Source organism: Pelodiscus sinensis, chromosome 8, assembly GCF_049634645.1.
Source record: "Pelodiscus sinensis isolate JC-2024 chromosome 8, ASM4963464v1, whole genome shotgun sequence".
Lineage (NCBI taxonomy): Eukaryota > Metazoa > Chordata > Testudines > Trionychidae > Pelodiscus > Pelodiscus sinensis.
The window spans coordinates 47131427-47399818 of NC_134718.1; the positions used below are offsets into that span (position 1 = coordinate 47131427).

Below are 268392 nucleotides of genomic sequence, written 5' to 3' on the forward strand. Positions count from 1 at the left end.
GGAAGCTCTCCTGCAGCCCCCCAATTGCTCCTTCTCCTCAGATGGCAGCCTGCGGCAAGTGCAGCTGGTCTGACGGCCGAGTGCTGTGATGTGCCCAGTGTGGGTACTCCGGGCAATCCAAGCCAGGACTGCTTTGCAAGCGGGGCACCCCTGAGAACTGTCTGTCCGGGGTGGGGGTCGGGTCCCTTTAAGCACAGCCCTCGGCTAGCCTGAGACAGCAGCTCCACGCTCTAAGTCCTCATCTGATGCCCTGCCGGCACTGCTTCCGGCCATCCTTAACCCCGGTTCAGGGTCCACTCTGTGTGGACATGCTAGTTCGAATTAGCAAAATGCTAATTCGCACTAGTTTTTTAGTCTGGATGCGTTAGTTCGAATTAGCTTAGTTCGAATTAGCGCTGTAGTGTAGACATACCCTCAGAGTACTCTCAACAATTATTCCAAACTCTGAATGCATTGAAAGTAACTCACAGTGTCATGAGCAGTGTATCTATCTTAGCATTTTATACTGTAATCCATCACAATGATATCTGAGCTTAAGAAGGGTAAAACAGTCTATAACCAATAAGTACTAGCCTCAATCATTCCCAAAACCAAAATCTATTGGGAAGTCCTACCAAAGCTAAGAATTACTAGCAATTAAATGGATCATACTTTTTGAGATTTGCTTATTGTGAATTATTGGAGTATGAGTACATGGTAGAGAAAACTCACAGAGAAACGAAAAAGGTATGATTGCAGCAACTTTTTATAGCATCAGGACTTTTATGTGAGCAGGTTGAGGTTTCTAAGCTCTGAGTTTTTTCAGACTGTAATGAAGTTTGGCATTCTAGTAAATATTCACTAGAAGTCTGTGAGCTCATGTACACCCCTGGAAAAGATCATCTGGTGTTTTCAAGTATTTGGTGTGTATGACTTCTGAATAATGAAACTCATTTTTCTTGGGTGAAAAAAACCCCCTAGGTCTTTATTATTGCCCTACTTCACCCCTGAAGCTCTGAAGTTCAAGGCAATTTTTACATTTATGACACATTTTTTCACTCCTAAAATATTTCACTTTCCCAAAATGCATCAGCTAGGGAGGATAGACTGTCCCTCAACCATACAACACTAAAAAATATACAAGTTCATGGTTTTCTTTCATCTGAACACGTGCAATAACGATAGGGCCACAAACTGAAGAACTAATTCCAAACAATTAAACACTCCAATCAAAGACTATAATTTTGATACATCCAGATAAAATTTGTATTGAAACACTAATCTAAACTGGAAGTTTGGGAAGTTTTCATACATCTTTGCCATGGCAGCAAATGCTGAACTGTTGTCTTTCCTTCCTAATTTCAGATGAGGCAAAAAATGGAAACATGGAGTAGGCTAAGAAAATTAATTCTCAAGACTTTCACTAGTCTAGGGGGAAACCAGGAAGTCTAGTTATAGGGCTCATTGTAAATCTTGGTATTTGGAATCTGATCCAGTTTCTCTGAAGTCAATAGGCTTGATAAAGGTAGTCAAATCAAATTCAAAGCGTGTGAGTTTTATGATTCGTTATGGATAAGAGCCCATAGTAGGAGAAAGTAGACAACGACTAATCAAATGGCCTTATAATTTTGGTGATTTCCAACAAACTTTATTGAAAGCAATGAGCAATAAACAAAATCATAAGTGATTTTGTTGCAATTACATGCATAGTTTTATGGAATGATACTGCATATAGGATCACCTTTACTGTACATAGTGTTAAATATAATAAACCTGTTGTATTAAGCTTTATAAAAAGAGTTCATCAGCTGCAACTGGCTTTCAAATATGCCTCTGCTTAGTACTTGGAAAATTTTATAAATAATCTTTAAAAAACAAGTCTAACAAAAAGACTAAAACACATTGGAACTTCCACTGTCATCTCTGAGTTCCAGAAATACGACTATTAAAAAAAAATCAAATGCATTAGTATGCCTATATTGACACTATTACAACTAACTCCATGAACATTCAGACGACACGTTGATTTCTTATACTCATGCTGTCACATTGGTACAGAGTGACAATGATTCTCAAGGCATGTTCAAGGCCTGTGCAATGAGATAGTATAAATATATGATTATTGATCGTTTCAACCACAGGATATATAACTGACTGTATTAAAAACATACAGACTTGATACTGTTTATCAGTTAAAATTCCTTAGAGTAAAAAGGGCAGTTGCTGTTATTGGAACGGAAACAAAGAGCCTATTAAACACAAAATATGTCTTCAGCCTTGTCCTGATTACAAGACAGCTAGCAGCACCACTGAACACATTTTAATGACCTTCTAATTGTTTACATGCATGTGTTAAAGATCGGTTGAATATATCTATTTGAGAGATAAATATATTTAAAATACCTGATGAGAGTTCTATTTCCTGGGGTATTTTTTAGCCTATTTTCCAACCAGAGAAGAATGGGGAGTAGGTGGGTAAAACTGACACAAGGTTAATTTCATCCTGAGCTTGATGGCAGATCAATATTTTATTTCCAAGGTATCCACTCAACCCAAGCTGCTTGCCCTGGCAGTGTGTATTATGCCCAGATAATTTCTTATTAAGATTGCTACTTAAGAGCTGTACTTCTGTTGCTTACAGCTCATAAAGCAAGGTGTTCTGGGTGAGTATAAACAAGGCAGAGTCTTTTTAAGATACATTTTCTGTAAATGCAAAAATGTTGTTGAAAAATGCAGTTCCCTATACCACCTGCCCCAGTGGAAACCAAGATTGATTTTCAAGGAATACAATACATTACATTTGGAATCCTTATGACAAAGATGTAATATTGGAACGTCCACCAGGGGGTGCAATAATTTTTTGAGCAGTGCGTCTTGCAATATGGTCATCCGCTTGAGATCCTAGAAGAGAAGACATAAAAACTGAAGGACTGAAAACAAAGTGCTGACTCCACTGATTTACATAAAGGTAATTATTAAATGAAATGTTTTTGTTCCTAATGCTATATATGTATCTATACACATGGGTAAATAATAGCAATTTATTTGTCCGTAATGTATATTGATTTGGAAACTGAATAGTAAAATTCAAACACAAATAACAACCTACATTTTTTACACTTTGGCACTTTATAAATAAGGTAGCAGCTGTAACATGACCAATGAACTGTATGATCTGTAGATTTTTGTAATTTTTAGTTAAAATGCTTTTGAACCCTCCTAGTCAGCAAAGAAGGTGCAATCTATAGTGATAATTTGAAGATTAAATAATCTTATTATATTTTCATGTTCAGACTCAGTTTTCACAAAATGTATTTCAAGCTTAGTAGTGGGGAAACTAAACATGCATAATGAGAATAATATAAAAAGTTAATTATAGGAAATGCTGTCAAATGCAAAGAAAAACTACATTCTGATTGGAAAGAACTGGAAAATTCTAACTGGGTTCCTGGAAATATCTTTTATTTACATGCTGATTCTAAGAATTTTTTGTAATGATTTGTTTCTCCATGAATAAATAGCTTCCAGATAATAACATTCTGAAACTCCAGTTCATGTGTTGCTCTCAAGGACCTATGGGGTCTTAGCCCTTTAAGAGTAGAATGTTAGCAACTACAGTATAATGTGGCATTTACCTTAAAAATTCTTTTTTGCCATGGCACACAGGTTTATGCACTAAGCATAGTGTGACACTAAGCTGAGCAGTATCACATGCATGATGTTCATATGTGACAAATAACTCAAGAAAATGCATGTGGTACTCCCATGATTCAAATAAAACTCAAAATTGTATCATTGTGGCTAAAATAGCAGTGATATGTGTATGGAAATTACCTTTCGTAGTATGATTTTTTTATGAATAAGTCAAAAAATTTCAACTTTATTTACACCAGGTTTATACCAAAATTAACACAAAATAAGTTTAAACCTATGATAGTAAAACTAGCTATGTAGTACTCTTCCCTTTCCTTATGAAAGGGAAAAAAGGGATGGCTGTCATAACAACTCGTTTGCATCTTCAGTTCAGGAAACATAGCTCACAAGCAGTACATCTGTGATGCAAGTGTTTTATACCTTTACAGAGATGTGACAGTCTCCAAGCCACTGGCTGAAGCATTGCTGCTCAGAGCATTCATCAAAAGATCTGGGTGATCATTCTCCTCATTTCTGCTTCCCTCATTAGCTACTAGTTTAGCTGTGATTCTCCTTTTTCAAAATGAAATCTCAAGAGACTGTCTTTTTCATCTACCTAGTGACCTCTCCTAGAACAAGCTAGTATACACAAGCATTTGTCACCTCACCTCCACTCTAGCCACAGTATACTGAATTTGCCTATTGCAGTACATGTGCTTATTAATTTTCTCTTCTTCCCCCGCTCCCTCTAACTGCCTGGACCTTTGTACTTTAACCATATAATACTAACCAATGCCTTTTCTTAGTTTGTATCCCAGGCATCTTCCTCTCATAGGTTTCCTATGTATCCAACCACTTCTATTCTGGAGTTGGTAAAGGATACAATTCAGAGTGAATTCCTGGATCCAATCAAGTCAATAGGAATTTTGCCATCAATTTCAAGGGGGCCAAGATTTCAACCTCTGTTGTCAGATCTTATTATTCTGATTACTGTCCTTGGCTTCTTTGTCTTCTCTCCTTCATCCGCATTGGCCACCTCATTTTTTAATTCAAACTTGACATTCATCCTCTCTGGTAGCTTGTGACCTACATTCTTTAATGTATTTGCAACGACAGGTTTCAACCATCTGGAATAATTTTGTGTTGCTTTTGTATGTAAGATACTATAGTTCTGCAAATTGTACAATAATGGGAACAGTGATTTCTCAAGAGCAGCAAGGCAATCATCACATAAACTTAGTAGTTAATTCAATTTGTCTTTTGCATTAGCAGACATTACTAATGCAATTCCGTCCCTCCATCTTTTCCTCCTCCTTGAGTAATATACCATAAGCTCTGCTCCTGCCACTGATCTCAGTGTGAATGGTTCCCTGCATTGGTTTGAAGCTGTGTTAACTTCAGCAGGGCTCCTCATTGTTGTGTAGGTATGTGTGCATGAAGCTCACTGCAAGACTGGGGTCTGGTTTGTAAACAGTATTTGCACTTCTCAGTTAGTCTAAGCCACCCATGTTTACCTCTACCTGCAAATGCTACTGTGCCCACTGAGTGAACTTACCAGACAAGCTGAATCCTGACTGATGCAGATTACGGACAGGGAGAGTTGGTATTTTGCCTGAACAGGGAGCTATCCTTGAAGTAGGAGTGGGGGCTACAGCTTTCGCAGAAACAATGACATCATGTACAGGCCCATCATAAAGCCCCCTGGGAACACCATGAATTTCCGCAAGCTGTAGTGAGATAGATGACAAACATGTGAGGTGATTCTGAATGAAATGATAAGAAGGTTGAATGTGAAATCTGTTCCCTTACTGATTTTTCTTCTCTCCATCATACATATCCTGATTTATTAAGGAAGAGTTGTACATAAGTTCAGGTTATTTGTTTGAGAAGTAACAACACTAAACATTTGCTCTGGGAAATTATTTTACAAGGAGTTATGTAGCTTTAGGCAGGCATAAAAAAAAAGAAAATGGCAGGTCAGTTTTGGGCTCTATCAAATTTGTCAGTCTCCCACACAAGTTAAATTGGCCACTTAGCGATGATGGTGTATCCTGGCTGCTCCAAAATATAACAGAGAGATGAAATAGGAAGTGTTTGCTGTCTCTGTGACTTGGATACAGTGAACATGGTTCTCATTTTATACTAAGGCCCCTTTACACTGTTCTCACTTTAAATTACAATTATACCCAGTTTGGAATTGTGTAAATGGGCCTTTGGGGAAATCAGAATCAAGCCCAGTGTCTTCAGTGATCTATTATTAATTTTAGAATTATTAATACTGTTAACATCTTTATTTTATAGTGCCTCAGTGCATTTGTGAGCTCTGTACACTACCACAAAGATATTGGCCCTTCCCTGAACAGCTGATTCTTCAAACCAGTATTCTTCACTTTCTAACATTGAGATCAATAATTGCACTTCCAGGTGCTAGCTCGGCACCTTGCAATGGTTAATGAGAAAGGGGTGGTGCATAATTTTGCCTTATTTGCAAAAGACTCACTGTATTTTTATTTTTTTGTTACACAGAACACACACAAAAGGAATTTTTTTCCAACTCATATTCCATCCTGGTTTTCCTTTGGTATGTTGTGAGTTCTGATGTGACACAACAGAACTTGACATAGCATGATTATAATGTCCTATTGCATAAAGTCTTTAAACTATCCATCTTCCTGACTGATAAAAAGATCTAAAGGTGATGTGGAGAAGTACTCTATTCACATTATTATCTGTGGATAGCCATTTCTCATCCAAGTCATACAATATACCAGTCATTTTATAATAAAAAACTAGAACAGAGCACTTAAAAACAGAAAAAGGTTTGGATTTGAGCATAATGAAGTCAGGACAGATACAAATTGTAAAGAATAACTATTCTGAATTTTAAAACAGCATTTCAGTTTCATTGCTAACCTCTGATGCCATTTGGTCTTCAATCTCTGTAATACTGAAAACTGAGTAAAGTTGATATGCACTGCAATATTTTCCATTGTGAACCCCTTTCTGCCTCCAAAGAGCCACTGCTAGACAAGGGACCAAGAAATGTAGTGTAGACAACCAGAATAAATGCCCACAGTATCAAATGCGGCTGCCAAAATGAATTAATTTCACAAGCAATCAGCAACCACATGATCTGATGCCAAATTATTATTTAAGTCGGAGTCTAGGAACCTCCAGCTCCATGTAAGCAAAAGTTTATATTTCGCAAAGTGCCCTCTTTGGATGATGAAAAATGACACAATGTTTTTACTTTCAAACATAACAGAAATGGAGTTTGATTGGTAACAGCCTGAAGGCCTTTTGTCAAATCAAATGCGATCAACCAGACTTAGTAATGGCTTATCTGCAAGCTAAGAAGGGTGCAAGATGTGAGGGGAAAAAACAGGTAAAAAATCATACAGGAGCAATTCTTATTTTACAGGGTAAGTGTCAGTTTCTTGGCTATACCAAAAAGTTAGGAAGGAGTGGAAGTGGGTGAGAGGGCAGGTAATACGGTCACTGCACTGATCATTGCTTTCATTCCAGTTTTAAATTAACAGAAATGGCAGCTTTAAAAGCTGAGGCTAGTTGCCATTAACAGGATTTAGAGGGTTTTTTTTAAAGGTTCTGTCAGTTTCTCTTACTTGGTTGACCTTCCATGGTTGGACCTCTATTACAGCAATGAATTCACAAACTGGAAATCACATCATGTGATTATTGCTGTACTTGTCAATGTGACTTGGTGTGTTCGGGAGAAATGAAGTGGTGACTGATATTTGCCTTCCATACATCAAATAATGAAAACATCCACAAACCACATGGAAAAAATGGAGCATTGATGATGTAAAGAGCCACCAACGAAAGCTAGGGTAGAATAAATCTCATTGGTCCTATAAAAAAGGAACTACTGTAAATATTTCTGAGCTCCTTGTATTAGTACCTTATCTATTAATTGTTTGCATACATGCAGAAATAGATCATTCCTGTGACAGAATTGCAATACCAATCCTTCCCCAGTCTCCAGCACAGGGGATATGACTAGCAGGAAGGGAGCATCTGTGCATACCAGCAATCCAGGGCAAAATGAGCAACCTAAAGAATAAGTTCAATCCTGAAAAGTACAGTACTGGGAATCCCAATGACTTTGACATTTTTAAGGATTTACTCCAGTCTAAAAATTCTTATAATCAAATGTGTAAACAGATTTAAAGTGTATGTTCAGAATATACTAATGATCAATTTGCACAACTGGCAAATTCTTATTGGCTCCGAAAATTCTTAAAAGAACTTTATTAATTTCATTATGGTATATATCATCAGGTGTGGTTGCCTACATGTCTGCTTGAAATGTAGACCTACTAAGGCCAGGAGATCTCTAATGAGAAATATCTACAACTAAATTGTACATCTCATTCAAATTCAATACATTGTTTCATTATTATATATAATCTTTTATCTTTCAAATGTAATTCAGAAGGACCATGTAATGAGATACATAATGGATTTTACATCTTTCTATGTTTCCTGTCTACTCTCCTGTAATTAGTAGGACACTAGTTTACCCACAAATCTCTTTGAAGACATTCCATTTGTCTAAGGAGACACACATACCTTATCAGCCAATATTAAATATTTGATGGATCTGTATGTAAAATCCAAAACAATGTTCTTTTAAGATTAATGTAAATTAAGAGGTGGCATTAGGTGAATGAGTTGTCATATAAGCCAAGCAATGCACAATAGCAGTTGATAGTTTAACACCTTTTCAAGGCCTAAAAGCAGATAACATTAATATTTTTGTTCCTGTAAAGGGCCCCCTTTCCCTTCTTAGTCCTACCTGGATGTTCTGGGATGCTGTAACACAACACTAATAGCAATCTGAGAATAGATATAAATTAGTAGAGGGATGGTTTTCTTGAAAATAAAAGTTCTCCTTACCCTGTTTCTTGCCTTTATTCTTTTGTAAACAAAATCAGGGAATGTCTTTCTAGGAACAAAGCGACCAGATCCTTGGGTGACAAAGAGGTTTCCATCTTCCATCACAACTTTTCCTTGACTTATAACCACAGTAGGGGCACCACGGCACTCTAGTCCTTCAAATATATTATACTCCACATTCTAACAAATCCAAACCAGGATATTCAGTGTTAGGTTAGGGTTAAAAACAAAAAAGCCCACAAACTACCCAATAATATACACACATGTATGTAATACTTTCTTCATGCATAATTACTCATTCCTTAAATAATCCTTTACGTAAGATTTGAAACAATATGAACCTCTATTAATTTGGTGAGCTAAAACAAACTGGAATAAACAGACAAAACTGATGAACATTTAGCAATGACCTAACCCCACACAGTCTGCTACTTGGGAAGCAAACCAGAGCCCAGTTTTAAGTATGGATTGCTTAACCTCCATCTCCAGCAGGCTTATGATGAAACTCACCTTGGACTGAGAATCTTTTGCTATGTTTGTTCGGCAACTGCTATAACAGAACTGGTTGAAAAATACCAGTTATATTTTATGGGAAATTTGAAAACATTTCATTTTTCAAAACTTCCCATAGAGTATTTTTTTCTTATTTTTAATAGGCTCCCACCTTCAAATGATTTTTTTCAGCTCTCAAAAACAATGCTTATTAAAAGGTAATAATTTTAGGTTTCTGAAGAGCAAAAGTAATTTTTCTGTATTGCATATCAAACTGAAACACACGCTTTAACTGAAAAAAGTCAGTTTCCTGTTCAAAGAAGAAACAGAAAACTTCATTTTCCTCAAAATAATTCATTTTGGTCAAGAACGCGTTGTGTTAAAATGTTTCAACAAAATAATGTAAATCAGTTCTATCCTTTACATTTAACTAACATTACCTGTTGGTTTACTGCTAACACTTCAAATGTTACTCAAGTTCTAGATGAACTGTCAAACCCTAGGAAAGGTAGAGCTTGAACAGACAATTCCCCAATGGTATATTCCCAAAGATAAAGTGACAAGCCTATCTGGGACCAGGGAAGCAAAGCTGAGGTCTGGATCTCCAATAAGACTCGTGTTGATTAAAGATTCCCTTTGGCAAAAGGTTTTGAGAGTGGAGGTATTTCTCAGCTAATTAATCATTTTCACAGATAAGAATGAGGAGGCATTCCTTAGCAGCTGGCATTCATGAAGTTCCAAATCGTTGAAATGGGAATTTACCTGAGAAAGACTGAGTAAATAGGAACCCAGGATTAGTTCCAGTATGAATGGCCCCTACCCAACAGTTCTAATTGGATCTTGCCTCCTCTTTGTAGTTTTATATTTGAAAAGAGCATATGCCTTGAACTTATCCAATCCTCATTGAATATATCAACAATCCCAGTAATTTACTATCTAATACAAACTTTTAGCTCTATAGGTCTGTTAAATCTTAGGGTATGTCTAGGCTACAAGGCTCCATAGATGAACTTACTAGACATAGGGAAATGAAGCGGCGATTTAAATAATCGCTGCTTCATTTACATCAAAATGGCCGCTGTGCTGTGCCGATCAGCTGTTTGGCAGCACAGCGTGGTAGACTGTATGCACCACGGTCAACAAGGGAAGACTTTGTCGACCACCCTGGTAAACCTGATTTCACGAGGCATACTGGGGCGGTCAACAAAGGCTTCCCTTGTTGACCGCAGCGCGTCCAGACTACCGCGCTGCGCCGCCAAACAGCTGATTGGCACAGTGCAGCAGCCATTTTTATGTAAATGAAGCAGTGATTATTTAAATCACTGCTTCATTTCCCTACGTCTAGTAAACTCATCTACATGGCTCCGTCGATGAAGCCATGTAGTCTAGACATACCCTTAATTACAATTGTATCCCTTTAGAATGCCACGTGTTCTGCAAAAAGGGAAGGTTTTGTTTTGTTTTTCCTTTACTGCATTTCAAAGTTATTCAACAGAATTCAGGAGAAGTGCTTGGGCAGGAAGATGTTGCGGGTAGGACTGTACCTACTCTTTTTCCATGCCTATACAGTACAAACTAATAGCACCACATTTATAGTAAAAGAATGGTGTTCATGTATTGTTTTCCTACTTCATATTCTATAGCATTACTCCACATGATTTTGTGCCATTGCAGTCAATGCCAAGAACAAAAGGGATTGATTTTCCTCTTTCTCCTTCTGAGATTTAATAAATAATAATACCAATATTTTACTCAAATTCATCTTCTTCTGGGTAAATATTCCAATTTCTCATTGATTTAAGGGAATACAATATTTCACTGATACACCCTGGTTGCAAAACCCTATAATATTAAAATTAATTAAATCTCAAAAATGATTTTACCAGATTGTGGGTTTTTGCTGAGACAATTTTTGTAGTCTTGGGATTCCATATAACTAGGTCAGCATCAGAACCTACAGCAATTCGCCCCTTCCTGGGATAAAAATTAAAGATTTTGGCTGCATTTGTGCTGGTCACTGCTACAAAATCATTCTCATCCATCTTCCCTGATGCCTGGAAATCAGAAAGAAAAGAGATTGGGAAAAGAAAGCTATTACCAAAAAAGGAGATCTTATCAGAAATTATTTTACAATTTTATTTCGACTTAATTATACTTTGCCCCTTTTTATACATGGAAGATCACATAATCTTGGACCCAACATTTAATAATGGCTATCCTGTAAAAATGTAATAAGAAAAACCAAAAAGGAGTTTGAAGAACAGCTAGCCAAAAACTCAAAAGGTAATAAAAACATGTTTTTTAAGTACATCAGAAGCAGGAAGCCTGCTAAAGAACCAGTGGGGCCCTTGGACAATCGAGATACAGAAGGAGCACTTAAAGACGATAAAGTCATTGCGGAGAAACTAAATGAATTCTTTGCTTCAGTCTTCACGGCTGAGGATGTTAGGGAAATTCCCAAACCTGACATCCTTTGTAGGTGACAAATCTGAGGACTTGTCACAGATTGAAGTGTCATTGGAGGAGGTTTTGGAATTGATTGATAAACTTACTAGTAACAAGTCACTGGGACCAGATGGCATTCACCCAAGAGTTCTAAAATAACTCAAATGTGAAATTGCGGAACTATTAACTATGGTTTGTAACCTACCCTTTAAATCAGCTTCTGTACCCACTGACTGGAAGATAGCTAATGTAACGTCAATATTTAAAAAGGGCTCTAAAGGCAATCCAGGCAATTACAGACCGGTAAGTCTAACGTCAGTCTAACAGCAAATTAGTTGAAACAATAGTAAAGAATAAAATTGTCAGACACATAGAAGAACATAATTTGTTGGGCAAAAGTCAACATGGTTTCTGTAAAGGGAAATCATGTCTTACTAATCTATCAGGGTATGTCTACACTAGCCCCCTAATTCGAACAAGGAGGGTAATGTAGGCATACCGCACTTGCAAATGAAGCCCGGGATTTGAATTTCCCAGGCTTTATTTGCATGAAGCCGGCCGGCGCCATTTTTAAATGCCGGCAGCTCGAACCCCATGCTGTGCGGCTACAAGCAGCACGGAGTAGCTAGTTCGGATTAGGCTTCCTAATCCAAACTAGCTGTACTCCTCGTAGAATGAGGAGTACAGCTAGTTCGGATTAGGAAGCCTAATCCGAACTAGCTACTCCGTGCCGCGTGTAGCTGCGCGGCACGGGGTTCGAACTGCCAGCATTTAAAAATGGCGCTGGCCGACTTCATGCAAATGAAGCCCGGGAAATTCAAATCCCGGGCTTCATTTGCAAGTGCGGTATGCCTACATTACCCTCCTAGTTCGAATTAGGAGGGTAGTGTAGACATACCCTTAGAGTTCTTTGAAAGGGTCAAGAAACATGTGGACAAATGGGATCCAGTAGATATAGTGTACTTAGCTTTCCAGAAAGCCTTTGACAAGGTCCCTCACCAAAGGATCTTATGTATATTAAGTTGTCATGGGATAAGAGGGAAGATCCTTTCATGGACTGAGAACTGGTTAAAAGACAGGAAACAAAGGGTGGGAATAAATGGTAAATTTTCAGAATGGAGAGGGGTAATTAGTGGTGTTCCCCAAGGGTCAGTCCTAGGACCAATCCTATTCAACTTATTCATAAATGATCTGGAGAAAGATGTAAACAGTGGGGTGGCAAAGTTTGCAGATGATACTAAACTGCTCAAGGTAGTTAAGACCAAAGCAGACTGTGAAGAACTTAAAAAAGACTCAAAACTAGGTGACTGGGCAACAAAATGGCAAATGAAATGTAATGTGGATAAATGTAAAGTAATGCACATTGGAAAAAATAACCCCAACTATACAGATTATATGATGGGGGCTAATTTAGCTACAACTAATCAGGAAAGAGATCTTGGAGTCGTTGTGGATAGTTCTCTGAAGACGTCCATGCAGTGTGCAGCGGCAGTCAAAAAAGCAAACAGGATGTTAGAAATCATTAAAAAAGGAATAGAGAATAAGGTGGAGAATATCTTATTGTCCTTATATAAATCCATGGTACGCCCACATCTTGAATATTGTGTACAGATGTGGTCTCCATCTCAAAAACGATATACTAGCATTAGAAAAGGTTCAGAGACGGGCAACTAAAATGATTGGGGGTTTGGAACGGGTCCCATATGAGGAGAGATTAAAGAGACTAGGACTTTTCAGCTTGGAAAAGAGGACACTAGGGGTGTGTCTAGACTACATGGCTCTGTCGATGGAGCCATGTAGATGAGTTTACTAGACACAGCAAAATAAAGCGGCAATTTAAATAATCGCCGCTTCATTTACATCAAAATGACCGCCGTGCTGTGCCGACGATCAGCTGATCCAGCACAGTGGGCAGTCCAGACGCTCCACAATCAACAAGGGAAGCCTTTGTCAACCGCTCTGGTAAACCTTGTTTCACATCCTCATCCTTCTTGTCTCTCTACTAACAAACTACACTCAAGATTCATTGTGGACCTAATCCAAAGTCAACACAGAGACTCGAAATTTATTTAGAGGGTACTATCATGTTTCAGAAATTACAAATGAACAAATTTGATATAGCTCGTCCAGTCCTACTGGAAGAATACAAATGGAAACTCCATTTTTTTGCCTTGAGAAAAATGTTCTGGTTAGACTTTTAGTTCTGCTCACAGCTCAGACTGGGGTAGAATAGTCTATGAAAGAGCCCTTTCAAGATATTTACATTCAAATGTTACATTTTCTCTCATTAGCAAAGTAGATAGATAATGTCACCCAAGTAGGCATTTAGCAATGTCAGGTGATAATGTACCACTTTCCATTCCATTAAAGAAAATCTTGCTATTACCTAAATCCTCATATTTAACAAAAATGCCACTTGCATGTACTTGTATTGATAATCCAGCAAACATTCACACTTATTTAGTTACTTACCACACACTTCTCCCAAATTATAGACATTCTTTCTTCAATGCCATTTGTTCCCTCTGGAATAAGGGTAAAGTTATCCTTTCCTACTGCCTTCTGGGCAGTGGTAAATGTGCAGTGGGCACTGCCTGCAACCTGAAGATCCCCACTGAGTTAAAACAAACCAAAAAAATGCAGTTATTGGACAAAAATGCCTAAATTGTAATGTTCAGTGTGATAATTCAGGGTGCGTCTAACACAGCAGGGCTTAACTTGAAATAAGCTATGCAAATTGAGCTATTTTGAGTTTTGGTGTTGTTTACACAGCACTTATTTCCAAATAGAGCACTCTTCCTCTGACTTCCCTTACTCCTCATAAAATGAGGGTTACAGGAATCAGAGTAAGAAGTCCTCTAGCTTGACAGTATTTCAACATTATGTCTAAATAACTGCTGGCCATGTAGACACAGACTACATTATTTTGAAACAACGCTAGTTATTTCACCATAATGTTGTTGTGCAGACAGAGCCTCAGGGGCCTTTTCTATGCAACTATCTACTCTTTAAGAGTGAAATTCTCTCCCATGTAGTGGATTAAGTGTGACATAATGGCCTCCATGCAGCAGTGAATTTCATCCTTAGGGTAAAATTTTCGGAAGTGCCTAGAGGATTTCAGCTCTTAAATCCCACAGGATTTAAAGGCCTAGATGCTTTTGAAAATGTTACCTTAAAAGCCTTGCACAGATAGGATGTCACTGGTCTGGCACCCTCGGGATCTGAGCAGTCCTGGATGAGGGAATTTGCTTCACCAGGGAAAGTCTCCTGCCACCAGTCCCTTCAGTCTGCCGCCCTTCTCCGCCACTGGCTTCTTCAGGCCCACTACCAGCCGGGTGACACAGCTACCTCAGCCCTACTGACATAACTGCTGCTCTAGCCGTAGCCCTGCTGCCGACTGGTATGCAGCCCTGATTGTGCTGCCAAACTGTCACAGTCCCAGCTGGATTGCCATGGCCCCAGCTCTGCAGCTGTAACCACAGACGGTCTCTTACCCTGCTGGACTGCCATAGCCCAGCCTTGCTGCCAGCTGCTGCAGCTCTCTCCCCAATGCCAGGCTGGCACGTAGCCCATCTTGGGCTACCATGGCACAACCCTGCTCCCGGGTTGACTTACATGGGGTGCCTTGGCCCCAACTGAGTTGCTGGGCTGCCTCTGCCCCATTACCGAGCTACTGAGGCCCTCTTCCTGCTACCACCAACCTCACTGTGTCCAGCTGGCCCTCCTGCCCAATGAGAGTCCTGATTTAGAGAGGTGCAACCTGTATTTACACTCCTTAAATCATCATCCCAGCCATGAATTTTATTCTATTCTTTTGGCCCGGACAGCCTTGTAAGAAATGATTCTAAAGGACCTTTTACATATATTCCTGGTGATGGAATATATATAAAAGGACAAAATCAGTTTCTATAGATCAGAATCTATTATAACTCAACGAATCTGAAGGAGGCTAATAGGAATGAGAGAAGGAAAGGAAGGAGCCGAGATGGTTCTCTGGAACAAGGCTCTCTAGAGACATCTGTTCATGAAGCCCTGAAACACCCTTTCTGATTTATGTCCAGGCTGTATTTAGACTGAATTATATGCATATTTTATTATGAGTTTGTGGACATAGTTCTACAGGACAAAGATTAATCAAACCAAATCTGTTTGCTTTCCTACAGTCCAGTGTCACCACTAGAGAGAAGAATTTTCTGAAATCTCAGAGAATGCAAAATAATTCTCATTAAGAGACCCATTAGGGCAGAATATTTACTTCTAAATTGACCCTTCTACAGGTTAATAGTCTCACACTACACAGTCTTCATGTGTTCTTTGGGGCCTGATTTTTCCATCCCTACTCAGACTGAATAGTACTATACTTCACAAGGAGTCCTATTGAATGGCTCTATTCAATGAGGTCTTTAGTGATGACCAAAGACCCTAAGCCAAACCCCCAAATCCAGCCAGAGTAAAACTGTACAGATTGGCTCACAACTCCACTCTGTTCTTTGGGCCCATCTCTGTGGGTGAATATTAATAGCCCCAGGGACTCAGTTTTGTTCCCCACGCCACTGTCATTTACTGTCCTTGCCAACTCACCATGATAACAGTGAAGTGAGATAATCAGATGTAGTAGGGTCAGGGCTAATTGGAGGAGATGTAACAAAGGCTGCAGCTTTAGCCCAATTCTTACTCCAGTAGTGTGATCCATCAGTGCCAAGGCTCGCTGTAATTGGCTCTCCATACACAACTGTGCCTAAAGAATAATAATGCTAATACATAATTTGAAAATATGTAGTATGCCCCCCATGGTGAACTCTCTTTTCCCACAGAGTAGACAAATGGTTAGATTAGCAATAAAAATGGTTTCAGCCAGTTTCTCTCTGTTTCAGTTTCCTGAATTACTGTCAACCAATTGGATTGCTTCAATCGGATTGTAAAAGTACATCAGAAAACAACCCACATCAAACCCTCAAGTACTATTCAGTACTATTTTTTTCTGAGAAAGACCAAAATAAACACTTCAGGGCATGGCTCCACATCTGTAACAGGGCAAGGAGATATACCTATCTCAGGGTATGTCTACACTACCCCGCTAGTTCGAACTAGCGGGGTAATGTATGCATACCGCACTTGCTAATGAAGCCCGGGATTTGAATTTCCCGGGCTTCATTAGCATAAGCGGGGAGCCGCCATTTTTAAATCCCCGCTGCTTCGAACCCCGTGTAGCGCGGCTACACGGGGCTCGAACTAGGTAGTTCGGACTAGGGTGCCTATTCCGAACTACCGGTACTCCTCGTTTCACGAGGAGTACCGGTAGTTCGGAATAGGACCCTAGTCCGAACTACCTAGTTCGAGCCCCGTGTAGCCGCGCTACACGGGGTTCGAAGCAGCGGGGATTTAAAAATGGCGGCTCCCCGCTTATGCTAATGAAGCCCGGGAAATTCAAATCCCGGGCTTCATTAGCAAGTGCGGTATGCATACATTACCCCGCTAGTTCGAACTAGCGGGGTAGTGTAGACATACCCTCATAGAACTGGAAGGGACCTTGAGAGGTCATTGAGTCCAGGCCCCTGCACTCACAGCAGGACCAAGTACCTTCCCTGACAAATTTACCCCAGATATCTAAATGACCCCCTCAAAGATTGAGCTCACAACCCTGGGTTTAGTAGGCCAATGCGCAAATCACCAAGCTATCCCTCCCTTCCAGGTAAAGTGTCTAAAAACCCCTCTCAAAGGGATACCAAAAATTACACTAAAACTATGGGCACAATTTACCCTCCTGATTTAACTCAATTTAAATCTGTTGATTAGCACCTTGGATAGATTCAGTCTTCTATGTTTATGACTGGATATTTCTGTGTGTCACTCTATCACCCTGCATTGTGGGCCAGATTCCCTATTGATGTAAATCAACACAACTCCATTGGCTTCAATGAAGCTACACCAGATGAGGGATCTGTTCTTATCACTACATTCTAGGTATTGTGTTACCTTGTTTCCCTGAAGGAATATTTCTATTACTTTCCAGTGTGTCAGCACTTTGAATTCTTAGTCATTCTCAGGGATATTTTTCCCATTCAAAGCATGACAAAAGGTTGGAAATGAATTATTGACATTTTTTTTCCAACTCTACCTAATGAGGCATGTTTAGCAAAGTCTTCAGCCAATCTGTTCGATTCTGCTGAGTTCACTTCAGTGCAATTAAACGCCAGTATATTTTGAAAACTGAAGCTGACATTAAGTTTTGTGCTTTTCAGATGTACCAAAAATTGGCTAACGATGGGCCCTTAACTCCCTTTTATTGCAGTGATACTCATGGAGACAAGTAAATAGTTTTAATTAGGGTGTAAACATGAAGTGATGTTTTTACCTTTTCGCTTTGCTTGTGCTATCACATCTGCAGCACCTTTGCTCATTACTTTTGTGACATACAATGGGCAGTTGGCTTGTTTTGCTATTGTAATTGCCCGGTACACTGCCTCTGATTCAACCTTGGGAAACAAGAACACAATCAGGCAATGTCTTACATCATCTCTTTTAGTTGCATGGGCATGAATGGAGACTTCTCTAATGCTCTAAACACACCCATTTTAAGAACTTAAGATATTACCTCCTCTGGATGGCTAAGAACATGCCCTTCTGGCCCAGTAATTCCAAGTTCCAACAGTCTCTTTTGCTCCTAATTAAAGGTAGAAAAATGAGAGAAACTGTAAATTATGGGAACAATCTAAAACAACTTGGAATTGGAACATCATGTCTAGAAGTAATTGAGGGTTATGGAAATTCCTAAATAATATCCTGGATTACCATTTATATCCATGACAATTAAAGTATCTTACCAGAGACTAGAGTATCTTCCTATGACAATAATAAACAAGACATTCTACTGGGATTGGTCTTACTACTCAGCATACTACACTCGAGTGATTTGACAACATATTGGTGGTGTTCACTTGATCAGAAACAATTAAGCAATAAGTAATAACTATGCGCTTTTCCTGGACTATTCATTCAAGCACTTCAAGCTCACTGTGAAAGAAGAGGCTGAAGGCCGGGTAGTTCCATCACTTAAGGCATTGCTATCCTTTTAGAAGTGCAGTCATTTGGAAGAGCTTGAGACGTCCCACACATATTCCTTGTGGCAATGATTTATGCAGGTCATCCCAAATGAGCATCAAAAAAGACTTTATACCAAACTGCACTGTTCAACCTTCTGTGTATCCCTGCCTATGCACACTTACAGGGGAATGTTATCATCTTTATTAGTACTATTTGTCATAGTCATCAATCTAGTTTTCACTGTGTCCTGATCCAGTGCATAATTTCTAATGAAAGAAGTGCTGGGATTTAAGCATTTTTTTTACTTTGATAACTGATGCAGCAAGCCCAAAGGTGCCGGAGCTAGGAACTGCCAAGCCTAGTGCACAGCAAACATGGCACTGGAAAGCCTTGGCACAAATTAAACACTAGCCTGATCCCAGGAAGCACTGAGCACATCCACAGCCACCATCAACTACTATTGAAGAGGTACAGGAAGGTCAGATCCTTGCTCTTAGCATTAGGCCAAAGCATGAGCCTCAGAGAGCGAGAGGAAAATATAATTAACTTTGCAGAAACATCTCTAGGGCTAGGAACAAATGCTGTGTTTTCTGTCAGTAAGCCAGGAATCTTGCCATCCACCAATGATCTACCACTCCCTTTGCCAGCTCTGCAGAGGTCACTAAAGATAATTTGCCACATTAGAAAAAACTTCAGTGTTCTTCTCACTTCTTTATAAGCTTAGGGTGGAAGATCTGGCCCGGCCACCTTTGCCATGATGGAGGCAGCCAGGCTGAATCTACTGCCATAAGCCGCTGCCCAGAAATCTACCATCCTAGGCAGCTGCCTAGGTTACTTCTTGGTAGAGCAGCCCCTGCAGCTCTGAAAGAGGGCAAGATATCAAGTCCTAAACCTGCCATTTTTGAAGGGCTATTGCCTGTCCTGACCCTCAGGCTGGTGTCACATTTGTGAAGAAAAAGCCCATGTTAGGAATAGTACAGAGAGGGGAAGGAGGATAATGGAAATGGTTTTTTAGCAGACTATTCAGGGGCAGACAGGAATGTGGCTGTTGGAAGTTGAGATCAGCATGGAAGCATACCCACAAAGATGGACTAATAGGCAAAGTGCCATCTTCAATGCCATTTCTCTACAAGGAATCATATAGATACAACCATGTATATTTTAGGCCTCCTTATGCCATCTTGGTCTTCTGAATCATATAAGAAGCCACCCAGGAGTATTTCAGCTGGCTTCCCTCTCTCAGGCTTTTTGCAATTGTTGCTAATTATTCCCATCAGCAAAAGCTGTTCATGGGATATGCTGAATCAGCACATTCCTTGACTATCCTGGCCACAGCCCTTCCAAGCGAGTATTGCCCACATTTTGTGCAGTGTTGGCTCCTAACCACTATGGCTGTGTCCAGACTCAGGGGTTTTTTCGGAAAAAGTAGCCTTTTTCCGAAAAAACTTCACCTGCGTCTAGACTGCAGCCGCGTTCTTTCAAAATTAAATCAAAAGAACGCGGCTTTTCTTTCGACGGCGGTAAACCTCATTTCACGAGGTAGAACGCCTTCTTTCGAAAGTGCTCTTTCGAAAGAAGGCGTTCTTGAATGTAAATAGGGCTTCTTCGAAAGAGAGCATCCAGACTCACTGGGTGCTTTCTTTCAAAAAAGCGGCTTGCTTTTTCGAAAGTTCCGCGTGCAGTCTAGACACTCTCTTTCCAAAGAGGCTCTTTCGAAAGTATCTTTCAAAAGAGCCTCTTTCGAAAGAGGCTTGCAGTCTAGACATAGCCTATCAGTGGAAGGGTGGTACTGTAATTTTCTGCTGCCCTCTGTGAACACACTCTGCCACCAAATTTACGGAATTTTTATTTCTGTACCATCCATGTTCCTTTTGCAGAAATCCTGGAAGTTTACTGCCAGGGCTCTAATGATATCATGCCAGCGGCTTAAATAAATACTCTGAAGATATTGAACTGCTTAGAATCATATTATATTTCACAGCCACCTAGGGGGAATGAAAAATCCTACTGGGGAAAACTGGTTTTAAGTTCAGGTTTGTTTGGTATAAAAAAGCCACTTGAAATGTTGGGAAATGGCATTTAATTATAAAGTTCTCTCTTATATAATACTGCCTATTCAATTACCCGATTCATTTTCAGAATGAATGACAAGTTTACTTCTGTTCTCATTGTACATTCCCGATATTTATTTCACATTTTCCTATGCTAAACTAGAGATAGAACAAAAATCAATCAAATTTTGCATGCAGAATACTCTCTTGTTGATATTTGCCCCCACATTTGGGGCTGTGGATCTAGTTGAAATGTACACTACTGTGAAAGTCTAAAATCTTTTGAATGCTCAGAGCTAGAGCCTCAGACTCTTAAACAACATGGGAATAAAACTTCTCCAAGTCAAGCATATCTTAGAGAAGCAAAAAATTCTAAAATGTGCCAATAGCTGTTATAAATGAACCTGTGATAATAACCCACTAGATGCAAACAGTCAGGATGATGCCTCTGCTTTTAATAAGGATATCCTTCCAAGCTCTTCTGCTAATATATGATGTCACAACAGATTTTGCTGCTAGTCCACTCCCTCCAAAGCTCAGGTAATCAGATTAGCTTAAAGGTCAAATCCTGCTTAGTTGTTTGTGGGCAGAAAAAGCAGGGAAGAAGAGGAGAACATCCATCCTCTACTCCCCACATGCTGTAACAAGGCAGAATATGAAACGAACACCGCAGGGAACATTGAAATGAGAGACCAGATTCTGCATTGGCTACCACACTCCAGATCCAAGAAGATTTACTCTGCCGGCAAATTTATGGAATATTTCTTTCTGTACCATCTATATTCTCTTTTGCAGATACCTGGAAGTTCATCTCCAGGGCTCTTGTGTTTCCTTAACTCGGCCACTGACGTGTCTGAAAGTTTTCTCAATAATTTTACTAGCAATATGATCTGGGTGATAGTGTGGCTGGCAGCATGCACCAGTGGAACATATGCTGATCGTTTTCACAGAAATAGCCAGGAGCCCCCGCAGCATATACTTTGTACCACCAGCTCCTGAGCTGGCAAATGCTCAAATGCTGGAAGTATGTCTGGCACTGCTCTGCCCTCTACTGCCCAGTGTGCAGCCAAATTTCAGGGAGGCATTTTGGCCTAAATTAATATTGTGGCTAGTTTTTTATTTAAATGAATAGGTTTAGTATACCTCATCAATGATGTCTCCATTTTCAGCATGCACTTGAGCAATAGCACCCAGGTCACGAATAATGCTGAATATTTCATACATCTGTCAGGAAGGAAGGAAAGAATTTCCTAATGTCAGATAGGTCACGCTTTACAAAAGGTGCCATTTTATTTTTTCTTTTATTATGTTTCAGTTATTCTTTGTTACCTGGGTATCGGTGCACTGAAGTTTGTCTTTATAAGCCATGAAAACTAGAAAGGAGTTCACACCTTTGAAAAAATAAATGACATGTGCATTTATTCTTATAGCTGAAAACAAATCACTCTTGTCTACTAGAAATGGATGGAAAAGGCAGTGTTCAGATCTGGGTGAGGTTTTCAGGCTACTATTGAGGACTGAGATTGAATCAGGGCTAGGGATCACACATGGATTAATGAGCATAAAAACTTGTCCCTGTTCTTATGAGATTTGTTCCCCAAATGTTGTAGTTCATGAAAGATGTTGTATGTAGTCTTACTGGGTTTTGGGTGCATTTAAACCAGAACCAATAAACAACCCATTTCTAATTTTTGATCCAACTTGGAACCAAAACCACATCAGTGAGTTCAGATTCATAGATCTGAACCGTAACCCTTTCTACAAACAGGTTGAAATCCAAACCCTAATGCTGGCTCATTTTGAAATGCTATATTTGAATCATTTTATTAAGGCAAAATCTAGAAATATAAAGCCAAAAGCACTCCATTCAAAACACCTTTAGTGATATACCTACATACACAACATCTATGTATCCTGCATTGCACAAAATTCATAACTCTCTAAGGGTATGTCTACACTAGCCCCCTAGTTTGAACTAGGGAGGCTAATGTAGGCATTCAAACTTGCAAATGAAGTCCGGGATTTAAATACCCCGGGCTTTATTTGCATGTTACAATCCGGTCACCATTTTCAAATGCCACTAGTCTGGACTAACTGCCTGCGACTACACGCGGCAGTTAAACGGTAATTCGAACTAAGTCCTTAGTTCGAATTACCTGTTATACCTCATTCCAGGAGGCAACCTCCCACGGAGACAGCAGTGCAGGGGGGCAACCAGCTCCCCCAGAGAAGCGGCTCCCGTGGATCCACTTGCCCCTCATCATGCTGCTGCCTCTAATAGAGAGGGGGGCAAGCGGGAGGTAAATGTGAGAAGCAGCTTTCAAGCTGGCTCCCCACACGTTTTGGCTCCCGTAGAGCTGCCTGACCCTCGTACTGATGCCTCTTTATCAGAAAGCTAGCTCCTCATGAGCACCAGCTCCCTCCTATCCCCCATGTGTAAATATGCAACCACGAAAAATTCCAGCAGTTACATATTTACAGAAATACATAATAGATAACATCCCTCATTTTTATGTAGCCAAGAACCACAATAATTTTCAAGTTATAGTCATATTACAAAATCCTCTCCCTTTTATTACTATTTGTGAGTAACTAAGAAAAATGTCGGGTTTCAGCTTTCAACAGCTATTTTCTTAACTAACACTGAGAATTTTAATGGAAGATACATTAACAATGTCTGTGTTAACTGACAAATTCTGTCTCTGAATACATGGCTGCATTTGCCATTGAAGCCACTTAGATTTGTACCTGCGTATCTCAGTGCAAAACAGTTCCTAATATGCGACTCATGTAACAAATTAGTGAAAGGCACTAATCCTGTGGTGGATGAGTTCTTCAGTAGACGATGTCCACCAGGTTGGTATCCATGGGTTCTTATATACAGGAACTACAGGTACAAATGTTTGTAAAGGGACCTTCAGTGCACATGAAACACTCTACTTTCAAGTACTGCAGGCTGGGGTTGCACTGCTTTATTCCACTCCATTGCAGAGTGCCTGGGAATAGGGATGCACCCACTAACTAAACAAGAGGGCTACGTCTAGACTGGCATGATTTTCTGCAAATGCTTTTAACGGAAAAGTTTTCCGTTAAAAGCATTTTTGGAACAGAGCGTCTAGATTGGCATGGACGCTTTTCCGCAAATCGGGGCTTTTTTGCGGAAAACAAATCTGAGCTGTCTACACTGGCCCTTTTGCACAAAAGTTTTGCGCAAAAGGACTTTTGTCCGAACGGGAGCAGCATAATATTTCTGCAAGAACATTGACAATCTTACATGAGATCGTCAGTGCTTTTGCAGAAATTCAAGTGGCCAGTGTAGACAGCTGGCAAGTTTTTCCGGAAAAGTGGCTGATTTTCCGGAAAAACTGGCCAGTCTAGACACAGCCTATGTGAAGCAGGTATGGTGCATGGCTCCAACCCATAATACTCCGAGTAACCCAGTTAGCCTCTTGTTGTCCACTTTATTACACAATTGGGCCCCGTGGGTATGATTCTGAAATTCCTTAAACAGATAAATTTCCAGTGTAATCATGGGAGTCTTAACTGTGTAAGTACTTCAGAACAGGACCCAGTCGTTTTGTTCTGAGCTACCAAAGGTGGTTTCTTGATGTCAGAGGAATGCATAGTGTCTTAAAAAGTAGCTTATCTTTTTTCTTGTTAGCTTTCACAATTGATGGTAACTAGGTTAGTAGAGCACTTGTCTTTTTGTCCTTACCTTTGTCTTTCACTAGAGCTTCCAGTTCCTCTTTTATGCTCTCATGCCAGCGTGTGATGTCAATATGTAGTGAATAATCACAACAGGCTTTGCTATCAGCACACTCTCTCCATTGGTCATATGCAGCAAGCAGATTCATTCCAGAGTCAGGGAACACATGGTCAACTGAAGAAATATTGCAGTGTGTCAGCAGCCTTTATATTATGGGGTAACAGTGGGACATTATTATAATGTCGATAAAATATGTGTTTATCTAACAGTTTTCTATTGTAGGAAGGAGACATTTTAATGCAAATTAGAAAACATCCAAGCTTAATTACCATTAAGACTGAGTCAGAAATCATCAAACAAGTCAATTCTAAATTGTGGATTATCGTACAACCTTAATTCATCCCTTTGTGTCTAGATAATATGGTAAACTGAGACTGGTGTGTGCTATCATATACATGCAATGGGTCAAATTTTGCCCTTAGATATTTGTGCACAGCTTCCTTCGACATTAGCAACAATGGCATTCATTGATAGGTTCTGTATTTCCCATTACACCTGTCTACACCCTCAGCAGATTCTTCATAGTTCAGTTTAGTGATGTAAAAAGTTGTTTAAAAATGTAACCGTGTAATTTCTAAAAATTCTAGTGGTTACATGCACTGCGGACTCTGCAGTCTAAAGCTAATATATAAACAGCACACAGTGAAGTTGAATCCCTGGGAGTGGGGCTGCTGGCCTCCATGTAACTGTAACGGAAATGGATAGACTGATGCTTATCAGTTAACCATTTAAACGGAAACACTTTTATGTCCCTAGTTCAGTTCTGTGCCTCCTCTGCGTAAACTGGACTGAACTGTGTGGTGCTTTTATAAAGCCTTCTTTGGCTCGGATTGAGTAACTCAAAATCATTTTTACTTTGAACTTCAACAGTATTTGCTCTCAGAATCCCAGAGCTGGAAATTAGTGCAAAATTTGATTTTACAACCAAGTCACTTTTATTCTTCTACCCACAAAAAGCAAAGTATATAAACAGAAATGTCTTCTGAACACCTATTTTAAAAGGTAAAAAGGGGCCTTCTATTGCTTATCGTGATAAAGATGTAATGGCCTCATTAAAAGTAGACTCTTTACATTTTAAAAGGGAACATATAACAAAAGTAGAATTTATTGACGAGAACTTACTTAATACACGATACAACTGTAATTAACTTTTCACTGGTGGCACACCTACTTTGCATTTTGAAAGATGTACTTCCTAGAGGCATTGCAATGATGCCACTTACGTATCATGGTTGTTCCTCCTGCTAGGGCTGCTTTTGTGCCTTGATAGAAGTCATCAGAGGAGGTCATTCCCATCACAGGCATTTGCAGTCTAGTGTGGACATCTATGCCTCCTGGCATAACTAACTGGCCATAGGCATCTACAGTTTTGACACCACCAGGAACTATCAGGTTTTCTCCAATTTGCCTAAAAACAGTATTAAAGACGTTCTACTAGTTGCAAATAACATTTTAAAAAAATACATTAACCTCCCATTGTTTAAAGTGAGCATGTGGGGGTGCTCATGTCCATTTCTGTAAGTTTACCCACAGCGCTGTCACTGCATATTGGTTATGCTCTCCTTTGGGAAATGGGGAGGTATTTGGGGTCCTCAGATGGTGAGCTCTGAGTTTCTCCCGTTTTTTCTTGATTTAGAGGCCTGTTGTCTTATGAGACCTCATGTCACAGTCACCATCCTTCTGGCAAAGGAAGATTGGATGAAACTTCTTTCAGACTCATAATTGCTGCTCTTGAAACTCGCTCATCTCCACTGGCAAAGCACTGCCTCCAAAACTTTCTCAACTTTAGGATAGGATTGATCAGATCTGTGTCTCCTAGGTGACCATGCAAAGCACCAATATCAGCCTGTTTGAGGGCGTCAAATGTAACCCAAAGCTCTCTTCATTCATGTAATGCTGAACCACTCCCTAACTGGTTCTGACAGTTATTGCATATCACTATCAGACAGTAACAACTAAGGAACTGAGGGTACGTCTACACTACAGCGCTAGTTCGAACTAAGCTAATTCGAACTAACGCGTCTAGAACTAAAAACTAGTTCGAATTAGCGTTTTGCTAATTCGAACTAGCAAGTCCACATTGAGTGGACCCTGAACAGGGCTTAAGGATGGCCGGAAGCAGTGCCGGCAGGGCATCAGAGGAGGACTTAGAGCGTGGACATGCTGTCTCACGCTAGCCGAGGGCTGCGCTTAAAGGGTCCCGACCCCCACCCCGGACAGACAGTTCTAAGGGGTGCCCCACTTGCAAAGCAGTCCTGGCTTGGATTGCCCGGAGTACCCACACTGGGCACATCACACCACTCGGCAATCAGCCCGGCTGCAGTTGCCGCAGGCTGCCATCTGGGGAGAGGGGGCAATCGGGGGGCTGCAGGAGAGCTTCCACCCCCAGAAGCCCGCAGAGCCAGCCCAGTCCTCCCCATCGGGGGCTCGTACCCCATTCCTCCCTCACCTCCTTCCACTTACCCTTCCCTAGCCCCCCTTCTTATTGATGTACAAAATAAAGATAACATTTCTTCCAACATTGACTCTGTCTTTATTGAACAAAACTGGGGGAGACTGGGAAAAGGAGGTGGGAGAGGGGAAGAGAAAGGCTGGGAGAGGGAAGGGCAACTAACATGATCAGGGGTTGGGAACAGGTCCCAGATGAAGAGAGGCTACAGAGACTGGGACTGCTCAGCTTAGAAAAGAGGAGATGGAGCGGGGACAGGATAGAGGTCTCTAAAAGCAGGAGTTGGGTGGAGAGGGTGCACTCATAAAAGTTCTTCATGAGTTCACATAAAGAAGGACTAGAGGACACCAAAGGAAAGGAATGGGTAGCAGGCTTGAAACTAGTAAGAGAAAGTTGTTGTTCTTGACAAAGCAAAGAGTTAACCTGTGGAACTCCTTGCTGCAGGAGGCTGTGAAGGCTGGAACTAGAACAGAGTTGAAAGGGAAGTGAGATCAAGTCATGGAGGTTGGGTCCAGGGAGTAGTCTAAGCCAGGGGGTAGGAGTGGTGTCCCTGCCCAAAGTTTGTGGAAGGCTGGAGAGGGATGGCACGAGACAAATGGCTTGGTCACTGTCTTCGGTCCATCCCCTCCAGGGTCCTTAGGGTTGGCCGCTGTCGGCAGACAGGCTACTGGGCTAGATGGACCTTTGGTCTGACCCAGGACGGCCATTGTAAGCTCAGGGCTCAGGGTCGGGGGTCTCAGTGGACTCCCTTGATTTTCATGCACACCTGCTCCTGGGTGGCCAGGCTGGCAGCTCTCCTGCCCTAGACGGCCACTTTCCTGTGCCTAGTGCGGAGATCATGGACGAGGTCCACGATGTCCGCACTAGCCCAGGAAGGTGCCCGCCTCTTGCGGTCCAGGGCAAGCTCCCGGGAGCCGCCAGCCTGGTCCCGGGAAGAGGGGGTGGGCTGGGGGACATCGGGTGGGTGGCTCTGTGCCGTGCCAGGTGCAGGGTCTGCTGGCTGGGTGCTGGCAGGCTTGCACCTGGCACGGGCACCGTAGCCAGCCCGTGCCCCTTTAAGGGATCCGGGGCCGGGAGGGGGGGCATAGAGTTTCCCTGGTGTTGGCCAGAGTGGCCACCAGGGAAACCTGGGGAGGGCTAGCCTCCCACTAGTTCGAATTAAGGGGCTACACACCCCTTAATTCGAACTAGCTAGTTCGAACTAGGCTTAATCCTCGTAAAATGAGGTTTTCCTAGTTCGAACTAAGCGCTCCGCTAGTTTGATTCAAATTCGAACTAGCGGAGCACTTGTGTAGCGGCTATGAATGTTAGTTCGAACTAACGTCCGTTAGTTCGAACTAACATTGTAGTGTAGACATACCCTAAGATCATTAGGGACTAAGATAATTTTGCTTGTTACCTTAAAGAGCACAAGTAGATCTTGAGAGAGAAAAATTCCTTTTTACTTTTTCTTCCAATGCCCTATGAACTATTGCTTTTTTTGTACAAAAGAATATTTTGCACGTGTTTCTAAGAAAATTAAAAAGGTCTCTGGAAATTATTATTCTTATTAAATTACACCAAAAAAGTTAAGTATTGAAATTGGAATACCAAAGATTTCTTATGGAACTTACTTTATCAAACTGTCCTCCACATAGATATCAGCATAAAATGATTGATCATCATTGACAATCTTTCCTCCTTTGATTAGAAGCCGATCACTCTAATGGAAAAAATGTGATTTACAAGATTATTTTATTTAGAAGTTGCTTTACTCAGTACAGGTCTTCATGCATAATAATTCTCTATAATTGTTTGCTGCAGTTACAGTCTGAGAAAAAATACAGATACTTCCAATATAGTTTATGAATACATTCAAATTATTTCATACCAAACTATTCCACATAAAAAGTATTTAAAATGAAAACACTGTTTTCCTACACATGGCAACTGGCCAAAGGTTTTCCCAGAAATTGAGGAATCTATTGGCACGAGTGTCACAAATCTGAAATGCCAGCTTCAGGACACAGGGGAACTAATGGAATGGCTGTGATTTTTTGGGATATCAATGAGAAATTTTCCACTCTAGGAACTGATTTGTATATGTTTATATTTTCCGGGTTCTCTTTGCAAGGAAAAGGGCTAGGAACTCATTGTTACAAAAAGAAAGTGGAGATTAACTATAACATTTCCAGGTTCTGAAAATCAGATCTTCCTGCAGCCACAAGTTTCACAGTCCTAAAGGGTTCTGACACTAGTCAAAGGATTCTTCATTAGTCTCTGTCATTTTCCCCACTGAGTATTTTAGATGCATAAGAAAATGTAGGATCAAGCTCATATTTTTTTTAAATGTGAAAGTGCAGCATAGTTGATTACAATTATGTCTCCAACTGTGCCCTCTACAGTGACTCTAGAGAATTTACTCCCAGGGCAACAATGGCCACTGCTAAGGATTCTGATGCACATGTCAACATAATTGCTGGATGTAACAACTTGTGACAATACAGTTTGGGAAGGTGAGTTACAAGACCAGAGAAATGCTCAATTATAAAACATTTACAGAACAACACTTCTGAGCTTTGATTTTTTAAATCTGAGTCTAAGGGGTCTGAATAGAACTATTAAATAATTTTACTGTGTTTATGAAAACTCCCACACATTTCATTTGTATTCCATGGTCCTCAGTCTGTTTTTCAACAATATTTCTTGCTTCCCCGCCAAAAAGAGACACCACATTCACTGACTCATGGGAGGTCAGTCGGCCTCCTACACCAGGCAAATAAACAGACTGCTTTCTGGTCTGAAAGTGCACCCACTCTGTAAAAACCACAACATGCCAGATGTTCTTAATGGGCTTTTTCTGAACTCAGTGAGTCCCTTTACAGCCTGTCACTGATTCAGGCTGATTCTCTCTGGCTTACCTAATATCAGCTAGCCAATGAACACTACTAAAGGGAATTCAGTGCTCTCTCCCCTCACGTGGCTCCACGTTAAAGCCCACCAGCCAAATAAGGAAAAATGCTACCCATAGGTGCTTCCTCACCACCACAAAAATCCTGGCAATCAGGGTGAGGTGATTCCTATTATTACAGTGATAGGGATCTGCAGGATGGGTGGCACATTCCTCCAAAATACAGTGGAGATAAGAGATAGTGGATGGAGTGAGGCCTACTGCAGTGAGTGAGCACAAGATCCCATAGCTACAGTATTCTTGCATTTTTTTTAGTATTGGGGGTTTATAGCCTGTGCCCTTAGGGTGTGGGTTTATGTATCAGGAGTAAGAAGGCCAGGGGGATCATGGTTGATGGGGGAAAAAAGGTAGGAAACATTAAATGCCATTAAATATAGTAAAACATAATGTTTGTATTTGTTAATTTCCAAATATAATGTGGCAGTCCTTCCGAGTGGATCCTTCAGACTCAAAGATACATGTGTTTGGCTTTCTTTTAAAAGGAGTATTTGTATACTCTTGGGTAAACTGGCTGGCCTGGTGTACACAAGCTCTAAAAAGCAGGTGCCCATTGTTGTACAAGGGCCTCTTCCTGAGATATAATGCTACATAAACCCTGTCTGAGTTGAAGCTAGGTTATGCTCAACAAAGGACGATGCTAATTCTCCAAAGGGCCTCTATAGGAAGCTCGTAGTAACAAAGGCTAAGGACAGACCCCCAAGAACACTCTTTCATCCTCCTCCTGTTTCGCTCTCAGGGTTTGATTTCATTTCAGAACTAAAATCCACTTCCCCTCTTGCTGAAGGAATAGTGTATCTAAAAATGGTGCTTTAGAATTATATTTTAAAAATACTGATCATTATGAATAATCATTCTTTTCCCAAGTACCCTAAAATTATGTAAGGACCATGTAAAAAGATGGCGCTATAATCTAAACTGAGAAAAAATATGAGACATTCAAATGAACACTTAATTTTAGGCACATAAACAAGCTAAAAGTTATCATAGCCCATGCTGAGCCAGTCCTGTTATTTTGTATTTTCTGAATGCAATACAGAAAAGATATTGGGAGAAAAGATGTTGCCGTCTAAGGAGAGGTAAATACAAACCCATTTAAACTGCTGTGTCCTTTGGGCCCTTCAACCCTTTAAGAGAAATTAGGGCCTGAAAAGGAATGAGCTGGGAAACAAGGCAGCACCAGCTTCTCAGCAGAAATAAACCAGATGTAATGGCCTGGCTGATTTGCCAAGTTGCTGATGAACACACAGTCTCCTCTTCCTCCCGGAGCCGGGAAAGGCCGCTGCCTTCAGTCTCCTCTGGGACTCGGTAGATGTCTGCCACCTCCCCATGGGCCATGCTCCCCTGGGTGTTTGCTGACTGTCCGATGGCTTTGCCGCTGCCCGGGACCTTTTGGGCTGAGGTCTGGGGTACGCAGGGAAATATCTGGGAAGGCCAGGGACCCCCTCCCCAACTGGTTTACAGGGGCCATACACAATCATGGCAGAGACGCGCTCCCCACCTCGCTGCCCCGCTCGCCTCTCCTCCCAGCCACCCCAAGCTTACCAGGGACTAAAATCCCCCCAGACCCGAAGACGCGTCTCCTTCTCCCAGCTGCCGGCAGCCGCGCGTTTGCCCCTTAGCCGCTACCAGGGCGCCCGGCGCTGGGGAGGTTCATGGCTCCATCGCCACCCTGCCATGGCAAAGCTAGCAGGGCCCGGGCCATGGCTGCCCGCCGCGGAGAAAAGGCCGAGCGGCCCAGAGACGCGCGTCCCAAAGGAAAGGGGAGCAGCCCCAGCCGCCACCCCGCCAGGCCCTGGCTGCCTCGGCCTCCCTCTCACCGTGAGCCGGGGGATGTTCTTCTTGCCCTGGTACGACATCTTCCCGCCGCGGCCTCTCCCTCCGAGCGGGCGCCCGCGGCTGGAATTCGCCCGCGGCAGGTGCGCTGCGGGGCCGGGCGTCCCTCCTGGGTCTCGGCTCGGCGGAGCGGCCGGAGCGGGCGGCTTTTTGTGGCGCCTCTGCGCGTGTTTGTGCCTGTTGTTCTTGGCTAGCTCGGTGGCTCCCCCTGCGCCGGCCGCCCCGCAGCCTCGCTGAGCAGCTGCCTGATTAGCATTCCGGGCTCATGCTCCCCCGCCAGCGAGGCAGCCGCGCAGACAGCCCGCCGGGGCCTCTCCCCAGCCAGCAGCCACTTCCCTGCTCTCCTGGCACCAGCGAACAAAAGCCGCTTCCCCCACCCCGCCACCAGCCTGCCTGCCAGAAAGCGCGCCAGCCTGGGCCAGGCCAGCAATGGCTGGGATCTTTGGGCAGGGCCCCATAGACCAGCGAGGGTGGATGTCAGACAGAGCCTTGCCAATGGCTCATTGTTTCCAGCCTGAAACGCTCCCCCCCCCCCCCCACATATTTCTGTGAGTCCTTAAGTTCTGGAGATTTATGCGCTGCAGATTTCCATGTATTCCCCTCACATGTACCTAGGATTGTACGCAGGGCAGTGGGGTCACCCGGGAAGCCCAGTGCAAGCTTCACAGTTATGTACTACACATCAGCACAAAATAGGCCTCTCTTTCCGCTGCGACCCTGCAGCCCAACAGCCCCCATGGGAGTCTTGGCTTGTCCACATCGGCACCAGGAACTTCTACCCGATTAGTGGCCTCATCAAGGGCTCCATCCTGCAGCCATGAAGCACTCACGCCTTTCCAGTGGCTCCCATTGACTTAAGTTGGAGTTGGGTTGGTCTGCGATACAGCAAAGATGTGAAGCAGAACCTGGTGTCCCGGGCTTGGAAAAGCTCCTGTCTTTGGGCCCGCAGGAGCTGGGACACTCTATAAATTGTCCCTGTTCTGTTTACTCCCTTTGAAGCATCAGGCACGGCCCCTCTTAGAAGACAGAATCCTGGGCTAGATGGGCCATGGGTCTGCCCCACTGATGTCTGTGTGGCTGGTAGCAGGCAAATGGCTGTTAGGCGGCTCCCTCTCTACAAAGCTTGCTCCGTATCCCGCGTACCTCACTGGTGGCAGTTCCAGCTCTGGGCTGGTTTCTGCCCTATGGCCGGGAATACATGTGGGCTGCACTTAAAAGGCAAAGGCAAAATGGTCGCCTGACAAACTCAAACCTCCTTCTGAAATGAAGACACCCGCTCCCCCTCCCCCCAAGAAACTGTCTGAGACCCTCTGCTGAGGCTGATCGGGATTCAAGGACAGGGAATAGAGTAGCTCCGCACACCGGGAAAAAGGCAGCAGCCTTTGCCCACCTCCCCATTTGCTGTCCGCTGGGCAGCGGCTCACAGCTGGGCCCTCCCATCCTGCCGCTCCCATTGACTTTGGGGCCCCTGTTGTGCCCCCCCCCCAACACTCCCTCCTGTGGCTGAGTTGCGGGCGCCGCGGGGTAAAGCTGACAGCACCGAAGTTTTGCAAACTAAAGGGCTGGTTCCCAGTGCTGTGCGCGCTGCGCTGGCCGCTTCCCCAGTTACCTGTGCGCAGCCAGCGGGCGCGTCTCCTGCAGCCCCGGCGGCGGGCGAGGACGGCTCGGTAGAGGCAGGGGTGAGGGCAGGGGCGCTGCAGCTCCCAGGTGCCTCGCCGCTTTCGCTGCCGGCCTCACTCTGTCCATCGGAGTCGCTGGAGAGTTGGTGGCGCGCCCCTCGCCCGGGCGTCGGGGCGCCTCGTCTGCTGCTGCCGCTCAGCGCCTCCAAGTCCAGCGTTTTGTTCTCAAAGGCTCCTTCCACGCTGCAGAACATGCCCCCGAATTTCTGCCGCGGCTTGGGGCTGCCCGAGCCCAGGGCCGCGAAGTACCCGGGCAGTTCGGGCTCCCTCTGCTCCAGCTGCGGCTGCCGCTCGGCCATGGCTGCGAGGCGGGGGAGCGGGGCCCGCCGGAGGGCTGCACACGCAGCGCTGGGGGAGAACTGGCAGAGAGACTCCTGTCGCGTGGGATTCGTTAGCCAGGTATCGCCGTTGGGCTCGCCTGAGAGCCCGGCTGACAAGGAGCTGTCCAAGGTGGCTGTGCTGAAAGCTTCCACGCCACTGGGGTTCATGAGGAGGCCATCCCAGGGAGAGCCCACATAGGACTTCGAGCTGCTAAGGAAAGAGTCGCTGCAAAGCACCTTTGTGGCGGAGTGGCTTTACTAAAAGCTGAATCTTTCGATAGTCACCTCCCCTTTCCATAACTGTGCTCACAGTGTCACCGCTTCCCTTAGCCTCTGCCTGTCTGTTTCAGCCAATTAAACCTACCTTTCCTGTCACCTTTTCCCCTCTGGAACCAACTGACCTTTGGCAAATGCATGCAGGGCTTTCGGTGTTACCCCAGTCCACACCACTGTGCAGGAAATGTGTCTTTGGGCTGCACTGTAAGTGAAGCCATATATATGCTCCTTTAAGTAATAATAAGGAGGGTGCCTGCAGTTTTCCAACACTGAGAGTCAATAGCTGAAAGGCCTTTCCCCTACAAACTGATCTTCAGCTTATTTTTTGGTCCTTTAAATTTGTAAACAGCAGTGCAATAGTGAATCTATCACGTCTGTTAAACATTCAACACCATTCTTTTAGAGTGATTAAACAGCGAATGCCTCTTCTGAAACATAGCATTTCCTGATGTAAACTATCAGCTATGTCAAAGCCACCCACTTTTAACGGAATTAAATTTGCAGGCTTCTCTGGGTACTGACCTTCAAAGTTTCAGTCTCTTTATTTCTTCCCAGTGAATAGTTCTGGTTTTCCTCAGTAAAAAACTAATTTCTTGCATTATTATCCTGCCAAAAGAATAATATTTATGCATGTCTGAATAGAATTTACAATGGTAATTTATATCAACCTTCTTTGCTAACTGGAATAATATTTTAATTTGGGGAAACATATGGATAACTTTAGAGACACACACTAAATTATCTCTAGACATCGTCTGATCTCAGTCCTGTCAATGGGTCACATTTTGTAAAACTTTATCTAGCTTGAATGAGCTGAGGTAGGATTATAGTTTCTGAAAGGAGTTGCTCCTTACAATGTTGAACAGAGTTAGGCCATCAAACATAGGACCTGATATAATACTCGTTGAATTCAGTGGAAAGGCTTTTAGGGGCCAATTCTGCAAACTCATAAGCATGTGTTTAACTTTTACTCATGCAAGGAGCCTTATGAAAGGCAATGGGAGTAAGGTTATTCACATGCATATGTATTTTTAGAATAGTTCTTCATTTATGATGTCACCATGGAAGAGATTAAGGTGATAATTTCATAATATTGCAGTAGAGTAAGTAAAATATTACAGATTCAAAGTCTTCCTTGTTCTTACCACAAAAATAATAAAACACATTTTCTATGTTGGTTTAAAACAGACTTTTTTTATTAAAAGTTTACAATCATTTATGTATTTTACAAATGAATAGAAAGTCTCTTGATCTATATCATATGAATCACAATACAAAAATATGTGTAAAATTTTGTAATTGATCAACATACAGCCATGTTTTAGGCTTGTCAATTACCATTTCAGCACTGAATCAACCATTATATATTTAGGATATGGTTATTAAGAGATTACATTGGAGAACACAAATAACTCATGGCACAGTTGCCATAGGAGAAAACATTTTAAATAATTTATATTTTGCATAAATTTACAATATACCTTTCTATAAAATGTACAATAAATAAATACATGGTTTAATACACATATTCACAATATGATTTCCTGAGTCTAAACTAAATCCATTACTGTGCTAAAACACACTACCTATTATAAGTTTTAATGGTAGCATTATAGATGAAAAGCAATTTGGCATCAATCCACCAAGAATGACTTTCAGGTACGATGTTTTTCTTAACTACTAGTGTTTATGTTAACAAGCTGTGTAAGGCACTCAAGGATATACTGAAGGCTACAGAAATTACTAGAGTTGAACACTTTAAATAAAAGCCACAGTCCTTCAACAGCTTGAACAATAGGTATAGGCCTGAAATACGCAAAATGCAGCTGTCAACAAATTAAGCTACAATTCAAATGGATTTTAGTTTAGACATAATCAAAAACATTTGTGTTGCAATGCACATGCTGTCTAATCAATCAATATAATTAGTGTTATCTAGACAGTGAACATTTAAGACTACTTCAGTGTCTCTTCAGAATTTTTGTTATTATGAATCAATACATTTACACTTAATTTTCAAATTCTCATAGGCAAAACTTACCCATAATAATATATCAATAACCAACTTAATGTTATAATTTTTATCCAGGCCTCAGTCTTATAATAATTTGAAAGTAACATACAAGATTTGGGGTAGGTTAAAAAAAACACAGAACAATTATGATTTAGGTAGTCCAAACCTTAACAACATTGGTGCAAACTTATTCACTGGCTATAGCCCAAGGAGACTTACTTTTGTGAGTAATAAGTGCTCTCCAGTTTAAATCACGTTTATTCAAACAAACTTTATATTTTAATTTCCACATTTCATTTTTATATTAAAACACTTCATTATGAAAACCTAGATTTAGGCTAATGCACCAGCCTGTAATCCTATATTTTTAGGATCAAATTTTTTAAAAGGTGCACAAGACCATAAAAGAAAAAGATAGCAACAATCATATGATCTGATACTGCTATCCTTACATAATAGCATCAATGACACTGTCATTGGCATAAAACATTATTCAATATAAATTAGGGTGGTAGAATCAGGCACAAAATGATTTAAAGGTGACAGTAAAATAAAATCTGCGCTTAAAATATGTAGCACATATATGTGAACATGAGATGTGTGTAAAGGAAATATTTTTAAAACATTAATTGAGCCACTTTTTTCTTTTCTATGTACATTACTTTTTTTACATATAAACATTAACATCTTCATAAATATCATCACTTATTTACATACTTTTTTGTCCTGTGCATTTAGCTTTTTTAAAAGTGAAATTTAAGAATATTTTATTTGGGGAGGAGGAGATGAGGAACTGAATTCTAGACATATCTACAACATGCAAAACCTTGGCTCAAGTAAACAAAAGTTAAATGTATTCTAACTAGTTTCAAATATAGTTGCCTTTGTATTCTAAACTCCTAACCATGGCATCAAATATTAACATGCATATCCACACCAGTAGCAGCATTTGAATTCCTAAGCTCACTGGGAACATTAGGTCTTTTTGTCAGGCATTTAACTTAAGGCATTTTTATAGATGCCTGCATAGTACATTCCATCAAACATTAATCCATCTATTTCTTAGTCAGAGTTCAGTAAATTCTCAGCTAGAAAGTGGTTATATTGTTTGTCATTGTTCCAAATAAATATTTTAAGACAACATAATTAAACCGTACATTTAGCATTAAACATTGTAAGCATGAAATGCAAAAGTAAAACAATTCAACCAGCTATATAAATGCTAGAATTGGCATCTGTATCTTATCCAACTGTAATTAGTCGAATTACTTCTATAGTACAGTCAGATTTTCATATGAAAACTCACATTTCTTGATTTAGAAGGTTGTGACATGCTAATACATTACAAATAGAATAATTTGATAAAAAAACACATTTCCTCTTCTGTCTTTGTCATTTCCATTCCTTTTTGTATGGTTGCTCACAGGACATGTACCCAGTTCCATTTGAAACATATACACTGGATGTGCCAGCTTCTGAAGGACTTTCTAGAATTTAAATTCTAAAATATGTTCTTCTTAGCTTCATTTATAAAATAAATGTTTGGAAGCAGTGCAGAATTAAAAAAAACACAAGAATTTACTACAGAAGAGATGGTCTCATCAGCATGTTATGTGAGTCCAAATTGTTTGGGTGTTTCTACTTCATGAAGTTTTGTTGGTGGCATTAGATAGATATCAATTAAAACCACAGTTAGAAATGGCTGTATCCACTTGCTGCTTTCTTGCTGGAAGAAAATTGAAAGATAATGTAAAATTTTGAAGCTATATGATGGACTTCATGCAGAATACAATTCATATTTTTTATCCATAATGCATAAAGAACTAAAGCAAAAGGAAATTATTAAAGTGACTGTAAAAATGGCACACTTCACTTGGCAGTTCTAGAACCTATGTTTATGCAAAGACTTATAAACATTTCATAACAACAAAAAGAAGTTTTTACTACTTTAAGTTTGTCAGCACTGCAGAACCAGTAAATTATGGAAGAATTAACTAAATTCTTCTCCACTGTGTGTTTCATCAAAGGAAAGGTCAACTAAAATCCAATTAGCAGCCCAAATTGCACCTTTAAATTAAATCTGTGAAGTCCCAATTAAAACAATGTAAAGATGTAATTAAAAGTCAATCGGATTGCACAGGTATAATCTAGGGCAGATTTGCAACAGTGGAATATTTATTACCAGAGATGATATACAAGCCAGAAAGAACATAACTCGGCTACCTGGTTGAGTCTGATGGTCTGGCATCAGGAAAAAAGTCTTCTATACTAAGCAAATTTTGTGGTGATCACTGTTTGATTCTGCAAACACTTATGCACATACTTAAGTCTACACACCATAATACCATTAAATTAAATGGGATTACTCACAATGTATAAAATTAAACATGTGCATAAGTGTTTGCAGGACCAGAGCTTAAGACACTATATTCATGAAACTCACAATGTCACACCTTCCATACTTCGATGCAAAGATCTTGATTATTAGATAACACCATTGTGGAAGCAGAAATACAAATTTATATCACATCAAAAATATATTGCCTTTTTTAAGTTTAAAAACTTTTCTGGAATCTTCTGATCAAAGTAAATGGGTGGAATAGCAACAGAGCATGAATGCATGAAATCCAAATATTTTCCCCACAGAAATTTTAGACAAAAATGAAAAATGTTTTTCTTTTTCATTGTCCTTTTCTATGGAAATTTTTGAGATTTCAGCAAAAACTCAAAAGCAAAAGATTTTATCCGAAAGACAAAGTTTTTTTTTCCAGAAGTGAGAGTTGTCATATCTCATGGAAATTGTTCACTTCTGATGTATCCATCTTTCTGTATGGACCATGATACCTAACAGAACTATATCTTCCATCATGTCTTACAGCTTCCCATTTTGGTGGGAAGAAGCAATACAACATAGCATCCTTAGTAATGCACAGTGACCCTAAATTGCTAAAGGCCATGTCTGTGCTAGACGTTTTTGGCTAAAATTATCCATCATTTCAAACTCTGGTCCAGTTTAGCAGTCATCTTCATGAACACTGTATCCTGTAAACCTGTTCTGAAAAGGGTAAGCTGGTACAATGGTAAAAATTCTACTGGCTACCCAAAGTCCTGTCTGTACTAACATTGTCACTGGTAGCAACAATGGACAACCGTGGACAAAAAAGGCCAGTGTAGACCACCAATACTTGAGATCTTTCCTCCAAGAACATGAATAGTGCAGCATAATGGTTCTAAATTTTCCATGCCATATTGGAATTTTTCCAGGATCTTGCTGGGAAGCCCCTCCATTGTATTATGGTTTGCTTTAGCCAAGGCAAATAGATATATGTGGTTAAGTTCAGCAGTGCTCCAGAGAAAAAGAGGAATCCCATATCCTACCTCCTCCACAAATTTTCCATTCTTCCTTGTAAAGATCCTTTCTACAGGACTCTCACTGGCAGGCTAAATCCCAGCTCCCCACAGGTGCCCTAGATCTGCTGTTGGCAACTTTCTCTCTTTAATAGAAGGAAAGAATAACCCCTTCCCAGTAGGGATGTTAAGTAATGATTAAGTAGCTAAATAAGTAGTGGATGGAATTTCCACCCACTACTCAATTAGCTGGTAAGAGGGAGGGCACTTGTTACCACTGTTATGGCTCTACAGTTTAAATGCAGTAGGAGATGGGTGTGCAGGCAGCCCAGCTCCTACTACATTGAAACTGAAGAGCTGCAGCAGGGATAACTTCCAGGAGTGCTACAAGCTGGGACTGAGCAGTCCCAACTCATGCTGGCTCAGAGACTGCTGTGCCTCTGTCTTTCAAATGTAGTAAAAGACACCTGGGGGATCCAGCACCAGGTGGCTCTTACCACAATTAAAAAGCAGAGGCGCAGTGATCAGGGACCTGGCAAGAGCCGGGATTGAAGCACTCCCGGCTTGCGCTGGGTCGCCTGTTGTACCTCTGCCTACTTCACTTTCCCATCTCCTCGCAGAGATGGTGCTGGAGAGAACTGGCTTTTAAGCCGGTTCTCCCCCTGCACTGGCTCCCTGCTCCTCTCCCCTTGCTGCCTCTGATACAGAGGCAGCAAGGGTAGGGAGAAGTAAGTAGTCTAGTAGTGACTCAATAAACCTAGGCTTATTGGGTAATTGACTACTCGACTAGTCGCTTACATCCCTACTTCCTACCCAGTTTCTGGACTGGATTTATATAGCATATGAATGGTAAAAACAAACAAACAAAAATAAAGATACAGAACTCAGAAATACAAAACAAATAAAAGGTGGGTATTCAACATCAAGATAACTGAAGTAATTCTACTTAAAGGCAAATGGGTGTATTTAAGTGTGTTCATTGAGGACCATGTCCATACCAAGGAAGTGCCATCCTTTATTATCTGTTTTGCTTTAACTTTTCTATGGAAGTAGCAAGATGATTTTTTGTTATTGATTTTAAATGTAACTGTTTTCATCCATGTTCAATTCAAAACACAGCTGAAGGGGGTTTTGCAAAAATTTTACACATAAAAATCATCTTCCAAGTATGGAAAAATTCATCTGAGAAGGTGATTTTCTCAGGTTATAAACATGTGGAAATAGAATTTATCCTTGAAATTTTTATAGAAGTTAGGATAATAGCAAAACAGTGATAACTCTGTAAACGAGCTCTTGGTATTGATGACACATTATGGTATCATTTAAAAATCAACCTTAAATTGGGAGTGATCAAAGAATATGGATAACAATTCCCACTGAAAATGAACTGTTGACTTAAATTGCTTAGTTATCATGTTACTGTACATCCCACTACCAATACTGTAATTCAAGGGCATATATACTATAGCTAAAGGGATTTACTAGCAGTTTGCTTAAACACATCACCCTGAGCTGAAAATCACATTTCACATGATCTTGCCTTTGGTATTCTTCTAGTAGGAGGGCAGGAGGATAATGGATAAGACCATTCCCAATTGACACTCAGCAGATGGTCCATCTGTCCTTACAGGCAACATTGCACCAGGCATTAGTAGCATAAGCCACCATATGGCTAAGAGAAACAGACACTGTTAGCATTACAAGTGGGCTATTTTACTATTCTTTGGGAAAAAATAGGATGTTTATCTTGAATAATGTAAAGTCATTCCAACTTATACTGAGCAGCCGACTCAATACTTTATTTGCTTCTTTAGATTAAGTTTAAAATATATATTTTTCATTTGCATAGTTATTCAAAGGAAGAAATGATTTGCACCAGCTCATTTGTGTGATGCTGTTATCCTAGGCTAAAAATGTTAAGGAAAAGTAGAAACAAGTAATAGGAATGCTGAATGAACAAAGTGTTGGAAATAGTAGAAATAAGCAATCACAGGAAAGTTTATTGATCAGAATTACAACTGCAAAATAATGTCTTATTTTCTCTGATCTAAGTGGAAAGTATGAGACAGCTGCCAGAAACAGACATACTTTTCTCAAGGGAGAACCCCCCCAAAAAACTACAGAATGAAGTCAGGATGATGTCCCAACAGATTGTCATCAGCTGACTCAAAGACAAAAACAAATCCCCTGAGTAGCTAGGATCTATGTTTGAAATAAGAATGATGTGTGCAAAGGCATAAGATAAACTCTTTCAGCTATACTGAAAACCTCACTGGAGACAGAGAAGGCAGGAGGGGCTTACTGGATTAGTCAGACATTCACCTGAAGACAGGTTCTAGAGGACTATGAAGCTGGTGTGAAAATACAAACATTTTGTCAGGGAGAGACTAAACGTACATCTAGAAAATGTTGATTTTATTATAGTTAGTATGGATCCACGTTAAGGAGCCACAAAGTAAGAAAAATATTTTGAAGAAATAACTAAGAGATATACTGAAAATGTAGGGACTTACTTTAGCTGGATAGCTGGATAACATCTGTTATACTGTCATACCAAATATCACTCAATCTGGTGTGTTAGTGAGGGAGTGAACTACTTAAAAGGCTAGACACCCCAAAACAAATCCAGTATCATAATTGGCCTTAACTGGCAATCTTGACATCAATCTCAGCAAAGAAATCAAGAATGGAATAAGCACAGGACTAAACAACCTATCTGGAGATAGTCCATCCAGAACTACGCCAAGGCATATTTTTAGACAATGAGCATAAATAAGTGATTTCTGTCTCCAGAACTTGGCAGTCTAATACTTTTCATGAACTAAATTCACATAAATACTGTTTGAAATGCAATACCACATAAAATAACAGTTATTGTGTAGGACTGGAAGAGCCTACACAGAATTCATGGCCTCCTTTATCATGAATATGTGTTCCTATGTCTACCACTTAGCCACACATTTGGTATCCCCAGGGTAGCTTTCCTCAGGTTCACTCTTAAAATGTCTTTGAAATAAAAATGATAATACTGAAAGTGGGAGTAATAATGACCCTCAGCTGTGTAGCAACTACTGATCAATTTCATTGTTAAAATATTCATCCCAACGTTTGCTGTGGATTAAGTAATTCTAACAATGAGACATTTAACCCAAGCAGGGTTCATTCTTCCGGAGAGAAAGGCAGCACAGTATGAAAATTATAAGTATGAAAGATAAAAAGAGGTGGACCCCATAGCCACCTTATCACTAGGTGCAGAAGAGGCAATCAGTCAGTGAAAGGGGGTTATTTATTGTATGCAATTGGAAACTATGGCTGCAGAAAAATATTATAGAAACAATACGGACACCATGGTTTCAAGTCTACTCCCTTTGCAGTAAATAGAACTTTTGCTGTAGACCTTGAATGGAAAGAATCTCAGGCCCTATCTACCCAATCATCAATCCTGGTAAAAATGAAAACACTGAATTCCTTTAAAAAGAAAAAAAACTATACAAGACTGTCTATTATTATCCTCATAGTTTCCCTATCACTAGCAACTTATTCAGTGTCGTTGAGAACTGAAAAGTGAAAGGAGCCAATTTATATCATGTAAATATCATATTATCACATGAAGATAAACTGGTGCTCATTTTACATAGGAGAGGAGTTGTCAACTAAATGAAAAGATGAGGAATTATAAGTGTTAAATTTATGACAATGGAGATGGCAGGCCCAAATCTTGGCTAGTGTAAATTGGCAATACTCCATTTGCTTAAACAGAGCTATTTAAGTCCATTTACACCATCTGAAAATCTGGCCATATAATTATGTGTACTTTATAGCTTGCAGAACCTATGACTGCAGCTCATCCCTAGGAGGAATTTGCCTTATCCTCTTTTTGAGGCTTTGTTATTACTAGTATCTGTTTGAGCCTTCTGAATGCTAGAAGAGTATTCACATGCTTAAAGTTAAGCTCATAATTAAATGTCTTGCTGGACTGGTGCCCAATTAAACAGAACAAAGCTTTAGAACATTAAGAAACTGCCATGGGGCAGCATCATGTTCAAGGCTTAAGTACCCAGCTGATTACTAAAGACAATTTTTTTAAAGAATTCTGAGTCACATTCAGCCCATTGATGTTTATGTGTGACCTCCTGAAATTAGTGCCCGTACCTTCTCAAGAGCAGAATTTGGTTCACTTTTTGGTTTTGATTAAAAATTTTACTTTGAACATGGCTTATTTTTAATGGTGGAATAAGAGACTAGACAAGGTGGTGTAAATGGCCATAGCTACTGAGGATTTGGTCTAAGATTTTTCTAGAGAAAATAAAGCTTTCACACCCTTGTACATAGTAATGGGTAGAACACTTTTTGCATTGCAGGCATGCTAGTCAGGCCGCAGAAAATCTAGGGAGAGGAACTAAGTGTATGTCTACACTAGCCCCCTAGTTTGAACTAGGGAGGCTAATGTAGGCATTCAAAATTGCAAATCAAGCCCGGGATTTAAATATCCTGTGCTTGATTTGCATGTTCCCGGACAGTCGGTCACCATTTTTGAAATTTACAAGCCCAGACTAACTGCCCATGTCTACATGCGGCAGGGAACCGGGTATTCGAAATAAAGCCCTAAATTGAACTACCTGTTATTCCTCCTTCAAGGAGGGTTAGGGCTTTATTTCAAATGCCTGGTTCCCTGCCGTGTGTAGACATGGCAGTTAGTCCGGGCTTATAAATTTCAAAAATGGAGACCGGCTGGGAACATGCAAATCAAGCGCAGGATATTTAAATCCCGGCCTTGCTATGCAACTTCGAATGCCTACATTATCCTCCCTAGTTCAAACTACGGGGCTAGTGTAGACACACCCTAAGAGACTGTGCCATACTATAATACAGATAGTCTTCAGAAGGCATCTATATTCAGGGAAAAAATATTCCTTGGATAGTTACATAAAGTGATATACTGTAAAGGTCTGATGACAGAGATATTTAATTGTATTCCAAGTTTGAAATATAGCTAATGGCACCATAGAAAAAATATAGAGGTAATTGGGACTAGAACTTCTCCCAGATAAGAGAGGTTGGCTAGCACACAATCTTGTTCTAAATATTACACATTTAAATTAACAGAAGTATATGCTTGTAGGAGCCTGGGTCAGGTGTGATATGCTTGCAAAGTGACTAATATATTTTGAACTATGTTGCACTAAAGTAAATAAATGCATAATGAGGCCAGAGTTGTGTACCTTCTAAACATGATTTTAATATTTATTTTCATAAATAAGGTTTTTAGGATGAAGTTTTCAAAAGCACCATCCATTAGCCTAACTGCTCTTGTTCAATACAATGAGGAATCTCCATTAACTTCACAAAATTAGACCAATGATGGACACTTTTGAATGTATTTATTTTATAGAAAAATCAATAATGATCCTGTAGATTATATAATGGCAACATTTTCATTGTCTTCAGTAGAAGTTTTGTCTGGTCTAAATTAGGGTAGTCGGAGGGTGAGAGTTTGCATATCGACAGCAGAATTTGGTCCTATGGAAGGAACAAACCAAAGATTATGGATAGATCAAAATATATCACATCAAATTAAACCAACTCTGCAGGTACTGAAAATGATTTTGTCATGAAAATTTCTGCAATTCAGATCTTGCAGACTGACACATGTGGAGACTGAACTTCTCTGATAATTCTCAAAACAAAAATAGTTTAAAAATCAGTTAATGATGCTATGTGATAAGAAAAATCATTTATAAAATCCAAACACCTAAGAAGGAGGCAATCAGTAATTCAGGATAGACTAGATCTTATGTTGCCCACAAAATGAACTAACATTGTGCTTCTCAAATATAAGGATATTTAAGAGCAGGCTAGACAGACATCTATCAGGGATGATATAGATGGTGCTTGGTCCTGGCATAAGGGCAGGAGACTGAACTTGATGATCTCTCAAGGTCCCTTCCAGTTCGAATATTCTATGATTCTGTGAAATGTATGATCACAACACAACTATTTTAGTTCTCCATTGACTTGGTATTTGTAATGTAGTTTAAGAGACTTGACTTTGGTATTTAAATATTTTCTTTTAAGAGATACTGTTACATGAAAAATATCAGCGAATATGTTTATTGACTTATGGTATTTTGGTAAATTATTTATAATTGTTGTGTCTTGAAAATATTTTTATATTTATTTCAATAGGAAAATACTATTACATTATCAATTAATCTTCTGAATATTTTCATGACTAACCACACGGAAGTCAATGAGACTACTCATAGGCATAATATAATTCACATGCATAAGTACCTATAGGACAAGAGTTTAAATATTAAATCCAACCTCCCAAGCCCTTTGAAGAAAATCTGTACTTCTCATATAGAGCTGGCATATTAGTTTTTAAGGAGTTTAAACATTTATGTAGAGCCCTGTTGAATTTGATGGCACTCCATTGAGACAAGATTCTACCACTCACATTAAATTGTAGAATCGGAGCTATGAAGTTTTATAACGAACACTGCTTGCCTCTCTCTAATCCAGAGATGAGATACTGACCTAGATGAGAGGGCAGTTCTGTCTCTGTGTTCAATCACTGTACACTTCATTTAAATTACTAACAAGGGTGATGATGAAGCTATCTGCTTTTTTACTATTGTCATTGAGTCATCCTTAAGGCTTTATGCTACAAATGGACCCTTATAAAAATAAAGACAATAAATTTCAGCTCCTTTGGGTTTCTGAATTGAGCAACACCATCAGAAAAAGTGCAGCTGCAAAATGACATAGGACCTTGCAGCATTATTAAGCCTACCTTCCTCTTTTTAATAGTGTCCTGAGGAAATCTAATGCAGCCATGCTATAAAAATGCTTTTGGTAAAAGATGACATAATGTTGATTCATTAAGGCTCATCAGTAACATTTTAACAGCTGTTTTTGGTCAATTAATAGTGATTGAAAAAAAACATTAACATCTTTCAGTAATTTACACAGTCTAACATTATTTTTTTTAAAGGGAACATTTAACATTTTAGTTAAAATATGTAAATCAAAACTAGGGAGACCCAGGAGAAGGTGAGATTCTGAAGGGGAGCATGGGCTATAATTACATGGATAAAGAAGAGATGAGACAGAACTGGGAAGGATCAAATCAGTGTCTTAGATTAATTAGGGAATAAGCAGGAAGAATTCGAAATGCTAGTAAACAAACACATCTATGACATAGCTGACATCACAGAGACTTGGTGAGATATCATGAATGACTGGAATAGAAGGGTACAGCCTGGACAGGAAGGATAGGCAGGAAAAAATGTGTACACTTGGACTGAAGCTAAAATAGAAATTGGAAACAGACTTAGGTATGGCTAAAAGGGATACAAAACATGGATGATGTCATGGTAGGGGTATACTACAGACTACCAAATCAGGAAGAAGAGGTGGATGAGGCCTATTTTAAACAACTAAAACAATCATACAAAGCACAGGATTTGGTGATGTTGGGAGACTTCAACTACCTAGACATAGATTGGGAAAATAACACAGCAGGACACAGATTATCCAGCAGGTTCATGGAATGTATTGGAGACAGTTTTTAATTTCAGAAGATGGAGAAAGCTACTGGGGGGAAAAAGGGGGGAGTTTTGAGAGAGCAGGGGAGGCAGCAGCCATGTGCACTGGGACGTGGCTTGATTTTCTTCCCGTTCCCCTCATGATAAGAGCAAGGGGAAAGTACTTGGATTTCATGACTTACACCTCTGTCACCTCCCTTCACCAGCCAGGAGTGAGAGGCATGCATAGAATCCAAGTACTTTCCCCTTGCTCCCTGATTGTCAGGGGAATGGGAAGAAAAGTAAGCTGCATGCCAGTGTACACAACTGCTGGCTGCCCTGCTTTCTCGATACTCCGCCCAATAGGGAAAGCCCCTGGCAGGCCTGCAATAGTTTGTCTACTCTAAAATTCCACAGCCACAGAGCTACAGAGCCTCATCGCTTCCATTGGCTGCACTTTACTGTTTCCAGCCAAAGGGAGCTGCAGGAAGCAGTGTCTTGGTCCATGGGAGTGAAAAACAATAACTGAAAATGTGGAAATGGTAGAGATGCTTAATGATTTTGTTTCAGTTTTCACCAAGAAGTTTGGTGGTGATTGAACACCTATTATAGTGAATGCCAGTGACTATGGAGTATGTCCTGAAATTAAAATAGGAAAAGTACAAGTTAAAAATTACTTAGACAAGAAAGATGTCTTCAAGTGCTCAGGGGCCTAAAAAATATGCATTGTACACTACACAAGGAGCTGACTGAGGAGATAACTCAGTCATTAGTTATTATCTTTGAAAAGTGATTGAATATGTGAGAGATTCCAGAAGACTGGAAAAGATCAAATATTTTAAACTCCCTGGACATTTAGGGTACATCTAGACTGCTTTCCTCTTCTGAAAGAGGAAAAACAAATAAAGTGCAGATTAGCATATTTTTGTGCTTCATTTGCATATCCTCCTCCAATCCGTTTTGTTGAAGAGGTTATTTCACCAAAAAATGCAGTGTACACATGGCTTTTTCATAAAAAAGCCCCTTTTTCAAAAGAACCCGTATTCCTCAAAAAATTAGGTTTATAGGTTCTTTTGAAAAAGGGGTTTTTTTTTTTTTCAAAAAAGCCACATCAAGACTGTGTTTTTTGGTGAAAAAACTTCTTCCGCAAAAAGGGTCAGAAGATGATATGCAAATGAAGGGCAAGAATATGCTAATTAGTGTTTCATTTGCATTTCCTCTTTCAGAAGAGGAAAGCAGTCTAGATGTACCCTTAGTTATAGACTTGAAAGTTGCCATCCTCAAGCAAAGAACTTTAAAAAACAGGCTGCAATGTGAAATTGCTGAGCTGGAGTTACAGCCACTCCCCGAGTTATGAACTCAAAATGTTCGTAACTCGGATCTCATAGAGTTACATGGCGACCACGCTGTTCATAAGCATGGATCGTTGTTTGTAACTCGGATCCACATTTACGACCGTAAGTGTGGATGGTTGGAAGTGGAGGTGGTCGGAACTGGGAATGGCTCTCTCATTACAATACTTATTTTTCCACTTTAGATATTCTCACCATTTTATCCACATCTACCCTGGTTGAATTAGCTCTGATGTATCCTCACTATCTGATGTACTGAATTAGCTCCCATCTCTGTATCCCTGCTATCTGTTTCTTTTTCTGTCACTTCATGTATCTGATGAAGTTGCAACTCATGAAAGCTTATGACATAATAAAATTGTTAGTTTTAATGTGCCACTGAACTTGTTGTTTTTATAAAAATAGAAATAAGGACAAACCAGGGAATTATAGAACAGTCCATGTAACTTCTGTGCCAGAAAAGATAATGAATCAAATAATTATGAAATCTGTTTGTAAACATTTAGAAGATAATAAGGTGATAAGACATAGTCAGCATGGATTTGTCAAGAACAAATCATATCAAACAAACCTGACACCTTTCTTTGACAGGGTAACAAGTACTGTGGATAAGGGGGAAGTGGTAGATGTGTACTACCTAGACATTAAAAAGGCTTTTGATACAGTATTGCATAACCTTCTCATTAACAAACTAGGGAAATACAACCTAGATGGAGCTACTATAGGGTGGGTGAATAATTAGTTGGATAATTGTTCCCAGAGAGTAGTAACTAATGGTTCAACATCATGCTGGAAGGGCCTAATGAGTGGAGTTCTGCAGGGATCAGTACTGGGTCTCGTTCTGTTCAATATCTTAATCAATGATTTAGCTAATGACATACAAAATACAGGGCGGCCCATCCATATAGGTGAACTAGGCAGTCGCCTAGGGCACCAAGTTAAATGGGGTGCAATGGGGTACCAAATGGTGGTGCAATATCTTTGAAGGATTTGGAGGAGGGGGGCACCAATTGGATGGTTCGCCTAGGGTGCCAGTTGCTGGCAGCTAGTCTGGGGCTGCTCCTGAAATATATGTATAAAGTTTGTGGTTGATACTAAGCTGAGAGGTGTTGCCTTTACTTTGGAGGACAGGATTATAATTCAAAATGATCTGGACACAACTAGAGAAATGGCCTGACATAAATAGGATGACGTTCAATAAGGACAAATGCAAAGTACTCCACTTAGGAAGGAACAATCAATTGCACACAAAGTGGAAAATGACTGCCTAGGAGAGGGTACTGCACAAAGGGATCTGTCAGTCGTAGAGGACCACAAGCTATATGCGAGTCAACAGTGTAACACTGTTGAAAAAATGCAAACATCATTCTGGCATGTATTAGCAGTAGTATTGTAAGTACAAAATAAAAAATTAATTCTGATCTACTCTGCACTGATTAGGCCTCAACTAGAGTATTGTTTTCAGTTCTAGGCATCGCATTTCAGGAAAGATGTGGACAAATTGGAAAAAGTTCACAGAAGAGCAACAAAAATGATTAAAGGTCAAGAAAACATGACCATTGAGGGACAATTGAAAGACTTAGGCTTGTTTAGTCCAGAAAAAAGAAGATGGAGAGGGAAGATAACAGTTTTCAAGAACCTAAAAGGTTGTTTCAGAGAGGAGGGAGAAAAATTATTCTCTTTAACCTTTGATGATAGGACAATTAGCAATGGGCTTAAATTGCAGCAAAAGAGGTTCAGGTTGGATGTTAGGAAGAACTTCCTAACTGTCAGAGTAGGTGAGAACTGGAATAAATTGCCTACAGAAGTTGTAGAATCTTCATCACTGGAGATTTTAAAGAGCATGTTAGGGAAACACCTGTTTGGGATGATCTAGATGCTTAGTTCTGCCAAGAGTTCAGGGGACTGGACTTGAGGTCCTCTTGAGGTCCTTTCCAGTTCTATGATTCTATGGCTTTCTTTTAAATAATATTTTTAGAGTCATGCTAATAATAATCCTGTCATGCAGTGATGAAAGATGGAACAGAAAAAAGAATTGTTGCTAAAACTGACTGTGAATGCATGCGTCATCAAATAACAGCAATCTGACAATACGGTTTTGGTTTGTTATGCTTGTACCAGAGTATGATTCACTGGCTCTGTTCATCTTCAGCATGTTTCATTCCAAGAATAATGGATAATTCCATACCAAGACATAGCAATTTTGCAGCTTAGAAAACGTTGGCCCAAATTCATCCCTGCTGTAACTTCCTTGAAATTAGTAGTAGTATATCAGGAGTAACTCTGGATTACTGGGTATGCTTAATATGAATACATAGAGAGCTGATGTCAAATCACAGTCATAGTTAACAACCTTAAAGTAAGATCATGGTAGAAAAGTGGCCTCTCGTAGCTGGTGGCTATATTTGCATTCAAAGAAGGAGATGATGTAGTTGCAGGCAAACAGCTGATACTTAGCCAAATTGTGACTTACAGATGATATGAGGGTCCCATACAGACACAAACTGGTCAAGGAAAGGTAACAGTATTGTGTATAGCAAGCAATTTATAATGTTACTTTACTGTATATATCCAGTAATATGGGGAATACATTGTTAGTTTATTTCCTCAGAAAAGAAAAGTAGTTTAACTGTTTCTCTCCTATAATTATTGAGTTTGTAGGGCTTTCATGAGTCTCTAAAATCAGTTCTTAACTTCTGTACTCTACAGAAACATTCTTTTTTTAATGTGTGTGCAACATGTACATGGCTTGAACCCATTATGTAGCACAGATGGCTGTCCATTCTGCCCCAATCCATGAAGAACTTGAGTTTGACTATATAGAGTTTTGACAGCACAAAATGAATGTTACAATTTGACTTGCTGAAAATTCATGGGTTGGGAAACTACATTATGAAAATTTTGTGCAAACTGGATAGCTATAGAGCTGGGATCAATGCTTAAAGTGTGATTTATGGTATATTCACAAAGGGCCCAAGTTTTAAAATTATTTTTCTGAAGAGCACAATGAACACTCTAGTGGCAATGAGTAATTTCACATCTAAATATGCATTTTCATATGTCAATGAAGGCTCTGTATACATATTTTAGGCATCAACTTTTGAAAACTGAAACTGAATACATTCATTTCTCATTTTCTGGGCATTTTTGTTGTGGACATACACACTGACATTTCTAAACAGTGCAGCAGTTGTCACCACTTTCATTAAATTTTAATTGAAGTTGTGTGAATAAATCCCCTGCACTGCTTTGAAAAAAAGCATCTATAAAAATTATAGTAAGATTCTGGCTCACTGGTATAAAATACATTTGATTGTTGTGTATTGTGCTGACCCCAAACAAGATCTCAACAAAATACATAATTTAAACTGATATGCAAGTACAGTGGGGCATGAAACAATGGAAGCAGAACAATCTTTTTCAAGAACCTGGCTGCTGACATGCATTTCTTTTTATTACAGATCTCTAGGTCACTGATGCAGGAACTTGCTGTCTGAAAATATGGAATTTAAAGTGAGAATACTTACACTGTAAATCAGCAAAGAGCTTACTCAAACCAGAAATGTACAGTAAATGCAGAAAATCTAGGCTGACACTCTGCCCATAATTCATGTTTCTTTGGGGGAAAAATTGCCCTTATTCTTGCCATTTAACTAAGTGTCTCTCTCAATTTTCATTCATATCATGGAATTCCTTTCCTCCTCTAGACATGTGCTTAATCTTACTTATATATAGTTCTCTTTTCTAGCCAACCTTTTTACAGTAGTCTTTAGAATATATACTTAGAATTACTACACCTTTTAAATACTTTATTATAGAGTTACAGAATCTAGGACTGCATAAAGGTACTCTTGGTACAGACATCACATCCAATCAGAGACACAACAATTTTTAATAATTGAAATAAATTCTTGGAAAAATATTTATTGTGCCCTGAATCACTCCATCCAGTTTACAATGCTCCTAACTCAGTGACCATATTATTTTTTCTAGTACATACTAGTATTCTATGATTCATGTTTTCTATTCTAACTATCTTTTTATCCATTCTCTGTATCTCAACTATGTTTTCTTTCTTACAGAAGTTTAGGAGTAAAATTAACTATAGATTAAACTTTGGAAAAACCCATGAAGAGGCAAAATGTCTCCAAAATCTCTGTGTGGAGCTGCATGCTTCCTTCACAGATGAAAGATTTGGGGAAGGACTAGATGGCACAGGTTGAAAAACTGATCTCACTGAAGTCAATGACAAAACTCCCATTGATTTCAATGGGGCCAGCATTTCAGTTAGTCTGAAAACTGTATGATGACCAGGATTCTAGGAGGCAGTATTCTGCTTTCTTCCAAAGAATACTGGACCATTCTTGGAATGATATTTCCCTTCACAGTTAAAAGCCAGTGAGGAGATGTAAAACTGATTCTAGCAGAATTAATTGTTGCACAGATTTCCAATGAGAAAATTGCTGAGTCCAATTGAAGCGAGCCACAGAAAATAGATACTCAATGGAAATAGACTCTCCCATTTTATGTTAACTCGCAGAAATTTGCAGAGTCCTGACTGTGGTGCTCACATAGAGGGTCTTCTGCTGGCTTAGGGTGAGCTAGGTAAAGAGAACATGCTGTCTTCACCTTACACACATACTCTCTGGCCTTCTTAAATGCTAGTATGCTTCCCTCTGTTATATTTGCAATGGCCAATTTAAATGTTACACTGTATAGGCCTTTATTTATGGATTTTATAGTCATTGTAAGGTTAAAAGTTGTCCTAGAATTAAATTGTTTTAACAGTGCCTCTATAATAAAAAAGAGCCTTGTAGAATTTTAAAAATCTGATCACTTAAAATTGCAACAAATTCAGACAGAAGGTCAAATCCTGCTTACAATGTCATCATCAAAACAGGATTCAAACAAAGCTTAGCAGGATTTAAAATATGGAGAATTAACATTAACTTGGTATTTCTAAAAAGCCCCATTATGGATATATTCTACAAAGTATTATAAGCTCTTCAGTATGTTACAACTGGGATACAAGATGCTAAAATACAGCAAATTATTATCTTCCTATATTATTAAATATATCACATTGTTTCATGGATAGGATATGTTAAAAACAGTTGAATTCACAAAAAAAGATTTGAATAGAGCTATATGAACTATTCACTGCAAAATCCTGAATCAGGTGCTTCTGCTTGGCTTTGGATTTACATTCAAAATTCAAACCAGTAAGGTTTCATTCAAGGTTATTTTTAAGTCCTAATTCTTTCATCAAAATTGGAGGGAACATATTCTTTCTTTGGTGCGACAAGAATGTTTAGGTGAATTACATTGGTTTACTTCAGATTTCATCCAATTTCATGGCAACATATCATGTGGTAAGTCATGCTAGATTTTCTGAGTTTTTTACTGGGCCAGCCTATACACATGGGATTTAAAGGATTAGCTGTGGTGTCATTTGCACTCAGATGTTCATAAAGGGGGATTGTGAATAGCTGAGTTTTACTCTTCCAATTTCTAAAAGTAAATACATTTGGAATTAATGAGTTAAGCCAATATTTGGGAATTTGAGCTAAAATATAGTGTATTTTGAAATACCAGTGGAGAAAACACTAATTCCTGCATTAATTCACATATCCCTTCTTCTGTATGTAATTGCAGAGCTCCTTTCACAGACTCAGCATCTCTGAGGGCATGTCTACACTGCAGTATTATTGAGAAATAAATTATTTCAGAATAACTACTCCCAAAATAACTATTTTGAAATAGCACATCCACACTACAAATCCCAATCAAAATAGTGCAGAGCTATATCGAAACAGTGCATCTGCACTCATCAGGAGCCTGCATTGCATTTAAAGCCCCCTGGAAGCACTCTGGGCAGGTCATCAGGATAGTGGTCATTTCCTGTAGCTGCTGCCTGAGGCTAGCTGAGTCTCATGGTTAAAGGGCTCCTCTTTACAGTCATGTCTCACACTCCTCTTCTCCATTGTCTACCTCCTTAAGGGACAGCAAACTCACACTGTGTGCTCTGATTGCCCTTGTGGACACGACAGCACTCTCAACATGGAGCTGGAGCTGCTGCAAAGCAGTCACCAGCCCTTAGATCTCATGCTGCACTTCCTCATAAAGTTTATGCAGGCTGTCCTCATGCCATGGCTGGAAGACAATGACCAGCCTGGAATAGGGGACCCTCTCACTCTGGCCTAGGTGCTCCTCATCCACTATAGTCCTCTCCATCCTTCCCAGCACACCATGCACCACCATTTCTGGTGGGACTAGATCATCTTGTAGTGGTGGGACAACCAGCAGTGGTTCCAGAACTTCTGGAGCTCTGGAATGCCTCACCCCTTCCCTCCAATGACCCAATACCCATCATCCCCCTCCATAAGTGTGTCACCATCTCTCTTTGGAAGCTCACCACACCAGACACCTACCACTCCATTGGAAACTAGTTTGGTGTGGGGAGATCAACCATAGGGGCCATGTTCATGTAGGTTTGGCTCTCTTACTATTGTCCCAAGAGGGTGGTCAAGCAAGGGTTCCCGAGGGTGTGTGTGTGGAATCTCCCTCCCTGTAAGTTTTCCAGTTCCACCTTCATAAAGCCCTGCCAGGGATGGGGTAGTTGGGATTGCTTCTGCTGTGGGAAGGGGCTTGTGCTCAGGGAACTCCCAAGGGCTCTGGCAACCCTGTGATTCTGTGTTCCTATGCTTTTACAGGTGGCAAAGGCCATCAACGCCATGCTGCTGTGCAGGGTCATCACCCTGGGCCACATGGACCCCATCACTACCAGCTTTGCTGCCATGGGCTTCCCCAACTGCGAGGGCCATTGACAGCACCCACATCCCTATCTGGGTCCCCAACCACTGGGCCTCAGACTGTATTAATAGGAAGGGGTACTTTTCCATGATCCTGCAGGCCCTCGTGGACCACCAAGGCTGGTTCACCAACATTAACATTGGATGGTTGGGGAAGACACACAATACCCACATATTACCCAGCCTGTTTCCAGAAGATACACATAAGCACTTTTTTCCCTGACCGCACCATCAGGGTCAGGGACATGGACATGCCTATGTGCATCCTGGGCAATGCAGCCTATCCCTGGGCGATGCAGCCTACCCCTCTGCCTGATGAAGCTGTACGTGGGACACCTGGACCCCACCAAGGAATAGTTCAATGCCAAGCTCAGCAAGTGCAGCATCATTGTGGAAGGCGCCTTCGGCTGCCTCAAAGGAAGTCCCGGTGTCTTCTCACTCACCTGGACGTTGGCAACTAGAACATTCCCAAGATGGTGGCGGCCTGCTTTATCCAGCACAACATGTGTGAGAACAAGGGGGAGACATTCCTGTCAGGGTGGAGGCAGAGGCTGAACAGTTTTTGAGCAGCCTCGCACTGCTGTCTTCCAGCAAGCCCATCAGGGGCAATGCATATCCGGGAGTTGTTGAGGGAGAATTTCAGCCAAGGCTACCTGTGGTACTCTCCCTGGGGCCTCCCCACAAAGGACCTCTGGATTGCTGCATGTGCCTTTCCTCTCCTATCTCTCCCTTCCCCTGCCCTCTCTCCCTACCTTCTCCCCTCCCCTCCTGATAAAATAAACCAGACTTTTTTTTTGGAACAATAAACTGTGTGATATTTATTTGGGGACTATATAACTCAGGAGGGACTGGAGAAAGAACCTGGGAGAGGAGAGGAGGGGGAGGAGGGACTCAAGGATGGGGCTGAGACTGGTGCCTGCAGTCCCACTATCTTATATGTGGGGCTCTTGGCAGCCTTGGGGGAGGGGGAGCTAAGAGAAGCTAGAGGGGCAGGGACAGATTCTGGGGGTTTTTGGAGGGGAATGGGTGGGTGCTGAGGGACTTGGGTGGGTGCTGGGGCTGCTGGACCACTCAATAGTGGTGACCATGTGCTCGATGGTGTTGGTGTGTGCCACTCACATTGCCTCGTGCTGCCTGGACAGCTGTTTCCAGATGGTGCAGCACAGCTTCCAGTCAGCATGGCATTCCTGGAGGTCCTCCTCAAAGTTCCTCTTCATGGAACAGAGGCACATAAGGTTTTTCTTGCCAGGCTGTAATGGGGTTGCCTCCACTGGCGAGTCTTGCTGGGTCGGGAGGATGGCATGGGAGGTATTGCATGCACCCCACTCACAGCTGTGATGAAAAGTGACAAGAGAAGTCATCTCAGAAGACACTGTTCATGAAGCTTAGCCCTAATCTCTGAGCTGACACTGAAAGTTCTTAGTTCAGACAATGGCAATGTGCTTCGAGCAAGGCCATCTGTGACCTAAACAGTGGGCACTTCCCTGCAGGGGAACAGACGTCCCAGGGGAGCCTCATTATCCCCAGCCCTCAGGAACTAGCAGGCATGAGAAGGTGCTGGCTAGGCTAGGAGCTGGTGGTCAGATTGGGAGGGAACAGGCTGGCTTTGCTTTCCTCTGTGCCCCACACACGCTTGGTCTGGCAATGGTGGTGTCCCTCAGGGAAAGAATTGCTATCCCTGCCCACTGAAGGAGAGGAAGAGGAAAGTGTTGGGGGAGGTTTGTGAGTGGCAGATGCTGCTTGCTGGGGAGGGTGGTACTGGGGTCCACTCCACTTCCTCCCCCAGCAGGTTCCCCTGCAGGGGATCAGTGTCCTCTGCTTTATCGCACTTGACTAGGAGTAGATGCTGCCTGAGAGTATGGGCATAAGCCTGTGCCGTGTGTGGCACTACTGTGTATTTCCCTGACCCCAGCCTCCTTAGTGGTGGCTTGTGGTGGGAAAGTGTCCCACCATGGAATACGGAGTAAGGCTGGAACCGTGTGAGAAGCAACAGGTTCCTGTGTGACAGCTTCATAGGACTCAGTGCTCCGGACTGGGTTTCATAGAATCATAGGACTGGAAGGGACCTCAAGAGGTCATCGAGTCCAGCCCTCTGCCCTCAAGGCAGGACCAAGCTCCATCTACACCATCCCTGACATCTACACCATCCCTGACAGTTTCCATGTGCACAGGCTGATGTGCGATCCTTAGGCCAAGAAGGCCAAGTTAGGAGCATGCAGCCCCTTGCAGCCTGCCACCTCCCCCACCGTGTAGATAGGGAAAGTGATGGAACTCACCTAGTTGGCCTTCCCCAGTATTGTCCGAGGCTGGGAGACATCCTGGGAGAGGGTACCAGCTCAAGGGTGATGACCACCCTGGTTGGCGGGCATGGTGTCAGTGCTGGCCTCCTCCTTCTCTTCCTCGGCCTCTTTGTTGTCCTCTATAGCCCTGTCCTCTTGGAGGCTGACAACAGGCATATCCTGGCCAGAGTTGACCACGAGGATAGGGGAGATGACCTGACCCCTTCCCAGGATGGCATCCATCTTCTGGTAAAAGTGGCAGCTCTGGGATGCCACTCCACATTGGGAACTTTGTTCCCTGCCTTTAGTGTAGGCCTGGTGCAGTTCTTTAATTTTTATCCTAACATGGTCCAGAGTGTGGCTGTGCCCCCTCTGGACCAGGCTGGCAGCCATCCAGCTGTAGATATCCGGCATTGTGGTGTTTAGTGCAGAGATCCTAGAGGTTGGACTGATCCCCCCCCCCCCAGATCTCAATCAGATCTAGGATCTCTACATCAGTCCATGAGGGTGCCCTCCTCTCCTGACTCTGGCCAGAGGCTTCCGAGGTGGCTGCCGGCATGCTTGCAGCCTTGGGAGAGGGGTGGGGGGGGGGGGGCTGAGGGGAGCTCTGGCATGGCAGGAAAGAAGGCTGTGCAGGGTCCTGCTGTGTGACACGATGAGAGCAGGGCCTGCGTTGTGCCACATGCACTTTCCCTTCTGCCTGTACCTTTAAAGCTTGTGGGGGAATCACAGAGGGTACTCTAGATTACATGTCTCTGTCAACAGAGGCATGTAAAATAGGCTACCCGACATAGTCAATAAAGTGGGGCATAAGAGAGCGGTTGACAAAGGCTTCCCTTGTCGACCGATCTGTGTCTTGACTTCTGTACTGTGCCGACGATCAGCTGAGCTGATCACAGTGCGGCGGCCATTTTTATTGTAATGAAGCCGGGGATATTTAAATCCCCGCTTCATTGACTATGTCGGGTAGCCTATTTTACATGCATCTGTCGTCAGAGGCATGTAATCTAGAAGTACCCAGAGTGGCCACCAGGATAGCCGTGAAAAGCCCTGGAGGCCAATTATTTCAAAATATGCACAGCTGCACCATCCATACTCACCCTAGTTGAAAATAGCTATTTCAAAATAGGTATTATTCCTCATGAAATAAGGGTTTACTATTTTGGAATAAAAAGTCTGTTATTTCAAAATAATTTCAAAATTAAATTTTGAAAAAAACAGGCTTGCTGTGTGGATGCTCACCTTGTTATTTCAAAATCTCAGTTCTACTGGCATGAATCCAAAGAGATTAGCATGAGGTGTGTAATAAGATGAGGGTCTGAAACAAAAGCCAATGTAGCACAGGCCTGATTTGAGGCCTGGTTTGAGGCCCGAGGCCTAGCTAACAATGGACAAAACTTGGCTAATATAAAGCAAAGCTAAGTTCTGAGCAAGAGGCTGGCCCCTGCTCACAGAACTTGGCATAAACAGTGTTGAGAGTGCAAAACACTAACTGGTAATAGGCCCAGGTGTAGAACAGTTATTGGTACTGGTCATAAGTTGAAAGCATATTCCAAAAGAATGGCAACACTAGCTCTTTAAAAAAGACCTTGGTACCCACACTCCCCACAGATACAGACCCCGATTCAGAAACGGATCTAAAATGACAGCATGATGGATAGAGATGTTCTAATTGAACCACAAGAAGCAGAGTTATGGGTGGTATCTACGTAGCATCAGAGGGTGGCAACTCGACACCTCAGGAGTGATGTGTAACTTGTATATAAAGTGGTGTCTTGGAGGGACAGTATTTGTCCAGCCTAGAGGGCAGTGGGACCTCCCACTGACTGAGCTGAATCCATTATTATGAGTACATATGTGTAGTGGTTCAGTAGAGTCTACTGACAACTATTACTGCATTTCACTTAACAATAAGCCTGACTGGGCACCTTCGACCCTTATCTGATTTGTGGTCTTTGCAGGCTCTCTTGGGGTCTGCTGTGGTGACTAATTGTGCAAGTCAACACGGCATACATGACTGAGCACACACACATGCAGCCTTCTGGTTATTATCGTTGATGGAGCAGAAGACCTGTCAGGAAACCATGACAGTAAATCCTAACCTACTACTTTGGTGAACCTACTACAAGGTGTTCCCTTGAATTCCTCTCCCCCACATAATACCAACAATATTTTCGGCTTAGAACAAAGCCATATAAATATTTGTTTGAATCTGGCCTTTAGCAAATAGCAGGTAATAATATAAAATTAATAATACTTAGCAATAATTATTCTCAAAGTGATTTAAAAAATGAAGACAAATAGGCATTATTACTCCAATTTACATATGCAGAAAAAGAGATGAGAGCTAACCATGGACCACACTTTTTCCTTATTTATAGAGATGAATATTATTGTCAGGAACTAAATAAGAAGCCCTCAATAATCTATGCATGTTTTTAGTACATTGTTCCAACATGTCAGTGTAATAACTTTCTTTTGATTATTTCAAGTCTTGAAAAGAAATATGTTATTTAGTGAAAAGAATAAAAAATGGACTTAATGAGAAATAATAATATAACATTAGTGATTCACTTATGAAATACTTTAAAAACCGAATCATAGTACAATGTTAAACCCAACATTAATAACTAATTAAATCTTTAAATCAGGCTAATAATGAGTTTTTTGTGTTGTCTATTGCCTTCACCTATATAATGATAGCAGTTAAATCATAACATATGCTGGTTTTACTTATTATATCACTGCAAACTGCCAGTGTTAAGAAGCTTGAAATATTAAAGTGTGGTGGCACATTAGGTATTTTTGAAAATAATGATGTAAAAACCCTGTACTTATTCCAAAAATAACTTATTGAGCTAGATTAATGAGGAGCCAATACCAGTTCAGTAGTTAGCTAAGAATGAGTTTGGATTCTATTTATTAAATGATAATCCACTGATTTTAATCTGCAGAAAAGAAAGCTTTACACTCCTCCCTGTAAAATAACACTCCTATAAAGGAAAATTGTTTGAGACCGACATAGAGGCAAAACAGGAACAGACTCATACATGCAATTTATAGCAGGCCACAGATTTTATTAAACTTTAACACAGGGCTACTTGCTCATCATCCACACACTCCTACATTTAATTAGCATTACAGGTCACCTTACCATAATGCCAGGTAGGTGTTCTCCAGCCTACCCTTAAAGACACAGTCAGAATCCAAGCACCACTCTCCCCAACTGGGGGAGTGACAGTCAGAAGGGTAGGGACCTCAACCTGTGAGGGCCACAAAATCTGACCTCAGCATGAAAAGGCCCATCACCAAAATTCATGGTCTTTTATCTTGGAAACTGGAAACTGTTCATTTTATTCTCTTAATCATACTGGAAACTGGCCACAAGCTGTGAAAAATAAACAATTCAGCCAGTACCTCTGTTAGGTACTAAGCACATTCCTATTTAATCCACAGTGACTTGAAGGCAAAAAAGTTCCTGGACCTCTGCCAATTGGCCTGTGAGAGAAAAATTTCTTCCTGACCTACAAATAGGAAGCTGGCTAGACCAGCAGGAACTGTCAGTCTGGGTTCCCATTCCTAGGTTGGGTAGGAAAGAGGGGACCACTGGAATGGAGCCAACAGAGGATTTACCTGGCCACTATGCCAGGTTAAATCCTGGAAGCAAGAGAATACTGACCAATCAGCCCCTCCCCTGGCCTATGAGTGCTAGAGACTACAAGGAGGAGGTGCTATCTAGTATCCCTTAGTGCAGTGTTTCTCAAACTGTGCTCTGCGGAGTCCCAGGGCTCCGCAAGACATCTCCAGAGGCTCCACGAGGTTGACAAACTGGAAACATTGATAGGTACAACCAGAGCTCGACAAAGTGATGTTTCTACTCGCCCGTGGCGAGTAGATTTCAGCCAGTTGCTCCATGCGCCCCATTCACCTGTGCTGTGCGCATGCGCAGTGCCAGTCTGGCGCATGCGTGGTGTGGGGCTGGCGAGTAGCTCTCATCATGGTTTGTCAAGCCCTGGGTACAACACATACAATCAGTGGACCGCTGGGGCTCCACATACATTTTTACGCATGTAAAGGGCTCCAGAGCCCAAAAAGTTTGAGAACCGCTGCCTTAGTGAGTGTCTCCCATCACATTTGGCCCCATTAAGTTCCCTCCACTTGGTGAGACAGATGGGAGGCATAGCTTGTTATACCGTTGCTTTAAAAAAGCGAGTCACTGAAAACTGAGCCACTATGAGGATGATCAGAACACACTTTCCTCTTTCATTGTTCTCTGAGACAATTCTGGAGACATTCTCCTTAATTCTTCTATTGTTATCTGGAAACTTTCTTCCACGGCTGCATTTGTTTAAGCAACAAAGCATGTCAAGAATGTCATCTTAGGTAGAGGTTATCTAATCTGTTGCTATGGTAAAATGTTTCTACCAGCTAAGTTTTCTTTTTTCAAATGACAGTCTCTACCCTGAAGACACTGGAAACTTTCCGGTTTGTTTCCATATAAACACAAATGCAACTAAACAGAATAAAGCAAGTCTGTTGTGTACCTCCTACCAGGGACATCACAGTGTATCACTGGCAGATGGGACCAATCAATTCTTTACCAATAAAAATGGTAACTGCCTCAAATGCAACAGCTGTGAAGAAGCCAAACTAATGTAAGGACCCTTTTAAATGGTAATTGAAGTTTTAACCCTGTATTTTATAAAGGCCTGACATACCCGAAATTCAGAGCTCACTGTGCCATGACGGGGTAAATAGCACTGCAAAAAATCTGCACCATTAATATGCACAAAGTTTTACAGAACTTTAAGAATGGAAATAAGATTATATTGGTTAATGTAATGTCATCATAAGTGAAATGACATTAATCAATGGGACTTATAAAAGTAGTCATAGCAAGAAGTTAGAATGGATGTCTATGTGACTTCTGAGACATTTAAACAAATAAAACATTGTACCAGAGATTGGGTAGATAAAGAACTACTAGACAAAGTTCTGTATCAAGAAGAAATGTGCCTCACCTAAACATCATATGTGAGCATCATTGAACTTCAGGAGAGTCCAGGTCTGCATCTGAGCTTTGCAATTCTGGTCCATCTTTAAATTCTAGCCATACCTCCCCAAGGCTATGTCTAGACTGCAGGCTTTTTTCGAAAGAGGCTCTTTCGAAAGCATCTTTCGAAAGAGCCTCTTTCGAAAGATCGCGTCTAGACTGCAGGCGGATCTTTCGAAAGAGAAATCCGCTTTTTCGAAAGAGAGCACCCAGCGAGTCTGGATGCTCTCTTTCGAAGATGGCCTCTTTACATTGAAGAACGCCTTCCTTCGAAAGAGGAACTTTCGAAGGAAGGCGTTCTTCCTCGTGAAACGAGATTTACCGCCATCGAAAGAAAAGCCGCGTTCTTTCGAAATAATTTCGAAAGAACGCGGCTTGAGTCTGGACGCAGGGGAAGTTTTTTCGGGAAAAGGCTACTTTTCCCGAAAAAACCCCTGAGTCTGGACACGGCCCAATTGTGTACTTTTCCTGGATGGATCTCAAAGTGCTGTATCTCAGGTCAGATATAGTAACAGTAGTTTTTCAGATCTTTTATTTTAGTCTTGACAGCTTAGTTATCAAAGAGATGAGGCAAGAATGGTCTTGCCACAATCTCACTTTCACCCTCAAAAATTAGTAGAGGAGCTTCCCAGAATGTTGATGGCGTGATTGCAAACTGAAAAGCAATTTTGCCTTGTATCTAAGTTTTGTTACCAATTCAAAACTCAGTCTAAAATCATGAAAATGTTTGTGATTCTTTTTGGCTACGTCTAGACTGGCATGATTTTCCGGAAATGCTTTTAATGGAAAAGTTTTCCGTTAAAAGCATTTTCGGAAAAGCGCGTCTAGATTGGCAGGACGCTTTTCCACAAAAGCACTTTTTGTGGAAAAGCATCCGTGGCCAATCTAGATGCGCTTTTCTGCAAAAAAGCCCCGATTGCCATTTTCGCGATCGGGGCTTTTTTGCGGAAAACAAATCTCTGCTGTCTATACTGGCCCTTTTGTGCAAAAGTTTTTCGGAAAAGGACTTTTGCCCGAATGGGAGCAGCATAGTATTTCCGCAAAAGCACTGACAATCTTACATGAGATCATCAGTGCTTTTGCAGAAATTCAAGTGGCCAGTGTAGACATCTGGCAAGTTTTTCCGGAAAAGCGGTTGCTTTTCCGGAAAAAGTGGCCAGTCTAGACACAGCCTTTGAGTTTTGAATTGGCAACAAAACTTAGAAACCAGGCAAAATTTATTTTCAATTTCCAGTCACACCATGAACATTTTACAGTTTCCAATAGCTTCACTTAGTAATGTCTGCTGCAGAATGCACTAAGTATTGGAGACAGCACATTCTGAGCATAGAGGCAATTATGTACTGCCATTTCCCCTTTGCTTCTAATGTAATGAATGCTATTAGAACTCTCAAGGGTGTGCTTTCCAAGTAGGGTGCTGAGAAATACATACATGTGTTCTGTAATTTATTTGGATGTGCATGCTCATCTCCTCTGTACTGGTCTGAAACAAGCTCCCTTCCTGTGCCTCAGGTTTCTTTCACTTGATGACTTTGGTCTGGCTTCATTTAGCATTCTGTGTAGTTTGATTATTTTTTAATAATCAGTTGTAAATACAGGTTGAAACCCTCTTAACTGGGACTCTGTAGTCTGGCTGGACCACAGATGTTCCAGGAGCAGAGAGTCCTGGTGGACAGCTAAGAGTCTGGGAGCTCGGCAGGCTCTCAGGACAGGGGGAACCTGAGGCATGGCAGTGGAACTTCCCAGTAGGGAAGTGGGAGCCCTTGCATGATAGTGGGGCTGCCCAGTAGGGCCACGGAAGCCCGATGTGCAGAGGCAATGGGACTGCCCGGCACAGCAGCAGGAATAGGGGCACATAGGCAGCGAGGCCGCCTGGCAAGGCAGTGGGGGCCAGTGAGAGTGGGGAGCCAGCTGGGAAACCAGCAGTGGGGTCAGAACTAGATGGCGCTAGTGGCAGGGGTCCCAAAATGACCTCCCTTGGTCCAGCAAAACCTATCACCTGGATTGAGCAGTCCCAAGGGTGCCAGACGAGGAAGGTACAACCTGTTCAGCTTCAGCTAGTAGAAATAATATCCATTAGCACATAGTACACTACCTGATCACAACTTCCAAGTGGTAATTCACAGAGAGGAACATATAATCAGTGCAGGATACACTAATGATAAGGGAATATAGAATCCAACTATTCTAAAGGATAGCATAGGATGATATTGTTATTCAGCGAGAACCCCTCAATAAAATAGTTTTGGTCTTGGCTGCTTAACATTTTAAGTAATATAGTTCATAGTCAAATTATGAAAATGCCTATTTTTCAACTTTTGAGTCATGTAGTAGCCATTTAATTTTTCTGTTTTGTTTTTTACATCTGCCAAGTTCAATTTAACAAACTGTTTTTACTTGAGGGTCTGTTTGGTACTAAGACACCATTTTAAATGATGACAGTAATAAAGCAAATGCTTAAATTACAAGGAGAAAAACAGCAGGTTTTTTTGTTTTTTGTTTTTTTCAAATTGTCAGCCAGTAGGAATCACTAAAATAGGAAATAGCTGAAACCTCTACAGGACCAAATAGCTTCAATTCTACACTGTCAACAAGCAATAATGATGTCATTATTCTTGCCTCAGGACCTTTATCTAATCTCATCTCTGGATGTCATAAATTCAGATCGGCATTGTCATCTCAATGCATTTCCATTTGTTTAAAACCACTGAAACACTGAAGCAGAAGTATTGTGCAACCAGACATCCTATGCTCTTATACACATTGGCATTTTTTTATCTACAGGAAAATGCTTGCAGAGCAATATAATTCATATAGTTTGAAACAAATTCCATTCCGTATTGAGGTCAAAAAAGATACTCAAGATTCACACTAGTGCAAAGGAGAACAGGATTTGCCCCTGTAAAATAAGATAGTCGCCACTATTTTTAGAAACAAAATGAATGGAAATTTATATAAAGAGTACAACTGATCAGATATTAAAATAAAACTCAAGCACTTGAAGTTCAGAAACTCCCCCATGTATAGGTGTTGACTCTGTGGTGCTCAAGGTTTCACACACCCAGGCTGTGTCTAGACTGGCAAGTTTTTCCGCAAAATCAGGTGATTGTGTGGAAAAACTTGCCAGCTGTCTACACTGGCCGCTTGAATTTCCGCAAAAGCACTGACGATCTCATGTAAAATCGTCAGTGCTTTTCCGGAAATACTATGCTGCTCCCGTCTGGGCAAAGGTCTATTTCCGAAAGACTTTTGCGCAAAAGGGCCAGTGTAAACAGCACAGTAGTGTTTTCCGCAAAAAAGCCCCGATCGCGAAAATGGTGATCGGGGCTTTTTTGCAGAAAACCGTGTCTAGATTGCCCACAGACGCTTTTCCACAAAAAGTGAATTTGCGGAAAAGCATCCTGCCAATCTAGATGTGCTTTTCCAAAAATGCTTTTAATGGAAAAGTTTTCCGTTAAAAGAATTTTTGGAAAATCATGCCAGCGTAGACATAGCCCCACAGAAAAAATAGGGGATGATCAACTCCTGCAGGATTGGATTAATCTTCTGTGTTCCCACACCCCTCCTCTGCCAGTGTCCAGCTCTTAGGCTCCACTCCTATTTGGCCTCATTCCCTTCAGGTTCTGCCTGCTGCTCCGCCCAAGACTATGCCCTTGCTCAGCATCTTCCCCTGAGGCCCTGACCCCACTTGGCCTCTTTCCCTGCAAGGCTCCACCTGCCACTCACATGACGGTGGGAAGAGGTAGGCCTTCCCCCATGCACTTACTATGGAAAATTTTGCTGCCTGGCCTCCTAAAAACAACAACAAAACAATCACTTTTTGAAATTGAAGCACAACAATAAAAGGAGTAATCTGTTCATTTACTAGGCAAATCAATTCAAAGAAAACTAATTCTCTACAAAAAGAAATGGGATCATAAGGACAAATTGAGCCCCAGTGTAAATGGCCATGATTAGTGTTTGCTAGGGAGGAATGCAGTTCATTGGTTTTCAGTTCACATTCAGTGAAGCACACCTCATGTAATGATAGTGCACAATATACACTGGTCATAATTTAAATAGCAAAATATGTAATGCCCAAGATCCATTTAGAGACATTATATGAAATACATTCTTTTCAAATCCTTTCTTAAAGAGCTGTGAACATACCAACACGACTCAGAGAATTTAGACTGTCTAACAAATACAAGAACTAAAAGCTCCAAGAAACATGCAATGTACATGTAGGATCCTTGCCAATGACAGGACCCAGTTAGGGCCTCTACTGATTAAAATTATTTATTATTCCTCTTGGCAAACTCATCTAGCCACATTTCTGAAGCATGCAATAGTGCAATCATCTCTTACAAAACCAATAAGGAATGCCAGTGACCTTGAAAATTGTTGTGATGTCTTCAGCCTTCCATTTCTAGGCAAAAATAATTAAAAAAAATGTTAAGAGCCTTGCTCTAGCAGCAACTACCCCCCACCAATGTCAGGAAGCCGCCCTAATCAAAATTCAGACTGGGTCACACAGCACAGAAACAGCTCTAACACTGATGACACATATCCGTACAGCTATGGACTGGGACATATCTTTATGTCCTTACAACTTCTCCTGAGTCAATCTTTGACATAGGCTACCTCATTCCACGAGGTGTAACAGTTAACTCGAACTAAAGACTTAGTTGGAGTTAACGTTTGACTGCCATGTGTAGCCGCAGGCAGTTAGTTCAGACTAAGGGGATTTAAAAATGGCGCCCGGACGGGAAAATGCAAATAAAGCCCAGGATATTTTAATCCCGGGCTTCATTTGCAACTTCGAATGCCTACATTAGCTTCCCTAGTTCGAACTAGGGGGCTAGTGTAGACATACCCATGGAGATTTAGTTCTGAAAGTCTTATTTCATAAAGCATGTGTGTTTGTGTGTGGATAGGCGTCCATGTCTTTGTTTGCATTAGACATAACAGAGGGACAAGGCTGGTGAGGTAATACATTTTATCGGACCAACTTCTGTTAGTGAAAGAGACAAGCTTTCAAGCCGGGTTTTTGCGCAAGAAGCTTTTTGCGGAAGAGATCTTCCGCAAAAACTTCTTGCGCATAAGCATGTCCACACCTCAAAAGCGCATTGCAAAAGCGATGTGCTTTTGCGCAAGAGAGCGTCCACACTGCATGGACGCTCTTGTGTAAAGAAGTTCTGATTGCCATTAACAGAATAGCCATCAGAGCACCTGTGCTTTTTCTGATAGCCTCTTTTTGTGTAAGAAACCCCTGCGGAGCATCCACACATGCCCTTTTGCGCAAGAGCAGTAGCACAAAAAGGAGTTATTCCTCATTGGGAGAGGAATAATTCTATCGCCAAAAGCCCTCTGTCCTGTCGATTTACTGTTGTTGGGGGTTTTTTTTGCGCAAAAACGTGCTTGAGGTGTGGACACGCTGCTGGTTTGTGCGCAAAAAAGGCTGGTTTTGCGCAAAAATCTTGTAGTGTAGACATAGCCAGAGAGAGCTCTGTAAATAATACATAGATGCACTGAGCTGTGTGCATATGTGTACATACATTTTAAGGCCAAGTTTCCACTGAACTGTATTCTACCTTTGACTATGAACAAGAATGGAGCGTCCTGTAACTACCTGTATATCATCATGAGAAGGAATCCCTAAGTAATTCATTTTGTCAGCCTACTGGTACTTCAACAAATCCACTGTTTATAAGATTGAAATTTAGAAAAAAATGAATGATTGTTTATATATGGCTGAATGACAATGGCTAGATTTCTGAGTAGAATTACTTGAAGGTATTTATTTATTTTGACTTGTACAACTAATACCTATACTTACATATCTAAGATATCAAATATAATCTAAAATACATATAAAATAATTAAGATAACACAGTCATATTAAAACTCCAAACTGAATAACAAATCAAGCAACCTGCCAACACACAAAACCAAGTATTGTACTGCTTATTTATTTTTTGGTTACAACTCCCTCTTGTGGCTGACACTGAACAGTGCTATGTCTCAAAAACTATTCCGGAGGCATTATTTCCAGCTAACAAAACTCACTATTTGTTGAGAACTGGCTTCATTTCATTTCAATAACCAAAAGGGCTGTAGCTGAGCCTCACACTGATGAGTGGAAACAGGTTCATTTCAGCAATTCAGCTCATAAGAGGCCTCCTATTCACCATAGCACTCTACCAAAGTGAAAATGTGATAGCAAACACATAGTAGGAGGTCAAGTTAGATAACGGGGTTAAAGTGGCAGCATTTCAGCTGGCAATTTTTTTAGTTTTCAGCAGAAATCTGATTTTGGGGGAGAGTTAGAAAAAAAATTGAAAACAATTTTCCATGAAGAACACACAATAATTTGGAGGAGGGGAGAAATAATTGAAAGCCCAACTTTTTGTTGAAAAATAGTTTCAACCAAAAATTTCAAACATGTCCTTTTGAGGGCAAACATTATTTGCAACAGATGCAAATCAAATGAAATAACAAAATAGTATACATTTTATGACTAGAGATATATAATGTGTATTTATCAGCTTCCATAAGGATGTAAATGGGAATGAAAACAAATGTATACATGAGAAGATGTATGATATGAGAATAATTATACTGTTTGGTAGATTTTTGCTGAGCTTACTTTGGGGTATAAATGTTGTTACCCTTCAAATGTTATTAGCTTCAATTTTTCTCTACTATAATCTATGTCCCACGTTAGCAATATCTAGGAAGTATAACAGTGCCCAATCTCAGGGTGCATCTACACTGCACCTTTAGCTCAAAATAAGCCATGCAATTTGAGCTTTGCAAATTGTGTAGATTATTTTGAGTTAATTTTGAAATAGCTTATTTTGAAATTATTTCAAAATAGAGAGCTATTCTGAAACATCCCCTAATTCTTGTGCAGTGAAGTTTACAAAGATGTTGTAATAGTGCACCTGTTATTTTGAAAGCTATTTAACAAGCACACTGTCAAGACATGGAAAATGCTATTTCAGGATACTAGAAGTAGTGCTACTATGTGCTACTATGTAGAGGCACCGTCAGAGAAGTTTCAGGGATAAGGAAAGTTTTGTTTTTACTGGAACCAGTTTATCTTTGCTCTTTAGGAGTCTTTCTGGTTGTTGTTCTTTTTCATTGTCACATTTTACCTGATTATCTGAAATTCTAATCTGATTACAGCTGATCTGAATTTGTTTTCCCTATCTTACTTCATGGAGTTTCTTTTCATGTGCTGCCAAATATATAAATCAATTGTGGGTTGACGTTAATTTAGCAGTTGTACTCTTCCTGGGCATATCTACACTGGTAAGTTATTTCTAAATACCGGCCCTTATTCAAAATAACAAAGTGAGCGTCCACACTATCAAGCCTGTTATTTTGAGACTGGCCAATAACCCGTCATACAACGGGATTTTTCGGGTCTCTCCTCCATGTCTCTCTCTCTCTCTCTTTTTCTCTCTCACTCCTCCTCCTCCTCCTCCTGCCTCCCCCCTCTCTCCCTCAGCTCTCCTCCGCCTCCTGCCTCTCTCTCTGTCTCTCTTTCTCTTCTCCCACTCCTGCCTCTCACTCGGGAGACTGCGGAGCCCAAACGGCTGCTTGCTCCCCCGCGGCGGCCCGGCTGAGTGGTGCAGAAGTCAGCTGAGCACCACGGCGGGAGGCAACAGTGCCCCCCGGAGGCAAGACTGTAACGCATTACAGAGTCACAGACATTGGGCTACTATATATATGATAATGGGCTTGTTATTTGAAAATAATAACTTCCGCTTGGAAAGAGGAATGAGCGTATTTGAAATAGTTATTTTGGGAGTTATTATTTTGAAATAATTTATTTAAAAATAACCTGGTAGTGCAGTCTTAGCCACTGTTCTTAAGATGTTAGACCACTAGATTTGAGAAATACCAGCTACTGTAGGACAACTGGACTGGCTTAAGGGTTCAAAGAAAATGATACAAAGTAGGAATAAGAATGAACATGAAAGCAATTTATGCACCTGTAATTATATAAGAACAATATGCATTACTAAACCTGACATTACCAGTTCAGAATGATTGCCTATATATCCCATACATACTGTCCTTACATTCCCTTCTTTGTTTATTTTTTTAAAAAGTTAAATAAATGGAACAAAACAACACTCTGCCTACAAATACCTTTAAACTTTGGGGGAATTCAAATCAATATCTGATCTTTCTGCCTTCATTCCAACTCTTGTTAAAACAGTGCCAGGAAAAAATATTACAAGAGGAGGGAATTGATGGGGGAAAAGGAAAGAGACATTGTTTATGATTTTTAGTCCTCTTCTGCTAATGAGGATATGATGGATTGCACAGTGTGTTATAATCTATCAAGGTAATCTCATTGGAAACAATGCTAATTAGGTCATAATAGCTTATAATATTTCTGTATGGAACTTGATGGTGAATATTTTTCCATATTGCAACACTTTTTGAGATGATAAAAAAAATAGTGTCCCAAAGCTGGACAAAAAGTTAAAAATTTCAGTTTTGCAAATTGATAATCTTGAAAACATTTCTGGTTTAGGTTAATCAAAATATTTTGTTTCATAACTATGAAATATTTCATTCAGGTTTTGCCTTTTTTAAAAAAACAAAATAATTTTACAATAAAGTAACTAAATTTTTAAAACAAAAATGATACTTGAAAATGTCAAACATGATGTTTTTACAATTTCAAAACTTTCCTTTAGAAATGTTTTTAATTAAAAGAGTCACTGAAACTGATCCTTTCTCAATCAATTTTGGTTCAGTGAATCAGTACTTTTATTCCTAAATAAGTTTCATTAGAAAATTCTGGACCATTTGATAAGAGCTGTGCAAACTGACCATTTCAGTGCCAAATGGATTCACAAAGTTTTGTAGAAAACCTGGTTGGCACGGTTCACAGGATTCAAAGTTTGAAACAGATTGTGCAGGAATTAACACCACTTTCCCCATTATGAATCTGAAAGCAAAGTAGTGGTGTGGAATTGGCCATGCTTATCCTAATGCATAACTCTAATGCAAATGACTGAACTCTGAACTCGCAAAAACAAATTTCACCTTGCAGAACTGGAACATAATGATGTGAGTTGGATATAAAACAATAATGTTTCAATTACCATTGCTTACTACTACTTGATCACACCAATTAAATGTAGAGCTGGCCAAAACCAAATGATATTCTCTCAATCTGTGCTCTTGCACTTCATATAAATAATTAAATATCAATTTGGCCAGAGACACAAAGAAAAAGAGAGAGAGAGAGATAGTCCTAGAGTCCACTGGTTAGGGCACTCACCTGAGGCTATGTCTAGACTGAAAGTTTTTTTTTGGAAAAAGATTCACAAATTGCGCTTTGCTATTTGCATACATTTTTCTGATGTTTTTTTCGGAAGAGGTTTTTCCAAAATGTGGGCTGTCTACAACGGGCCAAATTTCAGAAAAGCCTCCTCTTTTGGAAGAGCCCTTCTTCCTCTTAAAATGAGGAAGACAGGGCTTCCAAAAGAGCATGTCTGCTCTTCTATAAAAAAAAAAGAGCATACACATTCCCTGGATGCGGTGGAGTTTTTCCGGGGTACCTCCAGTACCCAGAAAAACTCCATAGTCTAGACATAAACTCAGTGAGATGTGGGAGACCCCCTTTAAATCTCTCTAAATCATGCAGCACAGACTGGAACCAAAACCAATTTCAAATAATGTTGCAGCTGAATTTTAAAAAAGCAGGCACAGTTCTTTCCTTGATATGCATACAAATAATTAAGCACCAACATAAACTCCTCTTCTACAGAAAAGCTGTGTGAAAGAATTAAACAGATATGCATTATCTAACAAAGTTTGCAGTCTTTTATGTCCCAAAAGGAAACGGCTCTTCTCTTCTGTTACATGTATATGATCATCAGGGAGCTTGTACAAATGTGATAGTCTTTGATAATTTTACAGAAATTTTGATTAAGAAGAAACATTGATCTAAAGAATAAAATGATCAGTTGTTATTTATTATACTGAAATATAATACATGAGCCACTGCCTAACATGAATGGGGTACACAACTTTTATAAAAAAAATACTGATCAGGCCAGAATTTCTTCTACATTGTACTTAAAACAATGTTGGCCTGGGTGAGGACTGTGGGATCAAAACCTTATTCTTGTACTTACAAAAGTGTAAGCAAATCAATGGTCCACTAGACATTTCTTCTTACCTTTCAGTAACTTCTTTAAGTCATGCTTTCTCGGTTATAATTCCAAGAGAAGAGGTACAGTTTCTTCGTCATCTCTTTGATTTTTATTTTAGATACACAGCAGTTGTGGAAAAGGCCAGATGAGATTTTTTTTTTCTATATTCACTGGTAAATCCAGATTTTGGCACTTTGTTTCTGTTTTCTTGTTACTTTTTGGTGAAGTACATGTGTGTGCTTTCTCTCAGAGTCTTTTGTTAGTGTATCTTTCTACAGAAGACTTTTTCTTTCATTTTTCTGACATTTAAATCCAAGAGATACAATCTGGGATCCCCCACTTCCTTGCTTGTGCTTTCTTTTCTCAGATTAAACAAATATTCTTTTAATACACCTTCTGACCTTCCAGCTTTCTGGACATTCACTTCAGTAAAGACACACTTTCATTTCTATTCCCTTTACAGGTTGAAAGTTTCCATGGGACACTGCTGAATGTTTCATCTTCACTGAGAAACTTAAGTGCAGTATACATTATTGTGCCACTTTTCTCCTCGTGTTACAGAGCATGGTTTACTGAAACTTCAGAACAAAATGAAAACCTTCACATTCTGAAGGTTCAGAACTTTGCAGACACAGCTCCCCCCTATCATTAAGTGCTTGGGATATTCAACAGACCATTACACATACCCTGTGCTATGGAAAACAAATACATTCTTCTGAGATTATCAGGTGAATTAGTTCTATTTCCTACTGCAGGTAATGGAAAAACATCTTGGAACACAATGCTTCATTTCATTCACTTATATGTTTTCATCATAGACTAGTTTCGAACTCTTTTTAAAATCTTCCTTCAAGACATATATTTAAATAACTATGAGTAACACATATACATGAGTGATGTATAAAACAGGACATGATCACTTCTTTACAGAAGCAGTTTACTACCTGCTTAGCAGGGAACCAAAATATATTCATTTTATCTGAATTAGTATACTGCTTTTTATGTAAAGCTGAAAATTGTTTTGAGCAGCACAGATCGGGCTTCCTTTAGGGAAGCCTATAATTGTTAATTTAAAAAAATGTTTAAATTTTCTTTTTGGCTTTCTTATTAGATGGTTCTAATTCTAGATTGTAAAAATGTTCAGTCATAGACATCAGAAGAGCAGACTCCACTTTAAGAAATTCCCATAAATCCTAATTCACTGTCTAAAAGGGTCAAAAAGATTATATCTTCAGTCTTCAGTGACAAAATATAATATATATTTGGGTTTCTGGAAATTGCAATGTTTTCTTTTTTATTTCATCTTGGTGACCAATGCTGTCTTGCTCAGTATGAGTGTAAGCATTTTTAGCTTCCTCAATAATCTGAAACAAGAAAATTTGCAAAGACATAGGATCAAAGAAAAGTATAGTCAGTAAAAGAAATAACATGTCTAAAGTATCTATAGGGTTCACATTAACAATCTATAATAATTTAAATTAGATGGATAATAGAGGATTTGCATTATATTGTATTGACATGTTCTGTACAGTAAGAATTGTCTCACACAATGCCGTCAATTAGAATGATGATAGTACCAACAAAAATTTTCCATTATTTCCTTACAGACATGGTTACACTCACCAGAACTGAAAATTTATACTAAAAAAAATGTAAAGGCCCTGAGACATACTACTTTTAAAGGAAACAATTTCTGGCAGTTTGCTCTGAAAAAATGATAAGATTACAGAAGTGGCTCAGCTTAAACCCTGCATTAAGAAAGCCTAGCTGGATACTGAAAGTACATAATGGATTCATATTCAGTAAGATTATTGGATAATGGCTAGCTACAGTGAATTGTTCATACCAGAATGTAATCTTGTCATCAGGGGAAATACTGATAAAATGACATTATTTTTCAATTTTCTAGCAGCTTCCTGATGTAGCTTAGTAGTTAGTGCCCTTTCTGTCTTTCCCTTTGGATGAACAAATCTTAAAATAGAGTTTGTTCAGGTTAAATACAGAGACCATTTCAGGATGCCTTACTCTTTTCCATATGTTTCAAAGCTGTTAGCTATTTCCATTATCAAGTGACTCTCGGCTCACTTGAAGACACAGCAGATGGAGCCTACATAGTGACGGCCGAGCACAAGCTCTTGATAAGAATTGGAACAGAAACAGGAGATAATCAGTAAACAAAATACTTACCGTCAGTACGTGGGCTGATGAACTATGACCAAAGAATGAAAGCTAAAGAGAAAAATAAAAACAAAAATAAAAACTGAAAAAGAAATAGGGGAGGAAGGAGAAAAGGAAAGAAGAAAAGAAAGAGAAAGAGAATTTACAGTGTGTCTAGTGAGAAATAAGTCATGGTTACAGACAAGAGGAAGGCAAAACTGTCATTTGAAAGAAAGAGAAATAAGTAGTGATGGGTGAACTTCCAGAGGTTCAGAGTCTCTGACTGTTCAGCTGAACCTCTTGAATCTGCAAATCTGAGCAGACTCTCCTGTGATTTCCTGCACTTTTTCATCCTGGCCTGGCTGGAAGCAAGAAGGGCAGGAATAAATGGAGTGGTGGGGAGGTTTGATTAATTCCTTTGAACCTCCAAAATGGTTTTCTTTAAGTTAGGTTCTAGTTTTGGGTGGAAGTTCAGACAAATTGCTATTATACATGAACTTATTGGACTATTAGGAAAAAATGCTTTTAATGTGTTTTACTATATTTTTAGGGTAACATTTACCCATTGGTCCAGAACATGAGCAAGGCCTCCTATTTTATGATGTTCCCTTGTGTTGAGCTGAGTGAAAGTATGACAGGTGAAGTGATCAGGGGAGGGGCACTCTGAATCTCCTTTTTTGCTGGGAAATGAGCCTCATGCCAACTCCAAATGTGTCAGGACAAGGGAGTACTGATGGCAGGCTGAGGACAGTGTATTTGGAACCTGTACATAGGAAATATGAACAGCAAAACCACTGTTCCACCTAAAGGCTTGAGAAGTGGTTACAAAGGTGATGCTCTGCAGTCCCATGACCTGCTTCCAATTTAGAAAGTTTCCTTCCTCCTTAAAAATCTGCATGGTTCTCCACACAAAACCCATGTACTAGGCATCTGTGTAGGGTAAAGAAAGGAAAAATCAAAGGGCAACCTAAGAGCATTATTTCCCGGATGGATGCTCTAGTATTAGCTTATGCTGTTATACATAGAGTATTGAAGTGATGCATGTTAGATACCATGCTAATGCATCTCCTCATATATATTCTTGCTTTTTAAGCTCATCGGTTCATTTGAAATTATGATAATTTTTACAGTCTACTTGCTCTCTAGTAGCACTTAAAATGTGCATGTGACAGGTGATTCCCAAACACAGAGAAAGGCAGTGTCTTCCTCAAAGAGATTATGACCTAAAACCTGTCTTGTATTGGTACAAGTTACAATAAAATGACAACTGATTTAAAATTTTGCCCCAAACTCAAACCATCCAACCATCCATCTGAAAAGGTCCAGTAAACTTGGTTGTTTCTTTGCTCGTATGCCTCTATGTGCTTCCTGTTTTTAGCCAAGACTGGCAGCCTAAGTGTTGAAATAACTAGGGAAAGAGTTCTGTTGTTGTGCTTCCTATCCAAACAGAATGCAGAGAACTGGTGAGAATAGGCTTTCCAGACCAAATAGCCACGGCTAAGTTTGGATAAACTTCAGAAACGCATCACTATTTCAGATGCTTAACTGAACTGGACCTTAGTCTTAAGAGGTTTGTCCATCTCTTACACAAAATTTTGCAATGATACCATCTACACCAAAAGTGCAAGAGTGAATTGATATTAAAAGAACATTTATTTTCAACTTTACTTTCTTGATAAATTTATTTTCTTAAGATATATGCATATATTGCTATATATATGTATATCTTATCATTAATGTTTCGTTTCTATTACCATACCTTTTCTTCTAATTCTTTTATTTGTCTTTTTTGACCTTCAATTCTTTCTTCTAGTTCCTTAATTCTCTGTAAAATATAAACCATAAAATAATGTGTTAGTAACAAAGTTTTCTGAACTGGGAGAATGTCTTTTTAAAAAGGAGACTATAAATGATACATTATGGATTCAAACTGATTTGTGTTTTCATTTGTAGCTGTGTCCTGAGCCAATACATTGCCTGCATGAAAAGGACTTAAAAAAGCAAACACGGGGCTTATATAGGGCGAATAGGAATCTGGCTCAAAACCTGAAGGTTCTGAATGAGGTTTTCAAAACTTCCTAAATGATTAATTTTAACTTCAGCCAGACACACTGTCTTGATGGCAAAGGACAAGAACCAACAGAAACACTTGATTCACAATGCTGAAATATATACTGATGCTCATTCAGTATAATAAAATAATAATACGACTTACCACTTGTAAGATAAAAGAAGCAGCATAGTCAAGAAGAAAGAGGCAGTGCTCATGTGTTCATTATGCTTAAAAATGAAGGAGACAACCATCTTTGTAGCAGTGTGTACCTGCTGTGCATGTTGAATGAGCTCCATTCTTTCACGCAAAATCTGGGCATCTCTCTCTCGGAGTTCACTCGAAACTTGACGTTTCCATTGTTCTACAGCATTCTTCAACTTGCTTTTCTCCTCTTCTGAAAGAATTTCTGACATTTTGGCTCCAGCATCTTGCTGCAGGGCATCATACAGCATGGCTTCTAATTCCAGAATTTGCTAGACAAAACCAAAATAAGGGTATTTGTTTATCTTTTTCTCTTACAGGATGGTCGAGGATTTTGTCAACGCCATTGAGAATGATTTTTACTGTTTAACACAAGGTTATTTCCCAACCTTGTTTGTATTATTAACCACCTCTTAGAAACTTGAAACTGACATGGAAATTATATGGGTTTTTCATTTTCATTACATTACACTATATTGCTAATATAGTAATGAGGAGGCAGACTTTTGTTTGACAAAGTGTTGAAGCAATTATTTAATAATAAAATGTATCCAGGAAAAGAATTAGATGGATCTTATATGAAGGAAAGTCAAAGTTTGGGTCTGCCTATATGTCCTATAAAGGAAGATGTTACCAATGTTTATTAGAATTCTTCTCCAGTCCTGCAGATCTTAAACAGTTCCCGTTGACTTCAAACATCGTCTTGTACTGGACTGTAATCTTATGCCTTCCCTACTATATATTAGGGTTAAATTATCCCTTAACTTGGTACAGACAAACTGTCATTGACATCAGTAGGGCATCTATACATTAGAAGAGGCTGGAATATACTGATTTAATATCTGGACACCTTTAATATCTGGGTTGAGTAATTGAATGTAAACTCTTATTTCAGGAATGTGCTGCAGGGAGGATTGTGCCCAAGTCCTGGCTCATGTATACCATTCCAGCAGTGCACAAGGGACATAACGGAGACATAAGGGTCAGGGCAGTGCCTCTGGCTCAACAGTGCAAGGGGTCGCACATAGCTGTAGCGCTCAGGACTATCATGACGCTGGGCTGCACAAAGGCAGGTGTGTGGACTGCAGGTGAGAGTACTGTTGTAATTACACTGCCCTTTTTGTCTGTCACTGCAGTCCAGAGTCCAGGTAACAAGAAGGGGGCTTAAAGGAATCTTTGCTCCCTTCCTGATGGGCTATGCTGTTTGTGCTGTGCGTCTCAGGTGGCTCAGCACCAAGTCTGCCTGTATCGCTTCCCATTGTGTCACTGCTTGGAACAAGCCACGTTCTTCTACCCTGACAATGTGTTTTAAAATGCAATTTTTGTGTTCGCACACAGAATTTGGTTACAAACATCGTGAAGAAAATATTTCCTTCAGGGTTCTGGCAGGAAGTATTTCTCTTAAAGGAGCAATACATAAAAAGAGCAAGTGGTGTGACTTGTGTGATTAATAAACACGTGGGAAGGCATATTTGTTTTCACACACGGTTTACTTAGGTTTTATATTTCATTGAACTTGAAGACAGAAAATCGACTGTTCACTTTTTAATTATTTTTCTCTTCTCTATTTCTTGTCACTTGCATTTTCTCATGCTGGCACCATGTTTCGTTTGTAGGGAATTGTTTAAATCCCAGCAGAAAAACATGTTTATAGACATTTGGTGTGGACACAGAAATGAGACACAGACATTATAATATGATGAAACTCAGGTTACAACTTTATTCAACTTTATACAACCAGGGTAAGCACCTCAAACCATACAGCAAGGATGTTCCAGTGCAGTTCTCAACTGACACCAACTGTTTCGGTGGGCTATTAATCTCTGGGTGAGTGTGCAGGCCACACTCCCTTTATAAACTCAGGCCTGCCATTGGACCCTGCATGAAAAGCAGGGTTCTGACCTGCTCCCCTCCTCTAAACTAGAAGCAGGAAAACTAAGGGAGCCACCCAAAATATTGTGGTTTATCTTGTCACCTGCAATTCTATGCTCAGATTCATTGCCCAGACTGCTCACTGGGGTTATGGGACCTCATATTAAAATCATAGAATACTAGGGCTGGAAGAGACCTCAGGAGGTCATCAAGTCCAGCCCCTTCCCAAAGGAGGACCAATCCCAATTAAATCATCCCAGCCAGGGCTTTGTCAAGACAGGACTTAAAAACCGTTAGGGATGGAAATCCCACCACCTCTCTAGGTAACCCATTCCAGTGCTTCACCACCCTCCTAGTGAAATAGTTTTTCCTAATATCCAACCTAGACTTCCCGCACTGTAACTTGAGACCATTGCTCCTTGTTCTGCCATCTGTCACTACTGAGAACAGCCTCTCACTATCCTCTTTGGAACCTCCCTTCAGAAAGCCAAATTCTGCTATCAAATCCTCCCTCACTCTTCTCTTCTGCAGACTAAATAAGCCCAAATCCCTCAGCTTCTCCTTTTAGGTCATGTGCTCCAGCCCCTTAATCATTTTGGTTGTCCTCCACTGAACCCTCTCCAATGCAGCCACATCCTTTCTATAGTGGCAGGCCAGATTCCAAGTCCTTTTCTGCTGAACTGCTACTTAGCCAGTTGGTCCCCAGCTGTAACAGCTTGGGATACTTCTGTCCCAAGTGCAGGACTCTGCACTTGTCCTTGTTGAACCTCATCAGATTTCTTTTGGCCCAATCCTCTAATCCGTCTAGGTCACTCTGGACCCTATCTCTGCCCACATTGGACCCTTTCTAGCCTATCAACTAACAAATTTGAGACAATTGTAAGTTAAGTCCCCATACCAGACCTGCTGGATGCTGGGTAAAAGGATGAAACACAGTAGGTTGCCAATTGTGCCATATGGGAAAAATCTCTTCCAGACCACAAAACTGGTACTCAATCTTGACTCCAGCATCACCAGAGATCTCTCAGTTAGATTAAGACTGGGGAGCCCACAGTAGCTATTATGCCAAGGCAGAAAGCTATATTGACCCCTCTTGACCTCTACAGCCACTGTTCAGGAGCCACATCCCAAACTAAAAGACATATCTGGAAACCAATGATTTGTATGAGGTAGGTCCAAACATAGCCTCGCTAGTACTTACGTGGGGAATCTGCAAAGGCAAAAAGAAAGTTAGATGCTCAACTCCCATTGTTTTTCCCTGGGAGTTGGCCACCACATTCCAATTTGTCCCTTTGAAACTCTTCTATAACATGACTGTCACAGAAAAGATCTGGGAAGTGACCAAAAACACGAGGAGAAAAGTGTCTCATTTCTGAATTGTATTATAGACTCTCTCTAAAGATTCATCTTCTCAGCTCATCCTTTTCCCAAGTAGCTGGTATGAGATAAATTGTGTATCTTGAATTTAAGAATCAAGTTAAGAGTATAAGTGCTGGAACAGGGGTGTTGTTACATGCCCTGGCTTGGAGTAATTTCATCATATATAGGGCTTACAGTTTGGTTTAATACCTCTCTGCACCCCCACTGTATAAAATGTTACAGCATCTCTGGGTATGGGAAGATCTATTTGGTTATCTAGTCCATCTCTTTGGCAAAGCAAAATTATTCTCTACTGTACATTTACTCATGCTTAGTCCCACCTGCTTATTAATCTCCGGTATGTAGGGGGGTGTTCCACCACTTTGTTTGATAGACTATCATATAGTCCAATAGATCTCACTGTCAGGAAATTTTTTCCTGATGCACAGGCTATGTTCTTTCCTTTTCTCAGATTCATTTGATTGTTCCATATTATACTCCATTTTACTATTATAAATAATGCTTCTCTCTCCTTACTATATATACTCTCCAAATTCCAGTCGACCTATGTCCTCTTTCAATTATTGCTTAGCTTAGATAAATAAGTAGAGATAGATACATTTTATCTATCTATAAACATGCAAGCTCTCAGTATAAATCAATCTCTCCAGTCCACCAATTATTTTATTGCTTTTCTTTAAATTTGTTAATATTTCATGGGACATAAACTACTGAACAGACAGGAAGCTAGAAGTACTGAATAGCAATACAGCAGCCTGCCCACCAACTGTTGAGTTTTTGGTGGAATTATACACAGATAATGGAGGGGAATGGTGCATTCACCAGGAATAATATAATTCTGACACACCCTGGTAAAACTTCATTCTTTGTTAAGTAATGTGGATAAATATTTGATCTGGGAAGATTTCCATATTCAAATCAGTCCCTAAAGATAAAACTGGTGAAGAAACATTGCTCTGCCTATGATAATTCTGAACTGCATTCTCTGTACATTAGGCTCAGTCTGCAGGGCTTTTTTCATTTCATGCATCATTACATAATCCCAGATAAATAACATTCTGCATATGGCACAAGAGTGAGCAAACCTGACCAGCTGGATAGTGGACATCAGATAAATTAGTGGCTGAGCTACATTTAATTTCTCCAGAGATGATTAGTTATTTCTTAGGCTTGCAATGTTATAGTGCTTTCCATGACCTCTGTACACCTTCCATCTCTGAGATATTCCTTCCCTGATATTAAGACAGATTGCATTGGGAGGATGCAATAGCTGATTTACAATATGCGCAACTGCACTCAGAAATTGCTCCAATTTTTTTCCTCTTGCAGATGATGTTGGTGGCGATACTGCGATAGCACAACAACTTTATTTCTTTGGTTTGTTTTATGCTGTGAGAACTTTGAGGAATATGTGAGGGAAAGGATTTCCTCTGCAACAGAGAAAAGAATATGAGGTTGCAGATAATAGCCAGCGGAGTAGACTCACTTGTCTAAATTCATATGTGTGCATGTGTGTGTGTGTGTGGTGGAAGTTTCAGGAGGCCACCAGCATCTATGAAAGCCTGAAAGCCCATGGAAGCAAGCAGCTGTACTAGAGATCCACATCCTTACATGGGAATACTCTACAGTCTGTGTAGATGTCCCCTGAACAAAGTTTACACTAGGGACTGGGATTTGACCTTATTATATGTAGAAATACAGCCTCATTACAGTACTGGACATATGAATATGTAGTTCTAAAGAAGTATAAAAATAAACACATATTAATAGTGCAGTTCAGGTGCATTTTTCTGTTTATGCAGTTCTATTTTTCCTAGTATAACAGTAATTCTTTGTCATGGGATATGGAAGCAGAAGTCACGGCAGAGAGATGTGCCTGAATAATTACATCTGTTACTATTCACACATCTGTCTGAAGTAAAATGTTGCTAATTCCTCCGGAAAGCACAGCTCCTTATAACTAAATTGCTGAAGTTCTGCTGAGTGCTAAAATCACTCACTTTGAAAAACTGATCCTGGCAGAAATCCAGCACTCACAAAGACAATTTTTCTTCATTGAAAATAGTTTTTACATCTGAAAACTATCTTTTATTTTTGTACAGAAAACTGAAGAACAAGCAAAATATTTCAATTTTGCATTAACTTTGTACAGGTGGAACCTCTCTAGTCCAGCAAAGAGTGGAAAGCTATAGTGAACAAACTTACTAACTATCATTGGTAATCTCATAGTTTACAGCTGGCCTGTGTCTACACTGGGCCACTTATTCCGGAAAATCAGCCGCTTTTCCGGAATAAGCTGCAAGCTGTCTACACTGGCCCTTGAATTTCCGGAAAAGCAACGATGCTCTACTGTACAAAATCAGCTGCTATTCCGGAAAAACTATTCTGCTCCCGCTCGGGCATAAGTCCTTATTCCAGAACACTGTTCCGGAAAAGGGCCAGTATAGACAGCCCAGTAGTCTTTTCCGGAAAAAAGCCCCGATCGTGAAAATGGCGATCAGGACTCTTTTCCGGAAAAGCACGTCTACATTGGCCACAGACGCTTTTCCGGGAAAAGGGCTTTTCCGGAAAAGCAGCCTGCCAATGTAGACGCTCCTTTTCCAGAAAAACTGAAAACGGAATAGTATTCCATTTTAAGCATTTCCGGAAATTCATGCCAGTGTAGACACAGCCCTGGTGTCAGAAAAAGGACAGACTCTTCTTGTCCTGTAGAACACACTGGGTGATGATGGATGTAAAACTTCCAAAAGCAGATGAAACATTCTTTTGCCATTGGAATTGTTCTCATAATTTTTTCTCTACTTTTTTGTATATTCCTGGTGTGACGCCCACTGCTCCATGGTGTTCCCATTTATGAGAAAATGCAGGGGATCTTCAGCCAAGTACAAAGGTACTAACAAACAATCTTTCACTCTTTCATTTTCTCTGGACAGCAATACTGAAAGATGATTTGCTTTGAGATTCTTTAGTGAACATAGGATCCCAGAACTGATAATGCATGAAGTACTAAGTGAAAGAGTGATTGGCATAAAGCCATAGTAATGTCATGGAATTACATCTATAACAAATCAATATCCATTGATTGGTGCTGAGTGGGCTATTCTATAGATTCCATTACAAAATACAGATTTTTGGACAATGCCAATCATTCTTCCCCTCTTTACTAATATGCCCACTTTCAGAAAACTTCAGAAATAGTGAGCAGTTTTTGAACTGCTTATTATATGCAGTTCTTGACCAGGGATCATCTCCACATTGTTTGCGGATGTTAGTTCCAGGAAAAGCTGAGCACTTGAGAAGATCAAGTTCTTAAAAAAAAAACACCACACCCTAAAAAGCTCATTGAATAAAAGCTCCTGCAAATGTTTGCACACCATAGCACATATTAGACAGTCAAAAAGATTACTAAAATGCTCTTCTCATCCATTGGAAGACATAATCGTATCCAAGATACAAATAATTCCCAAAGCACAGGAAAAAGCTACAACTATGCAACATATTGGTATAAATATTCATAAGTATGATTAGATAGTTTTTTCCAGTAGTTAGAATCTGTTGGTATAGCTGTAAATGGAATCATAATTGTAGGAAACTGTTTACTGTGTAAGTAGAGAGGTCAAATTTATGTCAGGATTAGCAAATAGGTGCTAGGTAAATCAAACGTAAACTTTTTGTTTGTCCTAACATAGATGCAGAGAACACCTTTAACTTGATTTTAGCTATTTGATTTGTAGCCTAGGTTCCTGGGACAAACCCTGAGATAGAAGACTTATTTTTGGAGGGGAAAGAGAATACAAATGAATGATAAAAACAATACCCAAATACTTAAGGCCCTGATCTTGCAAAGAGCACCATACAACATCAAAAGCTTGTCCATGTGTAGTTCATTGTTGCATTAGATGCTTAATCAGTGTTTCTCAACCTTTTTGAATAAAGTACCTCTTTCTTAAAAAAAAAAAAGTACCCCCATTTCTAAAAAAATTATAAGTATCCCCAGTACCTACAGTTTTCAGATACATTTTTTTTCTACCATTGCAACACATTTGTTTAAACAACTTAATTTTAGCCCGGCGGGCGATGACATTTTTGATTGTAAAAAGTAGAAAAATAATAAAGTACTGTAAAACTTAAAACAAAAATTCATTTTTTTCCAAATTTCAGTTGTGTTGATGTACCCCACAGACTTCTCTCGAGTACTCCTAAGGGTCCTCGTACCACTGGTTGAGAAACACGGCTCTAAATAGTTTGCTTACAATTCAATTTCCCTAATCTTCCAGCCATTGCAACTCAACAGGAGTTCTACAGCCAAAGGACTGTAGAATTATACAATGCAATTTATTAAAAGTAGTATGAGTCTGCCAAGAATGACTTTTCTTACCTTGTGTGCTTGATCCAAAGACTGTTTCCTGTAGTCAAGTTCATCATCCAAATATCCCTTTTGTTTACTAAATAGCGCCTAAGGATATATAGATGACTTGGTTATCTCTGAATTACATTCAACAACTTGAATGACTATTTTTTTTAATTGGCAGAACACTCCTTCTAGTACCTTTTCATTCTCAAGATCTAGCATCTTTTGCTGCAGTGCAGATTCTGTCACTTCTATCTGCTGTAGCCACTGTATATAAAACATAACGAGAGGTTAAGTCATAAATCTTGATAGATCAGTTTCCAGAGTCAAAATGGCAGCATTCGGCTTCTGCCAAAGAGCTTTCTCTGCTATTCAACTTTTATTACAACTCTGTCATGCCAGATGAGATACATTTAATTTACAGCCACTAAGTAGAAGGGTGGGGGGAAATCAAGCGTATTAGATACAAATTGATGACTGGTAAAGGGACTTTTCCAGAACCTTCAATTTATCTTTTACAAGTCAAATGACATTCATATAAATGATGGTACAGTTTGAACATTATCTTTATATATTTTTCTCTCATAAATGACTAAGTTTTACAAAAGTATAATTGTGCTTAAAAATCCTATCATTTTGTGAAGAAACAATGATTTACATTCCCAATGTGCTCAAGTCAACTCATTCAGAGATGGGAAAACTTTGTATAACATGATTTCTCTTCTTAGGGATGTATAATTTTTACCTTTTCAGCCAGCGTCAGAACTGTCCTTGCTTGTATGACAACTACTTGCTCTTCGTTAGTCAGATTCTGCACCAAAAGGAGAGCATAATAAACCTCAATGACTTGGTATTATTTTGGGGACAGCGCTTGCATTAAATACATACATAGTTAATGACTCTCATGGAATATTACATAAAATAAACTTTCATATCTGAATATAGCATATGTTTGCATTTTTTAAAATTAATGCTCAGTTATTACAGTAAAAATATTTCCTAGACATTCTCATACACAATAATGTACCTGTAAGTACACCTAATTCTCCTTAAAAGCATGACACTTACCAACAAACTGTTGGCACATCAAAAACCAGCTGATTTTTATTAATGGCACTGTTTCCTTTCTTTTCCCAACACAGGATAACCGCACAATTACACAAGACAACACATAGTAAAGAAAAGAAAAGACACAAATGTGAAAGTCCCAGAAGCATTGGTTGCTGAAAATGTCCAATTAAAAACTTCATTTTATTTCACATTTTTATTACACATTGTCAATATGTGGATGTGTGTGTTTATTGTTGGCAATCTTTAAATTAATAAAACTACACTTATGAACTGTAATGAAATTAAAATATTAATGGATTTGAAATTACAGCCGCTCCCTGAGTTACAACCACCTCCACTTACGACTATCCGCACTTATGACCAAAGTGGTCGTAAATGCAGATCCGAGTTACGAACGGCGATCCGAGCTTACGAACAGCATGGTTGCCATGTAACTCAATGGGATCCGAATTACGAACACTTGGAGTTATGGACCAAGTGTTGGTCCGTAACTTGTTCTTAACTCGGGGAGCGGCTGTATCTGAATTTTGTATATTATTCAGCCAGGATGTTATTTTTATGCCTTTGATTCTGTTGTAAAAGTCTTAACAGACCTCATTCTTTGTCACTGATAGCCAGGTGGCATTATGGAGTTAGAATTATAGAGGCTACGGGGCATCCAGTGCTGAAAGCTGAATCTCAGTTTTTTACTAAGCATTCTGGTGGTTCACATTGATGTATTAAGCCACGCATTGCACAAGAATGACGTCCCCAATCTAATCTTGGGCCTTGGCTCATTTGCACATTGAATATCAACATGTTCATGATATAAATGAAATGTTTAGAGGAAAGAGAAAATAGGAAGGGCTCCAGTCCTGCAAACTCCAATGCACACAAGCAGTTCACTGAGTTAAATGGGACTGTTCACACATGTAAAATTACACACATTTGCAGGAACATGGCCAGAGGCAATAACCTGACATGGGCTGGGAAGGTTATGTAAGTATCAAGATCAATTAGGCGAGGTCACAGTATACAGATTTGAGGCTGAATTTAAGCCAGGGCTGAGGGATGCTGAAATGTCATGAAATTTCTGTCCTAAAGAACCCAAATGTTGCAATATTTGTAATCTCACAAATTTTCTACCAATTTGAATGGCTGAAGTCTCACAAGATTATCTTTTTTTTAATCATCTTTTGTGCCTCTGAAGTCAATCAAGGGAACAAACCTCTTCCAGATTGGGATGGATGTGCTTTGAAAGCCAGGCATTGGAGCCCCTCTGCAGGCTGGGTGGTTGGGGAGGATGGTTCAGATCAGGTCCATCTCTCCCCATCATGCTTTGCACGCATATTGCTGTGCTAGAAAAGCAATAATGCTTTAGAAAATGACATAGGCAGCTGGGTGGTGTGGATGGCCTGTAATATACAGGAGGTCACACTAGATGTTCTAGTGATCACTTTGGATTTGATACTAAATAAATTAACCAGGTAATTCCTGCACACAGCAATAAGACTGAAAAGATAGCGAAGGTCAGGAAGGGATTTGAGTCCAGAATGCATTAGGCAGCCTAAGGTAAATATAAATAATGATCTCCTATCTGAATACAATTATTTAAAATGTTTATTGACTGGTACTTGAAAATAAATAACATTATTTAAATAAAATAGTTAATTTTCTCAGCATATTGACAAGAACCTTGTTGGGGTTTTGCTGCTCTGAAAAGTATTTCCTCAGCTGGTTTCCTTTGACTGCGTGCACTGGAGAGGAGGGATTGTAATTTGTGAACATAATCCTTCTATGTTTATGTTTCTTTATAGGGGGCCAGAAGATTATATTTTATCAATTTATCCTCTGTGTCTACTTCACCTTCAATGATACACTTCCTATCCTTAAAGCGAACCTTGAACTTCTATAGGTTAACTGGGATCAGTTAAAGGCCTCAAGTCCTCAGGGAGTTTTTAGAGATGAAAGTAAAACTACAAAACAAAACAAAAAACCAACAACCATCCCATCCCCAAAACCCCCTTGGTGCCTACAGGATAATGCTTGGCTCATTGATCTAACTAAATAAGATGATGGTGACAGACAGATATGAATCAACGGAGACTTTATTTGGCAGAGAGACATCTATACATCATAGAATCATAAAAGTGAAGGGCTGGAAGGGACCTTGAGAACAGTCCAACTCCCTGTGCTGAGGCACAACAAAGTAAACCCAGCCGATTCCTGGTAAGTGTTTATCTGACCTGTTCTCTAAAACCTCCAGTGGGGGGGAATATACATTCGTCCTTGGAAACCTGTTCCAGAATTTAACTATCCTTCTAGTTAGAAAGTTTTTCCTAATGTCCAAAATAAGTCTCCCTTGCTGCAGATTGAGCCCATTACTTCTTGTCCTCCCTTCAGTGGAGAGAATTTGGAGAACAATTATCACAGTCTTCTTTAAAGCAGTCTTTGACATATGACAGATTGTTACTAGTCCCTGTTAGTATCAATTTCTTGAGATTAAACATGCCCCCATTTTTGAGCTTTCCTCACAGTTATTTTTTCAAAACCTTTGTCATTTTTGTTTCTGTCTTCAGGTTGCTCTCCAATTTGTCCACATCTTTCTAAAGCATGGCATCCAGAAATGGAAACAATACACCAGCAGAGGCTCACCAATGACAAATGGAGCAGGATGATTACCTCCTATGTCTTATATACAACACTAGTGTTAATACATCCCAAAATATTAGCATCATGTTGTTGGCACATGTTCAGTTTGTGATGCAATATAATCCCCAGATCCTTTTCAGCAATACTAGGACCTAGCTAGTTATTCCTCATTTTGTAGCTGCGCATTTGATTTTTTTCCTAAGTAAAGTATTTCTGACTTATTTCTATTGAATTTTATCTTATTGATTTCAGACCAATTCCCCAATTTGTCAAAGTCATTTTAAATTCTAATCCTCTTCTTCCAAATGCTTGCAACCCCTCCCCACTCAGTGTTATCTACAAATTGTATACAGGCAGTCCCCGGGTTACATGGATCCGACTTACATCGGATCCCTACTTACAAACGGGATGAGGCAACCCGCACTAGCTGCTTCCCCCCAGCAGACCAAGGAGACGCGAGGCTAGCGCCCCCCCACCCCCCCAGCAGACCAGGGAGACGCGGAGCGGCTTTTCTCAGCAGACACCTCAGCTTGAGAATAAAGGACTGAGGGAAGTGAGGTGTGGGAGAATAAAACTGAGCTCTGGAGAAATGTTTGGCTAGAGTTTCCCCTACAATATGTACCAGTTCCGACTTACATACAAATTCAACTTAAGAACAAACCTACAGTCCCTATCTTGTATGTAACCCGGGGACTTCCTGTACATATATACTTCACTTCATTATCCAAGACACTCATGAAAATATTGAATAATAATACCAGATCCAGGAATGACCCCTGCTGGATCTCATTCGATAAAATTGGTAGAAAAAAACTATGTAGATGGAAACCAACAGAATGTGGCAACCTTGCATGTGGGCAATGGTAAACAAAAGGTCTTGCGGCCCATATATAGAACCCCAATGTGCTACAGGTTGCCCACCACTGTTCCTGATGAATCCATGTTGGCTACTCTTTATAACCCTATTCTTTTTTAGGTGCTTAAACTGCTTGTTTAACAATTTATTATAGTGTTTTCTCAGGTATTAAAGTTAGAATGACTGATTTGTAATTCCCTAGATGCTCTTTATTCCCCTTCTGCAATGTCCTTCACCCATCCTCCATGAGTTCTTAAAGATAATTGCTAATAGTTTTGAGACTGCTTCAGCAAGTTTCTTAAGTAGCCTATGATGAATTTCAGCAGGTCCTGCAGACTTGAATATATCTAGCTTATATGAATATTCTTTAACCCATTCTTTCCCTGATTTGGCTTGTGTTCCTTCCCCCTTTTTGTTATTATTAATTGTGTTGAGTAACTGGTTGCCATTAATAGTAAAACATTCTTGTGTGTTGTATTTTCCCTTCTGTCTCCTCCCTATGTGTATCTACAGTGGAAACATTTATGTATGGGGGTAACTTTATAAGAGTAGTTCAACTGAAGACTTTTCATGTTAGTAAATTTACTCACATGCAAGATTGTAGGATCAGCATTTAGATTGTTAATTCAAACCTGTGTACAGCTATAAATCATTCTTGGCAACCCTATTAATATTCATATTGATGTTAATATGAATATTATTAATAATAGCAATATGCTCATATTCTTCTTCTGACTCATCTCAGCTGCCTGGTTCTGTAGTCCTGGATCTGGGCAACACAAACTAGGATGAACCTCATGAATATGTACTTAGGGTGGCTAGTTCATGTCACTGCTGTCCGAGATTAAGCTACTATTTTTAGCAGACTAGTTCAGGTATGAGTTAGTGCAAGTATGCATATGTGAACTGAGAATCACATCCATAGCTCACAGTGTATATGTAGCCCTAGAATGATCTAACAGCCTATGAAGAAATGATGACCCACATGGCCTCACTAGAATTTCACTGGAAAAGAGAGGCTATTTAATCTGCCTTCATATGTGCCTGACTGGAGCTTTGAGGCTGGCTAGCCACATTCAAGTCTCACTTTCTACTGCAAAAGCTAAGTAGAGGATTTTTTAACAGACCTATCCCAGCTTTAGCAAAAGAAAGCATTGCAATCCTGCTGGGTTTAAACACTGAAGATACATCTGCACTGCAAATATAGGTGTGATTTAACACAGGTAGTCATACACGTATTAATCCAGCTCACTTTAATCTCATTAGCATAGATAATAGTATCAGGGTAGATTTATCGGGGCATGGGCTTCCATTCATGAGGACAAATAAAAAAGCAAGCCCTCCAGGCACACTATGTATTCTGGTTGCTAACTTGTGCTGAAGCCTGTGCCACCACGTCTACACTGGCACTTTTACCTGTGCAAGCTAGTTTAGAACTAACATTGGTATGCCTACCCGCAGTGTAGGTAAGTGTCAAACTCATCCCTGGTGCAGAGGACCAGCACAAGACCCTCCACATCATTTAAACATCATATAGAGGCTGTACTAGATGTTGATCAGTTAAAAAACCCCTTTTGCACCATGGACCTAGACTCTGCCGGGCTATTGTGAAATGTTCCCAGAGGAGAGAACTGGGGGCTGGCCAGGTTAGAAACTGCATCTATGTTTATGTAGAGCTAATGACTCTTGTTTCCAGAACAACCATTCAGGGCTTGTCTTCATTACATGAAAGATTGCTACTGCTGTGATTGATCTTTCGGAATTTGATTTAGTGAGTCTAGTTAAGACTCGCTAAATCAAACTCAGAGGGCGCCCTCACCAGCCTCCAGTTCTCCTTTTCCACGGAGTAAGGGAAGCTGATGAAAGCATTTGCTCCTGTTGGCTGCCTGCTGGGGGAATACCGCCAAGCTCAGTTTAAGGTAAACCAACTCCAGCTACATATTGTATATAACTGGAATTGTGTACCTTAAGCCAAGCTTCCAGATCTTCTATAGCCTTGCTTCACAGATAGTGTGCCTGCTAATTCAGCCCCGGTAGAATAACAGGTGGAGAAATGGTGCAGGAAGACTGTGCAACAGCCCTGCAGCTTGGCTCTTGGATTAAGGGAGTGAATTTCATCTCCGCATTATCCTTACTCTGAACCCAAACAAAGATTGTACCTCAGGCTTTATGAAAAAATCCAAAAACATAAAAAAAAGAGTGTGAAAACAATTTAAAAAATAAATGCAAATTATTTTAAAGTGGTGGGAAAAGACCACAATTGTTAAATGCCACCTACTCTTTTCTTAGCACTATTTAAACTATTTCTATTTAATTCATATATGTATTTATTTATTTCAGTTTAAAAGTGCCTATATCTAAGGCTGAAGGTGCCTTACAAAGTTAAAATTCAGTTATTAAAATGCAAAACCAAATAAATACAAGTATCAGAGGGGTAGCCGTGTTAGTCTGAATCTGTAAAAGCGACGAGGAGTCCTGTGGCACCTTATAGACTAACTGAAGTGTAGGAGCATAAGCTTTTGTGGGCAAAGACCCACTTCGTCAGATGCATGTGACATGTGTTCAAAGTAGGAATAAGACCCTCCGGAAAAGGGCACTTTTTCCGGAGGATCGGGGCCAGTGTAGACGCTCTTTTCCGGCTTTTTTAAAAGCCGGAAAAAAGCGGCGGACATTTTTATTTAAATGCCGCGGGGGATATTTAAATCCCCCGCGGATTTCCCTACGACGACTGGTGAAATTTACATGCCCCTTCCGGAAAAGGGGCCAGTGTAGACGTAGCCATTATGTTAAGTTGAAGAGAGCATTCTGCTTGCAGCCCAGTGCCTCAGTTACAAGGCTAAAGAGGTATGTAATCACAAACCAAAAAAAGCTCTAGACTATCTTATTGCTACATTAATAACAGAACAAATAATTAACAGAAACATGCACAATTTATTAAAGGAACATACACTTACGGCGTTATCCCCTAAAATGTCCAACTTTTTCATTAGCTCCGCTACTAGTATATCCTAACAAGAGAAAAGTGTACAGAAAAAACAAGGAGTCAGAATAAAGCATCATCTGGTATTTAGAGGAAACAATCCTAAGAAATGGGTCTTGCTTACTGTTACACCTTCTGCTTCACAGTAAACTTGGAGAGGACTTTTTCCCTCAGTAAAAGGAATGTGATGAAAGTTGATAGCAGGTGATCTTCTTTCTCTCTCCTAAAATAAAAATAATTATAATTAAGGAGATTCAATTTTTAAGTGCCATATTTTACTATAAGTTTCAGCTTTATTAAGAATATGTTATAAATATGGGCATTCCAGAAAGATGTACTCTAAAAAATTAATACCTCAAAAATATGTAAATTACAGAGTAGCAGAGTAGATTCATAAGAATCTATATTTACTGTACAAAAAGATGGAAACATTTTTATAGCTATTTATTCTAAAATGCAAAGTAAAAAGTGCTATTCATTTGAGAAGATGTAATGACTGTGAAAGATTTTATTATATTGGCAGGCGGTGAAAATCTCTGTTTCTACACAGGGAGGATAAAGGAAGTTTATATTGTAGTAAGTGATTCCAGTTTCCAGCACAACCATTCACACTGCTTCATCAATTTTCACCAACCATGACTGTCTAGTTGTTATTTTGGTTATATATGTAGGCTACATTTGGGTAGCCTGGATGTGTTTTAAACCAAAGGCATGTGCGGATATGTCTAGACTGCAGGCTTCTTTCGGAAGAAGCTTTTTTTGGAAGAGATCTTCTGAAAAAACTTCTACCAAAAGTGTCCACAATGAAAAAGTGCATTGAAAAAGTGCTCTGCTTTTTCGAAGAAGAGTGTCAGGACTGAATGGACGCTCTCTCATATGTAAGGTGTGATTGCTATGGACGGAATGGCCACCAGGGCACCTGTGCTTATTCCTCTTTCCTCTTCTTCCGAAAGAACTCCCTCTTTCCCATCCACATGTCTTTTTGCGAAAGAGCTCTTTCACAAAAAGGCTTCTTCCTTGTAGAATGAGGATTACTGATGCTGGAAAACCCCCCTCTGTTCTTTCGATTTTCTTGAGGAAGAGAGCAATTGCAATGTGGACTTTCTTCAAGTTTTCTGACAAAACTCTGTAGTGTAGACATACCCTAAGTGACATTTGTTTTGGATATTACTGTCTGACAAAAGCTGCACACCAGTAGTGTTGATCAAGGATTGAAGGTTTAGGCTTTCTATAAATGCTATAAAAAGTCTATGTCATGCTAAAAAAAGCTCACCAAAATTAGTACAATGTGGCGGGCTATGCAATGTCCTTGATCTGCATGTGGAACAACAATATATTGCTGAATGATTTTTAGCAATCAGTTAAAAATTTCCATAATTATTGTTCTGTGTCTTACATTTTGATTTTGCTTCACTTGCTAAATTTTCAGACAGATGTAGGGGAAGAACAGCAGAGTAAAAAGATAATCTATGACATAAACTGGGCTCTAGTTAGAGCTCAAAGGGCTGGGTCTTTTAAAAGCGTATGCAGTAAGACAGACAGACACCAGTGTTAGTCAATTTTGATAAATTATTCTGTCTGTTTTTTTTAATCCTTTTTTAGTACCACTGTGTATCAGTCACTGATATCACTTTTAAGGAAGCACCCATAATCAATATAAAAGCAAAGGGGTTCCTCATGTATTGCTGCCTTAGAAACACATAATGCAGAAAGAGTGACAGTGGTTGTAAAGATAACTGTTGCTTACTTCAAGCTCTAAAATTCTGAACTCCAGGAGTTCATTTTGATCTTTAGCATCCTGGACATCATGTTTTAACCGAGCTTCTTCTGTTTCCAGTTGTTTTATCTGAAAAATAAAATATTTGAAAAAAATATTTCATGGTTCATTTCACTTTTGTATAAATCTGCTAAGAATTCAGTTTCTCTGAGCAATGCTCATGGTGTAAAAAGCAAATATTTTGAATTCATGATATTTCAAGATCACTGCAAATCTTCTGGGTCCAAGATGTGATTCTGTTCTTCGCATCTCTGATAGCATTCCACTTAGATCCTACACACAGTGGAACAAAATTGATTGGTCAAGCTTAATTCTCCAGCCCTCATACTATTTCTAATTAGAAGGTTTGCTGAGTAAAGTACTACTCAAAGGCCTGGTTTACACTACCATGGAAAGTTGACTTAAGATATGCAACTCCAGCTGCATTACTTAGGTAGCTGGAGTTGATGTATCTTAATTTGCATTTCTACACCGTCCACACAGTGGGAGGTTGACGGGAGCAAATGCTCCCATCGGCTTTTCTTACTCCTCGTGAGGAGCAGGAGTACTGGTGCTGACAGGTTGTCCTCTGAGTTCAATTTAGCAGGTCTATACTAGACCTGCTAAACTGAACCTCAAAAGATTGACCACAGCAGAGTCAATTGTTCATGTAGTGTAGCGATGGCCCAAGTGGGTAAAGATGCAGATTCAAAACCTATATTTGTATTATAAGTCCACAGTAAGAATAGTCTCTGCACAGCTGGATACACAGAATTAAATAAAGGGATTGCTGAGTAAATAGATCAGAGACGTGGAAATTCAGAAGCCACTCCCCAGAGTGACCTGGCCTTATGGCAAAGGGAGCAAGGTGACTGTCTTGGGCGTTGCGCCTTCAGGGACCTGACACCCGCCCACCTGGCCACTTGCTCGCTGCCCGGCTGGCCATGTGGCACAGCCAACTGTCTTGGGCCCTGCAAACTCATTGGCCAGGCCTGCTTACTTCCCATTATTAACGAGTTCTAAGGATGGTGAAGAGCTCCAAAAAGATCACCTTATCCATCCATTTGTACTATGGCATGATGAAGATATCATTACTATATGCAAATTTTTCCAATTAGAGCTGTGTGGACTTTTTAAATATTCTATACTGGTACTTAAGTAATACCAACAAACCACTTGTATTCCTTAAGCTTCTAAAAATATAGCACTAAAGGCCAGTACAAACCACTAGATCATCTGCTCTGATTTCCAGTATATCAGAGGCCACCAACTCCCACACACTAAATCCAACAACTGAAACGAGGCGATTACAACCCACAGGAAATTAGTTTATTATTTGTTACAGCAGAGATAATCCAGAAAATCCTGGCAACAACTCACACCCACATCCTGCAGAGGAAGGCAAATGATTTCCAAGGTCATTGCCAATCTTTAGCCAGTTCTTTTCATATTCTGGGATGGATATTATCTGTTCCCCTTGATCTGAGCACAGAAAACTCAAAAAAAAAATTCTTCCACCTCAGATGTGATTATTTTAATTACTGGATACTCATTTCCATCACCTGTACCTAATTGACATTTTTACTGAAAACAGATACAAAACATTCATTTAGGTGTCGGGACATATCTAGATTATCTTTAATCTCCTCCTCAGCAATACTACATAGCATCTCAATCCAGGGCTGGCCCAAGCCATTCGTGCACCCGGGGCCTCGGGAGCATGGCACCTCCCACCCCTGGGTGCCCAGCGCATGTGTGGCCCGCCCCCAGGCATGTGGCACCCCTGGGCTCCAGGCGCATGCATGGCGCTACCCTGGGCGCAGGGAGCATGTGCAGTGCCACCCCCACCCGGCCCAGCAGCCCCAAATGACACCCCCTACAATGGGGTACCCCGGGCAGTAGCCTGGTCAGCCCATAGCTTGGGCCGGCTATGGCCCAACCTCATCCATCCTTAGTCTCTTTTTATGAATATAAATAAAATACATTAAGAAGTAGAAAAACTAACAATAAATACCTTTTCTACGAGTTCTTGATTTCTTCTATATAATGCTTGCTTCTCCTCAATCCACTTCATGTCCTTAAAAGAGAAATAATTAATATTATAGAAGAAACTGACAGTGCTGCCATAGTACATGATTATGTAATTAAAGACTATGCCAAAATGTGTACACACAAGAAGCCAAATTAAAATTTAATGGGCAATCGTAATTTTGACATTTTCTTACTTTCCCCTCACTATGGTATTTCTTAAAATGTAATTGGAATATAAATACGCCAATTAAAAAAAAAAACACAAAAAAAATCCTGTCAGGCAATCTCACCTGAATGATGATTTTCAATGAAAGTGAGGCGGTATAACTTAATAAACAGATAATAGCAGTTATAATATTACGATTACTATGGTTCCCAAGATTCAGAAAGATACATCTCATTTTGAAGCAGGATGCAGGTAATCAAGTCGCTGAGACAACGTCCTTTCTGGTTGAAATGGCAAGAAAATGTTTTTTCTTTCAACCAGAAAGGACATTGTCTCAACAACTTGATTACCTGCATCTTGCTTCAAAGACCTTTTCAGACCACACTTGAAAGAGAATCCTCTGAACTGTCATTCATGCTTAAATTCGACACTTTAAGCCTAAGTTTGAACAAAGACTTTAATTATCTTACCCATTACAAAGATAGCTTCCCCAATTATCATTAATATCTAATATCTAATATCATTAGCTCACAGACATTTATCTCCCTCCCCATCCCCCTTCTGTTCTGAAATTTGATTTGTCCTTTTCATATGTGTTCATTTTTTGTAATTGTATCCTTTGGTATATATGGTTGTGCCAATTTTCTTCCACTATTTGATCTGAGGAAGTGGGTCTGGCCCACGAAAGCTCATCACCTAATAAACCATCTTGTTAGTCTTTAAAGTGCTACATAGTCCTGTTTTTCGTTATATCTATTTTAGGCACTTATATAGCCACCATTACTCTAGTACCTAAGCATCTCACTATCTTGAATATATTTATCCTCACACAACAGCTCTGAAGTGCCATTTTACTGATGGGGACCTGAAGAATGCAGGATGAGATTTTTAAAGACAGATAAAGACAGAGATAGATACCTCCTGGGATTTTCAAAGGCAGGTAGATACCACTAAATGCCTATTTGCATCTTTTGGTACGTAAATACCTAGCCCTAACCAAATTGCTCAAAAAAACATAAGAAGTCCATGGCAAAGTAAGAACTGAACTAGGTTTCTCTAGGATCTAGAGTAATGTCCTAAACATTGGACCATCTTTCCTCTTCTGACAGCTGAATGATGTATATTTCAGTGTGGTAGCATCTGTCTTATGTCTGAGGTTAAAATATTTTTAAAATTCTGAGCAAAGAAGCTGTTCTCCCATAAAAGAGATTTTTGACAGTAGTTAAAATGGGCAAATAATCCTTAAAATATAATTTTTTAATTAAATTTGCTTTTTCTCTTCATGAACTGTCCAGTAATAGGTAGCAATTTTCTCAAAATGTATTCATTATTCAATTAGTTGCCAAATACTCTTTGTGAAATATTCTTGTTCTATCCATGGACAGCTGATATCAAAATGCAAGCTCTGTAGTTTTGATTAGGTACTTATGGGCCCAATACTCATATAAGTAAGTAAATCTGCGTAGTTCCAGTTACTTTAATAGAGCTATGAAGATTTACACCAACTGAGAGTCTAGCTCGTGAGTAACATAGTATATTACATGCCCTGATGACCATAACTCTTTGATTCAGCAACGAGTCCTGTGGTATCTCATTGTTTTTGCAGATACCGACTAACACGATTACCCCTCCTAGTCTTTGATTTATTTAGTGTATAACAGTCACATTTACAAATGTAAAGTTCTCTTTAGGAAAATGAATGAATATTCACAAGTATTTTCTTTCAGTATTCATTCAGCCCTAGATAGCATGGATTTAATGTTCCATTCTAATGAATTATTCAACTCATTTGTTGAAAATGTGTTAATAATCTCTCCTAATCCAGTGATACACAGTTTGAAGGGCAAGAGAGTTAAATAGATTAAAAAATGTCAATAATGCTGCTTGATAGATTTATTTTGTAATTTATAAAGAGACAAATATTTTAGGAAGTATTATCAATGACTTATATATAATATATAATCTAAACAAATCATATTAGATACAAGACAGTAGTGTGGTCCAATTGAATGCTTTCTCTCTCTCTCTCTCTCCACACATACACTGTGATGGTCCCGCCCCCCCCCCCCCACCCTTGACCCACACTTTATGAAATTGACTTATGGACACAAATATGAAAAATTTGCAGATGCTTTGGACAAAATACCTCATGTAACCTATCAATCTTAATGTCATACTCCTCTGAATCAGTATATCTTATTTTGGTGGTATGTAAAGTTAGAAATATGGAGTATAGAGTGGTTAATGGTTTTAATTGTACAAATGAAAGCCATCAAGGGTGTTTCCCTCAATGTTTGGGTGATCACCTAAACATATTGGCTGTGTCTACACTGGGCCACTTATTCCGGAAAATCAGCCGCTATTCCGGAAAAACTATTCTGCTCCCGCTCGGGCATAAGTCCTTATTCCGGAACACTGTTGGCCGATCGGGGCTCTTTTCCGGAAAAGTGCGTCTACATTGGCCACAGACGCTTTTCCGGAAAAAGGGCTTTTCCGGAAAAGCAGCCTGCCAATGTAGACGCTCCTTTTCCGGAAAAACTGAAAACGGAATAGTGTTCCGTTTTAAGCAGTTCCGGAAATTCATGCCAGTGTAGACACAGCCAAGCAGTCTCTTTTGTCCTTTGAGCCTATGCAGTGGTTGGTTTTAGGAATACATATGACCAGGGCTCGCCGAACCGCGGCGAGCCCTGCTCGCCAGCCGTGCTGTCCGGCGATCTGCACATGCGCAGATCGTTCTGCGTATGTGCAGATCCCCCGAATCTGGCTCTTCCAGGTTAAAATCTACTCGCCACAGGTGAGTAGATTGTATTATTTGTCAAGCCCTGCATGTGACCATCTCCACTAGTCGGGTCTGACCAGGTAATTTTCCATAGAGAGTGGGGGAGAGAAATCCAAGTTCCCACCCAACATGGACTCTCTAAACCTGTGGTCTCCAACCTTTTTACACCTAAGATCACTTTTTAAATGACAGAACAAGCCAAGATCTACTGCCCCGCCTCTTCCTTGAAGCCCCACCATCTCTATTCTCCTCCTCTCCATCACTTGCTATCCCCAATCCTTATACTGCTGCTTTTTTTTCCCAATTCTTCTTTAGAAAGAAGCTTTTCCAACATTTGGCCTGTCTAGACTGGACCAAATGTCAGAAAAACTTCTTTTGGAAGCCCCCTTATTCCTCATGGAAAGAGGAATATAGGGGTGACTGAAAGAGCATGTTTGCTCTTCCACTATAAGAAGCGGAAGAACAAAAGCATCCCTGGATGCAGAAGAGTTTTTCTGGGATATCTCTGGAATCCTGAAAAACTCCTGCAGTCTAGCCATACCCTCGCTGGGTTGAGACAAGATGTGTAGGCTCTGGGGTGGGAATTGAGGGATTTTGGTTTGGAAAGGGGAGAGAAGTGCAAGCTCTGGGAGGAAATCTGGATGCAGAAGGAGGTGAATAAGGGGACGCTGGCTCGGGGAGGGGGCTCCAGGCCAGGCAGTGTTGGGATCAGATGTAGGGTCGGGGTACTAAGCAAGCCACAGACTTCTGGATGTGAGGGTTCAGGAATTTGGATTGGGGTATGTGAGGGGCTCAGTGCAGGGGGTTCCAGTGTATTATAGGCTCAGATGTAGGGTCTGGGGGAAAGGAGAGTGCAGGAGTGTTATGATGCTGTGGCCAGATGGGGGCTTGGCCCCAATTGGGGGTTTGTTGGCCAGGCTTCATTTTTAAACAAAATACTATTTCAAACACAAAAAGTTTCTGCATTGTCTTTCTGAGAAGGGTAGGGAACCTGTTTTGAGTCAGGAGTCACTGACCCACCGAAAAAAGTCAGTTGAAGCCACACAAGTGAGATGCAAAAAACCCTCCTCCAACCTCCCCCCCACCTCCAAGCTTCACTAATGTGGCCCCAACTGTGTTGGTGGGAGCAGGGGACATAGTACTGGGGAAGGGTGCTAGTGGGTGCTTCGGCAGGGGACAGTGCCAGTGGGGACAGAGTTCTGTGGTTGGGGGCAGGGGAGAGGGAACAGGGCAGAGGACAGGGCTGGGAGGGCAGAGGACAGGGTTCTGCAGCAGGGGACAGAGTGCCGGTGGGGACAGGTTTTTGCAGTTGGGGACAGGGTGCCGCTGGGGACAGAGTTCTGTGGCTGGGGAGTGAGAAGAGGGGGCAGGGAAGAGGGAACAGGAGGCAGGGAGGGAAGAGGAAACAAGGAACGGGGGCACAGGGAAGGCAGGGGGCAGGGAGGGCAGAGAACAGGGGGCAGAGGGCCAAGGGAACAGGGTGCCAGTGGGGGCAGGGAGTCTCCTGCACCCGCCTCCTTCCAGGATTCCCTCCCCACCCCCGCCAGAGGGAAGCCGGCACGTGCCTCCTCCGGGCCTGACTCCCCTCTCCCATGGTGTGGGGAAACCCCTGCGCGTGCCTCCCCCAGGGTCGACCCCCCACCCTGCGCGCAGGGAAAGCCCCGCACACACGCCTCCTCCGGGGCCAATGCCCCCGCACGCCACAGACTAGGTTAAATATTAATCTAGTAGACCAGATAGCTTAATTAGTACTCAGTTCACAAATGATCAGTAGCTAGGATATATTTCTGTGCACATTAAAAAAAGAATAGCTGCTGTAAGGGCAAAGAAAAGGGGAGCAGCCAGCACACTTCCGGAACCCCCGGAAGTGGCGTGAAGCTGCAGGACTTCTGTTCACCCTGCGGGAAGCCGGCACTACCTCCATTGTTGCTGGAGGTACGTAGTGGGGCTTATTGGGGGTGGAGGGAAAATTGGGGCGGGCCGAATGCCTCGCGATCAGCTGGTCGAGGCCTCACAATTGAGGAATTGATCAGGATCAACCAGTTGGTAACCATGTCTCTAAACAATGGAAAGCTAACTATCCCTCTGTCTTTGGCTGGCATGTCACTCCCAATGGAAAAAACCAGAGACCCTAGGGAGAAAAGATCTTCCCTGACTTAGAGATTTAGCTGAAATAAGAACAGTTTTAGGGTAAGTTTGTAATGAGCTTTCAGTGTTAGAACTAGCTATGTGTTTTCTGATATTTTAAATTTGTAATTCACTTTGCTCTGCCTGTTTTCACTTGCAACCACTTTAACCTTACTGCTTATACTTAATAAAATCACTTTTATATACTATCAAGCCCTGTGTAAATAATTGTTACCTGGGGGAGCAATCAGTGAGTACATCCTCCTTTCATTGTTATATGGGGCTCACCTGAATGATTTATCTGGGGTTGGGTTCCTGGAAGCTGGGCCTGAAACTACATTCTCCTCAGACCTGAAAAAATTCAGTGTCTCTATTGCTCTTACCGGTGGCAATAATCTCAGCTCTCTCCATGCCTTGGCTGGGGGAGACCAGGTGAGCTGGCCCACCAGGACAGGGTGGTGAGAAGCTCCACAAAGCAAGGAGAAGAGTGTCAGTAGCTCTGTTAGTACTCCAGGAAGCACCCCCAAAGGGTCTTCTGTGACTGCACCCCGTCACACATACGTCTATCTTTTCTCACATATTACAAACTTTATAATATATTTTTGACTGAAAATTTACAGAACAGATACTGTATATACTTGAGCATAAATCTATTTGTACATAAGACAACTTCCCTCAACTTACCCATGCGCTTCCCATAGCTTCCATAGGCTGGGAATGGTGAACAGCAGCCAATGGGAACTGAGGAAGCAGTGTGAGCCAAGGCATGTGAGAGTCACCACTTCCTGCTGCTCCTGTTGACCCAGGACAGTGCCTGGGAGCTGAGGGGCTCTGTGCCGGTAGACACTCCAGGTACATAAAATGTCCTGATGCGCCTGTATTTTGCCCTACTGAGCTGGGAATTGAAGTTTGCCGACCCCTCCCTCCAGTGGAAAAAAAATGTGAAGCACAATGACCCAATCATAAACTGACCCCCGCCCTTTACAGTGTGCTTTTTCACCAAGAAAATTTGGCTTATGATTGAGTATATAGGAATTATACTTAGAGTGTGCAATAATTAATATTTTTTTCTTGGAGTACATTACCTGTCCCTGCTCAGCAAGTGCCTTTTCTAGGTCCTCAATCTGAGCTTGTGATCTATGTATTTCTGCTTGGAGCTGCTCACGCGTCTGTAGGAAAAGAAAAGATACATCAAACTTTCTCTAAAAGCCAAAATGCTAATGTAGATATATCAAACACTTAAAATATATCAAATACTTATTTAAGACCTTTGGGGGAATTAATTTGCAGGGAAGTACTTATGACAATATCAACCATTAGAAATTTTAAAAGGAAAACTTGAATGATGGGATAAAATGTTTAAGATTTAATTTAAGATTAAAATGAATATTATCCAGGTAACTAGCCATTTAGACAGCAAAAGATCAATTGCTTCTTAATAAGAATATCTGTAACACTCTTTTTTGATAGATCAAAAGAGCTTTTGCCCTTACTCAGTTCTATCAAAACAGGATGTTTAAAAATGCAAATGTAGTAATGTAGAAATTTGTTTTCCCACAAGAATGTGAGGATAGATACGTTAATAGGCTGAAGGTCATGAGTGATTTCTCCCTTTATTTTTGCAGTTTCAAACTGATTTAAAAGAGACCAACAAATATGATGGCACAAATTGTCAAAAGCAGCCTCTACATTTAAGGCCATAATTATGAGTACATGAATATTTAACTCTGCTATATGTAGATTTCAAGAAGAAAAACTAATGAACAGCTAGTTCACAGTCTAACACATTTCTGTAAATGGGATGTATATATTTTATAGAGAATAAAGCTAATTCTTACTCTTATCTGTTGTTATACATAAAACATGGATAAATGGGTATGCTTCCTCAGTTAGGGCATGCCTACACTACCCCCCTAGTTCGAACTAGGGGGGTAATGTATGCATACCGAACTTGCTAATGAAGCCCGGGATTTGAATTTCCCGGGCTTCATTAGCATAAAGCCGGCACCGCCATTTTTAAAAGCCGGCTAGTGCGAACCCCGTGCCGCGCGGCTACACGCGGCACGGGGTTCGCACTAGCCGGCTTTTAAAAATGGCGGCGCCGGCTTTATGCTAATGAAGCCCAGGAAATTCAAATCCCGGGCTTCATTAGCAAGTTCGGTATGCATACATTACCCCCCTAGTTCGAACTAGGGGGGTAGTGTAGACATACCCTTTGGGAAAGTATGTAACCCACACACCTATATTACGTCTAGACTGCATTGCTTTTCTGGGACACCAAAGGTATCCCAGAAAAGCAATGTTGCATCCAAAGAACATGTCCGCTTTTCCAGAAATTTTTTTTTGAAAAAGCGGACGTGCTCTTTCGCCATCCCTGTAAACCTCATTCTATGAGGAATAAAGGATGTGTTGAAAGAGCACTTTTTTTCTGAAATTTGGAACCGTGTAGATGTGCCAAATTTCGGAAAGCCTCTTTCCAAAGTAAATTGAAAAAAGGTACGCAATTTGCGTACTGCAAGTTGTATTTCTTTTTTGATTGAACATTGCAGTGTAGACCTAGCCCTAGTGTGATTCAGTGTCCCATGTAATGGCACTTAGACCACTTACAGTGAGCAATAAGAATAAGAGAGCTCTATAGCCTAAGCTGGGAGCCAGCTGGCTTTATAGCTCAAGCTGTAGACTTGTAGAGGCTCCTTACACTAAGCTCTAGATGAACCCAGGTTCACATCTGCTAGCTGATGGTTACATTTGCATCTTCTACTATGACAGAGCAGGCTAGCCTTAAAGAAGATTAATTTCTAAAATTGTTTCATGGATCAAATAGAGTGAAACAATATCTCTCTGTTAGGCTGGCCAGCTTAGAGGCAAGGGATTAGTTTACTTCTGAGCATATTAAAGAAACCCAGAAGTGTATGCTGCTGTGGAGTTACTTACTCATTACTTTAACTTAGTGAAAATGAAGCATTAGCTAAATGTCCAGGTTAGGAAAGCCAAGGATTGATTCAATCTTAGAACTCGAGCAGAGGAACTTGGGGTTATCCATTTCATGTTTAATTTGACTCAAGGGATTGCCGATGGATTGGAAAAGCATCATAATACCCTAATGATGTAGGAAATATGGTTTTACCAGTATTTGAAACTTTTAATAATTTTAATAGAGTTCTTGCTAATTTGGCCATTTTACCCTAGCACTGTGTTGGTTTCTCCTGGAACAATGTGCTTATGAAAAGTGAAAATGACCAATCCATCACTTACATAAACAGATTTAGGATCAATTTAAGAGCTTGTAGGCACACTTCCATCAATGGAATTGCATAGAATGGAGGTCCCGGCAGAATTAATATGTACATATTTGGTTCTTTTTCCAAAGGAGATACATTCTAAACTTTTCACTCCATTTTCAAAAAGTAGAATTTCATTTGACTGTGCTTCCAGCACTTTATAATGTATTATTTATCCATATTGCAATACATATATTTATTTATAATGTAAATTAATGCAAGATAATTACATAGCTGCAATTGCCTTTCTGAGGGGACAACTGAGCAAGATAGGAAGGCACAATGGAATAATAAATTTTGCAATTTAATTAGGAAAATGAATCTCATATTGAACTATAAGCCTCTTTAAAATGTTATGCAGAATCATGTAATCTCAGTAAATCCAGGTTTGAATTTTAGACATTAACTATTTAAGGATACTGGTAATAGATTTTTACCGTCAGGGAGCTTAATTTTCCATAAAATATTCTGCTTGACAGACTCTTAAGCTGATCAGTGTTATGAAATATAATTGCATTAGCCATGGTTTCTCCAGCAACCAGCACTTCAGTATATAAGAGAGTGGAAATCTAACTGCTTTTAGATACCATAAATTACGACACTGCATTGAGACAGCAGTATAGATGCATTAGATATTCACTGGAGGAATATCAAACAGATTTTTTTTCTGACCACATTAAGAAGTGGTATGGAGGATTAAAGGAAAATCAGAAGGAAAAAAGAGAAACATCCTAAAAAATGTTGAAACCAAGCTTAACTCTTTTAAATTTACTGCTGACATACAGTTGGGTGCACAGTACACTCTGGTCAACTTCCAATCTGAGTAATTACTTTCATTCAATCCACAGTCCATCTGCAATTTTAATCTTCACTTACTGTCCCAGATTTCTGCATGCTGTTGCAGTGTTTTGGACCAGAAATAGTTGCATTTAAATGGTTCGTGGCTAAACTGTGGTCTTACTCTGTGTATCACTCTAGAACCTATAATCATGAAAGGTGCTTTATAAACCTATGATACATGCATATTAAACTACTACAGAAACAGATCCTCAGCTAGTGTAAACTGACATAGATTCTTGACTTTTGATGGAGCTATTCCAATTTACACCAGCTAAAGATTTGGCCTATTAGTTATGACAGCAAGCCGAATAAGCAAAATTAGAAACAATGTATATAATTGCAATCCTTTATTTTCATGTAATATAAGCCATTTAGACCTTAACTTCTCGTTCTGCATCCAATGTTCCTCCGACCTGTTCTTGCAACAGAGCATATGCTCGTTGCAAAGCCTGATATTCCATTGTCAACTGCCGAAATCTCAGTTCCGTTTCTTCTTTGGCCATGCCCTGAAATGAAAAAGAAATATATATATATATCATTTGATTCTTCCAAAACTGAAAGAAAAGAAAGACTAGCAGCAACTTATATGTTTTCTCTGAAGAAGGAAGCTGATGGCATTAGAACCAACTATTAATACTTTTAATAAACAAGTCTTCAAGTGTTGTTCATAAGGTCTTGTTTATGTGCTCTTTAGTTACTTTAGTCTTCCCAGTAAAATATCACTTAAACACACTGCGCTGAAATGCAACATCTTTCTTTCTTTCTTTCTTTCTTTCTTTCTTTCTTTCTTTCTTTCTTTCTTTCTTTCTTTCTTTCTTTCTTTCTTTCTTTCTTTCTTTCTTTCAGTTGACACTACTTGTCAGCGCTGTTGATCAAAACCACTAAGAAGAAAAGTTCCTCCTTTTTGTGGAAAGAGGCAGAGTATATAATCCACGAGGCACTGTGAACCAAACCTCAATCATGGCACCACACACAGTCACCACTAGTGATGCGTTAGTGGCATTTCTGTACATAAGACATTTGCATTGGGGGCTAAGTTCTTAAAATGAGACAAAAACCACAGAGTGAATGGATGACCCAATTTTCAGAGACTCCCCCTGAAGTCAGTGGATATGTCTACATTGCAATAAAATCCCCCAGGGCACGATGACTCAGAGCCTGGATCAACTGACTTTTTGCTCATGGGGGTCCAGCCTAAAAAAGTGCAGTACAGATGTTTGGACTTGGGTTGGAGCCCAGAAACTGGGTCCTATCCCCTTTGAGTTATAGAGCCCAGGTTCCAGCCTGAGTCCAAACACTGCACTGAAGTTATTAGCCGTGCAGTCTGAGCCCTGCAAGTCCAAGTCAGCTGATCCAGTGCAAATGTGGCTGTGCTGCTCGTCTTTTATTTCAGTGTAGGAATAAGAGATCCTCCGGAAAAGGGCTTTATTCCGGAGGATCGTGCCAGTCTAGACGCTCTTTTCCAACTTTTCCCCAAGCCGGAAAAAAAGCGGCGGCCATGTTTATTTAAATCCCGCGGGGGATATTTAAATCCCCCGCGGATTTCCCTATTCTGACTTGCCTGCTTTGCATGCCTCTTCCTGAGAAGGGGCCAGTCTAGACGTAACCCAGTAGTATATAGAACTTAGGCCAACTGTCTGCACATGAATGAATTTCATGCTATAGGAAGAAGAGAATCTGTTCAATGTCTGTATTAAAAATGAATCAACAGATTCATGTTTCTCTCTCACACACACTCACCCCCTTTTAAATCATGTAGCCCGCTAATAGATATGAATCATTACACTCCCTTCTTTAAAAATCCGTAACTGATCTGTAAACAGATGGTGAAGGGCTTGTTTAAATGATGCAGGCATTAGAGAATCAGATGTTGTAAAAATGTAGATCACTATCATGGGGCTTTTGTTTTGTATGGGAAGGCTTTTGCTGGAGCCTAGAGACAGGTAATAGCACATGAGTGGGGCTGACAGACTTGTGGGGCCTAAGCAAGGTAGGGGGATGGCTCCACACACTGGAATGGGTGAGGCATTGGATAGAAAGGGTGGGGCTGGGGCAGGGGCAGCCACCCCTCAGCATCACCTGGAGCATGCCATGCTGACAACCTCACCTAACCAGAATTGAAAGCTGCCCAGATTGCGCTGCACAGTGTTCTGGTGGTGATTTAAAGGGCCTGGAGCTCCGGCCGCTGCCGCTTCTTCCCTCTCCTTTTAAATCACCAGACTCCAGGGCAACTGTCACTCCCGCGCCTCTTTCCCCCTCCCCCTCGCCAGTCAGCAGGCCTGTGATAAACAGAACTGACATGAGATTTTGAAACATGCACTGACTTCTGGGAATCATCTTCAAAATACAAGTGTTATTTGGCCATCGGTGCCTGCCTGCAATATTTCTTAACAGCTACCTCTTCTTATTCTGACATCAAAGCAACACAATGGTTGACCTAATTATATTTCTCAAGCCTCTGAAACATTTGATACCCTATGCCAACACAATTAGGATGACCTAACCTGTGCTGGTATTTACAGCTAAGTGGATGAAAAATTCTTTAGTCAGTCTAACTACTGCCTCTTAGGGGTTGAATTTACTACAATGACAGAAAAAAAAACCCCTTTTGTCATTGCTGTGCACATTACAGTTGCAGTGTAGCTGCAAAGTTGCAGCTGTTCCACTGTTGTACTTGTAATGTAGACATACCCTTTTGTGGAGCCCAATTTATACGTGAAGCTAAATATGCATTCAATCCCAATATGAATCTTCCCAGCCAAAACACTTCAATAAAGTCCTTACAGCCTTTTCAGTATTCTGACCTCAAACAAATCTGCTAAATCCCACACTCCTAGGGTTGGAAATTATATAAAGTTTTAGGTTTTGCCAACTGTGGGGGTGATTAAGGACTTGCCTCAAAAAATATCAGCCTCCATGCATATGATTAAGCTCATGGTTATTTGACTATACCATAGTTTAGTTTTCTCACTAAAGGCCATATCAATGTGGAATTTTCCAAAAACAAGAGCAGGATAATTGGTTTTATACTATGATCAACAAGAATAAGAACACGCAGCATAAATTTAAGTGTCATCAAATAGTCTAGATTCATGGAAAAATACCTCTTCCAAATCATCATCTGGAGTGCAAGGCGTCTGATCTGTTCTGTCAGTTTGATACGAGATAGAAGAACCATCAGACTCCAGAGAAGCTTCTTCATCATAGCCAAAAAATGTCTCCACGACCGGCTTCTGACCAAATGACAATGTGTAAGTGCAATTGAACTATACAAATATAGCTTGCAATATGGCAGAGGCAGCTGGGCCTCTTGAAATGTTTGGAAAAAACCCTCTCATGGGTATCCCCAGTAATTCTAAAGCAGAGTTTGGCTTAAACAAGAAATTTGTATTCAAGACTTGGAACTCAGCATATAGAGAGGTGCTTTTCAAAGTGTGGTTTCCATCTATTTGCTTTAATGTACTCTCTTAGGTGAAAACATATTGTGAAAAATATCAGGAGGGTTTTTAATACATTAGTTATTTAAAAATACAGAAGCTGCTTCTTTATAAATTTGTGGTAAACTTTTTCATCCCATTCATAACGAAAATGAACAGTAAAATAGTAAACATAGTAAAATTGTATGTAGCTTTAATTCACTGGGTAGATTATTTTATTTGTTATTTGGAAGCATGGAATTCTTTTTTACAAGACCTTCGTCACATTTATTTTACTTAAACAGAAAACAGGATTATGTAGCACTTTAAAGACTAACAAGATGGTGTATTAGGTGATGAGCTTTCGTGGGTCAGACCCACTTCCTCAGATCAAATAGTGGAAGAAAATTGGCACAACCATATATACCAAAGGATACAATCAAAAAAATGAACACATGTGAAAAGGACAAATAAAATTTCAGAACAGAAGGGGGATGAGGGGAGGAGGTAAATGTCTTTGAGCTAATGATATTAGAGGTGGTAATTGGGGAGAGTATCTTTGTAATGGGTAAGATAATTAATGTCTTTGTTTAGACCGGGGCGTAAAGTGTCGAATTTAAGCATCGGAACTACACAAATAAATCAAGATTTAAATCTTTTTTTTTTTTTTTTACCTTAGGGAGCTTTGTCATTTTCTTCCTTTGTTTCCTGTACCTTAAAAGCTTGTCACGTTCCTAGAAAAATTAATTAGATACATGTGTTAACTAATGTCAGTGTTTTATCATTTAATTGTTTTGCATTAATGTTTGCATTATTTCTTAAACTTACAAGATTTTGGAGAGCAGTTAGCATTTGATTGATGGAAATTACTTTTTCTAATTTTTGCCAATTTGCAGTGTGAACATATCAGTTACTTGAGTATATAGAGGAAAGTCCTGAAAACTAAGGAAAACTGAATACTACATACTGCACATTGACATCCTGGGCCTGATTTTACAGAAGCTTTGAAATTTTGTGTTATAGTGCTCTTCTGAGCAGTACTGAGATGTAAGGTAAATGCTGCCTGTGGATAGGTTTGTAGCTTCTATTATTTTCAAATGAAACCACAGGCACTTGTCATCTGCTCCTAATTGTAGAAAACTCCAGGCCTGATTTTGAAAAGCATTGAGCTCTCATAACTTCAGTTGTCCTTAACAAGAACTGTGGGTGTTCAGCACCTATGAAAATCAGCCTTCAGCTTCTGCTGTTACCCCGGAGTATTTTTATTCAGTACCTATTATCAAAGATCTAATACTAGTGGTATTGAATTTTAGCACACTATGAAAAACATTTTGTTCTGGGTGGTTAAGCCCCAATATTGATAAAAACAATACAGGTTAAAAGAAAAGACCAACCCCTATTTTCCTCTAGCTTAGTAATTTCTTCACACGATTCAAAACCTATTATGGGATAGATTGATAACATGTTCTTACTGCCTATGACAGAGATCGTTTAAACAGAAAACTAATGCTAATGGTTTTGTGAATGGCAGAATGGAATGTAAATAATTTTTCTTAGCTTCATTGGCAGCTATGAAAACAAACTTTTGCCAGTAAAAATTACAAGATGTAACTTGCATTCAATAAATGCCCATCTATAATAGCAAAAGTGATCCTTAGCTGATAGCAACAGATCCCCCTGCACAGGTTCCCAATAGCTAATATGGATAAGCCAAGACTATTTTCAGGCCCACTGTAGAAAGCATGACTGGCAGCTTGGTGGAAACTGTCCCTGTGGGTTTTAAGCTCACAAAGCAGTTCCATAGTTTTAGGGGGCTACAAAACCCCACTACTCAGGCTACTCGATGCCCTAATTGGTACATTGGGCAACTGCCCATGCTGACATTTTAGGCTGTGCTATCTTTCTATATATCTCACTGGTGAAAGGGAAGTTGAAACTGTTTTCCAGTATTACAATCATGCTCAAACATCAAGAAATTTGCACTGCTAGGGTCTTCCTAGATAGAGTCCCTTGGTTAAATCTAGACTCTGAGTATAAAGGAAATGCATAAGAAGCATTACTTTGGAACACTTCATTAATACATGAGAACACGAGATGTTGTAGCTGGCCTGTGACATCTCAAAGAACCACCGTCTAAAATACACACAGATGAACACAGTGAAATTACATATATGCCTTACTTACTATCACACTCTTCACATAGCCAGCAGTTTCAAGGGTCTAATAAAAACAATTAGAGAATATCATTAAGTGCAAGGATATATAAATTTGATTTGCTTCATGATTAATTGCAAAGCCTGTTTACACTTTTTTAAAAAAAAGTATGAATTATTTTAGCTGAATTAAAAGACACAAGAAACCTGTCACTTACTCAGGAAAAACCCCACCCTGCATGAGACACTGCTGACGTGTTCGAAATTCCATTCTGCGTGACTAGCATCATGTGGTGGTGCCACTTTAATGCTGTAATCAGTATTGCAATAGACAGAACTGACTACAGACTTCTCCAGGTCCTGTGCAATGTAGGAGGGGCTTGGCCCTGGGCCCTCTGGAATGGATGGGGCTAGAGACAGTCAGCCTGGACTGCACTGAGCCTACCCCAGCCAACCCTCAGCATTGCCTAGGGCTCTGGTAGCTGCTGCTGTCATGGTAGCAATAGCCAGGAATCCCAGGCTATTTTTAAATTGCTGGACCTCAGGGCAGCTTCTCTCTTTCTCTCTTCATCCTTAGCAGCCCTGGCAATAGAGCATTATTTAACTCATTGAAAATCCCATTTTGTAGTCCATACCTAGGTTTAAATCTTAGTCGCTGTAGTTGGAATTTTACCTAAGTAAGGACTAATGATTGGGACCTTTCAAAGCCAAATCATCCTCCCCAACACTTCATGTAGAGGGAATCAAACCAGGAGGAGGGATGAGAAGGTGTGGAGGCATTCTGTCTTTATAACATCATACTGCTCTTTCCCATCCTGGAGTACTGTGGGTTGGAATCCCCTGAGGTGAAGGGGGTGAGCCAGGAAGACACTCACTATCTGTGGAATAAACAATCCTCAACCCAGCAAGATTCCTCATTAGAAAGTTATGACAACTTGAAGTTTCTTAATGCCCCCACCCACAATGGAAAACTCAGTGAACTTCCAATACATTATGCAGCATTAGCTCATGTAGATGACCTATGGTCCACTGTTGTTCTAGATCTGTTTTTGAAATGTTTAAAAAAATCCCCGCCCCCCCCCCCCCCCAAAAATTACTAACAAGCTTGCTTTCATTTTCTCCCTTATACCCCTGGGATCTAGAGATACATCTTTGCCGATCACAATTTATTAAAAGAAAATCAAATTTTAAAAGGTTTAATTATCTTAAAATAACCCTAAAACCATGGAAAATATTGCTTTTCACAAGTCTTCTGCTTTTAGGCTTGATCTTGTTCCCATTAACGTCAAAGAGATTTTTTTTCCCATTGACATTAATGGGAATAGGATATGGTCATCAGTGTGTTTCCCAGAAGGCTCAGAATATCTGAAAGAAGCTCAATTATACCTAGTGCATTAGGACAGCTGTGCTATTTGATTACCTTAGAGAGTTCATCTATGATATTTTGCTGTTCAATAATTTGTAGCCTCAGAAATTCAACTTCTCTTTCTTCTTGACTTTGGTCTAGATCATTTAAAGAGCTTGGTCTCCTAATTGTTCCAGCTCTTTGTCTCTGGAAAAAACACCCACAAAACAAAACTGCAAATGATTAAAAGTCTTTGCCAAAGCACAGCATTCAGTCCTATCCTTTTACCACCAAAAAATGTAAACAATGAATAGTTCTACAGCACCTTAGAGACTAACAAAAAAGGTAGATGGTATTGTGAACTTTTGTGGGCACAACCCACTTCAGATGAATGCAGTAAAAAGTCCAGGGTTACAGACTAACACAGATACCCCTCTGAGACTTTTACAACCAGTAATTCCTCTGGACTATGCTAAAATGGTGGGCTACATCTAGACTGGCATGATTTTCTGCAAATGCTTTTAACGGAAAAGTTTTTCCGTTAAAAGCATTTGCGGAAAAGAGCATCTAGATTGGCACGGACGCTTTTCCGCAAAAGCACTTTTTGCAGAAAAGTGTCCATGCCAATCTTGACGCAGTTTTGCGCAAGAAAGCCCCGATCACCATTTTTGCCATCGGGGCTTTTTGCACAAAACAGTTTTTAGCTGTCTACACTGGCCCTCTTGAGCAAAAACATTTCCGGAAAAGGGCTTTTGCCCAAATGGGAATGTCAAAGTATTTGTGCAAGAAGCACTGATTTCCGACAGTAGAATGTCAGTGCTTTTGTGCAAAATCAAGCAGCCAGTGTAGACAGCTGGCAAGTTTTTGCGCAAAAGCCAACGCTTTTGCGGAAAAACTTGCCAGTCTAGATGCAGCCGTGGTGATTCTTACTCTCTGTCTCCCCCATCTCCTTCTCCCTCCCCACCCAAACAAGAAATATAGGCTGGCATTATAGCTTCTCAGGCCAGAAAAAAAAAGCTAGATGCTAGAGCATCAGGAAGGCATCACCCTCATAGTCACCAGAGAGGAAATGTAGTTTACATAACTCTCATACATCATCTGGTAGCCCACTGAGGACTCAGGTTAACATCAGTCTTGGAAAAGACAGTCTGTTCAGTTTTATATCTCTGAAGGAGGAATTGAAAGATGTGGCCAAAGAAATCCTAAACTAAGATTAATTTTTTTCTGCATTGTTCTCATTATTCAGAAACACTGGATCTGGAGAGCGTGGGAACAACTGATTGTTTTAGGGGGAAAAAAATCCTGCAGCTTGCAGGTAATTTCTTACTTACTCAACTGCTGTTAATTTTGAAATTTAAACATAAGCAAATAAAAATATGGAGTCGCTGATGCAAATTTCCAAATCACCGCAAAGCAGTTGTGATATGAAACTCATAATTCAGATGAGATAATTTATAGCTCAGAATTTAAAAAAAAAACAGCTAAAATAAAACATTGGCTGAGCTAGGATATCAATTCTTGAAAAGCAAACTATTTGTTGACTACCTTCCCACTGTATAACTGGAACTCATCTATCAATAAGAAAAACCTGTAAATCATTCATTACATATTTTACAACATCATATAAAAAAACTTAGAAAAATGAAAACACTTCTTTAATATCCTGCAATATTATGATATTTTTGTTAAATACCTGATTTCCTCAAAATTGTACATATTATTTTCTCTTCTTATAGATGACAGTGGCAGGAGGGAAACCTACCATTTCTATGTTCTCTTGTGTTACAAATTTCAATTTATTTTCCATTCGACGTAAGGCATGGGATAAATCTTCATTCTTCCTACTGAGACGCTTATTTTTGTCCAGGAGAGGTTTATACTGACTTTCTGCTTCTCTTAGACGTTTTAACTAAAATATTTAAAAATGAATTAACATAGTAGTTATTTCTATTTATCACTATAATGCATATTCATATATTTTATTACAATTAAAGTAATTTTACTACAATAATAATAGAATTCACTTTCAATTTTGAAAAAGGCAAAGCAAAATTTTCTTGGATTCCTACGTTCCATTCCTGTATCTGCCACTGACTCACTGTGTGGTCTTGGACAAGACACTTGACCTCTTGGCCCCTCACTTCACCTACATGTCTAGCCCTCATCCTTCACACACACATAATGCCTCCACACATAAACCCTTCATTCACATATTGAGCAATAGGGGTACAGAAAAAAAAAAGCAACAGAGCCAAATGTGATATAACAGCAGCAGGTTTTTTTAAGGTCAGGCCCCCTCTAATTTCTGATGGGTCTAAATAATCTACTAATCTTTTCCAAAAACCCGATCCAAACCCAATTCAGAATCTAAAGTTGTAATTAATTTTATGGTGATAAGTGTTTCTTAGGGTGTTTTCTGCCAGCTGGAAAGCACCTACAAGAAATGGCACCCTTTTGTGCCCACTTCCACAAATTCCATTGTGCTCTTCATATATTCCACACTGCCTGGATAATGTCCCCATTCACCCACTAGGGATAACTGAGAGCTAATAGTACCTAATGTTTCAATCTTCCAAAGCAGATGTTTTCTTACTCTGTGAATATATTCTGCAATAGATCATATATGAACTATGATAGAGGAGCTTAGTGTTATCTCTGGTGAGGCTCCACATGCCAGTGCAAATTCTGATGTGCACTAATTTCCTAGAACTATAATGGTAGTTTCTACTTACAAGCTCATTTCTTTCTTCGGACAGCAATGCATTCCGATCTTCCAGCTTCCGGATGATTGCACTTAGCTCAGCAATTTTAAGTTGGAAACGCCGGGCATCTTTTTCATCCAGCTGCTGTTCCTAAAACAAAGATCAACTGCAAATAACTGTTCATAAGATCAAATAATTTCAAAGAAATCAACTTGGTCCTTGTCTGAATCCAACCATTTCTAACCTATTACACAGGAGAATGTACTCTGTGCCTTAATACAGGGGTTCTCAACTTTTTTTTCCTGAGGTCCTTCCAATGTCCTGTAAAAACTCTATGGCCCACCAGTGCCACAACCTTTGTTTCTTTGCATATAAATATGAGGGCCAGCATTAGAGGGTAGCAATTCAGGGAATTGCCTAGAGATCTATGCCAGGCAGGTTCCTGCAAGGTTAAGTTGCTCTGGCTTCAGCTTGAGCCCCAGATGGAAGGGTTGGGAGCCTCACACATTAGCCCCACACAACCTATGACCCTAGTAAGTCTAACATTGGTCCTGTTTGGCTACCCTCCTGAAACCTGCTCTTAAATCCCAGGTAGCCTTGGATCCTTGACTGAAAACTGCTGCCTTAGTAGAAATGAAAACTTCAAGATGAGACCAACAGAAAATTGAAAGAGCAGAAAAATGTAAGAAAGTATGAAAATGCAAAATTATGTATATGCAAACACTGAGTCACAAATGTTAAACTTGGAAACATGAAAGACAAAAACTAAAACTAAGGGAATGTTTCCAACATATGCCACTGTTGAACTGAGTTGTTTAAGACATGTGACTCACTCTGAATATTCTGTTATAGGGAAATGATATTTAGAAATACTGAAAAATGCATGTAGAAAATCCATGCAATTACACCATTGCATAAGTTTCTCTTCTATGAAGTTATGGCCCTACTTTAGCTTCTAACGTGTCAGTCATAAAGGTTTATGCTTTAATCAACCAAAAAGTGAAAATGTTTAAATCAAATTCTAAATGAATACAAATATAAAAAGACATGTTTTTATTCTTCTAAATCAGAGAACAATTACATTATATTTACTAAAGTTATAGGATTTTTTCTTTCAATAGTATTATTCTAATGTTTGATAAAACTTAAGTACAGAACTTTAATCAGAACAAGCAAATTAATGTCCATGATCTTAATGGAACTTTCAGAAGTTCTGGAATTCCTCATTCAACAGGTGCAGGAGAGACTCAGAATAATGAATAAAAAGAGAGGATTTTTTTGTGTATGTTTTCTATTATCTATACTTTTACTGAGAAAATTAAGAATCACTGTAAAATAAATCTTGATGAGAATCAACAATGAAAAAAGTTAACATATGTCGCAGACATATGAAGTCAGTTAACTCAAATATTTTACTATTAGCAAATTAATACAGAAGCAGGAACATGGCATAGTTACATAGAAAGCCAATATAAAAAGGTGACTAAAATTTGATGCCATAGGATATTGCATAGTATGAAAGAAACAATAGAGAATAGGTTAGAAATATTTTGTTCATTTCCTACAGCACTGGTTGAAAGCAAAAGCACTTAACAGCATGTAATAATGTAAATATTTATAATAGAGATGTACTAGTAGGACTGCAGTACCTTGTAAGCTTGCATGCTATTGGTTACACTACATTCGCTGATTTCCCTTTGTAAATTGTTCTTGTACATTTGCTTACAACACATACTGTTAATAGTCTGGAAAACTAGCACGCATACATTACTAGAAAGCATTTGCATAATTTGTTAGCAGATACTATGTCAAACTGTCAAATTAAGGCAGGCGTTTGCAGTATGATACATTTAAAAAATGAATATTTCACCTTGCTAAGAAAAAACAAACTAAACCAAAAAAAAAGCAAAAGCTCTCCCATGATGATTTGATTTTAATTTTAAAGATCCTGCTGTTGAATTACAGTCTTAAAGGAAATCTCTTTGGTTTGCTCTGTATTGCTAAGGGAAAGCTGTTGCTTAAATGCACACTCATCAAGATTCTATCATTTTTTGTTTGCTTGTTTAGGCGAAACCACGTGAAAGTGCTTACGGGGCTTCCTGAATGATCTGAAGCGTCTCCTGCACCACTTGCATAAGGAAGTTCCCGTTTGGGGCTGCTCAGATGTCGATCAGACTCTTTGATCTGGGAAAGTTGTTCATCTAAAGCCTCCTTTTGGAGCTGAAGTCTCTGAGCATGCCCGGCTTGAACCCCTAACTCTCTTTCCAGCACGTAGACTGCTCTGTCTTTAAATTTTATTTCCTCCATCTACAAGGAGAACAAAATACAATCATACACGCATGCACATTAAGGTCTCTGGTTACCATGGAAACTGGCAGCATCCCATCTTGGATTGTACCCAAAGGCAACCATAGCACAGTCAGTTTCACAGATTTGACATTCCTTAACACATAAAACACCATCTTTTGGAAAATAAAATAGCAATGAGTGTTTGACAGTGGCCATATGCATGGACTTGCTTAATTGCTTCAGTAATATTACATTATTTCTACACTTTCAATCACTTTTGGGAGCCATCCAGCAGAAATGATCATTTTGTATCAAGAGGTTCTCAACAACTCAACTCATCTGAAGAAGTGGGTTTTACCCACAAACTTATGATACTAAATATAGTTGTTTTTTTAAAGTTACAGACTAACAGTTCGTTACTAACTACCCCTCTGAGACTACTACTTGATTATTGTCATTGAATTCTTAGTATCAGTACCAGGCACCTTTGAGTTAGTGGTGGATCAAAAGCTATGTTCAAGAACTGTCCCTCCCCCGCCAAAAAATTGCAGAACATATGATTTGAAATTTATATCTGGGTTCTAATTTCAGAGCTGGACTCTACCTCTGTGCTGGACTGACCTTGCATACAAAACAACCAACTTTGGGACTGAAGAGAGGCCAAAAGATTAATCGCCCCAAAATTGGAATAGTGAACATTGCAATCTTGTTTACTTTAAGGATCCAAATGTTACTTTTGTGAGGACCAACCATGCATTGCTTCTTAATGAATAACAATTTTTCAAGAGCAGCCTGAATGGTTCTTTAATGATTGTGATAATACACACTACTCTAATAGACTGCAGCATCTTTACCAGCAGGGGCAGCAGTGCAAAACATAGAGATCCCCTCCCCTCTCCATCTCCCTCCAGAGGGCGCACACAGAAGGTGCCTCCACTCAACCTGCAAGTGTTTCCAGGAGCAGTGTAGGGCCACACAGAGGCAGATTGTTTGAGCCCCACTGTGCTACCAACCGGGAACTGACTGTGGTAAGCACCTCCTGACCACAGCCTGCACTCTTACCCCTGTGCCAGCCCTGTGCCAGCACCTAAACTCCCTCCCAGAGCCTGCATTCATTGAATCCTGCACCCACTACAAAGGCAATTTTCCCTCTCTTGATATTCACACCTCCCCTTCAACTGCTGAGATGAGCCATATCCACCCTGACTGCACTGGTCCTACACTTGATAAGTAACTGCATTCTTTTGATATATTAGTACATACATATATCTTCCAGCCTCTGTGATTTCCACTACATTCATCTGACAAAGTGAGTTTTACCCGTAAAAGCTTATTCCCAAATTAATCTGTTAGGGTATGTCTACACTACCCTCCTAGTTCAAACTAGGAGGGTAATGTAGGCATACCGCACTTGCAAATGAAGCCCGGGATTTGAATTTCCCGGGCTTCATTTGCATAAGCGGGGAGCCGCCATTTTTAAATCCCCGCTGGTTTGAACCCCGTGTAGCGCGGCTACACGGGGCTCGAACTAGGTAGTTTGGACTAGGTGGAACGAGGTAGTTCGGACTAGGTGGAACGAGGTGTACCGGTAGTTCGGAATAGGAATCCTAGTCCGAACTACCTAGTTCCCTGCAAATCTCGTTCTATGAGGAATGAGGGGTGGCTTGAAAGAGCACTTTTCCCCAAAATTTTGTGCCGTGTACACACATCAAATTTCAAAAAAGCCTCTTTCGAAAGTAAATTTAAAAAAACACAATTTGTGTACCGCAGACATAGCCTAAGTCTTGCAACTCCACTGATTATTTTAAAGATGCAAAGCTCTCCTATTGTGCAGCCTTTGGGGGTAAGAGCAACAGAATACACAATGTACTTAGTTTTCATTATCCGAAAGTACTAGCAGCACCTGCAGTAATAATGGAGGGATATGTGCTCTATCTAAAGTATTCACAATTCCTCACAATTCTTCACCAGTTATACACATATTAAAATAAAAAGAATAAACCCATAAGTAAGATATACATTATTATAGGAAGTGGATACAAAGTATGATTTGTAAACTACCTGTTAAAAGGATGTGTAAAAAATTTAAATATATGCATGTACAATTTTCTTCTATGCAAAATTATGCAAAATTAGATTGCCTTAGAAAACTGAGGCAATAAAATATATTTTATGTAGTACTCTATTAAAATGCTTTAAAATATTGAATACCTAGCAATACAGAATTCTACTAAAGTTTGCCTCATAACAAAAAGATGTCTGGTGAACTCTTCACCTGGCATGCAAAAACAGTAAACAAAGAAATTCTAAATGAAAAAAAAATAACTATATTGCCAAAGTCCCACTTATATGAACACAAAGAAATTCTGTAACACAGACTACATTTTCAACTAAGAAAAACATGAAATTAGTACAATTACAAAAAACTCAATACAAAAATTTTATTCTAGTAAGGCTTTGATTGTTGCAGGAAAAAAAGAATATATATTAGCTTTGGGAGGAAATAAGAAAGCATCAATATTTTCATCTCTCTTCTTTATGCTCATAATTATGGATAAAAGACAAATGTTCTTACATTTACAGTTCATTGTTAAACATTGATATATTTATATCATTTTATAGCAGCAAGAGGTATTCAATAAATGAATAAAGTTTTTTAAAATTATTTTATAGTTTTCTTCTTCACAGCATTAGTAATATTAAGGCATTGTTAAAAAAAGAAAATTGTTTGCAACTCACTGGAAAATCTTTGTCAATTTCCAGAAAAAGCTATCACACGCACTTGTTTCATTACTCTACACAGAAACACTGAACTACCTTCAATTAATGTGCCTACCTTCCTTACATTTGTATCTGGTTGCTTTAGATAACAGGATGACTTGTGAAAAAATGTCAATGAATATATATTAGCACTGTATCCAATCATCTAAAAGAGAAAGTCTTGCTTACCAGCATGGATATTCCCACTTTATTTTTATCAGGCTGTCTCCGCCTACAATGAATTTTTATGCCGATGTGCTAATTAATAAACAGACTGTGAGAATAGCTACTGCCAATTATGCAAAAGCAAAAACATGAAAAGTTGGGTCCCCCAAATCCCTTGTGCTAGTAAATGAAATTTCTAATATTTTTCATCATGCTGATTTCAAATCCTATAATACAATTTCTAGGGCAATATAAAAATCAATATGTGACCTTCAGTGCTCTAAAAATGTTCTCTTGTAATGTTCATGGGACATTTATAGCTTTACAGTCTCCATATGCATCATTAACATGGCTGTAAACAGCAGAAGAAGTCTGCTTTTGAAGCTTCCTGTGTCTATGCTAAAAAAGCCAAAGCTATTCCCAGAAAAAGGTTTTTTTAATTGCAAATGAGAAAATCTTTGCCAAGGCAGAGGCTGTTACATGACAAACACTTCCCCATGGGCATCATGTCAGAGCAAGCAATTAGAATGTGTAAGAAAATCTGCATTAATGCTCAGTTTCATACCATGTCAGAAGTGCAGGTGAATGATCTGTCAATCATTTATTAGTGGAACAGTAACTAAAAGTGCTAGATTAAAAGAAAGGAGATCTCTTCTCAAGTTTCCCTGATGTTATGGGAATGTACACTTGCATTCTGGTAGAAGGAGAGACCCCGTAAACCTCTCTATATGTAATTGCACTTATCCTTATTCAGTTTAACTTCATATTCCCTCTTTCAACATGAAGGTTTTTCTCAGTGTTTTGAAATTCATATATATTTGCCTCTTTGGTTCTTTTCTAATGTGTGTCACTACAGAGGAATGGCTAACCACTTAGGCTATGTCTACACTATGTGGAAGATCGACACTGCCACAGTTAAGCTTCTGGGGTTTGATTTAGTGGGTCTAATGAAGACCCACTAATTCAAACTGAGAGGGTGCTCCCTGTGACAACCGGTACTCTTGCTCCTAGTGAAGAGTAAAGGAAGCTGAATGGAGCATTTGCTCCCATTGACCTCCTGCTGTGTGGATGGTGATTTAAGATACATCGATTCCAGCTACATAACAAATGTAGCTAGAAATGTGTATCTTATATCAGCCTTCCCCTTTAGTATAGACGTACCCTTAATGTCCTTGTAAAACCATTCAGACTGCAGGGAATAACTCAGAACATTGCATGGGTATTACACAATTGTGCAGATTACTGTTTTAGATTTTATAAACTGATTGGATATGACAGCATCCCTCTGAATTGATACTGTCAATTAGTCAAAGTCCAAAATGTAATTTTACTGCTAAATATTCCAAGCACATCTAGGCCAAACATATGATTTCAGTCCATTCAGTTATTAATGGACGATAGCAACACAGCAGATGCAGTGCAGGAAAAGCAGTGAAAAGGTGATACTATTGATGATGAAATATCCTTCATTTTCCTAAACAGTTTTAACAATTCACACTCCAGCTCCAACACAAAAAACAATGATAAACTTTATTTATTGATTTCATTTTTCTTATGCATTTATTTTGCCTGTCATCCATCCATTTAGTGTCTGCACACAATCCATATGTTAAATGAAAAATTTGATTAAATCAAAACTGGTGCTGGATGAACAGCGCCCCTTCCTGAACTGTCCTAACCAATCATAAATAACTCAGACATGGCCCATGGGCAAAGCAAATGCCAAATGGACAAAGTCTGCTCTGAAGTTGTGTAAGCTTCTAGTGAAAATTTACCAGAAACAACCCACTTGCTAGCCTTGACCTGCACATCTAAAGCACTCAAACAAGCACCTGAGTGCATGCACTTTATAAAAAAGGCTGAATTTGTGCCTGCAATTCACAACTGCTAAGTTCTGTGTATTTTCATACATGACATTTCCCAAAATGTAAAATATCAGATTTCCCTTCCAGATGCCCTATGAGTAGCAGGAACCTACTGTCTAAAAATTACAGAAGCTGGTGGAGTTGGAGGAAACAAGAGGCAGACACGTATACTGGGGAAATCAGGGGTGACCAAAATAGCTGTCATTAAGTCACTGGACTAGGACTTGAATGATCTGGGTTTCCAATTCTGTCAGTTATGTGGGCTCTTGGCCAACTTTCTTGGTGTCTCAGTTCCCTGTAAAATGGGGGCAATGATCCTCCCATTTTTTTCTCTTCAGTTTTGACTGTAAGCTCTTCGGGGCTGGAGATGTTGTTCCAATATTTATATAGTACAAAGCACAATGGGTCTCTGATCACAACAGGGGCCCCTTGGAGTTACCATCACAAAAACAGATGTGTATTAGGAGTTTAGGGAGGCCCTTGGACAGTTTCTTTCTTTATGCCTATTAGCCTCCGAAATTTTGTCCCATTCCAGCCCCTGACCCCCAATTCAAGCCCTTTCTGCTCTTATGCCAAGCTTGTCCCTCACTCTCATTCTCCAGTCATTTCCCTACCAGCCATCACCACCTCCCCTTGTTCCCAAAAGGCTCCATGTTGCACATTTGTCCATGCACATGAAGAAAGCCCATTTACATACATAAATACAAGGGATATTGTTTTTCTTTTGTCTGCACAACATTTGTGGTCCAAATTATCAAAACTGAATTGGCATGGATGCATTGAAGCTGCTGAAGATGATTCCGATTTACACCAGTAGAGGAGATGGTTTTTTGTGGACACTGATAAAAAGGGTAAAGTTAAAGCATGTGGGCCTAAATGCTAAAGATTATTTTGAATGCATTTTTATTATTTTTTATATTTCTTTGAAAATATAGGTTTATAATTCAATATGAAAATATAGTGTTATCATCTTGTAAGCACCACCCTGTCATAGTCTCCAGCTGCTTACGTTAGAAAAAGAGATGATTTTCAGAGATGTAGTGTTCCCACGGATTTATCTCAGCACTCTGAAGATCATTCCCTTAACTTTTCCCCACCTTCAACACAGCCTGTTATCTGAGACCCTGAAATGAAAATTTTAGCTCAGAATATTTGCGAAAATAACGAGCAAATGTGAACAGGGTGTAATAGAAACAGTTTTTCCACCATAACCACAGTATTCCCAAGCTAGCAAATATTCTAATACTATTGAAGCTAGCCTGAGAGATTGAACACTACTTCTTTTAGTAATCACTAAGGTTAAAAAAGGTAACACTAATGTCAGTAGAACTAAAAATGGATGCACAATGTACCTTGAGAGGAAAGTTTCCAATGTGCAATATGAAAGAATACCATCCCATAGAACAACATCTCAAATATATAAGAGCTTTGGGTAAATTTCAAATGTATGTTATATACAAAAAAGCACATTATTGGTATATGATGGTTTTTAAATTGAAACGCCATTCTGATTTGAAAATCCAGATTAAAGTTTGATGTTTTCTTGTAATGTTGATCTGAAATTTCACAGTGTGATAACTGTAGGAATCCTGACCCAAAGAATTTTTTTTTTTTGGGGGGGGGGAAGGGAGGAATAGGGGGTGGTGTTTGCAGGGTTATTGCAGGAGCATTGTGCCATTGCTACTCTTAGTTCTATGCTGCCTTTACAGATGAATAGCCACAGAGCAGCCTCATAATGGAGGATCCCCAGTCTTGGGCTGTAAATAGCCCTGTCTCTAAGCAGTTCATCCTGATTTGGCCCTCTCAGCAGTGCCCCCAGAAACCCCTCTATATAACAATTTGCTTCTTCGGGAAAAACCACATGAAAGAGGTTTAGTTGTTTGAATGATGGAAGAAAATCTTCACAAACAACAATGTTCACATTTACATCACTATTTGTTATTCACTACTCATCATTTGAATTTCAGAATGTTTAAGTCATCCTATTATTGTTTATTATATGACTTAAATATCATCACACAAAAATAATGAATGGTCAATACTCAGTTTGAAAGCAAGCTAATAGCTAATAATTGTTCATCTGAACTATCTAGTGTGTAGATATGAATATTAAGTACATTATAATATTCTCAATTAATAATTTGATTAGTTCCAACTACAGGAAGCCCAATGGAGATCCCATTAAACAGAGAAAACACCTTTATTATTGCACATGGAAATTTTTCACTAGCATGTCTTCCATTCTTTTCTTATTTCCTAATAAAGGACTGAGTCAATCAAATGTGAAATGGGCAATTTAAAGATATTTGCTTTCTACTCTACTCACCTGACACTTTACTTTAACACCCACGTTTCTTCAATATGTTATCACTTCCTAAGGAAAGTGAGAAGTGTCAGACGCATGTGTCTGTAAACATATAATGCTTGGTAATCAACAAGATTTTTGCCTTTTTTTTGGCCTATGTGCTGGAATATCTTTATAAGAAACAGGCATATTTGGAATAATGCATAGTGGTGGGCTATTCATCTTTTAAATGGTCTCTGTCAACAAGAGTAATGTGAAAAAATCTGGTCCATAATTCAGTTCCCTATTGTATGTTTTATCCTCTTGCTTCTCACTTACCTTTGCTGACCAACGCACATCTGATATGAAATCATTAATAGGTCAATTCCCCTTTACTATGCATATAAAACTTCCATTAATGTTAACAGAAAGCATGAATGTATTGGAGGGAACCAAGACTCTAAGAATGTAATTAAAACCAATTTGGTAGTATTTTATGGTATTTATAGAGTCACAAATTAAAAAATAAAAATAAAATTAATTAAAGAATATAAGTTTTTAAGAGGACATTGTTTATATGTCTACTTGTTACAATATGATGTGATTTTCATCTTTTACATCTGTATTTAAGCTAGTGAACCAGGGACAGCTTGACTGTGCTAAAGTTATGCTTCTCTGGAGATCACACACAAACCTTCCAGACATAAAGAGGTTGTGCCATATGTACAAAAAGAAAAAAATGTCTTGGGTTTAGGAACTATAACTTTCTCTCCTGATTAAATGGATAAAATATTGTTCCATGTGACTAAAACTCTTCTAATTTTTTTAAATGTGGGACACATTCTTGCAACATTTTTCATAAGGACGGACAATATCAGTGGAAGAGGACTTTGATTTAATGCATTGTCACAGACATAGAAAGCCACAGAAACTAGAAGTGTAATGAGAGATCACATACCAGATGTTAAGTTGGGGTGATAAAAGCTACTTTAAATTCTGTCGTCTCCAGCAGGAAACATGTTACTGAGTAATGATTTATAAACCATATACAAAATCTCAGCTTTACAAAATCACATTTTGTATTATTTTCAAAACAGATGTCACATTTTAAAAACAATAAGCCCTGTGCATTAGAACTTCTTTGGCACAAGAAGTAGAGTCGATGTCATTACCTGCTCTCTGCAGACTTCTGCCTCTAATTAATGCTTTTTTCTAAAATACTCAATTTAAGTTCAGTACTTACATAGAAATTTTTATTTTCCGCACAGCGTTTGCCTTTGATGTTGAAATGCACTTGTGAACTCAATCTTAGTTCAGCTATAAATGGAATTTTATTTATGTGACAATGAAATTTTTATTGGATTTGTGTATGTCTGCAGCCATACAATTAAGGTTGTGATCTCATTTAGTCTCACAAGCTAAACAAAACTGGTAACTCCTTGGTTTGGATCCTTTTTGAAAAATCCATTACTTATATAATAATAAGATAAGGGGAAATAACCAGTACAATTTTAGGCTGTATAATAAACACATTATTTATTCCTAATCATATGTGACCAACTGTATTCTTTGTATAAGCAGAAGGTAGCACATCTGAGACAATCATGGTTAGGGTGCATAGGAAGATCAGCTTCATGATGGCCTTACAAAGTGGTGATCCATTGGGCAAGAGGTTAAATTAGATGATCATGATAGTTCTTTCTGGCCATAAAAGATATTAATCTATGAATCAGGTGCAGTTTGGCAAAGCAATGACTAAAGGTGATGTGATAACTGTAGGTATATACAAATATTAAAGAAGTAAACAAAATAAATTATTTTTAGCATGGGCCAAGAAAGCTTAAGTAAGATTGGCAATGGGATGCTGTTGAGCAAAGGAATAATTTCTAACAGTGTGACTCTCATATTGTAAAAATTGGAATAATATCTCAAAAGAAGCAACAAAGGACTGCTCTTTTAGAACATTTAATAGTAAATCAGAAATAGCCTATTTGAAAATCCACCACATTGGGATAGAAAAGATGGCTGCTAGCTCTGATCCATTTCCAGCTGCCACTGACTTCTGAAATATATATTTATGATACTACATGTTACTACAGGTTGTATCTCCCTTAACTAGAACTTTGTGGTCTGGCAACATTCATGGTCCAGCCGGCAGCAGCTGCAGAGTCCCAGCAGCCATGGAACCTTGGTCCCGGCAGCTACAGCAGCCCCAGAGCCTTGGGCAGGCAAAAGCGGGGCTAAGCTGGAGTCCTAGTAGCAGTCCTGGCAGCAAAGGCCATCTTGGGAGGGTCTTCCCCTCCTTTGTCAAATCCCCTTTTCAGGACCAGTCAGGTCCTGAGGGTGCTGGACGAGGGAGGTACAACCTGTCATGTAAAAATCTGAAAATAAATGTTCAACAAACATCTTGACCCTGTGTGTACAAAATAACATATACGTTGTATTCCAGAAATATTGTTTGATGGGCGACATTTGCTTTCAGATAATCAGCAATGGGCTATTAACATCTGATCTAATTACAAGTGCTCAGATACAAGAGACATAAGTCATAACTTCATGGCTCTTTCATATAAAATGTCTGAGAAGTCTATTGAGTGAAATGTTTTACATACTCTGTTAGAAGATGAATTAATATACCCATTTTCAATCCTAAATTTTCTTTTCTCCAACGTTTATAGATGCAGGTAGTTGCATTGAAATGAGTCCAACGTCTATTATTTAATGGATCACTGGTATTAACATATACATGTTCCCCAGTCACTTGGTAAGTAACCTGCTGAAGTGGGTTGTGCCAACGAAAGCTAATGATACCAGCTACATTTTTGTTAATCTCTGAGGTCCTGTAGAACTATTAACTGTTTTTAATTTTTTTTTCAGTTAGGGTACATCTACACTTGCTCCCTAGTTTGAGCTAGGGATGCAAATGTAGCCAACCTAAATTGCTAATGAAGCGGGGATTTAAATATCCCGCGCTTCATTAACATAATCTCGCCCGCGTGTTATTCCGCTCAACAGCTGATTCAAACCAGGAAGTGCGCTTTGGGATGCGTTAGTTCAAATCAAACCTCTTGATTTGAACTAACATTACTCCTCAAAAAATGACTGAGGAGTAACATCATTTTTTGAGGAGTAACGTTAGTTTGAACCAAGAGGTTTGATTTGAACTATCACGTTCAGGGCGCACTTCCTGGTTCAAATCAGCTGTTGAGCGGAATAATGCACGGGTGAGATTATGCTAATGAAGTGCAGGATATTTAAATCTCTGCTTCATTAGCAATTTCAGTCGGCTACATTTGCATCCCTAGCTCGAACTAGGGAGCAAGTGTAGACATACCCTTACAGACTAACATGGCTACTCCTCTGAAACTGCTGCACTCTGTAATAGGTTGGAATTCCTCTTTGGTAAATACTAACTGTGAAATTGATCATCTGAGAGCCTCTTTTAGCTATAAGCAGGACAATTTTCATTTGCAGGACAATTTAAGCACCTATCGCATGAAATTACAACATGAGGGAGGGAGGTGCATTCCGGGTGCTTAAAGTTAAGCACACAGTGAAATACTTTACTGGATCATGACCAGAATTAATTCTCATCCCCTCTGGATTAAATTGACTCTCTGGAGATTCCCCTTTTACATAATGCTGCTCCTTGGTTGATTAACTAGTGCTTACCCTGCAGCTCACAGTTTAAGATTACTGACTTAGTCATGCATTATTTATTCAAGGTTGACATAATATTTATGACTTAAAAGGATATTTTATATTTTTCTACAGGTCTAAAGTGTGATGTGATCATCTTCTATATTGTATCTACATATAATGTAAAAAGGAAAATAATATCAATCTTAAATTGAAAAGAGAATATAGAAAAAAAATACCTTTTTAAAGCAAATTTATCATCTGTATGGATCTATTTTCTATTTTACAGCTAAGCCTGCCATGCTGCAGTAGAATACTTTCTGTGAGTAATTATAAATGAATAATTTGCCTTAGAAATTAAAAAGTGTACATCTCAGCAATAAATAGCGTTAAAGAGTTTTTTATTTAAAAAAGTTTAATCTCATTGCAAAATTAGTGATTATCTTTGAGTAGAACCTATTCTCGTCCACACTCACAAAAAGCAGTATTTTTAATGGGTGGAATACTTGTTTGTTTGCATGGTTTGTCAGACCTCTTTTGTTAAAATAACTAACTAATGAATTGCACATAAACCAAGGAACTTTTGAAACCTTGTCATGATTCCACTAACAGTTCAGAGCTGAATGTCTGCTGTGCACATGTAGTCCCTAAGGGTGAATCCACACTGCACTTGAAGGTCGATATAAAATACTCAATTTGAGCTACACAATTACGTATCTTATTTAAATCTAATTTTGAAATAAACTGCTATTCTGAAATGTCCTTTAACCCTCAAGGGTTATAGGGACATCAGAATAGTGAGCTATGTCAAAATAACGGGCTGGTTCAAAAGACATGGAATAGCTACCTCTGGTATCCTGAAATAGTGCCACAGTCTAGACGTACCCTAAATGTGCAATAGGGCATTTGCACTTCAGTGAAGAGCAAAGCAATGTTTATGAATTATAGGCCAAATCCCCACCTGGTATAAATCATTGGAGGTCAGAGGAGCCAGTTTTATATTCTCTTGGAAGAAGGGCAGCAGGAATATTGCGCACATATCCAGCCTGAGCCTTAGCTGTGATCTACCTGAAGCAAAGATATTAGCCTACAAAATCAGTGTCCCACAATTCAGAGAGCTGGAAGACTTCCCCAGCTCAGCATCACTCAGCATCACCTGGGGTGGGTCTATACATCAGCGTTATTTCAGAATAAGCTATTTGGGTATGTCTACCCTAGCCACCCTAGTTTGAACTAGGGTGGCTAATGTAGTCATTCGAACTTGCAAATGAATCCCGAGATTAAAATATCCCGGGCTTTATTTGCATGTTCCTGGGCGCCACCATTTTTAAATGCCCGGTAGTTCGAACGCCCTGCCCGTGGCTACATGCAGCATGGGCTAGGTAGTTCAAATTAAAGCTCCTAATTCGAACTACCATTACTCCTCCTGCAATGAGGTGCTTTAATTTGAACTACCTAGGGGCAGGTCTGGGGATCCCCAGCCTTGGTATAGGTCTGCCTGAGCTCCTTTACTTTCATACACACCTACTCCTGGGTGCACATGTAGCCCCCCTGGCCCAAGATGTCAGCCTTCCGGCCGTATATGTCAATATTCCTGTGACTGGTGCAGAGATCCCTGGAGGTTTCCCTCATCTCCCAGATCTCAATGAGATCCCGGAAATCCACACCAGACGAGAATGGGGCATGCCTCATGCACCCCAGGGCAGGGGCTTGGGAGCTGTCTGCAGCTGTGCTGACAGCTGTGGGGGGGCTCAGGTGGCGTGCTGGGGTCTGCCATAGTAGCAGGGAAGTCACAGCTGGGCCCTGCTGTATGGCACAGAGCTACCAGGGCTTATGTCTTGCCACAAACTGTTTTCCCTGAGGTTGCACCTTTAAAGCCTGCAGTGGAAAGGGAAATATAGAGTTCTGGTGAGTGTGGGCAGAGTGGCTAGCAGGGCAGCTGTGAGAATCCCTTGAGGCCATTTATTTCTAAATAACTTCAGTTGCCCTGTCTCCACACGCCCTATTTTGAAATAACTATTTCAAAATAAGCATTATTCCTCATAAAATGAGGGTTATGGAATTCAGAATAAGAAGCTCGGTATTTTGAAATTATTTCAAAATAATGGGCTTGCTGTGTAGATGCTCACCTAGTTATTTCAAAATAACACTGGTGTGCAGACATGCCCTTGGAGTAGCTAATTTGTAACAATGGGAACAGTCACAGAAACAATGGATTTTTGAAGAGCCTTTTAAAGTTCTCCATGGCCACTGAATGAACTCCAATGAATATACCCATCTTGCTATATGACAAATGATTTCCAATACACAAGTGGACAGGTGCTTGAGAGGGAATTAACAGAACAAGGCAATTTTTTATTGCTCCATTCCCTGTTGTCCAGTCCCGGCTTTGACACCCAAAGCATGGAGTTGCTTTCCTGACCATCTTGGCTGAAAGCCATCAATAGACCTATCCTCCATGAACTTACTTAATTACTTTTTTAACCCAGTTATAATTTTGGTCTTGGCAACCAGTTCCAGCGGTTCACTATGCATTATGTGAAGTGATTCCTTATGTTCATTTTAAACTTGCCACGTATTAATTTCATTAGGTGAAATTGTATTATGTGAAAAAAAATTCCCCGCTCACTTTTTCTACACCATTCATGATTATATAGACCTCTGTCATATCCTCCCTTAATCATCTCTTTTTAAAGTTGAACAGCTCTAGTTTTTTTTAATCTCTCCTCATAAGAAAGTTGTTCTGTGCCCCATATCATTTTTGTTTGCCCTTCTCTGTGCTTTTCCCTATTCTAATGTATCTTGTTTGAGATGAGGACACTAGAACTGTAAGTAAAGAAATGTGAGACACCAGAAAGTGAATAGGGAAATGATTTTTGCCTCCTCACATAACAGAATTTCACCTAATGAAATTAATAGACAACAGGTTTAAAATGAACATAAGAAAGCACTTCACATAATGCATATTCAACCGGTGGAACTATTGCCAAAGCCAAAGTTACAACAGCATTCTAAGTGTGAGTGTACCATGGATTTATATAATGGCATTATGATATTTTTGTCTTATTAGCTATTCTTTTTCTAATGGCTCCTAACATTGTTATCGTATTTAACGGCCGCGGCACACTGAGCAAATGTTTTCAGAGAATGATCCATGATGGCTCCAAGTTCTCTTTCTTGTAAGGTAACAGCTAAGCTAGATCCCATCATTTTATAAGCATTGTTGGGATTATGTTTTGCAAAGCTCATTACTTTACATTTATCAACACTGAATTTCACCCGCCATTTTGTTTAGCCACTCAGCTCCCTTGTGAGATGTCTTTGTAACGCTTCACAGTCAGCTTTGGACTTAATTATCCAGGGTGATTTTGTATGGCCTGCAAATTTTGCCACCTCTTTTTGCAGATTATTTACAAATATGTTGAACTGCACAAAACCCAGAACACATCTGTGGGGAACAGCATTATTTACATCTCCCTATTATTTTACTGCAAATATTTTCTACATTGTCTGATCAAATATTTCTAAATTTGCTACTTTCCCTCAAAAAAACCCTCATTTCCACATGACCACAAATGAAGAAGCTAGCATGTGACATACACTGCTGAGGAGATCAGCCAAAGTACAATCATACAATCAGACATATTGGCACATGAATGGTGCAAGGTAAATTGGGCTTTCATTTGTTTTAGAGTTTTCAGGATTTGTTGTGGAGTCTGTATTTGGATGCACATGGAACATATCTTTCTAACAATGGGGACATATTGAGCAATTTAGACACATGACGCAAAAAATAGCAGAGAAAGTAAACTTCACAGAAAAATATCTGTTCCAATATTGAGCAAGTACTTAAGGCAGGGGTTCTTAAACTTTGTGATACTGTGACCCCCCCTCTAAGTTGCTCACGACCCCTCTGGTGGGTCGGGACCCACAGTTTGAGAAACGCGGACTTAAGGAATTACAACTCCCATTGAAAGTCCCATTAAAATTTTACTACTATCTTTTCAGGGCAAGGATTATGCCTTTTATGTGCCCCATACAGTATCAAGTACATTGTCCCAATGCAGCAAAAGCAGGCCCACCAATGGGAGAGCAAAGGGAGCAGTTGCTCTGGGGCTCAGTGAGTGGGGGCAGCCCGAGCCCTTGACCCTTTAAATTGCCTCTTGAGTACTGAACTGGGAAATCTACGCAGCTCTGAGGACTGGGGGTTGGTGGCATCAAGGGCTGGCTGCCCGGGCCTTGCCTCTTCCACCCAAGGTCCCACCCTTCCAGGGGCAAGGAGCCTGTTCCCCCACACCTTACCTGGGGGCCTGTGGTGACTGCTGGCTCCGCTGAGCAAAACATTAGCTTTATGCTTAATTTTAAGAATTGATTTCAATGAGAATTAGGCATATGCTCAGATCTAACCTCATGCTTAATTGCTTTGCTGAATCAGGTTTACTATTAACCTATTGCAAATAAATACAAATACAATAGTAATTCTGAGGGCACACTAACCACACCAAGTTAGGTGAAATTAAGTACATGAAAATCTTCAACTTTCATTCTAAAGTTTCTCATTTTAAAAGACTGAAAAAAAAATCTAATGATCTAAGTCAGATCTGGCTTATCCACCAACTTCTTGTAAAGTTGTAAAACATTTTAATATTCTTAGTCTCATGCTTTCATGATCAGTCTATTAATACAACAACCATTATTAAAATGAATTTTAGATGCATCACAATTCATTGAGATGAACCCAGAAGGCAAATTTGAGCTACTTGCTGCATGGGTAGGTTTTTCAAATGATCTCAGGTAATACAATACTTACCTAACACATGGACATAGTATTTAGGTACTCTGCAATGACACTTAAACAATGCAAGAACAAGAAACTTGGCGCAAATCTGATAATTCATAACAAGCTACTTAAACTCTATGCTGCACAAGATGGAAAAATAGCCTGCTGCTACAAAAGTTTATGTTGTGTCCACTCACATGAATAGATCTGCAGAAAGACTAACAGGGCACGTCTACATTACAGGGTGAAAGCCAAATTAAGATATACAACTTCAGCAATGTCAGCTGCGTAGCTGAAGTCAAAATAGCTTAACTCAACTTTTGGTGCTCTCCACACAGCAGGAAGTCGAAGGAAAAACCATCTTCCTTCAACTTCCCTTACTTGTAAAATGAGGATTACAGGAGTCGGGGAAAGAAGTCCTGCAGCTCGACATTATTTTGAAATAAGGGCTTGTAATGTAGATGCTCACTATACTATTACAAAATAATGTCAGTTATTCCGAAATAATGCTGCTGTGTAGATGTACCCATACTAACCTACCCTTATCCTTGTAGTGAAACTACTCTGTGTTTTATTTTTCAACTAAATCTGAAGTTTAGTGGGCTAACTGCTAGTTCTTCAAAAGGAGTTGAAAATCCTTATTTTTATACTATATCTCCCATTAATTATTAGCAATTTATAAATTCATAGTTATCTGTCTATAATTGTGATGGTGATGTGCTTTTCCTTAGTTGTTTGCATTCTCTTTCCACAAACTGCTTTGGAGATCAACTTGGCTTCAAAACAGATTTTCTTCAATGGAAACTAACACATTTTGCAGAACTATTAAAAAAGGAATTTTAAGAGACATACTTCCAGTTTGAGACAAAAAATACATACTTTGCTACCTGGCATTAACATTTTCCCACTAAAATATTCTAGACTTCTATGCCATTCTGTAAGTTGATCAGCTGCAATTATTGTATTCACCCAATGCTAATAACATAATAAAGGGACTCAGAAGATATTTTCTGTGGAATAGTAGCTAAAAGAATCAGAGAACAAAATAATTAACTCAATTATGTTTGCTTCTGAAAACAGCTGCATTTGCAGTATGGATATTGCACAGGAGTACAGCGTACAGCAAAATAAGGCACCCATCTCTACTGGGGGCTCTAAAAGCAACATAAATTCTAATGCTCATTATAATAATAATAACTTCTGTTCTAGGCACAGAAATCCCATTCACTTAACTGGCAGTTTCATATGGGGCAGGCATGCAGAATATTGAATAGAACAGAAATTTACTTAGTAGATAAGAGAACCCACATTGTGGATAAGATTTGCAATGTGGATTGGTGCAGGTAAATTTGCATAATACTTTCCCTTTTCTTTTATGCTCCCATTATCCTTCTGCAGGCACTAAGTAGTTAAATCTACAGCAAACTAAAGATAACAAGGGCAAATTTAGACAGATGGCATTAGGATTTCAGCTCATTTCTGTTAGCAGCTTTGTGAAACTAACTGTTTTCAAAGCCACCATATATTGCTCACCAATGTGATGAAGTAGCTTTCCTTTTGGAACAGAAATTATAATTTCAACACACGATGCTGCAGCACAACAAGGAAAAGCTTTGAACTAAATTTCTGAGAACTGAGAAACATCATCATTTTTCAGGATTTCCCTTATCTATCTTATTAACAGAATGTTTGGTTCAAGCATTTCTATTAGTGGTAGAAAGAATACTGTAAAAATATGTTAAAAATGTAGCATATGTATTTAGCCATCCTCATTTTAGACACTGTCATTGTGATGTGTGAACCTCAAAGTTACAGAAGAACACGGCTACCCCTCTGAGACTCAAAGTCATCAGAGATCCTGCTTGACTAACCATCCAAAAGTTTGGATGCTCAGACATGTGCATCTGAACCATTAAAAAAGAGCTCTGAGCTGGAGTAAACATCCAAAAACCAAACCAAACCCATATATATTTGCATCAACACATACCAGTCTGCGAATTTCTCTTTCACATTCCCTCTTGATCCTGCTGATTTCCTCTTGGTGTAAGTGATACACACTCCTTATCTCTGCTGCTTTAATTTTGTCAGCTTGAATGACCAAAGTTAAGGCTTCTTCCACTTGTCTCTTAGCCCCCTTAAGTTCTGAAATTTCTTGCTGCATTTTTACTTTCTCCGATTCAAACCCTTTCCTGGCTTCTTCTTTCGCTTCTGTGAAAAGCACTGTTTTAACCTTATCAGGAGCCCCATCTCGCACAGCATTAAGAAGGCCTTGTAATCTCTGGTTTTCATTATCTTTAATCTTTATGACTCTAAGAAGCTCAGCTTCATGCTGTCTCAAAAGTGCTTCTCGAACAGCCTGGAGTTCCTTCATTTTCTCTTCATGAAGCTTGGCCTTCAGTTCTGTGACCAACACCGTGTTTTTATGCTGTTCGTGCTCTTTGATCTGTTTAACTTCCTGATTTTTCTCTCGTTCCAATTTGCTGATCTAAAGAGAGAATAAAAAATATAGTTTTTTGTAAGCAAACTAATTCTCTGTATTCTAATACAGTGCATTCTATCCTGGGAGTTGTCTTTTCATAATTTTGTAACTCAGAGCTGTAATTGTTTATTAACTCACAACACAAACCTACTACAGTGTGCTATAGAATTAGATTTTATTTGGTATTTGGTTCATATTTTTATAATCCGTCACTCTATTATGTGGTGAATGTTTCTTTTTCCAATGGCTCCAAATGAAAATCATCACTGAACTCAGGTACTTAACTCCTTTGATGTCCAGACGACATATTCATTAATTTACTATAGACTTTACTGCACCAAATTTCTTTATGCTAGAAATAGCCTTAAAATGAGGGAATACAATACGTTTAGAATACTTAAAAGACAAGCTGAATGTTCATAGAGCTAAACAAAATCTATACAGCAATATTTTTCTGGGGAGGAAAAAGCTTTTTCAAATGTTAAGAAAAATGTTTTATTTCAGTGTCATAATCTTTGGTTACAAATATATCAGATCTTTTTAAGGAGTTTATTGCAACCAATCCTAGTCTTGAAATTCCACCAAATGATGACTTAGTCCAGGGGACTCTTCGCTGATAATAGCCAATTCTATTTGCAGCAATAACACTTCTTTGTGAACATTTATACTCTTATTACCAAGTAAACTCATTGTCTCATACAGCTGATCCAGAAGCCCAGATAAGTGTCTTCTTTGTAATTCTTATATATTCAGTTAACATCATCCTCTAAATCAGTTGTGATACAAAATATAAAAGCATGACCAGTATTTTATAATGTGGTTGGTCATTACATTGGAAGTAAGCACTGACTAAAAACCTCCATCCTTACATTTCTTCTCCCTTTCTCTTAAATTTATGTTAATGTGCTATTGACTTGTTTGTATGTGCCTGCATACCTACAAAAATACTCACAATTAGTGGGTGAACCACACATAGAGTTGTTCCTAGGAGGATGCAGGGCCTGGGGCAACCTCCCCCAGTCTTCTAGGCATAGCCCCCAAAGAAACCCTCCACTACAGGCCCTGCCTCCTGCTCTGCCTCTGCTCCACCCCTGCCTCCCCTCCACCCCTTCCCCCAAGCCTCACCCTTGCCCCCGCTCAGCTCCCAGCTGCACCCTTCCCACCCGTGCTCCGCCCACTCTCCTAAGCAACACGAACCGGGGAGCCTGGAACACAGTGGCAATAGGGGTCACCCACTTTCCCTGCACTCACTGTGGCAATGGGAATTGAAGAGACCTGGCTGTCTGTTCCGCTCCACCCAGAAGTGAGTTGTATTTCATGAAAGCTGATGCCCTAATAAATGTTATTCTTTAAGGTGCCACCGGACTCATTATTGAAAACAGGGGGACTATTTGCATGACTATGGACCACTTTTTTGGTAGAGTTTCAGGAGTCAGTTCTCTTCCTATCAAGTTAAATTTAATTTCCCATTGAATTACAGTGTTAGGAGTGTAATACCATACTGCAATTTAGGGTTCAGTTCTAGTTAAAAATTGGTGTTTCAATTATAATACAAGTCATAGATATACTGAAATAAAATGGTTCCTCATCCAACTCTCATATTCCGTATAAACAGACTTGAAATACCACTTATTCAGCAGTGTGATGGGGCATCTGCTCCGTACTGGCCCTTCAAGGGTAAAAGCCAGCCCTGGGAGAGGGCTGAGAGCAAAGCCCACAGCTGAGGTAGATACTGCCTATTAGGGCCCAGCTGGGGGCTATATAAATAAGGGCTCCAGGATGGGAGTGAAGACTCCGAGTATGTCTACACTGCAAGGTTATTTTATGATACCAGAGGTGATGTTAACTACCCTGCATCTTTTGAACGCAGCCACTATTGCGAAATATAGTGGACACGCTATTTCGGCATCCCTGTAAACCTCGTTCCACGAGGGATAATAGATGTCTCAAAATAGTGTGTTATTTAGAAATTTGGTGCTGTGTAGATGTGCCAGATTTCAAAATAGTCTATTTCAAAATAGAATCAACATAAGATACGCTATTTTTATAGCGCAAATTATGTATCTTATTTCAAGTTAAGGGTGCAGTGTAGACACACCCTCAGACACACTCTTGCTCTACCTACGGAGCAGGAGGAACCTAGTACCAGGGAAGCTAGAGGCTTCCTGACTTGGAGGAGGGGTGGAGAAAGACTGGGGAGTTCTGACCTGATCTCACTGCCAGGCTGCAAGGCCTGCGGCGAAGCCTGAGTGTACTAGGGCTGCAGGGAGACAGCCAAACTAGAAAGAGGCAGCAGAACAGGTTCATACCAATGATGAATGGCCATTCCAGACTGCAGTTTGCCTCTTAGGTAAGGGTCTAGTTGACAATTGGTAGTGGGTCACTGAGGCAAGGTGGGTATAGAAGAATTGGGGATTCCCTGAGAGGGGAGGACACCAGAATGCAGAGACACAGAACTGCTAATAAACCCTCAGAAGGGGGAAGAGAGACAACTGTACTGGGCACTGCTGGAGGGCAGGGTCCTAAAGAGGACTCCCTAGTCTGGGAGCGATGGGGTCTAGAACTGGAGCATGGGATAAGAACATAGGGAAATACCAGCCAGAGGGCGGGCCCTGCTGATGAGTCATTCCCAGTGCTACCAGCAGGTGCTGTTGTGGCAGTGAGTACCGCCCCATGAGAGGGAAATTGTGTAGGTAAACATATTGATGCTTGTATATACAAAACACATTTAATCACTGACTGGAAAATGTAGTTGAACTTAATGTAATACCTCATGTGCAGAGTGCGAAAAGGATACCCTCCCACATTATGACCAATAAATAATAAGAATAAGAATAATAAATCTCAAAGAGGCAGAAGTTCACTGATTTGCAAACCTAAAATCCTGTTTTATGCTTTAAACCACCTTAGCACATACCAGGTTTATGGATATTAAAAAGTTAACTGCAAAGGAACACTGAAGCCCATTAATCTGAATGTGTACCAGCCAGTATGCCCTCACTGACTAACAGCTTAGTCACACCTGAACAGCTAAAAATTAACCTTGCTCTTTAAGGCTAAACAGAGTCATGTTACTGGCTCAATCTATGTTGTTACATATCAATTAACCAAACTCCAGGGGGGCATGGTGCTGGCACATAGAGTGTCAGGTACATAATGTAATTTTCCATAATCTCTTTTGAGAATAGACATGTATGTGAAATAGCTGGTACTTATAATTATGCTATTTCTGTACATGTATATTCATCTTAATATCTGAAGTTAGCGGTATGAGTTCTATTTACTGCATGTGTGCTCCCGTGAAAACACCCACAGGTATTTAGCCAGCACATGAAGGGACAAGTCAAGTTGAATGGCCATTAAAGAACACTTAGGTCACAATGGACCCTGGAAAACACCAGCCTACACTTAATGGACATTGCCTGAGAACATTTTAAGTATAATGTGGGTGGGGATGATGGACATGCAACTCTAAATACCATCTTTCATAGTAAGAACGAATTTCCCTTTACTTGGCCCTCAACACATGTTAAAAAGTCTGTGGTGTGGAAACATCTCCATTTTGCCTCTGGCCTGTAAACATATACTAATGGGAGCATTCTAATCAGGAACTGAGGACATTAAGGTAATCTGGAGCCTTCATTCTTAAACCTTTGCAGGTGGATGTATGAGTTGGATATGGTACAGAAACTGTTCTAGCTTCATTGATTGCTGATTTCTCCCTTGCAGTGAACAAAAAATCAGATGTCTGCTGACTTACTCACGAGTCAGCAGCTTGTGATACCTGTGGTATAAGCCCCGGCTTCAGTGGCTTTGTTCTTTCCTCTCCAAATGTCAAAGCCTGTTCCCATTGAACTCAATAGCAAAACTCCTTTTGATTTCAGTGGGAACAGGATTTGACTCCATGAGATTACAGAATGAGATTTTGATCAATTGCTTATCTGCCCAGACACAGCTCTCATGCATCTTCTGCCAGATGGATTTGGATTACCCCCTGCTTTGTGTTATGCTGAGGAAAATTTTTAAAAAATCTGGGCTGTAGTTCTAGTAAGATGCACGTAGCACACCCAGTTCTATTCCTCTTTTCCTTTCAGCTCAAATGGCGTAGCACCTTTAATTTCCTAGTGCCTGGCAGAAAACAAGGTTATGTCCAGACTGCAGAGTTCTATCGGGAAAAGAAGTGCAAATTGCAAACTGCAATTTGTGTATCTTTTTCAGCTTTTTTTTTTGTTTTTGGAAGAGGCTTTTCTAAATTTTGGCCCATCTACATGGGGCCATATTTCAGAAAAACCTTCTCTTTCGGAACATCCCTTATTCTTCATACAATGAGGAATACAGGGATGCTGAAAAAACATGTCTGCTTTTTTGGAAACTGTTCTGAAAAAGCAAAAGTATTCCTTGGACGCAGCAGAGCTTTTACGGTATATTCCACCCAGAATATGATCCAACCAATTGTGAGGTTAACAAACAAACACGTTCAGGTCTCTTTTGTCCCAGGTGTTTTCAAGACAGTGTTTCTAGTTTCTAGGCAGAAGCAGCAAAATACAGTGAGAGATCCTGTTCTGAGAAGACATCTGGTCTAAACAGAAATTGCAAGTGCTGGGATTGCACAGAAAGCATATTCTAACTAGATTTCCTGCCCAGTTTCATAACAAAAAGATAGTATTCTGATCTGCAGCACAAACTGATGAGTATTTATCTGAATCAAACCTTTCACTTTTGGAGACCTGCTGAATTCAATCCTATTTATTGAAGGTTACCGGAGAATGATTGGAAGATGGCTACAGTTAGGTAGTCATTACTAGTAAACTTAGTGATCAGCCATGTGTCAGGGTAAAAAATAATGATCATAGATAATAAGTAATAGATAGTATCCACAAGACTGAAGTATCACTCCAGAGTTTATCATCATCATTTTAAAATTTCCCACATTAAAAGTTGTAAATAGATTTAATATAGGTCTATTTATAGAATCATAGAATCATAGGACTGGAAGGGACCTCAAAAGGTCATCGAGTCCAGCCCCCCGCCCTCAAGGCAGGACCAAGCTTCGTCTACACCATCCCTGACAGATGTCTATCTAACCTGTTCTTAAATATCTCCAGAGAGGGAGATTCCACCACCTCCCTTGGCAATTTATTCCAATATTTGACCACCCTGACAGTTAGGAATTTTTTCCTAATGTCCAATCTAAACCTCCCCTGCTGCACTTTAAGCCCATTACTCCTTGTCCTGTCCTCAGAAACCAAGAGGAACAAATTTTCTCCTTCCTCCTTGTGACACCCTTTTAGATATTTGAAAACCGCTATCATGTCCCCCCTTAATCTTTTTTTTTCCAAACTAAACAAGCCCAGTTCATGAAGCCTGGCTTCATAGGTCATGTTCTCTAAACCTTTAATCATTCTTGTTGCTCTTCTCTGTACCCTTTCCAATTTCTCCACATCTTTCTTGAAATGTGGCACCCAGAACTGGACACAGTACTCCAGCTGAGGCCTAACTAGTGCAGAGTAGAGCGGCAGAATGACTTATGCCTTGTTTAAAATTACATGAACTCAGGATACAGACTTGCTGTTATAAAATTGGTAACTATGGGTATGTTTAGACTACATAGCTCTGTCGCCAGAGCCATGTAGATTAGTTTAGTAGACATATCCAAATGAAGCGGCAATTTAAATAATTGCCGCTTCATTTAAATTTAAATGGCTGCTGCGCTGAGCCCATCAGCTGTTTGTCAGCTCAGCGCAGTAGTCTGGACACTCCGCAGTCGACATCAAAGGCATTTGTTGACCTCCTCGGTAAACCTCATCCCACGAGGCATACCGGGGAGGTTGACAAATGCCTTTGATGTCAACCGCGGAGCATCCAGACTACTGCGCTGAGCCGACAAACAGCTGATGGGCTCAGCGCAGCAGCCATTTAAATTTAAATGAAGCGGCGATTATTTAAATTGCCACTTCATTTGTGTATGTCTAGTAAACTAATCTACATGCCTCTGTTGCCAGAGGCATGTAGTCTAAACCTACCCTAAGGGTGTGTCTAGACTGGCAAGTTTTTGCGCAAAAGCAATTGCTTTTGCGCAAAAACTTGCCAGCTGTCTACACTGGCCGCTTGAATTTGCGCAAGAGCACTGACATTCTAATGTAAGAATTCAGTGCTTCTTGCGCAAATATTTTGATGCTCCTGCTCAGGGATAAACCCTCTTGCGCAAGAATACTGGCGCAAGAGGGCCAGTGTAGACAGGCACCTTAATTTTTTGCGCAAGAAAGCCAGATGGCTAAAATGGCCAAAGGAGCTTTCTTGCGCAAAAGCACGTCTATACTGGGCACGGATGCTTTTGCGCAAAAGCACTTTTTGTGCAAAAGCATCCGTGCCAATCTAGATGCTCTTTTGCGGAAATACTTTTAACGGAAAAACTTTTCCGTTAAAAGTATTTCCGCAAAATCATGCCAGTCTAGATGCAGCCTAAGAGTCCAGGGAGCAGTGCTAGCAGTTCTCTAGAAAACTAATGAGAGTCCTTTCCTTGCAAAGAGTTGCTAAGAAAGAAAGGAGGACCTTAGAAGTATTCCTGTCAAAGTAGTAATTCTGCTTAGTTTAAAAGATCTCAATGGATTGTAGTCTACACTGCAAAACACAGAAAATCTGCATTGAAAACCTTTCTCAATACCAAAGACCTTTTAAGTCTATTGAAAGACTCACATTATCTTACATGAGGTTTGAATCAGGCCCGCCCTAAATGGGTAAGACAGTGACAGATAAACAACACACAAGAAAATTGTTGGATCTCCTCCTGCTAATAATAATAATATATTAGAGGAACGGTGATTAGAATATTTTATAGCAACTCAAGTTTCTGTCATTTTTTCATAGTAATAAAAACAAAAGGTTATTCTATTAACCTGCCTTTGGAGTTAATTTAATGATTAATATGAACGATTAAGTTAATGCAAGGAAGTGCCAGCAGAATTAGAACTGATAATAATTATCCATGAATTGTAAGCTATTGCCCTGGATTTCTATACATTAATAAATGCTACATTGCAATACAATTTTAGATATATATACATACATATGAATTTGTTATGATCCATTAAACTGTTACATGATTCACACTACACTGAATGCAAAAGTTTAATGACAAAGCATTAGAAATGAAGTATTATCAATTACTTTTATTAATAAATGATTATTCCATGAGTATGTATGTAATGGCTGATCATCAGGACATAAATGTTTTCCAAAGAGGCAGAATTTGTTCTGACAGAATAAATATAAGGCTGGTGACCAAACAGCACAGGGTAAGTAAAATACTAATTAATTAAAAGCTAAGATTTTTTAAATGTTAACATTCCATGTTAGCTTTTATTTTTTCTCTATTGCTCCCACATGTAGACACAGTGCAGGCTGTAATAAAAAGCTCATTAAATCAGTTTGTAGTCATTTGAATTGACAGCAAGCTATCCTTAAAAGATCCCCATAAAGGACACTCAGAAATTACAATTATTGCTTTTAAATGCTGCCTCAGTACTCACTTGCAGACAAAATGGTTTCAATATTTGTTCACCTAACCTTATAGTCTTACTTTGATAAAATTATCCAAAAAGAATGTTAAGTAAGCTTGTTCTCAAACATACAGAACAAGCTACCTGCATATAAACTGACAAAAAACAATACATTGTCGAGAAGCCATTGAACACTTTAAATGAGTGTTTCTTGGCACAGCTAGTTGTAGAGCAAAAAAGAGCAGAGGGTATTCTCAGTTTAGGCCAGGCCTACACACAGAAATTGCTTGGATTTAACTAAAGCAATTTAATATCACACCTTTAGATAAAACAACCCAACATAGAATCATAGAATACTAGGACTGGAAGTGACCTCGAGAGGTCATCGAGTCCAGTCCCCTGCCCCCATGGCAGGACCAAACACTGTCTAAACCATCTCTTATAGACATTTATCTAACCTACTCTTAAATATCTCCAGATATGGAGATTCCACAACCTCCCTAGGTAATTTATTCCAGTGTTTGACTACCCTGACAGTTAGGAACTGTTTCCTAATGTCCAACCTAAACCTTCCTTGCTGCAGTTTAATCCCATTGCTTCTTGTTTTATCCTCAGAAGCCAAGATGAACAAGTTTTCTCCCTCCTCCTTAAGACACCCTTTTAGATACCTGAAAACGGCTATCATGTCCTCCCTCAGTCTTCTCTTTTCTAAACGAAACAAACCCAATTATTTCAGCCTTCCTTCACAGGTCATGTTCTCTAGACCTTTAATCATTCTTGTTGCTTTTCTCTGGACCCTCTTCATTTCTCCACATCTCTCTTGAAATGCGGTGCCCAGAACTGGACACAATACTCCAACTGAGGCCTAACCAGCGCAGAGTAGAATGGAAGAATGACTTCTCGTGTCTTGCTCACAACACACCTGTTAATGCATCCCAGAATCATGTTTGCTTTTTTTTGCAACATCATCACACTGCTGACTCATATTCAGCTTGTGGTCCACTGTAGTCGCTTCCCATTCTGTATGTATGAAACTGATTGTTCCTTCCTAAGTGGAGCAATTTACATTTGTCTTTATTAAACTTCATCCTGTTTACCTCAGACCATTTCTACAATTTGTCCAGATCATTTTGAATTATGACCCTATCCTCCAGAGCAGTCACAACCCCTCCCAGCTTGGTATCATCTGCAAACTTAATAAGTGTACTTTCTATGCCAATATCTAAATCGTTGATATAGATATTGAACAGAGTCATTCCCAAAACAGACCCCTGCGGAACCCCACTTGTTATACCTTTCCAGCAGGATTGTGAACCATTAATAACTACTCTCTGAGTACGGTTATCCAGCCAGTTATGCACCCACCTTATAGTAAGCCCAGTATTTGCCTAGTATATTGATAAGAATATCATGCGAGACCATATCAAACGCCTTACTAAAGTCTAGGTATACCACATCTACCATGTTTCCTTTATCTGCAAGACTCATTATCCTATCAAAGAAAGCTATCAGATTGGTTTGACATGATTTAGTCTTTACTAATCCATGCTGGCTGTTCCCTATCACCTTGCCACTTTCCAAGTGTTTACAGATGATTTCCTTAATTACCTGCTCCATTATCTTCCCTGGTACAGAAGTTAAACTACCTGGTCTGTAGTTTCCTGGGTTGTTCTTATTTCCCTTTTTTATAAATGGGCACTATATTTGCCCTTTTCCAGTCTTCTGGAATCTCTCCTGTCTCCCATGATTTTCCAAAGATGATAGCTAGAGGCTCAGATACCTCCTCTATCAGTTCCTTGAGTATTCTAGGATGCATTTCATCAGGCCCTGGTGACTTGCAGGCATCTAACTTTTCTAGGTGATTTTTAACTTGTTCTTTTTTTATTTTATCTTCTAAACCTACCTCCTTCCCACTAGCATTCACTATGTTAGTCATTCCTTCAGACATCTTGGTGAAGATCAAAACAAAGAAGTCATTGAGCATCTCTGCCATTTCCAAGTTTCCTGTTACTGTTTCTCCCTCCTCACTGACCAGCAGGCCTACCCTGTCCTTGGTCTTCCTCTTGCTTCTATTGTATTTATAAAAAGTCTTCTTGTTTCCCTTTATTCCCATAGCTAGTTTGAGCTCATTTTGTGCCTTTGCCTTTCTAATCTTGCCCCGGCATTCCTGTGTTGTTTGCCTATATTCATCCTTTGTAATTTGTCCTACTTTCAATTTTTTATATGACTCCTTTTTTATTTTTAGATCATGCAAGATCTCATGGTTAAGCTAAAGCAGTCTTTTGCCATATTTTCTATCTTTCCGATGCAGCGGAATAGCTTGCTTTTGGGCCCTTAACAATATCCCTTTGAAAATCTGCCAACTCTCCTCAGTTGTTTTTCCCCTTAGTCTTGATTCCCATGTGACCTAACCTATTAGCTCTCTGAGCTTACCAAAATCCACCTTCCTGAAGTCCATTGTCTCTATTTTGCTGTTCTCCCTTCTACCCTTCCTTAGAATTGTGAACTCTATGATTTCATGATCACTTTCAGACAAGCTGTCTTCCACTTTCAAATTCTCAACCAGTTCCTCACTATTTGTTAGGATCAAATCTAGAACAGCTTCCCCCCTGGTAGCTTTTTCAACCTTCTGAAATAAAAAGTTGTCTCCAATGTAGTCAAAGAACTTATTGGATAGTCTGTGTCCCGCTGTTTTATTTTCCCAACATATATCTGGATAGTTGAAGTCCCCCATCACCACCAAATCTTGGGCTTTGGATGATATTGTTAGTTGTTTAAAAAAAGCCTCATCCACTTCTTCCACCTGGGTAGGTGGCCTGTAGTAGACCCCTAGCATGCCATCACCCTTGTTTTTTACCCCTTTTAGCCTAACCCAGAGACTCTCAACATCTCTGTAGACATAAGCCTGTAGGCATAGGAAACACACAATTAACAAAAATAGAAATAATATGAAATAGTGAACACAATCTAATTAAGTTCAACATCCAGCTTGGAGGAATTGCATCAGAAACTAGCCTTGTGACTAGAGCCCTGTGTGGAGACAAAATTTGTATCTGCATCTCTGTCCACAAAAATGAGCAGTGGATATCGGCATCCACAACCGCAGATGTGGGTACCAATGGATATAAAGCAGATATCTGCAGAATTTCAGGGCTCTACTTGTGACACTTTTGAGAGTGGGTGATGATTAAAAAATAAATGCAGATTCTTTTCAAAGAAACACAAAAGTAAGGCAATTAAAAAGTTTAGATTCACCATGGTGTCTAATTAAACATGTTATCTAAAAAGTCATCTGGGTCAGACAGGTATGTTTTTTCAGTAGATAAATGTTTCCATGATAAATGCTTACCAGTGCTTTAAGCAAACCCTTTGCTTATATCTAAGATCAAACACCAAATCCCACTGGCTTTTCTCACATCCACACTATAATTTTAATAGAGAGGTAGCCGTGTTAGTCTGATCTTGCTGAAACAAACAGAAAACCTGTGCACCACTTTAAAAACTAACAAGATGGTTTAATAGGTGATGAGCTTTTGTGGGCTGAGGAAGTGGGTTTGGCCCACGAAAGCTCATCACCTATTAAACCTTCTTGTTAGTTTTTGAAGTGCTACATAGTTTTTCCTTTTCTATAATTTTATCACACTTTTAAAGCATCCAGGATTTGGCTGCAAAGGCATTTTATGCTGCTGGGTTGGCTGGATCCAAAATCCATTAATGCTAATGGAAAGACTCTTGCTGACTTCAGTGGACTTTGAATCAGCCTCTGCATGAACATATCTACTTTCTACTTCCTACACATTCTTACTTTCCTCAGAACTGACCAAGGTCAATCATATTGAGTCTGGATCACAGAAGAAGCACTATGCTTGCACTCTAGGGACCTCATTCAACAAAGCACTTAAATCCATGCTTGGGCCTAGAAAGAGAAACTGCTACTCCAGCATTAGGAAATACTGTCCAAGCTAGCAAGCAACTCAGCTTGTTGGATTAAAATGTTTGCATTAAAAACTGCTGAACACTACCTACTGAGCTGTTGCTAGATCCAAATAATACATTTCCCTACAGAGCCCCCTAGCCTGTGAACAGAACTAGACTTCTTTTCCCCCCTATCATCCTGAAATTTAAAATGACACCCTATAATTTTCACACACTTTTAAACACACCACAAGTCTCCTAACAAAAAATAAGGTTAGAGCATCAACTCACACACACTAACAAACTATCTGTAAGAAAATAGACTCCCAAGTCTAAAAAAATTATTAAAATTACAATGATAAAATAACATTTAAATAAATGTAGGCCATTTTACTGACTATTTTGCTGTCTGTTTGGGGGTTTTATCAAATCTGAAATTATTGAAAATAGAAGCAGTGTTATATAGTACTTAGAGCTCTAAACATTTACTGTTTGTGTGTTGTTAGACTGCGTTTAATAATGTCATTCCAGGAACGCTGCTGTGTTACATAAATGATTCAGTACTGCAATAATGTTGAACTGGTTGAACACCTAATTTGCAGGAGAATATTGGAACAAGCATTGAGTAGAGGCGCCATGTATTTTAAATGGAAATGAATTACAAGTATGCTGTCTATTCAAAATTCTGGAATATAATTGCTCATCCATAGCAAGATATCTTTTACTTATACCACTTACATCTGACATAACTTTCTTACTTTTTAATTCATGATTACTGGTTTTGTTGCCTTGCATACATGTTTATTTCAACAAAAGATGCACTGTTTATGTTGTCAAGCTGGTGTTATCATGGAAAGAAGAAGAAATGTCCAAATAAATATCACCTTTAATGACACAACAGATATTCATTAGGGAGGATTGGAAGCATGTTGCTATGAGGGCTTGTCAGATCAGTTATGATTTAGAAAATAAAATTACACTTAAGAACTATGGGGAAGATATAGTCTAGTACAACAGTTTACCACACAGTTGTTGATTTCCTAAGTATTTAAAGAGCTCTGGGAGTTCATTGTCCCAAAGATGTGCCATACTGCCTCCAAGACAGAAGCATGATCTTTTCAGCGGTGTAAATCAACATAGTTCCATTGACTTGAAATGAGCTACACTGATTTACATCTGCTGTGGAACTGACCCTAACCTTTTAAAATAGCTCAGGTTTAACATCTCACTACAAAAGTTTTTTTTTTTCAGTTTAAAGAAAAAAATGGTCATTGTGCTTTAGATTTTGAGCTAGCAAGAGGTTTTTAAATGCCAATGGACTATCACTGCAGCACACATAAGTAGCACTAAGAAACACCTTAAAATAAGAAATGTTTACATAGCAAAAATAAAGGACTTGAAATTTTTCTTCCAGCTAAAAACTGCTTATTTCTAAAGCTTATTCCACAAATACAGATTGAGAAACCAAAATGAATTAGCCATATTTAAGAAGAAGCAACTCTCCTCTCAAATCACTCTGGGTACGTCTACACTACAACGTTAATTCGAACTAACTTAGTTCGAATTAGTTAATTCGAACTAAGCTAATTCGAACTAACGCATCTAGAACTAAAAACTAGTTCGAATTAGCATTTTGCTAATTCGAACTAGCAAGTCCACATTGAGTGGACCCTGAACAGGGCTTAAGGATGGCCGGAAGCAGTGCCGGCAGGGCATCAGAGGAGGACTTAGAGCGTGGAGATGCTGTCTCAGGCTAGCCAAGGGCTGCGCTTAAAGGGTCCCGACCCCCACCCCAGACAGACAGTTCTAAGGGGTGCCCCGCTTGCAAAGCAGTCCTGCCTTGGATTGGCCGGACTACCCACACTGGGCACATCACACCACTCGGCCATCAGCCCGGCTGCACTTACCACAGGCTGCCATCTGGGGAGAGGGGCAATTGGGGGGCTGCAGGAGAGCTTCCACCCCCAGAAGCCCGCAGAGCCAGCCCAGTCCTCCCCATCGGGGGCTCGTACCCCATTCCTCCCTCACCTCCTTCCACTTACCCTTCCCTAGCCCCCCTTCTTATTGATGTACAAAATAAAGATAACGTTTCTTCCAACATTGACTCTGTCTTTATTGAACAAAACTGGGGGAGACTGGGAAAAGGAGGTGGGAGAAGGGAAGAGAAAGGCTGGGAGAGGGGAGGGCAACTAACATGATCAGGGGTTGGGAACAGGTCCCATATGAAGAGAGGCTACAGAGACTGGGACTGTTCAGCTTAGAAAAGAGGAGATGCAGCGGGGACAGGATAGAGGTCTCTAAAAGCAGGGGTTGGGTGGAGAGGGTGCATTCATAAAAGTTCTTTCTGAGTTCCCATAAAGAAGGACTAGAGGACACCAAAGGAAAGGAATGGGTAGCAGGCTTGAAACTAGTAAGAGAAAGTTGTTGTTCTTGACAAAGCAAATAGTTAACCTGTGGAACTCCTTGCTGCAGGAGGCTGTGAAGGCTACAACTAGAACAGAGTTTAAAGGGAAGTGAGATCAAGTCATGGAGGTTGGGTCCATGGAGTAGTCTTAGCCAGGGGGTAGGAGTGGTGTCCCTGCCCAAAGTTTGTGGAAGGCTGCAGAGGGATGGCACGAGACAAATGGCTTGGTCACTGTCTTCGGTCCATCCCCTCCAGGGTCCCTAGGGTTGGCCGCTCTCGGCAGACAGGCTACTGGGCTAGATGGACCTTTGGTCTGACCCAGGACGGCCATTGTAAGCTCAGGGCTCAGGGTCGGGGGTCTCAGTGGACCCCCTTGATTTTCATGCACACCTGCTCCTGGGTGGCCAGGCTGGCAGTTCTCCTGCCCTAGACGGCCACTTTCCTGTGCCTAGTGCGGAGATCGTGGACAAGGTCCACGATGTCCGCACTAGCCCAGGAAGGTGCCCTCCTCTTGCGGTCCAGGGCAAGCTCCCGGGAGCCGCCAGCCTGGTCCCGGGAAGAGGGGGTGGGCTGGGGGACATCGGGTGGGTGGCTCTGTGCCGTGCTAGGTGCAGGGTCTGCTGGCTGGGTGCTGGCAGGCTTGCACCTGGCACGGGCACCGTAGCCAGCCCGTGCCCCTTTAAGGGGTCCGGGGCCGGGAGGGGGGCAGACTAGTTTCCCTGGTGTTGGCCAGAGTGGCCACCAGGGAAAGCTGGGGAGGGCTAGCCTCCCACTAGTTCGAATTAAGGGGCTACACACCCCTTAATTCGAACTAGTAAGTTCGAACTAGGCTTAATCCTCGTAAAATGAGGTTTTCCTAGTTCGAACTAAGCGCTCCGCTAGTTCGATTCAAATTCGAACTAGCGGATCGCTAGTGTAGCAGCTAAGAATGTTAGTTTGAACTAACGTCCGTTAGTTCGAACTAACATTGTAGTGTAGACATACCCTCTGACAGCTGTTAATAAGGAGTTCTGTAAACAAGCATTTTCCTTGTGGATCTTGGCAAAGGAAGTGTCAATCCTCCAGCCTTACCACATTATCCTTGTTGCACTGGTTCAGTGTTTACATTATATTCACATAGGGGAATAAATTACTAGTGTGCATGGCTTGTGCAATAATATTCATGCTGCTTAAGCCCGTTGAATATCTGGAGCCGAGTGGCCTCCATAGCTTTGTGAGCCATGACCGGGGATGTCAATATATGGATTCTTCAAATCCAGCAACCCAGGAAAATGGCATGAGTGGGGAGACAGTGGCTTCAGTTTCCTGGTGTGAATGCACTTCCATGGAAGATTTGAAAGGGTTTTAAATATTATTTCATTATTTGTTTAAGATTAATTTTTATTACTACTAATATTTTTCAAAACTAAACTGTGTATGGGTTTCCCTATTTTTCACACCTTTAAAGCTTTCTACAGACTAGCATGAGTAGTAATTGAGACTTTATCTACACTAGAAAGTTTAAAGCACAGCTGTGGCAGCACTTTAAACTAAAGTGGGGCCACTGCACAAGCACATTAACTACGTCTATCTGCAGCCTTCTTCTGCAAAAGCTTATGCAAATGAAGCACAGAGTAGAATATTGCTGTGCTTCATTTGCAAAATTTATTAGCAGCCATTTTTGTGCAAGAGACTTTTGCACAAAAAGGAGCTGTGTAGACGGCTCTTTTTTGTGCAAAAACCCCCTCTTGTGCAAGAGCCGTTCTTCCTGAAAAAATGAGGAAGAACAGCTCTTGTGCAAGAGGGGTTTTTGTGCAAAAAGGAGCCATGTAGAAAAGCCTCTTACACAAAAACAGAGCCTCATTAATTATGCAAATGAGGTGCAGCAATATTCAGGTCCGTGCTTCATTTGCATATGCTTTTGCGGAAGAAGGCTGCAGTATAGACATAGCCTCAGAGAGCTACTGGTTCACACCGGCATTTTTAGCACTGTAACTTGCTGTGCTCAGTGGGTGAGTGTTTTTTCACACCCCTGAGCCAGAAAGTTAGAGCTGAAAATTGGCAGTGTAGACTTAGCCTGAGAAACCCTGATTCATTGTTCTTTAGTGACGTTAGTGAGAAAAATATCTTCCTGAAAGTCAGTGGGAAACCATTATGTATTTCTAATAACCTTGTATAGACTATGTTACCATCAGGACACATCATACCCCAGGTGGGATGCATTAAGCTGTTGAACAGAGCATGGAAAAGCAGAGATGGATGTAAAGATGTAAAGACAAGCTCAATGAACTAGATAAATTCATGGAGGTTAGGTCCATCTATGGCTATTAGCAGGATTGGTAGGAATGGTGTCCCTAGCCTCTGTTTGTCAGAGGCTGGAAATGTAAGATAGGAGAGGGATCACATGTGATTACCTGTTCTGTTTATTCCCTCTGGGGCATCTGGCATTGGCCATTATTCAAAGACAGGATACCGGGCTAGATGAACTTTGGTCTGATCCAGTATGTCCATTCTTATGTTTTCAGATGATACCAAGCTGGGAGGGATTGCAAGTCCTTTGGAGGATAGGGTCATAATTCAAAATGATCTGGATAAACTGAAGAAATGGTCTTCGGTAAATAGGATGAAGTTCAATAAGAACAAATGCAAAGTACTCCATTTAGAAAGGAACAATCAGTTTCACACATACAGAATGGGAAACAACTGTCTGGAAGGAGTACTGCAAAAAGGGATGCAGGAGTCATAGTGGACCACAAGCTAAATATGAGTCAACAATGTGACACTGTTGCAAAAAAAGCAAACATGATTCTGGGATACATTAACAGAAGTGTTGTGAGCAAGACACGAGAAGTAATTCTTCCACTCTGTTCTGTGCTGATTAGGCCTCAGCTGGAGTATTGTGTCCAGTTGTGAGCATCATGTTTCAAGAAAGATGTGGAAAAATTGGAGAAGGTCCAGAGAAGAGCAACAAAAACGATTAAAGGTCTAGAGAACATGACCTATGAGGGAAGATGGAAAGAATTGGGTTTGTTTAGTTTAGAAAAGAGAAGACTGTTTTCAAGTATTTAAAAGGGTGTTACAAGAAGGAGAGAGAAAAACTGTTCTCTGTGGCCTCTGATGATAGGACAAGAAGAACTGGGTTTAAACTGTAGCAAGGGAGCTTTAGGTTGGACATTAGGAAAAACTTGCTAACTGTCAGGGTGGTTAGAAACTGGAATAAATTGCCTAGGGAGGTTATGGAATCTCCATCTCTGGAGATATCTGAGAGCATGTTAGACAGACACCTGTCAGGGATGATATAGTAGGTGGTTGGTCCTGCCATGAGGGCAGGGGACAGGACTTGATGATCTTTCAAGGTCCTTTTCCGTTCTAATGTTCTATGATTCTATGACCTGCCTGGTCTCTTTTACAAGAAGAGAGAGTGTCACAGGATGCCAGATGGCGAAAGAGCCTGCAACACCATGTCCAGCTGTGGAGGGACATTCCAGTGGTGGGGTCCCACAGGGCTTCACTCCCCCCTCCAGGCATTGCAGTGTCTAGCCTAGATGGGAGTCCAGGCAGGCCAATTAGAGTGAGTGGCATTGCAACCCTAGGTCACAACTCCACTCACACAAATTTGACCCAGTCAAGAAGGCTGGGGCCAACCTAAGAGATGCTGCAGCCCCAGAATGGAAAGCCAAGCCTAGCTAGTCCCACAGCACAGGAGCTGGCAGGAGTGGCCAGTGGGTGATGAGTTTCGGGCAGGAACCAACCTCCCCAAAGAGGGCAGGATCTGACTGAAACCACCATAAGGCCTTCACTCCCAGATTATTTACTGGATCATCATCACAAAACATTTACAAATGATTCCTGAGCCCAAGAAGATTGAGGACCTCGGCTGTAAATTATGAGTTTCAGTATTACCGCATGAAAAATTACCCTGGGCTGCAGTTTCCCACACACAGTTAACCTGCAGACATGTCTAAAAAATCAAATTTGATTGAAATTGGTTTTGACGTCCATTTTTGAATTAATTTTACACAGCTATACAGCCACAGAAATTTGTGATAACTGGAGTACCTCTAAGGGGTCCGTGATAACTGAGGCACATACATCCACAATAACTGTAGAATGCCAGAGGCATCAGCACGGTTGGTGATGGAAGGGCTTTCTATTTTTTAACAAAAGAGCCAGAAAGAAGAAACAAGAGACAAAAATATATAAGAAATTAGGGGACTTCAGTTACCCTCAACCACCACTTCAGAACTCTGATTCAAAATAAGCATTCTTATCTAGGATAACATTTATGTATCTGACTGAAATTAATGCAGATGTGTTTAAGAGATATCCTGGCCTGGGATGGATTTAAGCGCATATCTAAGTTTTTTCAGAATCCAGACTTGTGCAAGTTTCCTTGTGATACTGGTAATTCACTGAATTGTTTAGAACAATCTTTCCAATTTATCAATGAGGGCCTGATCCAACTCTCATTGAGATCAACAGAACTCCTGTTTATTTCAATGGTACTGGATCAAATTCCCAGAGCCTTTTGGTGATAGGGAAACTTGCATCTTTCACTTTTGCAAGCAAATTTCCTTCAACAGTGCCCATAAATATAATTGTACTGACTGTTTAAACTCAAACTCCAAAATTACACTAATTCCATTACAAAATTCCCACCAATAACTTGAAAGCTATGAGGGTATGTCTACACTACCACCTGAGTTCGAACTAGGGTGGCTAATGTAGGCATTTGAAGTTGCAAATGAAGCCCGGGATTTAAATATCCCGGGCTTCATTTGCATCTTGCTGGGCACCGCCACTTTTAAATCCCCGTTAGTGCAGACTCGATGCCCGCGGCTACACAAGGCATGGAATAGGTAGTTCGAATTAGGCTCTCTAATTCGAACTACCGGTACACCTCATTCCACATAGAGAGTCTAATTCGAACTACCTACTCTGTGCCGCGTGTAGCCACGGGCACGGAGTCCACACTAACGGGGATTTAAAAATGGCGGCGCCCGGCAAGATGCAAATGAAGCCCGGGATATTTAAATCCTGGGCTTCATTTGCAACTTCGAATGCCTACATTAGCCACCCTAGTTCGAACTAGGGTGGCAGTGTAGACATACCCTGAGACACGATCATTCAACAGCATTTATGACATATTTATAAAACACCCAAACTACCCAAAACATATATATCAGCCTTTGTCTCCACTCTCAATTGGCCCTTCTCCAAAATAAACTACTCAGAGCGACCTAGATACTCCCAAAAGCAGTAGCAAAAATCTTGTAGCTGTGTTGACCCTAAAACTAGTTCACAAAGGAGGAAACTCTGAAAATAAGATATTTGCATAAGACAGTTGTATAAATCTCTCTTGAGAAATAGCTATGTGGAAGTATAGACAATTCCTCAATTGGAAAGGTAAATTATGAAAATAAGAGGAAGGACTGAAATAAGTCAAAGGAAAAGACCAAATGTCTTTAAAGATCAACACCACATGAATCATAATTAGGCTTGGAAAACCAGAAGTAAAATTTAACAGCCCTTTGTACAGGTTGGACCTCCTTGGCCCGGCATTCTTGGAACCTGACTGGACCTGGATGAGGGATTTTGCCAGACCAGGACAGGTCATTCTTTGGGGGCCTCCTCATCACCAGCCCCCCAGTCATGGCCTCGCTGCCAGCCTCCCAACCAGCTCCTCCCTGGCACCAGCCCCTCCACATGCAGGGCTCCTGGCCCCACTTTGGCAGCCCCACTGCCGGCACCCACAAACCCACTGCCGGGCTCCCAGCCCCATAGGGCAGCCCCCCTGCTGGGTCCAGATGATCTGCAGGGAAACAGCCCCACTTTGGGTCAGCCTTGCTCGGTAGCCTTGCTGTTTCCCAGCCTCACTGGGCAGATCTGTGCTGCTGGGCAACAACCCCACTCCTAGGTTCGTGGCCCCACAGCCAGGCAGCCCCGCAGTAGAGCTCCCTACTCTATGGGGCAGCCACGCTGCCTCCTAGTCCTGCCGCTCAGCTGAGCTGCTTGGCAGTAGCGGGGCTGCCAGGCTCCAGGGTGTGCTGCAAGGTGGCCCTGCTGCCTCCCAGTCTCACAGGGCAGTTTCGCTGCTGGTCTCCAGCCCCACTGCTTCCCACCCTCCTCACCCGCACTCCTTGAAATGTTGGCACCAGGCAACAGCCCTACTCCTGAGCTCCCAGTTTCGCTGCCACAGGGCAGCCCCATTACTGCTGGGCTCTAGCCCCTGGGCAGGGCTCCCAGCAACCAGCCCTCCACAGGCACTCTCTGGCCCTGGGACATCTGAGGTCCTGCCAGACCAGGAAGTCCTGGTTAAGGGAGGTTCAACCTGTAAATGATCAGTAACGAAGCTAAAAGTCTGAAAGACAACATCCTGATTTTTCTGGATTTTATCACAATTAATCAAACAAAAACCTTTGCAATTCTAGGTATCCTTCATCCACAGACCTCTAAGGGTACATCTACACTAGCCCCCTAGATCGAACTAGGGAGGCTAATAAGAGCTAATGAGAGCTGTACCCTAAGTGCTTTATAAACATTAATTAATACAATGTAAGTATATAGGTAAGTATTTATCATTCACATTGATTAGAGTAGTACATTGAAGAACACAGAGGTTAAGTGACTTACCCAAGGATACTCTTCTACTAGATTATTTAATAAAAATATACTTATGCAATACTCTGATTATTAGCAATTTATAATATAATCACAGAGTACATCTAGATAGTTTACCTATTGGCAGCAACAACATTGTTCTTATTCCAAAATGTAAGAGCTTCTCTCCTAATCTAAAATTTCCTAATCAACCCTTTCTCTCTGAAAAATTCTCGAATAAACACATAGACTTTGCACTGTGCCCAACTGTCAGCAAACTCTGACTCCATTATATGACTGGGTTACAGCAGGGTTCACCAGGATTCACCCCTGGTGGGCTGCTGCCACTATATTTACCTATACCTCCACAGGAACAGGAGATCTCAGCTCAATTGGACAGGAACAGCAATCTGCCACTAAGGGGAACTGTAATCCCCTGTATCTGTGGTGTCTCAGGTAAGTATGATGGTGTATGGGCCTATCCACCAAACCCTGACCTTGGTGGATCACATCTGGCCAGCAGGCCAGTATTTGCCCACCCCTGAGTTACAGGAAGAAAGTTGTAGAGTTCAAAAGTCTGGCTATTATAAATACTCTCTGTGTATTCTCTCCTTCTCCATCTCTCCTCCAAGCCATTTCTCCTGTTATACTTAGACCATTTTCCTCTCTATTCACATCCTAACCTTCAAACTACTATTCGGTAGTACTTATGTGCTGTAGTTCAAATTTATATGCTGGTGAAAATGTAATCTCTGAAATTTCAAAAAAATGTTGGCTTCAGTTGTCCCATCCACTTTGAGGCACATGCTAACAAGAAAAGAAGTGCAGTGCATTCAACAAGACTGTTGGCCATATGTGCAGCAGAGGGCAATAGCAATATAACAAATGACACGCACACAGACTTAATGCAGCAGATGAAAATAAGGCATGACAGCAGAAAATTGAGGTGTGTCTAAAGGAAAGGAAGCTGTGCTCTCCAGATGCCTGATGTGACTCTGAAATGTCTCCACTTCTGTTCATTTATTCTTGATTTGAGAGGACACAAACTGGCTGCATGGGAAGGGTAGTGAGGCACGCAGGAGAGTAGGCCAGGACTGGAAGATGATGGTTCTAGGAGATATGGCCAGGACTAGTCAGTACTTAATGAAGATAAGATTCCCAAACAGGCCTAAACTCAAGAAACACTCCCTCTCTCTTCAGAGCTCACAGTCACCAACTCTTAATCCTTAGAAATTAACTAGTGTTAAACACTAAACCCTGGTCTACCCCTTTTATTTCGAAATAAGCAGAGTGTCCACGCTACCAAACCCACTATTTTGCAATTTGTACTCCTACTTTCCTTGGGGAATAAGCTTATTTTGAAACAGTTATTTCAGGAGTTATTTTGAATTTAGTTATTTCAAAATAACTTCCTAGTGTAGATATACCCTTAGGAATTAGTTTTCTGGTGGTTAAACTAAAGTCCTTTCTGTCCTTCTTTTGTGGCTGACCAGCTGAAATAAAAGATGGCACATTCTGCAGAAGTAGGTACACTTTATGTTGTATTTCAGCTCTTCTGAAAAATTAAATTCTAATACATGGTTAACTGAGATGGGGGGGGGGGGTGACTTCATTTTAGCAAATTCATCAAAGCATAATTAGGAGTAAGATCCAAAACACTTTTATGTCTGGAAGACCAGATCCAATGTTTGTTGGCCTATAAAGGCATGAATCAAACCTGTGGCCTGGTTTGTGACTAGAGTTTGGAAAATCAGGGTCTCAGTTTTGGAACTTCATCTAAAAGAGTCACATACATGCAGCTTGAAGGATTGCTAGTAGAAACCCCAGATACATTTGGCATAAGTGTGAAGAAGGAAAGGACAAGAATAGTCCCTGCATCATACAAAGACTCTGCAAGGAAGATAAAAAATGTAAACATTTAGTGGAAAAGTATTCATGAGAGAGACAAAAGACTGGACAGCATTGAGCCTACCGCTACGAACATGCCATCTGTCTGGTTTGGGATAGAGGCTTATTTTCTTGTAGCTTTTGCTGGCATTTAGCTGAACTGTTTTTCAACTTCATTTCCTCCTGTCTCAAGCATTCAGTATGCAGCTGAGTCACTGGCTGCCAAGGAATTTGATATCAATATTCCTTTGCTTTTCCGCCAAAAGGCTGCAACCTTGAAAGTACTATATATGATGAACTGATGGATTCTGACATGCATAGGGAATAAAATCTTTTAGCTCATATCATACTTTGAAATACAACTGATGAAATTTAAAAATGAGGAGTCCTGTGGCTCTTGAAAGACTAACAGATTCACTAAAATTGCTACAAGTGCCACAGGACTTCTCTCAAGTGCCACAGGACTTCTTTTTTTTTAAGCTACAGACTAAGGCAGTTTTAAAAGTCATGATCATCTCTGTCTGCCTCACACAGAATGTCAGTAAAGTTGTTAAGGTTACATATATACATATATTATAACAATTTGCTTTCATGAAGAATCTTTTGCAGAATTTTTCTATAAGGCACAAAATACTTTTACTGTTCCTAAACAGGTCAGCAAACTTCTAAAAGCAAATCCAAGCTTTATGTTTCTGAATACTCAGCCATGTAATCTAATTTGCTACCATAGTTCAGAATTAAGTAACAAATTGTCCTGAGTATAAATTACCATGCCTGCCTGTTTGATGTGTACCTTTAACAAATTAATGATAGTATCGTCCCTTTTTTTTTCTGATGGATAGTACCTCCTGATAATATATCTTTTTCCACCAGAGGGGCCAATTAGACTATTAAATAAGGCATTAAGACATGGATTTGTGCAAAAATATAATTCATCAAACATAACTTGCAGATTTCATACTAAAAGTAAAAAGTAAAGGAATCCATGTAAAATTTACTGCACTATTTCATGAGCAACCTTCTCTCAGAAATACTTAGCACTATTTTATTAAGAGTTATTGCATATCTTGGCTCTAATTTACTCAGATTACGAACTTTCCCCAAAGAACACATAAAATGCACCCCAACAAAAATGCTGCAGTACAAAGCCAGTTCTGACACTGTAGAGGTACACCTACGCTGCAGTGCTATTTCTGGATACTTCCAGTATCCTAAAATAGATATTCTGTGTCTTTTAAACAGCTGTCATTTCAAAATAGATTTAGAAATGACGGCCTCGCTATTCCAACATTCCAGTAAACCTCATTCCAGGAGGATTACGGGACATTTCGGAATAGCAATTTATTTTGAAATTAAAATAAACCATTTTGAAACACACTCGAAATAAGCTATGCAATTTGCATAGTTCAAATTGAGTAGCTTATTTTGAGTTACGAGTGCAATGTAGACGCATTCATAAATGAAAAAATTCCATATTGTACCTCACCCACCATTGTGGAGAGCTGGGAAGGAGGGGTGTTTAGAAAATAACAGATATATTTTTTTAATTAATGAAAAAAAAGATGCACACCTTACTCTTCTCTTGTTGGAGCTCTATTTGAATGTCTGTTAGTTTTGTCCTGAGCTCTTCATTGGCAGCTTGTAAGACAGCGAAGGCATCAGGCTTTTCTCCCTTAGCTCGGCTGCTGGCACTCTTCTTTGACATTGTGAGGCAGCGTGATAGGGAGGGTGAAATCCCAAACAGAGAGAACCCTCCGTTCCACCACTTGAGGCTTCTCTTCCTTGCCTCTGTCCACTACATTTTCTTACTCACCTAGAAAGAGGGAAATCACAACTGTTATGAAAGTGCCAGAGTTTAGCAGGCACCACAATTAGCAAATAAGAATATAACGAGATCCTTTGTAGTGACTTAAGGCCAGACTTCAAAGCAGTTCAGGATGAGTTACTTCAGAGTAATACAATATGTCACAGTGACTAATAGCCTACTGTTTCCCCCGGTATATCAACTTGCATAACTCAGCAAGTCTATGGTAAACAACTGCCAACAGATTATTTTAATTTTCATGCATCTACAAAGATGAATTAATGTATCAAATAACAGACTACAACAATGATATTTATAAAGAGAGACAGTGCCTGTGAGTCCTCTTAAAAGTAATATGAACTGTATGTTAATACGATAGAAGAAGAGGCCTGAAGATGAGCTCTGAAAGTTTGAAAGCTTATCTCATTCATCAACAGAAGTTTGTCCAGTAAAAGGTATTTTCTCACACACTTTGGCTATGTCTACACTGCAAGTTTTTGTGGCAGAAAATATGCTAATGAGGGTCTCATCAGCATAAGTTGCAATCTCATTAGCATATTTTCTGCCGTTTCTTTTTGTGCAACGGGGTTTTGCACAAAAAGAAGCAGTGTAGCCACTTCTGTTTTGTGCAAAAACCTCATTTTGCGCAAGATCCTTATGCCTCTCACGAAGGCTTTGTCTACACTGCAGGGCTTTTGCACAAGAAGCTTTTTGCGGAAGAGATCTTCCGCAAAAACTTCTTGAGCAAAAGTGCATCCACACCTCAAAAGCACATCGAAAAAGAAATGTGCTTTTGCACAAGAGAGTGTCCATACTGCATGGATGCTCTTGCGCAAGGAAGTTCTGATGGCCATTCATAGAATGGCCATCAGAGCACCTGTGCTTTTTGTGATAGGCTCGTTCTGTGCAAAGAATCCCTGTTGAGCATCCACATACTGTATTTTCCGGCATATAAGGCGACTGGGCGTATAAGACGACCCCCTAATTTTTTAGTTAAAAGATAGGGTTTTGTCTTATACCCCAGCGCCCCTCCGCCTCCTTTGCTCCCGGTGTCTCTGGTCTGCTGGAGACGGTCCCCAGCAGACCAGAGGCACCGGGAGCAAAGCCGCAGCCGCCGCTTCGGCTTTGCTCCCGGTGCCTCTGGTCTGCTGGGGACTGTCTCCAGCAGACCAGGGACACCGGGAGCAAAGCCTCTGAGGACGCCCCGGAAGCGGGACAGCCCCGGCGCGCCTGAGCTGCCCCGCTGCCGGAGCCCCTCCGCGGGTGTGGAAACCCTGCGGCTATGTCTAGACTGGCATGATTTTCTGTAAATGCTTCTAACTGAAAAGTTTTCCGTTAAAAGCATTTGCGGAAAAGAGCGTCTAGATTGGCACAGATGCTTTTCCACAAAAGCACTTTTTGCAGAAAAGCATCTGTGCCAATCTAAACGCGCTTTTGTGCAAAAAGCCCCAGTCGCCATTTTCGTGATCGGGGCTTTTTTGAACAAAACAAATCTGAACTGTTTACACTGGCCCTTTTGCGCAAAAACTTTTGCGCAGAAGGACTTTTGCCCGAACAGGAGCAGCATAGTATTTCCGCAAGAAGCACTGATTTCTTACATGAGATCGTCAGTGTTCTTGCGGAAATTCAAGCGGACAATGTAAACAGATGGCAAATTTTTCCTGCTGCTTTTGCAGAAAAACTTGCCAGTCTTTAGACATGTTGTAGACATAGCCGGAGTGGCATAAGTATCTTGCGCAAATTTGGGGGGGGATGTTGCGGAAAACGAAAGCAGCTACACTGCTTCTTTTTGCTCAAAAACTCCTTGCGCAAAAAGAAACAGCAGAAAATATGCTAATGAGATTGCAACTTATCCTAATGAGTCCCTCACTGGCATATTTTCTGCCACAAAAACTCGCCATGTAGACAAAGCTTTGACTCTCTACTACTTTAATGTCAGCCACTGGAAGTAGTGTACACATGATTGTTCCACAACAAAACTTCTGAATTGGGGAAAGCATAATTAAACATACACAGAATGTCCAATACTGGATGTGTAGAAATTAGGATGCCAAATTATCAATGAAGATAAGTCAGTACTCTTGAGGTAAGATCAGTAGAGTTACTGAATGTTTATGCTGAACACATTCTGTGCATCAGAGGTTTAGTAGGACTTTTTTTATGTTCCTTGCAAAATGAAATAAAGCTAAAATAAACATTTTTGTCAAAGTGGCTGAAATTCATCCCCATAGGGAAAGATATAGCACAAAGGCTATGTACAATTTTCCTCTTCTGGTTGTTGAGGCTAATCTTACATGATGCATAACCCTTGTCCTGTCTGCCCAGAAGCAAGTTTCACCAAAGAAAAATAGTTCTAAAATATGTCTCTATTTAATACAATTTCACATAACTCTTAGTTTACAGATACTTTCTGAAAATTGTTATATGTCTGGCCATGGGAACAAAACTTGCTACACAAGTTCTCAGCAAATCACTCAAAGTACCTCATTTCTTCCTCATGATCTATAATTACCGTTCTATTTTTCAGTGGCTCAATCATACGTCATTTCAAAACAACAAAAATCATCAGGAAAGACTATTCAGAATGTTAACCTCAGTCCACACATGGTCTATTACTAGGTCAGGAGGATGTGGACACATTTATGTGATTTTAAAGTCAATAATCCTTTCTATCTTCCCTTAATATACCTTCTTTCATTCAAGGTAAAATTTTGTGAAGCTGCTGTTTTTATAACAAAAACAAAAGGTTAGGTCCATCTTTTAAACTATTAGCCAGGATGGGTAGGAATAGTGTCCCTAGCTTCTGTTTGTCAGAGGCTGGAAATGGATGACAGTAAAGGAATCACTCAGGTTAAGTCTAGACAGTGGCGCTATTTGGGGATACTTTCGGTATCCCGAAATAGCTTTTTCCACATCTTGACAGTGCGCCCGTTATTTCGAAATAGCTATTCCTACATTCCTGTAAACCTTGTTCCAGGTTTTGGAATAGTGCTCTATTTTCAAATTTGATGCTGGGTAGACAGTGCCAAATTTCTAAATAAGCTATTTTGAAATTAAGTCAAAATAAACTAAGCAATTTGCGTAGCTTATTTCAAGCTAAGGATGCAGTATAGATGCACCTTCAATGATTACCTGCTCTGTTCACTCTCTCTGCGGTATCTGGCATTGGCCACCATTGGAAGACAGGATACTGAGCTAGATGGATGTTTGGTCTGATCCAGTATGGCTGTTCTTATGTTCTTATGTAAAAATCTTATGTAAAGATACCTCAGATACATGCAAACTAAAGATGGCTAATTATCCCGACTGTGCCAAAGTTTCCTTTAATTCCTTTCGCTGTGCTGCTTAGATGTGAAGGTCACGTTTGAACATTACCAAATCCCCATTACAATTCATGTTTCTTGCCACCTTCATAGAACTGGGCAGAAAACCTTTTTGCCATACCAGGAGAGTTTTACAGATTTTTTAAAAAATATTTCAATCTTGAAATGGAAGAAAAAGTAAAAAAAAAAATCGCAAATATTTCTGCAAATGAAAATCAGAAGAGAATAATCATATTTGAGCTGGTCAAGAAAAATATTTTGATAATTTCAAAACATTTTATTTGGATTTTGACCTTTAAAATGTAGCAATTTTTAGTATAAATTAATTAAAATGTCACCATGAAAAGTTGTTTTAAAGCAAAGTTGTTTTCTCTAGCAGCATGGTCAAAAACAACAAGAGATACTGTATAACCTTAACTTCTGCCTCATTAGATCAAATCACAGGACCCCCAGGAATGGACAGAGCTGGGTTAAAAGTCCTTGGTTCGAAGAACTTGAGGCCCACTATAGTAGTTGATGAGACTGCAGCAGAATGCCAGCAACCTACAGATGAAGAAGCCCATTTCCTTCTTTCTTTAAAAATGAAACACAACACACACAAGCAAAAACCATCATCTAAATTTACTGCTCCTATATAAAAAAATAAAGACAAAGATTTCTTTAAATTGTTTTTCTTCTTTATAATAGAAATACCAATAATTTTATTTCCTAGTTTATTTTTTCCCCCAAAGGACTACCAACCTAACATTCAATGAAGGTGCAAACAGCTCTTTAAAAAAGGAATAAGGGGTCTTTCGGAAAAGGCTTTATTTTCCGAAAGATCCCCGTCTAGACTGGCGCTTTTTTCCGGCAAAGCTCTGAGCCGGAAAAAAGCAGCAGCCATGTTTATGCAAATGAAGTGGGGGGGATTTAAATTGCGATGTGTCTAATTTGCATCCCTTTTACGGAAAAGGGATGCAGACTAGACACAGCCCAGGTGTTTACTGATGACCCTTCTGCCTTCCTGTTTTTCCCTTTGATTTTTTCATAACGTCTGCTCCCTGTTTCCTGCCCCCCCTCCTTTTTTTTCTTCCCCCTTCTCCCTTATTTATTTTGGGTCTGCACATCCTAAACTCAAAACTCCGGTCATCTGAAGAAGCGGGCTGTGCCCACAAAAGCTCATGATACCATTTACATGTTTTGTTACTATAAAGTGCTACCAGACCAGTTTTTTGTTTTTAAGTTTATCCTGTACAGACTAACTTGGCTACCCCCTGGAGCCTTAGAATACACAATTTTTCCAAATATCTAACAAATCGCCCTTGCTGCATATTAAGCTGATGACTTCTTGTCCTACCTCTGTAGACATGAAGAACAATTAATCACAGACCTTTTTATAACAGACTGTAACTTATTTGAAAACAGACCAACCCTTTGTCTGCTTGTGTCAAGAGTAAGCATGCTCAGTTGTTTTAACCTTTCCTCATTGGTCATGACTTCTAACACTTTTATCACTTTTGTTGCTGCACTGAGGATTCTCTCTAATTTGTTCACATCTTTCTTAGAGTGTGGCACATGAATCTGAACACAATACTCCACTGAAGCTCAATCCAATACAAATTAGAACAGAACAATTACTTCCTGTGTCTCACATATGTCCCCCCCTGTTAATACACTGCAGAATAACAGCTTTTTCACAAGTGCATCACAGTATGGCTGTCATTCAGCTAGAGATCCACTGTAACGCCCAGATCATAGGCATGGAAAGGAGAAGTGCAGGGGTGTTGCAGCATCCCTGGTTTTGGGCATTTCAGCCACAAACCCCTGCTGCCCAGGTTTCCTGGAGGCCTTGCAAAGAGGGTTCCAGGTACTGGCTCTGCTGTTCCCCGGTGGTTCTGCTTCCAGCCCAGGGGCTCCGCTTCTGGCCCTGGGCCCCTTTAGGCTACTGTCCCCATGCAAAGAGTCTCAGCTGTTAGCCTCTCCCTTCAGGCCCCACTTGCAGGATCCTGCCAAACAGCTGGATCCAGGGTCCTGGCTGCCAGTCTCACATACGGGGTCCTGGGTTCTGGCCCCACTCTGAAGGGGCAGTGAGGTTCACAAACTGAAGTAAGGGGGTTCACTTTAACACCCTCACTACAAAAATTGTTCCCATGCTACTGTCCCAGATTCTTTTCTGCAGTACTACTTTGTAGCTAAAGCAAAATGCAGGACAATGTAGCACTTTAAAGACGAAAGCTCATCATCTAATAAACCATCTTGTTAGTCTTTAAAGTGCTACATTGTCCTGCATTTTGCTTCAACTACCCCAGACTAACACGGCTACATTTCTATCACTTTGTAGCTAGTTATTCCCCATTTTGTATTTGAGCATTAGATTTTTCCTTCCTGAGTATTGTACATTGCACAGTAATTTGTTTTTTTATGACATTCAGATAGCACTGGTGAACATTTTTGAAATCAGCTAAAGTGGTGGACTCCCACACACAACAAAAGTATATCCCCATACAATTCAATCAGGCTTTGACCATATTGGACTATTTTAATCTCAGAATTTAATCTTTTCTTCCCTTCTTATATAATAGAATAAGTGTGTGTGTGTGTGTGTGTGTGTGTGTGTGTGTGTGTGTGTGTGTGTGTGTGTTTTGGAGCAGAGGCAATAGTGGATTTATAAACCTGTAAAAACAGAAGTTTACCATATTGAAACTCCTGTGGGAACAGCTGGCTCCATTATAACAGAGCAAATTCTGAAGGACTTCGAAGGACAATCACTGAGTCAATATGCTATACTGCAGTCACAGATTGAACTACAGGTTGCAGTGATTTTGTAATTTTATCATATGTATAGAAACTTTGGAATCTGGGGTTTTCAAAGAGTGTTAATGAAACGTGCTGATATCAATTTCCTTGCAGGATCAGCCTTCTTTCAAAAGGAGTTAGTTATGCACTGTCATGGAAAAAAGCACCTGGGTTTGAAGACTCGAAGTTGCAAAATTGCTAAATCCTGGTTCCACCTATTTGAATTTACCTTATTCTTTGTAAATTGATTGGCTGATGTGAAGTCTCAAGGGAAAGGGCCAAATCCTTAGCTGATATAAACAGATGTGGCTCCATTGACTTCATGGATGCTCTGCCTATTTACACTAAGAGTACATCTACACTATGGAGGAAGATTGAAGCTGCTACTGTCGATCTTCTAATGTTCAAATTAGTTGTCTAGTTCAAAGTAAAAGGGGAACTCTGGTTAATGCTGGTAACCCTGCTTTCACGAGGAGTAAGGGAAGTTGAAGAAAGAGTGGACTTCCTGCTGTGTAGATAGCACCAAAAGATGAGTTCAGCTACTTCGATTTCAGCTAAGCAATTCACATAGCTGAAGTTGCGTATCTTAATTCAATTTTGTCCCATAGTATAGACATACCCTAACAAAGGATCTATCTGAGAATTTTGAAAGCTGAAAAGTTTTAACAGTGGTCTGTAAAATGTGCACTTCTATGGAAGGTTTATTTTCCTACAGCCTAAAAAATGGGTTTATTTTTTTCCTGCCAATTCATGAAATATATATCAGGGTTGATATTCATCTGCAAGAAAGTATTTGGGAGCTACATAGAAGCATCAGAAGACATTGTTTCAAATGATTCCACAGAGTTTAGCTAAAAACTCTCCGTGAGTTTATATCAGAAACAAAAAAGCAACAGCAATAAGCATTTTATATAGTATCTTATATTTGTTGGTGTCCCTAAATGTCTTAAGGTATGTCTACACTAGCCCCCAGATCGATCTAGGGAGGCTAATGAGGGTGACTGAAATTGCAAATGAAGCACGGGATTTAAATATCCCGAGCTTGATTTGCATGTTCCCGGCCGGTCGCCATTTGTAGCCAGACATAAAGCCCCATTTTAACATCCATCTTTGTCTGCTTAAAACCATGCAGGGTACATAAGAGCTGGAAAACAGCATATTCTTTGAAAACCTTGGAGCAGGAGGTTTAGATATGCTGGCTCAGTGACCGTGACCAACTGTAAGCAGAGATAGGAGGGTGGTCGAACTAATTGTTGACCAAGAGGCTGTACATCGTGCCCTTGACTGAAACCCATATTGATACGAACACATACCCGTCCACGGGGGAAGGAATCTCCCGCCCAACAGAACATCCGGCAGTCCTAATTTAGTTATCTTCCTCTCTTACAAGTGTAAATTAACTTGTAACCTGCTTGTAAGAACTGGCACCACAAAATGGACCAGTAAAATTTGGCCTCTGAAGATAAGAAAGAGAATACGGGCCCCCAGGGGTATAAAGATGAGCCCAGCAGCACATTTGCTTTGTGTGTCAATCTACCATCTATCTGCTGGTCGGGTTTGGTGTTTGACCTCCCGAGGTTCCAGAGGGGATGCCCACCTCGTATTCGTCTTTCCGAGGAATTGAGAGACTGGCCCTGGCCTGACACGCTGGAGTCGAGAGGCACAGAAGGGGGTAAAAATTGTACCTGGATGTGGTCCTTTGTTTAAGTATATATACATAGTGTTAGAGCTCTTTAAAGATTAAGCTGTCACTTGGTACCATTATTTTTCTATTTTCTATCTTTACCTTTTTCCTGTAACCATTTTAAGATCTATATTTTGCTAATAATTAAGAAATAGAGCAATAGCCATTGTAACCATATGATTTATAAGTTCCTTTAATAAACCTGTAACTGTTTAAGTTTTTAACCTGACTCCTTCAGTTGCTGTGATAGAACCAAGCACAATTTAAAAGAACTTCAGCCGGTCATAAAGGGACAGACATAGGGAGAGCTTGGGCGTTTGGATCTGTGTCACTCCCAGGTGACAAGATCCGTTGAGGCACCTTTCCAGCCTTTCCCAGGCTGCCCGCTGCGAAGGAACTTTTGTGTTCTAGCAGTTAAAATCTAAGGTGTAATAAGCTCTTCCTACACACTGGGGCGTCTGTTAGCCTGTTTGGCTACCCTCTGCGACGGGACCTTGGTCCTAGCAGTAAAGTCACGGACGTTAAACACTCAGGGCTCCTTTCAGCCTTCTGGGCTGCCCGCTGCGACGAGACTTCGTGTCTTAGCAGTTAAAGACTTAGGAGACATACCCACACACACTGCCCTGACCGTCGGCTGACAGAATTGGCGTAGTCGGCAGGATTGTGCTATTGGTTCAAATACAGCAGCATGAAGCCAGTCACGATTGACATGGATTTTAGCTGTATAGAGAAAGAGTTTGCCCGAGAGGGATGAGGCAACCCTAAGTGGGATAAAGAGATGTTAGAGAAAGATTGGGGACAGTCAAAGGAAATTTGGCAGGAGTTCTGTAACTGGCGAACCGCCTGCAAAATGAGGAAGGGAAAAGGGAAAAGCGCTTGCATCTGGCTATTAAAGGGTGCCTTACAAGCAGCTTGCACAGGCTACTGGAATTTAGAAACAGAGCTTATCAGAGTACAGAAAGAGAAGGACGAACTCCAAAAGCAATGCCAGAACTTAGATACTCGGGTGCGAACATTAACTAAAGATAATGAGCACTTACAGGGGCGACTTCTCCCAATGTTAGAAAAGGAAGGAATTGAACGCAGAGAGAAATTAGAAACTAAACCACGGAGCATTAATAGAGCCAAAGTGGAAACTGCTCTGTGGTTGGACCCAGATGATTGGGATGGGGACATTTGGAATTCTGACAATGATGATTTAGCTTCCCACTCACCTGACAAACGGGTGGAGGTACCCCCAGCCCAGATGAGACCAGTTATCACTTACCGAATATCAGGCAATGAGAAATCAGATAGTGATGAGGATGGCCCCTCACAGAGAGGCAGGAGAACTAGAGGCAGAGCTACTAGAAGGACAGAAGAGAGAAAGAAATCCTCAACCCAAGTTACTACACGGTCCTATAGGCCCACAGAATTACGGGAAATACAGGAAGACTTTGCCAAAAAGCCCCAGGAAGGAATAATAGATTGGTTAATTCGCATATGGGATACTGGAGCTGGTCTTACACCTTTATCCGCTCTGGAGTGTAGTAGGCTTAACCTGGGTGCTGGAGTATTTCTTAGCCTCCCAGAGGATGAGAGCCCAAAGACCCTTTGGACCCTAGCCTGTAGGTGGGCTGCAAGGATCCATCGGGCAGACCGAGGTGAACCTACTATTAGCCCATGGACAAACATAGATGAAGTTAAACGAGCCCTGCAAATAGCAGCTACCATCACCCTGTTAAACCAGGTTAACCCCCTTTTAGAAGGGGAGGAAGGAAGCCCATGGGAACAAGCAATTCAACTAGATGAGCTCAGGCCACTTCTGAAGGGAGCACCCGGTGCCCATAAGGCTATCTCCCTGAAACTTCGGGACATTGCTCAGAATCGTCCTGAGGATAATTATGAGAGCCTATTAACAGCCATGGTACGGTATTTCCGGGAGTTTGGGGGAAATGAATCACCGCCGGCTAAAGCCAAGGTGCGAAACCTGAGAAGAAATCCCCAAGGTAAATCAGAGGGCTCTAAGCCCAAGCGTGAAATAACCCCGGAAGAGAAGGAGCTCCGGAATAAACTCTGGAAGCAGTGTTTGGCTTTAGGCTACCCCAGAGATATAATTCACGGATTGCCAACTGAAAGATTAAAGCTCCTAGCTACCTTTAGGAAAGCTAACAAGGAGAAGGAGGATGTAATTTCTAGTGCTCCGCCTAGCACGGACACCCTTTACATGCCACTGCGGCAGCAGTTACAAGAGCTGCCGTCTCCCCCTGTTAGTTTTGATCAGGGAAACTAGATGGCGGGGGTCAGCCTCCCCTCCACATAAACGAGCTCAAAGGGGAGGAGGATTCTAACAACGACCCCCGGATCCAAGTAATTGTAAATGACAAATACACCGTATCTTTTCTAGTAGATACTGGAGCTCAAATATCCATGATTAAGCAGGAAGACTTTCATTGTCCACCACCTTCTGGCCGAAAACAAATATTAGTTACTGGAGTAAATGGTATTGTTACAACTTACCCCTTAGTTAAAGTAAAATTAGACATTCCCCTGAAACCGCACAGACAGCCTCGGAAGCATGAGATAGTCCTTGGAAATGCCAATATACTTGGCATGGACATCTTAAGAGGAAGGGAAGGAATGATTAATAGAGAAAGATGGGTCTTTGGAGCTGGCTTCAAGCCACGCGTGACTATCTTAGATGATAGAGACACTCCTCTCTATGAGATTAATTTGCTGGCTCAAGCCCCCGCTCTCCCGCCTTCCACTGTAACGAACATGAAACAGTACAGCATTCCAGCTGAAGCTATGGCTCCGGTCTCTGAACTAATTAAAGATTTAGAAAAACGGGGAATTTTAATTCGCACCTACTCCCCGTATAACTCGCCAGTATGGCCAGTAAAGAAACCAAACGGAAAATGGAGACTCACCATAGATTACCGGAGATTAAACAGTAACACAGGATCTTTAACAACTGCAGTCCCTAACATGGTTGACATTGTAAATAGCATACAAACTTGGAATAAGCAATGGCTGGCTGTACTAGATGTAAAGGATATGTTCTTCATGGTTCCCCTGCAACCTGCAGATCAGGAAAAATTTGCTTTCACCTGGAAAGGAGTCCAATATACCTTTACACGCATGCCACAGGGCTATAAACATTCACCTACAATTTGCCATGGGGCACTGGCAAAGGTTTTAGATGGCCTGACCTTGCCACCCAGTGTCCAAACTTTGCAGTATATAGATGATATTCTCATAGGGGGAGACACTTGTGAAGAAGTCCAAGAGGCTATGAATCGAGTAAAAGCAGCATTAAAGAGTCTTGGTTTAGATTTACCACCGGACAAATGCCAAGGCCCCTCTCATGAGGTAAAATTCCTAGGCACTGTCTGGATGGGAGGCCGTAGGATGGTGCCAAATGAGACAGTACAGGAACTTAGCCAGGCACCATCCCCTGAGGATAAGGCACAATTAAGACAATTGCTTGGAGTTTTAGGGTTTTGGAGAAAACATGTACCTGGCTTTGCAGTCATAGCCCGACCACTGTATAATTTGCTCAAAAAGCATGCTAAATGGGAATGGGCCCCCATCCATGAGGAAGCCCTGAGACAGCTGATAAACGAGATACATACTTATCAGTCTATGGGTCCCATTCACCCTAATGCCCCATTTCACTTGTACCTTACTGTAGGAAACACAGGGATGTCTTATGCTCTGTGGCAAGAAGGAGAAGCTGTACCCCGCCGCCCCATACAGTTTGGCTCAAAGTCATGGCAGGGGTCACAGTCAAATTACACGCCTTATGAAAAAGTGCTTCTGGCAGCCTACACAGCACTAAGGGAAACAGAGGAGCTAACCCAAGCTCAAGCCATAACACTTCACACTCCTCTCCCAATCATTAAGCCCATATTGGAGGTTAAAGGAGTGGCACTAGACATGGCGACGAACGGTATGGAGTAACCCAGTAGAATATGTAACTAGAAACTCTAAGGAAATGTACCCCATTTGTTTTGAAAGTAAGGAAGGCAGTGGACCTCAGCTAGGTAGCTTTGAGGACCACCAGTGTACCCACATTGCCACTTTCAATAAGAAACTAGGAGCCTGGGATGTTTATTCAGACCAGGACACACACGAGGGAACACTTAATTGCTGGGGAAATGTTATTAATGTCTCCCTTGGTCACAGACCCCTGTTTGGCATTAGCAATGCTGCCATTATCCCCTTGAATTTCAGCCAGTACCAGGAAAGCAGTGCATGGTACAATAATTCTCTTTTTATAGTCCCTAGCACTGGATACATTTACAACCCTACACTGGTAAATGGCAGTAGCCTGCTGCCTGACCAGTGTGCTAAGGCAGACCTCTTGCCACCAGACCAGATCCTACAAGATCTGTTATTCGCTCTCCAGTGCTCTGTCACTAATAGCAGTTATTGTGCTGCGTACCATGCCCCAAAGGAGAGACACACAGGAAAGGGATGGTACAAGGGGCCATATTCCCCTATCCTTAACAAAGAGCCTGGACTATTTTTCATTTGTGGGACTAAGGCCTACAAATACCTGCCAGTAGGCTGGATAGGACGGTGCTCTCTGGGACATGCTGTGCCTGGAGGATTAACGGTACACCCACACATTACAGCTCCAGGTATCACAAACCTTGGAAGCTTCTTGCACCGATACAAGAGGAAATTTACTATTAACCCTCTTGTGAGACGTCCCACAGGTTTCCATCGATTTACCCGTACATTCTTGCCCTGGCTTGGAGTAGCTGAACTTGAACAAGCCATAGTAAATGTGTCAGGGCAACTAGAAATAGCTTTTAACCAGACTGCAGATGCTTTGGGCCTACTCAATGAGCAGATCCAATCAGTGGCCCGTTTTGCCCTACAAAATAGAATAGCTTTAGATGCAATTTTAGCCCAACAAGGAGGAGTATGTGCTGTGATTAATCAGTCTTGTTGTTTCTATGTGAACCACTCAGGGCAGATTGAACAAGATGTATCTGCTATAAAAGATGCAGTTAAAATACTACATGCTGTAGCTAAAGATGGGGAAATCTCATGGCTAAATTGGTTAGCCCAACATTTAGGACTTTCCCTAACTCCTTTCCTGCATTCCATTCTAATCACTGTTTTAACTATTGTAATTGTTATAATCATTTTTTGCATAACCTTGTGTATTGTGAAATGCCTAGTTAATGTAACTATCTCTTCTGTGCACATTCGATATGCAGCACTTGGAAAAGATCCCAGCCAATTCCTCGATTATGAACCCCTTAATCAGACCATCGGGCATTTTTAGATTCCCCCAAGGTGGGCAAAAGGTGCTGGTATCACCGCCATCTTGTATCCTAGGACGTAGTGTGTCGTATCAGGGGGTGGAATGTAGCCAGACATAAAGCCCCATTTTAACATCCATCTTTGTCTGCTTAAAACCATGCAGGGCACATAAGAGCTGGAAAACAGCATATTCTTTGAAAACCTTGGAGCAGGAGGTTTAGATATGCTGGCTCAGTGACCGTGACCAACTGTAAGCAGAGATAGGAGGGTGGTCGAACTAATTGTTGACCAAGAGGCTGTACATCGTGCCCTTGACTGAAACCCATATTGATACGAACACATACCCGTCCACGGGGGAAGGAATCTCCCGCCCAACAGAACATCCGGCAGTCCTAATTTAGTTATCTTCCTCTCTTACAAGTGTAAATTAACTTGTAACCTGCTTGTAAGAACTGGCACCACAAAATGGACCAGTAAAATTTGGCCTCTGAAGATAAGAAAGAGAATACGGGCCCCCAGGGGTATAAAGATGAGCCCAGCAGCACATTTGCTTTGTGTGTCAATCTACCATCTATCTGCTGGTCGGGTTTGGTGTTTGACCTCCCGAGGTTCCAGAGGGGACGCCCACCTCGTATTCGTCTTTCCGAGGAATTGAGAGACCGGCCCTGGCCTGACACGCTGGAGTCGAGAGGCACAGAAGGGGGTAAAAATTGTACCTGGATGTGGTCCTTTGTTTAAGTATATATACATAGTGTTAGAGCTCTTTAAAGATTAAGCTGTCACTTGGTACCATTATTTTTCTATTTTCTATCTTTACCTTTTTCCTGTAACCATTTTAAGATCTATATTTTGCTAATAATTAAGAAATAGAGCAATAGCCATTGTAACCATATGATTTATAAGTTCCTTTAATAAACCTGTAACTGTTTAAGTTTTTAACCTGACTCCTTCAGTTGCTGTGATAGAACCAAGCACAATTTAAAAGAACTTCAGCCGGTCATAAAGGGACAGACATAGGGAGAGCTTGGGCGTTTGGATCTGTGTCACTCCCAGGTGACAAGATCCGTTGAGGCACCTTTCCAGCCTTTCCCAGGCTGCCCGCTGCGAAGGAACTTTTGTGTTCTAGCAGTTAAAATCTAAGGTGTAATAAGCTCTTCCTACACACTGGGGCGTCTGTTAGCCTGTTTGGCTACCCTCTGCGACGGGACCTTGGTCCTAGCAGTAAAGTCACGGACGTTAAACACTCGGGGCTCCTTTCAGCCTTCTGGGCTGCCCGCTGCGACGAGACTTCGTGTCTTAGCAGTTAAAGACTTAGGAGACATACCCACACACACTGCCCTGACCGTCGGCTGACACCATTTTAGAAATTGACTAGCCCAAAGTAACTGCCTGTGTCTACATGTGACAGTGAAACAGGATTCTGAAATAAAGCCCTAACTGAAATTAGCTGGTAAACCTCATTGCAAGAGGAATACCAGTTAATTCGAGTTAGGGCTTTATTTTGGAATCCCGTTTCACTGCCGTGTGTAGACGCGGGCAGTTACTTCGGGCTAGTCAATTTCTAAAGTGGCGACCGTCCGGGAACATGCAAATCAAGCACGGGATATTTAAATCCCGTGCTTCATTTGCAATTTCGGTCACCCTCATTAGCCTCCCTAGATTGATCTAGGGGGCTAGTGTAGACATACCCTTACAGAATTAAAAGCTACAGGAATAATAAATAATACATGCTTTATGTAATACAATAATTATTTATTCAATCTAGATTTTTAACTTTACAGTCTGCCTAGAATAAAGGACAGTTCATAGCTCCTCTGTCTCAGGAACAGATCAGAGAATTAATTGTAATTCAGAGTCTAAATCCCTCCTTTGGTCAAGTTAGAGGAAATAAATCATTTTACCTCTTTTCATGGAGCAGCTCACTCCTTCCCTCCTGCCCCATTCTGCTACTCAGCTTAATAAATGGGGGAGTGGGGTTGAGCCAATTCTCCTCCTACTTTGCCCCTCTGCTTCCACTTCTTCCTACACCGCATTGCCAATTTGGCAGCCAGAGTCACAATCTGAGCAGGGTCAAGTAGGAGAACAAGAGGAGCCCCACTTCCCTTTCTACCATTGTGTGACCAAGTGAGGCTGTGGCAACCTAACTTTTGCATGGACCTCTCTTGCTGGGTTATCTGGGTATGGTACCAAGAATAAAAGGGAAAAAATATGAATAACTACTGGCCCAAAATGGAGTTACAGCCCCACCCAATACAATCCCAGCTCTATGCCTCTACAAATGAAATGGAAATAATAGTCTTGGCTACAGATCTAATTGACAAAAATAAGTCAAAGTAGACAAGGTGTCTTGCACTGCTGCTTAAAAGTAGCTACATTTGGGTTCTGGTACATGAGGAAGTGAATTCCAAAGTTCAGGACTCTAACCAAAACTGTCTAACGAGCTAGATCAGTGTACAGTATAAAATACATTGAACAAGGTGCAGATCCATATTAAGTAGTTTTAGGAACTGAAAAATGCAAATACATAGAAGCTGCACAAAAATGCATCACTAGACTGCTCAGAAATGGACGTGCATAGTTTAACACAGTGGTCCCCAAAGCGGTGCCCACGGGCACCATGGCACCTGCCGGGCCATTTATATGTGCCCGCTGAACAATCTGGGCTGGCCCTGCCCCCGGGCACATGGCACATGTGCAGTGCCAGCCCCGGGCGCAAGACGCATGGGCGGCCTCTGCCCCGGGGTTGCGGCATATAGTGGTGCCAGCCCCCGGGCACGTGGCGCATGTGCTGGCCCTGACTTCCGGGCACGCGACTCACGCACAGCCCCACCCCGGATGCACGGCCCATGAATGGCCCCGCCCCCAAGTGCCCGGCAGCCCGAAAAGTTTGGGGACCACTGGTTTAACATTATCGGTCCATCATGTATGCACATGACCAGCATTTCTCGCACTAGGGTTGGTGGCAGTGTTCCCGCTAAGCTGGGCAACAGCACAGCTTCACAGGTGATTAATCAGCCCCGCTCAATCAGTCTGCATGGGGCTCTGAGCTTCTGATTAGGCAAGGCTGGTTAATCAGCTGTGAAGCTGTGCTGCCACACAGCTTAGAGGAAACATTGGTCTGCAGACTCCTGGGGATACACAAGGGTACTCCCAGGGAGTCTGCTTGTCAACTCACCCCCCTCCCTTTGGCAATTCTAGGTGCTGGGGTCACAGATGTGGATTACTGAAATCCTTTGAGAGAGATGAGCCAGGCAGCGGCTACACGGGGCCACTCTGCTTCACCTCTGCTCCCTCTACTCCCCACCAGGTGAGGACCCCCTGCTGGACAGCTCCTACCTCCAGGACCTGGACTTGGTCACTGAGATACTGAAGATTTTTTCCCCAAGGGCTGCAGAAACCGCTAATCTCACCAGACACCTTCCTGTAGCTATTGACAATGGCCTGTACGTCCCCGTGTATCCCACCCTTCCTTGGATCCTCTTGTTCTCATCCCAGCCCCTTCTCCCAATGGAGGGATCTCTCACTGCTCTCTGCCCCCCTCCCTCTGCTGCATGAGCTCCCTAATCCCCATCCGAGCCTCTCTCTCACCGCCACACATTTGTATCACGGCTCCCTCTGCCTGTGGTCATCGTCCTGCAATATTTATTTGCCTTCCTCAACCACTGAGTGTCCGTGGGGCATCATGAAGTGGGTTGGGGCCTGGGCAGGAGGTGGGCACGACTCAGCAAGGGGCACTGTGGGATATGGAGGACTCAGCAAGGGGCACTGTGGAATACCAAATAAAGGAAATAGGAGGAGCAGGGGTGAAGCAAAGGTGTGAAGAGGTGTATTTGGGGGCGGGCCTAGAGAGAAAGAGTGGAGATGGGTTGAGGCCTACAGCTAAGTGGAGGGTTTGAGGGTCTGCCAAAAAATTTAAATCAAAATAGGGCTCCTTGGGTTGCTAAACTTTGAGAACTGCTGCACTAAACTATTATTCCAAGGGATAATAATGGGAAGTTATACTGGCTAGATTAAAGCAGCTTTCTAATGATGTCCATGATCACATTCTTTTGTGTGTACTAAGACAAGCATTGTTATAGGAAGTCATGAAATAAGTGTTAAGTTATGTCTTAAAAAGTTGTCCTAGCCTTGTGATACACGAAGAAAGCGAGTGCTGTCCGTTAGTGCATGTCTGTGCAACCAAATGATTAATTAAAACCATCTGCGGATTGGGGGGATAAATGCAGGACTTATAAGAACATTGCTTTCAAACAAACACCAGAGGGTACGACCTGCCATGATCTAACATATTGCTCAGCTCCAGGGAACAAAATTCAGATTCAGGTATCATAGAGTTTACATGGAGAGCAATTCATCTGCCAGCTCTTTATTTAAATCAAATCATCATTGGTAGACTGGAGCAATCCAGCTATGTTTTGTTTTGATGATGATGTAGTGTTAGTAAAGAGCAATCATTTAATCCTGGAATGTATACAATTGATCATTTGTAATATGTTTCTTAACCTACAATCCTTAAAACCCATCCTATCTTTTAAAGCTCTTAGAGTGCTCCAGGCTGACATCTGCTTTTATTTATTTATTTTTTAAGTAGTAGTTCCTATATTCTGCAGAAAGGGCTTTATTGAATTATCTTCTGTGGGGAAAAATCCACTAAAATTTGGGGGACCCATCTCTTTTCCTCTTCATCTTTGCTCCTTTGTATTCTATTTCATTCCCTGCCCCTCTGCTCCACTCCCACCCTTTCACTCCTTTTTACTTTTGCCAAGCCACACTTATCCCCTCCAGTCCGTTTCTCCCTATCTCGCTACTATTCAGCTTTGAGGTGAGCGTATGGAAAGATTTTCAATGCAACATACTGATTTAACCAGAGCTCAGCTGCAGCTTGCCAGCAGGATGAATGCATGGTGCAACATGGATTTAAACCATCTTTGTACTTTCTCAATCCTGAACTGGTAGTGGACCAGACAGGGTCTGTTTTAATGCTCTAGAATGTTTCAGCTTCCAATGGCCTCAAAGACATGTGGCGGACGGGAATCAGCTGGACATAGTGATGCCCAAGGCATTCCGTCTTACCCCTGCCACATCCTCTATATACTATCCACACGGTGACGGTAGAGGAGCTCTCTACATAACGAGAAGAGCCTCTTACTTTGAGGGGGACACTTCAAGGACCAACTACGTGAGTATTTACACTAGTGCTGAGATACAAAGTCACTACAGTACAGCTAAGAATCTGAGCCTACATTTCCAAAGTACTACTTCAAGCTGGGCTTGAACCAGGATCTTCATCACTGGAAGGTATGAGATATCTATTTGAGCAAAAGAAAAAGTCCACATACTGGTAGCTATAGTATTCTCTTATTTTATGTGAACCAGACACAAGAGGGGCCAAAGGCTAACACTTTCCCTGTTATAGGTTACTATACACTTAATGAAACTTTACTGAGGTCAAAATATTGTTGCTATACAAGCAACAAGAAGGTGACCAAGAAGTCAATTATCCCCAGCGATATATTTGTTATCTAACAAATGCAATGAACATGCTTGCACCTTATAGAACTCAGTGATTTTAGCAATTTACAGATACTAATTTTGTTTAAATGCTTTTGTTTTTATTTTCATTGCTACATTTAGCATTATTTTTAATTTTGTAGCTTCAGTAACTTGGTAGCATTTTATTAGAACATTGTACATTGATATTTCTTTGTAAAACTACCATTTTGGTAGGAGAAGCTATTTAGGGATTAGAATTTGCAAACAAAATCATGCCTTTTTGGAGTGACAACAAAGCAATGGTAAGTTGCCAATGTTGCAGATCACCCAACACTATGGCTGTGTCTAGACTGGCCAGTTTTTCTGGAAAATGAGCCGCTTTTCTGGAAAAACTTGCCAGCTGTCTACACTGGCTGCTTGAATTTCCGCAAAAGCACTGACTTCCTACTGTAAGAAATCAGTGCTTTTTGCAGAAATACTATGCTGCTCCCTTTCGGGAAAAAGTCCCTTTTGCACAAAACTTTTGAGCAAAAGGGCTAGTGTAGACAGCTGAGATTTGTTTTGCGCAAAAAAGCCTCGATCGCGAAAATGTTGATCGGGGCTTTTTTCGCAAAAGTGCGTCTAGATTGGCCACGGATGCTTTTCCACAAAAAATGCTTTTACAGAAAAGTGTCCGTGCCAATCTAGACGCTCTGTTCTGAAAATGCTTTTAATGGAAAACTTTTCCAGATAGGGCAAGGGCCACAATGATTCAGGTAATTGAATGATGTCATTCAAGTGCACACAGAATGTACATCAGTCTTTAGGTAGAGAATCAGAGCTAATTTTCTTGTATTTCTACTTTCAAGGATCATGCAAATGGGTGTGGATTTGAGGGCTCAGGGTTATATACTAAGCACATAGGTACTGTCTTCTAGTCTTTGGCAGCACAGAGCTCTGCTCAGTGTGTGAGGCAATCCTGAACTGACCTGAGAGGAGGGGCCTGTTACAGGACTAGCTGAGTCCCCTCATACACTCTTTAATGGCTTGGGAGCAGGCAAGAGATGTGACTATGGTTCACATCAATTTTAAAAAAAGAAAGGAATCAGTGAATATCTGGGAACTGGTGGGGAGTGGGGAGAGGATACAGCCAGGCATCATCTGATGTTTCCTTGTGATCGATGTCCACTGCAGGTATTCAATATGTATGAGATACAATTATCAGATGACAGGGACTGGTCCAGGATTTGAAATAAAGCATCCATCAAAGGAGCTGAGGAAGAAGTTTGAGGGTCCTACATTTGGAATAGAGGGGAGCTGACCCTTCTCCTCACAGCCCCCTTTCACCTCACAGAAAGGAACTGTGGGGGGAGGAGGTCACAGCTGCAAGATAGCTGGCCGTGGGTGGAGAATATGTGGAATTGATTAAGGAAGGGATACTGACAAGCACTGTACAATTTGTTGCCAGGTGGTCCCAGATATTTAAGTGAATAAAGTGGCCTAAATTAAACCATATCCATTGCTTCCTCTCTGTCTTCCACTATGGCCTGACAAAGGGAGAACAGTGGATTTGTTTGCAGATCTTAAAGCCAGAAGAAACCAATAGATCACCTAATCTGACTTCCTGTATAACACAGGGCATGGAATTTCACAAGTTCTCTGTATAGTAAGGCCAATAACTTATGTTTCACTACAATACATCTTTCATAAAGACATCTAGTTTGGGTTTTAATCCATTTAGAGATGTGGCATTTGCTACTGCGCTTGTTAATTTGTACCAATGGTTAAAATGCCCTTTATTCTAATTTGAATTTGTCTGACTTTAATTTCCGGCCATTATTATGCATTTCTCATCTAGGTTAAAGATTCATTTATTACTTGGTATTTTCTCCCTGATGAAAGTATACCAAAATCACATCACCTCTTGGTTTGTTTGAGGTTTTTTTTCCAGATTTTTTGTTGTTGTTGTTGCTTTGGATAAGGTAAACAGATTAAGCTCTTTATGTCTCATACTGTAAAGGATTTTTTTTCAGCCCTTGAAAAATTTGCATGGCTTTTCTCTTTGTACATGTACAAAGCAGAGCAGACAGCACAGCTACAAGTGACCACAAAAAATCTACAAGAGGAAGCGTCAGGCAGTTTTGCAAGTCTTGCACATTCTCAGCACAGGAGATGAACCAATCAAAGCTGAAGGGAAGCTGAGGAGAGATTTTATTTAGGGACATCTCTAAGTTCCAATCAATCTTAGCTGGGAGATTAAAGCCAGAAAATTTGTCTGTGTCACATTCCTATAATTTATTGGTCTAATTAAGAGTTATTTTAATTTTTTACTTATTAGGGATGCCCTTGTTAAAATAATTTGTGGTTTACCATGGAGGGAATGGTTGGAGAGGGACTTGTTCTGCTTAGTCTGGGAAAGTCACATTTAGATAGTTAAGATGCTCTAAAATTTGGATGTTTTCTTAGCTTTACTGCTGTTCTTGTGTTCATTAACTAAGATTGAGGCTGTAAAATCTCTTATCCGATTCAGTGAAACCTATTCAGCAAGGACAGTGTCCTCTGTGGTAAAGCCCAGTAGAAATCTTGAGCACATTTTTTATCTGCAGACATCTCATACTTATAATGGTTACAGAAAAGGTTAAACAAACTAAGGAGAGTGTGTCAGCTGCTCAGAGAGGACTGACTGCTTCTAGCAAAAGGATGTACAGGCTAGACTTTTCTGCCTGTTGACAAAATAGAATAATATAGAGGTGAATTGAGTGACACTGCAATTATCATTTCAGGTAAAGCATTGCAAGACCAAGAGTCTCAAACTCCTGGCTTGTGGACCTGGCAGGCTAGGGGACGGGGCCTGTCTATTATTGGCCCCCAAACCTCACCCTTTCCTGCCATTGTACCATCCTCTCCCCCCATGGCACCCTGTTCCCAAATATGCAACTTTGGGGATCACTGGGGGGGGGGAAGAGAACCTGGCACTGCACGGTGGCAGTAGTTGTGCATCCTCCCCTCCCCCAATCCCTGCCGCTGCAGAAATTACATAATGCAGCCCAAAGAAACTGTGCCCAGCACCCAACAGTCCAAAATCAGTCACAACCACACTGACTGGAAGGATTGAAGAAAAAGCAGGCAGTGGATCCTGGGCAGTGGTTGGGGCCAGTGTTCCCTCTAACATTTTCTATCTTTGGGTGGGTTGAATTTTTTTGGGGGTGGGTTGAAAATCCTTATGTACAACACCAATATTAATGCAGTGTGTGGATGTGCACCACCAATACAAACAAACATCACACACAATATATATAGATGTAGAAGCCTCAGAATAAATTGACACATGACTTCAGGGTTTGTGGACAGACACATATTTCAAAGAGCTTGCAAATAAGGTTTCATCCTACAAAACAACTAGCATCACACCTAATACTTGCTACTTCTGATTCATAACTCTACCAGATAGCAAAGATCTGGCCTTAATGCAATACAGCTTACCATGTATTAATTAGTAACAGATTTTTTAAAAAAATCATTAAGATCAGAGTTTTATATATCTGCAACACACCAAAAAATCTGAAAAGAATATTTTTCTTTCTTACCTTAAGCCATTAACACCTATGTAAACTTGGTATGAAATGTAATCATGCAAGTGTCCTGGCACAGATACATATCCCATCTAGCCTGCTTCTCTCCAAACCAGTCAGACAGCGAGGACTGCAGTGAGTCACGACACTCCAAACAAATGGTCCCCTGCTTTCACCTACCTGCACAGAAGCCAGCGTCCACCGATTTCCTTTCCCCCACCTATCCCTGTGCAATCTGCTCCCCACAGGTGGGGACTGGGATAAAATCCTGCTTCTCAAATTAGCAGGCACCAGCAGACTGTCCTGTCCTAATTCCCAGCTAAAGCACAAATTATCCACACCTCCCCCCAACTCACTGCACAAACTTACTCCCCCCTGCCTCCACCTCACCCCAATGCCAGCACCCACTCACCCCTTCTTTCCCCCACCTACCCTACTCAGTCAGCCCCTTATGTCCCTCTTCTTAGGAAGCTTGAGTGTGCTGAGTTCCTGCCTCTCCCTCCTCATGCAGATTGGACCCTCCAAACTTCCCTCCCCTCTGACTCTCTCTCAGCCAATTATTCCTCCTTCTCCTCCCCCCAGCCACTTTTTCTTTCCTTATCCCCCTTTACCTGCTCTGGATGCTACTCCATTTCAAGCATGGAGCAGCCCTGATGACCCTGACCAGGAACTTCATCACATGACCAACACAGAGCCAACCACCCTGGCTGCCAAGTCCATAGTGTCCCAGACCGTCTGGAAGGTTCCTCTCACCATTGCTTTGCCCTTATCTACTCCTGAGTTTGGTCCTGTGGAAGGCCTGCCATGAACTTGGTTTTGGAGTCTCACAGGTTGTAGCTGTACCTGCCCAGCAGTGTCTGATGGTTAGATATCCAAAATTGCTTGGTAGCTGTTGAATAAATTTTCCTGCCAAACAATTCTAGCCTCTTGGCATCTTTGTTTTTTAGTGTACCACTGACCTGTCCCTGCCTGTCTCTTTTATCATAGCAGAGACTACTAGGGACCCCCCAGAAAGGTGGGTAGACAGGTATTCAAATCCATTTGCCAAGACATACTTTTTTTCTGCTTTCTTGGTGACAGGCAGAATGGAAGCAAGTGTCTACCACAACAACTTCCCCTGGGTGGATAGGCAATGTGACCCAGGCTGGGGTGGAGGATGATATGATGTTGAAGGGGTTGTCGGATTTCTCCACTAGCTATTTGACCTCCAGGTTCAGGTTAGTGGCCATCCTTTTGAGCAGTGAGTCCCAGGCAGGACACTAATTACTAAAACTATCTTACACTTAACTGAATGATCACACTGAGTACCTAAAATCTACCTGAAAAGGAGACAGAACAATGGGCTGAAGGAACCACTAATGCTTTTGCAATACAATACATTGTGCTCCAATCAATCATCATGGAAGGCGAAAAGGGAGTGAGTGGGTGTAGGATCAGTGGCACCTGATATATCAATACCATTGTGTCACTTCAGAGGCACAGCTGCTGGCCCTAAGGATAACACTAAGGCAAAAGTCTACAATGACTGTGCATGTGGGTGCATGTACACATACACATAGGCTGTGTCTAGACTGCATCCCTTTTCCGTAAAAGGGATGCAAATTAGACACATCGCAATTGCAAATGAAGCGGGGATTTAAATCCCCCCGCTTCATTTGCATAAACATGGCTGCCGTTTTTTTCCGGCTCGGAGCTTTGCCGGAAAAAAGCACCAGTCTAGACGGGGATCTTTCAGAAAAGATCCCCGTCTAGACCGGCGCTTTTTTCCGGCAAAGCTCCGAGCCGGAAAAAAGTGGCAGCCATGTTTATGCAAATGAAGCGGGGGGATTTAAATCCCCGCTTCATTTGCAATTGTGATGTGTCTAATTTGCATCCCTTTTATGGAAAAAGGGATGCAGTCTAGACACAGCCATAGAGACAGAATGGAATCAACATGATCAAGCACTCAAAAAAGAATAGTCTTTATAGAAGTCTGGATACCCTCGTTAGCATACAATAGCTGAACCTGTGTTTCACTTTCTGAAAAGTCCCTAATAAGCAGAACTCTGGGCTGTACAGAATTCAGCCACAAGAACCTCTTACATGCAAGAAGACATAAAAGTAGTTCATCGTTTGCCCCAATTTTCTGGTTGCAGTAGCTGATACTCAGTTGCCACTCTTAAAACTTTCAAAAGAAATGCTTTGAGGAATGACATTAAATACAGCAGCACAATCACTTACATAGACACGGGCAGTATGGAGGCGATTATCTGAGGCAATCCATTAATAGCCTTTATTTTAAATGGCTTTTTTCTGCTATTACAATTCCTGTTTTATTGCAATAAGAATGAATCACGCAAGGCCAATGGGGGCAATTCAGCTTACTTCATCTAAACAAAATAATAAATGCTTCATATTTCTGATACTGGGAGAATATATTATGTATATGATGCCTTGCATGTTTTATATTAAAGATGGCTTGCGGTGCCTTATTAATGCCATCTTTAGTCTGACTCATCGCTCTTTTTGCCTCCTGACCTGTTATTCAAGATCAAGACTGGAAAATGTGTTTGAGATCGCAGTGTCTGAAATCAATAGTCCAACATTGTTTTTCATTTTTAAAGTAATGTCTGCGGTACAGCTATGCTTCACAGACTTGAGTAGAAACCCCATGCTAGCAACATTTACCCATTTTAAATAGCATGACGAAGGATTGTGAGATGTTTTTTTCTCTGTCCTTTTTATGGAAGAATTCATTTATAATTTTAGGGTTACTCATAAATATTTGTTTATTGCATGAAACATTTATCATGAAAATAGACTGGCAGTGTTGCTGATGCCTAAGTCCTCATTTCCAGGATGTTACACGTGTGCGATTTCTTCTTGTGTAATCTCAATTCTTCATTTAAGATTGCAGAGTCTGCACATCCCAACACAAGAAAATTATGTTTCTTATGATAGAGGGTATGTTTTACATTAGACCAAAGGTTCTGCTAATGTAATCATTTCATGTGCTATTTTTGTGCATATATTTCTCAGACAAAATACATTACTGTGCGAATCTTAGAATTTGAACTGTAAATTAGTTTATCTGGCTCCATCTGAATTAAAATCAATACAGATTTGGTTAATGGACTCTGACAGGAGAAAGCTGGCATGACAGTAGTAGCTGTTCACCTGGGAAATGAACTCTGGCAAACAAAAATTTCTTACACCTTACGACTTTCTTATTCCTTACATCCAGGGAACAACTAAGTCACAGGAGGTAACATTAAGGATGAGAATAGATTCTCTGTGATCTTGTGCAAAATCATGGGACAGCATGATAACCTTCTTAGTAGCCATGACCAGTGCTATCACAGAGTTGGCCTGCTGAGAATCGTGCCTTAATGAAATCTGTTTTGGAAGGAAGATGGCTCTAAGTCCAGTATAGAATCATAGAATCATAGAATCATAGGACTGGAAGGGACCTCAAGAGGTCATCGAGTCCAGCCCCCCGCCCTCAAGGCAGGACCAAGCTCCACCTACACCATCCCTGACAGATGTCTATCCAATATTTGACCACCCTGACAGTTAGGAATTTTTTCCTAATGTCCAATCTAAACCTCCCCTGCTGCACTTTAAGCCCATTACTCCTTGTCCTGTCCTCAGAAACCAAGAGGAACAAATTTTCTCCTTCCTCCTTGTGACACCCTTTTAGATATTTGAAAACCGCTATCATGTCCCCCCTTAATCTTCTTTTTTCCAAACTAAACAAGCCCAGTTCATGAAGCCTGGCTTCATAGGTCATGTTCTCTAGACCTTTAATCATTCTTGTCGCTCTTCTCTGTACCCTTTCCAATTTCTCCACATCTTTCTTGAAATGTGGCGCCCAGAACTGGACACAGTACTCCAGCTGAGGCCTAACTAGTGCAGAGTAGAGCGGCAGAATGACTTCACGAGTTTTGCTTACAACACACCTGTTGATACAACCTAGAATCATATTTACTTTTTTGGCAACAGCATCACACCGTTGACTCATATTCAACTTGTGGTCCACTATGACCCCTAGATCCCTTTCTGCCATGCTCCTTCCTAGACAGTCGCTTCCCATCTTGTATGTATGGAACTGATTGTTCCTTCCTAAGTGGAGCACTTTGCATTTCTCTTTATTAAACCTCATCCTGTTTACCTCTGACCATTTCTCTAACTTGCTAAGGTCATTTTGAATTATGTCCCTATCCTCCAAAGAAGTCGCAACCCCACCCAGTTTGGTATCATCCGCAAACTTAATAAGCGTACTCTCTATCCCAATATCTACATCATTGATGAAGATATTGAACAGTACGGGTCCCAAAACAGACCCTTGAGGAACTCCACTTGTTATCCCTTTCCAGCAGGATTTAGAACCGTTAACAACAACTCTCTGACTATGGTTATCCAGCCAATTATGCACCCACCTTATCGTGGCCCTATCTAAGTTATATTTGCCTAGTTTATCAATAAGAATATCATGCGAGACCGTATCAAATGCCTTACTAAAGTCTAGGTATATGACATCCACCGCTTCTCCCTTATCCACAAGGCTCGTTATCTTATCAAAGAAAGCTATCAGATTAGTTTGGCATGACTTGTTCTTCACAAACCCATGCTGGCTAGTTCCTATCACTTTATTACCTTCCAAGTGTTTGCATAGGATTTCCTTAATTACCTGCTCCATTATCTTCCCTGGGACAGACGTTAAACTGACCGGTCTATAGTTTCCTGGGTTGTTCTTATTCCCCTTTTTATAGATGGGCACAATATTTGCCCTTTTCCAGTCTTCTGGAATCTCCCCTGTCTGCCATGATTTTTCAAAGATCATAGCTAAAGGCTCAGATACCTCCTCTATCAGCTCCTTGAGTATCCTGGGATGCATTTCATCAGGACCTGGTGACTTGCTGACATCTAACTTTCCTAAGTGACTTTTAACTTGTTCTTTGTGAATCCTATCTTCTAAACCTACCCTCTCTCTGCTTGTATTCACTACGTTAGGCACACCTCCAGACTTCTTGGTGAAGACCGAAACAAAGAAGTCATTGAGCATCTCCGCCATTTCCAAGTTTCCTGTTACTGCTTCTCCCTCCTCACTAAGCAGTGGGCCTACCCTGTCCTTGGTCTTCCTCTTGCTTTTAATGTATTTATAAAAAGTCTTCTTGTTTCCCTTTATGCCTGTAGCTAGTTTGATCTCATTTTGTGCCTTTGCCTTTCTAATCTTGCCCCTGCATTCCCGTGTTGCTTGCCTATATTCATCCTTTGTTAGTTGTCCTAGTTTCCATTTTTTATATGACTCCTTTTTTATTTTGAGATCGTGCAAGATCTCCTTGTTAAGCCAAGCTGGTCTTTTGCCATATTTTCTATCTTTCCTACACAGCGGAATTGTTTGCTTTTGGGCCCTTAACAACGTCCCTTTGAAATACTTCCAACTCTCCTCAGTTGTTTTTCCCTTCAGTCTTGCTTCCCATGGGACCTTACCTACAAGTTCTCTGAGCTTATCAAAATCTGCCTTCCTGAAATCCATTACCTCAATTGTGCTGGTCTCCCTTCTACCTTTCCTTAAGATCATGAACTCTATTATTTCGTGATCACTGTCCCCTATACTGTCTTCCACTTTCAAGTTCTCAACTAGTTCCTCCCTATTTGTTAAAACCAAATCCAGAACAGCTTCTCCTCTGGTAGCTTTTTCAACCTTCTGAAACAGAAAGTTGTCTCCAATGCAGTCCAGAAACTTATTGGATAGCCTGTGCCTCGCTGTGTTAGTTTCCCAACAAATGTCTGGATAGTTGAAGTCCCCCATCACCACCAAATCTTGGGCTTTGGATAGTTTTGTTAATTGTTTAAAAAAGGCCTCATCCACCTCTTCCACCTGGCTATACTCGGAAAAAGAAAAAAAAACTTCTTTTCCGGGAGCAAATGTGAGTGACAATGTGTGTGAAAGGACCTTAAGTTTGACTATATTGTTGGGCTATGTTAGGATCATAGGAATCCATGCATAAGTGAAATTCTGGCTGGCTATTTTTACCTACATAGGTACACTATATCAGTGTTTCTCAACCTTTTTTTATAAAGTACCCCTTTAAAAAAAAAAAAATAAGTACCCCCAGTACCTACAGTTTTCAGATACACCATTTTTTTCCTGCCGTTGCAACACATTTGTTTAAACAACTTAATCGTAGCCGGGCAGGCAATGAAATTTTTGGGTGTAAAAAGTACAAAAATAATAAAGTGCTGTAAAACTTAAAATAAAAATTCAGTTTTCTCCAAATTTCAGTTGTGTTGATGTTCCCAACCCTCCCACCCCCAGGACTTCTCTCAAGTACCCCTAAGGATACTCATACCACTGGTTGAGAAAGAGTGCACTAGATACACACTTTATTATTGACTTTAGGTTAAGAAAGCTATCCATGCTGTTATATTCTTAAATTATAAAAAGCTGTGAAATTTCTAAAAAAATCTCCCTTTTGACAGAAACTTTCCATATCTGAGGACAATAATTTGACTTTTTCTGAGTTATGGAAGAGAAAAAACAAAAAAGAATTTATTTTATAGCTGAAATGATATCTGACTTTTCTACCACCAATTACTCAAAAGATTGATAAACAAAAAGTATTCGGCACTGTCCCCTTAATATTCCTTCAGAAGGCAAGATAAATGGAAGTCCATTTCCATGTTTGTACTTTATAGTTGTTTTCTTTAATAAGCACCTTCTGTTCATGAAGAAATGTGATTTCATATATCACAACAACCCATATCATTTGAAAAAATATCTGGACCATGGTGAGATGGACACAGTGGAATTCTGTTAGGGAAATGACATTAGCTCGGGCCTTAGAAGGACAGACACGTTTGTAACTTTAAAAACAATGAGCAGCCCATTCCTATGGTACCTTAGAGGCTAACATATATATATATATAGAGAGAGAGAGAGAGAGAGAGAGTATCGTGAGCTTTTGTGGGCAAAACCCACTTCTTCATATGAGCTCTTCATTGGAGAAATAGGTTTTGCCCACAAAAGCTTATGATACTATATATTTATATTATAGTTAGTCTATAAGGTGCCACAGGATTATTATCTCTAGGGATTTTTTTCAGATATAGGTGCCTTGGAAATACCTAAAATATATTAGTAGATGAATATCAGATGGTGGAAATGGCCTAGTCAGAACAAGATTAAGGTGTGATTGGGGATGGAAAAGAAAGGAAATAAATTTGCTATGTCCATCTCCTGGGTAGATCTGCGTAAGCATTGTTAATATAATGATACATGGTAATCATTTTCCTCTGATGAAAGTCTAGGCAAAGTTTTTGTGTAGGATTAGTACAATTTTAGAAACAGCTTGAACAGACTCATGCTCAATCCTGGTGACCTGGATTTTACTCAAAAGATTAATCCTCCAGTTATAGTTCAGAGTAACCCTTTCTTGGTCAGACTATTTGAGAAACCATGAACATAATTTTAATTCTTATAAACATTATTTATATATTCATTCCGTGTTTTATACAAGAGAATGTGTTTCCAACGTATAATAAATGTTGGCTTTTTATGTAACTCATATGGATATACAGCCTACATAGTATTCCTCCTAATTAACACAGGGAATGAATTATATTAATAGAATTTTATGTATACTATATAAATAATTTAAATGAAAGTGGAAGATGTGGTGGATATTGCCATATTTGAATAATGTACAGAACACTTGAGATTCTGAGACTGAAAATATAAGAGTTCTTGAACTTTTCAGCAGTTTCAGTAGTTTTCAACCCCTTCCTTGGAACAGTAAAAAGGAAGGAAATGCAGCTGATTCTTTCATTTATACTAGACTAATTAAGAGCAGACTGTGTCTCCAACTCTAATTCCATCTGTTTAACTTTGTCAGCCTGTTGTCTTGAACACAAACAAACTGTTAAAGCAACGACATCCATTTTACTGTAGAATTCATGTCTATATAATTAAATGTAATCAACTTTAACACAGATGGCATTACATGATCCAAAAGCTCTTTATGAAATTGTTCTTAAGCATGTTATTAACAGGCCTAAATAATTATTTTATTTTACCTCCCCAAACCCTTTCAGCATGAACACACAACACAGCTGGATTCAGAGCACTGAAGACAGGATTTAGCTGAACATTGTCTATAGAATTTCAGTTCTTTGGATGTATTCAATTTATGAAAGAGCTTATAATGATCTCCTTAGTGTGGCTAAAAAAGCATTTCCTTTTAGATCTATTTAATAATAATAATAATAATAATAATGATAGTTCCCAAATGACTCACCCTGAAAACTGGACATTGAAAACTGGATGAATCAAGGGAGTCTTACTGCCAATAGCATTTTTGTTCAAACTGGGAGTGAGTGAAAGCCAGTGCTATTTGGTAGTGTTTTGGGTATGCTCAGTCGACACTTAGTAGATAAGTACACATATTTATAAACTTTCATCACTGTTCTCACACATAGACTCATAGACTTTCAGGTCAGAAGGGACCATTATGATCATCTAGTCTGACCCCCTGCACAATGCAGGCCACAGAATCTCACCCACCCACTACTCACCTATATTTCAGATATCGAAGTCCTCAAACGATGGTTTAAAGACCCCAAGAGAATCTTCCTGCAAGTGACCTGTGCCCCATGCTACAGAGGAAGACGAAAAACCTCCAGGGCCTCTGCCAATCTACCCTGGAGGAAAATTCCTTCCCGACCCCAAACATGGCAATCAGCTGAACCATGAGCATGTGGGCAAGACTCATCAACCAGACACCCAGAAAAAAGTTCTTTATAGTAACTCCTATCTTCCCACCATTTGCCTATTTACCACTGATAGTGAAAGGTCAATTAATTGCCAAGATCATGTTATCTCATCAAACCATCCCCTTCATAAGCCCATCTAGCTTAATCTTGAAGCCAGATAGGTCTTTTGCCCCCACTACTTCCCTTGGAAGGCTGTTCCAGAACTTCACTCCTCTAACGGTTAGAAACCTTTGCCTAATTTTGAGTCTAAACTTCCTAATAGACAGCTTATATCCATTTGTTCTTGTGTCCACATTGGTATTGAGCTTAAATAATTCATCTCCCTCCCTGGCATTTAATCCTCTAATTTATTTAAAGAGAGCAATCATGTCTCCCTTCAGCCTTCTTTTGGTTAAGGTAAACAAGCCAAGTTCCTTGAGCTTCCTTTCATAAGACAGGTTTTCCATTCCTCGAATCATCCTAGTGGCCCTTCTTTGTACCTGTTCCAGTTTGAATTCATCCTTCTTAAACATGGGAGACCAGAACTGCACACAGTATTCCAAATGAGGTCTCACCAATGCCTTATATAACGGCACTAACACCTCCTTATGTCTACTGTAAATACCTCGCCTAATGCATCCCAAAACCATATTAGCCTTTTTCACGGTAATGTCACATTGGCAGCTCATAGTCATCCTGTAATCAACCAGGATTCCGAGGTTGTTCTCCTCTTCCGTTACTTCCAACTGATGTGTCCCCGGTTTATAACTAAATTTCTATAACTAAACACATCTCTAGAGGTTTTTAAGTCCCAGCTTGACAAAGCCCTGGCTGGGATGATTTAGTTGGGGTTGGTTCTGCTTTAAGCAGGGGGCTGGATTCTCTTCCAGCCCTAGGATTCTATGAATCTATGAAAGTCTTGGAAGAAAGGCAAACATTTTAATGGACACAGAGTGAATGAACCTCTTAGCCCCCAAAAGTGTGAATGAAAACTACACACTTAGGGTACGTCTACACTTGCTCCCTAGTTCGAACTAGGGATGCAAATGTAGGCGACCAAAACTGCTAATGAAGCGGGAATTTAATATCTTGCACTTCATTAGCATGATCTCACCGGCGCGTTACTCCGCTCAACAGCTGTTTCGAAAGTGAAAGTGTGCGCCAGGACACGTTAGTTCGAACCAAGCCCCTTGGTTCGAACTAACGTTACTCCTCATTTTTTTAAAGCATATAATATAAGTAAGTAATATATATTTATTATATTAAGCATATAACATAAGTAAGTAATATAATGTAAGTATGCTGTAAGCATACTTCTGCTTGGCATCACCTTTCCAACCAAGCACACTTTATAAGCACTGCTAATTCTACCTTGAGTCCTATCTATAACAATCAGAAAATGTACCATAATCAGGGGACAGCATTAGCTAACACAAAATAGCAACTGGGAGCTCATAAATAAAGATTAAATATCTGCATTTAATTGTATTCCAGCAAAGTGCTTTGCTGATGGCTATCCATTGTACACATAATTCCACCTTATAATGTGATAAATTGGAGGGAATTGGAATGGTAATGAAAGGGATTGGATGAGAAAAAGGTGATTGGGGAGATGGACACATCAAGAGCCAAACTCACTTCAAATGATTTCATTTGCCCTCTACTCAACTCCACCTCAAAAATAGTATGTGCTTAGAGTCAGCATATCAACAGGTAACCTACAGTTAACAAAATACAAGTGATTTTTGGTAAAGGAAGGGTATAATAATCCTGATGTTAATCAGTGAGGTTAATAAACATTGGAAATGAAGTAGGAATCACTAGGGGTGTGTCTAGACTACAGGATTTTTTCGACAGAAGTTGGCTTTTGTTGAAAAAACTATACCTGCGTCTACACTAACGCTGAGTTCTGTTGACAGTAAGTCAACAGAATGTGGCAGTTTTGTGGACAGTGGTAAACCACATTTTACAAGGAATAATGCCTTTTTTCAAAAGTACTCTTTTGAAAAATGGTGCTATTGCATGCAAACTGTGCTGTTTTGAAAAAGAGAGTCTAGACTTGACAGTAGTGGTTGTAGTCTAGACGCTCTTTTTCGACAGAGGCTTTGTCAACAGTATCCATCAACAAAGCCTCTGTCGAAAAAGGTGTGCAGTCTAGACATAGCCTAGGAGAACTTCCTGTGCTATGCAGGATGTAAGACTAGATTATCCTAATGATCCCATCTGGCCTTAAAATCTAGGTATCTTTGCTTTGTCATTCAAAGACCTCAGATAGTATAAATATATATATTTTTAAAAGCATATAATGATTTTAAAAATTCAGCAAAATGGGTTGTAAATGAACAGAATCTGGAACACTTGATACAAAACTAGTTGTTGGAATAGCAGGTGCACAACAGAGTGTATTCTGCAGATCATTTCTACATACAGTTATAGTTAACTGGCAGCATGACAGTCAGCAGTTTTACCACAGGCAGAGGTAAACATCCAGGCAAAGTAGTTTTCATATCCATGTTTGTGTTGTTAATGACTTATCCATAAAACCTTACCCCCAGGAAGTGGGGATGAAATGTCAAAAGGAATAAGGAAGATGCACCCAGTGCAGTAACACCAATTCTTATCATCACTAGTTCCGATCCAAGAGCTATTCAGTCTATTCTTCCAAGACAAATTAGGAAGGTGATGACAGGGGCACAACAAGCAATTTAAAAGGTTTTGTCATTTCAAAGGAAACAAAGCCAGAGAGGAAATATCCAAGAAAGGGAAGATGAATTACAATAATACAACATATAGTCACCACAGTAGACACAAAATAAGCATGCTATTATGGTCAACAGTTTCAGAAGGAAAGAATAAGCTATGATGGCTATTTCAGGTTTTGAACTAAAATTAAGAACAACAAATCACAATCAGTTCAAAGTCACATCAACAACTTCTCCTGGGTACAATGTACCTTAGAGTTGACCAGCATCCTCAATGGTATTGAGCAGAAATCAATACCAAAAAGATCAATTACCATAGGGCACTATTATAGAAATTACATGGGGGCAAAAAGTTAAGTTGCACTAGGAAATGAAGATGCAGAGTTAAGATGCTTTTCAACTGGATAGACAGATCAGGAGCAAAGCCACATGAGACATGACTGGTATAAATCCCATCGTTCTTGCAGAGATGCTGAAAGAGCTCTACATTATATGGAGATTCTGATATGTCATTGTCTAATCACTAATTTCGGTGACTAAACTACTGGTATCAGACCAGTTCCTGCTCTAGATATTAATATACTAACATGGGAATAATGATGAGGAAATAAACTGTGGCTTTCATGTTATTGGTACATTGATAACTGAGATTGATAGCTATCTTAGTCTCTCAAAGTACATGATTGGCTCATTACATTATTAATTGATTAGTCCTCCATAACATCTGCTAATGTGAATTATGCCATCATGTGCCAGCAAGGCCCCTCTGCCATGTGTATTGGCCAAACTGGACTGTCTACGCCAAAGGATAAAATGGACAGAAATCAGACATCAAAAATGGTAACATACATCAATGGATAGGAGAACACTTTAGCCTCCCTGGACACTCAGTAACAGATTTAAAAGCAGCTATTCTTCTACAAAAAACAAAAACCTTTAAAACCAGACTACAAAGAGAAATAGCAAAGCTGTAATTCATTTGCAAATTGAACACAATCAAATTAGGACTGAATAAGGACTTAGAATGGTTCTCTAACTACAAAGGCAATTTTCTATCTCTTGATATTCACATCTCCCCAGCAGCTGCTGGGAGTGAACCACATCCACGCTGACTGAATTGTCTTCATTAGCACTGGTCCTACACTCAATAACTTCCTTCTTTGGGATACAAGTACATATATATGTATATATCCCTGCCTCTCTAATTTCTACTCCAGTGCATCTGACACAGTGGGTTTTACCCATGAACGTTTATGCCCAAACAGTCTTTAATGTGCCACGGGACTAGGGATATTAAATTGTGTTTAATCAGCAGTAGTAGTCGATGAATTTCCATCAACAACTTAATTAGTCAATAAGGGAGGAAACTGCAGAACCACAGCAGGGTTAGCTCCTAGCCCCGCTAACCCTGCTGTGGCTCTGCTTTTTAAATGTATTAAGAGACACCAGGCTCTTAATACATTTGAAAGGCAGAGGCACAACATCTGTGACCGGGTGCAAGTTGGGACAGGTGATTTCTGGCTCATGCCCAGGCCCCCTGCTACGCCTCTGTCTCTTTTGCCCCCCCACGGAGACAGTGCTGGGGGATCCAGTTTTTAAGCTGGCTCCACCCAGCACTGGCTCCTGCCTTCTCCCTTGCTACCTCAGGCAGCAATGGGGGATGGAAGCAACACGTTGAATCACTACTTGACCACCTGATAAGCATATGCATATCATGTAGTTGACTAATTGCTTACATACATACACAGGACTCCTTGTTATTTTTACTGTTGTCTGAAAACTTACATACATGTTTTTGTGATAGCTTACAAGGGTCTGACCAAGAAAACCTTTGGCTCCCTGTGGCTAAACACACTGGATAAAATTTTCAATAGTACCTAATATCAGAGGGGTAGCCGTGTTAGTCTGAATCTGCAAAAGCGGCAAGGAGTCCCGTGGCACCTTATAGACTAACTGAAGTGTTGGAGCATAAGCTTTCATGGGCAAAGACCCACTTCGTCAGATGCACGTACTGGAAATTTCCAGAGGCAGGTATAAATATGCAGGCCAGAATCAGGCTGGAGATGACGAGGTGGATCCAATCAGGGAGGATGAGGCCCACTTCTAGTAGCTGATCTGGAGGTGTGAATTCCAAGGGAGGAGAAGCTGCTTTTGTAGTTAGCAAGCCATTTACAGTCTTTGTTTAATCCTGAGTTGATTGTGTCAAACTTGAAGATGAACTGTAGCTCAGCAGTTTCTCTTTGAAGTCGGGTCCTGAAGTTTTTTTGCTGCAGGATGGCTACCTTTAGATCTGCAATTGTGTGTCCAGGGAGACTGAAGTGTTCCCCTACAAGTTTTTGTATGTTGCCATTCCTAATATCTGATTTGTGTCCATTGATTCTTTTACGTAGGGACTGTCCAGTTTGGCCGATGTATATAGCAGTGGGACATTGTTGGCAAATGATGGCATATATTACATTAGTAGATGTGCAGGAGAATGAACCAGTGACAGTATGGCTGATCTGGTTAGGTCCTGTGATGGTGTTGCTGCTGTATATATGTGGGCAGAGTTGGCACCGAGGTTTGTTGCATAGATTAGTTCCTGAGTTAGAGTTATTATGGTGTGGTGTGTAGTTGCTGGTGAGAATATGCTTCAGGTTGGCGGGTTGTCTGTGGGCAAGGACTGGCCTGCCCCCCAAGGCCTGTGAAAGTGAGGGATCATTGTCCAGGATGGGTTGTAGATCACTAACGATGTGTTGAAGAGGTTTTAGCTGAGGACTGTAGGTGATGGCCAGTGGTGTTCTGTTGGTTTCTTTCTTGGGCTTGTCCCGTAGCAGGAGGCTTTTGTGTACACATCTGTCTCTGTCAATCTGTCTCCTCACTTCCTCGTCTGGGTATCGCAGTTTACAGAATGCTTGCTGAAGATCTTGTAGGTGTAGGTCTCTGTCTGAGGGGTTGGAGCATATGCGGTTGTACCTCAGTGCTTGGCTGTAAACAATGGATCATGTGGTGTGTCCGGGATGGAAGCTGGAGGCATGCAGCTAGGTGACTTAGGAGCCTAAGTCTTGTTGACAATGACTGGAGACACCTCGTGGTTAAGCACCTCACTCTAGGTCACAGAAATAGTCTGTGGCAGAACCAGAAATACAACCTAGGTTGTCTGGCTCCCAGTTCTGTACAGGACAATACTTCTTCCCTAGAGCAATGTCTCAGCATTTCACGAAGGTGCTGTGTATAAATCTCAAACTAGACACAGAAAGGGGAGAATTATAATATTACGTTTTTTTCACTAACAGAAAAGAGCAACCATAGAACAAAGAATTATTGCTGCATTTCATAAGAATGGCCAAACTGGGTCACACCAAAGGTCCATCTAGGTCAGTGTTTCTCAAAGTGGTCCACGGATCCCCTATGAGAAACCTGCTAACTGGCTGCTGGTTTGTTTATTTACTGGCTCCTGCTTCACCATTTGCAGCCAAAGGGAGCTGCGGGAAGTGGCAGCCCACCCCACGCTGCTTCCCGTGGCTGCAAATGGCAAACTGGAACCAATGGAAGCTGTGAGGCTCTGTGGCTGCAGAGCCAGTAAGTAAACAAATTGGCGTGGCCAGTTAGCAGGTTTCTCAGAGTGGTTTCATGGACCACTTTGAAAAACACTGAACTTGCTCAGTATCCTGTCTTCTGACAGTGGCCAATGACAAGAGCCCCAAAGGGAATGAACAGAACAGGTAATCATCAAGTGATCCCTCCCCTGTCACCCATTCTCAGTTCTGACAAACAGGCTAGGGACACCATTCCTACCCATCCCAGCTAATAGCCATTGATGGACCTATCCACTATGAAATTGCCTTGTTCTTTTTTGAACCCTGTTAAAGTCCTGGTCTTCACAATATCCCCCAGTAAAGAGTTCAACAGGTTCACTGTGTGTTGTGTGAAGAAATACTTTCTTTTGTTTGTTTAAAATCTGCTACCTACTGATTCATTTGGTGACTTCTAGTTCTTGTGTTATTGGAGGAAGCAAATAATTTTTCCTTATTTACTTTCTCCACATTGGTCATAATTTTATAGACCCCTGTCAAATGTCTATCATAGTCTCTTCTTTTCTAAGCTGAAAAATCACAGTTTTATTAATCTCTCCTCTTATGGCAGCTGCTCCAAACCCCTAATAATTTTGTCGCCCTTGTCTGAACTTTTTCCAATGCCAAGATATCTTTTTTGAGACGAGGTGACTAAATCTGCATACAGTATTCAAAATGTGGGTGTACCATGAATTTATATAGAGGCAATAAGATACTCTCTGTTTTATTCTCTACCCCTTTTTAAATTATTCCTAACATTCTGATTGCTTTTTTGATTGCTCCTGTATATTGAGTGGATGTTTTCAGAGACCTTATCCACAATAATGCCAAAATCTCTAGTAGTAACAGCTAATTTAGTCCCCATCATTTTATATGTATAGTTGGGATTGTTTTCCAATTGGTAATATTTATAGGTGAGATTAAACTGCACATTACAAGCAATGATACCCAGACAATTATTTTTGAATACTTACATACCATGCTCAGGATAGATAAAACTTCACCAATAGTTAATTACAATTTCTATCACATGTCACTGGAAAGATTACAAATACATACAATACCTCAGCCTGGATGTGTATATTTTACTCTATGGCAAAGACTTAATAGAAACCTAAAGGCATTCAGCTGAGCAGGGGCAGATGAGAGTGCTGCGGGGCCCTGGGCAGCGCCGCGAGGCCCCGGGCAGCAAAATATTGCGGGGCCCCCCCTTTGACACAGTGCATGCGCCGTGGTGCCAAGGCGCATGCGCGGGGCCTCGGGAAGCACGGGGCCCGGGGCAGCCGCCCTGCTCGCCCTGCCCTAAATCCGCCGCTGCAGCTGAGTATCATATAACAAATTACAACCAATTCAAAGTCATATCAACAACTTCTCCTGGGTACCATGTACCTTGCAGTCTATCAGCATCCTCAATGGGGGCAAAAAGTTAAGTTTCAGTTTTCAACAGAAAGTACTTTTTACAACTTCTTGGACTCCAATCAGGATGGATGAATCAAATCCAATGCTATACACTACAACTATGGCATACTGAATGTTTATCTAATCATTCATATTAGAGTTGTCCTAATTTTCTCCCTCTTTGTATAGACAAAGCTGATGAATTTTCTCCAGTCTTATTAATGGGGGTCATAGTCTTCATTGTTTAACAATATTCAGATCACCACCAGTTTTATTCTACGGTTTCCCCTCGCCCCCACCTCCTGCTGCTAAATTTTAGCAGATATGAAGATTCATACAATAATCCATACTGAAAATATGTTATAAATGATCATTATTCTCCAATAGAAAATGTTTCAGCCATGCAGCTAGGGGTTTGAAACCATGCCACCTGGCTTAGATGACCAATCAAACATCATGAATAATATATATTGAACAGAAGTAGACATAATCATACCAAAAAGCACACAATCAGGCTGAAATTTGTTTGTATAGTCTATTTAATAAATCCCTGTAAATAATGAATGATCTGTAGAAATCAGAATCTGCAAACTATTTGTGAATGGGGAGAAAAGGAGCTAGATCAGTTGGATAACTTAGTCACAGAACATTATTTAACCATATCTAATGCATATGTTCAGGAAAGGGTCCATTTGTTCAAGAATTAGGGGGGGACTTAGTTGGATGCAGTGATCTGATCTCAAACAGCCATGGCCCTTTGCAGCCTCATCTTTCCACTGATTTCAGGGCTTTGAATTAGCTCTTTAGGTCTTAAGGCCTGGGCCAATTCCCAACAAAGCCAATAGGAGCTGGATCATGTCTATTATTAAGCCAAAAAGGCAAATTCCTCAGGAGCCCTAGTTGAATAGCCACAAGTTTGCTTCTTCAGAAAAAAATTATTTACAGCAGTAAACAATATAAGATAATACCAGGGCTTGTGTGTACTAGGAAATATCAATCTTCATTCAGGTTCTTAGAGGTGCCAGTGGCTGGAGGCATTAGAAGAATTGCTTCCAAGGATTTTGGAAGTAGACAGGAGTAGAGGTGGAAACACAGCAGTGACCACAAACTTCCCAGATGTGCCCTTTCTGGAGATTGGTGTGGTGCCATCCACTTTGATTTATGGCTGTAATATGCTAACAATGCCCCCAAGCCCAGCAGCTGGTTTTTCTCACTTCCATTCCTCCCTCTGATGGGAGGAATGTTAATGGGCCACTTCTCCTTGACTGGTCCTTTGAAATGTGTTAACTACAGGTTGCACCTCCAAAAACCAGCATTCTCTGGTCTGACAAAGTTCCTGGTCTGACAGGGTGCTCCTGGACCAGAGAGCCCAGGAACCTAATGGCAGGAAGGTTGGCCAGGGCTGGGGGAAGTAGGGCTGGAAGCCTGTCTGGGGGCAGAGCCCCATGGCAGTAGGTGACAGGAGCAGAGCCCCACAACAACTTCTAACAGCCCGTGGTAGTATAAGGCTGGCTCCAGAGCCCCCCAGCAGCCTGTGGCATTGTATGTCATTGTGATGGGGTGAGCATACCCCTCCCTCGACTGGAAAGGGTTAACATCACACTGTGTTTGAGGAAGTCCCATCCCACTGTCCATACCAGGCATGCTCAAGGTGCTGAGCCAGTATAAAGGGAAGCTGCTCAGCTCAGTCTAGCTGGGAGGTTGGAGAAGAAGGATGTATGATGGACGCACCTGCTGAGAACCAGCAACAGCTCCTGCCCCCAGTTTTAGATTAGGCTTCCATGGTCAATGGATCATCGGGAAGCAGTCTGCACTAAGGAACCTGGAGCTCCTGAGGCTTCATGGACTGACACACCAAAGACTATATTAACATGTGGCCCAGGGTGGGTGAGCAAGTGGTACCTCCCACCCAGGTGAGCTCAGTGTGTTTTGGTGGGATTCTCTGCTGAGCCAGTGGTGGTCTGCTTTGCCACTGTCAGGGTCCTGGCCCATTGGCTCTCCTTTCTGGGCCCCCAGCCCTTTGTTGGAGGTCCTTACTGACTCTGGCTTGTAGGCCACGCTGCCCCAGAGCAAAGGGCCACTGCATTGATTCTGGCTTATAGACCATGCTGCTCCAGGGACACTGAGGCAAGTGCCTTTGCCCTGGACCATGGAATGTGGGGTCACAAACCTGGGAGGCATCCATATAGAGTGAATCCCAGTGTCCATACTTGAATGGGTTGGGGTGCATGTACATTGCAACAGTCATTCATATGTAAAACTATTCTTAAATTCTGGCGATAAAAATGAACTAAACAAAAAAGAGGAGTTTGGGCCAGAGCTTGATAGCACCGACATGCATGTTAAAGTGTGAATGCATTCTGGAAAAAAATAGTGTAATCAAATTGGGCTAATTCACAGTCTGTGACAGTTTGCACACAAAGCACTTATTCAGCAGATCAGCTATGTGTCTACAAAACTTGATTGCATTTTAAGGGTAAATATTTTCCTATGGATTTCCAGAGTATACAAAAACAGTTCCCAGGAGACACAGCATTAAACCTCTGCATATGAGCTGTGATGTGAAGGCTAAAATGTGTCTGTTTTTTTGAGAGCTGGACAGTGTGTGTGTGTGTGTGTGTGTGTGTGTGTGTGTGTGTGTGTGTGTGTGTGTGTGTGTGTGTGTGTGTGTGTGTGTGTGTGTGTGTGTATATAGACACACACACACACACACACATATATAAATGATTATTTTGCTTTGAAAAATGTAAAGTACCAAGAAAGGGATACGTTTTTATTATGCTAAAGAACATATAGGATGTACTATTTACAGAAGACTTGAAGAAGGTATTTTTACAGGATTGCAGGTTGTGTATTGCAATAGTATATTAAATATACACACTGTGTTTGGCCAACACTTGGACACATGGCAATAAGTAGCTGTGCATTTAAAACATTCATTTGGATTAATAATATTCAGCCACAAAGCATAACTGAAGAATTGTTTAACAAAAAAGGAAAGTATGGTCTTGCAAACCAAGGGATGGCTCCAAACCCCACTGTAGCCAACAGAAAAACATATTGATTCCAATAGAATTTTGAGCCTATCCTTCCTATATGATATACATTGACTAAGTAACAGCCTGCATTTACAGCTCCCTCGTTTCACACAAAAATCTCAATATTTGCATAAGATATGAATGCCCTTCCCCTTACATTTGGTTAGGTTTCTTAATGTGTGTTTTTACCCATAAAGAATTTTTTTTTTAAAAAAAGGTAGATGATAAACTTCCCCCGAGAGACAAAGCAGAGAGACTGATGTCTTCTGCAGAGAGGGAGCTGTTGCTGCTGGTGGTGGCAAACCTCAACCAAAGTGAGAAAAATGCTCAAAGCAACAAGAAAGAACAAGAAATGCTCAGTGAGGTATGAAACAGAGCCTTCCTATGTCTGAAGCACATCACTGAAGTTATTGTTAGTCTGGGGATATGCAGATGCATTGTTTTGTCACTGCTGACCTTGCCAGGGTAATTTTCATTCTGTGTAGGTAGCTGTGCAATATCCAGACCTAGAGAGCTGAACATTTTAAAGCTATAATCTGATTTTTTTTTAAAAAAAAAAGCTGATCTGATTTTGGATGCTGCTTCATTCTTTCTAGTCATGTTGCTGATATTCAAATACCTACTTCTGTGCAATTTCATACAGCAGAGCAATAAGCAGGCTGAACACTTTCTGTCCATAACACAGTCTAAAACCCCTGGTTAAAACATTCTAGGTTTTCAAAAGGAACAGAAAGACTATGTCTCAGGGCAATTTTAACACTCAGATTTCCAAATGCAGCGTTGGTTTTTTTTTTTTAAGGCATGAACTCTGTTAAATGCTTTCATTAAGACAAGCAAGACACAGGGTGAGAGGTTGAAGGCTGTGTTTCCTAATGAAAACACTGTCACCACTCCCCAGGCTAAATGACTCTAAATTCTCTCAGAAGCAGAGCAAATAAATCAAAAGTTGCAATATTACCACCTTCAGCAACAATATATGAAAGAAGGAAAAGAACAAATAAAAAAAGTTAGACCACTACAGATTGCTGTCCAAAACTATTACACAGCCAGGGCTTCCAACAGGGAATGGAGGGAAGAGAGGAAGAAGGAAGCAGTTAGTTGCTCCAGGGCTTGGCAATGTAAAAGGGACTGGGGCTCTGGACTGCTATTTTGGGAACAGCAGCGACTGGGGCCCAGGACCCTTTAAATTGCCACTGGAGGTCCATTTGGCATGGTCTGGGCAGTGCTGAGAGCTAGCTGGGGGAGCTAGCCCTTAACCCCACTCCTTCCAGGGGCCCTGAGCTGAGCCTCCTCCACATTGCCCAGGGTCTGGCAAAGTCCATCTCCAGCCCGGCACATAGCAGACTATCTCATCACAGTGAAATGTGAAAAATTAATGGAGGCTCTTGCTAAATACAGAACGAACCACCTCAGCCAGAGGTGGAAACTGGAAGGCCTAAAGCACAGTCTAAATCCAAAAAGGGGAGACTGTGCAGCCAACATGAGTGAGGAGAAATTCAGGCAGAGAAGTTCTTTCCCCTAAGAGCCAAGAGACATTTCCTCAAGATATCAGGAACCATAAAAGATGTCTCATAAAAAAGTGATGAGGAAAACAATGTGTCTGATCCTGGGAGAAACACAGCAGAGATGGCTCCATTCCAATATATCAGTAATGGACAGCAATGAGAAATGGATACATGGACTCAGACCCCAGGCCAAGACCCCTACTCAAGGAGGCTTAAACCCACCTCCAGCATATACCAAAGGGGTCTGTCTTTTTTTTTCTTACATTTTAACAACACTTGTGTAGCTTGTCATGCCAGTAGTCTCATTAGATTGAACTAAAACTGAGTAGCAATTTCTGAAGATCCAACATCTCTTCCCAGTCAGCCAGCTGCCAGGTAAAAAAAATCCAATTCAATGCTGTATTAAATACAAGAAAAGCAGCAGGAATTACACAATTAAGTGACATGCTCTAGTTACAGGGAGGAGAGGCTGTAAAAAAGTCAAAGAGACTGTCCATTACTAAAATGTCTTTTCATTGCAGTGTTGAGGAGACAGAGGAAAAAGACATGACAAGCAAAGCAAACAAAAGGTAAAACAAAACCAACTACATGGTCTTGAGCCAGTCATGGCCTCTGAGACAACAGCGGTCAGCTGGGGAAGAACTCCAGGGAGTCCAGCATGGAAAGAATAACCAATGAGTATGTAGTGATAAGGAAGAAACAATAGAGAACATCAGGGTGGAACCTAAGTTCTCTCCAAGCTGTGAGGCCACAAGACTGAGCAGGAATGCAGGACTTCAGGAGGGAGAGATCCCTCTCCCCAGGCCTTGAAGCTGCCACAGCAGGGGAGAGGCATCTCTGCCCATCAGCCCTACCCAGAGCTTCTGTGGCCAGGGAGAGGCACCTTTCCCCACCAGTCCTCTGCATGGACCTGCATCAGAGCTACTATAGGTGCCCCTTCTCTGGCCTCCACCCAGCCTCATCCAGACCTCCTCTGGCCAGGGGAAAGGTGCCCCTCCTCCTGGCCATAATGGGGACAAATTGGAAAAAAGCCGGGGAAGAGCAACCAAAATGATTAAAGGTCTAGAAAACATTCCCTGTGAGGGAAGATTGAAAAACTGGGTTTACTTAGTCTGGCAAAGAGAAGACTTGGGAGGGGACATCTTGGGTTCAAGTACTTACAAGGTTGTTACAAGATGAAAGGAGACAATGTGTCTTTTTAACCTCTGAGGACAGGGAAGAAACAGTGGGCTTAAATGGCAACAACGTGGTTTGCGTTGGACATTAGGAGAAACTTCCTAAGAGTCAGGGAAGTTAAACACTAAATTGTCAGGGAGGCTGCGGAATCTGCCTCATTTTAAGCAGGTTAGACAAGCAACTGTGAGAGATGATAGAGAATACTTAGATCTGCCATGAGTGCCAGGGACTGGACAATGGCTAGGACCCAAGGCATTACCTGGGGGACTGGCATAGGGCAGCAGCCGGGGTTTCCCACCCTACACTCACTGAGGCAGGGGGAGCCAGAGCGGCCCGGCATCTTGCTGCCCTCTCCCAGCCCACTGCGCTCAGCTTCTCCATTCTGCCTCACCCTACTGCGGAGAAGCCAAACACAGTGGGTAGGGAGAGGGGGGCAGGGCAGGGCAGAGCAGGCTTCTGCGCTGCTCCGGCTCCCGCTGCCATGCCAAGCTCCTTGTAATCCTCCAGTTTGCGTCACACAGGGGAGGGGGTAAGGGAGCATAGCAGGGGTGGAAAAGGGCAACGTGGGGTGGGGCTTAGGGAGGGGATGTAATGGGGACACAGCCACGCACTTCTCCCTCTAGGAATTGGGGCACGTGCACAAAGTGGGCATGCGGCTCCGAACAAGCCCTAACCCTGAGAGCTGCATTTCTGTGAGCAAAGAGCTGCATGTGGCTCAAGAGCCACAGGTTAGCCACCCTGGTATAAATGATAGAGAATCAAAGGGTTAGAAGGGTCAGGCCATCCCTAGGGGTGTATGGGGCCTGGACAAGCTCCCCGCCACATTCCCCAGCCCTGCTCCACCCCACTAGTCCGAACTAGGGATGCAGTGTAGACGTGCCCTGAGAATGAGTCAGCTGCTCTTAACTGCTGCAGTGGGGCATGTGGAGATACACCATGTCTTAGGATCTAAATCATGCACAGCTTCAAAACCTCAGCTTAACATCCTGAATTACGCTCAGGAGTGAAGCAGAATCCACAGCAGTCACCACGCACAGGGTTAATGTGCCCCCTCTGTTCAGTCCCATTAAATGAACAGATCACCATATTCTGCATCAGGAAGTCTATAGTACAGTGCTCTAATTTAGAGGTCACAAAAGCATGGACTGTTATAACAATATCCGTATCAATAAGAAATAGGTGCAGATGGCACACCGAGTGCAGGTGAAAAAAGTCTTTTCTAGCCCTTGAAGTTCCCTGAGGCACTGGAATCAAACAAGGAGCCAGAAGAATCCCCACAATGGAAGCCTGATTTCTGAAGGATGCCCCTCAATGGGGGCAGACACCATCTCAGTTGAATTCTCTAGTATTTCTCCATTTTATCTATTTTTAAGCAACTTCAGCTCATTTTTATTTAAGTTCCTATCTCTGCCGGGCTCCATGGAAGCAAGGATACCACATATTGCAGGTCCAATGAAAACTAAATATATTGATATAGTCTCAGAAGGGTAGCTGTATTAGTCTGTAATTTTACAAACAATGAGAAATCCTGTGGTATCTTGTTTGTTTAGAGACTAACAAACAAGGCACCACAGGACTACTCATTGTTTTAAATATATTTGTGTGTGTTAACAACATGCTGATGGCAACATGGGCCCAATTATCTCATTACAGGCAGTCCCCGACTTACGTGGATCCGACTTACGTCGGATCCGCACTTACGAACGGAGCTTTCTCGCCCCGGAAGTCGGGGCGAGAAAGCCCCGTTCGTAAGCTGCTCCGGTGCCCCTGGTCTGCTGGAGACCGTCTCCAGCAGACCAGGGGCACCGGGCGGGTTCCTGCGCTTCTGAGGCTTTGCCAGAGCAAAGCCTCGGAAGCGCGGGAACCGCTGCTGCTGCCACTTGGGTGCCGGTGCCTGTGGTCTGCTGGGGACCGTCCCCAGCAGACCACAGGCACCGGGACCCAAGCGGCAGCAGCGGGCGGGTTCCTGCGCTTCTGAGGCTTTGCCAGAGCAAAGCCTCAGAAGCGCGGGAACCCCCGCTGCTGCCGCATGAGACCCGGTGCCTGTGGTCTGCTGGGGACGGTCCCCAGCAGACCACAGGCACCCGGACTGAAGGCGCAGCCGCGGGGGGGTCCCGCGCCTCTGAGGCTTTGCCAGCGCAAAGCCTCAGAGGCGCGGGGAACCGCCGCTGCTGCCGCTTCAGTCAAAGAACCGCCGCTGCTGCCGCTTCAGGAACCCGCCCGCTGCTGCCGCTTGGGTCCCGGTGCCTGTGGTCTGCTGGGGACGGTCCCCAGCAGACCACAGGCACCCGGACTGAAGCCGCAGCCGCGGGGGGGGTCCCGCGCCTCAGAGGCTTTGCCAGAGCAAAGCCTCAGAGGCACGGCACCCCGCTGCCGCTGCGGCTCTGCTCCCCGTGTCCCTGGTCTGCTGGGGGGAGGGGGCGCAGCTAGTGTGCTCCCCCCCCCCCAGCAGACCAGGCTTTTGTTTTGGACTCTGGGGCAGAGCAGCTGGGGCGCTGCCGATTGGTCCTGCAGCGCCCGTGGGCACTACTGGACCAACCCGGCAGCACCCCAGCTGCTCTGCCCCAGGTCCTGATTCAGCCGCTGCTGGTCAGTTTCAGCAGCGGCTGAATCAGGACGTCTGGGGCAGAGCAGATGGGGTGCTGCTGGTTTGGTCCAGTAGCACCCCAGCTGCTCTGCCCCAGGCGTCCCCAAGTCAGCTTCTGCTGAAACTGACCAGCGCTGACTACAGGAAGCCCCAGGCAGAGTTGCTCTGCCCCGGGCTTCCTGGAATCAGCTGCTGATCAGTTTCAGCAGCAGCTGACTTGGGGATGCCTGGGGTTCTTAAGTTGATTCTGTATGTAAGTCAGAACTGGCGGTCAGTTTCAGCAGTGTCTGAATCTGGACGCCAGTTCCGACTTACATACAGATTCAACTTAAGAACAAACCTACAGTCCCTATCTTGTACGTAACCCGGGGACTGCCTGTATCTTCCTCAACAGCCTCACATTCATGTTGAGCAGGTGAGGTGACAGACTAGAACCTTTTCCTTCCTTCACAGAAATGCCTTCTGGCTAGATGAGCAATTAGCCAACACCACCATCATCTCTCTGACAGGAATGAATTCAGCTACTCAAGTATGATCCACTCTTCCAAAAGGACCCATCAATCCTGGTCAAAGGCAACAAAATCATATATCCAATGAAATTAAGTGGCAGTGATAGATCAAAAAGAACATGTGTGGACATCTTGACCTTTTTCCATTGGAAGGAGATGGTTAATTAACACAACAGAGCAGCCACAATATCACTCCTAGGAAAGAAAACAGATTGTCTGGGGAACAGGCAAATATGAGGGCTCCAGAATTTACGTTAGCCTTTCAACACATCTGCATGTGTACATGCACATGCACACATGCATGTCCTTAAAATATGCTTTAATATTAGTTAAAATAATATTTGCTATGAATACATGGGGTGATAAAACACCACTGCATTTAATTTGACTGTATCTGTTTTTTAGGGTTGAAAGGGATAAAAAAAATCACAGTATTTTTTGAAATCTTGACATCAGGGTCTTTAGAGAGCAAATATCAGAAGACCATTTATGTAGTCTCATTCTCTCAAAAGTTCAGTTTAATTGTTATTATTGGAAACTTCATACTATGCTTTATAATGTTTAGTATAGTAAAAGCCATAATACTAGTTTGTGCTATATACAATTAATATTTAAATGAAGCTATCAATTGAATATAATGAAATGAGTGAAGTATGTTGGCCTCTTACAGAAAACCAAGTTCATCTACACGTCAGAGCATATCAATAATGCTATCATGGGAGTAAAAGAAAAACTGTACCACTGTCCAGATCTCACCGTGTATGTGAATGAAAATACTATGGTTTCAAAAAAAGTACTTTTAATCTGAATAAGGTGTAAGTGATTACAATAAATTTGACTTTCTGCTTTCTGCATAATTTAATAAGAGACTCATTGGCTGCTGACAATTTTTATTTCGTGGCTTGCCCATCAAGAATGCCAAAATTTTCCCACTCTTACTTTTTTTTATTTTTTGGAAATGTTGGTGCATGCTGGTACAAACAACTTGCAGACTCTGCCTCAACCTCTCCACCAGTTACTTACATTGCTTATTTTTAAAATTATTCCTAGGTATGACTCCCTCAAGATAATAGTTTTGAGCACTTAGGACAAGACTGCATGGGGCTATGTGTATCTGTGCTATCACAAGAACATGCCAGGAAAGAAAGTGATAACAGAGTTGGAAGTAATCTGCAGCAGCCATTTACAGGATGCTGTTTATTCTTCTCTCTCCCCCCCCCCCCATCTCCTCCCACACTTCCATTGTCTTAGCTCATTAACCAGCTTCCCCTTGCACCCCATGCTGCAATAAGTCAAGGCCCCATGCAGCCTGCTCTCTCCTCAAAGCACATAATGATGTTCCAGGAAATCTGTGTAATGGAAGTTTTACGCCACTTACTCCATTGCACTGAGTTGTAAAGGTACAGAACTCTATATAAAGAGGAACCATTTACAGTGAACAACATGTTTTATTTGTCTTATAAAACCCAATATCTATGCTATATATTCAGCATCTTATCTAACAACTATTTTAACATATTCAGAACATCATATTTATAAATCACTCTTGTAACAGTAGATCCCCTTTAAGTAGCATGTTGCATCTCAGAAGTCACTGTAGAAACATATTAACTAATTCTCATAAGCATCTCTGAGCCAGTTGTTCTATTCTAGAACTATGCATGGAATTTGCAGTTACATCAATAATAGGTTCATTTGTAGGTAAAGAACAATATGTTAGTTTTAAGCACAAGGCATATTCTACTATTTTAAAGCAACAGACATATAGACAGTAAGTGTAATCCCTAGATTTCTTAGTGCGCAATTGAAAAAGGGATGTGTAAGTGTATCATTAAAAATGACTGGGCAAAAATTACCAGAAGTTTTGGCTGCCCAATTGTGGGTTTCTATGGAGTTTTTACAATAGAATGTCTAATTGCAGTCTAAAGTTAGTTGCCTTTATTCCAGATTGGAGAAGTGATAGCTGTTCTATGGCTCATCAGGAAATCTCCATCCCCTTTTTTTATTTCCTTGACCATCATCTACTCAATCAGTAAATATTAAATGCCAATTAGTGTCTTGTGGGGTAGATCATTTATATATTACTTTTCTGGTTGCTTTGTACTAGAATGGCTCCAATTTGTGAAGGCCAATTTTAAAGCAGCATTGCCGATTAATAGTTAAGCACTTGAACAAATATGTTTTTAATCATGAAAACCAGCATCCGTACTGGAAAGCAATGATAAGCTGTAAACCACTTTTTAAATAGTATTAAGAATGATACCACTTCTAAGCCTGTGGGGTTTTTTTTTTTCAATTTACCACTGAAAGGAGCAATAGTTCAGAAAACCATTCATGATACATTTTAAAATGGGTAAAGTACTGTGAATTTTTTTCTCCCACTAACAAGCATCTACATACCCAACTAAATCCAGTGACTAGTTGGGATAATCACTGGGACTAGCTTATACAAATAGCTGGTCACTAATGGGAGTAAGGAGGTCACAATCTGGTCTTCAGGTGAAGTTCATCAATAACAGAGATAATATTAAACCAGTCCCCAGATTTCTAAACTACACTCTGTGGATCAGGGGCAGATGAAAGTTTTGTGGGGCCTAGGGCAGCACAATTTTGCAGGGCCCCCCTTTGGAGAAAAATAGAAAAAAGGCATCCTCCCCTGTGCCCACTCCTCCAATAGCCCCACTCTGATCATGTGAGCTACCCCTCCTCATCCCCTCTCCTAACACCTCTCTCTACACACCTGCCCTGCCTCTCTCCTCTGGTGCTGGTCTCTCCTCTGCAGGCATCTGCCCTTCTGCTTCACCCCCAGAATCCACTGGCACTTGCACCTTCCCTTACCCCTGCATCCTCCTGGTGCCTCCCCTTTCCCTCACTGACTCTGCACTTTTTGCCCTCTTTTTCCCTGATGCCCACCCCGTCAACCACCCTCTTCCCCCGTTCCCCTCATGCCCCTGTGCCCTCACACATGCCTTGCTCCATCCCCCCTTCCTCATGCCCACCCCCCTTTCAAGCCTTCTCCCAACACCTCCCCCTCCCCGCTTTAGCCCCCAATGCCCTTACCCTCTCCTCTCCCAGCATCACCCCGTCCCCCCTCCCACTGACACCTCCCTGCCTGCCCTTTTCCTCATTGTCTCCACTTGGTCCCCTGTCATTTGTCTCTCCTCCACGCTGTCCCTTGGTACCATCCCCTTTCTTCTCCTGACCTGCCCCCTTCCCCTCAGCACAAGCCCCTTCCTCTGCCATCCACCTTCTGCCTTCCAGTTTGCAGGGCGGCCGCGACCCCAGCCCAGGCTCCAGACCACATGCCAAACTGAGCAGTGCAACCCTGGGCTGTGCAGTTTTAAAGTCCCAGGCCATGATGTCATGCCACGCCTGGGCGTCTCCCCTCTCAGCTATTTCACGGCATTTCAGCACGCTGCGCATGCACTCCCTTGGCCCCACATGGCCCATACTGGCCGGCACTGGGGAATTTAAAGTGCAGGGCTGTGGCACCCCGTCACAATCCCCCTTCTCCTCCAGCAGCCGCCAGCCAGCCCTTCGGCAGATGGCCCACCTGGAAATTCCCGGTATCCCACCAGGCCAGTCCGTCCCTGGCATGGGGCCTATTGAAGCGCAGGGCCTGGGGCAGCCGCCCCACTCACCCTGCCCTATATCCGCCGCTGCTGTGGAATTTCTATGCAGGTCTGAATTTCAGAGGCTGAGAACTAGTACTGAACTAGTTCTTAAGGAAAGAGTAACATGATAAACGCGTGACTTAGGGTAGGAAGCAAGCAGCAGGAATAAATGGGAGTTTGTGAGGAAAGACATTAATAACAGAAAACTTCAATGCTCAGCACTAAGAGTGGTGGTGTTTGAACTCTTTATTGGTTACATGGAAGACAGAATGAATAGCAAAGTGTAAAAATTTGTTGGAAATGCAAAATTATGTAGGTGAGTCAGGAACAGGGAAGAATATAAAACACAAGCAAAAGAAAGTAATTAGGCAATATGTAATTCAGGATTGATTAGTACAAGATAATATCCATTAGGAGGCACAGAATTGGACATATCCTACACACAAAGATTTTGGACTAGCTGTTATCTTGTAGAGAAACAAGCAAGTTATTGTTGTGAGCATGTTGAATATGTAGGCTAACAGGTGAATAAGATGTTAAAGTGCGTTAAGCAGGAGATAGGAAATGAGAAGAAAACATATACCATTGTAAAATAAATCGTGTATACTTACGCTAACCATATGTCCCATTTTTTCTGGGACAGTCCCAAATTTAAATGCTCTGTCCTGGTGCTCCATCAAGTAGGGAAATGTTCTGAAACATCTGGCTAGAAATGGATCTGGCTAGAAATGGAACCACAATTTTCCTCCCCTGGTGGGACAGCCTCGGAGACCCTAATGTGGCACATCAGCAATGCCTCCCTCCCACAACATGTAGGTGGCTCCCTGAGTGCTTTGCCAGCGAACAGCTAGGGCCTTTTTCAGTGGAGCATGGTTTCTGGGTTGGGTCAGAAGCTGGAGTCTGGAGCATTCTCTGAGCTCCAGTGCAGTGCACACTGCCACCTGGCAATCTCCTGCCAGCCCTTGCTTCACCACTGTGTGGCCCCCTCTCTCTGTCCCTTCCTCTGCGGGATGCCTCTGCTGCACACAGCTCAATCCAGCTGTGCCACCTTCTCCTCCATCCCCAGATGGCCGCTTGCTCTTTGTACAGCAGCTGCTGCGGGGGCGGGAGGCACCGGGCAGATCCAAGAGCATGCCTCGTGTGGCTGCTGCTCAACTCCAGCTGGAGCTGGGGCCACCCATGGTGCTATTTTTAATACAACGGACCCAGTCCCTATGGGCGGCCCAGGCTCCAGTTGGAGTCAAGCGGCAGCTGCACGAGGTGTGCTCTTGGACCCACCTGGCCACCCTCATCCCCCAGCCAGAGTAACCTCACTAAAACAGGCCTCATGCAGCTGCCACTTGACTCCAGCTGGATCAGGGGCCGCCCACGGGGACTGGGACTGCGGTACTAACAATAGCACCATGTACGGCCTCTGCTCCAGTCCCAGCACACAGTTCCACCCCAGGAGCAGCTGGGGCCAGAGCTGCAGGGGCCCTGGCTCCAGCCCCCGCAAACTGCTTCCCACATGGAAGGCAGAAGGTAAGGGAAGGGGCAGGGAGAAAACTAAGGGCAAAGTGGGGGTGAGAGAGGAAGGGGCTTGCGCTGAGGAGAGAGGAGGAGGCCAGGGCAGGAGAAGAAAAGGGAAAGCACCAAGGAGCAGGGTGGAAGAGAGACAAATGCCTGGGGGCCACAAGGAGACAATGAGGGGAAAGACCAGGGAGAGAGGGGAGGGAAGGTGTCAGTTGGAGTGGGGAAGGGACAGGGTGATGCTGAGAGAGTGGAGGGACAATGGGGGCAAGAGGGAGGAAGAGGGGAGGGGATGGGTGGATGCTAGGAGAAGAGGGGTTAAAAGGAAGGATGGGCATGAGGAAGGCAGGGGACGGAGCAAGTCATGTGTGAACACACAGATGGGCATGAGGAAACTGGGGCAGAGGGTGGTGAGGGGGTGGGCACCAGGAAGAAAGTGGGCGAGGAGGGCAGGTGCAGTGAGAGAAGGGAGAGGTACCAGGAGGGTGCAGAGCTAAGGGAAGGTGCAGTTGCCAGGGGTATTGTAGGGATGAAGCAGAAGGGCAGACATGTGGAGGGGAGGGATGGGCACTAGAGGAGAAAGGCAGGGCAAGTGGATAGAGGGAGGTGTTGGGAGAGGGGATGAGGAGGGGTAGCTACAGATGATCAGAGTGGGGCTAGAGGAGGAGTGGACAGTGGGGGAACAGAAGGGCTGGCATAGGGGAGGGGGGGAAGTCCCCAAAGGTCTGAAGAGAGTGAGAAGGGCAGGAGTCAAGACAGCACAGCAGGTGAGGGGTGGGGGGAAGCAGGCACAAAGGGAGCATATGGGGCAAGCGAAGGGTAGGAGACATGGCAGCAGAGGGAAAAGAGAGAGCTTTATAAGATATTTATTAATAACTTGGGTGCCTCAGTGGCACACATCTGAACAAGTGCACATGGGCTCAATACTGGTGCACAAGACAAAACTCACTCTCTCATGGGTGGAAAAATCTTAGAGGGAACACTGCCCCCGCCTCTCCCCTGGAGTTAAGACAATGCAAGTTGGGTTAATGCAATTGTAGGCTAGTTGCATGGTAGGGGTCTTATGGGGGTCAAATCCAAACCTATTGGTAGAGGGTGGTGGGAGGAGTTCTTAGAGGAGTCACATGACACCCTTTACTTTCAGTCCTGTGTCCATTTTGATCCCTGGAGTACTACCTCCAGGGGTGGGATTTCTTGTGTCAGGGGGCATGGCTAATGAGGGTCAGGAGGTATGGCTAATAGGGTTCAGAAGGCATGGCTAACGTGTCCTTAATTTTGGTTCAGAAAATATGGTCACCATATGTATGAATTTTTCACACTTCTGAAAGAACTATAGTATAAATATGAATGGAAGAAATTAGGAGGAATATAAATTAATAAGTGATGTATAGAGGGTCAAGAGAATGTTCCCATTTACCCTTCTCAATAATATAAGACCAAGAAGTAACCTAACAGCTCTAAACACATTTAAAAATGAAAATGTTTATTGAACCTAGAGATATCAGTCTTCATGTGTTAGGGTATAAAGTAATTATCAACAGCGGCTTAGAATAAAATCCAATATTCAGCTTTTATTATTCTCTCTGCCCCTCCCCCTCCAAAAAACAGAGAGTATTTCAGAACAAGATTATTACTGAAGCTTTATCCCATCCTATGCAGCATTTGCTACTGTCTGACAATGTGTGCAAGATTAGCTAGACCATTGTAAATTATCCAATTTGGAATGGTACTACATGCAGCGGGTCATATTCTTTTTTCTAGTAAAATACATTCCACTTCCAATCAACCCTTTCTTTGCACTGCTCCTTGTGCATAGTCAACCTGTGGAACTCCTTGCCACAGGAGGCTGTGAAGGCTAGGACTATAACAGAGTTTAAAGAGAAGCTAGATAAATTCATGGAGGTTAGGTCCATAAAAGGCTATTAGCCAGGGGGTAAGAATGGTGTCCCTGGCCTCTGTTTGTCAGAGGCTGGAGATGGATGGCACAAGACAAATCGCTTGATCATTGTCTTCGGTCTATCCCCTCTGGGGCACCTGGTGCTGACCACTGTCGGCAGACAGGCTACTGGGCTAGATGGACCTTTGGTCTGACCCAGTACAGCCATTCTTATGTTCTTATGTTCTTATTTACAACAGTACAAACTGAGTGCAAAGCAGGAGGAAAACACAACCACTCTGGTTGGTAAACCCACCTTGCACTACTGCAAATTAGTTCACAAGGTGCAGGACATCAGAAATACAAGCCCACTGCGCCCACTACTGACAGGAATAGTCATCACACAGCCTGAGGCAGTATTATGACTAAATGCTATAATACCACCATACAGTGTGGCTGTGTCTACATTGGCCCCTATTCCGTAATAGGGATGCAAATGTAGCACTTTGGAATAGGCAAATCCGCGGGGGATTTAAATATCCCCCGCGGCATTTGCATTAACATGGCTGCCGCTTTTTTCCGGCTTGTAGATAAGCCGGAGAAAAGTGCCAGTCTGGACGCGATCCTCCGGAAAATAAACTCTTTTCCGGAGGATCTCTTATTCCTACTTGAAAGCAGGCACATAAACTATATTTGAAAATTCAGATATTTGCCTTTCTTCAATACTTGAAAGTAGGAATAAGAGATCCTCCGGAAAAGAGCTTATTTTCCGGAGGATCGCGTCCAGACTGGCGCTTTTCTCCGGCGTATCTACAAGCCGGAAAAAAGCGGCACCCATGTTAATGCAAGTGCCGTGGGGGATATTTAAATCCCCCGCGGATTTGCCTATTCCAAAGGGCTACATTTGCATCCCTATTACGGAATAGGGGCCAATGTAGACACAGCCTGTCTGTGAGTCCAATGTCAGTAACAACAAGCAGAAAAGAAAACAGATCCTATTTTAGTTGTTGCTATGGTTAGTTCCCAAGTACTGTCAAGTGCAAGCCTATAGTAAATAATTGATCAGAAAGAAAGCTTGGCTTTGAATATATGCAAGATATATCTTTTGCATAGCCAGGCACACTACATTCTATGGACCAATGTGCTATTGGCAACAGAATTTTCACAATCGTTTTTGGGCATTTTATGCTGGAGTCAACATTTCAAAATCTTAACTCTAAAGATGGCTAAAGGGCCTGCCGTTAGGAATTGAAGTAAGAGTATTGAAGCAAGGCAAATATCTGAATTTTCAAATATAGTTTATGTGCCTGCTTTAAAATACCTGAGCTTTCCTCCCCTTTTCATCCAAAGGATGTGCTTTGATTACAGACCAAAGGAACATTTTAAAAGGCTTGTTGGTTCTGGCTTCTGTCACAGAATCTGTCTTGGTAGTGCATTAGTTCCTCTTTAACTCAATGAAGTTTACCAAGAAAATAGCTGCTGAGCTTGCAAGAATATTTCCTTTCGTGTGTAATTTATAAGGCCCATTCTCAATTACCATATTGAATCCTGATTTCTTCACTTCATTCATCACAGATTTTAATTTTGAAGCTCTTTTAAAGAAATGTAGCACTCTCCTATAAGGAAATAAGTCAGGTTCCATATAGGGGTGTGTCTAGACTACATGCCTCCTTCGACGGAGGCATGTAGATTAGCCAGATCGGAAGAGGGAAATGAAGCCGCGATTAAAATAATCGCGGCTTCATTTAAATTTAAATGGCTGCCCCGATCTGCCGATCAGCTGTTTGTCGGCAGATCGGGGGAGTCTGGACGCGATGCCCCGACAAAGAAGCCTTTCTTCATCGACACAGGTAAGCCTCGTGAAACCAGGTTTACCTGTGCCGATGAAGAAAGGCTTCTTTGTCGGGGCATCGCGTCCAGACTCCCCCGATCTGCCGACAAACAGCTGATCGGCAGATCGGGGCAGCCATTTAAATTTAAATGAAGCCGCGATTATTTTAATCGCGGCTTCATTTCCCTCTTCCGATCTGGCTAATCTACATGCCTCCGTCGAAGGAGGCATGTAGTCTAGACACACCCTAGGAGACATAGCAGGATATTCACTTTCCTTTTCTATCTGCTTTATTTTCTCTCTAACTTCTACTCTTCACTGAACAATCATCACAGACTTTCCTGCATGGATGAGTGCAGATAACTGAGACCTTTCCACCTCAAGTTAATATTAAGTCTATGGGCTAGATAATATTCAACTACATTATCTTCTATAATAGGGGTCCACTCACATTAAATGAAAAGGTATTTCTGTGATGTCCTTAACTCTACCAATGTCTCATATCATCTCAGACTTGCATCATTTAAACAGCAGTATCTAGAGCTATCCTGCCACTATAGATTATCCAACAGCAAAATCATATATTTTTAAGATTCATTAGGGTGTCTTCATACATACTATTATTAATTTGTATCACTGCGCAATGGAAATGGAATATTACAAATTATATATTCTGACAGCCCTTAAGTCTCAACTGAGACTGATGCCTCATTATGCTACGTCCAGTGGTGGATTTAGAGTTAGTGGAGCCCTGTGCTCAGCTTCATTTTTTGAGGCTCCCCCTGGGACCTTGCCAAGAAAAAGAACATTCACTCTTCTTGTCCCTCCCATTTTTCATTCTTTTTTTCTTCATCCTCCTCCTACACTAGGAGGGTGGTGAAGCACTGGAATGGGTTACCTAAGGAAGTAGTGGAGTCTCCATCCCTAGAGGTGTTTAAGTCTCGGCTTGATAAAGTCTTGGTCGGATTGATTTTGTTGGGATTGGTCCTGCCTAGAGCAGGGGGCTGGACTTACTGACCTTCTGAGGTCTCTTCCAGCTCTATGGTTCTATGATTCTATATTATAAGTAATAAAAATTAAATGAAAATAAAATGAGGTACCTTGATTGTTTTTGTTGTCTCAACTTTTTTTCCACAGACCAACTGAAAATTGCCTAAGGTCTCACTGGACCACTTAATGATCATTCCATATATTGTTTGTACCACTGTAAAGTGCTTTTAAGAGCGCTTTATAAAAACAAAAAAACATAACAACCTTTCCTCAGTTCACCTAAATGGAGTTCTTGGGACACAGTTTGAGAACTTCCAGTCTAGATGAAAGCTTGAATTTGCATTAAGCCAACATGAAAAGTGTACAAATAAAATGTATAGATGATGCACAAATGGAAAAATAAAGGTTAACTTCCTCTAAAGAAACTTATTCAATTTGACAAAAAAATCAGCTAGCTTTTATTCTACATTTTTTCTTTACAAAATCAACAATTAAGTCATTGTAATATTTTGTAAAGAGGCACTTTCTATTGTCAATGTTGCTGAACAATTGCTTCTCCCTGTTCTCTTGCTCTCTCCACAGCCCTCGCCTCAGAGCGACTATCCCTAACACAGAGAAGCTGCCCCCTGTACAGGGATGGGGGAGTTGTCGGACCCAGTGCTCGACTGCCCAGGCCTGGAGGCTCCATGTTGTTGGCGGGGGAGGGGTTAGGCATGCCAGGACATGGTATGTTTCATTGTAAATTTGCCCCTGGCTACACCTTTTTCAAACAAATAGTAAGAACAATCCCTATCTTGAAGAGTGTAGGCCCAAATTCAGGACAGAATCCCTATTCAAGACAGCATTTCAGCATGGCTACGTCTACACTGGCCCCTTTTCCGGAAGGGGCATGTAAATTTCATGAGTCGTAGGAATAAGTAGGAATAAGAGCCTCCGGAAAAGGGCGCTTTTTCCGGAGGATCGGGGCCAGTGTAGACGCTCTTTTCCGGCTTTTTTAAAAGCCGGAAAAAAGCGGCGGACATTTTTATTTAAATGCCGCGGGGGATATTTAAATCCCCCGCGCATTTCCCTACTACGACTCATGAAATTTACATGCCCCTTCCGGAAAAGGGGCCAGTGTAGACGTAGCCCCTGTGATTAATTTTAAACACGGGTTCAAGTTCCCTTGAAATCATCGAGTTCTTAAGTGTGGCACTGAGAAGGGATGGTCTAAAGTGGACCTGATTCTCATGTACACGGTAAGTGCTGTCCACTACTTAGGCAGTGCAAAGTGGCATTAATGTGGAGGCAAATATAATTTATACCAACATTAAAGCCCTTTTACACTGGCAGACCAATGTAAAACATCTGTAGTGGCCCAAGCACATATTTCAGTGATTCTCTAAATCAGGGCTGAGATCAAAGGTGAGAAAAAGGGAATATTATTATCATGTATAAAATGGGACACTGAAGCACAGAATGACAGAGAAAATCTATGGCAGAGCCAAGAACTGAACTAAAAATCCTGGGTTCAAGTACAATACCGTCCTCTCTGGCATTACAGGCAGTACAGCTTGTTTTTTCAGAGCACCACTAGTTAATGAAGTCACCTTGCTTGGTGCAAAGCTAGTGTTTCTATTTGAAATGGCACCCCCCCCCCCCCCTTCTATTTGAAATGGCTATTTCTCTGTTCTGCTCAGCTCTTCCTTTTTATTCTTTAAATGCCAAGGAAATTAAATGTAAAAAATCCCTCCATTAATGTGACATTAATGTGATTCAGTGAAATAAATCACAAAACCCAGGGCCAGTTATGGAGCGGGGGCAGGAGGGCCATTTGGCCTGAGCCTCATACTCAATGGAGGCCTCAAATTTAGACACTTGGGTTCTTTTTAGTTAATTTTATATATATATAACGTGTGGAAGCAGGTAAAGAACTATCACTGTTCAGCTATGAGACAAGAGCATTTGAATGGGCTCGCCATGCTTAATATCAACTGTGACATTGCACAAAAGCTAGATTTTTCCTCTGTAATTAGCGCATTTGCACAGAAAAAAGGCTAGAAAACCATTTGTTAAATAAAATATATTCAAATTATCACTAGTGTCCTTGTGATTTGAAGCTGGCACTTAAAAAGACAAATTCTGCCAAATTTACTCAGGGATGCACCTTTTGTCATTCCTGTGAAAATCCACCCAGATTTAGCCTATTTATAAGTCTTTAGGGAAGGGCGGGGGCCCAGTTAAAACACTCTAAGACACTTCTTCATTTTTGGCAGCTATATATCTCTTGAAGATTGTGTCCTTAATGAGCACCCCTTCACAGCTGCCAAGCTGAGTAGACTGCACATGCATGATTTCCACAGAGTAACTGAGTATGCTCCATGGTCCAAGGCTATAGGGGCCAAGACAGATCTTCACTGTAATGGCTGCATTAGGGACCCAGTTGACCAGGGATGAACACTGAGTTCATACATGGGAGGAGAATGGGATTAGGAACCCTCCAAGAAAAAGGGGTAAGAAGAGAGAGACCAATTTAGCAAGGATCTGTGTGTGGAGGGAGAACTGGGACAGGTTGGGCAAATACACTTGGGCAAAGTGCTCTGGAGGGATATGGGAGACAGCCTGTGGAAGGAGAATAGGACTGGGAGTGAAGGGGAGGGAATAGACATAGGTCACCTGAAGAACTGAGAGGACAGTCCTGAGAATGCTGGCAAAGGGACTAGGACTGGGTGTGGGGAGGGGAGAGACTGACAGTGGAGAAGGGAAGATTGGGACTAGACGGTGAGCCAGAGGGGTAAGCTAGGACTAGCTGGGCAAGGAGACAAGGACTGGGCAGGTGAGGAGAAGGGAACTGGCACAAAGAGCTGGAGTGGGAAAGAGACATGATACAGAGACAAGTTACAGGGATCAGGGCAGAATGGGTCAAGCTTGGGAGAAATGGTCAGAGGAGTCTATGTCAGCTAGAGTACACTCCCCTCCACAGCCTGGAAAGGAACCCAAGATTCCTGAGACACATTCCTTTGCTATCAGAAAATAGCTACAAAACGCACTCTCCGAATAACAAAACCCCATTCCTCCCTAATGCAGGTTCTCACTGAGGATGTCAATCAGTGACTTGGTAAGCTCAAGTGGCAGAGGTCTGTACAGTGGATCTAAAGATTCCAGCCTGGCTGATGACCCCTGTGAACGTGAGCACGACAACAATGGTGGAATTTCTATTAATTCAGTTTGCTTTTTTAAAGCTTCAGGAAATGATACGCCAAGCTACCCCACCGTCCCAAAGAAACATACCATGTAACCTTAATTTTGGCATTTCCTAACTTCTATGTGCATGTCTTCTGCAACTTTAATAATGTTCTCTTAACAAAGTGTGTGTGTAATGTATACAGTGATCAGCATTTAAAAAGGTTGCCGTTTATCTTTTTAAAATATTCACCATGAGAAATATTTCTTGTATATAGTAATATATAGGTAGAGATCCACAAAAATGCTATTTTTCAACCATTTCAATTACAAATGGTTAGTGTCACATTTTATTGTTTGTACATTATGGAAATGTTTACATGGGGATACCTCTCCCCAAGCTGGTTCTCATCAGTTGACATGGATTTGCAATGTTCATTGTGTGGATGTTTGGACTCAGGCTGGAGCCGGAGCTCTGGAATCCTCAAGGCTAGAGGCTTCAAGAGCAGGGGCTCCACCCAAGTTTAAATCTCTACACAGTGATTTTTAGCTCAACAGCGTGAGCTGCATAAGCCCAAATTAGCTGACCTGGGCCAGCCACAGCTATGCCACACAGCTTTTATCCCTGTTAGATGTACCCTGAATGTGTACAGTTTCTCGATAGTAAGTAACTAAGACATACGCTCTACCAAGTAATCTAACTCCCTCCTTCCAGCTTGATACTTGGGGGAGGAGGCTGTTCTTTGGCTTTCAAACACAGCCTTTTACACTTAAGTATGTGGATAAGCTTCAGATAAGAAAGGTTGAATGGTTAAATGAACTGCGTAACTGCAAGTCCAAATATAGCTACTGCACCTGTGGATCCTGAAAAGCAACCAAAACCTAAACCAATGGCTGAAGAAACCCCTCAGACAATTAGATTGAAACAGACACTTTTGGTAGAGTTAAGGAAATCACAGAGAGATCACACAACACTGAGGAAGTGGATTGTAAACCAAGAGTTAAAAAGAGACACAGAATAGACAGTTTATCTGGTACTAGCAAATTACACCATTGGAGGAACCCATCCTCCTGACCCTTCAGTCGGGTCACTAGATCGGATAAGATGACAAAAAATTTTCTTTTACTAACTATGCCTTCTCTCAAATTTTTTATTCTGAAGGAAATGTTCTGATCAGTTCCTCTAATTACCCAGTCTGCCCCATTGGCAAAGTGCCCCTTTTCCATCTGCAGCTGCCTTCTAAACAGGTTTTCCATCTTTAGAGAACTATATTATTCTGTCTCACCGTGTACATCAATGCCTGGCTAGAAAGGTACAATATAAAATGAACAATATAAAAAGAACACACAAACCAGTGTTCATTTTACCCAGGATCAAGTTTACTAGCAATTTAATTTTTGCTGTTTCCAGTTGTAGCACTATATTCTGCCTTAGCAGAGGGATGGAGTCCATACATATGTTTAGAATATGACTGGGAACTATGGCTGGTCCGTACCAGCTGACTTGGGTTCATGGGGCTCAGGATTTGGGGCTGTTCAATTGTGCTATAGATGTTCCAGCTCCAACTGAAGCTCAAGCTCTGGGACCTTTCCTCTTTGAAAGGCCTACCTCCAGGGCTCCAGCCTGACCATGGTCATCGGCACCACAATTAAACAGCCTTGTAGACTGAGCCCTGCTAGCCCAAGTCAGCTGGCACAAACCAGCAACAGGTTTTAAACTGCTGTGTAGACATACCCTTGGAGCAAGCTGTCACAATTCAAATATTCCCCCTACATTTGCCTTAGAAGAGCTTGCATTCCAAAGCTCTGTAATACATGGAAATCAATGTGAAGTTATACAGACAGAATCAGTCTTATAATATTATTTGACAATAACTTTCACAGTAAGGTTTTAAAGAAAATCTTATTAAGACCATAGTAAACTACCCCATCAAAAAATTGCAGAATAAAGCCTTCCTCACCTTTGTTTTAAGAACACAAGCATTTCCCTTCTTGTCTAAACTCCAGCTATTGCACTTCAGCTCCGAAGAGGCTATGACTCAGCAAAGAGATCAGCTTTTATTTTTCAGATGGAACTTACCAAACTGTCACTACACCAAGGGGAGGAACTCTTTCCAGGATGCATACCTCTGCTGTCCTCTAAAGACATCTTCACAAAACCCTCCCAATCCAGTTACATTAGAACAATGGGGAAGAGTTTCTTTCAGAAAAATAATATGTAAGCCTATGTGGAAAGAATATTGTCTTATAAATAATATTTGTACATGCATCTGCACTGCACTAAAGAAAAGGTAGAGTCTTATAACTCCAAGTGAAAGCCATAGTCTAAGGATAGAAATGTAGCCGTGTTAGTCTGGGGTAGCTGAAGCAAAATGCAGGACAATGTAGCACTTTAAAGACTAACAAGATGGTTTATTAGATGATGAGCTTTCGTGGGCCAGACCCACTTCCTCAGATCAAATAGTGGAAGAAAATAGTCACAACCATATGTACCAAAGGATACAATTAAAAAAAATGAACACATATGAAAAGGACAAATCACATTTCAGAACAGGAGAGGGATGCAGGGGGAGGGGGGGGGGGGAGGAAGGAAGGTAAGTGTCTGTGAATTGATGATATTAGAGGTGGGGAGAGTGGGATGTTTGTGAGTTAATGGTATTAGAGGTGATAATTGGGGAAGCTATCTTGGTAATGGGTAAGATAGTTTGAGTGTTTGTTCATTCCTTTTTGGAGAGTGTCGAATTTTAACATGAATGACAGTTCAGAGGATTCCCTTTCAAGTGAAGATGTAAAAGGTCTTTGTAGCAGAATGCAGGTGGTTAAGTCATTGAGAGAGTGTCCTCACAAAACAGATATCAGACAAGATCACAAAGAAAAAACAGTTTCTTGCCATTTTAACCAGAAAGGACACTCTGTACACCTTGATGCAATAATTTTATTTTTATATCAAGTATCAGAGGGGTATCTGTGTTAGTCTGGATCTGCAAAAGCGACAAGGAGTCCTGTGGCACCTTAGGGTGCATCTAGACTACATGGCTCCATCGATAGAGCCATGTAAAGTAGTTTACTCGACATAGTCAATGAAGTGGGGATTTAAACATCATTTCACTAGCCATACTGGCGCAGTCAACAAAGGCTTCACTTGTCGACCATGCCGCGTATAGACTGCCGTGCTGTGTCAGATCAGCTGATTGTCGGCACAGCACGGCGGTCATTTTTATTTTAATGGAGAAGGGATTATTTAAATCCCCGCTTCATTGACTATGTCGAGTAAACTACTTTACATGGCTCCATCAATGGAGATGTGTTGGAGCATAAGGTTTCGTGGGCAAAGACCCACTTCATCACATGCATGTTTATTTTTATATTGATCTGAACCGGGGAGAAGAAAAAGTGCTTTTACAAAAGATATTGCCAACACTTGAAATTTATTGTGAGTCTTGGGATACTTGATGTTGTTCTTAATACCCCAGATCAAGAGATTGCATAAGAATATCAAATTTCATTTAAAACAAAGAAGTTTCTAGCCCTCATGCTTGTGGAGAAGAGTTTGAAAATGTGACCTAAGTGCACATTAAAGGCTCAGAAACCTGAAGGCAAAGAAAGAGAACTATATATATATATATATCTAAGATAATGTCATAATAATTTGGGTTCTGAATCATGAACACCTGGGGTTGGCAGTACTGTGTTTAGACACTACAGACCTGATTTTCAAAGGTGTAAAAAATCTACAGATTCAAGTCAGTGGGATAAATGGGTGCTCAGAAGCTCTGAAAACCCAACCCTACAATACTGCAGTCTTAGTACTCTTTTTACTCTGCCAATAGTTTACTTGGACATTTCAGAATGTAGAGCCTCAGCTGGTATAAATTGGAGCAATGTCAGTTTCCACCAACTGAGGATTTAGCCCTTAGTATTTTAAAAATATGAAGGAGGCCTAATTATTAATCATACTTGGTATTTTCCTAGTTGTAGTTGCCTGCAGTTTAAATTAGGATAATTTGAGTTTGTATTTGGGTGGATCAACTGAATAGTAAAGGTGAAAATCTGAGCTCCTGTGACCACAGAGAAGCTACATGGGCTTGATGACCCCTAACTATAACCTTTCTTTTGGTTGTTTATTTTCCCAGCTAAGTGAGGACCTGATTTGACAAAAGAATTATGCAGAAATCCACATTACCATAAAATACAAAGAGCAGCTACATAAAGACCACTCTTCCCTATTGCCAGAAGGGCACTCTAATCTAGTTTTTCTGTTCTTCCTCTTCTCCGCCCCTGCCTCACAACTCCTTACGGCTTTGTAGCCTTTTGCTTGCTTTTAAAGTCAGATTAAATACCATACTCACACTTGACTCTGAAATGAAGCAGTTTTGCCCCATTAACTTTTGATATCAGGCAGGAGCTCTGAAGGACAGGCAGAAGTTTAGGCTAATATTTGATAAGCTTATTAAAACCAACATAAAAATCAAGCCAGAAATGTAAATCTTTGTCTCTAAGTAAATAAGTAAATCAATCAATCATTTGAAATCAGGACTCAGACTTCAACTACAATCAATTATTAGAAATGAAGAAATCATAGTTGTCCAAACACAACACTATAATAAATGATGTTCACTCTTTTACACTCTTTATTATTACACTAATCATTAACACGATTCTACAAAGGTCTCAATCCTGCATAGAGCAGCAGTTAATGAGAGCCTAGGGAAATGTGCTCTTCACAAGAGGTGCTCTGCACCTTGCAAGATCAATTGCAGATTTCCAGTTCACATGTAAACCAGTGAACGAGGAAACATGCCATCCTAAAGACTGTTCAAAATACAAGTCTAATAGTCTGTCTAATTTACTGTCCATAAATTTAAACTACAGAAAAGACTTGCCAGATCCAGAATGGGCCAGAGCTCTGCTAGTGGTATGATAGTAAACATGCTGAGTGTGTTAGGGAATTATATACCCTTTTAAATAATTTCCCTCCTCAACTTCAGGATTAACCTAAAAAATACTTTCCCTATTTTATACTGTAAGGACTTTGTTGTGCCTGTTCTCCTGGCTAGTAGCATTAATACATGTTCCCTCTCTAACTTTTGCTCAAGTGTCACTGTCCAAGAGGAGGAGTTTGTCAGCCAGTAGATGAACATGGCAGAAGAGTTTTAAAATTAGAACATGATCTTCTGTTGCCAGAAGCAGACATATTCAATTTCTAGGTTAACATCCACTACACGTGGCCAAGCTTAAGTTTATTAGTGTAGTGCAAAGGTCTCCAATCTGTGCAGCACGTCCCCCTTAGGGGGCATAGAGTAATGTTGGGTGGGCACAGCAGGAGCAATGACCAGCCCCCACAAGGGGTAGAGAGGAAGAGCTCCCAGCCATGGCCCCAGCCTCAACCCACTTATCTCTGCACCTTCCATCCGAGCAGTGGTCCTGGCTCCATGGAGAGGGTGCAGACTGGAGTAGGGAGAGGCACGAGATAAAAAGTTTGGGGATCACTGGTGCAATGGTCAACAGATAATAAGGAAAACAGAAGAAGTGTCTATAGAAGCCTTTTGCTTCTACAAATGTCGGTCTGTTAGAAGTAACATAACACTACAGCTCACTGTGGTCCATACATCTGTGTAGGCTAGGTTTGGACTGGAAGAGGAAACACCTGCTGACAGCTGGTGTCTAGAGTGTTCCAACATCTGCTATTTCAAATGCTAATCTCTGATTCCACTGCAAAATTTTACAATTACTTATAACTAGTTTGAGGGCCTTATGCAAATGCCTGATTCCTTTCTTCCTTTTACTGGTGTAAATTTCAGATAAATCTGTTGAAATTATTAGAGTAATTGGTGGTACAGAAAGAAAAACTTGAACTATATAGTTTAATAACAATTTGAACATGAATGGCTTTATAAGAAAGCACTGCAACAGAATATCAGACTATTTCATGCCTTATTAAATGCATTTAGAAAGTTTTAATCAAGAAATACAGCAAAAGCCTGAAACAAATATCACTATTGTCAGTAGTAGTACATTGGACTACAACTTCAGAACACTAATGTCCATAAATGTATAGAAGGAATATGTGTGCTACATAGGGGTAGGAGGCTTTCTTTAGATCAGTGTTTACCAAAGTGGTCTGCGGATCCACTCTGAGAAACCTGCTAATTGGCTGTTCTGTTTTGTTTATTTACCAGCTCCACAGCCACAGAGCCTCGTGGTTCCCATTGGCTCGAGTTCGCCGTTTGCAGCCTAGGAGAGCAGTGGGAAGTGGTGTGGGCTGGTCTGCTGCTTCACACAGCTCCCCTTAGCTGCAAATGGCAAACTAGAGCCAATGGGAGCCACGAAGCTCTGTGGCTGTGGAGCTGGTAAATAAACAAACCAGAGAGGCCAGTTAGTAGGTTTCTCTGAGTGGATCCGCGGACCACTTTGAGAAACACTGCTTTAAATATTTGCTCCTGTTTTTAAAATTAGACCCAGTTGTTCTCTGCCATCAACTTACTTGGGGGGGGGGGGGGAGATAGGAGAGGGGAGGGATCTACAGGCTTCTGAAAACACCGATTTTAATGGGTTATCTACCCTTGGTTTAGAATGCTTATTCCATCCCTCTCTATTTCACACTCCAGACCTAAGAAGGGCAACACAGTCTCACACGTTTCTCAACCACAATAAAACAAAGCTGTATTATGTGTGTAGCTAATTCATGTGTTTAAAGACAAAAAACACAGACAATACTATATAGAAGGGATGAATTAGCTGTATTCAGACTGTTTGGACTGGCCTGGTACAGTACTTGTTGCTGATTGGATTTAAAGATAACAACACATTCTTCAGTGTGTTTAGAGTATTTGCAGCCTATTTACTTTTTAAAAACAGAAGTTCATTCTAAAGGACTTGGAACCAATTTTTTTAAAAAACAAATCTACATAGAATTTGTAGTGGCTTGAAAAATAAAATTGCTGCATATTTAAAGCTTTCTTCAGCTAAATGGGCTGCAGTTGCTAAGCAACATGGACCACATATATGGACGTGTCCTTTGCTGTGATGTTTTGTGCTTTATTTAAAAAAATCTTGGTATATGTTTTATAGTAAGCTGTGAATGTGCATTAGCCTGATTTTTTTCTGTTGTACTGCTAAATAAAGATTCTGAAAAATAGGGGCAATAATTTTTTGTTCCATGAGTAAGATCCTCATACACTAGTGCCTGAGAGGACTGTGAGGAGAGGTAAAGCATACAAAGCACATAAACATTGCTGTATAGTTGACTGATCAAATATACATGGGGTTTCCTTTCATCGTGACAAAACAGTCAAAAACTCAATGCATCATAGGGTAGGCTTCCTCTGGGCAAAAATGATCCCAGGGGGCTATAGGCAACTACACAACCTGATTGCAGGAGGTGCTGAGGGCTCTGAACTCTCATCAGATGCAGTAGCAATTAAGGTTGATCAGTATCTGAAGAATTTATACTGGGTACTTAAACTGGCATAGCTACATTTCGCAGATGGGTGAAAAATCTGCACTCCTAAGAGATGCAGCGATGGAGACCTAAACTTAAACCTAACCTTCTAAACAGTGGTGTAGCCAGCACTAGACTAACAGAAGAATTCTTCTGTTGATCTAGCTACCACCTCTAGGGTAGGTGGATTAACTACAGTGATGGGAAAATGCCATTCATTGCTGATGTGAGTGATTATACTGAAGCACTCCAGTTGTGCTGCTTTCGCATTTTACATGTAGACATACCCTGAACCAATGCCCTAGAGAGTATCAGAGATAAGTAAAAAATCATTAGCAGACACACTTTGCATTTAGATAGTAACTTTCATCTGATAATTACAAATCACTTTAAAAGCAATTAATAAAACCACAACAACCCCTTCAAGTAGCAATAGTAGTAGGTTTTCTTTCCTGTTATTCACTTTAATAACCCAAAGCACAACGTTAAGTAACTGGCCAAAGGCATACAGGAAGTTAATGGCCTGTCCAGGAGTACCAACCAGTCACATGTTCTAATTCAGCAGATATGGTACATTGAAACAAGAGTGGCAGCTTTCACAATGCCAGTCAAGGAAGAGGAAGAGAGCTGCTTACTTTCAACACTGGGCAAATTAGGTGAAACTATAGTGAAGAATAAAATTGTCAGACACATAGATGAATATAATTTGTTGGGAGAAAGACAACATGGTTTCTGTAAAGGGAAATCATGCCTTACTAATCTACTACAATTCTTTGAGGGGGTCAACAAATATGTGGACAAGGGGGATCCAGTGGATATAGTATACTTAGATTTCCAGAAAGCCTTTGACAAAGTCCCTCACCAAAGGCTCTTAAGTAAAGTAAGTTGTCATGGGATAAGAGAGAAGGTCCTTTCGTAGATTGACAACTGGTTAAAAGACAGGAAATAAAGGGTAGGAATAAGTGGAAGAGGTCCCCCAAGGGTCTGTCCTGGGAACAATCCTATTAAACTTATTTAATAACAAATAAGTTACAAAATGGGCAACAAAATGGCAAATTAAATTTAATATTGATAAAGTAATGCACATTGGAAAACATAATCCCAACTATATATACAATATGATGGGGACTAATTTGGCTACAACTACTTAAGAGAGAGATCTTGGAGTCATTGTGGATAGTTCTCTGAAAACATCCACTCGGTGTGCAGCGGCTGTGAAAAAAGCAAATGGAATATTAGGAGTCATTTAAAAAGGGATTGAGAATAAGACAGAAAATACCGTATTGCCTCTGTATAAAATCATGATACGCCCACATCTTGAATACTGTGTACAGATGTGGTCACCTCATCTCAAAAAAGATATATTGGCATTGGAAACGGTTCAGAAAAGGCCAACAAAAATGATTAGGGGTTTGGAATGGGTCCCACATGAAGAAAGATTAAAAAGACTTGGAGCTTTCAACTTAGAAAAGAGGAGACTAATCGGGGATATGACAGAGGTATATAAAATCATGACTGGTATGGAAAAAGTGAATACGGAAAAGTTATTTACTTATTTCCACAATATAAACTAGGGGTCACCAAATGAAATTAATAGGCAGCAGGTTTAAAACAAACAAAAGGAAGTTTTTCTTCACTCAGCGCACAGTCAACCTGTGGAACTCCTTGCCAGAGGAGGAAGCGAAGGCTAGAACTTTAACCAAGTTAAAAAAATAGCTAGATAGATTCATGGAGGTTAGGTCCATCGATGGCTATTAGCTAGGATGGGTAAGAATGGTGTCCCTAGCTTCTTTTTCTCTGGAAGTGGGTGACAGGGGAGGATCACATGGGGATTACCTGTTGTGATACCTCCCTCTGGGACATCCTGTCGGCAGACAGGATACTGGGCTAGATGGATCTTTGGTCTGACCCAGTATGGCTGTTCTTATATTCATGGAGAGGAGGTGGAAGCTCTTCCTATGCTATTAGGAGAAGCAGCAAAGCTGTGATTTTCTCTACTCCCTTGACTTTAACCCTTCTTCTAAAGCAGGGGTGGGGAACCTAAGGCCTGGGGAGCTAGATGCTGCCCCTGACTTGCCTGGATCCAACCCCTAAGGCTCATGGCTTGCCTCCCAGCACTGGGGAGCTATTGTGGGTGCTCCAGCCCCCCTGCTGTCCCTCTGCGGGGCTGGAGCACACAAAATCTATTAGCCTGCCCTGCCACCCCCCTCCCACCAGGCTCTGATGTGTGAGAGGAATGTGGGGAGTGTCTTTTTCCTTCTCAGTCAGGGGCCACATCAATGAGGAGTGTGAGGTTTTTTTTCTGTTTTTGCTTCTCACTTGTGTGCAGCCCCAGACTGACTTTTCTGTGGGTGAGCAGCTCCCAACCCAAAAAAGGTTCCCCACCCCAATCTAAGTAGTTGAGCTGAATGAACTTCTTATTGCTGAAAAGTGCAGCTTTGAGTCAAGTGAAACATTTCTGAATTTATGTTAATTTTGATGAATTTTTTCAGTTAACACCCCCCTCCAGAAATGTTGAAACAAACCATTTCCACGTTCACAAATGTCTCTCTCTGATTTTACACATTGGAAGACAAGGTGGAGCCCTGCTTATATCTTGAGCCCCATGGTTAGGGCACTTACCAAAGACGTCAGAATCCATCACTCTGGTGCAAAGACTGGAACCTACAGGTCCTTCCTTCCATGAGGGTACCTAACTACCAACTACAGAATCTTCTGGGGGAAAGGAGGTCATCTCTCTGTCTTCCCCGTTGAAAATGTTCTACTTTTAAAATCAATTAGACAGTTATTGGAGCAGAGACCCCCCCCCCAGCGGAGTGCTCAACCCCTGGGCTACAGAGTCACTTCCACCTTCTGCTTCTAGCCTAATGATTATTTAATCATTCAGACAGAATGAACAGCTTCAACAGGTGAGATAAAGAAAGACCCACCCTGGAATACCCCATAGCCCATTGATGGGAGAGATCTGAGTTCAGATCAGTGCTCCACAGCAGGGATTCAAAGCTGCATATGCCAAGGACAGTTATCTAAACAAGTGCTTTAAAGAACACCTATATGGCCCCTAGAACTGCTATACCCATTGATTATAATGAGAAATGTCAGTCAAGTGATCATAGTGAATTTGTCCATATTACAAGGAATAGACCTGAGGTGGTGACATTCAAAAGTGGATTTAAATGACTTAAAACTAAATTGGAGAGAACTGAAGCCATCCTTATACGCTGACAAATCACAGGGTAGCTTGTAGGTCACATTCCTAGAGACAGTGATAAGAAAAAAGAGCAATGGGTGCTAAAATGGAATGAAAAGATGAGGCTTTGAGCCAAGGTGCTGGACTCCGGGCAGCAACAGTACATTTCAGTTTCCAGGCCAGATTTCATTAGTGGTTGAGTGACTGGATTTTGGCTCAGTGCTGGTATGTGATGATGCATTTGTGTTTCGAGATTTTCCTCTGAATTCTGTTTTAAAGATGACTCTGTTTTAGCAAATCGATTTATTTGTCACTTCCATCCTTCACTTGTGATTTGGAAAGAAAGAAGTCCATTTCTAATTGTGAGGGAGTGAAGAGAGGAGGGCCTGGCATCGCAGGGATTAAACAAAGCCTTTTTGGCCCAACTAGCTCCGCCTCATTTTACCTATAGCCAAAGCCAGGCCTGAGGGAGGATAAAAGGAAGGAGCCTGGCTCATTTAGCTACTGACCAGCAAGGAGACAGGAGTGCGGTTCTGCTGTTTACAGGACAAGAACCAAAGACAGTCCAGTTGGCCAGCCACAACAGCAAGTAAGCCTCCAATCCTACCCCTGGGACGCAGGCGGAAACCTGCTAGAACCCTAGCTAAAAGGTCAAGTATCAGAGGCGTAGCCATGTTAGTCTGGATCTGAAAAAGCGACAAGGAGTCCTGTAGCACCTTATAGACTAACAGATGTATTGGAGCATAAACTTTTGTAGGCAAAGACCCACTTCGTCAGATGCATGTGTAAGCGGGGGAATGGTCCCGCTCTTGTGGGGAACTTTCCTGGCTTCTATACACCCCGGTGAAATGAACCAGCGAAAGGATCTGAGTCCCCGCTCCCACTTCCTTTACCCCACGGCTCCCTGATCCTGAGGGCTCCCCCTCCACTCTCCTGAGTAGCAGAGCCCTTGAAACCCCAACAAGGCTGGGCCCAGGTTTCCTGGGGCTTAATCCCTGACCTTGTAGTCACTAGGGGCAGGAGTTAGGGTGTCCCCACTCCGAGGTGCTCTCTTTACACTGCAGGCCTTCTTGGCCCAGTGATCACTTCATAAGGTTCAAAGCAAATACAATTTATTAAACATACAGGGTATGTCTACACTACAAAGTTAGTTCGAACTAACGGACGTTAGTTCGAACTAACTTTAATAGGTGCTACACTAGCGCTCCGCTAGTTCGAATTTGAATCGAACTAGCGGAGCGCTTAGTTCGAACTAGGTAAACCTCATTTTACGAGGACTAACGCCTAGTTCGAACTAGCTAGTTCGAACTAAGGGCTGTGTAGCCCTTTAGTTCGAACTAGTGGGAGGCTAGCCCTCCCCAGGTTTCCCTGGTGGCCACTCTGGCCAACACCAGGGAAACTCTATGCCCCCCTCCCGGCCCCGGACCCCTTAAAGGGGCACGGGCTGGCTACGGTGCCCGTGCCAGGTGCAAGCCTGCCAGCACCCAGCCAGCAGACCCTGCACCTGGCACGGCACAGAGCCACCCACCCGATGCCCCCCAGCCCACCCCCTCTTGCCGGGACCAGGCTGGCGGCTCCCGGGAGCTTGCCCTGGACCGCAAGAGGCGGGCACCTTCCTGGGTTAGTGCGGACATCGTGGACCTCGTCCACGATCTCCGCACTAGGCACAGGAAAGTGGCTGTCTAGGGCAGGAGAGCTGCCAGCCTGGCCACCCAGGACCAGGTGTGCATGAAAATCAAGGGGGTCCACTGAGACCCCCGACACTGAGCCCTGAGCTGACAATGGCCGTACTGGGTCAGACCAAAGGTCCATCTAGCCCAGTAGCCTGTCTGCCAACAGCGGCCAACCCTAGGGACCCTGGAGGGGATGGACCGAAGACAATGACCAAGCCATTTGTCTCGTGCCATCCCTCTCCAGCCTTCCACAAACTTTGGGCAGGGACACCACTCCTACCCTCTGGCTAATAGGACTCCATGGACCCAACCTCCATGACTTGATCTCACTTCCCTTTAAACTCTGTTCTAGTTGTAGCCTTCACAGCCTCCTGCAGCAAGGAGTTCCACAGGTTAACTATTTGCTTTCTCAAGAACAACAACTTTCTCTTACTAGTTTCAAGCCTGCTACCCATTCCTTTCCTTTGGTGTCCTCTAGTCCTTCTTTATGGGAACTCAGGAAGAACTTTTATGAATGCACCCTCTCCACCCAACCCCTGCTTTTAGAGACCTCTATCCTGTCCCCCCTCCGTCTCCTCTTTTCTAAGCTGAACAGCCCCAGTCTCTGTAGCCTTTCTTCATCTGGGACCTGTTCCCAACCCCTGATCATGTTAGTTGCCCTCCCCTCTCCCAGCCTTTCTCTTCCCCTCTCCCACCTCCTTTTCCCAGTGTCCCCCAGTTTTTTTCAATAAAGACAGAGTCAATGTTGGAAGAAACGTTATCTTTATTTTGTACATCAATAAGAAGGGGGGCTAGGGAAGGGTAAGTGGAAGGAGGTGAGGGAGGAATGGGGTACGAGCCCCCGATGGGGAGGACTGGGCTGGCTCTGCGGGCTTCTGGGGGTGGAAGCTCTCCTGCAGCCCCCCAATTACTCCCTCTCCCCAGATGGCAGCCTGCGGCAAGTGCAGCCGGGCTGATGGCCGAGTGGTGTGATGTGCCCAGTGTGGGCACTCAGGGCACTCCAAGCCAGAACTTCTTTGGAAGCGGGGCACCCCTTAGAACTGTGTGTCCGGGGTGGGGGTCGGGACCCTTTAAGCGCAGCCCTCGGCTAGCCTGAGACAGCATCTCCATGCTCTAAGTCCTCCTTTTATGCCCTGCCGGCACTGCTTCCGGCCATCCTTAAGCCCTGTTCAGAGTCCACTCAATGTGGACTTACTAGTTCGAACTAGCAAAACGCTAGTTCGAACTAGTTTTTAGTTCTAGACGCGTTAGTTCGAACTAGCTTAGTTCGAATTAACTAATTCGAACTAAGTTAGTTCGAACTAGCGCTGTAGTGTAGACGTACCCCAACTGATTAAAGAGAATAGAATAAGAAACAATGAGAATGGTTAAATGAGAACACACAGCCCTGCTCTGTAGCACAGGCACATCAACACAGCAGTCTGCAGAGTGTAAGGACAGTTCACAGTCTCTTCCTTAGAAGCCCTGGATGTGCTGCAAGGGGCTGCAGGCTGGACACGCTTGCACTGGCAGTGACCACACAGCCTCAGTCTCTAAGTGGCCAGACCCCTCTCCCAGTCCAGAGCCTTTCCCCACACTTTGCAGGTCCCAGTAGCTCACCACATCCAGCTGCAGGCTGTGCTGCTTGGCCAGTTCCAGCTCTTTGTGTTGCTTCTCTGTTCCTTTTGGCTTTCTGAGCACTGCCAGTCTGCTGCTCAACACAGGGTCTGCACTGCTTGGCCTGTCTGTGTCTGGTTCTGTCGCTGCAGGACTTCTTCTTGTACTCCTCTTTCAGATCTCTGTCTTTGCAGGACCTCTCCTGCACACAGCTCGCTCTGCTCTTTCAGCTCCCTGTTTGCTCAGAGAGAGAGCCAGAACAATCCCCACTTACAACCTGTCAGTCAGGCTGAGCTGGAGTGTTGACTGCTTTCCATTGTCTCTGGGGTCTGTCAGTCTCATGAACCCTTCCCCTTCTGAAGCTGGTAAACCAAAAAACTCCCACAGAGTTTTAGTAAGGGGTAACAGTCCCCTTACATTCCCCCTTGCTAGAATTCTACCACAGCCACAAAATTCACACCATATAAAAAACATTAACAATTAACAAAAACATTCCACATACTTAACATCTTATTTCTACTGGACATGCGGACACTCATTAAGCCATTACATAGGACCAATAACATAATCATCTCTAAGTTTAACAGGCAATACACCCTTATTAGTTCTCTGGGACCTTCTTACAACAGGTGGTTCATTACCCATATTTTCTATTTCCCTGTCTTCGGGTAATACTGGTTCAGCCTGAGGGATCTGGTCATCCTCGTTATGGACTGGGGTTGCTACCCTCTGTTCCCTTTGGTATTCAGTTTGTGGGACTAGAACCATTCCCCAACTCCTTTCAGTCTCTTCAGGCCGTCCTGATCTACGCCTCCTAGGATTCCTGACTGAACTAAAGGTGCAATGTTTTAGCTGGTCTCTATGAACTGTTCTCTCCTGACCTCCGCGTTCAGGTCGAATGGTGTAAACTGGCAGGTCAGGATTGTTGTGAGCAACTACAATGTGAGGACTCGACTCCCATTTGTCCTGTATTTTATTACGCCCCCGGTGTCTATGATTACGAACTAGTACACGATCACCAGGCCTGATGAGAGCCCCCCTGGACTTGCGATCATAAGTCCTCTTCCTGCTTAGGGCTGCCTGTTTAGACGTACTGAGAGCAACTTCACAGGCTCTTTTCAGCCTGTCATGGTGACTTTTGACCCAATCATCCAGATTGGTCACATCATCTTCCTCAGGGCCCTCTCTGTCTAGAATATCCAATGGCAACCTGGGATCTCTAGCAAACATGAGGTAAAAAGGAGAATAACCTGTCGATGAATGGATGTGACTATTATAGGCCATCACCAGCTCAGGGAGATGCTCCTGCCAGGCTCGTTTCTTTTCAGGCGGGAGTGTTCTGAGCATGTCATGCATTGTCCGGTTAAACCTCTCACACTGAGCATTTCCTTGTGGGTGATAGGGTGTTGTTCGGCTTTTGGCTATGCCATACAGTTTACACAATGCTGATATCACCCCTGACTCGAAATTCCTCCCCTGGTCTGAGTGTAACCGTGCTGGACAACCATAATACATAAACCAGTGTTTTAGGAGGGCTTCAGCCGTTGTCTGCGCTGTCTGGTTTCTAGTTGGAACTGCAACAGTGAATCGGGTAAACATATCTGTGAGAACCAGTACGTTCTCAAACCCCTCGGAAGATTTCTCTAGCCGAGTGTAGTCCATTGCTAAGACCTCCATTGGGGCAGTCACGTTAGTGCAGGTCAAAGGGGCCCGAGTGGGTGGAAACACATCCTTGGCTAGGGCACACCGCTTGCACTGACGGATCCATGCTGTTACATCACTAGCCATGGTAGGCCAGTAATAGTTCTTCCTCATCGCCTCAAGAGTGCTTCTGTCTCCAAAATGCCCTCCATGGTCATGCCTGGCTTCATAAACTTGTCGGCGAAGTGACACTGGCACCACTAACTGCCACACTTCTTCGCCATCACGAGGATGACAGATTACACGGAACAGCACTCCACGGTGCAACCTAAGTCGCTCCCACTGTCTGGTCAGCTTCTTAGCCTGAGGGTATTTGTCCCCAAAGCTCCGGTCTGGCCTCATCCGCTTCATGACTGCCTCTAAGACTGGCCCAAGGTCCCCTTCTTTTTGCAGGGTGCGAATCTCTTCCCACGAATACCCTGAGATTATTGCATCCTCACCTTCTACCAGGTTTTGTGATACCTCTTTTACCATCACTGTCAAGCAGTCCCCAAAAGCTCGACCACAGAAGTCATCAAATGCACTAGCATCATCGGGGTCCTTTTCCTTACTGCTGGCATGCTGCCCTTTTCCGAGGGACAGCCGTAGGAACCCTTCTGTCCCCGCTTGGCCTTCCCCTGATGTGCTACTCGATCTTGGTGTCTCTTGGATTCCAGACGCTCGGGATTCCAGTCCCCTCTTCAGTGGACAATCTCGACTAGTATGCCCTGGTCTTTCACAAGTGTAACAAATGTACCTTCCCAGCTCATCCTTTAGTGGGGGTCTTCGGGACCCTGGGGTCCTGGGGTATTTTGGCCAAGTAGTGGAGGAGGTGGATTTTTCTTTCACCACCTCAGTCATTACTTTCAGCATCTCCCCCTGCTGGATTGCCAGTTTTTGGATAGCTTCACTTAAACTTTCCAACGTTAACTGTGTTTGGGGCAGGGCCTTTTCCCCAGTAGTTGCACTGACTAGGCCCCCACTCCGTGTTCGGGAGTTAGGCTTGGCGGTCTCTTCCAAAGGAGCCTCCTCTTCTTCTGACCACATAATGGCAGCCTGCATGAGTTCAGGGAACTTCTTCCCAGGCTCTTCCTTCAACCTTCTCTTCATTTCACGGCGGAGGGAGTCATCCCGGAGCCCAAACACCATCTGTTCTTTCAGCGCCATATCTGCATCTGAAACTCGTTGAGGGTCTCGCCGCTCCACTTTGCTCATTCTCTCCTGGAGTTCATAGGCATATGCCCGGATAGTTTCACCAGGCTCCTGCTTTCGCTCAAAGAACTCCTTTAGCCGGGTTCCAATAGGTACCTTGTCTCCATACACTTCTAGGAGGAGTTCAAATACCTTTTTCACATCTTTCTTGTCAGCCATTGCCATAAACTTTACTGTGGCCTTGGCCTGGCCCTTGAGGTGCTCCTCTATGAAATCCACATGATCTTCTTCAGGTATTCTTAGCACATGCAGAGCTGCCTTCACAGACTTCACCCACTCCTCTACCGTAATGTCTCCTGGCCTAGTTGGGAAGCCACCAAACTCTGCAACCTTCCGCTCCCGTGGGACATAAATAGTAGGGGGTTTCTTAGCTTCTGCTGCCTGTTGGTCTATAACTGCCCTGGCCAGTGATAAGGCTTCTTTATGCTCAGCTCTAGCTTGCTGTAATGCCTCACTTTGGTCTGATAATCTGCGCTGAAGTTCAGCAACCTGGGTCTGTAGTTCTTCAATTCCAGCCATGGTAGTGCTCTCGACCAGGCCTGGCTGGTGCTACCAGAACTCAACAAATAAACCAATGGGGTGGACCCTTTGAATGGGATCCTGTTCGTGACGCCAATTATGTAAGCGGGGGAATGGTCCCGCTCTTGTGGGGAACTTTCCTGGCTTCTATACACCCCGGTGAAATGAACCAGCGAAAGGATCTGAGTCCCCGCTCCCACTTCCTTTACCCCACGGCTCCCTGATCCTGAGGGCTCCCCCTCCACTCTCCTGAGTAGCAGAGCCCTTGAAACCCCAACAAGGCTGGGCCCAGGTTTCCTGGGGCTTAATCCCTGACCTTGTAGTCACTAGGGGCAGGAGTTAGGGTGTCCCCACTCCGAGGTGCTCTCTTTACACTGCAGGCCTTCTTGGCCCAGTGATCACTTCATAAGGTTCAAAGCAAATACAATTTATTAAACATCAACTGATTAAAGAGAATAGAATAAGAAACAATGAGAATGGTTAAATGAGAACACACAGCCCTGCTCTGTAGCACAGGCACATCAACACAGCAGTCTGCAGAGTGTAAGGACAGTTCACAGTCTCTTCCTTAGAAGCCCTGGATGTGCTGCAAGGGGCTGCAGGCTGGACACGCTTGCACTGGCAGTGACCACACAGCCTCAGTCTCTAAGTGGCCAGACCCCTCTCCCAGTCCAGAGCCTTTCCCCACACTTTGCAGGTCCCAGTAGCTCACCACATCCAGCTGCAGGCTGTGCTGCTTGGCCAGTTCCAGCTCTTTGTGTTGCTTCTCTGTTCCTTTTGGCTTTCTGAGCACTGCCAGTCTGCTGCTCAACACAGGGTCTGCACTGCTTGGCCTGTCTGTGTCTGGTTCTGTCGCTGCAGGACTTCTTCTTGTACTCCTCTTTCAGATCTCTGTCTTTGCAGGACCTCTCCTGCACACAGCTCGCTCTGCTCTTTCAGCTCCCTGTTTGCTCAGAGAGAGAGCCAGAACAATCCCCACTTACAACCTGTCAGTCAGGCTGAGCTGGAGTGTTGACTGCTTTCCATTGTCTCTGGGGTCTGTCAGTCTCATGAACCCTTCCCCTTCTGAAGCTGGTAAACCAAAAAACTCCCACAGAGTTTTAGTAAGGGGTAACAGTCCCCTTACACATGCATATGCTGCATTTGCTAACTGTCATGGCTCCTTCCCCACTCTGGCATGATAAATGCAGAAGTGGGGGCCAGCAAGTGTACCCTAAAGCCTTATCTACCAGGCTTTGGTATAAAACTTCCCCCAAAATCTTAAAAACCTAGATCTTGGGAACAAAACTTCCGCTGCCACCACCCAAATGTTGATAAAGAAATCAGGGGGAAGATCATTTGGGAAATCTCACCCCTAACATAAAAATCAAGGCACACAATTAACCACTGCCCGGTTAATAAAAAGAAAAGAAAGAACTTTTATTATTACAGCCATATTCCTGTTGCAAACATAATGACTAGATAGGGAGGTAACAAAATATACTCATGGAGAAACTCCATGGGCCTAGAACTTAGTTATAAAGAAAAGCCAAAATATCTTTTAAGCAGTGCCAGATCTCAGATCCCATACCCAATCCTTAAAACAATAAAACCTAACGAAACTACCTAAACTTTACCCTACTTACAGAAAATGAAGAATGGTGTCTTGGAGAGAGAGAGACATGCTTGTCCCTCTCTGTAGCTGCAGAGAACTCTTAGGGAGACAAAAGGGAGGAAAAAAAGAAAAAACCCAAATTCCTTTGTCCCAGTTTGAAAAGTCCCACCTACATTCCTATTGGTCACTCCACCTGGCTAGGTGTAGTTAACCCCTTAATCCCCAGGCTGCTGGCTAACCCTCATAATTATGACACTAAGGGGGAAATCCATTCCCCAAGCTCAAGGACTATACTGATATAGTGGGCTGGAGTGTCTAGGGATACCAGTGGCAGGGTTCTGCACCCCTTTTCTGCTGGCTAATTCTGGGATCTAACCACTAGGCCACCCCACTGCCCAGGAGATCCAGCCACACTAATATTTTTGTCTCAATGTCAAATGCAACCTTTTCAGTGTTGGTCTGATTTGTTTGCTAGTGATACTACATTTTCTTCTGTTTGATGTTCTTCAATACAGCCTCTCTCCAACTTCTGAACCAGTTATGTACCAAGCAATTGGTCGTAACTTGGTTTGTTCGTAAGTTGGACCCCATTGAGTTACACGTGACCACGCTGTTCATCAGCACGGATCGCGTTCATAACTCGGGGTCTGCCATTTACGACAGTTTCGGTAGTCACTGCGAACGGTTGTAAGTCGACCGTTCGCAACTCGGGGACTGGCTGTATGTCTAATTTAGTGGACATCTTTTCTCTCTCTTTAAGGAGGATTTTCAAAAATGCTCAGCTTTGGGGAAACTGGTTCCTATTGTAGTCTGCTGAGCACTTTTGAGAATCCCACTTTTATTGGCAAAAGGGAGAAATTCTGATTGGGGCTGTTAGTAAATGAGATGTAATAATCTGTCTCTCTCTTCAAGTGAGTTTAGAACATCTGAAAAATGCCCATTTGACAACACTGTTTATCTACACAAAAGAGATTACAGTGCAAAATGATGTAGAGGCTTCCCTTCATGGAAAAAAAAATGATGATTTGCTTTCAATATCCATTGACTACCATGGCAAAGTGCCAACTGATGTCTAGTGCTGTGATTGGTTTTCTGAAATAGGAATTGGAAGATTGAGTTAGACTTAAAGCCTCCTCTTGAAGGAGCCTCCAGCTCTGGACATCTGAATCAGATCTATGTAGATTTTTTTAAATTGATGCACATGCTCACAAAAGTAAAAATACATATATATTCTTGTGCCCTACATTTATTACAGTGCAAGAGTCCCATTTTAAGACAACATTCTTTAAAATAGATATTCCCATTTTTCTGCTAAACCTTGGTTTTTTTGGGGGGGTTCTTTTTTTTTTTTCATGGAATGGAGGGAAAAGGTATCTGATACAAGTATTCTGTCCCAGAGTGTTAATTTTCATTCCAACGTCTCACTGTAAAGTAAGAGCTATCTAGCCAACACAGATATGTATATATTTTGAACATGTGAAAGTGTGAAAAATACTTTTATTTTTAATTTTCTCTCTTTGGTTACAATCCCAAATTCCATCTCCACCACCTAACATGATCTCACTGAATGCAAGGCAGCTCTGAAGAAAGTAGTTTCACATACCTTAGAAAAATTTCCTTTCTATTTAAGTATCTTTCTCTTTTTCAAAAACCCTGTCAAAGCTAAGGGTACATCTAGACCAGTGTTTCCCAATTTTATTTGGCCACGGAACCCTTTTAAACTCAGAAGAATTTCAAGGAACCCGTACAGCCACGGGGGAAATTTGTTGAGAAAAAAAAAAAAAAAGGAAAGTGGACCAAGGAGATTTGCGGGCTTTGGAAACACAGAGCGGGGGAGAAGGTGTCTGAAAGCCAGCTCCTCTCTGTCTCTTTAAGTGGGGGGGAGAGATGGAGTTCTCACAGACTTCTTACTTTGACTTCGCGGAACCCTGGCCTTCTGTGGAGCACCATTTGGGAAACACTGTTCTAGACTTCAGAGCTTTTCCGGGATACCAGAGGTATTTTCCGAAAAATGTTGGAAAAGCGGATGCATTTTGTCTGCATCCCTGTAAACCTCATTTCACGAGGAAGAAGGGAAGTTCCAAAAGAGGTTTTTTTTCCTGATATTTTGCCCCATGTAGACTGGCCAAATGTCACAAATGCCTCTTTCAGAAGAAAAGCAGAAAATGATGCACAAATTATGGTTCGCAATTTGCATATCTTTTTCCAACTTTTTTTTGTAGTGTAGACATAGCCTAAAGGAGGCAAGAGGAGGGTATGTATTCAGTTGTGTTCCAGTTCATTGCCCTATTGATGATGATCACACCTCGACAGTGCTTCCCATCAGTAGATATCAAATAACTTCACGATCTTTAGTGAATTTATAACTATGCATTCAGCCTAATAAAGAGAGCGAGCAGCATGAATCTAAATGCAATATAATCATCTTAGACATGCCTTGGCCCCTGGTCCTTTCTGCTCTTCTTGTCTCCCATTACTCTGCTTTATACATCCTTTTCCTGCCATCTTTCTGTTGAGAAAAACATCCTGTGTCCTCAAGCACTCTTCTCTTTTTAATTCATCTTTAAAATCTACTTATTTCATCAAGTCTTCCAATGATGATTTCATTTGCTATTTTTTTCTGGCTTGCTTTCCCACCCTCCTGTGTTTTTTCTCTCTAAATCAGGATTGCAAACATCCTGGAGCAAAAATCGTTGGCCAGTTCTAAAGCATACTCTAATCTTCTTTGTGAAAAAGCTTCAAAACAGACAGAGCAACCTTTTTTGGTGGAGGGAGGCGGGGAAGAGTCCTTTCTACAAGTTCTCTGGTTTGATTATGTGAGACCCTTGCCTAAAAAGAGGTCAGCAGGTTTCAGCCTGCTGGGTTAATTGACAGTGTAATGAGGAACACCTGATAGTAAACCTGACCAACCCCTGCTGAGTTTGAATGTATCACAAGCCTGGTTAAGTCTAATGAGATTCCTTTTCAGTTATATGCTTTTGAGGCAGCCAGCTAACCCTCATGGCCTGGCAGATATTCTGTCAAACAGACTTTTGGGGATATGTCTTCAACAGTCCTCTGTCTTATGAACAGAAACACTGTACTTGTACTCAGTTACACATACAAATGGCATTTGTGTGCACTGTTCATGTAATCAGATATCTAACTGATCAGTATGTATGTGCAAATCTAGGTTCCATACATGCACATTTAGTACACTCCCTTGCTAAATACACAGTCTAAGTAGAATAACTGGTCCTCTATTCCAGAATCTTCTGTAGAATTGGAACTGTGCAGCTAGAATCTTCTAATTGTGCAGTCTCGTAAGTGGGAATGAGAAGGTTCCATACTTATTTTCTGGAACTACTAAGTCAGCTAAACTTTCTCCATGCTCAACATATACTACTTTGAACTGGCAACCAACATCAAGGAACAAAAGCACTTAAAGTATACTTGATGGTAGAGAAAAAAGTAAATAAACAAGAGCGGTGGACTAGCCCACTTAACAAGGCATCAGAACCCCGCAAAGTGTGCTTCCTGTATGTAGAAGAGCAGGATAATGCCAGAAAAGGGAAAAGAGTAGAGCAATACTTCTGTCTTTTGGGGTGTCATGTAAAATGATGAGGACTTAGAAGATATTACAACCCTTCTGTAATAAATCTGTCTGCAGATAACATGAATAGTAAACCACACACTCCGCCTCCCCTCCCACACACACACTGTGGAGACTGGTCCTTCAACTGCAAAAAGCACAAGCCTCAATCCAGGGGTGGGCAATAAAATGGTGGCAGTTTCCCCCAGGATAGCCCCAGGCAGGCCAGCACCACTATTTGTACTTGTGGCTCCTTAGGTGCAGGTGGATAGTTGGCCATGGATAGTTGTTCCTGGCCAAAGGGAGCTGCAGAAAGAAAAAGCACTTCCCTAGCCCTAAGTGTGTCTGGATGGAATCTCTCCTGTGTTGCATACCTTACCATAACAAAGTATGTATTGCACACTCTGTGGGAGAGGGAATATCTTTATCTTTGTATCTTTTTCTGCCTTTTTTTTCTTAAGGCACTGTAGTGAGGTGGAGTGGCAGCTTGGTGAACTGGAATGTAAGGAACTGCTAGTCTCCCCTGGGTGGATGGAGCCAAATCTGTCCCACTTCCCCCACCGGAAGTATCAGGGTGGGACAGGAAGTACAAAAGGAGAGCCCTGGAGCTCAGTTACTTAGACCAGATGCCACTTCTGAGGAACAGTCATGTCTGCAAGAGTCCAGTCCAGCCCTGCAATGCACCAATGCTTTGCCATCAAGGAGGGCAGACGAGCCCCAAGGAGCTACTGAAACTCCCGGTAGCCAAGTACCCCAAGGATACAGGGGATCTTTAGACCACAGGACTCTACTCCCAGACTGTGGTAGGAAGTATCCCAGGGTGTAGTCAGGTCCTGCTGCCAGAACAAGAGTCAACATGTTGCAGCTGGAAACCGCGCTGACCTAGTGGCCTATCCCCTTGCTATTCTTAGGACATAGTGAGCTGAGCAGGCCTGCATCCCCCTGTCTCCAGCTATCCCAACCCTGGATGGCAGCCTCTCCACCAGGCAAAGAGGCCTATGTGGAGCTCACCCCAGCTCGCTTTGGTGCTCACCCCCGGTCCGCTTTGGCACTTGCTACAGGCCTGAGCCCCTAGGCTGCTACAGCTTTGTGTTGAATATAGGCCAGCACCCTGTTTGTGGCTCTGCCGCACCCAGAAGGAGCCAGAGTTTCTCTACAGACCATTTGTAGCTGCTTGTACCAACAAGGTGTCTATGTACTAAAGACTGTTTGTGGCTCTGTTCCACCAAGAGGGCCAGTGGTTTAGGCTAACAGCCTGCTAATTATAGGCTATTAATTATTGTCTGCCCCAGTGGTATAAAGATGGTTGTGCTTCTCCCCATCCAGGGGCTAGAGCTCTCCCCTATAGGACTGTTCCTTGCAATCTGCCTGTACTGATGCAGAGAGGACTCCCTCCTCCATTTGAGAGCAAGAGACCACTACAAGCACTATCCAAGTGAAAGAGAAAAGTATTATATTTTCAAACTCACTGAAAATAACCCAGGGTATGTCTACACTACCCCGCTAGTTCGAACTAGCGGGGTAATGTATGCATACCGAACGTGCAAATGAAGCCCGGGATTTGAATTTCCCGGGCTTTATTTGCATAAGTCGGCCGGCGCCATTTTTAAATGCCGGCTTGTTCGAACCCTGTGCCGCGCGACTACACGCGGCACGGGCTAGATAGTTCGAACTAGCAAGCCATTCCGAACTATCTGTACGCCTCGTTCCACTTGTTCGAACAAGCCGGCATTTAAAAATGGCGCCGGCCGGCTTATGCAAATAAAGCCCGGGAAATTCAAATCCCGGGCTTCATTTGCACGTTTGGTATGCATACATTACCCCGCTAGTTCGAACTAGCGGGGTAGTGTAGACATACCCTCAGGAACTTAGGAGATAAAAGGAGGACCATGGAGATAAAATATGTTTCATGTTAAATTACTGGGAGATTTCTAAAAGTGTGAAAGGAATTTAGGAGCACGTCAGCAAGTCTTGTGCTCATAAATGCCGTGGGCATTTTTTGGAGGGAAAAAAAATCTTATCTTTAGTTTCAAGAGTGTTGTCTTTAAAGTTAATAGAGATTTTGCCATTGGCTCAAATGGAAGTAGGTAGGATCAGACCATCCAAGCTTAATTATTAAAAGAAAATTAAGCAATATTAATGTGGAATCTTATTCAAATTTGCATCCTAGTAATGTACATTAATGCCATTTTGAGTTCATTAGTGCTGCTCTTTATTTCTGGCATATGTCAAGGGACACATCCATTATGAAACCAAGGGATAGACAAGGCAAAATATAGCAGCATCAGCAAAACCAAGAGAAATGTTTGTGCATCCAAAGTACTGATTCCATCAGCTAATTACATTTATACAGATTTGCACAAAGGGTTGAAATAAAAGTCAGGGCTACCATGGACAGATGGCAGGTCTAAATATCACTGAATAGTACATCAGGATTGCATAGCTAAAAGCCTGTTGTTCAATTAATATTAGATTACTTCCATAGCAACCTCAGGAATACATGAAACACATTCTAGTCTGACTTACGATAAAATACTTCTCACGAAACAACAGATGCAACTTGGTTACTAGCTTTATGTGGATGAACCATATTTGAAATAAGCCTCAGGACACACTCATCTTAGCTTGAGAATGCCCTCTGTGATTCTCCCAGGCTCTGTTCTGGAACATCTCTAAGTAGCTCCATGTTTCCAGGGTGTCAAATAACCAGCAATTTCATCAGTAAAGCAATTCATCCTTACGGCTGGTATTACAATATGAGGATTTGGGGTGGGATGTAGAAAAGGAGAAAATAAGAACCCAGGAAAAAACCAAAGTGATCATATCAATACATTTCTAAATTTGAGCTGACCTATAACATTGAGCCAGTTACTATGAAAGATAACACCTATGGACCCTACCATGGTCCGTTTTGAGCAATTTCACAGTCATAGGATTTGAAGAATTGTAAAGTTAATTATTTCATCTATTTAAATCTGAAATGTCATGGTGTTATAACTGTAGGGATTCTGACCCAAAAAAGGAGCTGGGGAGGTTGCAAGGTTATAGTGGGGGGAGGGGTTGCAGTTCTGCTACTTGCACTTCTGCACTGTTGCTGGTAAGAGCTGGAGGGAGGCAGCTGCTGGCCAGGAGCCTAGTTCTGAAGGCAAAGTTGCTGCCAGGAGCAGTGCAGAAGTAAAGGTGCCATAGTGTGACTCCTATTATGTGCAGCTGTCTGCAGAACTGGGTCCTCAATCAACAGCTGCCACTCTCCAGCTATACAGGTGAAGCAGCAGTGCAGAAGGGTGTATGGTATTGCCACCCTTACTTCTGCATTGCTGTTGGAAAGGTGCTGGCCTTCATAATTGGACACCTAGCCAACAGCTGTTGCTCTCCAGCTGCCCAGCTCTGAAGGCAGTGTTAAAATAAAGGTGACAATACCATTATCCCACTGCAACTCTCTTTTGGGTCAAGACCCTAATCTGAGAAGCATTGGTCTCACCCCTGAAATCTGCAATGTTATGTAAAAGTAACAAAAGACCAGATTTCACAGGGGAAGACCAGATTTCATGGTCCATGATGTTGCTTTCATGGCTTTGAATTTGGAAAGGCCCCAGTAATAAACTTTTCTTCACATGCCCTTGGTCAAGGTCAAGTGCTTTTGGGGTTGGTGGAACAATGTGGCAATTACAACATCAAAGAACATCCATTGGTGTGATTTAAAAGTATGTCAATGTACTGCTCCCCAAAAAAGCATAAGCTCTTATTTTAATAAATGCATTTTGCTACCAAACTGTTTTTCTGATGTTTTAATTTAAATACTTTTTGTATAGTGAACAAAAGTGAAAAACTAAAGAGTAGTGCTGGAATAACTGAATTGCTGGATAATTGCCAGACTCTACTGAACCTGTTGTTTGTCTTTTGTGGCATCTGTTAATAAGAAATCCCTTATTAAATGGTCCTGGAGGCAGTAAGAGTGCAAGATAACATCATAGATTTTTGCAACCATTTATGTAACATAGTAAAAAATTATGAGCCTATTCCAGAATTGTACAGTATAGTTCAAAAGGAAGGCTGTCATTCCCTATTAAAGAACAATTTCTATAGAACCTTATTTAATTTCTTTTGACACTTGGTATGTCTCTATCCACTCATATAGGACTTTATCATAAGAGACAACATAGGAAAATTAGATAGGCCATTGATTTATCAGGTTCAGTATCCTGCCTCCAGTGATGGGCAGCACTTGATACTTCAGAAGAAGGTGACCTCCTTTTTTCCTTTCAGCCAGTTCTACAGAGACAGAGATGGGGGGTCAAAGGCAAGGCTGATTCCCTAGTAACACATACCCTGATTAGCCTATATCTGGCTTACACTTATTACAATATGCATGACTACAGATATTACTATTGGTCATAAAGTTATTCAGGCCTGTTAAAATTCAACTACATTATGACTATTTGACATAATGATTTTGTCTACTTTATTGAATCAATATGAGTTCAAATTCCAGATTCAAGTCAATTAGCAAGATTGCCTGAGCATTTCTTCTTTTCACCTCCATGAAAGAAAATCTTGAACCAGGGTGGTTAATTACTTATATAGTAAAATAAGATTCACACCTACTGACAAACTTTTGAGATATTTGCCACCTTCCTTCCAAAAGATAAACACAGATGTTTTGAAGGAAGGTGTTAAAATGAAGGAATCATCATTCAAAAGCATTCTGTTATTGAGACAAGCATTCATCTGTAAGTACAAATTTGCCAGTTAGTTTTGAATCTGAACCCACTACAATACAAGGCAATGCTTAAAATTTAAATTTTAACAAGAGCAAAGCCAAATTGTACTCTTGCTTAACTAAATGGATAATGCACATAGAAACTTTTAAAAAAGTTTTACAATGCAGAAGATCTTAGCAAATATCTCTTTCTAAATATATACTAGGAAACAGAGACACCTTGATTCAGGAAACATATTTAAATCTGTTTCCTATTCAGAAAAGTAGTGAGACTTAAGCATGTGCTTAAAATTAAGCTCATGCTGAAGAGTTGTCCTGAATAGAGAAGTTTTCCTAAATCAGGATTTAAGTTAGAAATGCAGTTTTCTCCCGTTCCAAGAATGTGTCTATTCTTATTCTTGTAGAATTTGTGGAGATTTTTTAAAATTCAAGACCTGTTTAGAATTAATTCCTTTATTATCTTGAAATTTATATTTTACTCCAGAAAATAATCATTTTCCAATCAAAAGGGTGACAGCTAATACGAAATAAGCAGAACTTAAACTTTGAGACTAAAGTACTAAGACAACTCCCATCCCCAAATCTCTTGTACTGTGTGTACTTCAAACACCTGTAATACATTCACAGTTGTACATTGAAAAGCAAACATTTATAACAACATACTACCCATTGTGTGTAATCAAGAGCACTGAGTCCAAACGGCTGATGGCAATAAGCAACTATATCTTTCAAATGAATGATGGATCGAAGGAATAATACCATAAATCTAGACTTTGCTATACACTGCATGGATTTTCTGTAAGTATCCTGGTGTAAGAAATAACAGGCAAAAACCAGTCTGATTTAGATCTAATTTTTTTCTGGAAAGCTTCTGTCTGTATTTTAAACAGTGTATAGGCAAAGATAGACACATTTATTGAAAGGAAAATGGGAATAAATGTCATGTATAGACAGAAAGGAAGGAGACATTTGGGAAATAGCAGCTTCTCTTTTAATCTAACAGGTTAAAGATCATTGAATAGAAAGTGGTTCTATTACATCCAGTATGTGAACCTATCAAAGTTTAAAAAATAAAATATTTAATAAATTAATTATTCATTTAGTGAACATGGAAAGGACCCAGTACAATAAATAGTTCACAACTTGCAAGGCCCTGAAAATAATGCAACATTATCATGTACAATTGCAGAATGGATCTATATTTACACACATAGGTTCTGGTGTTTCAGTTCAACCACATTTAATTCAGATTCCATGAAGAGTCTGTGACTTAATAGCTACAGCAAGAAGAAGTGACTACTTATCTAATAAAATATAATACCATTACAGCAGGAAGGCCTCCATGCTTCCTAAATGAAAGCTGCTGGGAATCATAGCTGCATTTATTAATCATATCAAATATGCTAGATATTTTAAAAATTATGCCAAAAACAGCATGCAAAACAGGATGTTTGAAAATGGATTAGATAAAATATATAAAGTAGATCATTCTTATGTAACTGTACATATGAAGCAATATATGTACTCTATACATACATAGATATTCACAAACATGTATAGAAACTAACCTTACAGGCATGCTCCATCATGATGCACACTGCTTGTCTGCTTTACCTGAGGATAGTACCATTCCTTGTATGCAGTGCACTTCATTCTAAAACCTGTGGGCTGTTCCTAGCAGACAGATTTTAAAGGATTTTTTCATGATTCACATTGCAAAAGACTTTTTTTAAAAAAATCCATCCCTGCTGCATGAGATTACATTTTCCATTTCTGTCCTCTGAACAGTGGACCAGATGAGGAATGATTCATCAATCAGTCCAGGGAAGCATTTAGAAGAAGGGTGGGGGAAAGGAATGAACCATACAGAAAAATCTGCTCACCATGTTCACACCCCCAAAGTGAAGAATCAGACCAGCCTAACTGAGGAGAAGCTAAAGATGAATTTCACAGGAAGGCTGCAGTTGCCGGGTGATGCACTGTAAGCCCTACTCCCTCCTGGGAGAATGAGCTCATTGCGAACATCCAACAGCCGCCCCTCAGCCATTGCAGTGTCACTGCAGCTAGCAGCTGAGTGCAGGAACGTCATCACAGAAGCTCACTTATAAAAATGAAAACCCTCCCTTTTAGAAAGCTAAATCAGACACCCAAGCACGGATGTAATATTGGAGCACCCCTCACAACGAGCACAGCCAACAGTCCCTAGAAAATAGGAGGCGATCATACAGATTTGCCTGTTCTGTTGTTGTTTTTAGTAAGTCCATAGCTTGCATTCTGTACAATATGAATCTGGACTTAACTCTCCCTGTTCCAAGGATTGTGTTTTTAAACAGGATACTTAAGATTTAAAGGATATTCACATTTAACTAGAACTGATAGCTTTTGCATTGGATCATAGCAAAGGAGACATTTGAAGTACATAATTTTAAACAGAAAATCTCGCCCACCCCAGTGCAGGGCCAGGTATTAGCAGCTTATCTTTGTCATTACTGAGTATTTCTTCATTCTGCAATTATGTGAAAATGGAAATTTAATGGCAAAAAGGTAGGTGGTGCTCTCTCAAGTTTGTAAGGTATTATTTGAGAAAAGCACTGCAGACAGTAAAAACTGTCATTACCCCTTATTTACTGCTTCTTGTGATCTGAGCATTTTCAGCAACCACACTCACAATACAAACATCCTCCCCCCCCCCCATTATTTCTATGCTAAAAATCAAAGATAAGTGGGCCAATTAGTGGCATAAATTGCCTTTTAAGTTCCCATCTCTCTGGGGAAAGGTGGATTTGGTCACAAGACATTTTTATCTGCATCAGAACTTTCTATGATCCAATATACACTTTTTCAATCCCTAATTCAGATATTGATTTAAAATGTTACATGGTTTTAGATTTAACATTCCAAGTAAAAGCCCTTATTAAGTAAAGATTCCATATCACATAAAGGTGGGGCTTAGTGGTCTGAATACAGCGTTGGAAGCGAGGAGCACTCAAAGCTTTAATGCCTGCTCTGAAATGGACCATTTGCAACTTAGAGATCAAGAGTTTATTTGATGTACTCAATTTCCTTGTCTGAAAAATGTGTGTATTACATTCTGCAAAGAGACACTGTGAGGAATGCTTAGCTTGTAAACTGCTCTGAAGATGAAAAAACCCCGATATAACTGCAAAACACTACTAACAGAGCACTCAGCTTTTCACCCTTGTTTTTATGACTGATATCCATGCGACACAGGGTCATTCAGCCACTGTGCAAACAGGTGGCAATGCAGGTAGCTGGTGTGACTAAGGAAATGAAGGCAGAGGAGGCGGCACCATTTCTCCTTTCTCACCCTCAGTGGGATTCCCCTGTAGCCCTGTCACTGTTAGTTCCTTTTCCCTTATTTTCTCCATTCCTCGGGGATGCAGCAGGAAAAGCCATGAGAGGTGCCAACTGAGGAAGACTATATACTTGGTTTAATTTTATCAATTTGTTATGCTATTTAAAAGAGAAGTAGTAGTTGTTAACATTTGTGCTTTTAAACAGTTATCAAAAGTGGAATTGGTATCACAAACAAATTAATTCTAAAAGCCTTAGTAAAAATCATGTTACTAACTCTCACTTAACGTGCTCAGTAGGGGAAACCAATACTTCTTCACGTGGAAAATTGCGAGCATCTATTTTAGCAGTTAAGAATTACATTTAGTATAAAATATTAATAATGCACCTCACGTGAAAATGAATGTCTATGCAACAATTACAAAAGAATAGCTTGTATTATAAAAGATTTGGTCCCTATTACATTATGACTCTACCTCTTTCTCCGTTTTGTTAAGCCGCTTCTTAGATTACAAACCCATCAAGGCAGGGAATCTGTGAGATATTTTGAAACCAATGGGAATGGGATATTTTGAAACCAATGGGAATTTAGCCATACAGTTCCCTAGTTATATTAATGAGACCTAAGTGGCTAAATGCCCTAGTCCATTTGTAAATCTCGCTTTGCCATTTGTTCCATGGCATCTACCATACTTTGGGGCGGACTCACTGAAAAAATACTAAATAATAAACACATGCTCCAAACTGCTAGAAACTATTTGACATTAACCTGCCAAACAAATTGTATTGAAAGCTGGATATCAAACATGTAAAATTGGGAGGAAAGCTTTGTCATCAAACAATAACGGCCTCACAAAAAAGTAGCTAGAATTAAATCCAGTCAGGATTAGATTTATATCAGAAAACAGAACAAATTAAAGCCAACTGTAATGAAAAAAAGAGGTCAGCCACGTCCAAATGAAAGATTAGGTGAAAGCCAACCAAGACCAAATGAAAGACCAAATTAAAGCTGTCCAGAAAATAGCTAAGATCTTGAGTCTTGTATCAGTGGAACTGGAGTCAGAGGGCCCATGTTACTTGGAGGCACTGCTATTCAGGGGACACCAAAGGAACAGGGAATGCATGGATTTAGGCTGGAAGCAACTCAGCCATTTGGCCGTAGCAGACCACAGGGTTTAACAAAGTTCCATTGACAGAAGCTATGATACCCATTGGAAACTATTCCCCCATTCCTTTGGTCATTGTCAAGTGATAACCATTCCAACTAGAATAGGCATGTACAATCCCGTTTAATTAGTTAATCAGTTAAACATTATATTTAACTGGTTAACAGATTAAACAGCAGAGGGGAGGGAGGGAGGCTGCACTGGTTAACCATTCACATCCCTTAAGTGAAGTTGCCTGTAGTTGCCTCTTGTTCGCTTACCACAAAGAAAGCAGTGTTTTGTCATAGCCCTGATCCAATAATGAGTTCTGTGCAAATGCTTCAGAGGGGTAGCCAAGTTAGTATGTAACAGGAAAAACTTAAAAAAACAACAAATAGACTAGTAGCACCTTAAAGACTAACAAATCATGGAACAGGAGCTTTCGTGGGCACAACCCACTTCTTCAGATAACTGGAGTGCTTGTTCAGAGTCCCATTGAAGCCAATAGGTGTCATGTGGGTACAAGGGTCTGCCTAATAGAAGCATATTGTAGGAACAGCGCTTTAAACTCACACATTAAAGCTGCTAAATATAATGAGAGGGGGAAAAGAGTTGTAAACATCAGAAAATTCTACAGTTTTTTAAGATTTGGCTAAAAAGTTTTACATATAAAAAACCTTGATGCTTATCCCAACTTTTCTTATACTTCATTGTGCAAATATTTTTAATATGGATCATCCTTCCTCAATAGTACAGCTCAAACTTTTCTCCTACTGTTCTGCCCCCCACACTCCCCTATATTTATCCAGTCTCGACATTGACCTCTTCTGATCTGTCTGTGAGGGATAGGTTAGTTATAACTTTGGACATCTGTCATAACTCCCACATTAAGAATTCCTGCGCTAGAACCCTGGAGAAGAGATTCAGGGGAACATTGGTGTAGCAGTATGATGATGTTTAGCATTGAAGAATCACATACCACCATATTTTCCTAGTACTGAAATCACCTTAAATAAGACTCTAGCTTTTATATAGATAAATATTTGAGGATTATGTGAACTGTGGACTCTCTCTGATCTATTAGTGCCAATATAATATGTAATGTAGTAAGAACTAAATATTGTGCACATTAGAGCGATTGACAGACCCCTTTGCTCAATTTACAATCCATGGATATTCTGACATTCTCCAAAAAGTGCAGTTCTTTCTGTTTGCCTGTTGTTTGAATCTGTAGTTGCCAAAAGGGAGGATAGTTTCATAGGAAGATTAGGAGTAATTTAAATGAGCATACCTAAGATTGACTTTGGAAGGACGAATATATGCTTAAGACTTCGCAGAAGCTTGATATTAATCTCTGGTATGATAACCATGGTCAGTGTAATCCAGAACTCATGGATATGATTCTTGGAGGGTATTAGGTCAACAGAATTAATGACTTAATTACCATCACCATAAATGCAGTTGGTGTTTTTTCACCTCTGACTTACATTTCACTAATACCCTTAACTAACTCCATGCATCACAAGTGAGTGAGCAAAACATAATGGAAATCTGAAAAGAGGCTGCAGAATTTGGTGACATGAGACAAGCTTCTCCATGAAGTTAGAGGTGTATTGCCAACTTTTCCGATGTAATCCCAAAAGTTTTACATTTTATCTATCCAAAGAGAAATATATTGAGAAAAATTCCTGAATTAATAACTAAAAAAAAGATCGGGGCGGAAGGAGGGAGGGAGAGTGGGATAGATGCAGAGATGTACAAGAGGGAAGTTATTTACATTGGCATAAAGCAAGAGGCCATCATAAGTTTACATCATGCAGAATGTATCACCGTGGGCTTGTCAGCTGACTACATTGAAAAAACATTATTTGGGCAATTCGTGTTACTTAGGGAACTCCGGCAGAGATTTTCTAGTCGGTGATAAGGCTCACAATCTACACTTTAACTCTGCATAAGGTTTCTAGTATGTTTACTAAAGATGAACTATTAGAGCTGAATTAAAATTTTAAAATTCATTGGGGAAAAGGGAAGCTGATAAAACTTTCATAGTATTTCTCCATGTTTTTTATATATACAGTAAACTTCCAATAATCCGGCACCTTTAGGACCCAGGGGGTGCTGGATTATCAGATATGCCTGACTATCGGAAGGGGGGGCTATGAGGGGTCTGGGGTGGAGTGGGGGGGTGCACCCATCAGTGCTGTGGGACCAACCCAGCAGCACCTCAGCTGCTCTGCCCCAGACTTCCCCGAGTCAGCCGCTGCTGAAACTGACCAGTGGCTGACTCCGGGAAGCCCGGGGCAGAGCACCCCAGCTGGTCAGTTTCAGCAGCGGCTGACTCAGAGAAGTCTGGGGCAGAGCAGCTGGGGTGCTGCCGGGTTGGTCCTGCAGCACCGAGAGGGGCGGCGCTAGGGGACCAACCCGGAAGCACCCCAGCTGCTCTGCCCCTGGCTTCTCTGAGTCAGCCGCCGGTCAGTTTCAGCAGCAGCTGAATCGGGGAAGCTGGGGGCAGAGCAGCTCCAATTGTCCAGCTGCCCGGAGCACTTCCAGGTTCCAGATGGTGCCGGACCATCAGGAGTGCCGGACCACTGGATGCCGGACCACTGGAGTTTTACTGTACTAAAGCTGTCACTTTTTTTCAGTTTTTGGACAAAAAAATAGATTTTTTAAAAAAGTTATGACCTTTAAACCATTCTCTCTATTTTGTTTTATAATTTATTATGTAGCCCTGATGAAGAACAAAAAGGCATGCTGGTGACAGTGTGGATAGCATTCTGCAGTGCCTGGGATTCCTTTCCCAGTCTCTTCTTCTGTCAGAGCTCAGATCCTTGTAAAGGCAGCACAGCTAACCTATAGGAAGGAGTGACCCATATTACAGAGTCAAAACTATTATGACCAAGCCAGGAACAGCCTTTTCTCTTCCCAAGGTGTATTCAATCTAGGCCCCTTGAGCAAGAAAATATTGCTATGATATGACACTTTGAAGTAGAAGGGTATTAAACTCAATGTAACTTTTAGGATCAAAGATAGAAGTCCTCTGTTGAGGAATAAAAAAAGTGGAAACAGTTAATATCTATTATTATTACAGATTTTCTCTGCCAGAGATAGACTCTTTTGCACATCCTTCCAAGGAGCACTATCAAACACCTGGAGGCTATGTAGTCCTAAGGGAGTTTTCTTTTTATTTGTATTTCAGATAAGTTCAAATTCTGCATTTTGAAATACATGTTTCTTGACAGTAAGGAAAGAAGTAGAGATGTCTGGCTGTCATTGCTTTGGAGCTCTTAAGGTATTGTATCCTTTCAAATGGATTATTTTATCTTTAAAACAATTTACTCTTAATTAGAGTTGATGAGCTGTGTTGCTTTGTTCTTCTATAAAGTGCTGTGCACACCTACAGTGTTTTAGGAATAAATCACCAGATGATGATCATCATCAGACCTCCAGAAACTGCTGCAATCAAAAAATAATACACAAAGGCAAACACCCATGCCCAGTGTCAATGTTACAGTACTGATAACCACAAACAATCAAGAATCATGAAACAATCCAAGAACTCGTGAGATTGGCTTAAATTCGGTTTTTCACCTGCCTCTAGACTTTATTTCTCCTTTAGCAAGGAACCTTCACCGACTGATGCAAGATCATCTCAAAATTCAGCTTGTAAATACATATGCACAAATGCAAGCTTCCCAGTTCACTAATCAAAGAAGATGGTTCTTGCTTTCTTCTATACCTTGGGTTGAGGGAAACTGCATGCTATGCCTCTATATCTTTCTCCCTGATTAGACAGGATAGCTGTCTCAGGGTATGTCTAGACTACAGAGCTTGGTATCCTGGAAAAGCCCTGCCACATCCAAGGAACATGTCTGCTTTTCTGAAAAAACGAGTCTACAAAAAGGGAGACCGTGATGCATCAACTCCTTTGAGGCACCATACATGAGTATGCGGGCATCATTTAATGTCCAAGTGACCCAAAAGAAAACATTTCAATGGGGTCTGAAAAAGCAAAACTGTCACATTCAGGTCAACCAGACACAAAACTTAGTGTTTCATTTCAATTTTCCTTTTGGAAATTTAATTTCAAGTTGCAAGTTTTTGGGGATTTAATATTGCCAGCCCCATCAAAGCTTATCAATCAGATCCCACTCCCCAAAAATGAGATAAAACACACACATAGTATATCATGCCTTTTGGTCTGCTTTGACTATTGAACTGCCTTTGGCCACCCTGTTTGTGTGGCTAAGTCTACCACATCTATACAGTAAGTGTCTTTGGGGTCCTGCTACTGAAGCATTTACTGGAAAATGTAACTAAAATCAAATTACACAGCTTTGTATAAAACATTGCTTGGTGGTGCAGTGCTTCCAGCTGCTTCACAAGCCCATTCTAAGTCAGCCCTTCCCCACCTCTGCCTGTCCCCCAGTCCAATAATTACTTATGCAGTTCCCTACATCAAGTTTGCCCCTCCAGCCACACATCAGTTGTGATCCCTCCCCCCCCCCATCTGTCCTCTGCAGTGTACCTCTGCTGTAGGTCTCGGAGTCCTTCATTCCTTTTCCCAGGTTTGGGAGGCAGCTGCTAGGACATCCTCTTCTCCCCCTTTCCATGCCTAAGGGGAGGGGCAGCTCAAGTGGTTCTCAACTCCTTTGCCACCTTCCCAGAGGGGAAAGCTCTAGGGTTTCTTTACCACCTTTCTACCTTGCCAGGTCTGCCATTATAGGGAAGGAGACAGAGGTGTGGGAAGTACAGGTGCAGGGGGTGTTGCAGCACCCCAGATTTTCTACCCGGCTTCCTCACACTTAGTAGATGGCTCCACTGGTTTTGACACCCATGGGATCCCACAGAGGTCAACATTACATTACTTGTGATTAAATCATGAGCACTAGGCTCTTGACAAAAACCTGAAAATTTCAGTGCACATTTTTCAACAAAAATATTTTCCCTATTTTTTCAATATTTTCCAGGGGCAGTGGCAGTGAAGGAAATGTATGACCACCTCTGCTACAAGCAAAAGAGAGTGAGAAAGGCTGTAACAAAACAGTGATGTGTAATATTATATGGAGAGGACCCATATCTGTCTATCTGAAACACCAAGCGCACAGCATGCAGTGCAAAGAGGAAGAGTAAAGGACTGCCAAATCTGTTTGTTTGATTTCCCATTTACTTAAAAATGCTATCAAAGCCAACAATATACATGGGAAAACACACACACTCAGAACTGTTCCCTATGAATGTGTGTTTATACTGTATTGCTCTATGAAGTGTTTGTGAAAACTGTGCAAGTGGATCTTGGAGGTATCCTCCCCAAGCGTGTTCCTGGTAAATATAGGTGACTTTGTGCATTCTAGTGACCACAATGGTTTTTTAAAAGGTCTTTTGAAGTACATTTATGAGATACAGAGATAAATCATCTCTGCTAGGATGATTTAATATTTCAGAGTGGGGTGGACTCAGAGTCATGGAAGTCTTCCTGAACCCCCATTCAGTATGCTAGCAAAATTTTAATATGGAGCTTCCAACAGTATGAGAACTACAACAAAAATAACCAAAACAGAACTATGTGCAAATTGGTTGATTTGTGTTTGGCACACATCTAGTTGTTGCCAAGATGTGTTTTATAATTTTTTTATTAATGCGATTTGAATTTAAAGGGTCTGATTGTCCTTTACACCAAGACTCCTGTACACTATTCTGGCAATGTAATAGGGCATTAAGGTGGATATAAATTACTGATATTGATTTAAAGCAGTAGCAAACCAAATTAAGTTAAATCAGTATTAACCATTATTAAACCTCTGTGGCTGCACCAATGTAAATCAATTTAGAAACATATTTAGTTTCACGGGTACATTTTTTTTTGTTAGTATATACTGGATCCCTTCACTTCCTTATTTTGGCACAGTAGGTATAAGACAGCCCTACCGGGGCAGATCTGTTTTGGTTTTTAATTTACAGATATGAGACAAACAGTAGATTGTGCATATCTGTAACATGTCTTACGAGCAACCCAATTGCCTAGATAAGATGTGTAATAGACATGCATGATCTTTTCAGCAATGATTAATTCAATCAATCAATCAATGTCAATTTCAACAGTTAATGAGTGAACACTGTTCTGTAAAATGCACAGCCATGGAAGTAATTATACTGATTTGATTTAAAGATACCAGTAAGTGTATGACAACAACAAAAAAGCTTAATAATGGAGCCAACTTATGCCCTGTGCAAAAGAGAAGCTGAATGGACAATGTCAGAAACATTCAGGGATCATCTTTTAAGCAAGTGTTCAGTGTCTGAGCTGCACAATGCCAATGGAGGCCAAAGTGACGATGTTTCCCCCTTCCCCTCCATGTTGCGCTTCCCACCAATGTGCTGAGTATTTAGTCATGTTTTTATATTATAACTTTGTCCTCTCTCTTGCCTCCCACTGGTTTATTTATTCACTTATTCCATTATATCTAAATCTTAAATTATGAATCCTTTTACTTTGCAGAGTATGGCAGAACTCTGATCAGAGATCCCTAGATGCTTTTGTAATAAAATAAGAATTAAAATGTGCTTTAAGCTAAATACTAGGTAAAGTGAATCTGAAACATAATTGTGGCTTTAAAAAAATTGAAATTGTGCACCTTTTATTTAGTTGATCTAGCTGGAAGTGATGGGTTAGTGTCTTCTATTTAAACTGAATTAACCAACATGTGGTTTTTGTGTTGACATGCAAGTAAAGACTTTTTAATGGGTTACAACATGAGCAGGATCATAAGCTAACAGCTCAATATGCTTGTAAATGATTTAGTCCAATATAAAGTACAATTGGGAGAGATAAGAGCAGGGTGCTTCTGTGCCACTACCTTGTGGGCATAAACCATGCAGATTTACACAGAAATGCAGACTTCCAATTGCTAACATAAGGCTCCACAGATAAGCAATCTTTACATATCTGTACTGACATTTCCTAATGCATGTGAAATTTAGTATAACACTGTTTTTTTTTTAAATTTCAATCCATTTTAAAACCAACAGAGAAAGGCCATTTTATAATCAGTCAATGTCCTGAATTAATATTCTGTCATCAAGAGAACTTTTATTCTGCCCATTTCAAAGATATTTGCTACTGAGGACTATACTCCAATTTCGACTCTCTTCCCCTGCAACTGTGGAACTCAATTGTTGGGCCAAGTTAAAAAATATGCATAAATTCATCTACTTGTGGTATGGAGATGTACCAGGATTCAAAATGAAAGTGGATTTCACCAGTGAAAAAGCAGCAGTTTTATGAGTCAAATCCTCAGCTGGTGTAAATCAGCACAGTAGGCTGTAGCCAATGAAGATCTATCTCTTTACACCAATTAAATACCTGGATCTATGCCTGGCATATCAATGTGCCTGTGTGAATGCTATGAGTGCTACACAGAGTTACTGCTTACCACTGCCTCTCGGCAGAACTATGACAAGCACAGCCGTTGATTGGCATTTGAACAATAAAGCATAATAGACCCATTATTGCTGCTTATTTTCTAGGGCATGGCTCTCATCCTTCCTAGTCTACTGTACTCCTTTCAGGAGTCTGATTTGTCTTGTGTACCCCCAAGTTTCACCTCACTTAAAAAGTTACAAAATCAGACCTAAAAGTCCAAGTGTTGCAGTCCATTATTACTGAAAAAAATGTTTCCTTATTTTTAACTATACAACTATAAAATAAGTCTGATATCACACTTGATCTTATCTAAAAAGTGTGGGCAAGTAAAATAAAAGCTACATAGTAAAAAGTTCTATGCAGAAAAGAGGGAGAGGGACAGTCGCTGTGTGAGTTTGGACAATCCTCTGTAATTGTATTGGCCTGGAACATCCCACTCAGATTTGCTCACAGGCGAGCAAATGGAATAATGCTCAGACACTTCTACAGCACCATTTCCCCACTCCTCTCCTTTGAAGGACGTAGTATAGGTCTGGGTTAAAGGAGGAGACAGAGAGAGCTAGGAGAAGCACTAGGCAGAAGTGGACACAAATCATCCTCCTAGTTCTGCAACAGATACTCTGGAAAAGATAATTGAGCATAGGTGTGTATTATATTTGGTGCTGAGAAACCTTTCTCCACCTAGCATCCTAGGCAACAGATGTGTCCCATGATGCCATGCTGCCAGGCATCTGGGGAAGCTAAGCGTCACTGGCAAGGGAGCACAAGGTCCCCACTTAGATGCGTTGAGAGCTGCTGCCAAATTATGAAGAGTGCACTGTGTCCTATTCTGCAAGGTAGGGCGTACACCCTGTCTACTTTCCCCCTCACTGGAATAACAAACAGTAACTACTTCTGTACATGCGGAAATCTCATATAGATTTCCTTCCTTCTTCTAGCTTTCCTCCCATTGGTGCTTAACACTGACAACATCAGAAGTCGGCTCTAAAGCAGTGAGTGAGAGAGGAAATATGTTCTGATTGTACTGTGTTTTATACAGAATATGGTCTGTATTTCACTAGCTCTCAAGTGTAAAATATTTGTCAGATGTTCTTATTAGAAGGCAGATTTTTAAAAGCATGAGAGCACATTTATGCTTGACTTTTCCACATTCTTCTGCCACATGAAGTACATTATTGCTTGTTCTGGGGGTGAGCACAGTGCAGGTATTGACTGTTGATGTGAATGAACAGATAAAAGCTAGTGTCTTCTCTCCCATAGAGTCTTTGGTAGGCACAGGGACTGAAAAGGTGAAACAATTACATTAACGGTCCTTTCTCCTGTCCCTCCCAGGCAAATGAACCAGTCAGAGCATGTCCACCATACCATCAGTTCTTGAAACACTGGCATAAACATTCAGAGTCATGTCAATACATAATATACATACATAATACAGAACAAACAAAATTATACTGTTTTGAATGTTTTAAAACGTGTTTCTCATATCAGTGCTTTGGGCTTTGAGTGTTCCTGGAGATATTTATTCCCATCTAGATACTAGTATCAGACTTGATGGACAGCAGAGGGCAATGGAGAGCTAGTAGCTTAACATGGCATATGAGTAATTAACTCTTAGAATGCTATCATTTTCAGGGGCATGTGTACATTCAGTTCTTAGGAGAAAAATGCCTGAATCACTATTGTGACTAGCATATGCATAAACTGAAATAAGAGTATTTCTTAAAAGTTTAAATTATAAAGGCTTCCATTTAGTTCTATCTAAGGGTATGTCTACACTACCACCCTAGTTCGAACTAGGGTGGTAATGTAGTCAACCGGAGTTGCAAATGAAGCCCGGGATTTGAATTTCCCGGGCTTCATTTGCATGTTGCCGGGTGCTGCCATTTTTAAATGTCCGCTAATGCGGACTCCGTGCCCCGCGGCTACACGCGGCACGAACTAGGTAGTTTGGACTAGACTTCCTATTCTGAACTACCGTTACTCCTTGTTGACTACATTACCACCCTAGTTCGAACTAGGGTGGTAGTGTAGACATACCCCAAGAGCTTTTGCCACTCTTGTCACCATGGTGTCTGCAAGGTCCATACCTTTAATTCCATTTTCCCCACTGGAAAATTAACGTAATACTTTGCCCTCTATTTTTTTAATTAATTAATGCTAGTGTTAGATTAATAAAACCTGGAGACTAACATCTTTTGTTTACCCATTGACATGCAGAAAACTGTCAGCCCCATACAACGTTCTCTATATCACTAGCCGCTTGTGAGGAACATTATTCAGGGTTGGTAACAGAAAGGATAACTTTCAGAGAGGAGGTGGTGACTCCAGCATAGGGAATAATGTTGCATTAAATTTGCCATTTATATATCAGCATCTGCCAGATATCTGTTAAAAAAGAGATGACTAGCCAATATTTTGAAAAAACCCAGTATGTAACTTGATGTATCTGCAACATTACAAAGACATGCATGCTTATTCAATTTAAATGAAGATGTAAATCGAGATAATTAATTAACCTAATTTTATTACAAATTAGCACAATTTAAGAGTTCATTTGTTCATTACATAATAAGTGCTAATTCTTAAGATGTAGAGATATATAGATCCTGAAGCATCTTTGCTTTATGGTATGTTACTATTTATGTTGGTATTTCTATATAGCACTGTAGCTGTACCAGAGATCTGACAGCCTGAAGGAACATGAAATGCCCGCAATTTGTGAGGGTCTGGGCAAATAACACAACAACTCTTTGTGGTATTTGCTTGAATTTTTTAAAAAAGATTGTATCCCTTACGTGTTTCCTTTTTCTTGAACATTTAAAGTGAATGAGTTTTTCTCACATGAAAGTTCATTTACATTGAATTTTGCGTTCACCTACTGCGTGTTCTCGCCAGAAACGGCATATTATGAAAGGACAACATCCTCTTCATAGATAAAGATGCAACCATCTTTCACTATCAAAACTCATGTCAGTCCATGCTACAAGCCCAATATCAGGAAAGTGAAATGGTGACGTAGACAGTAAACTTGACACAACTGAAGATTGGCCAAACTTTTCATTCTGGTTTACTGAGTTCAATAACCTGATTCTGATGATAACCAATATCTGATACATGAGATAAACATTTGTGCTGTCATCTTTATGGCCTACTCCAAATACAATACAGCAGCTAGTAGGGCTCTAATCTTTACTCTCCAGGTATCTCATTTATTGGGGTTCTGCATCATTACAGAGCTTTGTCAGAACAGGATTAGGGCCTAAAGGGCTTTAAGAGCTGAAAGGAAGATCACAGATTGGTCTTGCACTCCCTGCAGAGTGTTTCAGTGAAACTTTGGCTGTACTGTAGATGTTTCCTCTATGCCTCACAAGCACCATTGCAGAAAGAAAATCAGTCAGAAATGAAAATTTTCACCTAGAGTAAATTAAAGTTGGCATCTCAGATTGTTTAAGAGATGAAAAACATAGCCCCTCTGTCACAGAAGATACTTCATTTGTTCCCCTTGGCTGGATTAATTCACTGCAGTAACCTGTTACCTTCTGTCAGATGGCAGCACTCCTTTTTAATTAATAATCTATCTTTAGAGACCACTTATTTTCTAGACTGATGGCATTAAACCCTCCGTCAATATTTGAGAGAGATAACACTGCCTTACTATTTTAAGACTCTCATGGCAGTACATTTCAAGGTTGCTGTGTATTGGTCTCAAGGCCAGAGTTCATGCCTTGAGAAGGTGTGTAATATCTTTTGAAATTCAAGCACAATCTTCCTACTAGCTGTGCTGTGCATAGTTTTTTTTTTTTTAAGGTATGCTCTGGGCCAAATCCTCAACCAATGTAGAATAGTACATTAACAGCTGTAGACACACTAATTTGTGCCTGGATCTTATAGACTTATTTTGGATATGATAACACACAGAACATTTGCTAATTCGCCGTTGGAATAGTTAATTCCTATATCTCCTTCTCACTTAGCCTTCCTTACTGTCATCTGGCAAAAACCAATAAACGATATTTGAAAGACACAGAACTGTCAGCTAGTAGCTCTGCAGATTGAATGCAGGCCAGATTATTAGCTGGTGGAAAGTGTCATAGTTCCACTGACTTAAATGGAACTATTCTGCTTTACATTAATCTGGTCTTGGATTGGTTAATGCTGTAAATTGCAGAGAATACTGTATCTCTGCAGAGTTGTGTTTAGGGGTATGGTAACTACCTGTGAGCTTCTCAGAAAACATACAAGTTTCTGTTTGACAGCTACCCAGCAAACTCATGACACTCAAAATACCGTCTATGGAATTTACCAACTGGTGATTGGAATGAGGCTGTTCCTTGGGTTACCTTGCACAATTTAAAGAACTTGCATCAGATTATAAAAGCTAAGTGAATTTCATCATTGGTAGGTTCTTCCAGTTCAGCTTTAATTATAGTAGATCATACGTGTGGCTCTCAGACAATCTAGCGTGGCCTTTTTTCTGAAAGATTTTCTAGTATTTCTAACATTAGTGTGGTCAGGGTTCTATTAGTTTTCGGTGTTGTGATCACTGCTTGGGGATATCTACACATCAGGGTTGAAGCCAAAATAAGTTACGCAACTTGAGCTACGTCAACTGCATAGCTTAAGTCAAAATAGCTTATTTTGGCTTTTGGCGCAGTCTACACAGCAGGAAGTCCGAGAAAGAGCACTCTTCTTCCGACTTCCTTTACTCCTCAAAAATGAGGGTTACAGAAATCTGAGTAAGAAATCCTCCAGCTTGATATTATTTTGACATTGTGTCAAAATAACTGCTTGCAGTGTAGAAGCGGACTATGTTATTTCAGAATAACACTGCTGTGTAGATGTACCCTTTGATTTAAACCTGCACACTGCAATTTCACACAATAGGCTTGTAAAATGTGAGCAGGTCTTGGTGCCTTCTCTACACCAATGCTTCCATTATTGCTACCACCTAGTCAAGGTGAAACATTTTTCAGAAAAAAAGATAGTTATAGTCAGGGCTTGACAAGTGGCGGCGAGCCCCGCTTGCCAGCCACGCAGTTTGGCACGCTGCGCATGTGCAGACCGTGCTGCGCATGCGCTGATCACGCTGCGGCACTGTGCCGGGCTAAAATCTACTCGCCACCGGCGAGTAGATTGCCCTAATTGTTGAGCCCTGGTTACATTGGTGCCTTCTTCAACCCCGTTAGAAAACAAGATGACTCTACCAGTCATCATGAATTTATATTAATCAGGTTGAAATTCCACTATTAAATGTGGAAATACATTATCTAAAACTGTTACTAAAACTCATCTGTTTCTGTTTTGGAAGCTCACACTCAATCTAGTCAAAGATGATTTCCACTGAAGGCACTATATATAGGTCACCAACTTCTCAGATTCAAAGACACTGAAGATGACTTCACTGAGACTGATTAATCTCTGTATTTTATCCTAAATATGGGTACTCTGTTCTTTTGGATAATGGTTTGAAAAAGATGCCGGTCAATAAAATGAATACTGTAGTGGATCTTGATTTGGCTTAAATATTACTGAGAACAGAGCTTTGTTCATGAAGTTTAGTGGTCTGCTTCTATCAAAACATTCCCTATACATCCCCTTGTATTTTAAAAAATGCAACCAAATGATCCAAGGGGGAGCAATGGGCAGTTTATTAGGACCCAGTGCTTTTTTCCAAAGCAAAGACATCAGTTAGATCACAGATTGTTTGACTTCCCTTTTCCCATTAGTGAGCCTATGTGAGGTATTAGGGCCTGATCCAAAGCCTAAAATCTATTAAAAGATTTCACGTGCCTGAGATCTATTAATTTAATGGAAGAGCAGTTTATGGTTATGAATAATTATTTATATTGCATGAATGATCACAGGTCCTAACCTAAATTTGGATTGGTGTCTCATTATACTAGGACATGCAGAAACACACGGAAGGATCTAATCCTTGCCTCAGAGCTGACAATCTAATGAGACTTGCTAAAATGAGTCACACTAATGGAAGCTTATTATTTATGATTCATATTAATTGGAAGCTTGCTTTGTCCCCATGTCTATTATCCCTTAGAAACAGAAGAGGTCTGATTTGGCTCTTAACATTTACAAAGTCAATCCAATTCTCTTGTCATGAAGATTGCTTTTTCAGTTTCCTAGGAATAACAGTGAAGCAGTTCAGCATCTGGCTCTCCTAAATTTGTCAAGGGTTTTTCTTTCCCCCTTCCCCTTTTTAATTGTTTGAGTAAGCAGTTAAAAAGCCTCTTACGAAAGCCTTCAAGGCTTCATCACACACCTTGAGTCACGTGTCCTGTGCAAATGGCTTCTTTGAAAACATAAATATGGGAGCTGATAGCCAGTAAACAGCTCTCCATAGGGGATAGTGGCATGCACTTTGGGAATATATGTAAACTGACTAACACCGCTATTGCTATCAGACAAGAGTCTGGGTTATTTTTCAGAGTCTGTTTTATGAAGTTTACTGTAGGGTATCTAACAGGCATGTCTAAATTGGGTGGAGGCTTATCCATGGTAGAGAAAACACAGTGTTTTAGATTAGGTGGTGCTCTCTGCACATCTACTAACTCTAATTCAGCTATAATAGATACAGATACGGTCTATTTTCATGGTCTATAGCATCCTGAGAATATTACCTTTTTTCCCACTTGAACATCATGACAGAAATTAAAGTCACCAAAGTAATCATTATAATACATTTGTGGCCTAGCTCTAAAAATGACTTTTTGAGCAATACATAATTTCAGAACCTAGCATTATCATTACAGTACACGTATTTGCTCTTTCATTCTTTCACCATCTTGCAACATTTTAAAATCACCATATCGTTATTATGAGGAAAAGGTTCAGAAAAGGGCAACAAAAATGATAAGGGGTTTGGAATGGGTCCCATATGAAGAGAGATTAAAAAGTCTGGGACTTGTCAGTTTAGAAAGGAGGAGACTAAGGGGGGATATGATAGAGGTTTATAAAATCATGACTGGCGTGGAAAAGGTGAATAAGGAAAAGTTATTTACTTATTCCTACAATAAAAGAACGAGGGGTCACCAAATGAAATTAATAGGCAGCAGGTTTAAAAAAAACAGAATGAAGAAAAACTTCCTTTAGCATACAGTCAACCTGTGGAACTTTAACAGACTTTAACAGACTTTAACAGGGTTAAAAAAAGAACTAGATAGATTCATGGAGGTTAGGTCCATCAATGGCTATTAGCCAGGATGAGTAGGAATGGTGTCCCTAGCCTCTGTTTGTCTCTAAATAGGTGACAGGAGAGGGATCATGTGAGGATTACCTCTGGGGCATCTGGTGTTGGCCACTGTTGGCAGACAGGATACTGGGCTAGATGGACCTGTGATCTGACCCAGTATGACTGTTCTTATGTTATGTTCTTAATCTTTTCCTCCAACATTTCCTATCTTTGGCTTCTGCTGATAATTTGTACTTTCTACGGGTGTCTTATAGGTGACAAGCAAAATATAGTAATTGACCCTCTTTTGTCTGAGGTAGGTCTTACCTTGAGCCCATGTAAGCAATCATGCACAGAGACTTGTTCCTTTTGATAGCCAGGGCAGCCACACTATAAATCCTGGAGGCAAGTGCAATAAATATTTCTAGTATCAATGCAATATAGAATCATAGAACTGAAAGCATCTTACCTCACAAGGTCATCAAGTCCAGACCCCTGCACTCATGGCAGGACCAAACACCATCTAAACTATCCCTGCCAGGTGTTTGTCTAATCTGCTACTGGTTTAGTCATCCTTGTGTATATTCCCCCAAGAATGACACATCAGGAGTCACATAAAAAGGAACTTTACTCCCAGTCTAGAAGAGATAAAAGATGTAAGAAAGGAGATAAAAGGCAGCGGTTAGTTAGCACATTGACTACTTCAGTTAAAGGGGTACACTAAACTGCATTAAGAAATATATGAAGAAATAATAATGTGGGTGTATAAATACAAATTAAGAATTCTAATATCTGATTGGTCAGAATTAATTCTTTCAGTCTACAAATCATCTAATTCTCATAGCCTACATGGTCTTGTAGGTCAGGGAAGTCAACAGCTTCTGCATGCCCCTGGGCAAGGTGTGGGGTGTGGGGAGGACTGGCTCTGTGTCCCCAGAAGGGGCAGGGCCTCAGGTGGAAGGGACAGGGCTGAGGGTAGCCTGCACAAAGCACCCCCTTTTTTCTCCACTCATCTGAGGAAGTGGGTTTTGCCCACGAAAGCTCATGATACTTTCTCTCTTTTTCTAAATTGCTAGTCTCTCATGGTATGGCTACACTGAATTCCTCTTTCAAGAGAATGCATGCATCTGAGTGAAATTGCAAATGAAGCATGGATTTGAATTTCCTGTGCTTCATTTGCATAATGGCTTCCAGGCACTTTTTCAAAATACCCTATTTTGAAAGAAAAAACGCAGTCTAGATGGAGTTATTTAGAGAAAAAAACCTTCTTTCAAAATAACTCTTACGCCTTAAAAAATGAGGTTTAAGGATTATTTCGAAAGAAGGATTTTTTTTAAATAGCCCCCGTCTAGACTGCGTTTTTTTTCTTTCGAAATACGGTATTTCAAAAAAGCGCCCGGAAGCAATTATGCAAATAAAGTGCAGGAAATTCAAATCCACACTTTATTTGCCATTTTGCTCGGATGTATTTGCATTCCTCTCTGAAAAGAGGAATGCAGTGAAGACATACCCTAAGGTGCTACAGGACTAGCACCAACTAGTTATCAACTAACATGGCTACCCTTCTGAAATTTATAAAGCCATTAGTTACTGTCATTTATTGAATAGCAAGGGATATAATCCCATGGTTTACTAATTAAAATGTTTCAAAAAATAGGTCACTGTTTTTTTAAAAAGTGAGCAAGTCAACAGCATGAATTGTTCCTTATGTCATTAAGAAATGCACGTAACCATTACATTTATATTGCATCAGCTCAAAAGGCCCTATATACAAGTGATAAAGTATAAGTTAAGACAGTTCTTATTTTTCCCATGAAAGATCATATGGAATTTAAGAGTAAATGATAATCTTTTTTAGGTTTCTGAACACCCTTGCTATAGAAGTTAATAAGATGGTAAAAAACCTACACCGTTGAGTCCTGACTGGTCCCATATCAAAGAATCTGCCAGACCAGGGGAAGTCAATGCTGACTCCTCTGCAGCTGCTAGCTGCAGGCCCTCAGCTGTCAGCAGCAGCAGAGCGGCCTGCACTGAGGGAGTGGGGACTTAGGGAGCCGGTGCTCAAGAGAAGAGGCAGGGCGCAGATGAAGAGTTTGAGTGTGAGGCCAGCTTTTCCTCATGAGTGCTCCAGCCTGGGAGCACCCACAGGGATGCTGGGCCACAGATGTTGTCGGCCTATAGACTATTGAGGTCCAACCTGTATTACACTTTATAGGATTTTGAAATAATGTGTATAGAACCCTATAGGTTTCATCTCTACTAAACTCAATAGAGCTTTTCCAAAATGTTATTGGGTTTTATAGTTAAATCTATTTTAAAATAGAAGAGCTTGTTAAAAGCAGTAGTTTTAAGTCAGACATTTAATTTTAAAATAATTTTTATTTTTAACTGGTCTTGGATTTTCTGAAAACAATTTCAGAGGATTGTACTAGGAAAATGAATGGAGCAGCCTTGAAGTGATGTACCTATGTTTCTAATTCTGCCATGCAACACAAGAGTGTTTTCATAGCTATGCAGTGGCAAAATTCTTATGACATTGAAATGTGTGCTTACAGAGTGTTGGATCTACTTATACGAACCCCTTTTACCACCAAGAAAATGTTGAAAGAGAAAGTTTAAAAATTATATGTAGAATAGTATTTAGCAAAGATGGCTCAAAAGCAATTTACCACAAACTGATATTTGACTGTGGCCCTCCTGGTCAGAAATGTCTGGTTGTAGCAAAGATAATTCTTGCAGCAACCAAGAGTCCTCCTCCCTCCCCACCCCAACCCCCATTGCTATAGTAAACCAACCTCCGTGAGAGGAAATAGCTGGACTGTCAAAATAATTTTTCTATTGACTAACATTGTATAAAACGTGGGTTAGGTTGGTATATTTTTCACAACCGAGGTAGCTAGACTGATCCACGTTTTGGATGTAATACAAGGCTTACAGACGGTGTCTAAAAGCCACTACAATTAGTAAACAGTAGGGA

At 41.2% G+C, this 268392-nt stretch overlaps 2 protein-coding genes across 4 annotated transcripts; both read right to left on the reverse strand.

The window, feature by feature from the left end:
- Positions 1 to 1594: 1594 nt before the first annotated feature.
- Positions 1595 to 33553, reverse strand: DPYSL4 (dihydropyrimidinase like 4). Of its 3 annotated transcripts, XM_075935238.1 has the most exons (15): positions 33169 to 33553; positions 28390 to 28478; positions 25551 to 25735; positions 24277 to 24441; positions 21891 to 21952; positions 21705 to 21785; positions 18062 to 18130; positions 17822 to 17942; positions 16048 to 16204; positions 13939 to 14080; positions 10905 to 11075; positions 8530 to 8709; positions 5168 to 5339; positions 2778 to 2880; positions 1595 to 2069 (listed from the first exon to the last, which is right to left on the reverse strand). In XM_075935238.1, exons 1-14 carry the CDS (start codon positions 33535 to 33537, stop codon positions 2789 to 2791), a joined length of 2055 nt encoding a protein of 684 aa, XP_075791353.1. In that variant the 5' UTR covers positions 33538 to 33553; the 3' UTR covers positions 1595 to 2069; positions 2778 to 2788. The 3 variants fall into 3 exon arrangements, with proteins under 3 accessions (XP_075791353.1, XP_075791352.1, XP_014435835.1); XM_075935237.1 differs by having other exon boundaries at positions 1595 to 2880; positions 33169 to 33552; XM_014580349.3 differs by lacking the exon at positions 33169 to 33553 and adding an exon at positions 31544 to 31964 and having other exon boundaries at positions 1595 to 2880.
- Positions 33554 to 73623: 40070 nt separating this feature from the next.
- On the reverse strand, positions 73624 to 158880 carry JAKMIP3 (Janus kinase and microtubule interacting protein 3; the record flags this gene model as incomplete). The annotated part of the gene is given in 22 exon segments (XM_075935632.1): positions 73624 to 73641; positions 73644 to 73751; positions 76304 to 76369; positions 76867 to 77070; positions 84429 to 84506; positions 84600 to 84668; positions 85147 to 85212; positions 91914 to 91967; positions 92064 to 92162; positions 93687 to 93785; positions 95710 to 95772; positions 101884 to 101967; positions 105297 to 105425; positions 108024 to 108152; positions 109010 to 109069; positions 110520 to 110555; positions 111909 to 112040; positions 113596 to 113742; positions 114566 to 114685; positions 116627 to 116842; positions 134305 to 134802; positions 158651 to 158880. Coding segments are annotated over 22 exon segments (2610 nt in total), but the record flags the coding sequence as incomplete, so codon positions are not given.
- Between the last annotated feature and the right edge of the window lie 109512 nt (positions 158881 to 268392).

Excerpts from the sequence above, each read along its gene's own strand:
- DPYSL4 (XM_075935238.1), bottom strand. The coding sequence starts at position 33,537 with ATGGCCGAGCGGCAGCCGCAGCTGGAGCAGAGGGAGCCCGAACTGCCC. Across the intron at positions 14,081-16,047 it reads CTCACTTCACTGTTATCATG|TGGGGATCTTCAGGTTGCAG; the intron begins GTGAGTTGGCAA and ends GTTTTAACTCAG. Across the intron at positions 5,340-8,529 it reads GAATAAAGGCAAGAAACAGG|CTTGCGGAAATTCATGGTGT; the intron begins GTAAGGAGAACT and ends ATCTCACTACAG.